This window comes from Felis catus, chromosome C1, assembly GCF_018350175.1.
Source record: "Felis catus isolate Fca126 chromosome C1, F.catus_Fca126_mat1.0, whole genome shotgun sequence".
NCBI classification, from domain to species: domain Eukaryota; kingdom Metazoa; phylum Chordata; class Mammalia; order Carnivora; family Felidae; genus Felis; species Felis catus.
Window position 1 is genome coordinate 173,390,662 of NC_058375.1, and position 288,358 is coordinate 173,679,019.

The following is a 288,358-nucleotide window of genomic DNA, read 5'->3' on the forward strand; positions in this document are numbered from 1 at the left end:
GCGGTCCGTGGGTTAGAGCCCCGCGTCGGGCTCTGGGCTGATGGCTCAGAGCCTGGAGCCTGTTTCCGATTCTGTGTCTCCCTCTCTCTCTGCCCCTCCCCCGTTCATGCTCTGTCTCTCTCTGTCCCAAAAATAAATAAAAAACATTGAATAAATAAATAAATAAATAAATAAATACTATTCTTAAGACCTAATTCAGGGGTGCCTGGGTGGCGCAGTCGGTTAAGCGTCCGACTTCAGCCAGGTCACGATCTCGCGGTCCGTGAGTTCGAGCCCCGCGTCAGGCTCTGGGCTGATGGCTCAGAGCCTGGAGCCTGCTTCCGATTCTGTGTCTCCCTCTCTCTCTGCCCCTCCCCCGTTCATGCTCTGTCTCTCTCTGTCCCAAAAATAAATAAACGTTGAAAAAAAAAATTAAAAAAAAAAAAAAAAGACCTAATTCAATGTCCCATTAATTCTCCCCTATGCAAAAGTTATCTCTCATTTGTGTCCTATAACAATTTTTTTTGTTGAGGTATAATTGACATACAAATTTATATCAGTTTCCAGTGAACAACATAAAGATTCTATATCTGTGTATACTGCAAAATAATCACCACAGTAATTCTAGTTAACATCTCTCACAATACAGAGTTACTCAAAGTTTTTTCTTGTGATGGGAACTTTTAAGATCTATTCTTTTAGCAACTTTCATATATGCAATACAGTATTATTAACTATACTCACCATGCTTTACATTATATCCTCACGACTTTTTTTTATAACAGAAAATCTGTACGTTTTGGCTCCCTTCAATCCATTTTCCCCATCCCCCACTCCCAAGTCTGACAACCACCAAGCTGTTTTCTATATCTGTGAGCTTTGCTTTATTGGTTTGTTTAAGATTTCACACATAAGTGAGATCATAGGGTTTTTGTCTTTCTCTGACTTAACTTAGCATAATGTCCCCAACATCCATCCATGTTCTCACAAATGGCAAAATTTCATTCTTTTTTATGGCTGAAAAATATTCCATTGTATATACATACCATATTTTATTTATCCATCTGTCAATGGACACTTAGGTTATTTCCATTTCTTGGCTACTGTAAATAATCCTGCAATGAACATGGGCATGCAGATATCTTTTCAAGTTGGTGTTTTTGTTTTCCAAAGCAACTATTTTTTATTTTGTACTAAGTTTTTATTTATGTATGCCTTATATAAATGAAAGGCACAAAGTAATATTACAGTATGACAAGATTTTGTTTTAAATGGACCTCTCTGGGGCGCCTGGGTGGCGCAGTCGGTTAAGCGTCCGACTTCAGCCAGGTCACGATCTCGCGGTCCGGGAGTTCGAGCCCCGCGTAGGGCTCTGGGCTGATGGCTCAGAGCCTGGAGCCTGTTTCCGATTCTGTGTCTCCCTCTCTCTCTGCCCCTCGCCCGTTCATGCTCTGTCTCTCTCTGTCCCAAAAATAAATAAAACGTTGAAAAAAAAAATTTAAATGGACCTCTCTGGGGGTGTCTGGATGGCTCAGGCGTTTAAGCGTCCAGTTTCAGCTCGGGTCATGATCTCACAGTTTGCGAGTTTGAACCCCATGTCAGGATCTGTGCTGACAGCTCAGAGCCTGAAGCCTGCTTTGGATTCTGTCTCCCTCTCTCTCTGCCCTTCCCTGCTCGCTCTCTCTCTCTCTCCTTTCTCTCAAAAATAAATAAAAACATTAAAAAATTTTTAAACAAAAAATAAATGGACTTCTCTTTCCACTCAAATCTGAACCAATTAAAGAGTGAAAGTAATCAGCATATGGAAATTAAAATGTCAAATTTATTATCAATCAGCCAAGGTTGGAGGAAATGAGCCATATATTTGGCCAAGTGAACTCTCTGATACTGATCTCCACAATTAGACAAATATCCATCTAGTTATATATGTATAGTAGGAAGGAGGCCATGGTCCTGTAAATCTCATTGCATTAAGGGACAAAACAGATTATATGCTGTCTGCTGAAAGCTAGCTAACAAGGAGGAAGAAACGAGGAAAGGGGCTCGGCTTAAGTTATTTAAGATAGGAGTGACTGGGTAGCACAGTCGGTTAAGCATCCAACTCTTGATATCAGCTCAGGTCATGATCTCATAGTGTGTGAATTCAAGCCCCACATCAGATTCTGCACTGATGACACAGAACCTGCTTACGATTCTCTCTCTCCTTATCTCTGCCCCTCCCCAGCTTATGTGCGCGCTGTCTCTCTCTCAAAATAAAATTTAAAAACAAAACTTTACAAAATTTTTAAATGATTTAAGATAATTTATCTTAAGTTGTTAATTAAATGAGTGTTCATCCTCCCCTGCAGAGGAATGAGTCAGGTGTGGGGGAGATGATAGAAGGTTTATCCAAGTGGAGCTCCCTTTACATGAAAGGAAGCGGCAGTGGTGGTGAAACTCATTCTCCATCTAACAAACAGGAACTCTTTTTATTTTTTTAATGTGTATGATAATTCAAAAGCATAAGTAAATATAAAAATTCTTATTCCAGGGGCGCCTGGGTGGCACAGTCGGTTAAGCGTCCAACTTCAGCCAGGTCACGATCTCGCGGTCTGTGAGTTCAAGCCCCGGGTCAGGCTCTGGGCTGATGGCTCAGAGCCTGGAGCCTGTTTCCGATTCTGTGTCTCCCTCTCTCTCTGCCCCTCGCCCGTTCATGCTCTGTCTCTCTCTGTCCCAAAAAATAAATAAACGTTGAAAAAAAAATTAAAAAAAAATTCTTATTCCATGTTAAAGGTCAGTCAGACACCAGTGAAACAATCCAAGGTAGAAAAAGGAGTTGACTTTTTAAAATTCATAATATCTATCATACTGAAATCATCTTTTCAATCAATAACCTTGTATTAAATATGTCCTTGTTAAAAGTGTCTAAGCTTTTAAATTCCATGATCTATTCCTTTAAAAAAGAAAAGGGAAACTATTTGCCTTTCACAGAAAAGTAAATTGGAAACTATCAGTGCTTGAGATGTTAAAAGAACAGAACATTTGAATGTGAATTTAAGGTGTTCCCACAAGTTATAAATCAATTATAAAACTTTATAAGCAATAATAAAACTGACTAGAATACTAGAATCAGGTTTGATTTGCCCTGAGTGGAGAAGTCATTGAGGGACTGGGATTTCATGACTCCCATTATCTTTCTTTTGCAAGTATTCATTCAAGATAATACCGGTAAAGAGAAAAGCTCAAGAGCCCTGCTATTCAAAATGGTCCTCTGAGAGCACCATTGGCCTCTAAGGAGCTCATCAGAAATGCAGTTTCAGGCCCCACTCCACCTAACTAAGTTAGAATCTACATTTCACTAAGTTCCTAGGTGATTTGTTTGTACATTAAAGTCTGAAAAGCACAAAAAGTCCTGCTTACCAGAGATGATGTCCTGTGAATGTTTTATTTTTTTTCAGAAAGTAGAAGCCTGGGGCTTCCTGATATATTTTCTCACAAAACTATCAATTCTCTAAGGGAACAAAATCTGTAGTTCAGGGTGAACAGAACTAAACACCAATGTCTAAGAGCATGAATCATAAAGCAAAAAAATCCCATGCTTTTTGGGATCCGGACTGTTATCTTCTGTATCTTGCTCCAAGTCCACCTAGGTTTTATGTTCTAAAAGTAAGGAGACCAGGCCTTATTTATATTTTATTCCTTCACCAGGTTGGTATTCAGTAAGTATTTATTGAACGTCTGTCAGAAGGAAGAACAATCTCCTATAGTGAATAAAAAGTTGCACTAGAGGATCTCTAATAGTCTTTCTAAATATAAGACTTTATGACTCAATGAATATTATCTGTATTTATAACTTTATGTACATTAAACAATGTTATATTCATATTTATATGATGGAAATAAGTGAGAAATGTCAACATCTCTTCTCTAGTCTGCAACTTGGCATTACCACTTTTATTGGTAGTAGCTACCTGAATTGTTGAGCATGTGATCAAATATAAATGAACCAGCCTCCTAAACTACATATCTAACCAATTAAAATCCTTTCCCTGATTAGAGCCCGGTGAAACCCCTAGTCTACCTTGCCTCCCAGTGTTCAGGGTTCACACATTGGACGAGGTGTTAAAATCCTCCATATTCTTCTTCCATAGTCTTCTCCAGGCAGTGGAGAACTTTTCTAGGAGTGTCAGTGAAGACAAACAACTAGTTTACTAACATTTAGGCTTTGTCATAACCATTTTCTACCTTACAGAAGTACTGAATTTTGTTATTTGAGATATACCGGAAACTAAAGATCCCAAGGCTCCAACATTCTTAAACTAAAACCTCAAAAGCAAATATCTACAGGAAGTTACCTAGTTATGTAGCGAGATTCTTCCCAGTTTCTATCTTTGCTGTGATTTTAGGTAGACTACCAAATTTGTTTTTTTATCAGCATCTCAAAATTCCTCTGATAACTTCTTACAGAATGACATAAGAAAAGTAGATATGCAATTATGAATAAAAAACTGGAGAGATAACCCAAGAAACAGATGCTTAACTGTAGAGAACAAAACTGATGGTTACCAGAGGGGGTGGGTGGGGGATGGGTAGATTGGGGAATGGGGATTAAGGAGTACACTTGCGATGAGCACCTGGTGTTGTATGTAAGAGTTGAATCACTAAATTATACATCTGAAATTAGTATTTCACTGTATGTTAACTAACTAGAATTTAAATTAAAACTTTAAAAAAAAATTGATGCTAAATATACTTGTACTGGAACTAACAAGTTAGCATTTTTCCTGCCATCAGGGAGTAATACAAGGCTAGGAAGATAAGGTAACTTTTAACATTAGCAGAGCAGAAAGAAACTTGAAAGTGAAGTGGTTGGGCTTTAAAATATTCTGGTTCAGCAGATAGAACACTCACTTTATATAAGGATCTCATTTTATGATCCATAAAGATATTTACACCTAAATTTTATTTGGTCTATGAACCATCTCTTAAAACGTTTCTGTATTGTAATGATGAAATATTTAGTACTCCAATTATCTTTTTATTATAAATGCCTAGGCATTAATTAGCCAGTAAATTGCTAAAGATTGATTTGCATTGTTTTTATTTCAGTAAGTAAAGCAGGAAGATATTTTTACCTATTTTTATATCTACATTGTAATCCTTAATCTCTCAATTATATAAACTATTTTTCATTTTAAAAATGTTAAATTTGACAATAAATTACTTTTCATGAGACTGGATTTTCATTTGAAAAATATTTAAGTATTTTGTTCTGTTTTTTATTTAAAAAATACACCACAAAAAGAACCAGGAGGCAGAAACAAAAGTACAAAAGGAAGAAAAAAAAACACAAGGAAGATTTTACTTTATCTCTTGAATTCTAGATAAGTCTCAGGAATTCAAGCATAAGGACATGGATGGATTACAGAGAAACAGAATCCCCATCACAGTAGTGCTCAGGGAATTGAGGGTGGGGAGAAAGTTGTTCTTTGCAAGCACTTTGCAATTTGTTAGTTCTTTTGAGATATATAGGCTTTCTGTCAGACTTTTATAAGCTTTTCCTTATGCATAAAAATTTGGCAAAAAGTTTCTGTGTGTGGGGGTGTACATGTAAGTTTCAAGAAGTGTTAGAAGCAAAAAAAAACTACAAATATGAAAATGACAAATTTCAGCATGAATCAGCATCATGAAAAATAAATCAACTAATTTTGTCAGTCTATTAGTTTCAATTATTTGGACCTGAGTTCAGAGATAAGGCAGACTAATAGAGCAGGTGTTCAGGCAAGATCCCAGGAACAATTGCTGAAGGAAGCTGACAGACACATGAACTCACTCAGTATTTGGTATGAAAACAACAAAGAAGACCGCTCATTTGACAAAGCAAATCACATGCAAAGAAGATATTAATAAAATCAAGATACTTGTTTTACTAAAATGCTGAATTTTGAAAATATAATATGGAAATATAGCACAGAAAATCATTAATGGAATAAATCATAATTTGAGCACCTTACTAAATATTAATTGATATGGGAAAATATCTATTTGAACAATAATGAAAAATTTATTTAATGTCACAGAACTTCCTCCTTTCTAACACTGCAGGGACAGAAAAATAGGTAATAGATTAATAATACATGGCCTTGTCCATCAAGAACTCATAGGCTAATGCAGGAGAGAGACACATTAGTACATAAAGGACAACAGAATGGAATCACTCATCTGGAAACATGAGTGCTGAGGAATGATCTAGTGCTGGCTTGTGGTGGGTGGAATAGTCTTGGGACATCAGGAAAGACATTGAAGGAAAAAGCTCTCCCAGCTTTTATAGCCTTCGCACCCTTAGTTATCAACCACTTAGACAAAGAACAGAGGACTCGTCTTTAAAGAAATGGAGAAAATCATCTGAGGAACTCTAATGATTCTGTTGTAAATACTAGCACCTCAAAGTAAAGCTCTTCTCATCCTAGCATTTGAGGCCCCACATCTGAAGGCCAAACCTGATTGTCCTAATGCCTCACTCAAGTCATAAACATAGAGTTCACAGTCGAATTCCCAACTCATGGAACAAAACCTATGTGAAACCTATATATATATGCATACTTATATGTGTAAATACAATCTACACTATTTAAACACACACACATTACAGAATAAATCCCTGGCTTCTTTCTTTTTTAAAATATGAATACACAAGGAGGAGTCATTGGTATGTGAGGAAAACCAAGAGCATACAAGACAAAGACCAAGATAAACAAAATTAAATACTAATTCTAGGGTAGGAAAGAGAAAGGAAGAGATAAGGAAATGTATAATTAATATTCTCAGAGAAGATTGAGAAAATACTATTTCCACAACTCAGGAATGGGATACTAAGAAGAGAAAACAATCATATAAAAGAAAGAATCTGAAGAGAGTTAAAGTATAGTACCTAAAATGTAAAATGTCAGAAGGAGGCTGGAAGAAAACCAAGGAAATCTCTCAGAACATACATCAAAAATACAAAGAGACAATATATGAGGAAAATTACATAGAATATTAATTTATGGAGTTCAATATTCATTTATAAGAATTCCAAAAAGCTAGAATGGATAGAAGAAAATACAGAAATAATTAGAGGATTATTTCTCAGCACTAAGGAAAAATAAGGTCTCAAATTAAAATGCACTATAAAAAAATAAGTCTTAATACTTGTCCAGGAAATTTTAGATCATATTAAACATGAAGAAAATATCTTAATAATTCCTACAAAAAGAATAAGAATCAGCCTACAACTAGTATCTCATTAAGAAAACTGGATGTTAAGAAAAAAATGGAGACATAAGCTTGAAAATACAGAGGAAACAAACTTCAGTGTTTAGTCAATACATCCATCAAGAGTGAAGGCATTTTCAGATGTACAAAGGCTCAATAAATTATTTTTCATACACCTTTTCTTAGAAGTTCCTTAGGAACTGTGGATATTATAGCAACATTGAAGGTTAGATTAAGGATCAACAGAGATAAACCAGGGACTCAGACCAGCTGCAAGTTTTCATTCTGTGCAAAGGAAACATAATTTACCAGAAGTGTCCACACAAAAAGGATGTGAATCTCTGTGTAGCTTTCTCCTACACTCTGTATCCCCATGGGCCACTGTTCTTTTACACTATGATTTCATTTCCATTTCAGACCTTAACCTAACCACCCATGTACTTCTATTCAAGAAAGTCTTTAGAAAAACTAAGCTTTCTTAGATTTTGAACCAAACTTAATATTAGAAAGTTTTTTTACCTCAGAGGAAAGCAGAGTCAGTACCCAGGTGTCCCTGGAAAGTATTGCTGCCTATTACTTTCCAGAGTCTCAGAAAACCTGTCTTCTCACCATGTCACAACCAAACAAAATGAAGCAAAAACAGTTAAAAGGCCAAAGACATAAACCATGGAAAGCAGTGGGTCCCTAAAGGAAAGCCATGAAGGGGAAGTCCTGGGGTAACACCTGTGCTGGGGCCTGGGAGGCATGGATCCAGTTTTGAACAAGAAAACACATGACTCTGAGAAGGAAAGTTCTGGGGAAAAAGGAATTCTGTGCACATTTATAGATTTTTTTGTTCCCCTTCACTTTTTTGGTCTTCACTTTTTTATTTGTCCGGTTCAAGGTAGGTTGGTAAAATTGGAGGAAATAATCTGGATCCCCCATTAAGAGAACAAGAGTTTGGCATTTGAATGTTCTTATTATTATTTTGCTTTGTTCTTCAGAATTAGGCATTATTACCATTTTTGGTGTTTCAGTCAGTGTCTCAACAGTGAAACGATTGCATACTCTAATGAGATAACTCAAGAATTCTTGAGTTGACTAAAAAGAGGCTATCAAACTATGACAGGACATTGGGAACCACAGGGACAGCAGGGACCTGGGGCTAGCAGCAGCTTCCCTCAGCCTCAGGATATGAGAGAAGAAGTTATTAAAACCTGAAAGAACAGAAATTCATGCAGAACAGCTGACCTGGAAAGGAACAACAATCTTTGTTTAGGGTATGTGCTCAACCCTGGGGAGGGAGTCAGGACAGTAAATGCCCAGACCTCACTCTTCATCTACCCTATTTCCTGCTGGAATTCTCATGCCCAAACCCAACTGGAAGCCAGAGAGCAGGGAAATCTCTGGGTGACAGAGACAGTCTCCCCAGGAAACAGCTGGTTAGGGATGGAAATAAAGGGAAATAAATATATTTGCCCCATATGTCATCCTGAATTTCTTTATCTTTCCAGAAGAAGCGATATCCTGTGCTCCTCTTGTCCTAAAATGTTGCATCCTTTCATAATTGTACATAGGATTTTAGCAGCTAAGTTTTAATGTGATCCACTGACTCTGGACAAGAAGAAAAGCTCAAGAGACATCTTTGGTGCCACCACAAACAGCTGAAACTCAAATCTCTCAACATTTATGGATGGTAGTTCAAGGTGCTGAAGAGTATAGGAAGACACTCCTTGGAGTGCAAACACTTCTGAATTCGGGACACAACTCAGAGATAAACTTTACCTTACAAATAGCCATGGCTCTCCTGCTAATGGAAGGGTAAGGAAACAGGGAGAGAAACATGAAATGTTGCAATTAGTGACAAGGCAGGAATTTGGAATTCAAGGGTCTCTGGTTATTATTTCTGTCCTTTTGTTTATATGATTTGGCCAAAATGAGCTAGGGAAAAGACATCCATAACCAAGTCCCCCCACTTTTTTGCAAACATAATCATAACACCACTGGCTCCAAAGTATATGAGAACAAAGCTAGGCTCCATATTTTGTGTTGTCACAGGTGCACAGGACTCACTGGATCCGAATCTGGGTGCTAGTCACAAGTTCATTCTGAAATTGCTCTGAAAATACCAATAGCTGTATTTGCTATTGTTTTTCTTACTTTCTTATCCTTAACTGATAAATTATGCAAAATGGATGCAAAGGTAATCATTTATGATTTTCGCATATTTAAATTTTAAGCAAGATGGTTATCAGTGCCTGATAGCATCATATTACACACACAAACCTGAACTTCATTAGGTGAAATAGGTTTGTGCCCAGGGATTCTTGTTGCTTTTGTTCTGTCTGACTGTTCACTACCTGCCCTTTGCAATGGAGTAAACTACTCATTAATTTTGTATATTTGGTTTGTGACATTTTCCATTCCCAGAATCTTTGTGATGAATTACACGACACAGTGGAAACAACTATAGAACAAAACAAAAACACACCACATGTGGTCTGCTAACCAGGATCCTGTCAAGCAAAATTGGATGCTGCGTTCCCATGGTTTCCTTTCAGTAGTAAAAGGGAAAATGCATGCTCAGAAGCACCATTTCTGTAAATTGCTAAAAAATCTTCATATTAGTGTAGCCTAGAAAATATTTTGATGACAAAAAAAGCTTCAAGGAAACCAAGTTACACATTTTTCCCCCTCTAACACAAAAGAAAAATGTTCTTTATAAGAACATGCGGTAGAAATGATAACAACAGGTCCATTTTTCTCATTTAGTAATAAATCCCGCTTAGGGAGAAAATATTTTAGCAAGTGCTTTATCCTACCTTGCTAAAGGAGATTTTAAAATATGACATATCATGTAGAGTGAGTAGAGAGAGATAGAGTGCATAAGTAAGAGAAAAGAACAGGACCTGTACTGAAATCAGTACATAATGGCTGACATTAGCCATATCCAGGAGCTCCCAACAAGAAGGGATGTTGCCTAGGACAAAATAGGAAGACTAAAGCGTACAAATCTAATTGTGTCTAATAAAATTTGAAAAACAGGGGAGCATGGGTGGCTCAGTTGGTTAAGCATTTGAATCTTGGTTTCGGCTCAGGTTATGTTCTCGAGGTTTTTGAGTTCAAGCCCCAAGTCGGGTTCCATGCTAATAGCGCAGGGCCTGATGGAATTCTCTCTCTCTCTCCCTCTATGTCTGCCCCTCCCCTCCTGTGATCTCTCTTTCTCTCTCTCTCAAAATAAATAAATAAACTTTAAAAAATTGAAAAACAGTATTAACTTAATCAACAGAAGGAAGATATCTAGAAGGAAGGGGAAACAAAGTCACTTGTGACTTATAGGTTTCTACATAAGGCCTTAGGGGATCCAGGAAGTATTTTGCTAGGGTTTATCCAGGGTTCTCCAGCAGTGACAACCTATATCTGGAGGTCTCTATTTAGAGAAACCTCAATCATATAGCTTTGCCACAGCCTGCAGAATGTATTCCAGAGCTATTTTCTGATAATCCCTTCTGCTCTCCCTGTTCCCATATTCAGGAAAGGAAGCGTTCTGATAGGTGACAAAGGACAAAAATATCTCCATTTATAAATAAAACAAATTGGAATTTCAAGATCCATGACAGTTACTCCCAACCAGTAGATGAACTTTGGGAGTACTCACAAAACTAATTTTCTGGGCCCCCAAACTGGAGAGCAGACCCTGAAGCATTGTTCCTTCAACTGGACCCTATGAGTAGCCAGCTTTATATCTTCTCTCACATTGTTGTCAATTCTTTTTAACTCTCTCACGACATTTACCTCAGACTTTTTGTTTCTTAAAAAATGCTATTATTCTTATTATATTTTTTAATGTTTATTTATTTTTGAGAGAGAGAGAGAGAGAGACAGAGACAGAGACAGAGACAGAGACAGAGGACAAGCAGGGGGAGGGCAGAGAGAGGAGGAGACAGAAGATCTGAAGCAGGCTCCTCTCTGACAGTGGAGAGCCCAATGCAGGGCTCAAACACATAAACCATGAGACCATGACCTGAGCCAAAGTTGGATGCTTAACCAATCAAGCCACCCAGGCACCCCAATTACTTTTATTATTTTAAAAAGAATACAATTCAGTGGTAAAAAATGGAAAAACACAAAAGAAGACTTTTAAATGATCCAGTACCTCACTGTTAACATTATAGTAATGTTATCTTTCTGGTCTTTAAAAATTTTATTTAAATTCTTATATTTATATTTTAAGATATTCTTACAGAAAAAAACCTGCATAAAACCTATCCTCCGAGTACCACTCCCAGATCTGGTACAACCGTCTTCCTCTACTGTAACTGAAATCACAATCCTGACTTTAGTTTCATCCTCACTGCCTTCCAAATTATTACCAATTTTCAGCAAAAGTTGGTATTGTGAATTTTTGCCAATCGAATGGGTGTTTAATAAATATTCATGTGCCTTTTATATTCCAGTTCCATAATGTTGAGGTTAGACAACCGTGAGATTAGTCCACACAAAGCTGTGTGTCAACTCACTCTGACACCAATTGAGAGTTCGGGGGTTTGGAAAACCACCTCAGGTTTGATAATTCTCCAGAAGGACTCACAGAACTCACTGAAAGCTGTTATATTTGTGATTATGCTTTATTTCAGAAAAAGGATACAGATTAAAATCAGGAAGGGGAATATACATGCATGCATACACACATACATACATACATAGGCAGGGAAAAAAGAACATAGGACAGAATCCAGGAAAAAGTACCAAATACAGAGCTCCTGTTGTCCTCTCCATGAAGTCAGGATCATGTCTCTGTCCTGGGACTGATATACAGCAAGAAGCATGGGATATTGCCAACCAAGGAAGCTCCCCCAAGCCTTGGTGTCCAGACTGTTTACAGGTGCTCTACCACATAGGAACAGTTGAATTCCCCCTGGCTGATCTCAGACTCCTCTCCTCCAGAGGTCAAGCTTCAGAATCCAAAGCCCTGTCTTAAATCATATTGTTATCATCTGGCTTGGCCTGTGGTCTTTCCTCTAGATCACACTGGTTTAGCCAGCTCTCATCCCAAATCACATTGTGACACCATCCAGCACGATGAGCCAGGCAAACAAAGACACTCCTATCAGGCCTGACCTTCCTGGAGTCAAGAGATTAACTCTCAGAAACTGAGGTCAAAAGCCAGTCTTCTCTGGGAAAAGGTTAAATTGTGTACTACACACCTTATTCTGACTAAAGCTGAGTGTCTTTTCATTTATTGACCATCTGATTTTCTGTCTCTGTGTAGTATTGAAGTCTCCCACACAGTTTTCAATTTAGGTCTTTTTTTTTATTGAATTTTAGGAGTCTTTATACATAGTGAATACTGTTCCATAATTAAATACATATGGCAAAAAGATCTCTGGCTGCCATGCCTTTTTCATTCTCCTTATGATACATTTTTAATAATGGAAGTTCTGAATATTAATTAATGACGTTGAATTTATCATTTTTTTTATTTAAGTTTTCATTATGTGTGTGAATTAAATCTTTCCCTACCACAAAGGTCATGACAATATTCCCTCTGTTATCTTCTAAAATTTTCAGTTTTGCTTTTCACATTTAGATTAATAATACCCCTGCAACTGATTTTTTCTGTATAATGTGAACTTTAGATCCAAATTTACTCCTATAGATAACTCAATGCACTAGAAGCACGTATATTAAAAGTCTATCTGTCTTCCTCTGTTACAGAAAGTTATTACCAGACAAGTTTCTGGTTATGTATGTGTCTCTTTCCAAGTTTTCTATTCTGCCCACTGGTTTATTTGTCTATTCTTGTGCCAATATCATAGCATTTTAACTAAAACTATAGCTTTATAAGTGAATCTGGATGTCTTCTAAGGCAAATCCTACCACATTGTTCTAATGTAAGAATGTCCCTTTGCACTTTTATTTAAACTTTAGAATCAGCTTACCAAATACCACACCCCCACCCAAAAAATAGTCAACATTTTGATTAGGCTTTTAATGATTTTCTGGCTCAAGTGAAGTAAAATGGATATCTTTACAACATTATGTCTTCCTATCTATGGATAATATTATCACAATCCAGTTACAATTTTATTTTCACTTTTTGTAGATAACCTGTATTAGATTTTAAGTTTTCTTCTATGTTCCCTCCTTTTAACCTCAAAGATATTGTTATATTACTTTATAGAGTTAATGTTCTTTAGATTTATCCACAGATTTATCACTTTGTTGTTCATACTTTTGAAAACTCATAATTTATATCAAATATCACTTAACTTCTGTCTGATATATATAAGCTTTAGAATTTTGATTTTTGACAGTTTGTTGGGAACAAACTGTTTTTGTATTTCTGTAAATGTCTATTTTGCTCTCATTCTTGAAAGCTATTTTTTCTTAGTCTATAATTACAGGTTGGCAGATATTTTCACTTAGCACATAAAGGATTTTTAAAAATACTTTATTTTTGTGAAAAATGAAAAGCACAAAGATGAAACTTTTTACATGCCCCAAATCAAACTGCCCAGAGATCATTAATGTTAACATTTTTCAGAATATCTATCTGATCTTTTTCAGGCATATACATGGAATTCATTTACAAAAGTTCAATACTAGATTTTGAAACCAGATTTTTTTTAATTTAATAATATACTTTTACTATTCTTAGCATAGTGTAATTCTTAAGAGTCTAGGTTTTAGAGTTAGCCATCCTAAGTTCAAATTCTGACTCAACTCTATACTAATTGTTTAACCTTGGCACATTACTTAGCCTCTGTGCCTAAGTTTCTTCATACGTAATCTAGCTGAGCTTTCTGTTGTCTAGTTCCACAAATCAAAGACTATCTAATCCTAGCCAAGCTAAAACTACTTCTGCATATTATATTACTGCTCCTCTACTGCAAATGCAACTCAAACACAAATATTAAAATAAATCTTAAAAGCTGACTACCTTATTTCCTTTCCCAAATCTCTCTAATTTGTCCCATTCTTTGGTTTAGTGCTAAGCTTTAGTTCATGGGCCTAACCATCTTCATAAACCTTACAAGTGCTCATCATTAATGTCAACCCTCTTCTCCCCTCTTGACACACAGATTAATAGGGATTCTGATAGGGCCTTGAAGAACATGTCTAATAATTTTGTTTCTATGTGACAGTTGACCAATATTTAAAGAGACCTCTTGGATTATGCCTCAATCTTTGCTAAGTGTTGTCTGGCTAAATTGCTCTAGTTTCTTCATTTATTTCTCAAGAGAAGTGATTCCTCATTATTTTGCACACCGTTGTTACCTTATGACCATTTTATTTCATCTACATCCCTTTCAAAGTTAGCACTAAGCACTGACTGATATACTCTATTTATAAACTGTGGCTCTGGGGGAGAAAGACATAAGAAAGTATTTATTAGAAGACTAGCCCAAAATATATAAAAGTAAAATAAACTATAGCAATAAATTTTTATTGTGAGCAAAAATTCAAGTGTTGTAGGAAAAAGGAAGAAAACAAAATTTAAGAAAACTCTATATATCTTTATAAACAAGGGACAAAAATCAAATATAAAGGGAGTAATCAGATATTAATTAGGTCAGCCATGGGGATAGCCATTATTGGGATGGAGAGAGTAATATATACGTTATGATGCTCCAGAGAGCCCAACACTGTCCAATGAGTAAAATTTAAAAGGAAGCCTATTGTAGCTTAGTATTTAGACCAAACAATATTAACTGATGCTTTCCATCAGTAGAAAGAGCTGTCTCCACGGAAATAAAATAACTATTAGTTTTATTTGGAAGTCTTCCATGATCTTTCAATAAGAATAAGGTACTCAAAAAAAAAAAGAATAAGGTATTCATCTTCTCTATATTCCCCCTGAGACTTTATTCACACCTTGATTATTTTATTGTCTTCCTGTGATATATTGCATAAAATCTGTTCATCCAGAGAGAGATAACTGAGATCTTTTAAATCTTGGTATCATCCCTGGTATCTAACACATTGTGTGACACAATCAGGCCCTCTTGACTCTTTGTTTAATGAATGAATGAATAAATTCTTTAGAAAATACTCATGTATTTGAAAGAAGGTGTCAAACAAATTATCTCTGTTTTTTTTTTTATAACTCCAAGAAGCCAGACATCCATATGGGAAAGGTTGCTGGCAGTTATTTTTTTTCAGACACTGCACAAGAATGTGGAAGTATCAGTAAAAAGCTATACCTGAAAAACAATTTAAGGGAGTGAAGAAAAAAGATGCCATGGCCAGTATGTTTGATAAAGAAGGATTTATCAGGATTACATATTTATATGTAAAAGAAATACATTTGGGATACAAAAATCATGAAATATGCCTTTCTCTCATGGGTAAAAAATTATATAAGGGAACATCATGATTTGAGTATATTTAAATATAGTTAATATCTTCTATTTTTGCAATTATAAATTGTATATATATAATTCTGTCAACATATATATTAAATTTTATAATATAATAGAAATAGATTTGCTTGAGAAAAATTTACATGCACAGTATGAATACATACTTAAGCAAATTGGAAGAACTATAATTTCAAACCCACTGCACACATATGTGTACATTTATTTTTTGGAAGCAAATCCTCTTCTTACAGAAAATTAGCTAAGCATTTCTAGCCAGAGACTCATGGATTGGTTTTTAATACAATAACATGACTAAAGAATCCTTCAAGGCCTGGCCCCTGTCTACCTTTTGGACCTCCTCTTCTACCACATTGCTCTCATCTCACTACACCCTATGCATGCTGGAGCCATCTTTTCATTCCTCAACCATGCCAGGCCTACGTCTCTCTCTGTTGCTTTTGATTGGGAAGGTTGCAGCCTACATCTTTGCCTAGCTATGCTCTGTTGACAGATAATTCTCCATGGGTTTCTTACAGTTCTACATGTTTGTGACTATCTTTTCAATAATAATTATAAAGTGTCTCCCTCCAGGGCAAAGAACAGATTTATTTACTATGCTAGTACTACACTAAAGATAATGTCTTTCCCCTGGGGCAAAATTTGAGCAGGCTTGCTTGCAGCCCATTATAAAACACTCAAGTGTTCTATCCATTTTGTATTGCTCCAGGAGGACTCAGGGGTCAAAAAAGACTGGCCCAAACATGCAACATACGCTGCTTCTGGTATGAGGATTAAAGTCTTTTGTCTCTGACCCAAGAATTTCATGTCTTCCACTAGCATCCAGAAAACTATGTCAAACTAAAGTATAAGCTGGAAAATAGGAGTAAATTTCAGACTATTCACAGTTCTTGACAACTCCTTCATATTCACATCTCAATTCAAAAGTTACCGCTTCCATGAGGGCTTTTCTTATCATCCGTGTTAAATTAGCCACACACGAAGTTTATTTGTATTCCTACAAATATTTGTTCCCTTTACACATCTTATTTTTCTGTGGTTAAAATCACTGTCAGAAATGATACTTCGTTTTTATATTAGTTGTTGTGTCTAACCCAACTAGATTGTAAGCTCAACTAGAGTGACAACATTTTCTGTCATCTTTACCATGGTAAATTCACCATATTTTCTTCACCAGAAAACTGGCACCTAACAGGCACCTAACCCATATAAATTAACTAAAAGAATCAATGACTTCCTAGCATCATGATTAATATTCCTTAGAGTTTTCAAATGTCTTTGTTTCTTTTTTCTTTTTACGTAATTTTGTACTTTTTTACTGTATTTGAACAGTCATTTTGTATTTGTTCTGTCTTTAGCTCCAATGCTCCAGCTACACGTCACTAAAAGCTTACTTTCTACTTCTCTCTCAATCTTGTAAACTTAGAAGTTGCTTTTTTCTGTGTCCTTTATCTTTCCAGTTGCTTACAGCCCAAAGACTTTAGACTACCAGTCTAGATACTTAGTACACACTCATCATGCTCACAGGCTAGCATTTCCCTTTTTATCATGTTGGGCTTAGTTCTCATCACTTGTTACTTGCTTTTCTGATACCCAATGAGAGTTCCCTTTCTGCATGACCTGCCATAAAATTATGACTTCAGGAAACCCCACAAAAACTACCCTAAAAATCAAGGTACCTGATGTTTATGAAAGGGATTTCCAACTCATTACAGTTAATCCATGTGTTTGACACTAGTTGAGCACTTTCATGAATAAGGTACATTACACCAGACCATTAGAAAACAGCAAATGAAGACAATCCTAGCTTCAGGATGAAGTAGTCAAGAAGAAAAATGACTAAGCAGTCTGGTATACATACTGATAGAGTGAAAACAAGGCAGAGAGGATCCCAGAGAGAGTAGTTTAGGTTAAATTTGAGTGTAACTGAATGAAGGACTACTTGGAGTGTGGGATCAGAGCTTGCTCATGATCGCACCTTTCGCACTTTGCAAATGATGAATTAAGCTATGCTTCTCCCCCAGAAAACTATTATTTGAGAGGAAAAAGATTGGTTTAGTTTCAGAATGTTGCTAAAAATTCCTGGAGACAAAAGTATTTTGGCACATTTTGGTGTTTATACATCAAACTCTCTTTTTCATCTCAGGAATTTGCAAGAGTTCACATTTTCTTTTGACTATGTATCACTCCTATAAATGCATTAAACTATAGTAACTGTTAACTTACTGAATTGTGTCCCCCCCAAATTCATATGTTGAAGACTTAATCCCAATGACTATATTTGAAGATAGGGACATTAAAGAGGCAATTAAGGCTAAATGAGGTCATAAGGGTGTGGCCCTAACCCAATTGGAACAGTGTCCTTATTAGAAGAGGAAGAGACACCAAGGATATGCATACAAAGAGAAAAGACAATGTGAGGGCACAGCAAGAAAGCAGCTGTCTGCAAGCCAAAGTGAGAGAGAGAGAGAAAGAGAAAAGAGAGAGACTTCAGGAGAAGCCAATCCTATCACCATCTTGGTCTTGGATTTCTAGCTCCAGAATAGTGAGAAAATAAATTTCTGATGCTTAGGTCATCAAGTCTGGGGTATTTTGTCATGGCAGCTGTAGTACACTAAAACAGTAACCCATAAGATGAATAAGCTGCTTTTTAAAAATGATACGCCTTTGGTGTATATTTATATCAGGGGTTGAAAATGGATTTTCATGGATACGCAATTTAGTTCAACAATTATTAAGCACTTGGTTCCAGGAATTCTGTTAGAAGTTAAAAAAGCTGTTAATTTGGGGCACCTGGATAGCTCAGTCGGTTAAACGGCTGACTTCAGTTCATGATTTCGCAGTCCGTGAGTTCTAACCCCACATCAGGCTCTGTGCTGACAACTCAGAGCCTGGAGCCTGCTTCGGATTCTGTGTCTCCCTCTCTCTATGTTCCTTCCCTGCTCGCACTCTGTCTCTCTCTCAAAAATAAAGATTAAAAAAAAATTTTTTTTAAGCTGTTAATTTAAAAATAATTTATAGTTTACAATACAGAATTTCTGTAACTGTTTTCTCATAAATAACTGTGAAGAATGATAATCTTCGTATTAAAAATATTTTAATTAAGTTAGAGAGTAGTTAAGAATGTAGCAAGATGGAAACACCAGACCCAAACCTTGGCCCTCTGGTAAAAAACAACCAAGCAAACATGAATTCTTACCACCATTGTACAGTTCCTCTACCTCATGCCAGTTCAGGACTCTGTTTCCCAAGCAGAGAACTAGCTGCTTCATCAAGTTCAAGATTCTAAACCAAATGTCCATAAAAATCAAGGACATAATATAAATGCATGAAAAAGTCTAGGTGTAACATAATGGGACGTGATGTGATCTCTGGTTGACCTGGAGGCTCCACTCTCAGTCAGAATGCCTTCTTTACAAACTGGGTTCTGAAAACTGTGCCTGCCAACAAACCATAACCTCAGGGTAAATTCAGGCCTCCAGATGACAATTAGTGCCTCTTTCAATATGAGTGAACTGAAAGACCATTTTGCATTTCCACTTTATAAGGACAGAGTTAAACTTTTTAAAATTTATTCTATTCTGTATACTAGGCAAATAAAACATGTATTTTATTTATTTGTTTCTGTGATTTTATTTATTGTTTTGCTCAGTACACTCTTGACTTCTCTGCCTGTGAGAAATCACAAGGTTTTCAGATAGCTAATCTAAAATCTGGAAAGAAACCTAGATTTATTGCCATGCACCTTAGTCTTCTCCTGTAATAAACTATTATTTCCTTCTACAAACACCATGACAGGTATTTTGGAGAAAAAGTTCAACTGTACGCAATTTCAAAAAATTGTCTTACCTAATTATTATTTGCTGTCTATTTCCCCTCAACTTATTTGAGGTCATCAGTGCTTTTATCATTGCTTTACATTTGTACTTATATTTACATTTTCTTTATGAAATATTGTTAAAAACGAAGAGCAATCAGAGAAATAAGTTTACTAATGAAAATTTAATGGATTTTTAACTCCAACCCCAATTCAACTATTTAAAATATATAATGACATGAGCACAGATACTGTTAATCAATATACTATAAGTAATGCATAAAAAATAAAATAATAAAATACATCATGAATTTGTTCAAAATGTAAGTCAAACTAGGTGAATTCTGAAATAATTTCAATCATTCATTTAGTCAAAAAAGATTTTAGTGCCTCGTGCCAATATTTTAGTGCACTAAGCCTGAGGAATAAAGGTAAAACAAATATGACTCTTGCCCTTATTTATCAACTATTACATACCAGGTGGTAAATACTAGAGATGTACTAGAAACAGAAGACCATCTGAAGTATAATAAGAGGTCAAAGAAAACTTACTAGAAGTGACATATGAGCTGAGCTCTGAAGAATGAACAGACATTAGATAGTCAATAAGGAAAAGATATTCCAGGTAGAGAAAATAGCAGCTTAGAAGGGAAAAAGAAATGTAAAATGGCATTGCACATTCAGGGATCCCTTAGAACTCAGTATGGCTAGAGGAAACCATAAACAACAATGAATAACCAAAGGTAATGTTACAGATGAGCAGAGGAATCATATCATGAGAGATCATGTTTGAACTTTATCTTAGGAGCAATGGCATTCTCTTGGAGGTTTTAAATCATGCTGTGATTCATCAGATTTTAGAAGCTTCTCTGTGAAGTAGGGTAGAAGGCAGGTTAGACTCAGTTCCAACAGAGCAAAGAGATGCCAGCTACCAAGCTGGGTAATAGGTTGGACTTTGATGCATGTACAGATCCAACATGAAATCCTGGGTTTATCACTTACCTAGCAAATTTACTTGTGTGACCTTGGACAAAGTACATTACCTCTTGGAGGCTCAGCTTTTTTCATTTGGAAAATGGGAACAATAACTGTACCTAGGCCATGAGGTCATTGTGAAACTTAAACAATACATGTAAAGATTTCCAAATATACTTATTATTCAATAACTATCATTGTTATTATGAGAGCTTATTAATAATACTCTAGGTGATAATTATGTAAACAGTAAGAGTAGTGGCAATGGGAATAGAGAGAGAATGTAGAATCAAAAAGGGTTGGTGACCTTGGGTTTAGGATGTGTTCTGACTTGGGCAGTTGATGAATCTCCACAGCATTCATCAAGACAGGGAATGCAAAGGGATGAGCAAGTTTAGGAGATAATAAGTTCAGTTTAGGATATGAGAAATTTGAGATATGTATGGGATGATCATATGTAGATATTCAGAAAGTAGCTGAGTAAAGGCCAGGTGTTCTGGACTGGAGACAAACATGGAAATCAGCACCATGTAACAAGTCACTGGAAACATGGGTGTTCCAAATGAGGCCACACAAAAAGACTACATAGATTCAAAGGAGCATATAGTACCAGGAGCAGAGACCATGAGACTACAGACACTTAGAAGGATGATTTTCTTTAAAGATACCAAGAATATGAAAAAGGAATAATGAGAAAAGTATTATTAAAAAAAAAAGTTATACAAAAGCTGAAGGTGAAGAGAGTTTCAATAAATTAGCAGTAAAACTTGTCAAGTGTCACAGAATGATCCAGTAAGATAAGGATGAATGCAAATCCACTGCCTTTGGCAGTGTGGAGGTCATTGATGATCTCCTTGGTAGAGAATGAACTGCTTTACAATCTCCATTCTCACATTTGTTCCCCTATAAATTGAAAATTAAAAGTCCTATTGTAAAGGTATTTTTAAGGATTAGAATTTAAAATTATATAAATCTGAAGTCTTGAGAGCTAGTTAATATACAAATAAAAGAAATAAGTGAATGTTTATATTATTTAACAGTATTGTTTTTTTACTTTTAATTCATAACCACCTTCCCCAAAGCGTTATAAATATGTCCCTGTATTTTTTTAGGTGCAATTAAGCTTTAGCTTAGAGGTAGCTCTTGTAAAATCTGGAATGAGAGAAGTTTATGTAGTTCATAAATCAAGACCACTGGTAATAATAATCATTTAAATTCACTAATTTGAGCACACAAAAAAACCTTAAAACAATACCATATTCTAAGCACAGTCTGTGAAGAATTGTGGAAAATTGACTATTGATGACTTTATTTGTGGAACTGGAAAATCTTGTCACCATATCACCAAGGAAACACATGTATATTGATTTCCACTATCCCACTATTCAGCATGTACAAAGAGGATACACAGAAAATAAGATAAAAATAAGATTTTTAAGCTTTTCTCTAAACTCTACACATTTGTGTACACCTCTTCTAAATACTTCTCATGACTAAATAGGAAGTATATATAAAGCACTTCAGCCACACACCAAAGTATAATGTTGATATTCAGAAAAAGTACTTGTTTGTTTGAGTTGGAGCTAAATTATTGTTCTTTTCATGGAACAAATAGTAACTATAGTTATTCTGACATCAGTATTTATCAGACCTCTTTTCAAAAAAGAACAAGTAAGCCTTCACTTTAAGAAAAATAACAGTATTTGTGATCAATAATAATTAAAAAAAAAGATTTCAAGCAAAAGTTGGATTCCCAATAATCTGATAAGATTATTAAGGATATTAGAAAAGTCAAGTTTTGGATATTTTATAATGAATAGATCAACATTTGGAAGACCCACATTATTTAGTGTACCCATGTTTTGCAAGTGATCAATAAATTATGCTACAAAATCATGCATGGGTAAAAGATTGATTCTAAGTGTAAGTTAAATCAATGTTTTTTAATAAAATAGAGTACAAAACATTTATTAGTATAGTTTCAGATTTCACATTGCAACTGACATTTAAGAAATTTTATTGTCAAAGTTTGGTATAATATCCAAAGTAATATTGATAATTATCTGATACTACTATGCAAATACTCCACTCTTTTTTTTTAAGTTTATTTATTTGTTTTGAGACTGTGTGTGTGTGTGTGTGTGTGTGAGAGAGAGAGAGAGAGAGAGAGAGAGAGAGCAGAGGAGGGGGAAAGAAAGAGAGAGAGAGAAAGAGATAATCCCAAGCAGGCTCCATGCTGTCAGCATAGAGCCTGACCTGGGGCTCGAATTCATAAACCATGAGATCATGATGTGAGCCAAAACTAAGAATCCGATGCTTAACCAACTGAACCACCCAGGCACACCAATACTGCAACTATATACCTGTGTGAAGCCAGACTTTGTTCCGATACTTCAACTAAATTGACATACAGCAGTGTATTGAATGTAGAATGAGATTAAAAAAATCTAGCTGTCTTTTGTTAAGGCACATATTAAAGAAATTTATAGAAATATAAAACAATGCTACTCTCAGTGCTTTTTGTTTGTTCTGGAAAACATAGTTTTCATAAAGAATGCTAAGATGCAATTTATCTTAAAATAAGTTAATAAATAAATGTTTTCAAAGCCCCCCCATTTAAATTTCTAATATAGTAAGTACATATTTAATAAACAGAACCCACATAAATAAAACATTTTTGGAGTCTTGAATGAATTTTTAGAATGTAAAGGAATTGTAAGACCAGAGTTGAGAACACTACTATAAATAAATTTAAGAGGCAGGTTACACCTTGAAAAACAGATACCTGCAATATCTAAAACTGACAAAAATTTACTGTGGGAACAAAGAATGCCTACAAATTGGCATTAGAATGGGAAAAAATAGGTCAAATATCTAAACCAGAAACTCACAGAAGGAGGAACTCAAAAAGTTCCTCAAAAAGCAGAATATGAAGATACTCACCAGGCATCAAAAACATAAATTAAAATGACAAGAGGTAACACATTATACCCATCAAATGTGCAAAAATCAGTGGGATCTTATGCTCATTTGAACACTTTTTTTTTTAAAGATGGGTAGTGGAACATATTAAAGTTTAGCATTTTTATTCACTACAGTTCCCAGGTATATAGAGAAACCTTCACACAGATCCATTAAAGTGAGAAGTCAAACAGTGATTCCCACTTTCATGCTAACACTGCAAGGGCATTGGTTAAAATTCCACTTTCACATGCCTGATATACCACATACAAAATGTCTCCTCCTGGGCAAGTCCCCTCTCTCTCTTCAGTTGTAAAACAGAAATAATCATGGTTTCTATTTCAGGGGCATGTGTTAAGATTAAGCAAGATAATTTGTATTAAGTACTTAGTTCAGGGCATGGCACACTCAAAGTATCACTAGGAAATCCCAATGAATATTCTAACTCCAGAAAAATAAACAAAATGTAAATATTTAAAAGTAAGAAACAAGATAGTCATTATTTGTATTTGAAACAGAAATGAAAATCCACTGAAGTGAATAAGAAATTAAGACTCCTAAATACATATTCAACACACAAAAATGAAAGCTGCCTTATGTTTTATGAATACACAATTAGAAAGACCATGGGAAAACCATCTCCTGGCCAACATAAACCAGAACTAAAGAATATATAGGAAACCTAATTAGAATTATGCAAGATCGACATAAAGAAGTCTATAAAGCTTTACAAAAGAGGGAAAAAAAAGAAAGCCCTAATAAACAAAGCAATATATTTATTGAATGGAAAAATTGTATATTGTGAAACTGTAAGTTTACTCTTACTTTAAAAATTCAATTTAATTGAATCAAAATTTTGCTCCCTTTTAGGTGAACACAAGATCACCTGACATAAAAATATATGTACTTCTATTCTTCTAAAAATTAGTCAACTAGATTCCAAAATTTATGAAAAGGAAATTCACAAATCTTGCTAAGGAAATGTTGAAAAAGAATATTATGTGAATTTTTTAAAATATGCTCTAAATATAAACAATCTTAAACAGTGTCAGATTTGTAAAGACCTTTATAAAATTATGAATGTACCAATATAGGAAGTTCAGAAACTACACCATATATATTGTGGAGTTTAGTATAATAAAAAAAAATTGTTTTGTTTTTAATCTTTATACAGAGGACAGAGTATCAGTTTAGGTTTGGCTATAAGTGATAAACCCAAAACAACAGTGGCTTTAATAAGATAAAAGCTAATTTTTCTTACACATAAAAGGATTTGGAAGCAGGCAGTCAGAAACTTACACAGGATCTTCATCAAATCAAGAGGGATTCTGGCTTTCCTATCTTGCTGCTCTGCTGTGCTCAGCATACACTTCTCACTCATGGCCCAGGATAGATGAAGAAGGATGTAACTCTACTTTAAGTAAATATCTAAAAAGGTAAATACAAAATTTCTTCTTAATATTCACCAGCATTTGACTCAAAAGACTGGGAAAATGCAGTCTTACACTAAGCAGCTAAATGTTCAACTAAAAATGAAGCTTCTACTACTAAAGAAGAAAAGTGAGGACATTAGAGAACAACTTGAAATGTCTGTCATAGATAGCTCTTCATTATAAGGTGTTAAGTCAACTGTCTCTCTATAGATAAAAATAAAATTAAAATTCCAGCATTAATTATTCTGAGGGCTTAAAGAACTAAATGTAACACAATATTATAAAAGTGATAGTTGGCTTCCATTTCTGGCAAGATGAAGTCAATATACATTTGATCCATATTGTTTGCCAATTCTGTATTTATGAATTGACCTAGTGTCTCAAATTTATTTGTAACCCCAAATCAATACTCATGGCACTTTTCCGGTCATTTGCAGACATGTGCTGAGTAGCCAAACATTTGAGTTGCCCTTTGTACACATTCCCAGCTGAAATCAAAGAAGATGATTCCCTGATCTAGCTCTCATATTATAAACAAATGTCCTTCTCGCAGTATATTTAATGACATGTATTTTGGTAATTTCACTATTTAAAATAGCCCTCAAGTGTAGTACTAAAGTGCTGTCTATTGTTCCTATGTTCAAGAAAGCTATGACATACTTCACAGAGCAAACACATGTGTTAGACAAGCTCAGTTCAGGCATGAGTTATGGTGATGTTGGCTCTGAGCTGAATGAACCAATATATATTAAATAAGGTGACTTTTTTTTTTAATTTTTTTTTCAACATTTATTTATTTTTTGGGACAGAGAGAGACAGAGCATGAACGGGGGAGGGGCAGAGAGAGAGGGAGACACAGAATCAGAAACAGGCTCCAGGCTCTGAACCATCAGCCCAGAGCCTGACGCGGGGCTCGAACTCACGGACCGCGAGATCGTGACCTGGCTGAAGTCGGACGCTTAACCGACTGCGCCACCCAGGCACCCCTAAATAAGGTGACTTTAAACATAAAACAAGGTCATGTGTTGTTCAGTTGATGAAAATATTGAGACCAAAGGCTCATAGAACCCTAACCCTATATTTCCTGTAGGAGCAATCATTCAGTATTTGCTAATTCTGTGTTCACAGTGACTTCATAGAACATAATAACTGTGAATAACAAGATTCAGCTGTAATTTTTCCTGTTCTTCCCAAAACAAACAGTTCTCGACCCTGGATATACTGTATAAACAAACATAACAGGTTGAAAAGGGGAAAGAAGAAGACACATTGGCTAAGGAACTCAGGACCCAAAGAAAGATGTTGCAATTACTTTGTCTTCTTTTTTGCTTTTATTTCAGGCTAGGAGCTGGTGAGGAACCTGAAAATGCCAACAGGCATAGACCAAAGGAGCCTCAAGAAAAGCCTACTCTCTCTAAATGAAGGACAAGGAAAGGGACAGCCTTGCAAGACAGAAAATTTTTATCCAATAACCACTGTATTCTAGCCAAACACCAGAGAAAAAGCCGTGACCCCCATGCCCACCCACACCAGGAAAGGCTGAGTGAAGAGTCAGACTTCTACGCTCATTAGGCCATAAGGAGGCAACTGGGGTAGTGTCACAGAAGGGCCATTAGGGAGCTGAGAGGAGCCCTCCCCTCATGGTGTCAGTGGGGACCACACGGAAAGCCTAGACATCTGCCCACACCCAGTTTAATAAGATGTCCCTCTCCCTCCATGCTAGGGGTGTATCACAGAAGATGTATTGGAGAGTCAGGACTTCCACCATCACTCAGTGATAATGAGGCCACTTTATTCTCCCCAGCCACCACCATTCTGGTGTCATTGGAGGCTAGGTGGGGAATAGTAAAGTAACAAGACACTGGTTTTTTTAGACATGGTAGTATCAGTGGAAGTCTATTAGGAAGTCTAAATTTCTACTGCCACCCAACTATAAGGAGGAGCATCACCCCTGCATCCCAGGCATCAACTGAGGTGATGTGAGAAATGTGGATTTCTACCCCTATCTGGCAGCAATAAGGTGCCATCCTCTTCCTCCATCACAATGGTATCAGAGAAGACCTGCTAAAAGAGAAGGTTTATATAATATCCAGATTCTTAAAACTCCATACCCTAAATGTCTAGGTTTTCATCAAAAATCATTTGCCACACCAGGGTGCCTGGGTGGCTCAGTCAGTTAAGCATCGGCCCCTTGATTTTAGCTCAGGTTACAATCTCACAGTTCATTGAGTTCAAGCCCCATGTTGGGCTTTACGCTAACAACAAGGAGCCTGCTTGGGATTCTCTCTCCCTCTCTCTCTGCCCCTCCCCTGCTAGCACTCTGTCTCTCTCTCTCCTCTCTCTCAAAAATAAATAAATAAATAAACATTTTTTAAAAATTAAATCATTTGTCATGCCAAAAACCAGAAAAGTTTCAACTTGAACAAGAAAACACAATCACTAGATGCCAACAACCAGATGACACAGATGTTAGAATTATATGACAATGATTTTAAAGAAGCCATCATTAAAAAAAAAAATGTTTGAATAATAAATTAAAAACACACTTGGAACAACTGAAAAAAAAAAGAAAGTTTCAGCAAAGAAAAATCATGTTGAAATTTTAGAATTTCAAAATAAAACACTCAACAATAACCAAAATAAAAACTCTCAACAGATGGACTCAACAGAAGAATGTGGGGGACAGAAGAAAGAATCATTGAAATTGAAGATGGAAAAATAGAAATTACCAAATCTGAACAACAGAGAGAAAATAAACTGGGAGGCAGAAAGAATGAACAGAGTCTCAAGGACTTATGAGGCTATAACAAAAGATCTAACATTCCCATGATAGGAGTCCCAAAAAGAAAGGAGGAAATGGGTGGGGCTAAAAAGTATCCAAAGAAATAATGGCTAAAAATTTCCTAAATTTGGCAAAAGGCATGAAACTATGGGTTCAAGAAGCTGGACAAAAAAAGATTATCAAGTCTGAATTTTGTATCCAATGAAAAGTAATAGTTGAAAATATGAGGTTTTGGTTTTTTTTTGTTTGTTTGTCTTAAATAATCTTGACTCTAGTGCAAACCTTTCCCTCTAAGTAAGGCACATGTCCAGATCATTTCTTTAAAAATTAACCAATGTGGCTACAATAAAAATTAAACTTACGTGCACAGTTCATAAAAGAACTTTCTTTTAGCAACACACTAAAAGAAAACATTTTAAAATATATAACAGATAAAGTGTTTATTTGGGAATTTTAAAATTTTATGACATATCAGCATATACATTAGCCAGCTACTATCATAAAAAAAAAAAAATAATGAGTGTTGATGAGGATGTGGAGACATGGGAACCTCTGTGCATTGTTGGTGGGAATATGAAATCGTTCAGCCACCATGGAAAATAGTATAGAAGTTCCTCATAAAGTTGAAACAATGATCCAGAAATTCTACTCTGTTTTCCACAGGTACCAGGGACAGTTCTCATATGAGGAAACTGTCTTCCTCATGCTACTGTGAATTATCCATACTTCTTTTGAAACAATATCCCTAAATTGAGTGTGCTAAAAGCATTTGACTACTTCCTGTTTCTGGTTTACACTATCAGGGTCACTATATGAGCTGTGACAGGCTTCATCTTATCCATCAGCAATGGGTGGTACAAGCTTAATCAGATTCTGTCTGATTCCCAAACCCATTCCTTAATAAAATTAGGGTGGTATGGAGTTTCAGTTCATAATGGTTTATATCTAGAGAAGGATTATACAGGACACAGACTATACAGACAAATGCAGGATATAAATTATACAAAATATGTACATAAACGTTATTTATCTTTATTGTTATTATGTTTATCATCACAACCAAGCTCAAAGCTGGTTTGGATTCCAAATACACTCAGACAATAGCAGGAGCTGCAGACAGCTGCTTTATACATGAGGCAATGCCATTTCATCTGCTACAGTTTCCTTTTTTATCCTGCTCTTCTTATTTAGCTCGCCCAATGGTCTATATATTTGAATTATTCAATGTTTGTACCCAAGGTATCAAAAACTTACTGAATTCATAATTTTATGATAAAGAAATTACGAATATCTATTACACCATGCATTGTAAAATGTGAAAGAGAAATAAATTATCCACATCTTATCAACTAATCTGAATGCTTCTTTTATTCTGTTGAGAAGTGGGTAGAAAATCATGGGGAAAAATAAATATATAATTTACATTTAGAGACAAAACAAATTTAGTATAAGATAAATTTAATATAAGAATAATAAGAATTACCATGATGAGTTTAATTACTAATAAAAACAGAGACACCAAGAGATCTATAACATTCATAAATATAGGATCTGCAAACTGATGACTAACTAAATATGGCACAGTGAAGAATATTAATACAAGTTATAATAAAAAATAATAACACAAATGTTAATAATCATTGTCATGTAAAGGAGGAAAAAAAGAAGAGGAAAAGGAGAGGGAGTGGAGGAAGTGGGAAGAGAATGGGAGGAGAGAAACAGAAGGAGGAGCATGAAAATTCAGCTAAGGCATTAGGACAAGTTTCAAGAATTGAAAACAGTTAGAACAACAAGAGAACAAGAATGCTTTTCTCTGCATTTGAAAATACTGCTACTTTTAGTAATTTTGCATATGACCACTCCTTCAAGCCAAGGTGGATGAGCGGCAATTGAATCAACAAATATTTCTTTTCATATAATCTTAAATTTTGCAAAGATTTTCAGTGCATTTCTAAAATAAAACTACCTGAGGTCAATCACAGTTACTAAAAAAAGGATTAAAATTTCTGCCAAGTATCTGTGGTGTAAGAAAATACAGAGGAAGATGGTCCAAAATTACTTCAAAAAGCCCAGAGTCTTTGAAATATGGAACTACTGGTGGTATATGACTTAGGTTAACTAAGGATTTTACTAAAATTTTAACAGCTATCAGCTATATATGTTTTGAGGAAACATAATCAAATAACCTGAAACTGGAACAGGTGAAATATACCACTTCCTTTCTAAGGGGCTGAGAAGATAAGACAGTGAACAGTTGAAATGTGAGGCAGGATATGACAATATTTTTGAAATTAGAGATCAGTTTGCTTTAACTTCAATATCTTTCCTGATATTGGAACAAATCCCCTAGCAAGCAATTTGCAAAGCTCTAGAAAGTACAGGAGGCAGGGTAATAACCAACATGACTTGGTGGACAACAAATCATGTCAGTCCAATCGAATTCCTTTTTACCCAGTGACAGCTTTATAAATGTGGGGGAACAAATGAAGTCATATATCTTGGCTTCACAAGGCTGTTGACTGTGACTCTCATAACATACTCATAAACAAGAGAGTAAAATATGGTTTAGATCATAATCTTGGAGGAGTAATTAATGATTGCTCATTGTTCAGAGATTACTCGATGAGGTGATGCATAACAAGGAAATTACCTAGGTATTTCTTTAGGAAATATTTTTATTAATGGCTCAAATATTATAATACATGGCATTTTCATAAAATTCGTGTTAAAAAGCAGCATATATAAAGACAAATTCAAACTACATTATTTCAGTTGGAATAGTAAGAAGTCACTTCCATTTGGTGGCCCTAGGAACCTATTTCTGAATCATTTGCATGGAATATAATAATATTCATAGAATGTGCAGGTTTTCCCAATTTCCATTCCATCTCCATTGGAATTATATTACTTATTGAAATTCAAGATAGGGGCACTGCTCTTGGATCAGTGGAAGACTGTAGAATTGCTTGCCAGAAAGATCATTTTCCCTTTGCAGCTACTTTTCCCTTTTGTGTTATGTCTTCAAGAGCCATGCTTTCATTGTGAATTCATTGACCATAGCTACTGCAGTGGGAGGCACCACTCAAAATCAAGATGGATTACATTTCAGAAATGTAAGCAAATCATCTTAAAACTGGAAATCTATTTTAATACAAAATAATAAGGAAATAAAATAAGACACTGACATAAACTAGATAGAGGAGACAAGGTTTACCATTTGGTACTGCCAGCTCATTTGAATATAAAGTTAAACATAATTTGAAAGTATTTCATTTATGATACTGTGGCTATTTGTGAAACAGTCTATGATGGCATGATGTCAGCTTTTGCAACAGGATTATGGTAACATTATAACATAAGTTAACTGACTTTGTAAATGTATTATCTGTTTTCTATAATTGCTCACTAGCAAAATCAGCTGATCTCATAGTCTTTTTTCAACGTATTACTTAATTTCAAATTCCTTCCACAATTATTAGTCTAAGTGCTCCCTTTTCTTTTGAATTGATTTTGGCAATATAAATAATCCAAGAACATTTCTCCATTCATCAACAATTTCAAAGCATTTTCATTAAATTACACATAATAAAGAATGGGTTCTATTACCATGACTTACATAAGTTACTAAACTTTTTGTCTCATAATTCTGACAATTAGAGTAAGTGTTAAAATAGTGATTACTTTATAGTGTTTTTAATAAAGGTTAAAAGAGTTAAAACATGCAAAACTCATAGAATCAAATAGTATGCACTCATAGTTTTTGCTATCATTATTGTTATGCTATTATTATTCTTTCCTAAGATATAAATGCCTCTGCATTTATCTTATCACTTTATTAAATATTTTTCTCTAATTTTTGTTGATTCATTGGTTTACATTTCCCTAGGTTTATTTATTTTTACCCCTTTAAGTAACCACTACTATGCTTATTCTTTTATTTCACCCTTTTTGTATCATTTTTCAGCTGTGTCTCTCAGAATGCTTCCTCTTGCAAGTATCAGAAAATCTAACCCACACACTAACTAAACAATTAAATGGATTTAGTGGCTCAGTTCCTGAATATTTAGAGGTAGAGGAGATTTAGGCACTGTTTGATCAGGGCTTCACCTTCATTTCTCTGCAGTTCCTTTATCTCTACATTTGCCTCTTGGCTGTTCCCTACTTAGGCTGGCCTCCCTCCTGATTATGAGAAGTTTATGATCAGAAAACAAAACAGGAAAGGTAGAGATGGTTGTTTCCTGCAGTCATCAAAGAAAATACTCAGTCACTTTTGTTAAAATCATCCCTCAACTAACCACTGTAATCCATAGGGAAGCCATGAATTAATTGGCTTATGTCTAAACCAATCATTGCCAAGGGAGATAAGCCCTCCTATGACCCCTCCTATGGATCCCAGGGATGGGATCAAACCATCAAAACCTTAGAATTACTATGCAATAGGGGAGAAAGTAGTTGGCATCAATAGACAATCATGTGAGTGAACCATCTTGGGTGTTCCAGCCCGGTCAAGTTCCTAGATGGCATTAGCCTCAGCCAACATACATGGCACAAAATCTAGTCAGCAATAGATAATAAGAAATAATAAAATTATTGTTTTCTACGTTACTGAGCTTTTGCAGCAGTTTGTTATACAGCAATATATAAACAAAGGAGTTGGCAGTACATTTTTATAAGCCCTTGAATGAGAAGATTTCTATTTATATTCAGGGTTTGCTAATGAAGGGTGTGCACATTGTCTTTGGCCCTGATCATTGATAATTTGGGGTCTGGATGAATCATACTTCACAGTCTCCAGTAGAATGGCAGATTGATATGCTCAGCTTTCAACCCAACTCCAACTCTCTCTTGGAGCAGCCACTAAGACTGGTGACACAGCTCTAGATTGGGATCATCTCCTATACCCACCTACTGGCTGTTTAACTCTCAGGGCAGAGTACATGAACAAATATAAATTCTAAACCTCTGTTCCCACCTACAACACATTACCTGGGGAGACCTCACCTCCAGTAAATCTATAAATCATTGCTGTTCTCACACATCCTTTCTCCTGAAAAGTTTTCCCTGAAACTTTTGTGTCTCTGACAAACTATGGAGAAAAATGGCATTAATATCAAATGTTTCTGATGCCACAGTTTTTAGTTTCTCTACCTTAGAGAAACAATAAACTTTGGATTTTTCTACCAGTGTCAGAAAGGAAACATATTCCCACCTTTCTTTAACTGGCAGGTTTGCTCTGTCCTTGCAGTAAAGCACAGTTAACATGGACAGATTCCACTAGTCATGCCATTACTGACAATTCCTCCCCAAATCTTGTCAGAGGTTGACAGTAAAATTTGTTTTTTCTTTATTTAATGATGAACAGTATCTGTGATTTCTTAAGTTCTTTCATTAAAGTTGGGAATACCATTGGACAGTTGACTAGAGAAAATTTCATCACACTTTTTTACGGGGATATGGCATTTTAGAATTTTCAGTTGTCTCTCTTCCCTTTTTGTATATGGCCGAATTAAAAATAATATGAGTATATTCAAAAGTTTACAAATACTAAAGGAGGAATGAAAAAAGAAGAAGAAAGAAGGAGAGAAGGGATGAGAGAGAAGGGGAAAAGGAAGAAGAGAAAAGATAATAAATAACAGGTCAAAAGGAAGGGAGTTTGGGGGGAAAAAAAATTCCCGTATCATCAGTCCGAACATTTCCTATTTCCTTTTCTTCACTATAGTCACCACTCTTCAAATGATTATTTTAACCTCTCATCAGGTTTGGTTCTGGAAACAAATCTGAAGCAGATTTGTTTTCAACAATTTATGATATTTTTATCTTCCACGCTTCTTTTTGGTTTTCCTGAATCTACGAAATTATCTCCCTCACTCAACTATCTTCACCCCCATAGCATATTGTATTGGTCCCGTCCTAAACTCCTGACATTCACTCCACCTCTGGTACTGGCTGCCACCTGGAAGTCCCCTGACCTCTGAGAGCTGAAATAGGAGCCAGTGAGTTTGTCAATCTGTTTTGCTCGTGCTAACACATTAGCTGATCCTGAACTTGCAGGTAATGAAATTATTATCATGAGAATGTACTTAAAAATGATAAGTATATGTAATTTAATATAGTAAAACCATTTGTTAGAGCACCTTTTGAAGAAATATAAGAAAGAAATATTTATTTTCTTTGTACTTGACCATGTACTCTTTTTTAATAACTTCCAAACTGTAAGATACTCAAAATATGTTTTTTAATAAGTTCCAAATTATAAGACACTCATGAGGTTGTTGAGCAACTTGGAAAGATTATGGAAGAAGATATTTGAGATTAAAACAGGCATTTTAATATTCTTCCAATAACTGGAAACTCCATTATACTTGGGACCAGCAGACTTCAGTGGCAGGAAACTGAAATTGTAATATGTCTCATATCTCTTTATTCTTTTCCTTACTTTTATTCATTTCTGTTTCATATATAGATATAGATATCGACAGAGAGAGGAGAAAGATGTGTATATATTTATGATTATGTAGACTTATATGTAAAATTCTGAAAGAATTTAAAGAAAATATATTTTGCCAGTAGTATACACTACACTTTATTTTTCATTGAGAACAAATGAGAAGGTCTCTATGCCCCTTCTAATGAGTCAAACACTCCAAAAAAGATAACAAATAAAGATACAACAGTTAGTATAAAAGGAAGTTTACTACTAGAACAAAATCTGAAAGGGACATATCAAGCAAGGTTTAGAAAAACAAACCTACACATGTTATGTAATCTTATAAAATAACAATGTCGGCTTTAATATTGTTTCAGAAATCATGATATTTGTCTCTTCCAGTCTGGTACTTGCCTGAGGCAGAAATACAGTGGGGGCAACAAAATGTTAATTGATGTTTTATCTTGGGTGACTCTTGGCCCATCAGGGACAGTCATTTTTCAATTTGCCAGAAGGTAGGAAGAAGCCCTGATTCAGATAATGAAAAAAATTTTTTTCAAAGAGAGCCAAGAAAATTTCTCATTTCTGAATCATTGTGGTAAAAAAAAAAAGTCGAAATAAGAAACACTTGGAAATAGAAATACCTAATAGAAATACCTAAGCTTTACAGCTCATTAAATAATATCTTAGTGTGAATTCCCAAAAGTAGATCCTTAGGATTTAAACCACTTAGTTTATTTGGGAAATGATCCCAATGAACAAGATATAAGAAGAATCAATAAAGAATGTTGGTTGCTAATGGGCAACTGGGGCCCAGTTCCTGTGGGGATCTCTCTGAGGGCCACGTAGAATGCAGAATTTACATTCTGAGGTGCTGCAGCATTTATTCACCAACACCCATAGCTCACTGATTATGAGTAACTTCTTGCCAAGTTAGCTCCCCAACGCCTGTGTAGAAGCATTAGTATTTAGCATGTTTGTTTCATGTTACCTCTCGGGTGGGTTGAAGGGATATGAGCAGGGCACTGACAATTTCTGCAAAAAATAGACATAATTCATTACAGTTTAAAATAGACCTATTCCAAATATACACAGTTTTTATAATATAATAGACTTTTTCCATTTCAACAATGGAATATATTTCTTTGTATTCTCAATGTCTCACAGAGGTCTTGGCACATAACATACTAAATATTTTTAGATAGCTCTTGGATGAATAATTCACCTTTTGTTTGAGAGCAGGACTTGAACAAAGAATACCACAAGAAATAGAAAAAAAAAGAATTCATATTTTTAAATAGAAGTCAAAAAATGTTGGCTGAAGAGGAGCCTTTGCAACATTCTCAAAAGTCTTAAAAAGATGCCACACATTAAGCTCAAAGGATGCTCACAAAATGCTGAATTCCATAAAAGAATACTACACAAACATGGAGCAACTAGATAATCCAACAGAAACAAATCTTGCAAAATACTAAAAGAGGAAAAAGGAGAAAAGAATTAGAATTTTTTTTTGAAAGGTAAGTTCTTAAAGTTCAACTTTGGGTGAGCCACGTAGAACTAAACTTAAATGTAATATAAAACACACTGTTGTACAAATAAATAGCATCGTCTTCAGATTCATACATTTTGAAACAACATATGTCCATAATGCCAAGGCACTTTTTTTTTAAATTTTTTTTTTCAACGTTTATTTATTTTTGGGACAGAGAGAGACAGAGCATGAACGGGGGAGGGGCAGAGAGAGAGAGGGAGACACAGAATCGGAAACAGGCTCCAGGCTCCGAGCCATCAGCCTAGAGCCCGACGCGGGGCTCGAACTCAAGGACCGCGAGATCGTGACCTGGCTGAAGTCGGACGCTTAACCGACTGCGCCACCCAGGCGCCCCATTTTTTTTTTAATTTTTTTTCAACGTTTATTTATTTTTGGGACAGAGAGAGACAGAGCACATAATGCCAAGGCACTTTAAGACTGTATGAGTCAAAATAAATCAAAGCCCTCTCTTTCTCAAAAAGTACTTACTTCTCTTGATTTTTAAAGAGGTTCCCTTATAACCACCTCAAACGACCAACACTGAGTTTCAATACATTGTACATGTTAAATGTACACATTAAATATAATGTGTATGTCATCCCTAATAGACTTTACTACTATTTTTTAGAAGGTTTTATAAAACATATGGGAATGTAAATTCTAATTTAAACCACTAAAAAACTGAACAGTATAAAACAGTATAAGAAATGAATGGAACTCTGTTTTCTAACCCCACATAAATCATGATAAACCCAACTGGGAGTAGTTCTCCCTTTCCAAATAAGTAGATTGTCCAGAAATCTCTTGTTTCCATGAAAATTTATGAAAAAGCAACATACAACTCTATTCTTATTTTGTATCATGACCTGTAATAATTGTGAGGAGAAAAAATCATTTTAATGAATTCCAAATTGTGTGTGTGTGTGCGCGCGCGCGTGTGTGTGTGTGCGCGTGTATGTGTTCCCATGTGCCCCATCAAGCTTTTATCTGACATAAGACTTAAGTCTAAAAGGTTTATTTGGGAAGAGATCTCAGTTACCAAGGTATAGGAACAGGGAAGTGAGAAAAGAAAAAGAAGGAAACTCAACAAAGCTTCAGTTAAACAAAAGAAACATTTTAGAAATAACAATCCTAGTTTCTCTTTCCATATTTTTTATCTCTTATCATTATCCTCCCACTTATTTGCATAACCCATGTCTAGTTCTTTTCTCTCTCTCTTTTTTTTTTTTTTTTTTGTTTTGCTTTTTTTAAACTGTGCTGAAATGTTGCTTTGTTCTGCTGGGAACAAAGCAAAAAGTGTTCATTCTTTTTTAAACTATGAAAATATTTCTTTAAGCTAATTGGAGCTTATTCATGTTGCTTGTTGTAGGTTATAGGTAGATGGATGGATGGATGGATGGATGGATACATACATACATACATACATATGTAAACAGATGATAAAGCTCCCTCAGTTTAAAAAATTGGCTGTCTTCAAGAATGCAAACTGATAGAATACAAAAACATATATGCACAAAGTTATTCACTATAGCATTAACAATGCTAAATATTTTTTTTAACGTTTATTTATTTTTGAGACAGAGAAAGACAGACCATGAACAGGGAAGGGTCAGAGAGAGGGAGACACAGAATCTGAAACAGGCTCCAAGCTCTGAGCTATCAGCACAGCACCCAACGCAGGGCTCGAACTCATGGACCGCGAGATCATGACCTGAGCCGAAGTCGGCCGCTCAACTGACTGAGCCACCCAGGTGCCCCAACAATGCTAAATATTAGAAACAACCTATATGTTCATACATAGGAGAGTGAATAAACAGGCCATTGTTTTTGAATTCTAAATACCCCTTGACTTCACTTTGCTTTTCATGCCAGCAACCACCATGTTTCTGTTCCTTTAAAAGCTAAATTCTTGGTAATATTTGTCTATACTTGCATTCTTGAATTCTTATCCTTCAAACTTTTTTAAAAACCCTTCCAATCAGACTTTCTTCCTAACCATCCATGGACATTCAACTCAAAGTCACTGATGACCCTCCTATGGCCTACTCAGTTCTCAGTTCCCTACCTACTTGACCTGTGGGCATGATTTGGCAGAATTAATCACTCCTTTCTGGAAACACTTTGTTCATCTGGATTCCAGGTCATCACACCACCCTGATGTTCCACTTCCATGCTCCTCTGTATCTATCATGCCTTCGTCTCCCTCTCCCCCACTTCTTTATGCTGGATGGCTCCTGGGCTCAGTCCTGGGAGCTCTTCCTTATCTACACTTACTGCCTGGTCATCTCATCTAGTTTCACAACTTCAAATACTGTCTACTTATACTCTGACAACTCCTATGCTAGATATTCCTACAAAGCACCACATATGAGATTTTGAAAAGAGATCATAAGTGGAGCCAAATCCTTTTACTTCTACCCTTCTAAGTTCTCAACTAGGGCCCTTGTGACAGAAGACAGATGAACAGAAAAACGACGAGATGTTTATGAATATGTACACCTTGAATGAATAAACTCAGAGAGGTGGCTTGGCACTTTAGCTTATAGAACATCTTCAACAAAGATCAATACATTTGTAGAGAAATGACAAGACAAAGGAGAGCGGTTTTAGGTTTTCAAGGGTGGCAAATTGTGGGAGGTAAATATATGAGTGTAAGCAATAGAGTAAGTTTTGTTTGAAAATGACTCTTGCCATCTCTGAGCTAGTAAAAATCCTAAGTCATCCTGCCTTTAGGCAAAAAAAAAAAAAAAAAAAAAGGAGTGGGGGGTGGGGGTAGAGAGAGCTTTTTCTGCATTTGCTTCTCCTTAATTGCCTTCAACTCAAAAAACATTTTATGTCAAAAAGTCAAATTTTAGGATGACAGATTCTGGTATCCTTAACGTTCTAAGTGGAGGAATTAGTCTGTTACAACCAGGGTAATCATTTACCTTACCGCCCAAACCAGAGTACTTTTGAGAGTGAAAGTGGATGCTACCAACACTTAGGCTTAGCAAAGCAGCTGTAAATCAGGACCGTCCCAGACAAAGTGGGAAACATGCTACCTTTGCAGCTCCAGACCTTTATCTTCAACCACCACCATCTGTTCTTTGATGTTTCAAAGGCACTTAAAATTAAATATGGATAAATTATTATCTTCTCCCCCAAACTTAGTCCCTTGCCAGTGTTGCCTTTGTCAGTGAATGACGCAATTGTCCCTATCCAGAAACAATGCAGAACTAGAAGAGTAATGCTAGATACCACTCCCTTTACTGTTATGCAATTCTTCATCTAGCCTAGCAAATTTATTTTGTAAATGTTTAAATCATGCAAAACTCCTCATATACACTGTTAGTCAGCTCAGGATGCTATAATAAAATACCAGAGACTGGGTAGCTCAAACAAGCCATTTATTTTTCACAGTTCTGAAGGCTGGGAAACCCAAGATCAAGGCACCGGCAGATTCAGTGTCTAGTGAGGACTCTCTACCTGGCCTGCAGATGGCTGCCCTCTCATTATGTGCTCAGAAGACCTTTCCTCAATGCCTGTGTGCTCTTGGAGAAGGGGGTGCATGCTGTATCTCTTCCTGTTCTACAAGAACACTAATTCCATCATGGGAGCTCCACCTTCATAAGTTTATCTAACTTTAATTCCCTCCCAAAGGCCCCACCTCCTAATACCATCAAAATCCTTACCCATGATATACAATGTCCACTTTGAGGTATGATCTGGTCAGGCCTACCTTCCTGTACCACTCCTGCCCCTTAGTGTCTACTAAGTTTTTGTATTAGTTTTTGTTCATTAGTTTTTCTTCATTTCCTCAAACACACTGTATTAGTTTCCTAGGGCTGCTGTAACAAAGTACCACAAACTTCACTGCTTAAAATAACAGAAATGTATTATCAAACAGTTCTAGGGGTTACAAGTCTGAAATCAAGCTGTTGACAGAGCCATTCTCCCTCTGAAATTTGTAAGGGAGAATCCACACTGGTGTTCCTTGTTTTGAGCCTTCAGGGCTTCCATCTCCACCTCTTTTGTCACATAATGTTTTCTCCTCCTGTGTCTGGGTCTCTGTGTCTCTTATTAGTGCACCAGTCATAGTAGATTAAGGGCCCATCCTATTCCAGTAAGACCTCATCTTAACAACTAATTGTATCTGCAATGAACCTATTTCCAATTAACATCCTATTCTGAGGTACTGGGGACTAGGACTTGAATGTATATTTTGGGGGGACACAACTCAACCTACAACACATGCTGTTCCTTCAGCAAAGACTCTTTGTGCATGCTGTTCCCTCCCTTGTTTGCTTAGTTGGTTCTTATTAAACCTTCAGTCTCAACTGCAATGTCACTTCCTCAGGGAATGTTTCCCTGACACAGACTGTAAGTCAAATCCCTCTATTAGCTACTTTCTATATACCACAAACCTTTTCTTCACAAGAATTACCACATTTATACTTTTACTTATTATTTTTCATTACTTCATGTATTACTTACCCCAATGCCTAGCAGAGTGCCTGGCACACAGTAGGAACTTAATATAATGATTTAATAATGAAGGAAGAAATGAAAATGAGAACTCACAATTTTCCTGACAACATAAATTAGCCTAGAAAAGTTACATTTTGCACCTTGTAGCTTATCATTCCTGAACATAGGAATTAGTAAACTCTGGAGATAGTTTAAACTCAAATTCTTAATCATATTTTTGGAGCTTTTATTCTGTTCCTCTTAATTCATTTCTAAGTACCATTGGAATGCTTAATACTGTAGAGTCTTCACCCTGTGAGCCTCTCTCTCTCTCTCTCTCTCTCTCTCTCTCTCTCTCTCTCTCTCTTTTATTTTAGAGAAAGAGAAAGAGCACGAGCTGTGGAAAGGGGCAGTGAGAGAGAGAGAGAGAGAGAGAGAGAGAGAGAGAGAGAGAGAATCATAAGCATACTCTAGGCTCAGCACAGGGCCTGACAGGGGGATCAATCCCACAATCCTGGTATCATAACCTGAGCCGAAATCAAGAGTCAGATACTCAACCTCCCGAGTCACCCAGGCACCCCAAAGTTCTCTTTTCTATCTTTTCTAACATTTTTTTTTTAGTTTTAAGCTCTTTAGGACAGGAAAGGAAAAAAACAAAGATAATGGATATTTAATGGATATTTGTGACTCTATTGTAAAAAATATTTTTATATTCATAATGTGTCAAAATCAAATAAAAATCTGAAATTATATGAAGAGTTACCAAAACAATTTGTTTCAATCTGTCCTTTGTATTTAGTACATTATCATTTTCCTTACTCGAGTTAAGACTTTCTTTTGTCAAGTTTCGTTTGTCAACAAAATCAAGTAACGCAGATCACATCAGATATTCTAACAAAAGTATCTACTATTCATCCTCATAGTCCTGGTATTACCCCATAGTTCTGTATTATCCCAGGGCAATTCTATTTCAGCTAGAACACCCAGACTTTCAGTTTTAAGTTCTCTTATGTATAATTCAAATATTTTACTAAGGATCTTATGTTGTAACTCTAAAAATTATCAGCTGAAATTCTTGCTAAATTATTTCTGTTTTTGTACTAGTGTCAACTTACATGAACAATCCAGCTAACTATAGCAAAATACTTAACATAGCAGAGGAGACTGGAAAGACATGGTAGGAGAAGTAATATATTCTGAAAACCTAACCTATAATGAAGCTTTTGTACTTAACCTATAGTAAATACTTCTTCCTAACTTGTTTTTAATCCTTTTATTCCTTTCAGTTAAATTATTTTCTAACAAAACACTCTGCTCATATTCCTTAACTCTTCTATAATTAGATAAATAACAAGTTCATAGATATAACTTGCATAATAAAGAACAAATATGTACCTATTTATATGTATAATATACATAAAGTACTGTATGTAAAGGAAAAAAAACCTAATTCCTCTATTTTTATGTCCTTTCATTGAAAATAACCTTAAATATCAAAGAAAACATGCTATTTCTTTCAAGGCTCTATTTTGGCTCCATATTAAATGATAAAGAGTACTTCTGTCATGTCAAGGTAACACACACTTATAAATCTGCTGACCTTGTCCTCAGATCTTGGTATGTCTAATGTTTCTTCACGGTGTCAATTCCAGCATGCTGAAGAGATATCACACCCACCATCATTATGTCTATAACATACTTCAATATTTTATTCTGAAAATTGAACATATCAACACATGTCTGTTTATCTTGCTTATTTCTATCACACTCTGAAAGTTAAACTTTCAACAATACCTGATCATTTTTCTTTTTGTTCCTATTTTAGGTTCCTTTCATTTTAAATTTATAATAAACTTAGTGTTTCTTTTTTAATTCTAATACATATCCAACCTTGAATAAATATATGCTTTTCCATTCTTTTTTTTTTTTATGGGCTTTTTCATTCTTAATGAATAACCCATTACCTTAAGTTTAAGCATATGGAATGAGCCAAAAAAAAGTGATTCAGCATTCAATATCTCCAGGTACATTTTAAATTTTAATTTATATATCACATATGTGTCATAACAGTAGTTAATTTCTGAATTTTTGCTTTTATCCACTGGCTACATTTTCTTACAGAAAATAAATTTCAGTAATTTCTGATATCTAACAAAGTTAAAAACAAACACTTCTGGCTATTTTTTCAAAAACCTATATACACAAAGCCCACTCAAAGCAGATATGGAGAATAAGCAAAGAATAACTTAAAACGTGTTGAGTATCTGTGAGCCAGGAGCCATTAGGTGTGTGTGTCTTCGCTATCTCATTAAATACTACTTTGCATCGCTATGATTCTATTTGACTTTTATCTCTTTTCCTTCTCCCCACTCGCAAATGCCTGAAGGGCCTGAGTCAGGTACACTCTTTGAAGAACCTACAAAGCACTTGGCAGTTAATAACAAATTTGTTGTATTAAATGAATATCATTTGTGACTTTCAGCTGGAGAGATATTGGGAAATAATAGTAGGGAAATGACAAAGAAGAACAACAAAATTGCAGTGGTGGTTGGCAACTGCAATGTTTCTTTCCTCTAGCAATCACTTCCCAATGCCCTGTACTCAGTAGGGATGGCAAACCCCCACTTCTACCCTGGGGCGGGGGGGGGGGGGAAGTGGGGAGGTGCACAGGGTTACAGGGTGGAGAGAAGTGGCAACATGTGTTGTAGTAGTTGAACTAGGCAAGTATGGCCCATAGATTCCTGGAGTTTTGCCATGAGCCCTTGCATTCTTTTCTGAAGCCGCTCTGGATTATTTTTTCCAATGGTATTGTGCCTGGCCTGAAAGTAAAAGGGACATTTCAAGTGGCAGCTCAGTCTATAGGAAACGGAATAGGTGATGAGATTCCATATAATAGAAAAGCTCTATACTTTCGCAAAAGGTTAGAAAAGCATCTGTTTGAAGCTCTTTGGTAGAGAAGGGTGTTGTCAGTTAAGGTGTTCTAAACCTCCCTTTGCTGTCTAGAGTAAAAATGGAGCAATTTATGTGAATATTTGATCCCATTACCTAAAGGGTTTATTTAGTTTATAACCATCTGGAAATGATTATTTTTAAGCCTATAGTATACCTGTTGGTTTCCTATATAACAGGAAGCCACAAAGCCCTTAGTAACACAAATACACATACTAAATACAGAAGCTAATAAAAATACTAAACCTAAGGTAGCTAGAATTTTTTGTCCCCACTACTAGCATACATGGTATCACATATTAGGTGCTCAATAAAAAATGAATGAATGAACTAGTCAATAAATGAATGGATGCTAGGACTTTGCTTTACATGTATGACTCATTTCTTCCCAACAGGGGAGCTTTTCAGGACATAGTTTTTAATATTTCATAAGGATTTAAGATAAAACAGCTATCCCAACATGTTCCTCATGAGCACTACTCATGGGGAAGGATAATTTTGTTCATTTCACTTATCTTAAGTCAGCATCTTGCTCTCTAAAATCAGAACAAAACTAGTGTTAAGATCACAAACCGACCCTAGGTAACAATCAAACCCTTAAATGAATAACATTTTGGAGAATATATATATTTCATGTATATTTCATATATATATTTCGTAAAGGCATTCTCGTGTTCTTAAAGATATCTCTATAGACATATCTCTACCTTTATCTATACATAGATATAGAGAGTTATAGATAGAGATCAGGATATCTTTAAAAACATGAAAATGCCTTTGTGATAAATGTCATGACCTAATAAAATTGCTTCTTCCTGTCAGTAATGACCCTGGTATCCCTGATGTGTAACTTCCATTTAACTGGCAACATTCTGGGTTACTCATACTAACTGCAACAGTCTGAACAGCTTGAACTTCAATAAAATGTCCATTAAGTGACTGAGTTAATTTAACCTCATTAATCCTCAACCCAATAGAACTATCTGAAGTCCTCCAAGCAGCCTGTGCTTCATCTACAACATAAACATCTCCCTGTAGGAAATCAACACCCAGAATGTGCTGAAGCTCTTAGCTCCCAAGTTGTCACTAAGGGGTAAATGGCCGCATAATTGTCAGGACCAGGCTCCAATTGCATTATATGATTCACTCATTTTATTATTCTTGTTAACGGTGAGATGGGTTCTCTAAAAATAAATTTCTGTGTGAACTTTTTCTTGGAACTGCTTCTCTTAACTAAATGTTCCAATTCATCAAAGGGCAGGATTCTTGTTCACGTTAGTTTTTTGCCTCATTATTTAAACATATTTATTGCAAATAAAGGACTATTTCAATTGAAAGGAAACTTTGACCCATCTGCTTCCTACATCTTCCCCTATTTAGGATTAATTACAGGAGTCATAGCAGTTAATTCTCAGAATTTTTTCTCACAAAGGACTGATGTTTCAAAGTACTAAAAGTTATCAACACAATTTCAATATTTAGTCAAATGTTTGCTGCTGTGCATAAGACATTTTAGTTTTATGTAATAGCATGGGACTTTATAAATCTTGATCTTCATCAACTTAAAAATGAGTCTAAAGGCATATGCTTTGTACTAAATTGCTCTTTTCTATATTTAATGACACTGAGATAATCTTTTATTTGGGACAATTCTTGGTTTGTTTGTTTTCTCCACATCACTCTCTAGCCAAGAAAATAAGTATTATACCTTAACACACCTTCTTCTATCCTTGTTAGAGACAACAACATCTAGGAAAACAGCATTGTATCTGAACCCAAGACACTGGATTTGGTACAGTTTTATGAACCCAGATTTGTGGGCAGACTATATAACTTCTCATTATTCACTAGTGGGAATATATTGCCTACCACCTCAATGAGTTTTTTAATGGCCAAATCATATAATTTATTGAAAGAACTTTATATACTATAATGTCTATACAAAATAGTTATTCTTATTTCTTCATAATCACCAGTTGCTGGTAATAAGATCTGCATCAAAAGGTGGGTAAAACCAAACCCAAAATAGATTCTATTCATCACCAGCACCCCACAGTACTTCTAAAAAGCTCCTGAGCTTTGAAAAGCATAACTTTATTACCAAGAAATATAACAAAATATAACAATATATAGCAGAAATTTTTTTAAAGATTTATTTTATTTTTAGAGAGAGAGACCATGCAAGTGAGGGAAGAGGAATGGAGGGAGAAAGAGAAAGGGACAGAGAGAGAGAGAGAGAGAGAGAGAGAGAGAGAGAGAGAGAGAGAGAATCTCAGGCTCTACACCCAGCATAGAGCCCTACATGGGACTCGGCCCCACGACCCTGGGATCATGACCTGAGCCATAATCAAAAGTCAGATGCTCAACCGAGCTAAAAGGAACCATCCTTGAATTATTAATCAATTAATTTAAAATGTTATAAGCAAAAGAGTTATTGGCCTGATGTACCCTTAAAAAAAATTTAATCAAAATAAAGCCTAAATTTTTAAACCAGGATATGGTCCAACACTTCTCAAAGTCAAATTGCAAATATTTCCACATGGTGAAAACATGTTTTCTTTAGTCAAATCACTTTGTTAAATTTCCTCAATACATCAGTTATAGAAATAGATTAAATCTTTATTTTCTGACTTTATTTTTTATATATAGGTTACAATAAAAGCAAAAATACAATATAGTTATTCTACCACTTTTATTAAAGTGGCAGTTTCCAGAGTATTCTATTTGGGTTTTTTCCTGACTTTTAAAACATCAATTAATGTGTAATTTTAACAAGTTGGTGCATTTGTCCTCCTCAATTTTTATCAGTTATAGGGGATTAAATGGACCAAAAGTTTCATAGAGTTATGGTTCCATAAAGCAAGCAAGTGATTCAAACTTTGGAGAAGGCAATATAGAAAAGAAATATTCCTAAGAGAGCAAAACCCATTTTTGTAGGTGTAATGAAATATAAATTAAAACACCTTCCTGCTTGGCTAGTTCCAATATTTTTCTTACCAGGTAAACTCTCTACTGGCAAGCAGTTTTAACAGTTATTTCATTTAGAACTGCCAGTTTCAGAAATATGATAGTCCTCAAGTAAAACACACTTTTAAAAATATGTCATGCCAGCACAGTTCTGTTATAGTCTTGGGAGACAGATTTTAAATTACTATTTAACTGAGTACAATTTTACTCCAAGAAACAATTTATGAAAATAACATAAATCAGATGTGATAAAATCAGTAATAAATATTGTGAATGAAAGATTTTAGAGAAGATAAGCTATCTTTAGAGAAGACAGAACAATTTACATTTCCAAACTAGTGTATAACATCCTTTAAATCACATCCAAGGTGTTGAAAAATATAAATATATGCAGATCTCTGATATTGTAGCCAGAATATATCTCTCGATAGTTGCTTACCTTTACACATATGTTTGCATGCTTTCATAGAAGCCTATTCCCTTTTTTAAATATATTTTTGCAATATATTTATAAAGTAAAGCAAAATTGCAACACATTCTTGGAACTATTCCGAATGTAACATACCTGCTATTTTCAATTTCTGACCTTTGCTATTTAGAAAATATAAATGACTCTTTCTGGACAACAAATTTTTAAAAGGTACAATATTAAACCATGGTAACTTCCCGATGAAATAGAAAAATAAAAATGGTCAGCCAGGGCATTTCAAGATACCCCATAAGCACCTTTAATTTCTTCCTTACATCCATTTTATTGCTCTAATGTCCTTTGATCCAGACTCAGTGCCATTCTTAAATGAACATATATTCCTCACCACGTTGTGGCATTCCTAATATCTGCCCCAGGCTCACTTCAAAAATTGGTGCCCAGTACTTTCAAGATTTGTTACAGAAAAAAATACTTCTCTGGAGTTTATTTATAATAAAACAAAAGTAATCTTTCTAATCTCTCAGGTGTGATTGCCACCATAAACTTATCAAAGGTTAATGTAACTTTAAAGAATTGAAAGTCATAGATCTTGGGGCGGCTAGGTGGCTCAGTCAGTTGGATGTCCAACTCCAACTCTGGTCATGATCGCACAGTTTATGAGTTCAAGCCCCGCATGGGACTCCCTGCTGTCAATGCAGAGCCTGCTTCAGGTCCTCTGTCCCCTCTCCTTTGCCCCTCTCCTGCTGGTCATCTCCCTCTCTCTCTCCCTCTCTCTTTCCTTCTCTCTCAGAATAAAATAAATAAACTTCAAAAAAAGGTCATAGATCCTAGTAACATGTTATTTAATGTCCACTTCATTACATATTTCTTACCAAGGAAATATTCAAAATAAGCATCAGAACAAAGTGTGATTATAAGACAAAGTTGAAATATGTCATATTTATTATCAGATGGATTGGTTAGACAAGGAAAAGAGAACCACTTAATTTATTTCAGTTAAAGGGAGTTTCTTGTAAGGACACAGGATCTAGACCAGAATCAGCTCTAAGCCTTGGTAACTTCTCTCTCCATCAAGAGCTAAATTGGCTTTCTTAGTGTCACTGTTCTTTCTCCTTACCTACATCATTCATCTTTGCTATGTGGTTTCCCCCAGCTATCCAGTTTTTGCAGCCTCATAGCTTCAGTTGGTACATGATTTCAATGCATCAACTACCTAAAGCATCCTTTGGCCGCTATGCTTATCACTAATGGACTCCGTGTTTCCAGTTAAAATTCCCAAGAGTGAGAACCTGAATGACCTAGTTCACCTGTTTACAACAGAACAAGCCACAGGCTGTTACCAACCTATTGGCTATACTTTTCTCACCATCAGCTTTCATTTCCAGTCCACCTAACTGTAGCCAGAAGATAGGATCTTGAGGTATAAAAACAGCAACCACGGTAGAAAGGACTGTGTGAAATGTGTTTTAGCCAGGATAATTGTGTATGTGAGCAGGTTTTAACTGACATCCATATTGTGCCATATAAAAATATATTATTTTTAATGACTATCTTAATAAGGCATTCCACAACAAACCATGCCTAGGAATGAACTCAAGTGAGTTTTGCAATACCAATTCAAGCCTTGCAAAACTGACTGGAATATCAGCTTTAAATGTGCATATGTGCAAATCAAGTTAATTTGCTGTAACTTTCCCAAACTTGTCATTTAAGGAAAAGGAGAGACCGCTTCTCCTATGACACTTGCATAATATTTATACCTGATGTCTAAATAGTGACAGAGCAATTAGGTCTAAAGAACTAAGAAGACTGCCTCTTTAAGCATTTATTGTTGTTTAAGCAGAAGTCCAGGATTTACTGAGCCTAGTGAGCAATTTTAGTATGTCTTTATGTAGTTTTATGTCACTTAAGATGATGAGACTATCATATTTTGTTGAAGTGCTTTAGATTTAATCTACCTGACCAACAAGAACAGGTACACTCAGGATCTTGATGAATATAATTTTGCAATTTTTACAAAATGTACATGGTTTCCACGATTTAGTTGAATATTAAAATGTAATCTTCATAAGTAATAAATATATGCAACATTTATGTCATATTAAGTTGAAACATGTTTTTACACAGATTACCTCATATATGGTGTATAATACTTATTTTAGAAAGAAAGAAACCAAGACTTTCTGAAAAGTTTAACATAGTTCATAAAGGGCAGAGCCAGGACTCCAACCTATTAAACCATTTGTGAACTACTATCACAGTACTCCTCCACAGAGAGGCATGCTTGGATGAGTGCTCTAAGCAAAAACAAGAGGGCAAAGCATATGAAAGTCTGTCATGAAGATAACATCAAGACCCAGGAAACAGAAGGCTCCTAAAAGCTCATACTGACATGATCAATCTCAAAGAAATTGATCTTAATTTCTTTCGAGTTTTATATCTTGGCTTAGCTATAAGACCAAATTCATTTTCATTTCATATACAAACTTCAAAAACTTGGAGCTAGATTCTTGAATACTCTATGGGAAAGAATTTTGAGGTGACATTTAAGCCCAGTGAGAAAGAGTGCCATGCTGGGTTAGGAATGTCTACCCTAGGTGCAGGAGTGGAGAATGGAAATATGAGTGTTACATAATTGCCAACCCTGACTTGGACTTTCCATTGTCTGGCTGGTTCATATGCTGGTTCATAACTCTTCTGCCATAAAGTCCTGCTTAGCGGGTAGGACTAGAACTATAAGGATCAAAAAAAAAAAAAAAAAAAAAACAATTCACAAACCATCATCAAATGTTTGAAGATGTCTGCAGGCAGTGCAGTAGCCCCACTTTTCATTCTATAGTCAGAGGGTCACCATGAAAAATGTATTGAAAGTAACAAGAAGTCACATCTTAGAGTCAATTCTGTAGCTTCTGTGTTTCTAGTATGGAACATTGCCATGAAGACATGCCATCAATTCTTTGGGGATTGGATTCCCAGTAAATATTTCCCTTTCTCAATCTTTACTGAGGGTAGAGTCTGGTGAAGGAAAATCTGGATGGGAAGGTAGGAGAAACTAGCAGATCCAAAATATTTATAGATGTTTCCAAGAGGTTTAAATTTTAACATACACCTTGCTTCTTCTCAAACACACTATTTCAACTCTTCAAAAAGGACATCCCTGGAGAAGCAAAAGCAAAAGTGATTATGCATTAGCCCCAGTCCATTGTTCAACCATGAACCACAAAGAGGATATTGGGATTTTCTGGATAATTTCAATTATCGCGGTGGATTCCCGGTATTCCCAACCAATGGGATGGCCAGAGACAAAGGAGGGCTGCTTGATTGCCCATAGGAGAGAGCATAGAGTTCCAATACTAGAGACTGGGTAGGTGGAAGGAGGTTCCTCAAAAAATTAAAAATAGAACTACACTGTGACCCAGCAATTGCACTACTAAGTATTTATCCAAGGGATACAGGTATGCTGGGGGTTTTTAATGTTTTTTAATGTTTATTTTGAGAAAGAGAGACAGAGCATGAGCAGGGGAGGGGCAGAGAGAGAGAGGGAGACACAGAATACAAAGCAGGCTCCAGGCTCTGAGCTGTCAGCACAGAGCCCAATGTGGGGCTTGAACTCACCAACCGTGAGATCCTGACCTAAGCCGAAGTCAGACGCTTAACTGACTGAGCCACCCAGGCACCCCCAGGTATGCTGTTTTGAAGGGACACATGCACCCCCAATGTTTATAGCAGTGATATTGACAATAGCTAAAGTATGGAAAGAGCCCAAATGTCCATCAGTGGATGAATGGATAAAGAAGATGTGGTATATATATAAAATGGACTATTACTCAGCAATCAAAAAGAATGAAATCTTGCCATTCACAACTACATGGATGGAACTAGAGGGTATTATGCTAAGCAAAATTAGTCAATCAGAGAAAGACAAATATCATATGACTTCACTCATATGATGAATTTAAGATACAAAATAGATGAATATAAGGGAAGGGAAGCAAAAATAATATAAAAACAGGGAGGAGGACAAAACATAAGAGACTCTTAAATATGGAGAACAGAGAGTTACTGGAGGGGTTGTGGGAGAGGGGGGCTAAATGAGCACGAGGCATTAGGGAATCTACTCCCGAAATCATTGTTACACTATATGGTAACCAACTTGGATGTAAATTAAAAAAAAAAAATTAAATTAAAAAAAAAACTTCTGGAAGGACAGAATACACATTGCAAATAATCATCCATATTTTTAGAATTTTTATAAGAATGCATTGATTTTATTACCAGGAAAAATAATAAATGTAATCTGAGAAAATAAAAAGACTTTTGGTCACTCATATACTTTGAAATATATATCAAAAATAATCTCACTTCTAAATAGCTTTATTACATGAAAAGAAAATATTTTAAACTAATAGTAATTCCTTATGAAATTTCTGCACGTGAAATGTAATTTTTAAGATATTTTCTGAAATAATATACACAATAATCACATATTCCTCAGGAAGAGTCCTTGTATGAATGCAATTTCATTTTTGTTCTTCCAAGAACAATGGTTAAATACATATATACATATTATATTTACATATATATTTTAATGTTTATTTATTTTGAGAGAGACACAGCACAATCAGGAGAGGGACAAAGAGAGAGGGAAACACAGAATCTGAAGCAGGCTCCAGACTCTGAGGTGTCAGCACAGAACCTGACACTGGGCTCAAACTCACAAACCACGAACTCATGGCCTGAGCCAAAGTCCAGCACTTAACTGACTGAGCCATTCAGGCACCGCATGATCAAATATATATTAATCCTTAACATAACTAATACAATATGATGGTTAGAAGCGTATGATATTAGAATAGCATATATTTTTAAAATGAATCTAACCCAATGCCCTAATTTAAAGAAATTTAGTAACATCCAATGTCTTATTGTTTGTGGTAATCTTTATGACTTCTGATCCAATACTCATTAAGACAAAGTAGATAATGTGTAATGATTCAAAGTATTCAGATAATTCTGGACCAGCAGAATAATAACATGCCTCCTCTCAAAATACCATAACTCCTCCAATACCATGTAGACATCCATTATTTTACATTAACAATGTCCTATTTAGGGTGCCTGAGCAACTCAGTAGGTTATGGGTTTGACTTCAGCCTAGGTCACGATCTCATGGTTTATGGGTTCAAGCACTCTGTCAGGCTCCGTGCTGACAGCTAGATTCTGTGTCTCCTCTCTCTGCCCCTCCCCTGCTCGCTCTCTCTCTCTCTCTCTCTCTCTCAAAAATAAATAAACATTTAAAAATTATTTAAAAAAACAATGTCCAACTAATAAATAATGACTCAGTGTGTACTATTTATAAGCAAGGACACAAAAGAGTGATAAGCAGAAAGAATCTAGATATGGAATTCTGAGTCATAAGGTAGAGGAGAAGCTTTTCAGGCAAAGATGGGACTTCAGGGATAAGTTAAGGCATGCTAGGAATCAGGATAATGAAAACAAATTTCACCTGCCTCCCAGTTGTGCTTCAGGCTGGCCATGAGTAATTCCATGACAAAATGGTGTATTTGTTCCTTTAATTCATCTTATTATGAATACAAATATTTCTAGGGATAAATTCAGATAATGGAAATGGGAGGAACAAAACTTTTGTTAAAGATCCTTTCAAAAAACTGACAAAAATCCAAAGTACAATAATTAATAACCATAATTGCCCCTTCCTCAGTAAGCATTTTAAAGTATTATTCCAGAAGTGGTATTTGCTACCTATATATGTACATTTATATTCCTCTACCATTTCAGGTTGGATATGTAAAATTTTTTACTTGTTATTATGTTGGACTACCACAACATATTTCAAGAAAATATTTCACGGTGGTTTACTTTCTAATTCAATTTCAACTTCAAATATGTTCTCCTTTTTATTCTCTCAAAAAAGTTTCAAATGCTTTAAAGTATAATGCTCCAAAGTATAAACTCCACCTTTGCTAAAATCAAGAAAAGAACCCCCAATACCAATAAGAAAATAAATGGAAAAAAAATGATGACTTAGATGAGGAATTTAAAATCTAGCTGCCTGCAGAGGACACAGATAACAAAGCTTATCAGTTTCCCCATAGAATACTGGAAAGACTTGGAGATCTGAGTCATTGAAGGCAGGAGTGAGAAATGGGGCTGAAAACATTGGGATTGTTTGAAACTCTCTAAAGAGAAGAGACATTTTCTCTCTTCTATCTACAGAAGATGTGATGTTTATGCTCTTACTATTCAAAGGTTTATAGAATCAACAGCATCAGCATCACTCAAAAGCTTACAAGAAATATAAACTCTCAGGCCCAACTTTAAACCTAGTAAATCTGAATTTGCCCTCAATAAGATCCCCAGGAATTTCATATGCACATTAATTTGAAAAACACTGTTATCAAGAAACTGAAATACAGGAGCATAGGATTTGGGGATACTAAGCAGAAGAGGGGTAAAGATGAGATATGAAACTATGCTAAGTGACAATCTCCATATTAAATGCTACAATGTCCAGCTTCCTTTCCTTACCCAGCTCTAGAACACCAGAAGACTGATTTTGTGCCTTACCATCTACTCTTGGTAAAAATTTGGAGAAATTAGACCCCTAAAAGAGTAATGTTCTCAGATAAGGGTCAGCAAACTAGATCCTTCAGGACAAATTCAGCTGACCACCTTTTTTTTTTTTTTTTTTACAAATAATGTTTTATTGGAACACAGCCACACCCATTCAATTACATAGTGTCTATAGCTCCTCTTGCTATAAGGACAGAGTTGAATAGTTGTGCCAATGACTACATAGCTCCCATAATATCTAAAATATTGATTATCTGATCCTTTCCAGAAAAAATCAGTCAATCATTAATTTTATATACTGACAAATGAAGATCTAGAATAAAAAAAGAAAGAAACATTGATGGTTCCCTGATGATCTTAGAAAAAAAAACCATGATTCAATAATGCCTATCAATGCATATAATTTCCCGTAGAGTTTTAGTGACTCACTCTTGATTTGAATTGTAAGACAAGAAATACCAAAAACACAAGCAAAATCTCCATATGGAAATACATACTGAAACCAACAAAAGAACTCAGATGATACAGAGATAATGAAGAGAACAGAATAAACTTTACAGTAAATTATAATAATATTCTCAGATAAAAGATAATAATACATTAATTACAGGAAAAAAAGACTATAAGGATCAAAATAAATACAGAGAAAGAAAATGTTCTTAGGAGTTAAAAATATGACATAAAGTTTATTTTATTTTTTAATGAGTACAGAAAGGTTAGATGATAAAGTCAAAGGCTCTGAGAGAAAGTAGTGAAAGAGAGAAGGTGGTGGAGGGGGAGAACACCACAAGGGGAAGAGAAGGGATGGGAGAGGCAAGAAAGGAAGAGAACAGGAGAGGGAAGAAAGGAATGAAGGAATTAGGGGATAAGACAAGGAAGCCCAAAGGTAAAATAAAGAATTTCCAGAAGTTCTATTGTGGTAATCATTTCTCGATATATACATATATCAAATTATCATGTGTACACCTTAAATTTACACAATGTTATATATCAACTATATTTCAACAGGTCTGGGGGGGGAAGCATTCCTAGAAAAAAAAAAAGAGAAAGTGGATGAAAGAAAATTATTTTAAACAAAAACTATAAGATTTTCTAGAACAGAAGGAAATGAGTCTCTTTTGAACAGTGCCTACAGGGGCACCTGGGTGGCTCAGTTGGTTAAGCCTCTGACTTCATCTCAGGTCATGATCTCATGGTTCATGGGTTTGAGCCCCACGTTGAGCTCTGTGCTGACAGATCAGAACCTGGAGTCTGTTTCGAATTCTGTGTCCTCTTCTCTCTATGCCCCTCCCTGGTTCTCTCTCTCTCTCTCTCTCTCTCTCTCTTTCTCAAAAAAAAAAAAAACATTAAATAATAATAATAATAAATAATAAAAAAATAAACAGTACCTGCAAAATATATGTAAAAAGATCTACACCAAAGCATATCCTTATATAATTTTGGAACAATGGGAAAGAAGAGATGATCCTAAAAAGGATCAGGTCACATAAAAGAAATCACACCAGCATGAGGGCTAGAAGGCAGTGGAACAGTGCCTTCATTTCTAAGGCCAAATTATTCCTAACCTAAATGTGTAAATCTACTCAAGTTATTACTCAAAAAATGGGGCAGAGAAAAATATATATTTTCTGATATTTAGAATGTCAAAACTTTATCTCTGAGGTATTTGGTACCATGAAGCTACCAGAGGGAATAAGCAAAGAGAAGAGGGACATGGAACTTGGAAAACTTACAAATCTAAGAGAGGAAGCCAAAGGAATTTCCAAATTATCATGTCTACAGTTCTTAGCAAGCGGCTACAACAGAGGAGAGAGGAATTGTGTCAGATATATGAGTGGTTTATTGAAGAAACCAAATAGGAGCAGATACATTAACTGATAAGACTGACTCTGTGGGAAATCATAATGAAAATTTTTCCAAGCTCTTGGAGAGGGTAAAAGAACCAAGATGGCATAGATTCAAAAATATTAAGCAAACTAAAGAAAAACAAAGAAACAAAAACCTAAACAAAAAAAATAAAATGAGGTATTCTCAAAGCAGAAAAAAATGTAAACGATTCTTGGCTGAAAAATAAAATGTCGTACAAGAACAGAAATGTAAACAAGGTGTACAACTTGGCTTGGCTGTTAACCTTTTCTACATAATCATACTAATGAAAAGAATAACTATGGATTTAACAAAAAATTTCATATCACTATACACAGTTAAGAAAGCAAGAAAGAGGGATATAAGAGAGCTATAAGGAAACAAGGATATGAGCATGAAAGAAGTAAAGCCTACAATTAGTACAGGAGAAAGCCAATAGAAATTAACCAAAAATGACAAAGCAAATTATTGCAGTATGTGTTTAGACACATGGAGGCAAATGTCAGAAGCAACAACCAAAACACCAGAAGACAGTGTTGACAAAGTGATAGACATGACCATTTTTAATAACACTTAGCATTATGTGACATTTTAAACTATAATTAGGTATTTATTTAAATATTTTTTATTATAAAAGGAAATGCAACACTCCACAGAAAAACTCTCACTGCCTGATGAATGTGATAATCCCATAGTACATGAACAACTATCCACAACCTTTATTAAAAAAAAAAAATGTTGTGTAACATCTCTTGAAAATTGTGATGACAGAGTTCTAAAGGGCTTGGAGAGTTTGTGAAAATACATACTAAAATAAAATTCAGAAAACTCTTTCATATATTCCCTTTAATGAGTTCCTGTACTATAACCAATTCTATCTTTGAGATTTCAGATTGTCTTGATGCCAACATTTAGAATTTTTTGTGTTCAAAAAAGTAGAAACTTATATGTTTAGATACCAGCAAGTCCCAGGTGTGTTAAAATCCACAGTTTCATTTTACATTGCTTCTTGGACCCTTTAATTCAATTTTGTGACTCAGAGTGCCTCAAGATTTGATCTGTGTGTTGTCCAAATGCTGTTGGTAGCCTAGTGAAAGATTTAATATTCTTTATTGCCAAATATGTCTCCAAAAGTATTAATCCCCTTATCTCTCCATTACCCATTTGTAAAGCAGGCTAATGCAATATTGGAGTCAGAGTGAGTCAATGCAGAGGCAATTCTAAATAAGAGGAAGGAAACCTGTCAATTGTTAAAATCTTAGTAGAATATCATCAACTTCTTTTCCAAACTTTTAAGGATATTAAGGCTTAAAGATTTTTGGCTATAGGGTTGTCTGGGGGGGGGGAGGGTAGTAGTTTGGGGGTTGAGTTTGTTGTTGTTGTTGTTGTTGTTGTAGCACTTGTAAGCCAGATTCTTATAAGAAAATTGATTTACTGTGTTTAATTTGTTGGAGCTTAAATTTTACTTTTCAAGTAAATAGAATAGAGAACTAGTAATTAAGGGAACTAAGATCCTAGTTCCAACTCTATCATTTATTCAACATATTCAACACTCACTCACCCAACAGCTCAAAGCCTGTCTTGATATATCACAGATCTGTCAAGTGGATGACATATGAGATGCATTCCCTAGGAAGTAAGATCAAATTATTTACCCTACAAGTCTATATATTTTCCACAAAATTTTAAATCTTTGATTAAATGGTGATGTCAGACTTTTAAAAACTCCCCTTCCAGAAAATGAGTCCTATTTAGAGGATGTTATTGCAGAGTATAGACTCTACTTTGTCTTAAGCCTGACTTTATTACACATTGACCTTGAGAAATGCAGGGAAAAAAAGCAATTAGTGTTCCTCAGTTAGATCTGACCTTAGCTACCTATTTTTTACAAACCAAACATTTGGAATGTTAACTCCTATTTTGTTATTGCTCAAGGTAGAGGTGATGATAGGTCAACAAAACCTGCTTGGAAACACTTTTGTGTAATAAAGTAAGGGTTTCATTTGTATACCCAGCCCTAATGTGTGTCTTCCTACACTAATCCTTTAACCAGTCCCTATTTCTTAGTCTCTGTATCATTACATACCTCTTAAGGCACTTCTTTAAATATTTGAAATGGTATTGAGTGCTAAAGTAGTAAAAGAAATAAATATGGTAAGAAAGCAGTAACTTTAAAGTCTATGAGGAAAGTCATTTAATATATAGCTCTCTTTGTATCTATTAACAAAGACAGAGAGAGCAAGGAAAAAAAGCCATCTATTCATTACTTCTTAGATATCCCCAAGACATTTTTATTCTATTTTGTTAAATTCTGCTTAGTTGAGGAGTACTGTGAAAGCTACTTAAGGTTTAAAAACTGACACTTATAATAAGTAGGGATGGGTGAATTCAGTTGCTTAATTATAGACATTTGAGTTAGGGAAATGGATAGCATCACAGTGGTTACTGTAGATAGAAATTACAGTGCACAAAAATTCAATTCAACTCTTCTGGTATAATCTCTCCCCTCCCAGCTAAAATAATTACTCTGCTTTGAATCTACCAGGACAATCATTAAGTTTTGAATGTTCCTTTTATGTGAATACAGTGTGTATTCTCTCAAATTTACATCACTCAATCTTTTCAATGTCTCTTACATCCACATTTAATAAAAAATAATCAATAATCATTCATTGATCCTACTAGGATTTTCATTCCTAATAGTCAAACATTCCTTTTCTGTCTTCTCTTTTTAACAATTAGTTTTTTTAAGCATTTTCTTCTGCCCACTAGTCCAAACACCAACATTCAATGGCATAACCATTCAAGATACAACATGAATTTTATTTCTTTCCATATTGAAGCTTGCTCTGTCTCATTGCTCCCCAAGTTGTTCTAGAGATTCAATCCAATCCCAAACAAAATCCCAGCAGGCTTTTATGTGGAAACTGGCAAGCTGATTCTAAAATTCATGTGGAGGGGCGCCTGGGTGGCTCAGTCGGTTAAGTGCCGACTTCAATTGAGGTCATGATCTCACGGTTCATGAGTTCAAGCCCCGCATCGGGCTCTGTGCTGACAGCTCAGAGCCTGCAGCCTGCTTCAGGTTCTGTGCCTCCCTCTCTCTCTCTGCCCCTCCCCTGCTCGCACTCTGTCTGTCTGTCTCTCTCTCTCTCTCAAAAATAAACTAAATAAATAAAAATAAAATAAAATTTGTGTGGAAATGGAAAGGACCTAGAATAACCAAAATAATTTTGGTAATAGAAACAAAGTTGGAAAACTAATGCAACCTGCTTTTGAGATCTAATATAAAGCTATGTGTGACATTGAACTCAAGATAATTTTTAAAAAAATGAGTGGTACAGAATAGAGAATTCAGAAATAGACCCATACATACACAGATAATTGATTTTTACAAATGTACAAAGGAAATTTAATGTAAAAATGATGGCCTTTCAAAAAAGTTCTTAAATAAAACACCAAAAGCATTTATCTGTAACAGACAAAAATTATAAATATGACATTTTCAAAATTGAAAACTTTTCCTTTGCAAAATGTATTATTAAGAAAAGGAAAAAACAAACTATGTAGGCTGGGAAAAAAATACTTGTAAATCACATATCCAAAAAAAGACTTACACCCAAAATATGTAAAGAACTCTCAAAACTCAGCCATAAGAAAATAAATAACCCAATTTTTTAAATGGGAAAAATATTTGAACAAATACTTCACCAAAGAAAATGTACAGAAAATACACAGGGAATAAGCACATGAAAAAGTCCCAATTTTGTTAGCCATTAAGGAAATGCAAATGAAAACCACAATGAGATACCACTATACACATCTAATAAAATTGGGGGAAAAAAATGTAAGGCTAAATACTGATACTACCCAGTGCTGTCAGTATTGTGGAGAAACTGGAACTCATATATTTTGCTGGCGGAAATGCAAAATGGACAGCTACTCTCAAAAACAGTTTAGCAGTTTCTTACCAACTAGAATATATACTTCCCAATGAGGCCACATTCCTCCTAAATCTTCAGTCACACATTCTGAGTCACCCACACCTGCATCTAATGTTTTCTTTAAACAATTCATCCCTAAGGGTTCAGTTATTTGCCCTCTTTTCATCTTACAATCTTTCCTATGCTCTACTTTCTCTCCAGGCAATCTAGTTTACATCTATGACTTCAATAAACATACAATCACAGATAATTCCCCATTTTATAACATCATTTTTACCTGTACCACAGCTTAAGATCTCCGTTTTTGAAGGTCTCCTTGATGTACCAAAGTTACTTCAAACACAGTATGTCCAGAGGTCTTTTTTTCAGAGCGAGTCTTCTTTGAAGTCTCCTTGTTCATGGAAAGGTACAAACATATATCCAGTTCCTCAAGACTGAAAAAGTGTCAACATTGACAACTCTCTAATTTACCACCCCTTCTTCTACACCCTATCAGTCACCAAGTCTAATGATATGTCCTTTAACTGTCTGTGAATTCCATCCTTTCTTTCCATCTCAACCATATTAGAATCTGCCATAATATTTCCCAAGATCACGGCTAGAGCCACCCAACTTATGACATTCTCCTTTTATCTACTCTGTTCTCCCTTCCCCAGTCCATTTTCAAAACAGTACATGACGTGACCTCCCAAAGATGTCAGTCTAAACACACACACACACACACTCACACACACACACACACACACACAGTACAAATCTGAAATTACCATTCTTCTGCTTTAACCCTTCTCCCGTAAATTCACATTGCTTTAAGATATTTCAAATTCCTCAAATGACTAAGTCCCTCTATAATCTCTATCGCTAGCCTCAATTCACACCATTCTCACTCCTTCTGTCATCAGTTCCTTGAAAGTTCTGGACCTTTGCACATCCTGTTTCCTGTTTCTGAAATACATATTTTCCTCCCTTGCTCCTATTCTTTTACAAAAGATCTTCCATTTATTATTCTAATCTCAAATCAAACATAATTTTCTTAGAGAAGCTTTCACTAACTATTCAATCTAAATTAGATTGTCATATTATGGTCGTTTATAGTTCACAATATTAGCCTTCACAGCAGTTTTGCAATTTGAAATAATGGACCTATTTGTGGCTATCTTAATGTGTACCTCAGTTCCCATGCTATACACTCCATAAATTTAATACCCATAGCTGTTTTGCTCACAATTGCACCCCTAACATTTATCTGGTGCCTGGTAAATAATAAAAACTCAATAAATATTTAAGGTAAATACATCCCTATATTATAGATATAGAAACTGTAATTTAAAGAGATAATAAAACTTGCTTCTAAGTCACATTGCTAGAAAGAGGAAGAAGAGGATTTGAATCCAAGTATGTAGAATCATACATGCTTATCATGTAGCTGAACCACTGATTCAGCTGACCCACTTCCTTTATCATACTTCTGTCAAATAGTCAGATACACAGAAATGTAAGACAAGATTGCCCATCCTTTTCCCTTAGCTTCAACAGCTTTGGTAGGGGCGCCTGGGTGGCTCAGTCTGTTAAGCATCCGACTTCGGCTCAGGTCATGATCTCATGGTCCCTGAGTTCGAGCCCCGCATTGGGCTCTGGGCTGACAGCTCAGAGCCTGGAGCCTGCTTCCAATTCTGTGTCTCCCTCTCTCTCTGACCCTCCCCCATTCATGCTCTGTCTCTGTCTCAAAAATAAATAAACATTAAAAAAAACAGCTTTGGTAAATAATTTTGAATAGCAATTATTATCTCAGTACAGACCAACTGGCTGAACCAACAATATCTGCTCACTTATGCAGTAGCAAAATTCTAGATGACCCATTAGAATGACAGCCAGAATATGTGATTGACACGTGAGCATAACTAGTGAGTCAAAGTGTTTCTGAAGAGTTAAGTTTATCCTCCATTTTTTCCAACAGCTGACAAATCTATAGTTGGCAACTGTGAGAGAATTGTTTGCCACATGCAGGTGGTAGAAGAGAATTAAATTACAAACACATAAAAATGTGGTTTACAGCTGTGGTTTTCAGTGTTACTTTGCTGGCCGAAAAGAAGTGGACTTTCTGTTGGCTTACATTTCCTGATATTTAAATTTGAGTCAAATGAGTTCTAATCAGGGGCAAGATTTCCCAAATAAACAAAACATATATGGCTTTTCCTTTTGTGTTTCTAATATTTCATATTACACTAAGTTGGATTTATTGAGTTATAATGCTGGCTGTCTTGACTGAGGCTAACTGCTGACATTAACATTTATTTTTCTCATTTAATGATTGTCTAATACAATTTAATAACTTTCTTTTGATGTTTTCCTCATAAATTTTGACAAAAGTTTTTTCAGAATTTTGAAAACAAATAAAATGCTGAAGTGATACCTTCTATCTCTCATCTGGCAGAAAAATCTAAGGTTCCTATAAATAAGGAAAATTATTATGTCTGCAAATATTGGAAAATTCATGTTTAATAACATAGAGTCCCATGATTGAAATGTTAGGGGCTGGGCACCTGGGTGGCTCATTCAGTTAAATGTCTGGCTCTTGATTTTGGCTCAGGTCATGATCTCAGTCTTAAGATTGAGCCCTGCATAGGGCTCTGCACTGACAGTGTGCAGCCTGCTTGGGATTCTCTCTCTGCCTCTCCTTCACTTGTGCTCTCTCTCTCAAAATAAATTAAAAAAATAAGACAAAAAAATTAGTGACTGTGAACTATCTGTTCAAATATTTTGAACAATTTTGAATTGTTCAAAATAAAAAACAAGCATTTTAAAGCTTTTGTTCAAATATGTAGGAGAATATGACAAATATTTGGGGGACATGGCAAATTAATGTAGTACATATATGTGTAGGTATATGTATATGTGTGTATAGGAGTGATCAATTCTGCCTAGCGACTCACAAACGGCTTCCCATCAGAGATGTTGTGTAAGTTTACACTTAACAAAGGAGCGTTCACAAGTTGAATGAGGAGTCTAAGGCCATTCCAGGTGGAAGGAGAGCATTGCAAAGACAAAACGACATTATCTTGCCTATCTCTTTTTTTTCCCTCTTTTTCCTTCTTCTTGAAGCTCTTCTCCCCATCCCACCCCATGACCCCCAGCCAGCATATACTTTGGTCTTCATTTTCTCTTTTCTCTAGTGTCTTCTGCTGGACTTCTGCATACCCAGAGGTAACTTTGCACAAGTTTGTTTTTGTTTGTTTGTTTGTTTGTTTGTTTGTTCTTATGTCCCTTTCTTGGAACATGCAAACCTGTATCAAGATGCAGTGGATTAATGAGTTAACCAGAGATTTATTTCCAGTCCCCCCTCCCTCCAGGGGCCCTAGGTGGGGAACACTGTGCATGCACCATCTGATGAAATGAGGTGACTCTAGACTCCATTTCATTTGATACTAGTGTCTTCCTCTCCTTTAATCTCTTGGTAAATAGTCCTTTTGTCCTCCCATTTCTTTCTTTTTTCTTTCCTATTCTTTTTCTCATATACTCTCTTCTTTCTTTTCACATTCACCTCTGCTCTACTGATTATAATATGAAACTTAAGTAGACATTTAGAGATTTTTGTATACTTAAAATGAGAGTTCCATGCTTTCATTACACACACACACACACACACACACACACACACACACAAGTAAATTGGGTTTTGTATGTGTCTCTGGAAAAAAAATTGCTTTTTAATAATTTCTTATAGAAAAATACTTTCCTTATCTGTATGTTTTGATATTACTAGTAGAATGGCTAATTGTTTTCTACATACTGAAAATGTGTCGTCATTGGTTGTGAGCTGTGGAAAATCTGCAAGCAATGGTGTTGAATCAGTGGAAACATGTTCCTTCAGATTGCTGTGAAACCTGTAACACTTATCAAATAGGCTCCAGGAGAATATTTTGTAAGTTAAGGCAGCAATGAAATGCTTTGTTGCAGAAGTCAGGAAGGATCTAGCTAGGACATTTTAAGTAGTTTGGACTCTAGTTGGAAACAACTGAGAAATCAGTTATCTGACAGTCAGCAAAAATGAAAAGTATCTCTGTAAATGTCCTGCAAAAGGGAGACTTAAATGAGCAAAAATATGTACTCTCACAAGAAAAAGAGTCTACACAGAACTATGGGCATGGTGTAGTAAATACAATGTTGGAAAGGAGACTGGCAGAGAGAGTACAGAAGTCCACAAGTAAATGTTACATTGGATTTGCAGTTTATGAATTAATCCTGACTGCATATTAGAATTACTTGGAATGCTTTAAAAGAAAGAAACAATGTCAATGAGGGGCCTGGACAAAATTTGTTTGTTTGTTTGTTTGTTTGTTTGCTCCCCAAATGGTTCTGATGATCTCATAAGGGCTGGGGAAACACAATATTACATGACTTGCCCATAAAACTCTTTCCCACAATTCCTTAGTGGGGAGCAAAAACTAGATTGACTCCCTTAAATCATCTGTTATCAAACTACAGGAAATGATGAGGAAACAAATAAAAAACAGTAAAATTTAACGACATTGCACGTCACTCCTCCTAAACTTCATTATTTTATAACTAGAGAGGGAAGAATCTTGTAGAATCTTCTGAGTCAGACTAATAACTACAGGAAAATTACTGTTTTTCTTCATTGTGTGGCACTCCAAAAGGTTTAAAATTTTAGTTACATGTACCTTTAAAAGTTATTCCTTTAAAACTTTTAAAAACTTTTAAAATCTAGTTATTGAAATCGTTTATCAAAACATCTTCAGGAATACAATGTAAGAGTAAACAGGAAGGGCAGCAACAGATTTTTAACAAAGGCTACTAAGTGAACATCACCCAAAATCTGATCATATAAATATAGAAAATAGTAGATAATTGAATATAGGAAAACATTTGTAAACACTGTGGTATAAGCAATAAGGCAGTGCTGGGTTTTTGGCAGGTTGATTGGATGACTTCTTCACCATCTCTAAGATGTGATCTTGAGTATATCAATTAATTAATCCTTAGTCTCCTCATCTCTAAAATGGGAATGACTAATTATATCATAGGGCTACCAAAAATTATATGAATATGGTTTGAGAAACTTCCTCACACAAAACAGCTCTATAAAAAAATACTATTCCCACTGCCAATAAAACAGTGCTGTGATTTATAGGGACAGAAAGTAGATTAGTGGTGCAGAGGTCTGGAAGTGGGAAAAAGAGCAAAGGAAAATGAGTACAAGGAATCCCTTCGGTATGGTAAAAAATGTTCCAAAACTGGATGTGGAGATGTTTGTACAGCTTTCCAAATTTACTAAAAGTGCATTGAATTTTACACCTAAAATGGTCAAATGTTATAGTTTGTAATTTATGCCTCAATAAAGCTCCTTTGCTTTTCGTGCTCCAGGAGTAAGGAGGAGAGAGTGGGTGGGAATTAAATAAAATGAGATTGGCTGTGATAATTGCTTAAGCTGGATAATGGGCACATGAGGTTTATAAAGTACTTATTTTAATTTTACGTATATTTGAGAATTTCCACAATAAAAAAGAATTTTAAAAATGTTGTAATTACTGACAATTAAGGTTTGTAATTTTATCATTGTTAAATTTATCTGGTTTCTGGGGCGCCTGGGTGGCTCAGTCGGTTGAGTGACCGACTTTGGCACAGGTCACGATCTCACGGTTTGTGAGTTCGAGTCCTGCGTCAGGCTCTGTGCCAAGAGCTCAGAGCCTGGAGCCCGCTTCAGATTCTGTGTCTCCCTCTCTCTGACCCTCCCCTGTTCATGCTCTGTCTCTCCCTGTCTCAAAAATAAATAAATGTTAAAAAGAAATTTTTTTAACTTATCTGGTTTCTTAAACTAGATATAAGGTCTTATGTCTTAACAAATATAATGCTGGTAAGAAATAAAAACGAAGAATGAATGGAAGGCATGGGCCAAAGCCTTCCCAGCTGTCACTGGGGAGCAGAGGTGAGGAGGCATCTTATATTGATGCCATTATTCTTTGTATTACCACAGACACCATTCTGCTTTTGCTAAATTGTAAGGATGAAATTTCCTCCTTTACTGAAAGCTCAACATAAATTTAAAGCAAGTAGTAAAGGATTCTGAAAACACAAGCCATCAAAAACCAAAACATTTATGCTCAATATATTCAAAAGGAACTTCTTCCCACCTCATTCACACCAATTTTTTACAAAACTTAATCCTCCATTTGAATTTCTCTGAATATCACTGTACAATCAGCCGCACACACACACACAAAAAAGGTTGCGACTGGGGCGCCTGGGTGGCTCAGTCGGTTAAGCGTCCGACTTCGGCTCAGGTCATGATCTCACAGTCCATAAGTTCGAGCCCTGCGTCAGGCACTGTGCTGACAGCTCAGAGCCTGGAGCCTGCTTCAGATTCTGTGTCTCCCTCTCTCTCTGCCCCTCCCCTGCTCATGCTCTGTCTCCCTCTGTCTCAAAAATAAATAAAAACATTAAAAAAAATTTTTTAAAGGTTGCGATTATATAACTCCTCTTCTCCCCTTAATTTTCCACATGCTATTGTTGAACATTTTCTATTCATTATACCACTTGACATTTTCATCTGCATCCCCTCTTCTCCGCCCACAAAACCCTTCCTCAGTTCAGCTCACATCACCTTTCACGATGATGACAGAGATCATCTCCAACTGGTATTCCTACTGGCCTCCCTCCACATCCTCTACATTAGTCATTCTCAATCTGCTTTTCTTCTGGGGAACATAATGAAAGATGTTCACAAATACACAACCAGATTTTAATGAAACTGCCAAAGGGGGAAAAAAGCATGTAGGTAAAGTAGTAAAGGAAGTTATTCATAGTTTTAACTATTAACGGCATTTCAGTAATGGTCATTTTCAAAGGTCCAGGCAGTAAAATGATAGGCCATTGGTTTGGTATAGGTCCAGGCCAATGGCACTGCTCTCTCATCCCCGAAAAGCAAACCAAAAGAATGACCAAGTCAAATTTCAACTTAAATTTTTCTATGGCTCCTCATTGTCTATAGAATACACATTTTTTAATCAATTTTATAAGCCCCCTCAACCTCATAACCTGGATTCTCTCATCTGTTCCTTGCCCTTATCTTCACTCTTGATTCCTGTCATATTCTTAATCAAATTCTACATTCCAGCCATTCTGAGCCACTTCTCTAAATTCTCGATTGTGTCGCACATTTTTAGAACTCCAAGATTAGTCATAAGTAGACTGTTTTTTTTTTTTTTTTTGAAATGAGGAACCTAGGGTGCCTGGGTGGCTCAGTCATTTGAGCATCCAACTTTGGCTCAGGTTGTGATCTTGTGGTTCGTGAGTTCGAGCCCCATGTCAGGCTCTGTGCAAGCAGCTCAGAGCCTGAAGCCTGCTTCAGATTCTGTCTCCCTCTCTCCCTGTCCCTCCCCTGCTCACGCTCTCTCTCTCTCTCAAAAATAAACAAACAATAAAAAAATTTTTAATGAGGAAACTAAAAATTCATATGTTGCAAGCCATTGGTGAAAAAAGAATATTTCCTATATGATATATAACAAAATAACAGAATTATGAGGAAATTCCGGGGCCTAATGACCATCCATCTTATCCCAATCTTAGTTATTTTTATAGTAGCCAAAGTTATTTTGTATTTCTGCTCCTAATTTCCAAATTTGCCTCTGGATCTGGGATTTCCATATTCTGATCTTAGCACACATTAAACCATCTTATGCACAGGAACACTGAAATAACTATAAAATAAATATTACAGCAGATATAATGTTCAGTATCATATGATACACTAAACTAGTCACAGTTATGGACCAAAAAGTTACATTTTTTTAACCCACACATTTTTTTCTGTATGTTACTTCAAAACTTTGAATTTCAGAATATTTTAAAAGTACTTAAAATAAATAAATATAAGTTTATAAATATCTTTATAAAGTCATTTCCATAAGAAAGGCTAAAATGAAGAAAATAAAACAAAGTAAAAGAGGTGGAAAAGGAAAAGGAAAAAGAAGAAAGGCTGCATTTACAGATTTTCTAATTGCTAGATCTAGATATTTGGTGTTGCCATTACTTTATAAAAAAGTGAGAATTGTTTTGTTTTGAAAACTAGTGTACAGAGAAAGACAGATACCATATGGTTTCTCTCTTATGTGGATCCTGAGAAACTTAACAGAAACCCATGGGGGAGGGGAAGGAAAAAAAAAAAGAGGTTAGAGTGGGAGAGAGCCAAAGCATAAGAGACTCTTAAAAACTGAGAACAAACTGAGGGTTGATGGGGGGTGGGAGGGAGGGGAGGGTGGGTGATGGGTATTGAGGAGGGCACCTGTTGGGATGAGCACTGGGTGTTGTATGGAAACCAATTTGACAATAAATTTCATATATTAAAAAAAACTAGTGTAATGTAAAAAATAATGATATTTATGATATTGCTGTCTTAGAATTAATAAATTAAAGTCACCATTCTGCAGAGCTCTTGAATGAGTCTGAATATGCAATGATTTGATATTAGAGGTTGTAAAGGACACAAATTTATTTCTCTGCAAAAAAAAAATGAGAATAAGTTGGGGTTACTTGGAATATGCAAAAAAATGCACAGAAAAAAATGGAACAAGTTTTGGCAAAGGAGAAAGGAGTTAGCAAACTAGTGAGGCAGAAATGTTATTTGATGTGAGATGGTCAGTAAAGCATCCCCATTTGTTGAGTAAAGAGCTTTTAAGATGGAAATATTCATTTTTAAAGTTGGCTACACTGTGAGAATATTATACCTCCCTAACTCATGCAGTCACACACCTCCCTTGTAAAATGAAGCAGGCACATGGCTTGAGTGAGAGTTTTGTTTATTTGTTTGTTCATTTACCTGGTGCATGTCACCAAACAGGGATGAATTCCAGGTCTGAACCAACCAGAGCACCCTGTTAAGGGAGGTGAGACAACCTATAACCTGAGCCAAATCAACAGAACCAGAAGCTCAGAGTAAGAGGCTACTGAAGAATGAACGTCCTGAGGGAATTCACACAAGTACCAAAGACGACTGTGGACTTCCAAACAGTCTGACACGCAGAGTCAACTTTTGAAGTGGCAGGGAAACACAGCTGATGATCAAGCTACCTTAGCTTTCCAAAACCATCACACAGCCCCCAAATGTTAGCAGGTATATATTTCCTAGGTGTCAAAAATGATACATCATTTGTTACATATCAAATGTGAGTATTTGATCACTCGATATTTACCCAAGAGGAGCTAAAAAACTCTATAAATTTGAGGATGATTATCAACCCACTCGAATCAGAATTATGTAAAGAGCTGTGTAATAAGATACTATAATTACCATTATTAGTATTATAATCCTAAAAATCTATGCCCACTTATAATAGATTAAAATAAATATGGCAATATTCATACCTCACTCATAAAGACACTGAAAAGAAATACCACATGTTAACAAAACTTCTTTCTCTGGATAGTAAGACTATGAGAAACGTTCTGTCACCTCCCATCTCCCCATTCATATGGAATTTTTTTCACAGTATTTTTATTTTGTACTAGAACACAAATGGTAAATTTTAACTGCTCACAAACATCTGAATTATGTGGATGTAGTCAGAGATACAATGTATACATATGACAGTTCTAGGATTATTCTCATTACAAAGGCTATGCAACTGAGATTTCTACATATGAATCTGTATATACCAGTTTTCTTATTAGTTTTTCATGTTCTTAAAACTAGAAAGAAGACAGGCTTGGAAGGATGACCTACTGACAATACAGATTAGCTTTACCCCATGCTAAAAGCTACCTTAGTCTGCCACTGAAAATGTTATCGCTCATTAGCTAAATCAACTGAAATTGGATATTCCTTACCTTAGATAAGTCGCAGTTTTAAATGCTTAAGCATACCAGGTCGCTACCAGATTTTTCCTCACATCGGTCTCAGCAACAGCTGGGGCAGTCACCATTTATTTGTAATTGTGTTGTTAAGGATGGAAATAAGTGAAAATAGTAGACAACTGTAGTTGCTCTACTGGACAGTGTGTACTCTAAACCTTTAGGGCTGTCCAATAAAGACCACATTATTTTGTTGAGCAGAAAAAAATAGAGTCAAGCTGTCAACAGTGGAAAATATAGAAGTGTCATTTCTCAGTAATTTAGAAGACTAGAAGATGTCTTTTCTCAGGCAACTTTTATTTGTGTGTGTGTGTGTGTGTGTGTGTGTGTGTGTGTGTGTGTGTGTAAACTTGAGAGAGAAGGAGACAGAGAGAAAGAGAGAGAGAAAGAGAGAGAGAGAGAATCATCAAAACTACAGAATGTATTTTTTCTAAGGGAACTACTCTGCTTCTAAACTTTAATATTGACTATTTTTCTTTCTCAGTACACAAAACTGTCATAAGCTTTTAGAACTTCACCCACTATTTCTTTCAACCTGAACACCAACCGTTGCTTTAGCAACTGAAAAATTCTTACTCATTCTAGAAGATTCAGCTCAAATTCTACATTTTCTGTGAGTCTCCAACTACTCTAGGGAGACTTTCATGCTATACATCTATCCAACCAGTTCATCTCTTTAAAACAATTACCTTTTATTGAAACACATTGTAAATTTCTTTAGAATAGAGACAATAGAGTTTCATCTTTGTATTGTAAAGACCAAGCAAAATAAACACTACTGAAAGATCTTGGGAGTATGGCTGTCTGATTCTAATACTCCAATACTTACTAACTTAGGAACATCATCAAAAAAGTAAACCTCTTTATGCCTCCATTTCTTTCATCTTAAAGTTGGGATGGTGATAAACTCTATCTCATGGAGATATTGTGAGTATTAACTCATCTACTATTTGTAAATACATAAAAAAGGGCCTGAAAAAAAAAGGGCCTGGCATATAATAAGCACTCAATAAACAGTAGTTCTTATTTCAATAATCAGCCAGATAGATAACTGAAAGATGGATAGATCCTACAAACAGAAACTAAGCAGAAATGAAATAATCTCATTTATTTACAAATGAAAGGGAAATTTTAATACACATTTTATGTTAATATTATCATTTATTGTCCTCATTCTGTCCTATTTGGATTAAAATGAAAAATCATTTTTATCAAAAAACTTATTTTATGAATAAACTCTATTTCATTTATTTCTTATAATTTTATGAAAAGTTTTTTAAAAGCTATTTGCAAATAAAATTATATCCCTTACCAGATTTCTGATGAGAAAACACAGAAATAATATATTCTTAAGGTTTTCCTCCTCATTATCAATCATTTTCCTAGGATTCCCATTTAATATAAGAAGGTTCTCCTTTTGCACTGCTGGTGGGAATGCTAACTGGTGCAGTCACTCTGAAAAACAGTATGGAGGTTACTAAAAAAATTAAAAATAGAACTACCCTAGAATTCAGCAATTGCACTACTAGATACCTATCCAAAGGATGCAGGTGTGCTGTTTCAAAGGGGCACATGCTCCCCAATGTTTATAGCAGCACAATCAAAAACAGCCAAAGTATGGAAAGAGCCCAAATGTCCATCTACGACTGATAAATGGATAAAGAAGATGTGAGATATATATATGATGTGTGTGTGTGTGTGTGTATATATATATATATATATATATATATATATATATATATGATGGAATATTACTCAGTGATCAAAAAGAATGAAATCATGCCATTTTCAAAAACATGGATGGAACTAGAGTGTATTATGCTAAGCAAAATAAGTCAGGGAAAGACAAATATATGACTTCACTCACAATTTAAGAAACAAAACAGATGAACATAGGGGAAGGGAAGCAAAAATAATATAAAAACAGGGAGGGAGACAAACCATAAGAGGCTCTTAAATACAGAGAACAAACTGAGGGTTGCTGGAGGGAGGTTGGGTGGAAGGATGGGCTAAATGAGCAAGGGGCATTACATTGGTCAGGATGAGTACTGGGTCTTATACGTAAGTGACGAATCACTAAATTCTATTCCCGAAATCATTATTACACTATATGTTAACTGACTTGGATTTAAATATTAAAAATCATAATAAATAAATAAATAAATAAATAAATAAATATAATTATAAATAATTATATAAATATAATTATATAAATATAATATAATTATATTATATTATATATATAATATATATTATAAATTATATAATATATAATATATAATATATATTATATATAAATTATAAATATAATTTTATAAATAACTATAAATTATAAATAATTATAAATAATAATAAATAAATGAATAAATGAAATAATATAAGAAGGTTCTTAGTGGAACTAGAAAAGTTTGTATTCCTAGTAAAATTCCTCCAAAGAGTGATTAAAGTCACTGCCACAGATAACTGGATTTGTAGGTCTTTAAGTTACCAGTAATTCATTAAAAGCCACACTTGCAATTCTTTTAGGTGCAGTCTATCCTCTGTAGGAAATCATAATGATGAATACATGTCTTTGTACATCTGTCCAAACCCACAGAATGCATAACACCAAAACCGAATCATAATGTAGACATAGACTTTGGATGATTATGTGTCAATGTACATTCATGAATTGCAACAAATTGTAACAAGAAAAGGAATGAGAAGCAGATATGAAATGAGTTCACAAACTTAGGTATATAAGCAATTTACAAATGATTCATTACTTTTTTTGTATAAATTTATTTAAATTTCAATCCTACATCTTGCCAAGCTGGAATGAAATTCAGACATCAATCATTCTTGAGATTCTGCCTTAGGGTTGAACTAAGATCTTGTGGTCCTAGTCAATACTAGGATATTGGGGTAAGGAGGGGGAGTACTTTAGTCATCAATTTGTTCATAATGATTATCACTTAGGCCTTTATTATTCCTCCCCACATGTATCTTTCAGATCTATTGTTTACTCTATCACTTTTGTAAGCATACATTAGACATCAGGTCTTTAATGAAGTTAGGATAACCCGGACTGAAATCAGTTTTCCTGATGCACCTAATGGCCATTCCCTCCGAGGACTTCCACATCAGAATGTCATAGCCAGAGCACATGGAATAGATTTTTGCAGTGCCGGAAATCCAAAGACCTTCCACTCATCCTCAGCAAACAGAGAAAATTTCTCTAGTCTATGGAAATACCTCTCTATATCTTTTAAAGGCTCTTTCTCTTTCACTGGACTCTATTTGGGCTTAATCTTTTGGAAGCAAAAGACAGGAAACAGGAGAAATGTCTCATATACAATTTCCATTCTACCCAGCCAGTACTTCTACCTAGCTGGGAAATTCCCAAGATGGAAAAATCACAAAGTTGATTACCTGCTTGAATAGGATAAGGAAAACCAAGAAAACATGAAAAGAAAACACATAAAAATGTATCAAAAATTTTCATGCCACAGTGACATATTGCTAAGGTTACAGAACAATGTGTATCAGAGAATCTTATTTAACAAAAGTTTATGTACACCTGTAGCTTTCTATGGAGGCTACGATAAGATATATTTTAAAAGAAACAACCTGAATTTTTAATCAGGAAACCTAGATATAAAGGCTTTATTATTCTCATGGGTCTGGGAAAAGATACTTCATCTCTCTGAGCCCCAATTTCGTCTTTAATGAAATAAAGATTCCTTATAAAAATTCTGCAGAATAAGAAAAGTGCAAATGTAATGTAATGATATTTTTATTATTTATAATTACCCTATATTCTGGCTTGAATAGAATGTATTCATTTATATCCTAACAGATTAATGCTATAACTGGATGCTCTTGCTCTTCAATATTTCTCTATTCTCTCTCTTACCATGAAAGAGAAGGAAAAATTGGTAAGTGTTAGAATTATCCCTGAGTGTCTTCTTCAAAATAGAGTGTGCTATGCTTTCGCTGACTACCTGCTTACAAAGTTCAGCAATCCCCAACACTACCGTTACTCTAACACCAACTCCAAGTCCCCAAGACTATTCTCAAGTTCCGTAATTTACCAGTAGGAGTCACAGATTTCACTGAAAGTCACCATATGCATGGTTATGGTTTCTCACAGGAGAAGGAAACAGACAGAAATCAGTCAAGGGAAGAGGCACAAGAGGCACAGTCCACATCTTTAACCTCTAGTTTTCATCTCCCAGCAAAGTTGTGGACAGTGCTAACTTCTCCAGGCAATGATGTGCGACAATATTCATGGAGTATTTCTAACCAGGGAAGTTAACTCAAGATATGGTATCCAGTGTCTTTATTGGGACTCAGGCATATAGACATGATTGACCACCTATATGACTGACCTTTAGCTGTCAGCCCCTACTGAGGTTGAGCTGTGTGGCCCAAAGCCCACACCATAATTCACATTGTTAGACTATTTAGTATGGCCCACGGTGAACAAATCAACAACACTCTTAATGGCAGGTCAATCCAAGGTCTTAGAAATTATCTCTCCTGAACAAAGATAAGATCTCTCTGTGGATAATGTTAATTCTTCACTATTTAGCACTTAACAATTATCAGTGAGGTTGACTGACAACTCCTCAAAAGACCATCAGAAAACAAAATTTTTAGACCTACTATATAATAAGGGAGAACACTACCATCAATAAACTCACAGTAGTGTCCCCTAAAAGAAGAAAACAATAGAGAATACTATTTATATAGAATTTTGGGATCTAAGATCAAGTGGTTTAAGGTTGTTTTTTCAAGACAGGAAACAAATTTTGGACTGGGTAGAGCACATGATGCAAGACTTTAGGATTGGTTGACACATGAAGAACACTTTGTGTTCTTTCTTCATATGAAAATGAAGCATACCTTCATAAGTGAACTGGTTTTTGTTTTTTTTTTTTGTTTTTTTTTTTTTAATTTTTTTTTCAACGTTTTTATTTATTTTTGGGACAGAGAGAGACAGAGCATGAACGGGGGAGGGGCAGAGAGAGAGGGAGACACAGAATCGGAAACAGGCTCCAGGCTCTGAGCCATCAGCCCAGAGCCTGACGCGGGGCTCGAACTCCCGGACCGCGAGATCGTGACCTGGCTGAAGTCGGACGCTTAACCGACTGCGCCACCCAGGCGCCCCGAACTGGTTTTTGTTTTGTTTTGTTTTGTTTTGTTTTGTTTTGTTTTGTTTGATACATTTGTTATTTGCCTAGGTTAGCAAACTCTTCCTGGGCAAAAATTTTTTGAACAAATATTTAGTCATGTTGACATAGGTAATCTCAGTTATCATTTCCAATTGTTTGGTAAAGTGGATGCAAATGGTTTCAATTTCTAAATGGTAACAATAAAATCCCAAAATTTATATGGAAGTCTCACAAAAACAGAAAACTAGTTCTACAAAAGATGATTTTCAATGAAGTATTTGAGTCTGAGCAGCCAGTTGAAGTTGTTTTCCTAATTTAGCCCTTCTATTAAAGAATAAAACAATTAGGGTGCCTGGGAGGCTCTGTTGGTTGAGCTTCCCACTTCAGCCTAAGTCAGGATCTCATTGTTCCCGAGTTTGAGCCCTGCATTGGGCTCTGTGCTGACAGCTCAGAGACTGGAGCCCGTTTTGGATTCTGTGTGTCTCCCTCTCTCTCTGCCCCTCCTCCACTCATGCTCTGTCTCTCTCTCTCTCTCTCAAAAATAAATAAAACATTAAAAAATTTTTAAAAAAAGAATAAACAATTAAAAACGTAAGTCCTCCTGAGACTTGGTCTCTTTATCTTTAACACAGAAATAATAATAACTCCACTAAGGTATTGAGCAAGATCACGTAACTCCTAAATGACAAGACTGGAATGCAAACCCAGTTGGTTAGACTCCCAAGCCTTGCATCACACCACTTGCCTTCCATATTCTCATTCTTATGCTGAAATAACTGAAATATTAAGCAAAAGAATATATGTGAATGCATTTTCTGTAACTTGGTGCATAGTACAAATATTAATGTACTTCCTTAATTTGTGAAGATTATTGCTCTCCATTTAAATTCAATGACAAGGAAAAGGACATCTAAATGATAGACCATAATTAAGTCACACACATCAAAAACTTTCTGAACTTGTGCAATACAGTTCTTTCCCTGTTCTTTATACATGAAATAAAATGCATTGATTTGTCTGGACTGAGGGAGAGGGAGCAGAGAGGTAGGAGTTACAGATAAGAAAATGATCTTTGAAATCTAGGCTTGGAAAGGGAAGCATTTAACAACTTTTATACTCATCTTTAAAGTTTAAATACTTTCATAAACTGTGAAATAGAGATTTGTATTTAAAATACTTGACTCTTGGGGTGCCTGGGTGATTCAGGAGGTTGAGTGTCCCACTCTTGATTTTGGCGCAGGTCATGATCCTGTGTGGTTGGATTGAGTGCCATGTCAGGCTCAGTGCTGAGCATGGAGCGTGCTTAGGATTCTCGCTCACTCTTCCTCTCTCTCTGCCCCTCTCCCCGGCTCATGCTCGCTCTCTCTCTCTCTCTCTCTCTCTCTCTCTCTCTCTCTCTTTTAAATAAATAAATAAATAAATAAATAAATAAATAAATAAATAATAAAATAAAATAAAAATAAATAAAATAGTTGGCTCTTGTTCTTTTACCACCCACAATCCCAGAAGGATTCTCTGTTGTCTGGCAAGTGAGTTAAGTGTTCTTTTTCAATTAATTTTGAAGTCAAACTCAAGGATACATTTTAAAATAAAACTGAGAACATTTATCCTTGGACTTTTCATATTGGGTGACAGCAAGAAAGCATGGAAAGAAGACATAAAATGAAACTGAAAACAATCAGGATTGCCCATATTGAATGGATGGATACTGGCATTTTCATTTATAGCCCAATGTCTGCAATTTCATGTCTTACATAGAAACGGTTTGGAAAGATTGTTATAAATAGGGTTAGTCAGATTGTCCATTAAATATGCATAAACAAACTTTTCTAAACTCAGCTACTAAACACAGGCTGATACATTGATGGAGGGCATAGCTAAAAATTTAAATAAAGTCAGTTAGGATTGCAGTCAAAAGCTTTCAGTAGAAACCTTACCACAGTGTGGTTCCTGTGTATCAAAAAGCCCATTTGTGATCAATCCAGGACCCATTGGACTGACAGAAGAGCTATCCAGGACCAAGTTTCCCTCTAACTTACTGTTGTGTTATCCTTAGGGTATGACTTTCATTCTTGGGATTGTAAGATGATTCCTAGCAGGAAGCAGCAGAAGGATGGAGGGCTTTAAAAGACAAAAGGCCAGCAAAGTTTGGTCTATTTCCAAATATTCCCTTAAGTCCCTTCCAAGAATTTTTCCTTATACACATAGTTCCCAAATTGTGTGCCAATGGGAACATGACAGGATATTTTAAGTTTTTGAGGAAATCACAGAAATATTCAACATCTTTCAGACTAAGTGAAACACTAACTTGAGCAAATTCAGTTTCAACATTTGATCTTGGTATATTGAAATGACATATGTTTTAAAAACTGGAAGTTTTACAATGCTATTGTTAAAAAAAAAAAGCAAATACCATATAAAAATCAACGTTGAACAGAAAATGAGGGCAACAGGTCCTGATATGATTCCAAGATTTGAAAAGTTGCACAGGATTCAAGGCACATACCTCCAATATTATAATTTTGGTTCTTCAAGAATGTAATAAAAACAGTTTTTCTTTTAATTTATTTATATTATTTTTTTCAAATGGCTACTACCTTATTAGAACATAGATATTTATAAGTTTTTTTGGATGGAACCACTTAACAGAACTGTTAGGTATTTCTTTAGGCTTAAGGGCACCATGGAAAAATTACTAAAGCACAAAAAGCTCCATGACTGAGAAAATTTTGGTAATCTCTGACAGATCCTTAGCCATCTCCACCTACAAAGGAATGTGGGAAGATGTGAACTTTTGTTAAACACACAACCAGAATTCCATTAATAAAGAAAAAAGAGAGGGACGCCTGAGTGGCTTAGATGGTTCAGGATCCAACTCTTGATTTTGGCTCAGGTCATGGTCTCACAGTCCTGGGATAGAGCCTGAGTTGGGATCTATGCTGGGCATGGAGCCTACTTAAGATGATCTCTCTCTCTCTCCCTCTGGCCCTCCCTTGCTCACACTCATGCACTCTCGCTCTCTCTAGGAAGGAAGGAAGGAAGGAAGGAAGGAAGGAAGGAAGGAAGGAAAGAAGGGAGGGAGGGAGGGAAGGAGGGAGGGAGGGAGGGAGGAAGGAAGGGAGAGAGAGAGAGAGAGAGAATGAATATTGAGCAGGCAGCAAGCAGTTTCTGCTCCACAGACAGATCAAGAATTTTACTACTACTCCTATTTCTTTTTCTTTTTGTAACATTTTATTTTCAAGTTCAAGCAAAGAACAACTTAATAACAGGAAAAATATGATAAATTACCAGTCAGTGTTCATGCATGCTTACTAATTACATACTTGGATTTTATCCTTGTAGACTTTTTAAACTCACATCACTTTTATTAGTTCAAATTATTATATATGAGTTCATATATTATAAATTTTAAATTATGTTAAGTATGTTAATTGTCACTGTCAGTTATAAAGAATCTAATAAATGGGGCTAAGTTAGGTATCTTATAGGGTTTCATCAAAATTTAACAAAATTGTATTCCAATAATTAATAGATTTAGTTCAACTTTTTAAACCCAAAAGAGGAAGTAATTTAGAAATTAGAAATTTAAGATTCAATATCTAGTAATGAAATCTTTAAGCATTTACGAAAAGAGCTTAAAATTGGCATTCTATATATTAAACCCATTCTAAGTCAATAACCTGGGGCTATATTGAATTAAGAGAAGCAATAATTATCAAAGAAGAGTATTTTTTAAGTCTCTATTTTGCCACACCATATATATTATGTGAGGACAATTGTAATGCAAGTACATAAAAGAGATAACCAGATAGTACTTAAAGAGCTAAAACTCCCCTCTTAAATTACTTTAGCAAGTTGGTATTCATTTAGATTATAGAACATTGGTATAATGTGTTTCTTTGTAATCACACCAAGAAACACTTAAACTATAAAATAAAGAATGGCTACTTCAGTCTGAAGTTTAGAAACACAAAATTTAAAGAGTAACATATATTTTTAAAAGACACAATATTGTTCATAAATTTGAAATTTTACTTTAAACCAAAATTTTCACCTGAGTCTCTAGAAACTGATTCAGTATAGTAAATCTTTTGATAAGAATTGAGGGCCCACCCCCCCAAAAAAAAACTAAAAAAGAAGCCAAAAAACAAACTAAAATTGGAAGATCTATATCTAGAAGGCTCTTACTCTCCATATCATTTAATGTTTGCTGTAATGTGGATTTATTGATACTAATAGCCTCTTAATATGCACCTCTGGCATTAAACCAATGTCATTGTGGTTTAAGGTCTGAAATAAATATTATGTGCTTCCTTGACATCTGATGCCAAGGCCTCAAGTGGCCTAACCATGTTCCCTTCTCCACTCTGTTCCCAGAGATAAAGTACACTAGCCAAACAAACCCATCGTGGAAACCAGGCACCGTGCCTGATTATCCTTGTATCCTGGGCTTCAGCTAACTGCCACTGTGCAGAATCATTGGAACAAGACAATCATATCCTCCCAAAGGACCCTGGAGTTATCTTACCCTCTTGTCACTACTAAACCTGCTCCCTTAGCCTCCTGCTTCTTCCTCTGTTCCTAAGATCTCCCCCCTGTGGCACATGTTGTGTGGTATCCTTCTCCATCAAGCTGTGAATATATGTGATAATAAACTACTGTTTATCTCATCTGTCCAGAGTCTGGTGTCATTTGTTTGGCCTTCCCCATAACCCTATGGCAGGAATCCTTCCCTCAGTACTGGGGTGAAGAAAATGTGATCAAAACAGTAATAAAAGCATGGAAGAAAAAAATCATAACTCAGGTATAAATTAAAATGATTATTACCAATAAAATGATAATTATCATTTATACCAAACTTTCTATATGCCAGATGCTGTTGTGGGTATTCTACACACATGTTGTCATTCAATCTTTTGAACAGCTCCATGAGCTATTCACATTTTATGGACAAAGAAAATAAAGTTTACAGGAGTTAATTTAATTGATTTAATTAAATTTATTATTTTAAACAAGGCTATAAAACTATTTGGGCAATGAGCCAAGATTTAAATTTAAGCAGTCTGACATCTTTACCCTAAAAGACAATATCTTATCATTTATATACGTCTAATCTACCTATTTCAGTTCTATTAAAAGGTCATCTCGTTGGCACAAAAACAGACACATAGACCAATGGAATAGAATAGAAACCCCAGAAATAGACCCACAAACGTATGGCCAACTCATCTTTGACAAAGCAGGAAAGAACATCCAATGGAAAAAAGACAGCCTCTTTAACAAATGGTGCTGGGAGAACTGGACAGCAACATGCAGAAGGTTGAAACTAGACCACTTTCTCACACCATTCACAAAAATAAACTCAAAATGGATAAAGGACCTGAATGTGAGACAGGAAACCATCAAAACCTTAGAGGAGAAAGCAGGAAAAGACCTCTCTGACCTCAGCCGTAGCAATCTCTTACTCGACACATCCCCAAAGGCAAGGGAATTAAAAGCAAAAATGAATTACTGGGACCTTATGAAGATAAAAAGCTTCTGCACAGCAAAGGAAACAACCAACAAAACTAAAAGGCAACCAACGGAATGGGAAAAGATATTTGCAAACGACATATCGGACAAAGGGCTAGTATCCAAAATCTATAAAGAGCTCACGAAACTCCACACCCGAAAAACAAATAACCCAGTGAAGAAATGGGCAGAAAACATGAATAGACACTTCTCTAAAGAAGACATCTGGATGGCCAACAGGCACATGAAAAGATGTTCAGCGTCGTTCCTTATCAGGGAAATACAAATCAAAACCACACTCAGGTATCACCTCACGCCAGTCAGAGTGGCCAAAATGAACAAATCAGGAGACTATAGATGCTGGAGAGGATGTGGAGAAACGGGAACCCTCTTGCACTGTTGGTGGGAATGCAAATTGGTGCAGCCGCTCTGGAAAGCAGTGTGGAGGTTCCTCAGAAAATTAAAAATAGACCTACCCTATGACCCAGCAATAGCACTGCTAGGAATTTATCCAAGGGATACAGGAGTACTGATGCATAGGGGCACTTGTACCCCAATGTTCATAGCAGCACTCTCAACAATAGCCAAATTATGGAAAGAGCTTAAATGTCCATCAACTGATGAATGGATAAAGAAATTGTGGTTTATATACACAATGGAATACTAGGTGGCAATGAGAAAAAATGAAATATGGCCTTTTGTAGCAACGTGGATGGAACTGGAGAGTGTGATGCTAAGTGAAATAAGCCATACAGAGAAAGACAGATACCATATGGTTTCACTCTTATGTGGATCCTGAGAAACTTAACAGGAACCCATGGGGAAGGGGAAGGAAAAAAAAAAAAAAGAGGTTAGAGTGGGAGAAAGCCAAAGCATAAGAGACTGTTAAAAACTGAGAACAAACGGAGGGTTGATGGGGGGTGGGAGGGAGGAGAGGGTGGGTGATGGGTATTGAGGAGGGCACCTTTTGGGATGAGCACTGGGTGTTGTATGGAAACCAATTTGACAATAAATTTCATATATTAAAATAAATAAATAAATAAATAATAAATTAAAAATACAGAGGGTTTAAATAGCTGAGTTTTAAACCTCTTTGTCTATAAATATTTTCAGATAATAAAAATAAATCAAATATTTTTTAAAAGCAAAAAAATAAAAAAAAAATAAAAGGTCATCTCGTGTCTTTCAGGGCAGAGTTTATCAAACATCCATAATATTAATGAACTCTTCAAAGGAAATAATATTTATTAAATCCTATTCTTGACAAATCATTTCATCATGGGTCTTAAATACATCTATATAAATTAAAATATAAACTGCTAATCAAAACAAAATTTTAAAATTAATATTAAAATCAAACTGAAAAAATTTGATTTTATACATTGAACTTTTACTGAAGCCAAGTTGTCACTGATAGATTTCACTATACATAGATGTTACTAAACTGCTGTCTTTATTTGGGGCATGCTGGGACTTCATTCAACATTATTGTTATCATGTTTTCTTTACCAGTGAAGCTGAACCACTAAAGTTGATTTTAATAGGCTACTCTACTTAATAATGATACCAAAAAAATTAACATTAAAAATAATCATTAAGAATAATTTACATGTATTTACTTAAACATTTACTAATAATTGATTAAAGTCATTATATATAAAGACAGAATCTTTGAGCAACATCTCAAGATGTAAATATGGTAAACACACACATACACACATATTACATTGTTAGTTCTTTTGAGTTTTGAATGCCATGATGAACTGATTCTCCCAAAACTTTTCTTTATTTGAAGTACTGTGAAATGTTTAAATGAGGTTGATATGAAAACTGACCTTCTCTTTATAAAACACTATTTATATATTAACTTCCACCACTATTCCTTCTCAGTATTATTCCATAATAAAGGCAGCACATTTGTCCAATACTCCATGTCATTTGTTTGCCAGTTTAAAGCCACAGTTTGCTAAACAACTTAGTCTTATATTAAAATGCAATATGACTTGATTTCTTACCACCAAAATATTTTTTTTCTTAATTATGGCTAAAAGAATTCAACATGAGCACAAGTGCAGAAATGGGATAACTTTTGTTGTTTTTGGTACTAGAACATTTCATCTTAAGCATCAGACATTTTTGGACACCTGGGTGGCTCAGGTGGTTGGAAATCCTACTCCTGATTTCAGCTCAGGTCATGATCCCAGGGTCATGGGATTGAGTCCTGCATCAGGCTCTTCACTGAGCTTGGAGCCTGTTTAAGATTCCCTCTTCCCCTCTGCATTTCTTCCCCACTTGCACTCTCTCTAAAAAAAAAACATTTTTTTTTAAGTCAGACATTTTTCCTAACACTCTGAAAGTCAAATGACTTTAGATCTCACTTGATATAATGCAATTTTGGACATAGGCAAAAATCAGGCGCTAAAATTGCATGGCAGGTCTCACTTGCAGATGAAGTCCACATAATGAAGAATCTGTATTTATTAGAAAGTTTGATTGTCATAAACAATTTTAAAATTGTGTTACAGTACAACATGCAAAATAATTAAACTGGACCACTTTCTTACATGACACACAAAAATAAATTCAAAATGGATTAAAGACCTGAATGAAAGACAGGAAAAAATCAAAATCCTAGAGGAAAACAAAGGCAGTAACATCTTTAACATTGGCAGTGGCAACTTCTTACTAGATATAACTCCTGAAGCAAGGGAAACAAAAAGCAAAACTAAACTATTGAGACTACATCAAAATGAAAAGCTTTTGCACAGTGAAGGAAATAATCAACAAATCTAAAAGTCAACCTACAGAATGGAAAAAGATATTTGCAAATGACCTATCTAATAAAGAGTTAGTATCCAAAATATATAAGGAACTCTAAAAACTCAACACCCAAAAAAAACAAATAATCCAGTTTTAAAAACTGGGAAGAAGACATGAACAGACATTTTTCCAAAGAAAACATACAGATAGCCAACAAACACATGAAAAATTGTTCAACATCACTAATCGACAGGGAAATACAAATCAAAACTACAATGAGGTATCACCTTACACCAGTCAGAATAGCTAAAATTAATATAAGAGGAGGATCTGCATGGCTCACTCATTTGAGCATCTGCTTCTTAATTTTGGCTCAGGTCACAATCCCAGGGCCATGGGATCAAGCCACACTTTGGGCTCCATGCTGAGCATGGATCCTGCTTGAGATTCTCTCTCTCTCTCTCTCTCTCTCTCTCTCTCTCTCTCTCTCTCTCTCTCCCCCCTCCCTCCCTCCCTCTTCCTCTCCCTCTCTCCCTCCCCCCAACTTCTCTCTCTCTGCCCCTTTTCCCTGCTCGTGCTATCTCTTCCTTTCTGAAACAAAAAAGATAAAAAAAAAATACAGGGAGATCCTGTGTACTCTTTGAAAAAATAATAAACCTAGAGCTTACTTTGACAGCACATATACTAAAATTGGAATGATACAATGAAGATTAGCATGACCCCTGCACAAGAATGACATGCAAAAAAATAAAATAAAATAAAGCTACCCTACAATCGTCCGATTGCACTACTAGGTATTTACCTATAGGAGCAAAAATACTGATTCAAAGAGATACATGCACCCCAATGTTTATACCAGCAGTATCAACAATAGGCAAATTATGGAAAGAGCCCAAACGTCCACTGACTGATGAATGGATAAAGATGTGGTATATACAATGAACTATTACCCAGCCATTAAAAAGGATGAAATCTTGCCATTTGTAACAATGTGGATGGAGCTAGAGTGCATTATGCTAAACTAAATAAGTCAGAGTAAAACAGATTCCATATGATTTCACTCATATGTGGAGTTGAAGAACAAAACAAATGAACATGGGGAGGGGGGGAAAGGAGAGGCAAACCAAGAAACAGACTCTTAACTATGGAGAATAAATTAAGCGTTGATGGAGGGAGGTAGGCAAGGGTTGGGCTAAATGGGTGATGGATATTAAGGAGGGCACTTGGGGGCACCTGGGTAGCTCAGTCATTTGGGCATCCAACTCTTGATTTTGGCTCAGGTCATGATTTCACAGTTTGTGAGATCTAGCCCTGCATATGGCTCTGCACTGACAGTGTGGAGCCTGTGTGGGATTCTCTCTTTTCCTCTCTGTCTCTGCCCCTGTTCCACTTGGTCTCTCTCTCAAAATAAATCAATAAACTATAAAAAAAAAAAAAGGAGGGCACTTGTATTGAGCACTGGGTGCTATATGTAAGTGATGAATCACTAAATCCCACGCCAGAAACCAGAAATTTACAGTGCTTGTTAACCAACTAGAATTTAAATAAAAATTTGTATAGAAAAAAATTAAAACATGAAATTGTACCAGAGGATACCCAGACAGCTGTGCTAATTGCTCCTCCCAATCCTAGGCAGTGAATATTACTACCATCTTCACTTAAATATGGATTAATAAAGCATAAACTCATAATAAAAACAAATTTAAAAATTAGTATTAAGACTAAACTGAAAATCAGCAACGAATTTCAGTTTAAGTTAACAGAAATTTTTCTGGAGATAAATTCTAAAGATAAATTAATGAAACAAATAGCATTAAAGCATCTAAAAGTATGATTCCACACACAAATTACCAGTTACTTGTTCTTACCAGTATCTTGTTCTTGGGCTGACCATGATTCATCATCCTAACTGCAGTATTTTCAGAGTGAAGAGAACTGTTACTAACACTTACCTTGAGACAAGAAGCGTAGAATAGGACTACACCCGGCAAGCTGAAGTATATGGCAGCCACTCCAGCTCTCTCCTATGTCTGTTAAGCACAAGGAGATTCCTCACATCTCTATCCATACAACACATAGAAACAGAAATTCAGCAAAAAAATGCAAAGTAGTTACAAAAGCATGGAAAATGTTTTCATTCATCCCAGTCCCTTTCCAATTTGTCTCAGGGCCTAAAACTTCTTGTAAAAGTACATGCGCAATCTTTTGCTACAATTTGTGAGTTGAACTAATATAAAATATAAAGTATTAATGAAATCCTAAAAAATTTAAATCACTTTTAAAAAATCATTCTTTGCTCACTTGGTAATGAGCAAACCTCACATGTGATCCTTTTGGAATTGCTTCATTTTCTGAAGTCATAGTACTTCATTTCTACTAAGTTGAATTTATTATTTAGAACCAGGGGAAAAAGTGCTGAGAGAGCAAAACATTTCTCCCAGTGAGGTGAAAGTAAGAGCTTGAGTGTTTATTATGTGAAATAAAACCACAAAAGGGGGGCATATTATGACAGTTGGGGGTTTAAGTGGTCAAACAAATAATATTTGCTTGTTCCCGTACTAAGTTTGAAAACAGTTGGGAGACAGACTCAAGTTTCAGGCCAAATATCACCTCTACCTCTAATGAAATAGATTGGAGAATATGGTTTTAGACCCACAGTGTTTCCAGGCATTTTGATAGTTTACCCTGGTAAGACAGATGAGTCTTCAGGCAAAGGCAGTGTAGGATTGTTCCAGGCTTCCGCCAAAGGCAGGCAGAAGGAGACCCAAATTCAAGGACTCTTCAGTGGTCAGATGGAAGAACACAAGAAATAGAGCAAGAAAGAGAATAAGGTCACTCAGTTTCTTCTCCCAAACTCACTGCATTGGGTTTTACTCTCTCAGAGGAGTGAATGAAATGTCGAGAAAGAAACTGGACATTTTACACTCCATGAATCAAAAGGCCAGGACCTGGAGGTTTTCATCTAACAGAGATGTGTGCCTCATAATTTTTACTTGAATATTGGGGAAATATCTAGGAAATACCAACTTCTACTAAAATGAAAGTGGTTTTATTTTTTTAATTTTAGTCAAAACTTGGTAAACCATTTCATAAGGGAAGGAAATGCTTACATGCTTGTGTATACGTTTTTATTCTCCCAAGGAACAATCCACAGAAAGTAAATTCAATACCTTTCATTGAAACTCATATATACTATGGATATAGGAAAACAAATGTCCATGTAACTAAGGAAAATAATTAAATATGACAACAGATAGAAACCACAGGCCGTATATCCAAACCATCTGAACATGATGAAAAAGAGAGTCAGTAGGATCTGATAAAAAAAATTAGAAAATAAAGAATATTTGACCAGGCATAAAATTTATAGAGATTTCAGTCCTTTACTGAATAAGCTACACTTGGGAGGAATAGCTACGGTGTTTACAGAGGATGTGCTTAAACCTGTAATACTATCACAATAGACAAGATTCCTAATAACTCTTTTTATAGTTCTCCAACAGAGTGAGAGCAAATGGTGAGCTGATTTCTATCTGGTCCTACAAAGTCTCTGTTCCTGTGACTGTTGAGCATCAAGAACTGTAACAATCCCTGAAATAGCAAAAGATTCTTTCTTTAAGTGCCATAGTCGCTAATGTTTAATGGCCATCAAAATGCCCACTCCCTAAGTGGAGTATAATTTAACAGAATTGGTTCCGTGATTTATCACAGCAACTACCTTAAAAATAAGTATGATTTTAAGAATAACTTCCTGGGGCACCTGGGTGGCTCAATCGGTTAAGCGTCCGACTTCAGCTCGGGTCATGATCTCATGGTTTGTGGGTTCGAGCCCCATATCGGGCTCTGTGCTGACAGCTCAGAGCCCGGAGTCTGTTTCAGATTCTGTGTCTCCCTCTCTCTATGCCCCTCCCCAACTCATGTTCTGTCTCCCTCTGTCTCAAAAATAAATATTAAATTTATTTTTATTTTATTATATAATAATTTAATATATATTATATATAGATTATATAATATAATATATTATAATATATAATATAATATATATAATATAATATTAAATAAACATTTAAAAAAATTTTTTTAAAAGAATAACTTCCTGACTGAATACTGATAAATTTTTCTGAAAATTTAAATTTCTACCAATATTTAGCTAAGAAAAATATGCTTAAAATCACACTCGGTTGGTGATGCCTGGGTGGCTCAGTCAGTTAAGCATTCCACTCTTGATTTTGGCTCAGGTCATAATCTGATGGTTCGTGAGATCAAGCCCTGTGATGGCCTCTGCGCTGAGCACTGGGTGTGGAGCCTGATTGGGATTCTTTCTCTGCCCCTATCCTACTCCTGTGCTCACCCACGTCCGTGCTCTCTCTCTCTCAAAATAAATAATTTTTTTAAATTTAAAATCACACTTGCTTATAATCATACTTAAATTGGGATAATATATCCAATTTCTCAAAATATGGTATTTTGTGTAACCTTCATTCCAGCCCTCATCAAAACATACAAATAAAATAAAATTTTTGAGTACTATCAGAGAAAAATGGTTTGTTAAATCTGCTTTTGAGATCCAGATGATTTTTTTTACTCCATCAAAAAAGATCTCTTTTCAAGTCTTGCAACTGACAAAAAATTTATTACGTACAATCACCTACTTTAAAATTATTTCAATTTATCAGCTGCTCTCAAAAGTTAGTTAATATTTAGTATGTACAACTGAACTGTAACAAGCACTATGTTGTCATGTATCAAAATTATTTCCACCATACATATTTCTAATTATGGAAGTATGAAATAAAATTGAAACTGTTCCCTATGACAAGAATTCCTATAACTCAAGTTAGAGTTGAAAAGTGGTTTTCTACTTCTTAGACTAACTCTGTTTTTATATCAAGAATGCTCCCTCCTTCAGAGAATGTTATTTTGCCATTATAGTATGTAAGAGTGGGTATTAGATTACTAGAATCCTATTTTTCAGTAAAACTCCATAAATGTCTTCCAACTTTGTACTCTCATTTCTCTTCCAGTTCCAAAAAGACACCGTTCAAACAGTATCCTTGATACAGAGGAAAGAGCATTAGCCTTATCAATTTCTGAGCCGTGATGGTTCCAGCGGATTCTACTTCAGAGCAAATTTTATCACAAATATTGGAAACATTGGAGTTATATATTATTGAGTCCCCATATAAAATTCAATTACCAGAGTAATTTAATTGATAGGATATATTCTTCTCCTACGGGAAAATGAAATAAAAAGAGAATTTTTTCCTAACAGTAGTATTGAATTGGAATTAATATGAAATTCTTTAACCCAAGGCAATCCTAGACTTTATTACCAGCATGACCTGTACTCAAAGGAGAATTTCTACCAGTAGAAATTGGTTTGCATTAAGTCAACCAAAAGTTATCTCCCAGAAACTTTTAACTTTGCCAGATTCATCTCATACCTTCCTTACTCAGCGCTGTCTCTCTTCACCTACATCTGTCTGGAAGACACCTTTCCTTACCAATTTTGCAAAGCCCAGCTCAAGCTTCATATCACCCATGAAGTCTTCCCTGATTTTCTTGGTTTATAGCAAGCTCTCCCTCACCCATGAATGCATAAAAATCTGACTGTCAATATAATTAATCTAACTTTATCTTCTTTTCCCTCAGATAATTAATTATACTCTCATAAATCTATAGATACATAGAGTTATGACTTGTTTCCCCAAGTAAACTAAAAATTTTATAAGGAGCTATACTCCTTACCCAAGATTATCTACTCTAAAAACAGGGAGAATGAATGAGAATGGTATATTCTGTGAACCTACAAAATAGAAATAACCACAATCCCTGCTCCTTCCATTATGGTTTATAAGAGCAGAAGTTTTACTGTCACATATCCCTCATTAAGTTATTTAACCATAAGAAGATAACTCGTATTTGTTATATCAATCTATTTATTCAAAGTGACATTACTCTCAATCTATAAGTTCCATAAGAAGTAAGGCATTCTGAACTGGTATTTCCCTGTTATACTCTAAAGCATTACACCTGATTGAAACAAATGCCTCACATGTCCAGTCTATAGTCCTCCACTCACCCAGCTGAGCTGTAGAAGGATGCACTCAACATCACTAATCATCAGAAAAATGCAAATCAAAGCCACAGTGAGATATCACCCCATACCTGCTAGAAAGGTTATCATCAAGAAGACAAGAGATAACAAGTGTCAGTGAGGATGTGGAGAAAAAGGAACTCTTGTGCAACCACCATGAAAAACTGTGGAGGTTCCTCAAAAAATCAAAAATAGTACTATACAACCCAGCAATCTCACTTCTGGGTATATATGATATGCACAGTAAATGAAAACAAGGTATCAAAAAGCTATCTGAATGCCCAAGTTTATTGCAGCATGATTCCCAATAGCCAAGATATGGAAACAATATACATGTGCATAACAGATGAATGGATAAAGAAGATATGGTATATATACACAATGGAATATTATTCGGCCATGAGAAAGAAGGACATCCTGCCATTTGCAACAACATGGATGGGCCTCAAGGGAATTATGCTAACTGAAATAATCCAGACAGTGAAAAATAAATATTATATGATTATAAGTTATATGTGGACTCTAAAAAAAAAAAAAGCCAAACTCATAGTAGAATGGTGGTTACCAAGGCTTGGGAGGCAGGGGAATTGGGAAGACTTTGTTAAAGGGTACAAACTTTGCAACTAGAAGGTAAATAAGTTCTGGAGATCTAATGCACAGCATCGTAATTATGGTGAACAATACTCTATACCTCAAAGTTGCTGAGACTAAATCTTAAATGTTCTCATCACAAAAAAAGAAATTACAATTGTGTGATATGATAGAGGTGTTAGCTAATGATTACAGTGTTACAGTGGTAATCATATTGTAATATATAGATGTATCATATCAACATGTTGTATACCTTAAACTATACAATGTTATATGTCAATTATACCTCACTAAAAAAGAAACATTAAAAAATAATGGCTCAAGTGGCTAAAGTGAACTGCCTAGTGATCTTATCATCTAGAAATCTCTATTATATCTGTCGGTACAAAATCCATTGCATCCTTTTGGCCTTTGGGTAATAAATTATTCATAACCTCTAATCTCAATTAGGAAATCTCAAAAGATTCTCAAGTTGTTAGAGTCAATAAGCCACACAAAAAAAATAGCACAGATATTTATTTTAAGGTGTCTCTCTTCTCTTTTATAATGAAAGTTATTTGTAGAAATACGTGTTAGTATGTACTGTTTTAAGTCCATCTTTGATAAAGTGTCTATCTGTTATGTTATGCCCCAGGTAACACATGGGTCAATAAATTTTGCCATCATCTAATTGGGCTAAAATATTTTTTTTTAACGTTTATTTATTTTTGGGACAGAGAGAGACAGAGCATGAACGGGGGAGGGGCAGAGAGAGAGGGAGACACAGAATCGGAAACAGGCTCCAGGCTCTGAGCCATCAGCCCAGAGCCCGACGCGGGGCTCGAACTCACGAACCGCGAGATCGTGACCTGGCTGAAGTCGGACGCTTAACCGACTGCGCCACCCAGGCGCCCCAAATTGGGCTAAAATATTAATATAAGTAGGGCTAAAATATTCACCCTGATCCCAACTGTTCAAATGGGCACTGTTGTTCATAAACCTAGAAATGAAAAGAACTCAAATTCCTTCCCTTCTGAAATAATGAGATCACAATTCAAAGGATCCTTCACTAAAAATTACCATCTTTTTAAGAATAGAAAATTATATACTGAAGGAAGATTAAATGTTCCCTAGCTCTTCTAAATATTCAAGATAGGTTAAGATGAATGCAAAAATAAAATCAGTGTCCATATTTTAACAAGATCAATTATTTCCACCTATGTTAGTAGGATAAGGAAGATTGTGAAAACTTTTTCCATTTGCCTTGAATTCTCAGCAGAAAATTGCAACAAGTTTTTTTGATACAGACATAACCACAACTAAATGGTGTATTTCATACATTTTAGAGAAACAATGTGGAATAGTGTGGTTAAAACTGCTCTCTAATGCCAGACTGCCTGCTTTGGAATGTTGACTCTGCCTCTCTTTAGCATAGTAACCTTGGATAACTGACTACCTTCTCTGTGTTTCAGTAATATTAGAACCTACGTCGCAGATTTGTGAATAGGTACTCCATGTAATGCACTTGAAATAATACCTGATACATAGCAAGCCCTTGATAAGCATTAGCTAAATATAAATTATCTATAAATTAAAATTCTGTATATTTTAGTGGCACCTGGGTGTCTCAGTAAGTTAAGCGTCAGACTCCAGCTCAGGTCATGATCTCACAGTTCCTGGGTTCGAGCCCCATGTTGGGTCTATGCTGACAGCTCAGAGCCCAGAGCCTGCTTCAGATTCTGTGTCTCCCTCTCTCTCTGCCCCTCCCCCACTCTCTCTCTTTCTCTCAAAAATAAATAAACACTAATTTTTTTTTATTTTATAGATTTTAGAAAAAGATTCAATGATTCCCTTAAACAGAAAAGGGAATACTTTTTAAATTGAAAATTTCAAGATGTTCTCTCTCAATGCAGAAATACATTTATTAAAGGTAGACTTCAATTAGGGACTAAATGAAGAGAAGGGTAAAATAACACAACATTTTATGATAAATAAATAAATAAATAAATAAATAAATAAATAAATAACTCACTCAGTGGGAAACATTTCTGAAGTTGCCTAATTGCATTGCCTTCGATATCCTGCCTGTCAGACCAACCAGTGACCCGAATTAAGTCCAGCTGTTCAGACCACATCACTTTGCTAAGCCTTTCAGGCATGTAGGATCCAGTTCATGTTTACCTGCCTTCCCTCACTTCTCCTACAGTAAACATGCCCAGGAAAGTTCTTCATCCACAAACAAGCTCCCGCCAATCTTGGTTCTTTGCCTGAACAGAAAAAAACTCTGCAAGAACTGAAGGAAACTTCTCTGGTAAACGTCTTTCACAGCACCAAGTACGGGGATGCCATCATTTTCATTATAAAAAGAACTTTTCAATTTAACAGACTAGAGTATTGCTTAAGAATGTACTCTATTAGAGACACTCATTAATCTTATGTTAAAATGTATATTTTGGCAGCTTATTCTCTGCTTTAAATGAACTATTACTTTAATCACAGGCATTTGCAAAACAGTTTGATTTTTCTTAATTAATGTCTGCTAAATTTACTTATGATAGACACACTCTTTTACAAAAGGTAAAACAAATATACTGTGTGGTTATTAATTCCCACTTAGCACCATACAAAATTCTTAATTGAGGTGGAACTTTTCTGCCAATTTACTTTAATCTCTTTTTTTTCAAATGAAAAGATGTAGTTGTATGACTGACTGACATGCCAGTCCAATGAATGTAGTAATTTTTCGCTGCCTGTCAGCTTGAAGACAATGTTTCACCCCAGTGTGTTCTTTCAAAGAGCTCCGGAGGAAATTTAGCAAGATTAGAAGAGACACAATGGAACTGTACAAAAATTATTGGCTTTTTCTCTTCTTTTATACATTCTATACACAATAGTGACATCTTCTGGCTGGCTGCATTATTGATGTTTGGAGCATTGCTTTGAAACCACATCAAACTTTTCTAATCACTCATCAAAACATACCTCTTTTGAGGCACCCGGCTGGCCAGTTGGTGGAGCGTATGACTCTTGATCTCCAGGTCGTGAGTTCAAGCCTCATATTGAGTGTAGCAATTACTTAAAAATAATTTTAAAAAATCTTTTGGGGCACCTGGGTGGCTCAGTTGGTTGGGCGTCTGACTTGGAGTCAGGTCATAATCTCACATTTCACAAGTTCAAACCCCGCATCCGGCTCTGTGCTGACAGCTCAGAGCCTGGAGCCTGCTTTGGATTCTGTGTCTCCCTCTCTCTCTCTGACCCTCCCCGACTCACACTCTGTCTCTCTCTCAAAAATAATAAACATTAAAAATTTTAAAATAATAAAAATAAAACTAAATAAAAAATCTTTTTAAAATATGCCTCCTTTACATAAAGATACTAAATGGAATATTCCTGAATCAGAACTACCTCAGCTTGAAATACATGTCATCAAAATATCAACTTAAGTTTTTGTAGAATAAAACATAATAGAAGAGCTGATACTTACTTCTTGAAAACAAATTTGAAACACAGGTTAAATGTAAAATTTATTGATCTTAAAAAATCACTTGATGCAGTTACCAAGCCTGGTTTTAAACATATGCTTATGGAAACATTTTCTAGAAAATCCACTGACAATTGGAGAAAATTATTAAAAGAGAGAAAAGTTCAACAAGATGATATTTTCAAGTTATTTTTAGTAAGCAATGAAAGACATTTAGAGAGTCTGAAGGAAGGAAGAACCTAATATTAATGACACTCCTTTCCTAACTTTGCCTTTTTCATAAGGGTCTATACCTGTGCAGAACACCGTGGTATCCTGAGGAGGCCCTAAAGCACTATGCTTAATGCTAACCTCTCATTTCACTGGTGTAACTCTCTCCTCACGTAGGCAGTCACCCTAGAGCAGCACTGGGTCTAGACTGATTCTGGTGATAGCAACCTCAGGGACCAGAATCCCAATCCTTTCCATGAGAATTGAGCCAGGCATTGAGCATCTAAATATAAAATATATTACAACCCCTTTCTCAAGACAATAGAGGAAGGATGACTTCAGTACTTCCAAGGTGATTTGTTTATACCTCTCTCCCTAGAAAAGATGAAAAGCAGCACATATAATCATAAGTCAACTAAATAAGCCACAGCAGAAAGTTCTAACCAAAAACAGGAGGAAACTTAATTTCATATCAGCAACTATTTGTAAAAGTGGACGAGTGAAAAATTAAAAGAAATGGAATTAACTTCATTCTGTATGTCATGAAAGCCATGCAAAAATGAGTATTATAAATTCCAGTCACACATTTTAAAAAGGAGGATTTAATCTTAAAAAGAAAAAAATATGTAGATCAGGGTTATTTAAAGTGGTTTAAATAACAATAAACCAGAGAAGCTTATTATTAAAATTATACTAACTACATTTATCCTATCATCTGAATCAAGCTAGTATCTCTCTTGGTAATAACATCTCTTTACAATCTTGTTACTGTAAGTTGAAAAGATATTTTTAAAGAACAGACCATGAATATTTTTAATGCTAGAAAATATATTAAAGAACACAGGTCACATTCTTCTTTGCATTTGGAAATTAAGGCATTTATGCTATCTGAAATTACAGATCAAATTTGACCAAAGAAATAAACTATAAAAAAATGTGTAATTATCCTTTAAATGATGCATAAACTATTATCATTAACAGGAATTCACTATTGCAATCAGGATTATATGATGAATATATTTCTGAATTCGTAAAAAATTATACTCTCAAAAGTGACTAAGATAAGCAATCGATTCATTTCCTACCTAATCTATAAAAGCTATACTAGTTGTTTCTGGTATTGTTATTACTTTATTACTTAGTTTTCTAATTTCATTTTCAAAAGTGTTCTTTGTGTAAAGAAATAAACAAGCCTCATAGAACAGATATGCCTACGATAGGCATTTTTCAAAATTTAAAATATCCTTCAAGTCAGTAATAAAATAATCAAAATATAAAGATAATGGGCTATTATCTGGTTGACAGTAAAATCAACCTCTTTTCATGCAAGAAATGCAGAAAATATAAAATAAGTTTTGCCTTTAGACTCAACATGTGCTATTTGCAATTTTACTCAAATATATTCAGTAAATAAAATGCTAATATTGACTTACCACTCATATGGGTTCAAATAGATCAATGAAAGCTACAATGTTGAATTCTTCTGCACCATGATCTATCTAAACAATTGCATTAACCAAAACAAATTTTAAATGATACAATAAATTAATAAATAAAATTAAATCCCACTGAAGTGGGATAATCAAGTTATATGATTGCAGGAACACCATTCTTTTTTTTTTTTTTTTAACGTTTATTTATTTTTGAGACAGAGAGAGAGACAGAGCATGAATGGGGGAGGGTCAGAGAGAGGGAGACACAGAATCTGAAACATGCTCCAGGCTCTGAGCTGTCAGCACAGAGCCCTACGCGGGGCTGGAACTCACAGGCTGCGAGATCATGACCTGAGCCGAAGTCAGGCGCTCAACCAACTGAGCCACCCAGGCGCCCCAGGAACACCATTCTAAGATAGTTTCTATAAGTGACGTGTTTTGGAATAGTAATTTTCTGTTGAAAGATTGGCTTTTTCAAAATGAAATTAAATGTCAATTTTTAAAGACATTCATCCTTCCTAAATTATTTGCAAGGCTTAATGTAACTGCAACCAAAACTTCAGTGGGATTTAATTTTATTTTTTTTTTAATCTGGGCAATTTCTAGTTTTTTAAATAAATGTTTACTGAAATATAACACATGCACAGAAAGTGCACAAACCCTGAGTATACAGCAGACTTACCTACGCCTCACTCTTCTAGGAATTTCATAACTCTTCTTCACAGCTCCTTTTTAAAGCAAGGTTTATTTAGTAGCATTGGGCTTGGTGAGACAGTCTAGTCTCCATGGAATTTACTTGGGGGATTTACTGAGCCTTTCTTAATGAATGAATTCATCGTCAATTTTTATAATTATCTCATGTATGCTTGGGAAGAATATTTCTCTCCTTCCTGGGCATAAATTTATATATAAGCAAAAACATACTACCTATATTATTAAAATATCTTTATTTCTTTCTTAGTATCAAATTCTCGAGAAATATGTTAAAATCTCTACTTTCATTTCTTGTTGGTTTATTTACCTGTTTTAGTAGTTCTGCCAGTTATATGCCTATAAATACGGTCACACTATATTATTATATCTTTTTATGTCCTATATGATGTTTTGGCCATTAATTCCATTTTTTCCAAAATTAAATTTACAGCCTCAATTTTCTTGATTCGTATTTGCCTGGTTATTTTATTTCCAAACTTTCCTTATAATTTTATAGTCACTATATTTGGACGGCTTTGAAAACCCAATTAGAGATTCTCTTTTTGTTGTCAGTGAGGCCCAGATCTGAGCAAATTTGGCTGTGCTAAGGAAGTGGAGCAGACCAGTGAGAACAGTCTTACTTTTCGAGGGCTTTCCCATAGATTAGTCACATTTAGCATACAGATTTAATTTTCCCCTCTTACACTGAAATATTCCTTAGTGACTCCAACTCTTCTGGGTTATTGTTGAGAATAAATACATAACAGACTAAAGGAATATAGAGCGGCACACTGCAGGGGTATCTGTGTTCATGACTTTTCAGCACCACCATCAAGTAAAATGGGGTTCCACAAGGAGATGGTGGGTCTAGAAAGAGTAGGTTACCCTAAAGAAAACTAAAAAGTGGACAACTCAAGAAGGACAAATAAAAAATTCAACAGTCCGGTGTATAACAGTAGGATATAACTCTTGAAAAGAGGAAAAACTAACCCTTAGTGTACATTTAGAAACTGATGACAGTCTATATTCTCTAAGTATAAAGTGAAAAATGAATCAGTTACTCTTGTCAGCACCATACAGAAGATAAACTTGTGCTGTGTTTTTATTACCTCACTCCCTTCTTTTTTTTCTATCAACTGATTTTGGGAAAATAGACTCAGATTATTGTTACTACTTTTAAAACATAATCCTCCTTTTCAATAATAATTTCTGAATGTGCATTTAGTTCTGTGACAGTTTCCACTTTAGGATTTCAACCCCCACAAATCCTTTTATATCTTAACTTCCAATGCTTACATTTTTAGTTTTGATCCTCTAGCTGTTACCTACATTCTTTCTTTATCCCAGGGCTAAAGCCATGGAGAAGTTCACAGAAATCTCTCACCTAAGCTCCAAAAAAAATCTTTATTTTGGTCCAGAGGATGGAGTTTTTCATCCTGTTCCTTAAGCCATCCTCATCAATTTTAAAGAACATAGGATTATCACTTCCTGTCTTTCTTCTAGTAAATGCTTATCCCTTTATTTCCAGGGCTCACATACATTTTACTTTTCTGTGTCTTTATTAGTATTTCATCAGAGGTTTAGAAGGCAAACAAGTTCTAAAGGAAACCACCATTCTAGCCTGCAAGTTTAATATTCCCAATCATTGTTATCACAGAATCCAATTCCCAGTCTTAGTTTTATAGGCTTCTATCTGACCAGCCAGCTCTAACTCCTAAGTAATGAAATATTTGAATATCACCCTTCCATTGTTAAATGATGTAACTATAACAGAATAGCCCAAACTTTTTAAACCAAAAAAAAAAAGATATTTTTTAGTTTAGTTACCTCCCAAGTCCATTTTTTCAGTTAACTTTTTAAAAATTATTAAACCTGAAAAAAATTAGAAGTTTCATAAATATTTTTTCTCTGAAGAAGAAAATACATGAACTCACTATGATACACCAGAAGTAGACCTAAAGGATGAATTAGGGGTTTTTGTTTTGTTTTGTTTTGTTTTTGAGAGCATCAATCCACTTTTTAATTCCAGTATGGTTAACATACAGTGTTAAATTGGTTTCAGGTGTACAATATAGTGATTCAGCAATTCTATATGTTACTCAGTGCTCATCAAGGTAAGTGTACTCTTAATCTCCATGACCTATTTCACCCATCCCCCACCATCTCCCCTCTGGTAACCCTCTGTTTTCTAGAAAAAGTGTGTTTTGGGTTTGTCTTTTTTTCTCCTTTGTGCAATTTTTTCTTAAATTCCACATATGAGTGAAATCATATGGTATTCATCTTTCTCTAATTTTACTTAGCATTAGCTCTAGCCATGTTATTCCTGCAAATGGCAAGGTTTTATTCTTTTTATGGCTGAATAATATTCCAGTGTGTGTGTGTGTGTGTGTATACACATATATACAGATCACTTCTTCTTTATACATTCATCTATTGATGACACTTAGGTTGCTTCCATAATTTGGTTATTGGCTGCAATAAACATAGGGGTGCATATTTCCTTTAGAATTAGTGTTTTTTATTCTTTGGGTAAATTACTGGAGAGTGATTACTGGATCACAATGTAGTTCTATTTTTAACTTTTGAGGAACCTCCATACCATTTTCCACAGTGACTGCACCAATTTGCATTCCTACCAGCAGTGCAGTAGGGTTCCTTTTCCTCCACATCCTTGCCAGCACTTGTTGTTTCTTGCGGTTTTTATTTTAGCCATTCTGACAGGTATGAGGTGAGCTCTCATTGTGTTTTTAATTTGCAGATCCCTAAAGATGAGTAATATTAAACATCTTTCATGTATCTGTTGGCCCTCTGTAAGTCTTCTTTGTTGAAATGTCTGTTCATGTCTTCTACCCATCTTTTAATTGAATTATTTGGTTTACTGGTGTTGAATTAGGTATTTTTATAAGTGCAACACATTTATATTGTAACTTATAAGCAAATTGGTGTTTTGTTTCCAAAAGTGAGTATTTTTTTAATATTTATTTATTTATTTTAAGAGAGAGAAAGAGCACAAGTGGGGGAGCAGCAGAAAGAGAGGGAGAGAGAGAATCCCAGGCAGGCTCCGTGCTGTCAACATAGAGCCCAATGCAGGGCTCAGACTCTCGAAGGGTGAGATCACAATCAGAGCTGAAATCAAGAGTCAGACGCTTAACCATCTGAGTCACCCAGGCACCCCCAAAAGTGAATATTTCTTAAAATTTCAACTTATTATAAAGAATTAAGAAATGAGTCATCACCATGAGAAATAACAAGCTTGTTTTCTTTCTCATATCATTTTTGAGAAACTCAGAGTTTGAAAGAATCTCACATACCTCTTAGTTCACCCTCCAATTCAGTGCTCTTATAGTCTCATCTCTGGTTTTGACTCTGTAAAATTACTTCTCACATTTTAACTTTTATATGATCCCCTAGGCTGTGATCCTCAAACCTTTGACAACTAAAATGAGGCAAAACACATTTTTTATAATAAAGTATACCTTGCACTTATTCCTGGATAAAAGTTTGTTAGAGAAAACAATGGCTAGCTGACAATAAACATCCATCTTAAAGGTCCTACATACAAGTCTTCATCCTTTGAATTTTTTTTTTTTTGAGAGAGAGAGAGAACACTGAGGAGAGGGGCAGAGGGAGAGAGAGAAAGAATCTTAAGCAGGCTCCATGTTCAGCAAGAAGCCCACCCAGGGATCATGACTTGAGCTGAAATCAAGAGTCAGACACTCAACCAATGGAGCCAACCAGACCCCCCTGAATACTTTGTATAAAAGTAAATGTACTGAGTCTTAAAGAAATATGTCTCTAGTACTGAATCAATTTTTTTTCTTGCCTTCAGCTTCAAGCTGAGACATCTACTCTTCCTGCATCCTGAGCTTGCCAGCATTCAGACTGAAACTACACCATTGGCTCTCATGTGGTACAAGGTGTGACCAGTGAGGAGGTGTGCTAACACTCCAAAAGCTTAAGCTTTCTATACAGACAGAAATCCAGGCAACACGTGTGAGAATAGATATTAAGGGTATGGGATAATGGTGGAAAAAACATAAAGTTGCATCAGGCTGAATTTACTGAATGGACTCACTAGCAGATTCTGCATTTAATGTTATAGCTTAGGGATATTAAAAAGGTCTGAAAAGAAAAGAAAAGAAAAGAAAAGAAAAGAAAAGAAAAGAAAAGAAAAGAAAAGAAGAGAAAAGAAAGAAAAGAAAGAAAAGAAAAGATCTCTAAGAGTTTGGTTGGCTGATTGGCTAAAACAGGGATCAAAAGATTGCCCACAGTGAGCAAAGGAGAAATGCCACGCTTGCTTTGGTTTAATGTAGAGAAAGGGATTCAAAGGCTTAGGGAGATTGGAATGTTAGAGTGGATTTACCATTTCAGATCTATTCTCCCACACTGGAAGAGTCAAGATATACTTTTCACCACTGCAGTGAGGGATAAGTTTGTGAGGGGAACTCTGGCATCCTTGAACAGCTTTGTGATTGCTCTTCTCTGAAAACCAGACCTTACAGTGGGAACTGCAGCCAGTATATTGGGAACTCTAAATGCAGTGGGAGTAATTGGATCCTGGGATGACAGGGGCTATATGGCAGTATTCAACCATCTATGGTAAGGTGTATGGTAACTGTAATGGACAGCAGAGTCAAATCAACAATCGGAATGATCTTATTTTCACAGAACTATGGCACTGGCTTATTGATCATGGTGTTCTTATAGTTGAAAGGAAAAGCCCGCTAAATTCATACTTGATATGTATAAGCAGGAAAGCACTAGATCAAGTGAACAAAAGTCTAACTTGCATCATAAAAACAGAGAGTCATGGCCCCTCAATCAATTTCCTAATTTAAGTCAGTTTACAGACCCAGAATTCCATGAATGAAATGGAGGTCTTCCCCTTGAGGAAGGATCCCAGTACACTGCCAAAAATGTGTACTGGTAATCATTCTCCCAGCCTTCCCCAAAGGGACCTATAAACTTCTACCAGAGTAACTGCACATTGGGGCAAAAGAAAGAATCAGACCTTTCAGAGACTACTGCACACTGGCTCTGTACTGATACTGATTCCAGAAGTCTCAAAATATCACTATGGCCCACAGTCAGAGTAGGGGCCTATGAAGGTCAGGTGATCATTGGAGTTCAACTCAAGTCCATCTCACAGTGAACTCAGTGAGTCCCTGAACATCCTGTGACTAGTTCCCCAGTTCCAGAATGCATAATCGGAATAGACATACTCAATAGCTGGCAGAATCTCCACATGCTAGCCTCTCAGTCGCTTGAAAAAACTATCATATTTTCTAGAAGTCTTCTCCAAGTCACACATTTTTATTCCTTTTATATTTCTTTAAGTGAAATTATTTCTAGGGTCTTCATCAGGCCTAACATTGTACTATATTTTTTCATACATGACTAATACTGAAATTGTATATACCAAAATCCCATGAGAATATTTTCACATGAATTGCCAACAAGCAGAGTCATTCACAAATGCACTAAAGCAAACCATTTGAGCCTAAATAATGAAATTTATATTTACTGCTGTTAAATTTCATCTTCTTGTTTCTGGACCTGCACTAAAAGCTATCAAAGATGTTTCTGAATCATAAGTAATTCAATAGGCAAACATTTATTGATGGCCTTCTCTGAGTCAAGCCTGGTAATGGAGCTATAAAGATGAGCAAGACACTATTTTTGACCTCCAATTGCTCTGTCTAGTAAGAGACATAGAAAAGTAAATAATATAAATAAGCAATGTGATAAGTACTGTGGGAGTGTTATGTTTTAAAAAATGAGTAAATGGAGTTGCTGGGAGAAAGACAGAAAGACGATCAACACTGAGCAAAGGCTCAAGATGCCGCCACAAGAAATGGCAGAGGGAGGGCTGACAGATGAAAGAAAGAAGCAGAAGGCATAGGAGATGAAGAAAGAGAAGTAGAAAGGGAGATCAGTGGAGGAGTGGGGAGGAGGGCATAAAAAGGTAAGATTCAGGGCTGGGAAAGAGCCTGAAGGCTCCAGAACCCTGGATTCCCAAACACTCAAAAACTTCCAATGGCCCCTTAAGTATTACTGTAAACTTTAAAAATAATTTAAGTAAATTTTAGATAAATTGGTAGCAGTGGTAAAATAAAATACAAGTTATTTGGGTAACTGATCTTTCAACAACCAAGTTTTTGATAAATTCAGCCAGATCCTCAGATTTATAAGTTGTGGAAAATTGTATTTTCTAAAACTGGCTGCAAAAATATCTCTCATATTCTGTGTTCTTCTACAAAGCGATATTGCCTCCATTGACAAGCAGAGTTTATTTTTTTCACCATCTTACGACTGCTTTGGCCAATATAATATGGCAGAAATAATACGTCGTCACGTGCAGGAATATTCCTTACATGCCTTGGGGCTTTTGTTTCCTGCCTCTTGTAAAAATTGCTTTTGGGACACTCTTCTGAGCTCAACTGCCAAGCTGTGAGATGTCCAAGTTACTTAGAGAGGACACATGGAGGCGATCTGCTTAACAGTCCCAGCTGAACATCAACTATCAACCATGTGAATGAGTCATTCTGAATGTCCAGCAGTCAATCCTCAAGAGGACTTAAATCCAATCTAAAATCTGACTGGAACTACATGAGAATATCCAAGTAAGAACTTCCAGCTGAGTCCATCGACCTGAGCAATATTAATAGAATATTGTTAGTATATTGCATCCATGAAATACAGCCAGATAAACACTAAACCATCCTACACACCTAGAAAACTGATTTGCAGATTAACACAGCAATCTGCACAACCTGAACCACAGAACTCAGCAGGTACACAGCATGGAGAGGTGAACTGGAGGAGAGAGAAGCCGCAGAGGGCAAGGAGCTGTTTTTGCTTGCAGAGAGGGTGGAGACAGAGACAGCAGAGAGAGTAAGGGAAAAGCACCCCCCACCAAAAGCAGCTGGAGAGAAAGTGGAAAAGTGGAAACAGCCACAGGGACTGAACTAAAAAGGGAGAAAAGGGAAAGGAGAGGGTTCAAATTCCATTAAGACTCTATAATCAGGGGGAACGCAGTCTGAAACTCCGCAGCTCGATACCAGGTGGTGCTCTGGTGGGAAAGGTGAATCTCCAGGAGCAGAGCGAAGTCCTGGATTTTCAGGCCACATGGGAGAAGCGGTTCCCCTGCTGGAAGAACATCTGGTAGAGGCTGTGTGACTCCCCCACAGAGAAAGGCGACAATGGACCCGGGAGAACAACCACATTCACTGGTGCTGGAACAAGGTTGTTAAGGGTGAAGCCTGGTGCCAGATGTGGGTTGTGATTTACCATAGTCACCGAAACATTGCTGCCACACGGTCGTGTGAACTTTCTCTGGGGCGGGCTGGGATCCAGATGCAGTCTCTGTACGTTGGCAGCAGTAAGGTCCCTCAAACGTTCCTGGGTGTGGCCTGCACCCGGCCATTGCTCGGTGAGACCCTCCCCCAGAGGGTCTGAGCAGGTCAAAGCTGCAGTCCCTCAGCTTTGTGAGGGGTCAGGAAACACGGCCATGTCTGAGATAAAACTTGGGAGGGAGATGCCGCCTGACAACCTGACAGCTTAGTCACAGACAGTGTAAAAGCAGGGAATGGACAGAAGCTGAAGACAAAGGACGGGTGCACAAAATTGCTGATCCAGGAGAACAGAGTTCTGATACTAGAGACTGGATAGCTGGGTGACGCCATTTTCACCATTCCCGCGCATGCGTGTATACACCTTGCAAGCGCCACAATCCACCACAGTAAGCTAGCAGCGCCATCTACTGGAGAGCCATTACACTAAGCCCCACCCAACTGGGCCAATCTCGCTCTTCAGAAACAGCACAAGTCTCCCTCTGCTTAGTTTAGACTATAAAGTACTTCATACTTTGACTTCTAGGGGAAAACAATGTAATTTCAATAGTATTTCAGCCTGTTCGCTGGTCCATCTATTCAATTTTCTTTTTTTTTTCTTTTTCATTTCTTTTTCTTAAATACAGAAAGAAAAAATTTATTTTATTTTCAATTTTTATTAAAAATATTTCTATTTTTTCTACTGTATTTTTTACTTTTTTGTAAATTTTTCAAATTCTATTTTACTTCCATCATTTTATTTTATTCTTTTCCATTGTATTCATTTTTTCAAATTTTCAAATGTTTTCCTTTTTTTCCCTTTTTTCACTAATCTATCAAACTCCTATAAACAACCACACCAAAACACACCTAGGATCTAACATCATTTATTTGATTTTGTGTGTGTGGTTTTAAATTTTTTAATTTTAATTTTTTTACCTTATTAATTCCTTTTCTTCCTTTAAAATGATGAAACAAAGGAGTTCACCCCAAAAGAAAAAACAGGAAAAATGTCAGCCAGGGACTTAATCAACACAGATATGAGCAAGAGGTCTGAACCAGAATTTAGAATCACAATAATAAAAATACTAGCTGGGATCAAAAATAGATTAGAATTCTTTTCTTCGGAGATAAAAGAAGAGCTAGTCAGGATGAAATAAAAAATGTTATAACTGAGCTGCAATCTCAGATGGATGCCACAGTGATGAGGGAGAACAGCGAATCAGAGATATAGAAGACAAACCTTTGGAGAATAATGAAGAAGAAAAAAAGAGGGAGATTAAGGCAAAAGAGAACAATTTAAGAATTAGAGAAATCAGTGACTCATTAAAAAGAAACAACATCAGAATCATAGGGGTCCCAGAAGAGGAAGAGAGAGAAAAGGGGGCAGAAGGGTTATATGAGCAAATAATAGCAGAAAACTTTCCTAACCTGGGGAAAGACACAGACATCAAAATCCAGGAAGCACAGAGGACTCCCATAATTTTCAACAAAAACTGATCATCAACAAGGCATATCATGGTCAAACTCATAAAATACTCAGGCAGGGAAAGAATCATGAAAGCAGCACAGGAGAAAAGTCCTTAACCTAGGAGGGAAGACAGATCAAGTTTGCAGCAGACCTATCCACAGAAACTTGGCAGGCCAGAAAGGAGTGGCAGCATATATTCAACTTTCTAAATGGGAAAAATATGCAGCCAAGAATTTTTTATCCAGCAAGGCTGTCATTGAAAATAGAAGGAGAGATTAAAAGTTTTCCAGACAAAGAAAAATTAAAGGAGTGCATAACCACCACACCAGTCCTGCAAGAAATTTTAAGGGGGACTCTCTGAGGGGAGAAAAGACAGGAAAAAAGATAAAAAAGAAAAAGACCAAAGCAACAAAGACTAGAAAGGAACAGAGAATACCAGCAGAAACTCAAACTCTACAAAAAACATAATGGCGATATTCATATATTTCAGTACTCACTCTAAACGTCACTGGACTAAATGCTACAATCAAAAGACATAGGGTAACAGAATGGATAAGAAAACATGATCCATCTATATGCTTTTTATAAGAGACCCACTTTAGACCTGAAGGCACCTTCAGATTGAAAGTAAGGGGATGGAGAACCATCTATCATGCTAATGGTTGACAAAAGAAAGCCAGAGTAGCCATACTTATATCAGACAATCTAGACTTGAAAATAAAGACTGTAACAAGAGATGAAGAAGGGCATTATTTAATAATTAAGGGGTCTATCCACCAAGAAGACCTAACAATTGTAAACATTTATGCTCCAAATGTGGGACACTCAAATATATAAATCAATTAATCACAAACATAAAGAAACTCATTGATAATACCAAAATAATAGGGGATTTCAACACACTCCACTTACAACAATGAACAGATTATCTAAACAGAAAATCAACAAGGAAACAATGGCTTTGAATGACACACTGGATCAGATGGACTTAACAGATATATTCAGAACATTTCTCACCAAGGAATATACATTCTTCTCCAGTGCACATGGAACATTCTGCAGAATAGATCACATACTGGGAAACAAATCAGCCCTCAACAAGTACAAAACGATCAAGATCATACCATGCATATTTTCAGACCACAATGCTATGAAACTCAAAATCAACCACAAGAAATAATTTGGAAAGATAACAAATACTTGGAGACTAAAGAACATCCTACTAAAGAATGAATGTGCCAACCAAGAAGTTAAAGAGGAAATTTAAAAGTACATGGAAGCCAATGAAAACGATAACACCACAGCCCAAAACCTCTGGGACACAGCAAAGGAGGTTATAAGAGGAAAGTATAGAGCAATCCAGGCCTTCCTAAAGAAGAAAGAATGTCCTCAGATACACAACCTAACTTTTCCTAAAGAGCTGGAAAAAGAACAGCAAATAAAACCCAAAACCAGCAGAAGACAGGAAATAATAAAGATCAGAACAGAAATTAATGCTATCAAAACCAAAAGCAAAACAACAAAAACAAATAAACAAACAAACAAAAAAAAACCAATAGAACAGATCATTGAAACCAGAAGCTGGTTCTTTGAAAGAATTAACAAAGTTGATAAACTCCTAGCCAGTTTTACCAAAAAGAAAAAGGAAAGGACCCTAATACATAAAATCAAGAATGAAAGAGGAGAGATCACAACCAACACAGCAGAAATAAAAACAATAATAAGAGAATAATATGAGCAATTATACACCAATAAAATGGGTAATCTGAAAGAAATGGACAAATTCCTAGAAATATATACACTACCAAAACTGAAACAGGAAGAAATAGAAAATTTGAACGGACCCATAACCAGTAAAGAAATCAAATCAGTAATCAAAAATCTCCCAAAAACAAGAGTCCAGGGTGAAATGGCTCTCCAGGGGAATTCTACCAAACATTTAAAGAGTTAGCACCTATTCTCTTGAAGCTGTATCAAAAAATTGAAATGGAAGGAAAACTTCCAAACTCTTTCTATGAAGCCAGCATTAACCTTGATTCCAAAACCAGACAAAGACCCCACAAAACAGGAGAAATATAGACCAATTTCCCTAATGAACATGGATGCAAAAATACTAGCCAACCAGATCCAAAAATACATTTAAAAAGTTATTCACCATGACAAACTGGGATTTATACCTGGGATGCAGGGCTGGTTCAAAATCCGCAAAACAATCAATGTGATGTATCACAACCATAAAAGAAAGGACAAGAACCATATTATCCTCTCAATGGATGCAGAGAAAGCATTTGACAAAATACAGCATCCTTTCTTGATAAAAACCCTCAAGAAAGTACGGATAGAAGGATCATACCTCAAGATCATAAAAGCCATACATGAACGACCCACCGCTAATATCATCCTCAATGGGGAAAACCTAAGAGCTCTCCCCCTAAGGTCAGGAACAAAACAGGGATGTCCACTCTTGCCACTGTTATTCAACATAGTATTGGAAGTCTTAGCCTCAGCAATCAGACAACACAAAGAAATAAAAGGCATCCAAATAGGCCAGGAGAAGGTCAAACTTTCACTCTTCGCAGATGACATGATACTCTATCTGGTAAACCCAAAAGATTCCACCAAAAAACTGCTAGAACTCATCCATGAATTCAGCATAGTTGCAGGATATAAAATCAATGCACAGAAATCAGTTGCATTCCTATACACAGATAATGAAGCAACAGAGAAATCAAGAAATTGATCCTATTTAAAATTGGACCAAAAAAACCATAAAATACCTAGGAATAAATCTAACCAAAGAGGTGAAAAATATATACACTGAAAACTATAGAAACCTTATGAAAGAAACTGAAGAAGACACACGAAAAAAGGAAAAATATTTCATGCTCCTGGATAGGAAGAACAAATATTGTTAAAATGTCAATACTACCCAAAGCTATCTACATATTCAATGCATTCCCTATCAAAATAACACCAGCATTCTTCGCAGAGCTAGAACAAATAATCCTAAAATTTGTATGGAACCACAAAAGGCCCCGAATAACCAAAGTAATTATGAAGAAGACCAAAGCAGGAGGCATCACAATCCCAGACTTTAGCCTCTACTACAAAGCTGTCATCATCAAGACAGCATGGTATTGGCACAAAAGCCGACACATAGACCAATCGAACAGAATAGAAACCCCAGAACTAGACCCACAAAAGTATGGCCAACTAATCTTTGACAAAGCAGGAAAGAATATCCAATGGAAAAAAGTCTCTTTAACAAATGGTGCTGGGAGAACTGGACAGCAACATGCAGAAGGATGAAACTAGACCACTTTCTCACACCATTCACAAAAACAAACTCAAAATGGATAAAGGACCTGAATGTGAGACAGAAAACCATCAAAACCCTAGAGGAGAAAGCAGGAGAAAACCTCTCTGACCTCAGCTGCAGCAATTTCTTACTTGACACATCCCCAAAGGCAAGGGAATTAAAAGCAAAAATGAACTATTGGGACCTCATGAAGATAAAAAGCTTCTGCACAGCAAAGGAAACAACCAACAAAACTAAAAGGCAACCAACGGAATGGGAAAAGATATTTGCAAATGACATATTGAACAAAGGGCTAGTATCCAAAATCTGTAAGAGCTCACCAAACTCCACACCCGAAAAACAAATAATCCAGTGAAGAAATGGGCAGAAAACATGAATAGACATTTCTCTAAAGAAGACATCCAGATGGCCAACAGGCACATAAAAAGATGCTCAATGTCGCTCCTCATCAGGGAAATACAAATCAAAACCACACTCAGATATCACCTCACGCCAGTCAGAGTGGCCAAAATGAACAAATCAGGAGACTATAGATGCTGGCGAGGATGTGGAGAAACAGGAACCCTCTTGCACTGTTGGTGAGAATGCAAACTGGTGCAGTCACTCTGGAAAACATTGAGGAGGTTCCTCAAAAAAATTAAAAATAGACCTACCCTATGACCCAGCAATAGCACTGCTAGGAATTTACCCAAGGGATACAGGAGTACTGATGCATAGGGGCACTTGTACCCCAATGTTTATAGCAGCACTCTCAACAATAGCCAAATGATGGAAAGAGCCTAAATGTCCATCAACTGATGAATGGATAAAGAAATTGTGGTTTATATACACAATGGAATACTATGTGGCAATGAGAAAGAATGAAATATGGCCTTTTGTATCAATGTGGATGGAACTGGAGAGTGTTATGCTAAGTGAAATAAGTCATACAGAGAAAGACAGATACCATATGTTTTCATTCTTATGTGGACCCTGAGAAACTTAACAGAAGACCATGGGGGAGGGGAAGGGGGAAAAAAAAAAAAGAGGTTATAGAGGGAGGGAGCCAAAACATAAGAGACTTAAAAACTGACAACAAACTGAGGGCTGATGGGAGGGAGGGGAGGGTGGGTGATGGGTATTGAGGAGGGCACCTTTTGGGATGAGCACTGGGTGTTGTATGCAAACCAATTTGACAATAAATTTCATATTTAAAAAAAGAGAGAGAGAGACTATGTGAACAATAATGCAATTAACCAAACAGAATTTAAAAGGGAACAGTGTGTTTGACCAAGAAACTAAATAAGCAATTTTTGACATGTTGAGTTTGCATTGTTTATAATATATTCATATAGGATGATCAATACTATTTTTAAGAATAGATTCTGAACTTGGGAAGGAGATATGATCGATATGTACCAGAGTCATCAACATACAGAAAGATATTTGTCAAAAGTAAGCCACAGAATGTGGTGATATTACCCAGAGAAATTATGAAGAGAAGTTCCAAAAGAAAGCCATGAGAAATACCAACAATTATAAGGAGAGCGTAGAGGGGTGCCTGGCTGGCTCAGCTGGCTGAGTGTCCAACTCTTGATTTTGGCTCAGGTCATGATCCCAGGGTCATGGAATTGCCCAGCGTCAGACTCTATCCATGCTTGGTGAGGAGCCTGCTTAAGAGTCTCTCTCTCCCCCTCTATCCCTCCCTTTCTCTCTCTCTCTCTTTCTAAAATAAAATAAAAATAAGGAAATAAAAGGTGGGCATAGATAATTTTTGGCACAATTTTATTAAAAACCATAATTTTCCACTTTCAAATAGAAGTCAATATTGTCATATCATTGGGAATGGAAAAAAGAAACACTTTTTTCTATACACTATGGTATTGATTTTAGGATTTGGACAAAGGGGGAATAGGTAGTGCTGCCCCATATGATTGAATTCACACTTAAATTGCATGATGAAATATTCTACCAACATGATACTGTTTAAAATTGCACTGTGTAAGTAATAAGTAATATATGTGATTGAGTCTGTAATTACCTGCAGCAAATTAGTATGCTTACAGACGAAAACAGAAGTTATGGGACCTATAAAATATTAGAAAATTAATTCATTTCACCCAATGTTCACAAAAGCATTAACAAATTTCATCTCATTTTCATGACAACTTTAATCTCTGCACAAAACTCACAGATCAAGCTGTAAATTCAGACTACTTGAGGTTAAAAATATATAGTACACATTGTAGTGAGAAAATCCTGGTGAATATTATTCCAGGAAAAGTGAAATATTTGTTCTAAGTATCGACTCAATGAAATGCAAATCAAATCAAATTATCCTTTGTGACTACACAATCTTATTTTTTCTGAATTAATTTTATTGGCCATAAAAGCATACCAATTGCATTTATTGTAAGTAATGTAGTAATTAATCAATAGTGGAAAGGCAGTGTGGTAGATTAGGTGATTTTCAGCAGTATTTACTCCTCATCTCACACGTCCATGGAAGTATGTTTTCCCACCTCACTGACGTTGGACTTGGTCATATGACTTGCTTTGGCCATTGAAGTGTCAGCAGAAGTGAAAGAGTGTCAGTTTCAAGTCCAAAGTTTAAGACATTTCTGTTCACCTTAGAAGTTTTCCATCAACCAAAAAATAAATAAAAATAAAATATGGCCCCAAGGAGCTACTTCCCTTCAATTTGGGGACCTAACGACATTTGGAGCCAGCTGATTTACATACCTGCAGTGAGAAGCAAAGCCAGAAGTGCAGCACTGCAGACATATAAGTGTGAGAGTATCTTTTCAAGCCACTGAGTTGTGGCAATGTTACTGAGGTAATAACTGACTGAAACAGGAATCTGTTGATACATTAATTCATATAAAAATATTTTCTGACATCAAAATATTTTACAAACCCATATTTAATTTGTAAGCAAAAATAAAGGCATGTTATATTTTTAATATGGTTAGACCTTGACTGTTATAATAATAGAGGATCATCATCTATAAATATGTTCTATAATTAAGGTAAAGTTAAAAAGGACCAATATGTAATTTATGTCTACATTTATAAGCAAAGTCAAGTCATGAAAATTTAATAAATGCTGATGAATAATAAACATACAAACATTATAAATTCATATATTAATCAAAGAGTAGATAGATGTCCATTTAAGAAGAGGAAGAGAAAAAACAGCATGGTAAACTTATATTAAAGTAGTATTCATAAAAGAAATAATGTATTGATTAGAGCTCTCTAACATTACAGGAAGTGCTATTATGACCATCAAAGCGTTTAACTTGACCTGAACTTTTAACTTTTGTATTTAATTGGTTATTATCTGATCAGCAAAGTCATAAAAAGCCATTCAACTCTCATAAATCAGAAATTGAAAAAAATCACTAAAGCAAAGATAAATGAAATATCTAACATGAATATATAACTCAACTTTCTCTAAATTTCTCAATGCACTTCTTAATATTTTCCAGGAAAAAAAAAACTTAGTGTCTTGTGAAATAAAAGTTTATATATATTACCAAACATAAACATAGGTAATTTTTTTAAAGGTCTCTTCTTTTATGAAAAAGAAGAAATTAAGATTTTCCTACCACAGCGTCTCAACGCAGAGAAATTTAAGAATCTTTCTACAATTAAAATTTTTTGATGTTTTGTATTTGAAAACCATTTTGGAAGAATTCATCAACAAAGTTATTTGGAAACAATAAAAATAATACAATTTTGTAGTATTTATTTTTATGTTTATTATTTATTTTGAGAGAGAAAGAGGGCATGTACGTGAGCAGAGGGAGAGGGGCAGAGAGCAAAGGGGAGAGAGACTCACAAGCAGGGTCAGCCCTGTCAGCGCAGAGCCCGACTCGGAGTTCAAACTCAAAGATGGTGAGATCATGACCTGAGCCAAAATCAAGAGTCAGAAGCTTAACCAACTGTCCACCCAGGCGCCCCAGTACTTTTTTATTTTTAAAGATATTTAAAAATTATATCAATTTGAATAAAAGCGTGCAGACTCAGGTTAGATTGTATCATAAGCAAAGCAATATCAAAATACTCAAACCAGACTGACAGAAAACAACTGAAGCAGGGAAAGTCCAGCTATGAAATCTAAAACAATAGGAGATAGAAATGCTAGGGTGGTAAACGTAGTTTTAAAAAGGGGAAACAATAATAAGAGGAAACACTATTAGGCTACCATGAGGCAGTTTAGTTCTGGCAGATGCAAATCAGAGGAGATATGAATGCAGTGGGAATTACTAGCACCAAAAGGCATGTTCAGTAAGGGCGGAGGCTGGACTTAAGTCAAACTCTCTGTTCTTTTTGACAAGGTTACTGTTTGAACATAGCATCAAAAAAAAAAAAAAAAGGCTTTGCCATGAAGTAAACTGGTTCATAATATTGTTCTGAACTGTGTATAATATATCAGTTCAGACAAGGAGATTGGTGCTGTTGTTCAAAGCATTTTCCCTTTTTCTAGGGTAAGTAGAAACTACAGCAGATGATTTAAGACTTAGGATGAATCATATTATGGGTCATAATAAAACTTATGATCCTTAAACTAGAGTGCTTCTGAATGAGGGAATGGATTACAGTTTAGGATTATAATACAAATGTACATCAATTTGACATTTTAAAAGTCCAAAATAGCTATGTGAAATAAAATAATATGTAAATCATTATCCCTGCTTAGTAACAACCTCTATACATAAAGGGAGTTGTAAGAGAAAGAGAAACAAGTCTGAGAAGGATACACTGCAAATAATCATTATTACCAAAAGATGAGGTGGCAGAATAGAGTTTCTTTCCTTTCGGTGTTTTAGTGTAGTTTGAATTTTCATAAGCTTGTTCTTTTTTTGAAAGTCTCTGAAGTATCTTTTTCTTTTTTCTTCTTTTATAAAGATTTTATTTTTAAGTAATCTCTAAACCCAATGTGGGCTTGAACTCACAACATTGAGAGCAAGAGTCACATGCTCCACTGACTGAGCCAGACAGAAGCCCCAGAAGTATCTTTTCTGAGAAAACTGAGTTCCCTCTACCACACTGACCATTCTGTGCACACTCCTTCATTCATCATTCAACATAATGTATGTAGAATTTAGCAAAGTGGCTAGACATATGATCAAAATGCAAAAAACAATTGCATCTCTAAATACAAGCAAGCATCATCTCAAAGACAAATAAAAATAAAACAGATCAAATAATGATGAATAATAAGTCTAATGAAAGATGTTTATAAGCTCTGTGGGAAAAAACATAAAACTTAAAAAAATTAAAGGAAGTGATACAGTCCTCATGGATGGAAATAATATATAAAGTTGCCAATTCTCTCCAGGGTGATCTATAGCCATAATGCAACTGCAGTCTGCAACTGAACCGGGTATTTTTTAATTGGAACTGATAAAATTTTAAATTATATAGACATGTGAAAAGCCAAAGATAGCAAAATATTTTTGAAGAAGAACATAGAAGCAATCATCCTCCTAGACTTTGGGTCTTCTGCTGTAGTAAATTAGAAGGCATAGTACTACTTTACGCACAAAATTAAACAATACCATAAAGGGCCCAGAAACAGAAATATACATGCATGGAACTCTGATATATAACTAAGATGATCTACCAGATTAGTGAAGAAGGAGGTGTCTATTAAATGTATGAGACTGAAAGTTATCTTAATAAGAAAAAAATAAGATAAATTTATATCCTTACCATATTATATACAAAAAAATTCACATGAACCAATTACTAATATGTCAAAAACAAAACTTTAAAACTATTAGCAGAAAAGATAAGTAAATATCTCTCTGGTTTTGTGGTAAAGAAGCATTTACTTAAACGTGATAGAAAGGAGTGCTAACTAGAAGAGAGATGGTATATGAATTTAACTTTTTTAAATTAAAAATTATTAATTTAAAGATACTTTTTTAAACTGAGAAAAGATAATAGTAAGAACATATTGAAACAGTAGAAAAAACAATATAAAAAAAGGCAACCTAATTAAAAATGAAGACATGAATAGGCGTTTTATAAAAAAAGGAATAAGTGTATTTTGATAAATGTATGCATAAATTTTCATTTCCACTAGTGGACAGTGGAATACAACAAAGACAACCCCATTTTTATAATTTGGCAAAAATTAAGATGCCCAACATTACAGGTATTGAAGATAGTACTTCTTACGCTTAGCTAGTGAAAGTATAAATTAAAGTGGTATTGCAGCAAGTTGGCTCTAGGTATATCCGTAAGAGGAACTCTTACCAATATAGATGAGGGGACATGTACAAGAATGTTCGTGACAGCAATGAGCATAACAAAAAAGCTAGAAATATTCCAAAGAACACTGATATAAGAATTAATCAATTGTGATCTAGTCATAAGAGGAATATTATATAACATATAATATATAAATACAATGTATAAATCTATAAAAAATATTGCTTTCACTTATAAAACATTGAGTAAAAATACCTGTAGAAGATATAGTCCGATACTCTTTTTTTTTTATTTTAAAAATAGACTTTATTGCATAGAGGAGCTTTAGATTTTGAGAAAAACTGGGCAAATTGGGCAGTGTTCACACATATCCCCTCACCTGTGCAGTTTCTCCTATCATTAATATATGCATTAGTGTGATACATTTCTTACAATTGATGAACTAACATTGACACATTGTTATTAACTAAGGTCCAAAACTACCTAAGGTTGACTTTTTACAGTGTACAATTCTGTGGGTTTTTGACACATGTATAATGTCATGTATCCACCATTACAGTACTATACAGAATAGTTTCTCTTTCCTGTGCTCCACCTATTCATCCCTCTCTCCCTCTCTCCTTCCCTCTCTTCCTCCCCTCAAACTCCTAGGAACTACTGATCTTTTTACTGTCTCTATAGTTTTGCTTTTACCAGAATGTCATATAGTTGGAATAATACAGTATGCAGCTTTTTCAGACTGGCTCCTTTCACGTAGGTCTGATGGCTTATTTCTTTTTATTATTAAATAATCTACATGGCATAGATTACCAGTTTGTTTACCCATTCATCTATTGAAGGACATCCTGGTTGCTTTCACCTTTTGACAATGATGAATAAAACTTCCATAAGCATTCATAAGCAAATTTGTGCATTGACATAAGTTTTCAACTCATGTGAGTATATACCTAGGAGTGCAATTGCTGGATCATATGGTAAGACTATGTTTAGCTTTCTAAGAAACTGCTAAACTATCTTCTAACGTAGCAGTACAATTTTGCATTTTTACCAGCAATGAAGGAGAGAATTCCTGTTGTTTCACATTCTTGCCAATTATGTTGTACTGTCAGCTTTATGGACTTTAGCTTCCCCAATAGATGTGTAATGTTATCTTATTGGGGTTTTTTTCATGTGCAATTCTCTAATGACAGATAATGTTGAATATCTTTTCATATGCTTCTTTGCTATCATTATATATCATTCTTCACTGAGGTTCAGATCTTTAGTGAACCATTTTTAAATCGAGTTATTTGTGTCCTTGTTGTTGAATTTTAAGAGTTCTTTGTATACTTGGATACAAGCCCTTTATCAGATAGATATTTTGCAAATATTTTCCCCAAGTCTGTGATTTGTCTTTTCATTCCCTTAACATTGTCTTTGCAGAGCAGAAGTGTTTAATTTTTTATGCAAATTGGTACAGCCACTCTAGAAAACAGTATGGAGGTTCCTCAAAAAATTAAAAATAGAACTACCCTACAACCCAGCAATTATACTATTAGGTATTTATCTAAAGGATACAAAAATGCTGATTCAAAGGGGCATATGCACCCAATGTTTATAGCAACACTATCAACAATAACCAAATTGTGCAGAGCCCAAATGTCCATCAACTGATGAATGGATAAAGAAGATGTATGTATACACATATATACAAATATATGTGTGTGTGTGTGTGTGTGTATATATATATATATATATATATGTATATATTTGTGTATTGACATAAGTTTTCAACTTATTTGGATATATATATATGCATATATATATATATGTGCACAATGGAATTATTCATCGGTCAAAAAGAATGAAATCTTGCCATTTGCAACAACATGGATAGAACTAGAGATTATTATGCTAAACGAATAACTCAGAGAAAGACAAATATCATATGATTTCACTCATTGGTGAAATTTAAGAAACAAAACAGATGAACATAGGGGAAGGGGAAGGAAAAATAATATAAATACAGACAAGGAGGCAAATTATAAGAGACTCTTAAATATAGAGAACAAAGTGAGGGCTGCTGGAGGGGAGGTGGGTGGGGGATGGGCTAAATGGATGATGGGCATTAAGGAGAGCACTTGTTGGGATGAACACTAGGTGTTATATGGAAGTGATGAATTACTGGGTTCTAATCCTGAAACCAATACTACACTGTAAGCTAACTAACTTCAATTTAAATAAATTTAAAAACAAAGAAATGTTTCATTTTAATGAAGTCCAACTTAATTTTGTCTTTCATGGATCTTGCTTTCTGTGTTAAACCTTAAAATTATCACGAAATGCAAAGTCACCTAGATTTTTCCATTATTTGCTGTAAGTTTTATAAATTTTATATGTTATTGAAATCTATGACCCATTTTGAGTTAATTTTTGTGAAAGGTGTGAGGACTGTGCCTAGATTATCTTTTCTTTCCTTTTCTTTCTTGTATTTTTTTACAAGTAGACATCATTTTTTCCAGCAATTTATTAATTACTGTTTATGTTTCCCTACCAGTTATTGGGTCTTGTGGTTTCTACTCCCATAAGCTGATTGTCTGATTCACCTGTCTCTCCATTGGGGCAGAAATTTTCCACTTAACTTCAATTTTCTGATGGACCTAAAAAGAGTTGTTGATTTCCAATGTGTTCAGTGTTTTTCATGTTGTGAGGATGGAAGTGATGAATTCCAAGTCAGAGCAGAAACTGGAAGTCTTACATACTTTTCTTAAAACTTAAAAACCAAATGTAACTAAAACCAATTTACCTTTAACACAATGTATGATAAATATACTTTTTTTTTAATTTTTTTAAGTTTATTTATTTTTGACAGAGACAGGGTGCGAGCATGAGCTGGGGAGGGGCAGAGAAAGAGGGAGACAGAATCCGAAGCAGGCCCCAGGATCTGAGCTGTCAGCAGAGCCCGATGTGGGGCTGGAACTCATGAACCGGGAGATCATGACATGGGCCAAAGTTGGATGTTTAACCGACTGAGCCACCCAGACGCCCCTATGATAAATATACTTTTAAAAACCAAAGTAAATATAAACGCAAAATCAGGATAGTAATTATCCTTTTAGCACCAAGAACTAAAAATATTTCTGCTGTCAGCTGCTGTCCCTTCCCAGCTTCTAGAGGCTGATGGTATTCCTTGGTTCATGGTTCCCTTCATCCTCAAAGCCAGTCCTGGTGGATCTATCCCTTCTCACATCTCATCCCCCCTCCCTTCTTTTCAGTTGATAAATTTCATGTGATTTGTCTTGGTCCACCCACATACACCAGTATAACCTCCCCATTTTAAGGTCCATAATGTTAATTCCATTTGCAGTATACCTTTCCCATGCAAAGGAACATATCCACAGGTCCCAGCGACTAGGACATACATCTTTAAAGGCCATTATTCTGCTTACCACATAAACTCGTAATAACAAATTACTAAACTCAGAAGGAAATAAGAAATCATGAATAAGAGTTTGAAAAGGCCATGTAGTACAAAATAAGGCTCACAATTACTGTACATAAATGGAATTATGAGAAAATAATACAAAATAAGTATAGTTAATATGTATAAAGAAATAAAAATAAGGAGTTGAAAAATAAAATAAATAAAAGATTATCAATATATTAGGCAGATTAGGAAAATAACTAGATATATATATCTAGAATATTTTTAAATAATAGATATTAGAAACTCAGTATTTGGATTAACCAGATTAGTCGTATTTGGAGAGAAAACTAATAAGCTGGAATACAAAATGTGAATAAATTCACCAAGAGAAGAAGATGAAAAATTTGAAAACAGGTTAGAAGATATGGTAGATCAAATGAGACTGTCCAACATACATGTCACTGGAGGTCCAGAAGGAAATAATAGACAGAATGAGAGAAAAGTAATATGTAAAGAGATAATGACCAAGATTTGTCCAGAACTGATGTAATAAACCATTTCTGAATTTCAGAAAATGCATACCAAGGCTAGCTGCAGAAGCAAACAGGAAACACACTTAATATATTGAAATAAAAATGCAGAAAAGTAAAGGTTAAAAAATAAAGAGAGAAAAAACAAAGATTATCTACAAGGAATGACAATTAGTACATGCTTGGACCCTTGATTTACAACAAATATAGCAAAACAGAGCAGTGATTAAGGGATGAGTTTTTTCAATTAGATATTATCACTGAACACATAATAATCAATTATGAGTAAGAGTTAATCAAAGCCACAAACAATTGTAGATCCATATGAAAAAAAAAGAAAGCTGATCTCATATCAAACACTAAAATGGATTCATAGTAATTGTAAATATGTGTAAAATGCAAAATAATAAAGAAAAATAACTTTAGAATATATTTTAATATTTTAGAAAATAATAAAGGAAAACAAATTTCATGGCTTGGGGTATTAAAAGCCTTTTAAGAAACAAGATTATAAAAGCATTAACTATAAAAGAAATGGGTCATAAATAGAATGCATTAAAATTAAGAATTTATGTTCACCAAAAGACATTATTAAGAGAATTAAAAGCCACCGAAGGAAAGATATCGGCAATACATGAAACTAAAAAGGCTCATACGTAAAATATATCTTAAAACCACACACATTTACAAATTAATAAGGAAAAGAAAATGAATCCCCAAAAGACTTAAAAAAAGAAAACATTAAAACATTTAAATATGCTTGACCTTATTCACATTCAGAGAAATCCAGTGGAAAACCATAAGGAGTTAATATTTTACTTCATTGGACTGGTTTCGTTGGCTTTAAAAAGTTAAAATTTGATAATACCAGGTACTGGAGAGAATATGGAGAAATGGGACTCTCATCCTCTACTGGTACATATGCAAACTGATACAATCACTTGGGAAAGCAATTTGGTATTTCCTCCTAACACTAGGGATGCACATATCCTACATCCAACAATTCTTTAGAGAAACTCTTACACGGGTGCATCAGGATACAAGTGCAAGTTTATTGACAGCATAGTTTATTCATAGTTTATTCATTTTTCTTCAGAGCAAAAAAAGGGGGGATACATCAAATAACAATAATAATATAATGGATAAATAAATTGTGGCATCATAATACAATGAAATATTATCTAGCAGGAAAAACAAATGGAATACAAATATATAATATTGAGCCAAAAAAGTCACAGAAAAATATATACAGTATGAATTCAATATTTATAGGTCAAAAGAAGGAAAACTAAACCGCAATTTGCAGCATATGAAACTAGAAAGAATGTCTTGAAAATACAAACCATAAAATTAGACTGGTGGAGAGCAGGGAGAGAAACCTTGTAGGGAAGGGAATAAGTAGGCTTCAGCATTATTTGGTAATGTAGGTAGCATTATCTTTCTTAAGCTGTTATAGATACACACTCTGTGGTGTATATAGTATATTTCACAATAATATATATATATATATATATATATATATATATATATATATATATAAACTTTTTAGTGACTGCCTTTCTCATTACCTGAAGAATAAAACTCAGAATCCAACTTTCATGCACAAAAGCCAACATGATCCGGCCCCTGCCTCCTCTTTCTCTATCTCATCCTGGACTCTCCCAATTTCATTACAATACCAGTAATGCAGACCTTCTTCTGTTCCTTTAACACTCTAAGATCACTCTTATCTTTGCATTTTCTCTTCCCTCTGATCTTGTAACTATTCCCTTCTGATCTTTATAGAACTGGCTGATTTTCACAAAGGTCCCAGATTAATTATCATCTCACCAAAGAAAATTCCCTGGCATCTCATAGCAGGTAAGTGGCGTATTCAGAAATATATCTACTCTTCATGGTAAGATTTCTAACAACAAAACTTATTGGAAAGTATCTTGTCAATTAATGTCCCAATATAATATAAATAAAGATAGGACAGTTGGGGATGAAGTTGTTTTGGTGGATAAAGCAGTGTCAAATTAACTGTCAGAGCTGGCAGCGAAAGATAGAATGAAGGCATTAGACAGAACTTGTACTGCTATTTTAAAAGTTGACTACATCTTAACTTGTGGATACTTTGCTTGAGTTCATATGTTTCAGAATGATTATAGCTTGCTAATATAAACATTCTATTTATAGTACTTAATTCAGGGCCTTGCTATTCTTCTTCTGAACTTATGCCCCAGTCAAAGTCAACTGCACTATCATTAATACTCCTCCACTCTCCCTATTTTAAATCCATTTTAAAAATTGACTCCAGTCATTTACACTTAACAAGTGAATATACTAAGAAGGAAAAAAAAAAGTTTGATTAATTTTGGATTCAGATTAATTCATCAGACATAAATAGCTTGCATATTTCCTTTTGGAAATGAAAAACATGAAAAAGAATACCACTCAGTACTTCAAAGGAACACAAGCAATTATCTGCATTTCTATATTCTATCTTTAAACCACTTATTAGCTCATTTGTTACTTAAACCAATTAGTTTTGGTTGCTGAAGATATTATTCAATATGCAGGAAGGTTGTTGCTTTGTTGTATTCTTATTATTCCCTTTTTTCTAATTTTTATTGAAACTCAGCTTTGCACATTTTAATATGCTCATTTTATTTCAAACATTAATTCCCTGTCTCCTTGTTAACATGGTATATCTCAAAAGAATTTGGTTTAATTTAAGGCATTATTTCTAATTTCTGGAAATATATGATACACTTAACCAAATATCATTGTTAAAAAATTAAACCTAATTGCTTATAGTTGGCTGAAGTCTATAAATACTACCTACTATATTTCTGGTAAATGGCTTAAATGTTATTCCAACATAGTGCAAGAGTGATATGATTTTTTTTATAATCTTTGACTTTATTTTCACCAAGATGTTTTAAGTATGTTTATAGTTGGTTTTATATTACCTGTGAACTAAAATATTTAACTGTAATTATGTACCCAAAAGAACTATAATAATATACCAAAGTAACATTCTGATTCAGGTCCTATGCAATGAACATTGAAAACATATATAGTCATCATATATAATCCAATATCTAAATCTTTGTGAAAAAAAAATTGACCACAGCCTAAATATATAGCATCATTGATAAAAAAGTGTTATAAGAAGGAATCTCAATATTTTCCATTTGTATTAGGATGTAAACATTTCTCAAACTCTCAAGAATTTTTTCAGGTAGAATTATCCATTATCCCTTCATATACTATCCCTTTCTTGGCATTTGGCATCATTGACAAAGGATGTTCTCTTGCTAACAAAATTTAAACTATAAAATTTGAGAGTGAGGTAAATCTAAAAAATGATTTCAGTTTAAGTATGAATGCTAGTTAAAAATAAGCATTCAGGGGCGCCTGGGTGGCGCAGTCGGTTAAGCGTCCGACTTCAGCCAGGTCACGATCTCGTGGTCCGTGAGTTCGAGCCCCGCGTCGGGCTCTGGGCTGATGGCTCAGAGCCTGGAGCCTGTTTCCGATTCTGTGTCTCCCTCTCTCTCTGCCCCTCCCCCGTTCATGCTCTGTCTCTCTCTGTCCCAAAAATAAAAATAAAACGTTGAAAAAAAAATTTTTTTTTTAAAAATAAGCATTCAGATCAAAATGACAATTTGCTTTAAAGCAAAGGCCATTAAATGCAAAAGGTATCTGCATTATGTAATTAATGATTAATATAATCAATTATAACTGCTTCAAATTGTAAAACTCCACATAATTATCCTATGCTTAAATCTTCTCTAACAGAAATATAATTTGGAAAATTCCATAAAACTAGCTCTGCAATCCTTACTTAAACTTCTTTATGCTATTTTAAATAGCACTTGGGAATTGTTATTCATAAATCTCACACTAGAAACCTGCCAGAACTAATGCCACAAAAGCAGATATTAAAGGACAGTACAACTATATCTAGAATTTCTTATCTGAACTCTTTTAATCCCTCCTGGGAATAAGAGGAGGAGAGCACAGGGGTTAGACATGTGAATAGTTCACATATGTAGCATTGTATGGGTCCAATAATGTGACATAAATTATAATCTTCCCAGACTGACAAGAGTCAGTACCTGGATTCCCAGGTTTAAGTCTAAACTTTTTTCCTTTCTTTAATCCATTTCTTCAGACAGTACTTCTATCCTATTATAGTATTATGTCTGAAGGACCCACATATGCTTCATACAGACCTCAATTTTTTAATAATCTTTTATTTGAAGTATCTCCCCACTAATTTACCAGGTCCTGAAACTGGCTAACAATACAAAATACAGAATTTTGATTTACCCATTTCTATTTTGTAATCTCAACCAACTTCATCATTGGTCAAAATAATTCTAATTTAGAAAATGAAATGCAATTCTGTGCTGTTCAAAAAAGGAAGAGAAAAATGGCACACAGGTAGGTATTATATTGCCACAACTAACCCATTTCACATTCATTATTTTGTAAAACAAGACAAAGATTATCATCTCTTAAGAAGAAGTCAAAAGGAACATATAATTTTTGTGGCATCTATTCTAAGAATAAGAATTTCCCCCAAGTTTCTCACTATAATATTCCATACAATTTTAGAGTTCATTTTAAAAATATCTCCAAGTGGGGCATCTGGGTGGCTCAGTCAATTGAGCCACCGACTTCGGCTCAGGTAATGAACTCACAGCTCGTGAGTTCCAGCCCTGCTTCGGGCTTTGTGCTGACAGCTCAAAGCCTGGAGCCTGCTTTGGAGTCCATGTCTCCCTCTCTCTCTGCCCCTAACCCACTCACATTCTGTCTCTGTCTCTCTCAAAAATAAATAAACATTAAACAATGTTTTTTAAATATCTCCAAGACAACACAGTCTATTTTATTCCACTAATTTTGCTCTTCAAATATAATCACTAACAATTTTATTTAAAACTTCAAATTTTACTTATTCAATAAATACTAGTCCTTAGCAAGCAATTTATTATTGACAGACAAGTTTCACAGCATTTTATGAATCTTTAAATGCAGAAGCTATTTTACCATCCCTAAACAACATGAGTCAATCTAACTATCTGTTTCTCCAAATTTAACTCAGACATCAGAAATGCACCCACCATTAGCCATGCAGGTTATCAGAAAATAGTCATTTTAATTGCTCAGGACCAATAACCCAAAGAGAGGAGAAATAAGATTCTTAGTGGTTTTGGTTTTGTTTTTGCATTTGTTAAAATAAGGATCAGAACATAAAACATAGTCAGAATCCTAAGATTTCCCCCAAGATTCCTACCTCTGATGTGTACACTTATATTATTCCTATCCCTTGAGTGTGGGTAGAACTTGTGAATATGATATGATGTCATTCATTTGATTAGGCTACATAAAACTTCATTTTCGAAGACAAGTCAGAATTCTCCGGTTGGCCTTGAGAAGACCAATTGCTATAAGTCCTACAACTGCAATGAATTGAATTGCTAATAACCTGAATGACCTTGGAAGATGACCCTGAGTTCCAGGTAGAACCCATTCCAGTGAGGCCTTGATTTCAGCCTTGTGGGACCTGGAGCAGAGGACCCAGTGGAACTGTGCTGGATTCATGACCCACAGAAATTGTACAATAGTAAATGTGTGCTGTTTTTAGCCTCTACACATATGGTCATTTGTTACACAGCAATAGAAAACAAATACAAACCATAATATATTTTGTAGGTGACAAGTCAGATAAAGTTGTTTACACAAAAGGTGAAAAATAAACTGACAAAAACATATAAAGTACACTGGGCATCTGGCCACTGGAAAGAAGTAAGTCTTCACAATTTTTTTGCTGTGATGTATGTACAAAGTACATACATTCTGAAATGTATATATTTGTGTATAAGGACTTTTCCCTAGCATCTTCAATTTGAAGACACAAAAGTGATACAATAACTATCACCATCTTTGGATTGTGTAATTATTACCCTAAATTTGATTTGTTTTCCTACCCTTACCAATATTTTTTTTACCCACACAATTTAATGCATAATAAACAGATATATGAATAGTATTTATGTGAGATACCTAATGTCTATGTTTTTTGGATCAGATTCTTTTGATCCAAAGAGATACATTTTATTTTTTTTTTTTAATTTTTTTTTTCAACGTTTATTTATTTTTGGGACAGAGAGAGACAGAGCATGAACGGGCAAGGGGCAGAGAGAGAGGGAGACACAGAATCGGAAACAGGCTCCAGGCTCTGAGCCATCAGCCCAGAGCCCGACACGGGGCTCGAACTCACGGACCGCGAGATCGTGACCTGGCTGAAGTCGTCGGATGCTTAACCGACTGCGCCACCCAGGCGCCCCCAAAGAGATACATTTTAAAGAGACAACTCATGAGGTAGATTTTATGACCCACTTCAGAAGAAATAGTTGGAAAGAAAATTAACTTCTATATCATGCACATATAGTTTATACTAAACGAAATATTATTTTACCTTAAATTTCTGAGGTAAAAGACAAAGGAAACATTAATGTATTCATGGAGTTATAATTCATAGACTAATATCAACCTACATAATTTATAAGCTATGAATTGTAAAGTACTTATATTTCAATTTTATCTACTACAATTTCCCTTAAAACATTTACCTTTTTCTTATATCAGTATTTCTTGTGTCTTTTCAATATATAATAAAAAGGTTATGTTTTAGACATATAAAACAGATAGATAACAAAGATAACAGGGCAATGCTACAATTTCCTTAAAGCTGCTAAATATACAGTACATACCTGTTATCTGTTCTAGTAAAAAAAAAAAAAATGTTGAGAGGCACCTCAATGGCTCAGTCAGTTGAGTGTCCAGCTCTTGGCATTGGCTTGAGTCATGGTCTCATTGTTTGTGGGACTGGGCCCCAAATAGGGCTCTGGCCCCACACTGGGCAGGGAGCCTGCCTAGGATTCTCTCTCTCCCTCTCTCTCTGCCCCTCCCCCTGCTCACATGTATGCACATGCGTGCACGCTCTCTCTCTCTCTCTCTCTCTCTCTCTCTCTCTCTCTCTCTCTCTCAAAACAATCAATAGATGGGGCATCTGGGTGGCTCAGTTGGTTAAGCATCTGACTTCAGCTCAGGTCATGATCTCATGGTTTACAAGTCCAAGCCCTGAATTGGGCTCTGTGCTGACAGCTCTGAGCCTAGAGCCTGCTTCAGATTCTGTGTCTCCCTCTCTCTCTGCCCTCCCCCACTCACATTGTGTCTCTTTGCATCTCTCAAAAATAAATATAAAATTAAAAAATATAAAATATTTATATTTATATTATATTTATATTTATATTATAAAATATAAAATATAAAATAAAAAAAAGACAAGTTGACTATTTTAAAGCTACAGTTTCCACACATTTGTTCACCTTTAGTCTTAACTCTATGTCATTGATTAAAAAATTATATAATTGTAGAACCAGTAAAATTATTGTCCTTACTCAGGAAGCAATCCCAGATTGATCCAGTTTTTGTTTTGTTGCTTTAAGTGTTTCAAACATACAGAGGGGCGCCTGGGTGGCTCAGTCAATTGAGCCACTGGCTTCGGCTCAGGTCATGATCTCACAGCTTGTGAGTTTGAGCCCCACGTCAGACTCTGTGCTGATAGCTCAGAGCCTGGAGCCTGATTCGGATTCTGTGTCTCCCTCTCTCTCTGCCCTAACCCACTTGCATTCTGTCTCTCTTTCAAAAATAAATAAACATTTAAAAACTTTTTTAAAAAACATACAGAAAAAAAGGAATATAACATAATGGAAAGGTTATTATAGCTTTATTTATAATTTGATGTCAGATATTATATCAGCTTAAAATGTTTTTAAAAATACAACAGTATGAATTGAAATGATCTGTATGCTTCTCCACATAAATTTTTATATCCATCTATCTCAGAGGCAACCATTCTCCAAAATTTAATGCCAGAAAGATATTTACTGATTTTTTTTTTAATTCTGAAGAAAAAACATGCACATTGAGAATTTTACCCACATGGAAAATTCCTTTGTTATAGCTTGAGATAATTGTGTCATTTAAAAAAAAAAATTCGTGATTATCCAGATACCAAATGATTAGATGGCCTTCTTTCCATTTATTTATAGTTCCATTTATGCCATTATATCCATCTGTCAACATTTATATTTATACAAATTTATGCATAATACTGACTTTTGTCTCTCATTATTGGATTTTTATGACCATTCTTGCAACAATCTTAATTTCTATAATTTTAAATATTGTGATAATTAGTAGAGAAAGAACCTGACTTCAGTCATCTCTAAAATTGTTCTTTTTTTTTAAGTTTATTTATTTATTTACTTTTGGGAGAGAGATAGAGAGGTAGGGAGGGAAGGAGGGAGAGGGAGAGGCAGAGGGAGAAAGAGAGAGAGAATCTCAAGCAGGTTCTGCACTGTAAGCACAGAGCTCAATGAAGGGCTTGAACTCATAAACTGTGAGATCACAACCTGAGCCAAAATCTCGGATAGATACGCGTCCCACTTGAATTGCCACTCAGGCGTCCCACTAGAATTGTCTATTCTTGACCTTTCTCTCTTCCATGTTAATTAGGAACAGCTGTCACCTATCAGGGAAAAACTAACAAAGTATAATATAATATAGTGTATAACATAATTAATAATATAATAATATAATAATATAAATTCTGGTTAGCAATTGTTGGTGGATAGGGATATTGATTTTTTATGCTGGCTTGAGGAAATTGCTAAACTTATAGTTCTAATAGATTCTTTAGAATTTTCTATGTAGGTAATTATAGGATCTGAATAGAAGAAGTGAACACATTTTTGTTCCAATAGCATACCTCATTAGCTTTCTTAATGCATTGGTTAGGATCTCTATTCCAATGATGAAGAAATGATAGCATTTTGTCTTACTCTTGACTTTACTGGGAATGCATACACAGTTTCACCATTGGTATGCTCAATATAAAAAAAATTTAGATAGGGGCGCCTGGGTGGCTCAGTTGGTTAAGCGTCCAACTTCGGCTCAGGTCATGATCTTGCAGTTTGTGAGTTTGAGCCCCACATCGGGCTCTGTGCTGATAGCTCAGAGCCTAGAGCCTGCTTCAGATTCTGTCTCCCTCTCTGTCTGCCCTTCCCCCGCTCACACTGTGTGTCTCTCTCCTTCTCAAAAATAAATAAACATAAAAAAATTTTTAAATATACTTTTTGAAGTTAATAAAGTTCCTTTTCACTGTTAATTTGTTAATGGCTCTTCTCTTGATAACTGGTAAACTTATCAATTCCTTTTCCACATCTACAAAAGTGATCCCTCACCCTCGTCAATCTATTGATACTGAAAATTTCTTGCATTTGGTATTCTTGGGTTGAGATATATTAATTTTTAAATAATTCTGAATTTGATTTGTGAGTATATAACTTAGAATCTATTTCAGTTCACAAAAGGGATTAGTCTACAATTTTATTTGCTTGCACTGTAGTTACTGTTTTTCTACCAAAGTAGCAGTAACCTCATAAAATGACTTAAATAGCTTTTTCACTGTTTCTATACCCTGAAAACATATATATATCTACATTTGTATACATATTCATAATAAAAATATTACAAATATCTTTTTCAAATTTGCAGTTATAAGACAAGTTCTGAGAATCTAACATCCCCAGAACTATCATTGACAATGTGACTATCATTGACAATACAGTCAATATTTCTATATAAGTTTTCTACTCTTATCTTTATTTTGCTTTACTTCTACTTCTTTGTTGTTTACTCTGTTCTTTTCTAGATTCTTGACAACACATATCTTTCTGCCTTTTTTTAGTAAATGCAGTTGAGGTTCTAAATTTTCCTCTAAGCATCTTTTTTTTTTTTGAAACAGCGAAAGAGAGAATGCAGGGGAGGGGCAGGGCGGGGGTGGGGGGGAGAGAATCTGAAGCAGCCTCCATGTCCAGCACAGAACCTGACGCCAGGCTCAATCTCAAGACTGTGAGATCATGACCTGAGCCAAAATCAAGGTTTGGATGCTTAACCAACTGAGCCACACAGGCGCCCCCTCTAAGCACCATTGACATGCAGTACTTCCATTTTCATTCAATTGTAAATATTTTTCATTTCCCTTACGTTGATAATAATTCTGAGAATATTACTTTGGCAATATTTAGCTATGTCTATATAGTATAGGGTGGTAGCTATCATGGAAGCTGAGATACTGAGTCTCAAAAGAGCTGTCACAAGAGCAAATGGAGACAATCTAAGTGATCCTGAAAGAGTAGATTTAATTGTCATTAGGGCTCAAGGAGCAACCAGGACAGTTGAAGATCTTCAGTGAATCTGTCAGGCTTGCATTTTAGAATGCCTTTTTTCCTTTCACTCTTTTCAGAAGACTGTAGGCTATCAAAACTGATGTAGTTTCTGGGTAATAGATAAGAAAGACCCTACAGTATTCTTTAATGAATGTGACTGTAAAATGAGTCCCATAATCACTAAAGAGGGAGACAGACATTTTTCAGATGGAAAGTACAAGGCCAAGGAACACTTTTTCCTCCGTTAAAGCTGGTGGCTTTCAAACCAGAGAAACCTTTGATCTGTGCTGATACCAAGTATACAATAACCAAAATACTGTTCTCTCATGGCTGAAGGAAGGTAACTGTATTTGAAGTGTATTTGGAGGTATTCAAAAGGCTTCCTCCAGGCTTTGGTTCCACTCCTTATAGCAACTGTATCGTTTTGCCAAGATTACGTTGTAGGCAAGTGGGACTAGAAAACATCCTTGGCTATACCTTTGAAGTTTTTTCATCAGTGAAGGTTTTAAAATGTAGTCAATTTATCCTTGCCATGACAATAAAACTAACAGCTCTGGCTAATGCGTTATGTTAATCAGCACTAGCAGAATGGAAGACTATAATCCTCTCTCAAGTTACAATACACACTTAATGTATAAGGATGTAGTCAAAGATTATCCTGGGAAAAAAGAACATATTATGAACAGTGCCAACCTTTGAAAAACTGTTATGGCTTTTTATTTATATTGTAAAGTACTATGATTATCCCAGATTGATAAAACCTAGAAAGAAAATCGTTTTATGGATACTGTACCAGTATTTATAAACATTAGTATGCTTCCTTTAACTTCAAAACCACACGATCACTGAAGTGCACTTATATTAATCTTCTTACTTATACATAATTAAATTTAAAAGACCACCTTTCTTTTGATTTATCAGTCTTTCTTTTATCACAAATTTGGTAATCACAACCGTTTTTGAAAAAATTTCATTGGGAGAAGACTAAAACAAACTTCTCTAAATCTATTATTCTTCTTTATAAGGTGAGAAAGCAAATCTTGGTGTTACTTGGGGGTCATTCTAGGAAATATGTAGATAATTTGGGCACAAAAGACAGATTTATTATCCAAAATTCAGCTCTGCCCTCATGACCCAAGCCTCTCAAAAGCTCACCTTCCAATACCATCATCTTTGAGGGTTAGGATTTCAACACAAGAATTTGGGGAAGGGAGGGACATATTCAAACCATAGCAGAATACTAAGGTGTGAATCTTAGATTGAGGATTTCAAAAGGATGCACGCTTTTGAAATAATAAGTGCAATGAAAGGTACCAAACAAGAAAGTACAAGGATAGATAAAGGGTATTGGGAGTTCAAATAATACAGAAACTGAACTTGTAGGGGGACCAATCCATCAACATGTAATTTTCTTTGCTGTACTGAGCACTCAGGCATAGGAGCAGAGAAGTCCGATTACATGAAATATGAAGTAATTTGTAAGAAGGACAAGGAGATGAGGAGTTTAGGCATAAAGGCAATAGAGTAACTGAAATAAACTTGGAAGGTCAAGAATCTGAAGATCTAAACAGGAAAAAAGGAGAAGGAAATGTTTATACAGAGTCAGCAATGAGCCTACTTCTAACAAGCACCTTGCCTACGTGTCATCTAATTCTCACATCAACCCTTTGTAACAGAGTTTATTTCACTGATGGACAAACTCAGGTTCAAGAAATTAAAGTGAGTTCTACCTATTATTAACCTAGTAGGAAAGGAGATGATTATGAAAGAATGGGATATTCAAGTTTAAGATTTCAGACATGGAACCAAAGAACCAGGGCATATCTGAACATAATTCAGTGTTGTAATCAAATAACCCCTCCAGGAATAATTTGACAGATATTAATGATATTCATCCTAGTTGTTACACTCTAGGTAATTATCCACAGATGATACCCAGTTTTCATTACTTTTATTGATAACTATCATTAGTATTAATTTTATACACCAAAGTCAAGGTTTTTTTTCTCTCTTATTAGTTCTTTGAGAGGTATAAAAACCCTCCCTGGTAACACATATCCCTGATTCTGAGAAGCGTGAAGTCATTATCATATAGTGTTGGGAAATTGCTTCTGAGCTAACTTATTTACTTTACAGAGCTCCCTTTTATCTCTCCCAAGTTTGCTCAGTACAGCCAGACAGTAAAAAGGAGAAAAGGCCTATTAATTGTGTGTAGTGAATAAAAAGCAAAAGCACAGAGAGGAATCAATTGCCCTTTCTCCCAATCTCTGCTGCTTTCGTTAGGGTAGATATTCTTCCACAGGATAGGTATGTTAGCAAAAGATGAGTTAAATGAACACTCTTGAGCCAAGACAAAGCCCCCAGATGGCTGCCATTTTTAATTGTTCTGTTGTTTATCCTCAAAAATAAGCAGCAGAGTACTAAGAGCATAGGAACTGGAATCAGACTCCCCAGCTTCTTAGTCCTGCTGCTGTTAGCTGAGTGAGTAGGATAAATTAGTGAATGGGAGCACAGAAAGTAAATCTGAAAACAGGAAGTGCAAATGCTCCATTAACTATATGTAGTATTTAAGCATCTTATTTTTTTTTAACTTTTTTTTTTAATGTTTATTTATTTGGGGGACAGAGAGAGACAGAGCATGAACGGGGGAGGGGCAGAGGGAGAGGGAGACACAGAATCGGAAACAGGCTCCAGGCTCTGAGCCATCAGCCCAGAGCCTGACGCGGGGCTCGAACTCACGGACCGCGAGATGGTGACCTGGCTGAAGTTGGACGCTTAACCGACTGCGCCACCCAGGCGCCCCTATTTAAGCATCTTATGATCAAACAAGTTAATATCCCACAGCAGTCCAACCCCTGGGTGAGGCTCTGACCTTTCTGTAATTACCTGACCAGCTAAAAAAAAAAAAAAAAGGCTATTTCTTCACCACTCCCTCTCCTTTGGGCTATTATATAAGCTGAGGATTCTTTCCATTGTTCAATCACTTAATGTGCAGATCAGTACAAAATTTGCTTTCATAAATTTTAAATTTAATGTAAAAATTATCTGACCACTTAACATTAATATAGGATTTTGTGTATTCAAGGATAGAAAATTATAACCACATCCTGCAAAGGAAAAATCCCAAAATACACTGATTCCTGCTGTCATTTCAGCCTCCAGGATAAGCTAATCACAAACACGATTTAATGAACTAACTGTACACTAACACACACACTAATTAGCAAGCACATGTTTTTGGTCCACTCCAGCAGCCAGGAGGTCCTGAGTCTCTCCCATATCCAGCTGCATGTCTCAGAGCTCTCCTCTCCCACCTGGGAGGTTTTAGGGCCACACACCCAAAATAGTCTTTGCTGCTCAACCTTTCCTTTCCAGAGCATCCTCTTTTGTGGCTGCAGCAGACCTCATGTGTCTCTGAGGCTGCTTATCAAAGTGAGTTTTCTTTGCTTATTTCTTTCTTCTAAATTATTAATGCTTTCCTAGGGTCATTTTTTTCTATGTGTTTATCTCAATTCTTGTGGATTAGGCTTTTCTCTATACCTACAGATCCTTGGTTGAACACTCACATTTAAGAATTAAGCCCTACTTAGCATTTCTCCAAAGAAGATATACAAGTATCCAATAAGCACATGAAAAGGTGCTCAACATCATTATCAAAATCATAAGAGCTGCCATTCCACACCTGTGAGGATGGCTACAGTAAACAGTAACAAGTGTTAGTGAGGATGTGGAAAAACTGTAATCCCCACACTTCACTGGTGGAAATGTAAAACGGTGCAATCTTTTTCATATAAAGTAGTCTGCGAGTTTTTTAAAATGTTCAACACATAGATAACATGTGACAAAGCAATTCTACTCTTTCATATATACTGAAAAGAAATGAGAACATGTCCTTGCAAAAATGTGAGCATGAATGTTCATAACAGCATTATTCGTAACAGCCAAAAGGTGGAACTGAAGTAGGGCAGTGACAGAGGAAATGGAGAGAAGTGAATAGGGCTGGAAAAAATTTTGGTAGAAGTAACAACCTTGACTGATAGGATGAGAGAGGTGAGAGAAGGGGTCTAAGATAACACAGATTTGATTTAAGTGAACAAATGAATGGTGTCTCTATTTAAAAAAGAAAAACAGCGGAGCAGATGGATTTTTGCAGAGACATCAAGAGTGCGGTACAGGAGATACCCTAATCATTATAAGACATACAAGAATAGACGTTCATATATTTATTCCCTCTGTTCAGTCACCTAAAGTATTTTTTACTAACAAACATTATTTAGGTAATGGGCTTTTTCTCCTCTACTGTCTAACCCCCTTGACAATTTTGTTATATATTCTACATAAACTGTGCTCTATTTTAATTAAATTAACAGAATTAGAATATAAGTTTTCTATATAATATTGCATTGGATAAAGATTAAATTTTAATATTCCAAAAAATTTAATATTGTATTTTCCTCCCTAGCAACATAAAAATACATTTTATATAATTGTCCGTGGAAGGAGAAAATGGATAGAAGTAAAGCTTAAATGGTTTCAATTTTTTCCATCCCATAACCAAGGTTCACTTGTGTAGTTATAGGGTAAAACTGAAATTACATGGCTATTCAATTACTGTGAAAAAAATTGAATCTTTTTAAGTTTCCTATGTAGAGCTTTTGAGCCAGTGGAAAAAGACTTTTCTTCTTGACTTGTGCAGAATTGAAATTCCCTTCACTTTGATCTAGATTTAAATGTCATTTCTCTTTCAATCATATAAGCATAGGCAATGAGTGTTCTCAATTCTTTTTTGCATCATGTAGCACATGTTTTACCTTTAAAATGGTAATAAAAATACTCAAATTCATGATTTATATATATTCTAAGAGACAAAAGTCATTTCAGAATTGAATATTGCATGCAACACTGTATTATATTTTAATTCTGGTTGAATTGTATCACATAATGCTTTTTCTGAATTTCATGTAAAACCTTGAAAGTATAACTAAAATTTTCCATGTAAAATTTTTTTAATACTTGTTATTATTGTAATGTGTTCATAAATTGTTTCAAATAATTTGTACAAAATTAAGTAAAAATATAAGATGGGATATAATGCAATTATTTTTTTAAATTTTTTTATTTATTTTTGAAGGAGAGGGAGAGAAAGACAGAGCACGAGTGGGAGAGGAGCAGAGAGAGAGGGAGACACAGAATTTGAAGCAGGCTCCAGGCTCTAAGCTGTCAGCACAGAACCCAATGCGGGGCTCAAACACACAAACCGTGAGATCATGACCTTAGCCAAAGCCGGACACTCAACCAACTGAGCCACCCAGGCACCCCTATAATGCAATGATTTTTTAAGAACCCTGGGTAATAATAACTTTGTCCCCTATCCTTTGAACAAAAATAGAGCTAGGGGTGCCTGGCTGGCTCAGTTGGAGGGGCATGCGACTCTTGATCTCAGGGTCGTGAGTTTGAGCCCCATGTTGGGTGTGTAGATTACTCAAAAAAAAAACTTAAAAAAACTTTTTAAATAGAGCTATCTTTTGTGTAACATGTGCTCAGTTCTTTCTTTGTGCTAGTAACTATCACACATATTATTTGCTGGAATAAATTTGATTGTCCTAAGCAATGAAGATGAGGAAGGCGAAAAACAGAGACACGGAGTAACTTAACCAAAGACCACAGTGATACCTGGCAAAGGCAAGACTCACACCCACTTACCTGCCTGCAAAGGCCAGGTTCTTCACGCGCGCGCGCACACGCACACACACACACACACACACAAACAAGCATGCTAATTATTTTTCAGTATTGGGGAAAGTGTGAGAGAAAAATTATAAATTAACTTTTAAAGCACTTTATTGATATTTTATTAAAGAAAGAAAACACTCAGTGAGTTAATATGAAAAGTTAACATAATATTCTTCCTGGCTCTTTGTCCTCTCAGCGTTCTGAAGGCAAAAAAATTGGAACCAGTAACTCATAATACCAATGGCATGACCATCATGTAGCTGTTTTCTCTAAAGTGTTCAAAGTTACTGTGAATTTTTTTAACTGAATTAATATACCAGTAAAATAAATAAAGTGAAAGGGGCCAGAAATTCAAGTCTAAACAAAAACTTCTCTGGAGATCAATACTCTGAAGATCAACAATTTATATAATTAAGCATTGAATTATTGTTTTTAAAAATCCAACTAAAAAAATTCCAACTAAATAGTGGTAAGTGAAATTGCATCCAACCAAAGAATATCTCTCATTAAAAGAAAATGCTGAGACCTAGACCTTAGTCAGGCTGGAGATGTAGCAATGGTTACCATGGAGGCAAATTGGAATGGCTAGAAAAGACCACAATGTATCAAACTTAACACCTCAACTTGCTTCTCAGTAATTACTTCATACCAACATCCCATTGCTTTAAAGGCATTCTGTGCTGGTTTGTTATAGGAGTAGGCTGACATATCATTAGGCTTCAGGTTTTCACAGCTCTTATACAGAAAACTTCTGTATAAGTTTTTAGTGTGATTTTTCTTGTTAATCTTCCTTATGTTTTTGCATTGACCTTGGCAGTCATAACTACGGACTGCTGATTTTTAAAACATAATATTTCTGACATTTTATCAAAACTAATGAAGAACATCCTAGTTTCTCACTCTGTGTGTTCCTAAGAAAAAGAAAAATCTTCTGGGTCCAATATTCAAAGTAAACATGACCACTTTTAGGAAAGAAATATTTACTCTTTCACATTAATAACATTTTTTAAATCCATTAAATGAAACATGCAATGATTAGAAACAAACAAAAAAATTGCTTTTATTCCTCACTGATTGGTTCCCAATATGAACAAAGGGTTCACTCTAGTATCTTCTATGTGTATTTTTTAAATGAGATCACAAACTGAAGAAATGTTTCATAGGCCAAACTGTGTTGGGGTATGCATTATAGCCATAGTACATCTATAATCATTTATACATTTTCCAGATTTTTTTAGCTTAAATATGCATAACTTTCACAGTGAAGTTGAGATTTTTTAATTTTTCCACTCCTTAGCAATCACTAGCAATGGCCAAAAGATGCCCAATACCGCACAAAAATGAAAATAGTAAAGTGCATATAGATTTCACAATTACAAGTAAAAATTGTTTTATTTCCCCCAATTCCAAATCATATTAACTAAAACCTACCCATTCTGACATGTTGGTTTATTTTAACATGTATTTTTCATATAACTAAATTGGCCTAATTTATTGAACACCTCATTGTATTACAACACTTCTTTTTATTTGGTCATTCTGAGCATAAGACGTTGTAGCCATGAAAATAAAATAATATGTAGAAGTAACAACATTGTTACTGTAAGTATTTACATACTTTTCCTCATATAAATGTTCAGCTCTCATCAGAAATGCAAAATTAATTTTCTTGTCTTCTCACCGTTCCAGTCATATGATGTCAATAATGAACTTTTCATAAGATCACACATCGAAAATATTGTAGAAATGGAGGCATTGGTAGTGACAGCAGGCAATATAATGTACCGCAATTTGCTCAACCTCTTTATTACATCTGCTAGTGAAAAGCACCACTATGCACCCAAGATGTTAGACCAAATGAATCTCGGTTTCCCTCTTCTCTCTCATCCTCTCACCCATCAGTCCCCAAACTCCCCTTCCTACACAAGTCTGAACCTATCCTTTCTTCAATTTCCACACTGCCATTGCTTTAATTCAGATTTACAGGACTTTTCACTTGGATTATTAAGTCTCTCAACTGGTCTCCTGCCTTCCTCGCTCTGTCATCCCCTCCTTCCTGTTCTCCATTCTCTTGCCAAAGTAACCTTTCTAAAACTCAACACTATTCATATCAATCCCCTCGTAAAAACCACCAAGGGGTCTCAGTGTATTTTCAGGATAAGGTCTAAACTTTCAGCAATTTTTCATGGCTTTCATGTTGTGGTCCTTGCTTGCCTATTCAATCTTGTCCTATTATCTCATAAAACCTAATAATACAGCACACTTGAAACTCCACAAGAACAATGCTCTCTGTTGCCCTCATGTGCTTAGAAGACTCAGTCCCAACTCACACCCCCTCCCAGGCCATCCCATCTCCTTGCCCTTCCAGACTGAGTGGTGAATAAGGTATGTCTCCTTCATGCTCTGTACCTACCATATTTATACTACAACAACACTGCTTGTGTGCTTGCATTCTCCTCTAGAATCTGTTTTCTGACCAGGAGTTCCTAAAGAATGAAATGATTTTTAATTTCTACATAACATGTTAAACATAGAGCCAACAATATATCATATTGTTTATCTCACTGTTGCCATAAATACAGAAATATTCTAGGGATGCTACCTCCTCATTTTAAGTATAGAAAATATGATGATAAACTTAGATTTAACTGGATATGGGTCTGAGAAAGAAAATAAAATCATATGCTGCAGTATTTTATAGTAAATAAAAATAACAAGTTTCTCAGGACTTAAAAGAAATAAAAATTTAGGTATTTCTTACTGTTAGAAGTCTTCTGGCTATAGGCCAGAACTTGGGAAGTCTCCTCTCTCAATTTATACTAAAAATATTCAATTTTCTTTTTACTATAATTGCCAATTAAGATTATCTAGAAAAAAAGACATTAACTTGCTTCCTTTTGCACTCCCAATTAGCTTAAAGGAACTCAATTCTCAATTGCATTTTCCTCTTTCTTTTCAGTGATAACAAAGAAACACTAGACCACAGTGGTAGTGACAGAGCCCTCAATCAGAGTGACTGCAATTGCTCTCATTTTGAAAGAAATGCTAAGGTCTTAATTTATATGTGTCTCATTCTCAACTGTCTCCTTCCAATAGGTCACATCAATATTAAATGTGTAACTTAACTGAGCTCTGTGAGCATTTTACAACATGGATTACATTATGTAATATTATGTAACACAAATACACACACACACACACACACACACACACACACACACACACTCATCCTCAACCCTCTTCCCTAACCTTTCTTATGAGTTTAGACATATAAGAGGATAATGAGAATAACATGGAAGCTTCCCAGATAGTATGCTTCCAATATGTGGGCCACAATATTGATCTCCTCATCTTTGAGCCAAGCAAAGCAGGAGCCAGAGTGACCAGAACCTCCAGACATTGGTTGCCTCTAACTGTAAGCAGCCTCTTCCTTTTATCTCATATGCCACATCATCATTTTCTCTACGTGTCATAACATGCAAAAGTTTGGGAAGTACTATAATGAGAATTAATATGTTTAACAACAAATCTCTAGTATACATATCACTTTCCTCATCTAAACTTGGTCTTAGTCTTATGTTCTCTATCTCACTGGCTTGTTGTCACCACCCACTCAGTCACCTAGGTTGGAAATGTCACTCATGACCTAAATCACCATCAAGTATAACTTCTAAATATTCCCCCAATACCATGGTCCAATTCATCATCATCTGTCAAATGGATATGGCCTCCTGAATGGTCTCCTGGACTTCTCAGCTTCAAAATTGTCCTCCACAGAGCCACCTTTCTGAAATCAAATCTGATGATATAGTGCTACAGTCTAAACTGACACACTGGTTTCCATTATCAATACAATAAAGTCCATGCATCTCAAAACTAGGTCAAAAAGCACCTTGTGACATGGACAGTACCTGTTTCTTAAGCTCCATATTTAGTTACATCCAGGTAAAATTCCAGAAACATCACACTGCTTATATTTTACTAGGTACAACCAACTCTTTACTCACTCCTTATGCAGCGATGTGACATAAATTGGCTTGGGGAAGGAGGGGATGTAGGTAGAACCTGATTTGTCACATATGTCAATTTTGACATTGCAAATACTTCCACTCCAGCCTATTTCAAATGGAGTCACTGAACATGGGGTTAGGAAGACATACACAGTAACACATAATTACATAGCAGTCCCACCACACAGACACAATAGACGTAAACATGCTTAACAAAGCATACATAATAGTAAATGTGGTGAAACAATTAGGAAGTGATGAGTTTTCTGTTGATTACTGTTGCTTTTAATAGAATTTATTTAATTGCAAGTTCATATAAATCTAATTTTAATAATGGTTGTGTTTAACAAGCACCACACAAAATTCCTATGCCTGGAGTGCCATTTTATTCAATTATCCAGACTCCTTCCTGCCTGGCTGAGGGCTGCTCATCTTTTAAGGCGATCATGAACCACCTATATCAAACACCTGCATTTGTTAAAATGCAGGTCCTGGGGTTCATCTCCCAGACCTGCTGAATCTGAAACTCCCTGGAAGCCTAGGAATCTGTGGTTCCACAAGCTAGCTTACTCAGAGAGTCTGAAGCACTAAAGTTTGAGAAACCTTTGTTTAAACTACTTTTCTGCTAAGGTGTCATATCACCCAGGAAATCTTTCCTGTGTGACTTACTTCCAGGAGGGCAGGATGGGAAAAGAATAAGCAAAATCACAGTGGCCTGCAACAGAATGGCATAGGAAACTGCAGGAAGTTCAGCAGGCCTGTGGGGTGACAGCTGAGAAGAGTAATTGGGAAGAACAGGTCTCCAGAAGTAGCTAAGGGCTACCATGGAAGGCGTTTCATTCTACATTGGAGACTTTGGACTTTATTGTAACAGCAGTGAAAATAATTGAAGAGTTTGAAACCAAAGAGTGACACTTCTTATTTAAAAAAAAAAAAAAAAGTACTCAACCTCCTAAATAGCCAAAGCAATCTTGACATCTGGCATCATAATCCCAGACTTCAAGCTATACTACAAAGCTGTAATCATCAAGACAGTATGGCACTGGCACAAGAACAGACACTCAGATCAATGGAACAGAATAGAGAACCCACAAATGGACCCACAAACGTATGGCCAACTAATCTTTGACAAAGCAGGAAAGAATATCCAATGGAATAAAGACAGTCACTTCAGCAAGTGATGCTGGGAAAACTAGACAGTGACATGCAAAAGAATAATCCTGGACCACTTTCTTACACCATACACAAAAATAAACCCAAAATGGATGAAAGACCTCAATGTAAGACAGGAAGCCATCAAAATCCTCAAGGAGAAAGCAGGCAAAAACCTCTTTGATCTTGACTGCAGCAACTTCTTATTCAACACATCTCCAGAGGCCAGGGAAACCAAAGCAAAAATGAACTACTGGGACCTCATCAAAATAAAAAGCTTCTGCACAGCAAAGGAAACAATCAGCAAAACTAAAAGGCAACCGACAGAATGGGAGAAGATATTTGCAAATGACATATCAGATAAAGGGTGCGTATCCAAAATCTATAAAGGACTTACCAAACTCAACATCCCCCCAAAAAAAATCTAGTGAAAAAATGGGTAAAAGACACGAATAGACACTTCTCCAAAGAAGACATCCAGATGGCCAACCGACACATGAAAAAATGCTCAACATCACTCATCATCAGGGAAATACAAATCAAAACCACAATGAGATACCACCTCACACCCGTCAGAATGGCTAACATTAACAACTCAGGCAACAACAGATGTTGGCGAGGATGCAGAGAAAGAGGATCTCTTTTGCACTGTTGGTGGGAATGCAAGCTGGTGCAGCCCCTCTGGAAAACAGTATGGAGGTTCCTCAAAAAACTAAAAATAAAACTACCCTACGACCTAGCAATTGAACTACTAGGTATTTATCCAAGGGATACAAGTATGCTGTGTCGAAGGGGCACATGCACCCCCCATGTTTATAGCAGCACTATCAACAATAGCCGAAGTATGAAAAGAGCCCAAATGTCCATCAATGGATGAATGGATAAAGACGATGTGGTATATATACACAATGGAGTATTACTCGGCAATCAAAAAGAATGAAATCTTGCCATTTGCAACTACCTGGATGGAACCAGAGGGTATTATGTTAAGCAAAACTAGTCAGAGAAAGACAAATATCATATGACTTCATTCATTATGAATACTTTAAGACACAAAACAGATAAACATAAGGGAAGGAAACAAAAATAATATAAAAACAGGGAGGGGGACAAAACGTAAGAGACTGTTAAATATAGAGAACAAACAGAGTTAGTGGCAGGGTTGTGGGAGAGGGGATGGGATAAATGGGAAAGGGCCATTAAGGAATCTACTCCTGAAATCACTGTTGCACTATATGCTAGCTAATTTGGATGTTAATTAAAAAAATAAAATTAAAAAAAAAACTATTCAACCTTCCTCTTCCATGTATAAACTTTAATAGCTCATTGAACAGAATAAAACAATTTGAAATAAAATTACATGGCCTTTTTTCTCAGAATAACTGATATCTTAAATGATTTATTGATTTGAAACATGAACTCCCGCATTAAAAACAAAAAGAAACAAAAGAAAAAAAACACAAGTTGTATTTCTTTCATTCCTAGGTAATAATCTCTCTTTGAATAAAATGGGTGATCTTCTCCATGAGATTCCTTTACCCTAATCAGTACCACCAATACCATTGTGACTCTCCACTCTGCTCACTCCTTAAAGTTTTTACAGCTTTGACCCATCAACAACCTCAAAAAAAAAAAAAAAAACCTTCAAAAGCCATTCTGATCCCTCCACTCCTAGCATTTAAACTTCCAGAAAGGCTCTATAAAAATGCTAAGTAAAAGCAAAAAGGGACCAATGAATCACAAAAAGCATTAAAAAAAATCTCGGCTTACAAAATGATGTATCCTAAACCTCTCTTAAATGTGGAAATGATGGATATAAATTTACTCCGAAATTCAAAAACTAAATAACTTCATGAGAATTATTACATTCATACTTAACAATAAGTAGAGAATTACAGAGTCAAATTGTGGTGTGCTCTGTGGCAGCCAGCTCCCTTCAGTTACCACATAATTTACCTGTTGCTGCTCTTCTGTTCTGCAGCGCCTTAAATTCAAATCTATGCCTTAGCAACATTGCAAATGATCACCTCAGGGGGATGAATGTGGAAAAGTTACAAACAGAGGAACCTTAAAATATGGAAATGCATGAATATCGACTAACATATTTTCTTAAAGAACACATATTTCTTTCCAACACATTATATAAATGCAAATATTATTTCCATCCTGACTCCCTGAACATTCTAAGATCATGATAAACATTAGCACCTGGAAACATCCAGACCCTCTATTCACTAAATCTTTCTCCATCCCTGACTAGTCATTTATAGACCTTCAGCAAATAAACTGTCAATAAGGTCTGTGAATGAACGAAAGAACAAATTTAAGGACTTGAAACATGATTCTGTTTGAAAGGAATATATCTGTTCAAATTTTCCCATTTCATAAATACATGTGAAGCTTTAAAAAATCTTGCTCTGTAATTTGGGTACAGCTAGAATAAAGAGTCCTATGGCAAATAAAAGTTCTCACAACTAATTACTTATTTCATTCATTTGAAATCACTGCAATATTTCAGATATGCATCTAATGCCTTTTATTATGTTTTAAAGAAACAGATTGGGATACCTGGGTGGCTCAGTCAGTTTAGCCTCCAACTTCAGCTCAGGTCATGATCTTACAGTTCATAGGTTCTAGCCCCTCATCGGGCTCTGTGCTGACAGCTTGGAGCCTGGAGCTTGCTTCAGATTCTGTATCTCCCTTTCTCTCTGCCCCTCCCCACTCGTATTCTGTTTATATCTCTCTCAAATATATATAAGCATTTTAAAAATTGTTTAAAAAGAAACAAATTTTATGAGGTTTTAAAAATAATTTCTGATAAAATGTACGGTGGTCTCAATAATTCATAAAGGATACTTGTAGTCAAGGAAGCACTTGTTTGGGAGGTTTATCTGCTGTATCTGTTAAAATATGGTTAAGAATAGTTCCTTTAGTTCTCTAAGTTTAAAGTTGGAGAAGATAATTTAAAAGAATGCTGCACAGATTATAAGGATGAACACAAATCTAAACAATGTTAAAAGTTTCCCTGGTGTGAAAGGGAAAAGAGAACTTCTGTCATCAGCTAGACCCCAAGACCTGACCTTTACTGCCCACCTGCTTGTACTCACTAACCTCTTCTGTCTAATATATTTCCTTAAGCACTTCTTTCCAGCTTACCTCTTAACTCAGGCAAAAGAAACTGGAAACCACCTCTCAGGTGATGGCGACTGCCCTGATGAGACCTCCCACCAGCCCAGATCACCCAGAATGTTGAGCTAAACCCAACTCCAGACTCCACAGAAGGACCCTAGAGTGATGTCTGTAATGACCTGCCATCACTTTTACCTCATTATAATATTAAAATTTTCAGCCAGAGAGGAGCCTGAGCCTCATTTACATAACATACAACACATGTATAGGCATCTTTCCTTAAGATGCATGGGCGACCTTATGCCTGCCTCTACATACAATGACAAGTCTTCCCTATCTAAATATTCAGCCTAACCATAAAGAAAAGGTACCCATTCACCCTCTCTCAGGGAGTCATGGCTCTGGAGGCTATTGCCTGTGATCTCCTTATTTGCTGCACATGAACTCTTCTTTGTGAAACAATTCACCTGGTACAATTTCTGTGACTCATCAAGGAACAAACTCATGTTGGTATAGTTACACTTCCCCGCCCCTCCCTTACCTTTAAGCATTCCCTTTATTTTTTTTTAATGTTTATTTATTTATTTTGAGAGAGAGAGAGAGAGAGAGAGAGAACTCATGAGCAGGGGAGGGGTAGGGACAGAGGAAGAGAGAGAATCCCAAGCAGGGTCTGCACTGTCAGCATAGAGCCCAACATGGAGCTCGAACCCATGAACTGTGAGATCATGACTTGAGCCAAAATCACGAGTAGGATGCTTAACAGACTGAGTCACTCAGGCATCCCTAATATTCCCTTTAAAAGACTGGAAATTATAAATGTTTTCTCTGTTTCTCTGAGATTTATGTAAATCTTTTTTAAAGTTAAATGAGCCTCAAAAAAACAAAAAAGTTAAGTGAGCTTCTTACCAGTTTTACACCCCAGGAAGGTCTTTCTTGGGGGCCTGAGTCATCCCTTTTAAAATATGAACATTAGGTAGGATGAAGCCGTGTCTCCCTGTGTCTGTAGGAGTTTAGCCTCGGTGCCTGGCTCCAAGTTGTAACTTCCTGCTTGTCAAAAAGGTAAATGAAGTTTTTTTCTTCCTTGGATAAAGACAATTAACATGTGTGTAATGGATTGTATCTGCCTGGCTATATAAAAAGTAAGATTTCTTTTTGTCTTTGCAATCTCTTTAGCATATTGCCTGTGATGCACACCACAGTCTGGTTTAATGACTATAGGATAATAAAACTGTTTGATTCTTTTCTATCTACATTTTGTGGAAAAGATTCACTGGGTTGGCAGGAGATTTTATTTTTAATTATATTTTCCCAATAAGATTCAGATACAGTAATATTTTTAAAATTTTGTTTTTGTTATAAACGTGTAGTTGAGGAGAAAGAAAAAGCTATGCTAAAACAAGAAAAATGAGCAAAACAAAACAAGCAGACTAAGTCATTGAAATGTTTTTCATCTATTAGAAATGGAATAAATGCCATGTACTTGTTCTGGAAAGGACAAAAATTATAGAACCAATGTGCTATAAACAATGTTGGCAAGCAGAGTTTGAAAAGTTCAGAGAATTCAGAGCTTTTGGTCTTAGCTAAACCCATCTGTGTAGGTTAATAGGAAATGCAATAGTGCTCACACCAAAGTATCCTATTTATTTCAATGACAACTACAAAGGAATTAAAATACACACTAATAAAAATATTTAATTGATAAAAATTCAATCAAAAATTCCCAAAAAAGTAGGAAGGCCAAGGAAATACCCTCATCAATTAATACCAAAACTTCACTGTAGAAGTAGTCTAAAAAACTTTCATTGCAAAAAACATCATATAACACTATCCACTATTATCAGTATTATCACTGATTACCACTCGATTACATTTTATATCATCTAGTCTAGCACAAGAAGAAAAGTTATTGAAGATCAAAACACATGCATATGCTTTTTCAATATCAAAGTATTATCTGTATAATTAGGAACTTCAGGTTTATAAGCAAAGGGTTCTGATCAAATGAACTGACCAAAAGAGTCTTAACAATCCCCTCAGCCTATGAACAGGTCTTCTTTCTGACTCTAGGCCCTAGCCTCTCTTTTCTTAGAGCATTTTCTTTAGAAAACTTGTACTTGTAAATTCTTTCTCTGCCCCTTTGAGATGTAAATCTTTTTAAAGTCCTCTCCTCAGTTTTAGAGCCCATGAATACTTCTCTCTAAGACCTAGGAGCCAACCCTTTGAAATGTAATCATCAAGAAAAGCCCCTCTCTCCCAGCCTCCAGGAGGTCAAGAGCCTAATTTCTTTGGTAAGTACCAATTAGCAAACACAGATGGCCTAATCACAGAGAAAAAAGCATTTGCAAACTCAGGAAATAAATCAAACCGCCCCTACTAACATCCTCAAGTACTTTTCCCCTAGTTTGTCTCAGTGCTTAAAAATCCTCCTGCCCCTTGCTTTTGCTGTCATTCCCCTATTGCAATAGACTTGAATAATGTCTTTGCCTGTTCAACCTGCTCCAATGCAATGTTTGCTTTGATAAACCTTAAGAATTCTTAAAATCTCTACCAAAAATAAAAAAAAATGTAGCTCGAAGAGATTAGAACTATTTAATCATTTATTTTCTTTATGTTTCAGAAAGAAATGTATTGATTGTAGATAGGTATCATAGATGAATATTATGGATCATAGTATTTGCGTGTATATGTATACTTATATATAAATAATATGTGCTTACACTTATGTAAATATGTTGAAAAGGACAGAATATGCCACCCCAAAATATGCCTCTTTGGTGTAAGGATTATTTTGAACTGAAGGCAATTGAGGAAGAGCAGACATAGGAAAAGCTCCAAAAACAGAGCATAAATTTCCCTTTCTGTATAGGAAATTTACATTATAAAGGAAATTTCCATTTGTAAAAGTGTCTCCCCAGCACCAGGAAGAAGGACAACTCATAATTTAATTTAATTTAAACTTTTAATTTAAATTTCAAGTTAAGAGCATCATTTTTATCTAGTTAAAATCATTTAGCTAATTATGTACTTAATAATTCTTAGTGAAACAGAGCACAGGAATATAGAGAAAGCATATTTAGCCAGAGGGAAATTTTGAGTTAGCTCTGCTCTCTTGTTACAGAGACCCAGTGTGAATTCTTTGAGCACACTGAGCACGCTATGCTGCCAATGCAGGACTTTTATGAATACCTTAATGTTCTTCTAGGAGAAGACACAAACCAGCAATGTGAGTGTCAAAGCCTCATATAACCTATATAATGCAAAGTTGGGATACAATGTTTCCTATTTGCTAAAGTTGTTGACCTGTAAACTTTTGTCTGCTTGCCTATTTGCTTGTTCTGTTAGGCACTGAGCAGTAAAGTTGTAGTATTTGATGAGGAAAAATTGACAAAGACTAGAGGAGAATATTTGATATTTATTTACTTATTTAGTCGTTTATTTATTTATTTATTTATTTATTTATTTGAGAGGGGACACGAGTGAGGGGCAGGAAAAAAGGGAGAGAGAGAATCCCATGAGGTGCAGAGATGGAAAGAGAGTGCAAAGCCCAGAGCCAGGCTCCAGCTCACCTGAAGCAGGGCACAAGCTCACCCTAAGTGGGGCTGGAGTTCGCCCAATGCAGGGCTCCTATCACCCGCGTGGGGCTCGAACTCAGGAACCATGAGATCACGACCTGAGCCGAAGTCGGATGCTTAACTGACTGAGCCACCCAGGCATCCCAATATTTTATTTAATATTTTAATACATCAACAAAGAAAAAATGAGGGAAAACCTCAGAAGAGAACTTTTATAATATCCTTAACTCTTCCTATGAAAAGGATCCAAGGGGAAGTGAAAGTTTGCCAAAATGTTTAAATTTATCTTTTTAGTTCTTTCTTTGATACTTGGGGCACTAAATCATTTTTCCTTAGTGAATGAAACATTACTCTAAATCCTTTGTTCCCGGGGAACCTGGGTGGCTCAGTGGGTTAAGCATAGGACTAGAGCTGAGGTCATGATCTCACAGTTCATGAATTGGATCCCTGCACTGGGCTCTATGCTGAGGGCTCAAAGCTTGGAGCCTGCTTGGATTCTGTGTCTCCCTCTCTCTCTGCCCCTCCCCCACTCGCACTCTGTGTGTGTGTGTGTGTCTCTCTCTCTCTCAAAAATAAACTTAAAAAAAAATCTAAATCCTTTGTTCCCATAAATTAATTCAGATAACTAAAACTCTTCTCCCTTCTTTCAGTTTAGTCAAAGCCAGAGGCGTTTCACTCCAGAATCTGATCACAGCTACGCTCATTCTAGAAGAAACTCTCTTAAGCAACTCTTACTTGCTATCCCCAAAAGCTCAATTTCTGAATATCTAGAGTAAATGGAAGACTGATATCAAGGCAAAAATGACAACACCAGATTCATAATCACTTAGTGTATCAATAAAGATAAAAACAGAATCAAATCCAAGAACCAAACGAACATTGCTGAACGGTATTTTACAAATCACTTATCAATTCTCTAATGCAACAACAGACTTTGTTTCTTGGATGGATCACACACTTAGTTGAATTGGCAAAAATGTAAGAAAAAGAGAAAGGCATCACGGTTTCAAGTTTTCCTGGGCCTTGAAACAATGTTTATCAATTGTTTAGGGCTCCCCAATTTAAAACATGATTAGAGGCTGCCATTAGAAAAAAACTGCGTTCTTTGAAATATTTCCAATTTTGTAATGAGGTTTCCCACAGGCCCCAACTCTCCTACCCTGAGCACTGACACTCATGACTTCAGGTTCCAATGTGTCTGAGATTCTCTCCATGTTTCTCTTTGCTCCTATATCCCTGCACTTCGATTCCCAAGTATGTGGCCTGAGTCAAGTGACAGATTTTGCTCTTTTGCTGAGAAAGATACTTCCTACTAATAATAAGCAAATACCTAAAACACATTCATAGGACCTTCCTCACACTTCCCATTGCTTCCTCTTCTTTTCGTGTGTCACGTTTTATTTTTAGTCAGATTTCTGTCACCCTGACTGCTGTCATAACTGCCTACTGGGGAATTTCCTCTGCCTCCAGCTCCTGATTCCCAACAAAAGGAGACACAGAATTCGAAGCAGTCTCCAGGCTCTGAGCTGTCAGCACAGAGCACAACACAGGGCTTGAACTCAAACTGTGAGATCATGACCTGAGCGAAGTTGGATGCTTAACCGACTGAGCCACCCAGGCGCCCCACATAGTTTCTTTCTTAAAGACACATTTCTAAAGATGGCTGAAAAATTTTTCAACTTGACCTTTAATTTTGGCTTTTCACGCTGTAAGAATTTTATTTACACATACTGTTTTCTGGAGACTTCCAATTAACCAATGTTTTCCTAATATTTCTGAGAAAAAAAATGGATTTCAGACCAGACCATTCCAAGCAAAGACTTTTAAATATTCCTTCCTGAATCAGTATGTTTTTCTGCATCTTGAGCTAAGTTGGTTTCTTTTTGAATTGCCCACATAACAAAGGCTCCCTTCATATTTTATTGAAGGATTTTACCTTCCAACACACTTGGTTGGAGAGAACTATGCTCTTGATGAAGATTTATTTAAGGTCCACTATAAGTCTAAAGATTCTCCAAACAAAAAATAAAAGAACAGCAGAACTCATAGATACCCAGCAATCAAGCCTTGCAAGTAACCATGAATTGATAGTTTTCATGTGTACAAATGTACCCATGCATTTTATTACACCCCAAATTCTATTTCCCTCAAACATTCAGTAGGAAAAGGCAGAACAAATAAATTCAAGTGGATTGCAGAGAGACTAAAGACAATGCAGGTGATCCTGCCGCTCCTCCTGGACCCTAACGCCAGTGAAGAAGGACATTAGAATTCTGGCCTAAGAAATGGGGTCTTGGTACCTACTTCAAACCTTGAGAAACAGAGACAAAGAGGAAAAACCCGAAGCCAATATTCTGGAATGGCATAAACTAGTAATAATAATAATAATAATAATAATAATGACACAGAAAGCAAGCAAGTGAACAGGCAACAAAATATCCCAGTGCTACAAAAATGTTTTTTGCTACTAGAGACGAATGGAGAAGTAACAAAGAGCAGGGCATCTCTAGACTTCTCCTGAGACCTACAAGTTCTAACAGCAAATGAAAAATTATTCATTCCAAGCATTTAACAAATCATAAACTTTACAGTCTCAACTTAAAATATGTGAATCTATGCTATATTTTTCAGCTAATAAATTTATTGTGGATCTGATTAAAGTTGTTCAATATTTTAGTACTTCATGAATTATTAAAACTAAATATACTTGTACATGATTGCCTAAAACTAAATCATTACAAAGTCTATGCCCTGAAAAGAATCCTAGGCCTGCAAGAGATAGATTAAAAGTGATTAATGACTCTCTTAGTTGAGTATTATCATTTACTATAATTGAATTATTTAAAATTTGGCTCAGTAATACACTATTATTAGATATATATAGAACAGTACAAGTAAAATGTGCCATGGAAACAGTATCTTTGACCTCCAAAAACTCACAGTTTAATTATTCAACCAATCCGATTTATGATCAACAACACAGAACAGCCTCTCAGTGTAGGATTCCAATATATGCCATATGTACTGCATTTGGAACACTTCCAGAGTATTTCCTCAATACATTGTATATCATGACATACCAAATGTCTCTCATTGCTATAATTTGAATTTTGGAGGCGATTTATACCTGTTGCATTTTTCTCAAAATGACCTACTTTCATGATTTGCAAATTACTACATCTTTATTATTTATTTGGGATGGGAAGAGAAGGATATTGGAACCCTAGTTTCAATTTTATATAACTTTTTTCAATAAACCAAAGAAAATTATTTATACTATAAAATTACAGAGTTCATAATAATAATATAATACAATTAGACTGGATTACCTTAAGATAAACCTGCTTATTAAGCAAGTTTGTGATTTACGAGGTTGATATGTTGAACTGCACTAACTAAACATGTTCTTCAGATACATTTTTTCCTCCCAAATCTGAGACACTTTTATCTGTCTTTGTGTTTTACTTTCAGCATTTATTTTTTTAACAACCTTATAATTTTACACATAGTAAAATTCACCCATTTCAAGTTCACAATTCAACGATTTTAGTAACTTTACCAAGTGGTAAAACCATCATCAAAAATTGGCTTTAATATAGTTTCATCCCACCAATAAGACCTCTTATATCCATGAAGTTCACCCCTGTTCCCACTCTCAGTCCCAGAAAACCACTAATTTACTTTCTGTCTTATGAACTTGTCTTTCCTATACATTCAAGATAATAATATAAACTGGATTTTAAGTATTAGACAATCTCTTGGGAGAAGGAAGTTAAAGCACATTCATTTCCCTCCTCATTTGGTAGGGGGCAATGGCTCCCCTTGGGAACGAAAGAAGGCATGTGTCCTGTTGCAATCATCTTATAAAATGTTGATAACTAGACTGCCTACCAATAGGATAATCATAGAAGATTAGTCCTTATCTATGGAATGATCTGAAAAGGATGTACATGATTTGGGATTATTTATGGTAATCAATCAAAGGATCTATAGATTGACAGGAGAAAGTGTCACATAGGCAAGGTAACCATTACAGTATAAAATGGATATATTTTATAACCTAAAGGCTACATTCTTCCCACAAAGTCCTCAGCCAAAGGCCACAGCAGAGGTACAAGGGTCTAGCCATTTCTTCCCAATTCAGGGTCCTCATGGACAAGCATTACCTCCAAAGTTCTCCACTGAGTCTACTAAGGTATGTATTACTGGCTAAGGCTCTCCGTACCTTCTTCTGGTTCCTTCTCTCATTATTTTCACAGGCATCAGACTGACATTACTGTATGAAAGCTTTCATTGCCTAATTAATGCATCTTTCCCTTTCATCTTCCACAGGTGTTACCTCTAAATAAATGAATTGGTATTGGACTGAATTATGAACTATGTCTCCCCAAAATTCAAAAGTTGAAGGCCTAATCCTAAATGTGACCATCTTTAGGAATAAGGCCCAATCCAATAGGACTGATGATACCCTTAAAAGAAGAAGAGACACTAGGGTTGTATGCACCGAGAAAAGGTCACGTGAAGATATACTGAAAAGATAGCCATCTGCAAGTGAAGGAGAGTCCTCAGGAGAAAATGAACATGCTGTCACCTTGATCTTGGACTTCTGACCTCCAGAACTGAAGAAACTACATTTCTGTTCTTTAAGCCACCTAGCCTGTGGTATTTTGTTATGGCAGCCCTAGGTAAAACAAACCTATTGCAATCCTCACTCTCTCAATATTGCTTCCCAGAGAACCCAAAAGTTCAGTTCTCTAAGAGTAGAGCATAACACATTGGTCTAATTAAGGACTGATTTCCTGGTTCATGAGATCAGACTGAAACAGATTCCTTTGCATTACAATGAGTAAACCTTTGCAGAAACACACACATTTTCAAAGCATGGCCATAATACAAGCTATCGTAATGTTGGCTCCCATCCTCATGGAATCCAATAGAAAATAAATCCTAGCCAAAAGATAATGTCCACACAAAGACTTGTATAAGAATGTTCATGATAACTTCATCGATGATAGCCAAAGACTGGTAACAGCGCAGTGTTCATATAAAGGAGAATTAATAAACAAACTGTGATACATCCATAGAATGGAAACTATTCAGAAATACAAAAGGAACAAATTACTGATATCCACAACAACACGATAAATTTCAAAAACATGCTAAGTGAAAAAGCCTTATCCAAAGGAGTACATAATATATGATTTCACTTACAAACATCTACAAAAGGCAAAGCTTTTTTAAAATTCATAATAAATTTTAAAAATAATAGTAACAAGGAGGAGCCAAGATGGCGGAACAGCATGGAAGTTTTTTGTGTCTCGCATCCATGAAATACAGCCAGGCCAACATTAAACCATCCTACACACCTAGAAAACTGCTCGGAGGATTAACACAAAAATCTGCACAATCTGAACCACAGAATTCAGCAGGTACACGGCCCAAAGAGGTGAATTTGGGGAGCAAGAAGCCGCTGAGGAACGGGAACCACTTTTTGGGGCAGAGAGAGGACAAAGACTGGGGAGAGGGGAGAATATGGGAAAAGCACCCCTCCCCAAAAGCAGCTGGAGAGAAAGTGGAAAATTGGAAACAGCAGCCACAGGGACTAAACTGAAAAGGGAGAAAGGAGAAAGGAGAGGGTTTAAATTCCATTAAGACAGTAAACAAGGGGAGCTCAAAGGCTGCAACTCCGCAGCTCATTACCTGGTGGTGCTCTGGTGGGAAGGGCGAATCCCCAGGAACAGAGTGGGGTCCGGAAGGTTCTTGGGCCACATGGGGAAAAGCGGTTCCACTGCTGGAAGGACATTTGGGAGAGACTGTTGAAACCACCTGGTCCCAGCAGACCCTGGAAGGCAGCCACATTCGCTGGTACTGGGGCAAGGTTGTTGAGGGTGAAGCCTGGTGCCAGATGTGGGTTGTGATTTTCCATAATCCCTGAAACGCTGCTGCTACACTGTCTCACGAACTTTTTCTGGGGCAGGCTGGCACCTGGCTGCAGTCTAGGGGCACCGGCAGCAGCAGGGTCCAGCAAGCGTTCCTGGGTGCAGCCGACATTCTGCCATTGCTCATTCGGCCACTGCCTGGTGAGACCCTCCCACAGATGGGCGGAACGGGACAAAGCCGCAGCCCTTCGCAAGTAAGGGGCCAGGGAAAACAGCCACATCTGAGACAAAACTCGGGACAGAGGTACTGTCTGGGGCCTGGTCACAGAGAGTGAAAAAGCAGGGAGTGGACAAGAGCTGAAGAGAGAGGATGGGTGCACGATTGCTGATCTTGGAGAACAGACTGGGTACCTGGCTGGTGCCATTTTCACCGATCCTGCGCATGCGTGTAAGCACCTACGAGCTCCGCAACAATCCACCCCAGTGGGCTAGCAGCGCCATCTAGTAGAGAGCAGAGCCATTACACTGAGCCTGCCCAACTGGGCCGACTTCGCTCTTCAAGAACATAAGTCTCACGTCTGGCTTAGTGTAAGGACTATAAAACGCCACATAGACTGACTTCTGGGGAAAATAAAGTAATTTCAGTCCTACTTCAATCTGTTAGGTCCATCTATTCAATTTTCTTTTTTTTCCCTCTTTTACACTTTTTTTCTTGAATATGGGAAGAGAAGAAATTCATTTTTATTTTCAATTTTTATTAAAAATATTTTTCTTTAATTTTTATTACTATATTTTTTACTTTGTGTAAATTTTTTCAAATTCTATTTCACTTCCATCACCTAATTTTAGTCTACTTCAGTGTATTCACCTTTTCAAATATTCAAACTATTTCCTTATTTTCTTTCTTTTTTTTGTCTCCTTTTCATTTCTTTTCTTTTTCTTGAATGCAGAAAGAGAAAAACTTCATTTTTACTTTCAACTCGTATTAAAAATATTTTTATTTAATTTTTCCTATATTTTTTGCTTTTGTGTAAATTTTTTCAAATTCTATTTTACTTCCATCATTTTATTTTAGTCTACTAGAGTGTATTCACTTTTTCAAATTTTCAAATGATTTCCTTTTTTCTCTTTTTTCTTTTTTTATCTTTTTTGCCTTTTTCTCTTTCTTTTTCTTGAATATAGAAAAACAAAAATTCATATTTATTTTAATTTTTATTAAAAATACTTTTCTTTAGTTTTTTCTACTATATTCTTCACTTTTGTGTAGATTTTTGCAAATTTTATTTTACTCCCATAATCCCATTTTAGTCTACTTAAGTGTATTCATTTTTTCAAATTCTCAAATGATTTCCTTTTTTTCTTCTTCCCCTCCTTTTTTTACTCTAATCTGTCAAACCACTTTCAACACCCAGACCAAAACACACCTAGGATCTAGCATCATTTATTTGATTTGTGTGTATGTGTGTGTGTGTGTGTTTAATTTTTTAGTTTTAATATTTTTTATTTTAATTTTTTTATTTCAATTTTTCTACCTCATTATTTCCTTTTCTCCCTTCAAAATGACAAAATGAAGGAATTCACCCCAAAAGAAAGAGCACGAAGAAATGAGCCCCAGATTTAACCAACACAGATACAAGCAAGATTTCTGAACCAGAATTTAGAATCACGATAATGAGAATACAAGCTGGAGTCGAAAATAGATTAGAATCCCTTTCTGCAGAGAAAAAAAGAAGTAAAAAATAGCCAGAATGAAATTAAAAATGCTATAACTGAGTTGCAATCACAGATGGATGCAGCGGCGGGAAGGATGGATGAGGCAGAACAGAGAATCAGTGATATAGAGGACAAACTTACAGAGAATAATGAAGCAGGAAAAAAAGAGGGAGATTAAGGCAAAAGACCACGATTTAAGAATTAGAGAAATCAGTGACTCATTAAAAAGGAACAACATCAGAATCATAGGGGTCCCAGAAGATGAAGAGACAGAATAAGGGGTAGAATGGTTATATGAGCAAATAATAGCAGAAAACTTTCTGGTATAGCAGAAAGAGACGGACATCAAAATCCAGGAAGCACAGAGGACTCCCATAAGATTCAACAAAAGCCAATCATCAACAAGGCATATCATAGTCAAATTCATAAAATACTCAGGCAAGGAAAGAATCATGATCAATGGAACAGAATAGAGAGCCCAGAAATGGACCAACAAATGCATGGCCAACTAATCTTTGACAAAGCAGGAAAGAATATCCAATGAAATAAAGACAGTCTCTTCAGCAAGTGATACTAAGAAAACTGGACAGCGACATGCAGAAGAATGAACCTGGACCACTTTCTTACACCATACACAAAAATAAACTCAAAATGGATGAAAGACTTCAATGTAAGACAGAAAGCCATCAAAATCCTCAAGGAGAAAGCAGGCAAAAACCTCTTTGATCTTGGCTGCAGCAACTTCTTATTCAACACATCTCCAGAGGCCAGGGAAACCAAAGCAAAAATGAACTACTGGGACCTCATCAAAATAAAAAGCTTCTGCACAGCAAAGGAAACAATCAGCAAAACTAAAAGGCAACCGACAGAATGGGAGAAGATAATTGCAAATGACGTATCAGATAAAGGGTGCATATCCAAAATCTATAAAGAACTTATCCAACTCAACACCCCCAAAAAAATAATCCAGTGAAAAAATGGGCAAAAGACATGAACAGACACTTCTCCAAAGAAGACATCCTAGATGGCCAATTGACACATGAAAAAATGCTCAACATCACTCATCATCAGGGAAATACAAATCAAAACCACAATGAGATACCACCTCACACCTGTCAGAATGGCTAACATTAACAACTCAGGCAACAACAGATGTTGGAAAGGATGCAGAGAAAGAGGATCTCTTTTTTTTTTTTTAACATTTATTTATATTTGGGACAGAGAGAGACAGAGCATGAACGGGGGAGGGGCAGAGAGAGAGGAAGACACAGAATCGGAAACAGGCTCCAGGCTCTGAGCCATCAGCCCAGAGCCTGATGCGGGGCTCGAACTCATGGACCGCGAGATCGTGACCTGGCTGAAGTCGGACACTTAACCGGCTGTGCCACCCAGGCGCCCTGAGGATCTCTTTTGCATTATTGGTGGGAATGCAAGCTGGTGCATCCACTCTGGAAAACAGTATGGAGGTTCCTCAGAAAACTAAAAATAGAACTACCCTACAACCCAGCAATTGCACTACTAGGCATTTATCCACGGGATACAGGTGTGCTGTTTTGAAGGGACACATGCACCCCCCATGTTTATAGCAGCATTATCAACAATACCCAAAGTATGGAAAGAGCCCAAATGGCCATCAATGGATGAATAAATAAACAAGATATGATATACATATATATATATATATATATACATATATATATATATATATATACACACACACACAATGGAGTATTACTCGGCAATCAAAAAGAATGAAATCTTGCCATTTGCAACTACATGGATGGAACTGGAGGGTATTATGCTAAGTGAAATTAGTCAGAGAAAGACAAAAATCATATGACTTCACTCATATGAGGTCTTTTAGAGACAAAATAGATGAACATAAGGGAAGGGAAACAAAAATAATATAAAAAACAGGGAGGGGGACAAAACAGAAGAGATTCATAAATATGGAGACCAAACTGAGGGTTACTGGAGGGGTTGTGGCGGGGGGGGGGGGACTAAATGGGTAAGGGGCACTAAGGAATCTATTCCAGAAATCATTGTTGCACTATATGCTAACTAATTTGGATGTAAATTTTTAAAAATGAAAAATAAAATAAAATAAAAATAAATAAATAAATTTTAAAAATCCTAAAAATAATAGTAAAGATTGCCTGTTGGACAGGGAAGAGGACAGATGGACTGGGAAGAAACTCAAGGAAAGTTTCTGGAATAATGATAATGGCCCACAACTTGACAGACAGTTTATATAGGTACATGCACCTTGTCAAATTCTAAAACCATACCTTAAGTACTATGCTTTTTATTGTAAGTGCATTTTTTTAATGTTTATTTATTTTTGAGAGAGTGCAAGCAGGAGAAGGGCAGAGAGAAGGATACAGAGGATCTGAAGCAGACTCTGTGCTGACAGGCTGACTGCAGGGAGCCCAATGTGGGGCTTGAACTCACCAACCCCGAGGTCATGACCTGAGCTAAGGTCAGTTGTTCAGCTGACTCAGCCACCCAGGCGCCCCTATTGTAAGTAAACTTACCTTTAGAAGGAAAAAAAAACTATAAAAAATGTTAAACTATAGCTATTGATTTGCATGCTAAAGTATTTAGAGAGAGATGTACTAATGTTTGCAATGTACTTTAAAATGGATAAAAAAGATGAATTGGTGATAGAGGAGTGATCGTAATACATGACAAAGCAATATAGTAAAAAAAAGAATGGTAGAATCTATTTGTTGTCTCAAATCTAAAATTCTTTCAACTTTGTTGTATATTTGAAATTTCATATACAAAAGTGTTGGAAAAATATAGGTATACATGCAAAGACCAACTACATATTTTTCAAGCACAGTATTGACACCTAATTTAAACTGCTGTATTATCCCTCCGGTGGGTCTGACTCCCTCCTGGTGCCACAGGACGCCTCCTGAAGCGGAACTCCAAAGGAAAAGCGAGCTGAGCCTGCCTCTCCCACCCCTGTGCACCTTGCCGATCCACCCCAGCTAATATGCCAGATCCCCAGCACCACAAGCCTGGCAGTGTGCAAGTAGCCCAGACAGGCCACACCATCCCACAGTGAATCCTGCCTCTAGGAGAGGGGAAGAGAAGGCACACACCAGTCTGACTGTGGCCCCAGCGGTGGGCTGGGGGCAGACATCAGGTCTGACTGCGGCCCCGCCCACCATCACAAGTTATTCAAGACAGCACAGAGGAAGTGCCCCGCAGTCCCGCACAACTCCAGGGACTATCCAAAATAACGAAACAGAAGCATTCCCCTCAGAAAAACGTCCAGGAAATAACAACAGCTAATGAACGGATCAAAAATGATTTAAACAACATAACAGAAAGTGAATTAGAATAATAGTCATAAAATTCATCGCTGGGCTTGAAAACAGTATAAAGGACAGCAGAGAATCTCTTGCTACAGAGATCAAGGGACTAAGGAACAGCCAGGAGGAGCTAAAAAATGCTATCAATGAACTGCAAAATAAAATGGAGACAACTACGGCTCAGATTGAAGAGGCAGAGGAGAGAATAGGTGAACTAGAAGATACAATTATGGGAAAAGAAGCTAAGAAAAAGGGAGATAAAAAAATCCAGGAGTATGAGGGGAAAATTAGAGAACTAAGTGATGTACTAAAGAGAAATAATCTATGCATAATTGGTATTCCAGAGGAGAAAGAGAGAGGGAAAGGTGCTGAAGGTGTACTTGAAGAAACAATAGCTGAGAACTTCCTGGATCTGGGGAAGGAAAAAGGCACTGAAATCCAAGAGGCACAGAGAACTCCCTTCAGACGTAACTTGAATTGATTTTCTGCACGACATATCATTGTGAAACTGGCAAAATACAAGGATAAAGAGAAAATTCTGAAAGCAGCTAGAGATAAACGTGCTCTAACATATAAAGGGAGACCTATAAGACTCATGACCAATCTCTCTACTGAAACTCGGCAGGCCAGAAATGAATGGCAGGAGATCTTCAATGTGATGAACAGAAAAAAATATGTAGCCGAGAATCCTTTATCCAGCAAGTCTGTCATTTAGAATAGAAGGAGAGATAAAGGTCTTCCCAAACAAACAAAAACTGAAGGAATTCCTCACCACTAAACCAGCCCTACAAGAGATCCTAAGGGGGATCCTGTGAGACAAAGTACCAGAGACATCGCTACAAGCATGAAACATATAGACATCACAATGACTCTAAACCCATATCTTTCTATAATAACACTGATTGTAAATGGACTAAATGCACCAACCAAAGGACACAGGGTATCAGAATGTATAAAAAAAACAAGACCCATCTATTTGCTGTCTACAAGAGACTCATTTTAGACCTGAGGACACCTTCAGATTGAGAGTGAGGGGATGGAGAACTATTTATCATGCCACTGGAAGTCAGAAGAAAGCTGGAGTAGCCATACTTATATGAGACAAACTAGACTTTAAATTAAAGGCTGTAACAAGAGATGAAGAAGGGCATTATGTAATAATCACAGGGTCTATCCATCAGGAAGAGCTAACAATTATAAATGTCTATGCGCTGAATACGGGAGCCCCCATATATATAAAACAATTACAAACATAAGCAACCTTATTGATAAGAATGTGGTAATTGCAGGGAACTTTAACACTCCACTTACAGAAATGGATAGATCATCTAGACACACGGTCAATAAAGAAACAAGGCCCCTGAATGATACATTGGATCAGATGGACTTGACAGACATATTAGAACTCTGCATCCCAAAGCAACAGAATATACTTTCTTCTCGAGTGCACATGGAACATTCTCCAAGATAGATCACATACTGGGTCACAAAACAGCCCTTCATAAGTATACAAGAATTGAAATCATACCATGCATACTTTCAGAACACAATGCTATGAAGCTTAAAATCAACACAGGAAAAAGTCTGGAAAACCTCCAAAAGCATGGAGGTTAAACAACACCTTACTAAAGAATGAATGGGTCAACCAGGCAATTAGAGAAGAAATTTAAAAATATATGGAAACAAACGAAAATGAAAATACAACAATCCAAATGCTTTGGGATGCAGTGAAGGCAGTCCTGAGAGGAAAATACATTGCAATCCAGGCCTATCTCAAGAAACAAGAAAAATCCCAAATACAAAATCTAACCGCACACCTAAAGGAAATAGAACCATAACAGAAAAGACAGCCTAAATCCACCAGAAGAAGAGAAATAATAAAGATCAGAGCAGAAATAAACAATATAGAATCTAAAAAAAACTGTAGAGCAGATCAACGAAACCAAGAGTTGGTTTTTTGAAAAAATAAACAAAATTGATAAACCTCTAGCCAGGCTTCTCAAAAGAAAAGGGAGATGACCCAAATAGATAAAATCATGAATGAAAATGGAATTATTACAACCAATCCCTCAGAGATACAAGCGATTATCAGGGAATACTATGAACACTTATATGCCAACAAACTGGACAACCTGGAAGAAATGGACAAATTCCTAAACACCCACACACTTACAAAACTCAATCAGGAGGAAATAGAAAGCTTGAACAGACTCATAACCAGCGAAGATATTGAATCAGTCATCAAAAATCTCCCAACAAATAAGAGTCTAGGACCAGATGGCTTCACAGGGGAGCTCTACCAGATGTTTAAAGTAGAGATAATACCTATCCTTCTCAAGCTATTCCAAAAAATAGAAAGGAAAGGAAAACTTCCAGACTCATTTTATGAAGCCAATATTACTTTGATTCCTAAACCAGAGACCCAGTAAAAAAAGAGAACTACAGGCCAATATCCCTGATGAATATGGATGCAAAAATTCTCAATAAGATACTAGCAAATCGAATTCAACAGCATATAAAAAGAATTATTCACCATGATCAAGTGGGATTCATTCCTGGGATGCAGGGCTATTTCAACATTCGCAAATCAATCAACGTGATACATCACATTAATAAAAGAAAAGATAGGGGCGCCTGGGTGGCGCAGTCGGTTAAGCGTCCGACTTCAGCCAGGTCACGATCTCGCGGTCCGTGAGTTCAAGCCCCGCGTCGGGCTCTGGGCTGATGGCTCAGAGCCTGGAGCCTGTTTCCGATTCTGTATCTCCCTCTCTCTCTGCCCCTCGCCCATTCATGCTCTGTCTCTCTCTGTCCCAAAAATAAATAAACGTTGAAAAAAAAAAAAAAGAAAAGAAAAGATAGAGCCATATGATCCTGTCAATTGATGCAGAAAAGGCCTTTGACAAAATTCAGCAACTTTTCTTAATAAAAACCCTCGAGAAAGTCGGGATAGAAGGAACATACTTAAAGATTATCAAAGCCATTTATGAAAAGCCCACAGCTAACATCATCCTCAATGGGGAAAACCTGAGAGCTTTTTCCCTGAGATCAGGAACACGACAGGGATGTCCACTCTCACCGCTGCTGTTTAACATAGTGTTGGAAGTTCTAGCATCAACAATCAGACAACAAAAGGAAATAAAAGGCATCAAAATTGGCAAAAATGAAGTTAAGCTTTCACTTTTTGCAGATGACATGATATTATACATGGAAAATCCGATAGACTCCACCAGAAGTCTGCTAGACTAATACATGAATTCAGCAAAGTTGCAGGATACAAAATCAATGTACAGAAATCAGTTGCATTCTTATACACTAATAATGAAGCAACAGAAAGACAAATAAAGAAACAGATACCATTCACAATTGCACTGAGAAGCATAAAATACCTAGGAATAAATCTAACCAAACATGTAAAAGATCTGTATGCTGAAAACTATAGAAAGCTTATGAAGGAAATTGAAGAAGATATAAAGAAATGGAAAATCATTCCATGCTCATGGATTGGAAGAATAAATATGATCAAAATGTCAATACTACCCAAAGCTATCTACACATTCAATGCAATCCCTATCAAAATTGCACCAGCATTCTTCTTGAAACTAGAACAAGCAATCCTAAAATTCATATGGAACCACAAAAGGCCCTGAGTAGCCAAAGTAATTTTGAAGAAGAAGACCAAAGCAGGAGGCATCACAATCCCAGACTTTAGCCTCTACTACAAAGCTGTAATCATCAAGACAGCATAGTATTGGCACAAAAACAGACACATAGACCAATTGAACAGAATAGAAACCCCAGAACTAGACCCACCAACGTATGGCCAACTAATCTTTGACAAAGCAGGAAAGAATATCCAATGGAAAAAAGACAGTCTCTTTAACAAATGGTGCTGGGAGAACTGGACAGCAACATGCAGAAGATTGAAACTAGACCACTTTCTCACACCATTCACAAAAACAAACTCAAAATGGATAAAGGACCTGAATGTGAGACAGAAAACCATCAAAACTCTAGAGGAGAAAGCAGGAGAAAACCTCTCTGACCTCAGCTGCAGCAATTTCTTACTTGACACATCCCCAAAGGCAAGGGAATTAAAAGCAAAAATGAACTACTGGGACCTTATGAAGATAAAAAGCTTCTGCACAGCAAAGGAAACAATCAACAAAACTAAAAGGCAACCCACGGAATGGGAAAAGATATTTGCAAATGACATATTGGACAAACAGCTAGTATCCAAAATCTATAAAGAGCTCACCAAACTCCACACCCAAAAAACAAATAACCCAGTGAAGAAATGGGCAGAAAACATGAATAGACACTTCTCTAAAGAAGACATCCGGATGGCCAACAGGCACATGAAAAGATGCTCAACGTCACTCCTCATCAGGGAAATACAAAGCAAAACCACACTCAGATATCACCTCACGCCAGTCAGAGTGGCTAAAATGAACAAATCAGGAGACTATAGATGCTGGAGAGGAGGTGGAGAAATGGGAACGCTCTTTCACTGGTGGTGGGAATGCAAACTGGTGCAGCCGCTCTGGAAATCAGATGGAGGTTCCTCAAAAAATTAAAAATAGAACTACCCTATGACCCAGCAAGAGCACTGCTAGGAATTTATCCAAGGGATACAGGAGTACTGATGCATAGGGGCACTTGTACCCCAATGTTTATAGCAGCACTCTCAACAATAGCCAAATGATGGAAAGAGCCTAAATGTCCATCAACTGATGAATGGATAAAGAAATTGTGGTTTATATACACAATAGAGTACTACGTGGCAATGAGAAAGAATGAAATATGGCCCTTTGTAGCAACATGGATGGAACTGGAGAGTGTGATGCTAAGTGAAATAAGCCATACCGAGAAAGACAGATACCATATGGTTTCACTCTTGTGTGGATCCTGAGAAACTTAACAGAAACCAAGGGGGGAGGGGAAGGAAAAAAAAAAAAGAGGTTAGAGTGGGAGAGAGCCAAAGCATAAGAGACTCTTAAAAACTGAGAACAAACTGAGGGTTGATGGGGGGTGGCAGGGAGGGGAGGGTGGGTGATGGGTATTGAGGAGGGCACATTTTGGGATGAGCACTGGGTGTTGTATGGAAACCAATTTGACAATAAATTTCATATATTGAAAAAAAATAAAATGCTTAAGCAAGAAAAAAAATAAAATAAAATAAACTGCTGTATTGTATCCAGGTGCATCTCCCAGCTTTATATCTACCAGCTTCTTACCCAAATTAATCAAAACTGATAGTTGGTCAGTTAAGCAAAATGTCAGTTAAAAGAGAAAATAGCATATACTGATGGATGCCTACCTTAAGCATTTTATTTTTAACTCTAAACATATATATAAATATGTAAAATGTTTTCAATATTTTGTTTTGAAGATCATTTTTAATTATTGTTCTAATCGCTCCCATAATGCATCATATATTATGTTTTTTTGTTTCTTCAAATTACAGAGAAAACTTGACTTTGCAAAGCAACTGAATGCATTGTCTTATATATTTTTATTTTTTCTTTTAGTTTTCTACATATGATTTTTTTGACAAAAAAAAAATTTTCTTTGAATCTCTAAAGATCTTTGCAAATCATTCATTTAAAAATCCTCCTTTCTTGGACCTGAGAGTTAAGATGGCAGAGTAGTGGGAGGACAGCATGCTTGCCTCCTCCCTCGCACATAGCTAAATATATGTCAAATCATTCTGATCACCCAGGAAATTGATCGGAGGACTGAGACAATAAACTGCACAACTAGAGGGAGAAAAGAGGCCACATTGTGGAAGGTAGGAGGTACTGAGACATGAGTTTGGGGGAAAAAGAATTGCTGGGGCTGCAGAGGGAAGGCAGCCCTGGTCATGAAGAGAGGAGAGAAAGAGAGAGAGAAAGGAGCAGGGCATTGCACCAAAAACCCATTTCCCTAAAACCCCTGACCGGGAAAACAATTGGGGCTGATTATTGCAAGTTTTTACAAGCAGCAGAGCTCAAAGTCTGAAGTTTTAGAAATCCACGACATCACCAAGGTGGAGCCTGGTGGGCACAGAGGTGCTCCTCTTGAGAAGGAGGACAGAGATTCAGGAGTGGACAGAGGGGTGTGTGGATCCCCTGGTTTGCACTAGAACAGATAGTTCCCCTTGTTGGAGTGCATTTGGAAGAAATGGCACTGCCTTTCCGGGAACAAAAGAGCCAGTGGTGCCATTGAGCCGCCCATTGATTAGTATAGGAACAGAGGCTCCTGCTGAGGGCAGCTAACCCAGACTGCGCCATTTTGCTGCCTTTTACCATAAACTCTGTGCATTCCTGCCTGGCAAGACCCTCCCCCAGAGGATCAGCACAGGTCCAAGCTGCGCTTGGATTTTTTAAACCATCCAGTGCACCTGAGATAAAGCACAGAAGCACTGTGCCACCAGGCAGGCAGACAGCTCAGACACAGACAGCATGAAGACAGGGATGTGAGGGATACTGGGGACAAACGAGGGGAGACTGTTCTTCTGTGAGAGCTTTCTGAACAGTGGCAGGTGCTAATTCCCCTCTCCAGGGACTAGAGAGCTGGTGGATGCCATTTTTGTCTCCACCTATCATCACAGACAGATTTCAGTTCAGTGAGCAACACAGCATCCACAGTAGAGGCTTGAGCTACTTACACCAAGCCCTGCCCTACTGCGTTCTGCAGGTGCTGTGAACTAGGGCCAGTGTGCCTGCGAGTCAGAGCAGCAGGCGCCTCCCCCAGAAGACCTGCACAACCCCTCTTTATGCACCAATTCTACTGACCAGAGATGGCTACAAAGCTTCAAATCTAGGGGAAATAGGATCTAGCCTCTTTTAACAAGCAGACAAAAATACACCTACTTAAAACTCACCACACAGTGGACAAGGTCCAAACACTTCCCACTGCATGCAAAAAGAAACTCTGTAGAGGACTGACCTGAGGAAAAGAGCAGTCAAAACACAGCAGCAGAGTGCACACAGCATATACCAGAAACACTTCCTGAAGCACCAGGCCCTGGACAGTATGTGATCTCGTCTTAATGTAGCTATTACTCTCAGAAGCAGGAAACATAACAGCCTTTCCTAACATACAGAAGACAGAGACCCAGAAAAAATGCCAAGACAGAGGAATTTATCCCAAAAGAAAAAACATGAAGAGGTCATGGCCAGGGATCTAATCAAAACAGTTATAAGCAATATTCCTGACCCAGAATTTAAAACAACAATCATAAGGAGACTACCTCGGCTTGAGAAAAGCATAGAAGACACCAGGGAGTCCCTTACCACAGAGACAAAATGTAAAAATTAGTCATGCCAAAATAAAAAATGCTATAATCAAGATTTAATGACCACAGGATGAAAGAACCAGAGGAATAAATTAGTGATATATAAGATAAAATTATGGAAAATACTGAAGATGAAAAGAAGATGGACAGAAAATTTTTGGATCACCAAAGCAGACATGAAATTCAGCACTCTATGAAGTGTAAAAACATTCATATCATAGAATCCTAGAAGAAGAAGAGAGGAAAGGGGGGTGGGGTGGGGTCAGAAATTTTATTTGAGCAAATTATAACTGAAAACTTCCCTAATCTGGGGAAGGAAACAGATATCCCAATCCAGGATGCACACAGAACTCCCATAAAAATGAACAAAAACAGGCCAGCAGCAAGATATGTTATACTAAAATTTGCAAAATACAGAGGTAAGAAAAGAATCCTGAAAGCAGCAAGGGAAAAGAAATCCCTAACCTACAAGGGAAGAGAAATCATGTTTCCAGCAGATCTCTCCACAGAAACTTGGATCAGAAGGGAGTGGATGATATACTTAACATGCTGAAGGGGAAAAATATGCAGCCAAGAATACTTTATCCAGAAAAGCTGTTATTCAGAATAGAGAGAGTCTCCCAGACAAAAAAAAAAAAAAAAAAAAAAAAAAACTAACGAAGTTCGTGAGCACTAAATCATCCCTGATAGAAATATTAAAGGGAACTCTTTGAATGGGGAAGAAAGACCAAAATCAACAAAGACTAAAAAGGAAGAAGGAAAATCTCCAGATATAGGTAATTCAATGGCACTAAATTCATATCAGTAAGCACTCTGAGTATAAATGGACTCAATGCACCAATCAAAATACATAGGGTATCAGAATAGATAAAAAAAACAAGATCCATCTGTATTCTGCCTACAAGAGACCCATTTTAAACCTAAAGACACCTGAATATTGAAAGTGAGGGGATGGAAGACCATTAATCATGCTAATAGACATCAAAATAAAGTTGGAGGAGTCATATTTATATCAGACAAACTATATTTTAAACCAAACTGTAACAAGATATGAAAGGCACTAAATCATAATAAAGGGGTCTCTCCAACAAGAAGATCTAACAATGGAAAAGACTTATGCTCCCAACTTGAGAGTACCCAAGCAGATAAATTAATCAATAACAAACATAACGGTACTCATTAATAACAATACAATAATAGTAGAGGACTTTAATACCCACAGCAATGGACAGCAATGGACAGATCATATAAGGAGAAAATCAATAATGAAACAATGAAGCAGCAGAATACACATTCTTTTTGAGTGCACATGGAACATTCTCCAGAATAAAACACACACTGGGTCACAAATCAGGCCTCAACAAGTACAAAAAGATCAAGATCACACATGAATATTTTCAGACGACAATACTATGAAACTTGAAGTCAACCACAAGAAAAAATTAGGAAATACAACTAATACATGGAGGTTAAAGAACATCCTACTACCGAATGAGTGAGTTTACCAGGAAATTAAAGCAGAAATAAAAAAAAAAAACACGGAAGCAAGTGAACATGAAAACACAAGTCCAAAACCTTTAAGTTGCATCAAAAGCAGTCGTAACAAGGAAGTAGATACCATTACAGGCCTAACACAAGAAACAAGAAAACTCTCAAATTCACACCTAACCAAAACAAACAAACAAACAAACAAACCAAAACAAAACAAAAAACACACAGTAGAACAGCAATGAAACTAGGAGCTGATTCATTGAAAAAATTAATAAAACTGATAACCCCCTAGCCAAACTCATTAAAAAAATTAGAGAGAGAAAGGATCCAAATCACGAATGAAATAGGAGAGATCACAACCAACACCACAGAAATACAAATTATGAGAGAATGCTATGAAAAATTATATGCCAACAAATTGAGCAATCTGGAAGACATGGATAAACACCTAGAAACATATAAGCTACCAAAACTGAAACAGGAAAAAATAGAAAACTTGAACAGACCCATAAACAGCAAAGAAATTGAAACAATAACCAAAAATTTCCCAACAAATAAAAGTCCAGGCCAGATGGCTTCCCTCAGGAATTCTATCAAACATTTAAAGAAGAATTAGTATCTATTCTTCTCAAACTGTTCCATAGAAATGGAAGGAAACTTCAAAACTCATTCTATGAAGCCAGCATTACCTTGATTCCAAAACCAGACAAATATCCCACTGAAAAGAATTACAGACCAATTTCCCTGATGAACATGATACAAAAATTCTCAACAAAATACTAGCAAATCAAACTATATTAAAATAATTATTCACCAGTACATTAAAATAATTATTCACCATGATCAAGTAGGATTTATTCCTGGGCTACAAGTGTGGTTCAACATTTGCTAATCAGTCAACATTATATATCACATTAATAAAATAAAAGATAAGAAATATATGATCCTCCCAATAGATGCAGAAATAGGATTTAACAAAGTACGGCATCCATTCTTGATTAAAAACTCTCAACAAAGTAGTGATAGAGTGAACATACCTCAACATCAAGAAGGCCATATACCAAAGACCCACAGCTAATATCATCCTCAATGGGAAAAACTGAGAGCTTTATGGTCTGGAACAAGTGGTCCAGAGTGGTGAGAGTGATCTGGTCCACTCTCACCTTTGTTATTTAACATAGTATTGGAAGTCCTAGCTTCCACAATCAGACAACAAAAATAAATAAGGCATCCAAATCATCAAGAAGAATTCAAACTTTCACTATATGAAGATAACATGATACTCTATGTAGAAAGCCTGAAAGACTACACCAAAAAATTGCTAGAACTGATACACAAATTCAGCAATGCCACAAAATACAAAATCAATATACAGAAATCTGTTGAATTTCTATACTCCAATAATGAAGCAGCAGAGAGAGAAATCAAGGAATCAATCCCATTTACAACTGCACCAAAAATCATAAGATGCCTAGGAATAAACCTAATCAAAGAGGTAAAAGATCTATACTCTGAAAACTATAGAACACTTATGAAAGAGATTGAAGATGACACACAGAAATGAAAAAATACTCCATGCTCATGGATTAGAAGAACAAATATTGTTAAAATGTCTATACTTCTCAAAACCAATCTGCATATTCAATGCAATCCCTATCAAAACACCACCAGCATTTTTCAGGTAGCTAGAAGAAGCAATCCTAAAATTCATATGGAATCACAAAAGACCCCAAATAGCCAAAGCAGTCTTGAAAAAGAAAAGCCAAGCCAGAGGCATCATATTCCAGACTTCAAGCTATGTTACAAAGCTGCAGTCAAGACAGCATGATACCGGCACAAAAACAGACACATAGTTCAATGGAACATAACATAAAACCCACAAATGGACCCACAAATTGTGTGGTCAACTAATTTTAACAAAGCAAGAAAGAATATCCAATGTAAAAAAAGACAGTCTCTTTAACAGATGGTGTTGGAAAAACTGGACAGCAACATGCAAAAGAATGAAACTGGACTACTTTCTTACACCGTACTCATTAATAAATTCAAAATGGATGAAAGACCTCAGTGTGAGACAGGAAACCATTAAAATCCTAGAGGAGAACACAGGCAATAATTTCTTTCACACTGACCAGAGCATCTTCTTACTAGACAGGTGCCAGAGGCAAGGGAAACAAAAGCAAAAATGAACTATTGGGACTTCATCAAGATAAAAAGCTCCTGTACAGTTAAGGAAACAATCAATAAAACTAAAAGGCAACCTGCAGAATGGGAGAAGATATCTGCAAATGACATATCTGGAGTTAGTATCCAAAATCTATAAAGAATTTATCAAACAAATAAATAACCCAGGGAAGAAATGGGAAGAAGACATAAATAAACATTTTCCCAAAGAAGACATCCAGATGCCTAACAGACACATGAAAAGATGCTCAACACCACTCATCATCAGGGAAATACAAATCAAAACTACAATGAGACATCACCTCAAACCTGTCAGGATGGCTAAAATTAACAACATAGGAAAAAGCAGATGTTGGTGAGGATGCAGGGCAGGAGGAACACTCTTACACTGCTGGTGGGAATGCAAACTGGTGCAGCCACTCTGGACAACAGTATGGAGGTTCCTCGAAAAGTCAAAAATAGAACTATTCTAAGATCCAGCAATTGTGCTAGTAGGTATTTACCCAAAGGATACCAAAATACTGATTCAGAGGACACATGCAACCCTGATGTTTATAGCAGCACTATCAACAATAGCCAAATTATGGATAGATACCAAAGTCCATCGACTGATGAATGGATAAAGAAGGTGTGGTATATATACATAATGGAATATTACTCAGCCATCAAAAAGGATGAAATCCTGCCATTTGCAACGACATTGATGGAACTATACCATATTATGCTAAGCAAAATAAATCAGAGAAAGACAAATACCATATGATTTCACTCATATGTGGAATTTAAGTAACAAAACAGATGAACATATGGGGTGGGGAGGAAAGAGGGAGGGAAACAAATCATGAGAGACTCTTAAAGACGGAGATCAAACTGAGGGTTGATGGAGGGAGGTTGGTGACGGATAGGATATGTAAGTGATGAATCACTAAATTCTACTCCTGAAAGCAATATTACCCTATCAGTTAACTAACTAGAATTTAAATCAAAACAAAACAAATAAAAGAAATTCTGTTCTGATTGGTCTATAGACATAAATATACCCTTGCATAAATCCCCAAATTTTTAAAAAGCCCGAAATTTCTAATACTTAATATGTATTGGACTGAGTGTTGTAAGTAAGGGATGAATCACTAAAGCTATTCCTGAAATCAATACCACACTATATGTTAACCAATTAGAATTTAATAAAAACTTGAAACAAAAAAATAAAATTAAAATTAAATTAAAACTCCTCCTTTCATTATCATATTTCAATTTAGGTATCCTTTAATTACATTGTTTTATAAATTATTACCTACCTACAATAGCAAGTATACTCAACATAGAGATGAGGTCAAAAACACAATTGTATTCTTATAATAAAAATTCTATAACAATAAAAAATTCAACCTGATTTTATACCTTTAAAATTTTAAAGTTAAAAAGAAAAAACTAATAACACTTTTTTAGTCTGTCATTCAAAGACTCTTGTAGCTCTATTTTCCCTTCAGCACAGTCCCATTTAATTCCTATTAAGAATTTTTCTCCTGATAAATTCTTCAAAATGCTGACTAGGTGTCTCACTTATTATACACAACCCCCCTTGCATTCCTTTGTCTGATTATTAGACCCCAAATCTCTCTAACTCTTTCTCTCCTTCTTCCTTTCCTCTCTTTCTCTCTGTCTCTCTCACCTACTCAGTCTCCCTCGTGCATTTGTTTTCCAGCATTATCAGTAATGGTGGCTCATGTGATTGGGTTCATGTGATACCCATTCAAAATAATGAGATTCTGGGGTGCCTGGATGGCTGAGTTGGTTGAGCATTTGACTATTAATTTCAGCTCAGATCATGATCCCAGGGTCAAGGGATCAAGCCCTACATGGACCGAGCATGGAGCCTGCTTAAGATTCTCTCTCTCTCCTTCTATCCCTCTCCCCCACTCATGCTCTCTTCTCTCTAAAATAAAATTTAAGAAAAATGAGATTCCCAGCCTGCCATGCACCTATGTGTGGCCACATAGCTCTGGATGTTGAAGAACAAGCAGAAGTCCGTAGAGAGTGCTTACTTGCCTTGTCAAACTTACTTACTTGTCAAACAGGGATCTTAAGGAACTTGAAGTTTTCAATCATCCCAAACATATTCAATTATTTAATGCATCCAATATTGTGTTAGTCAAAAAAAATATTTCCAAAACAAATTCACAAGGCTTAAAATTTTTAAATGGTTTTGTTTTACAAATGGTAACCAACATTATGTTATCTAAATGCCCTATTACCTAAATTGATTTCTGTATTTATATGTAATGAATAACTAAAAATAAAAAATAGTTATACACTTTTAGTGGGTAGCATAAGATCACGCTTCTTCAACTAGGAGTATATTCAGTACTATCCAAAGAAGTGTATGAAATAAAATAAATATGTTACATTCTATAATGCATTCATTTTCCTTGCATGTAAGTCATTTTAATCATTGTATTCTTATTAAAACACAGATATAATACAGAATAGAATGGAAAAAATATTGCATGAATATATATCTTAAAACAGGAGAAATATTATGTTTTGAATGATGTCATAAAGAATATTAAAAATTGAGCTTCTGGACACAGATAACCTTTTGCTTTTTCCACTGACTGTACTAGTCAGTATGAGTAATAAATCATATAGTTGATACCTATACTTTCTTATCAGCATCACTATAAGAAATCAAACTGCAGAGATCCGGAAGTCTCTGGTGCCTGATGTAAGTGTTTAAAACAGTCTCAAAAGTCTGCTCTTAGGATTTCCCTCCTGTTCATAATACCAGACAGGGAAAGGGAGCACAACAAATCATAAACACTCTCCCCCAAACTTGGACTCTTGAGCAAGTGAGACAGCGATGTTTGCACTGGTGTTCTTCTCAGTGGCCTGGGCAACAGCAGGACATGGCCCAAACTCTTCCTGCAGCGTAACCTCACAGGTGGGTCTTTTTGTCATATCCCCCAAGCCCACCCACAACTGCCTTGAGTCCTTCTTCTTTTCCCAAATTGGTCCTTCAGACTCCCAACAAACCTGTGAGTTTAAAAAAGATTTTGAATAGAGTTCTTTCTTCGCTTAAATTAACCACAATTGATTTCTGTTTCTAAGCAACAAAGACAGACCCCCCCACACCCCCCAACTCAAATAACAGGAATAGCAAGGTGCTTCAAACAGGAAACCATCAAAGTTACACAAGCAACCAGAACACCATGGATTTAATAGTAAGTAGGAGATAGTACCAAGCTTTAAATTGATATTATTTTATAGTAATTACTCATATTTTGTTAAGAAAAACTGTCCTGTGTTTCAGACATTCCAAAGTTCTGGCATGAGTCAGAGGAGAAAGAAATGTGCCAACCACCCACACTGAATCTCATGGATGCTACTTTAAAACACAGCTTCTGGAACCCACCACAGGAGTGAATCAGAATCTTAGGAGGGAGCCTGAGCATTTGAATATTTTTAAGTTTATTTATTTTGAGAGAGAGAGAGCATAAGTGGGGAAAGGACAGAGAGACAGAGAGAGAGAGAGAGAGAGAGAGAGAGAGAGAATTCCAAGCAGCATCCACACTGGCAGCACAGAGACCAATGTGGGGCTCAAACTCACGAACAATGAGATCATGACCTCGTTACAGAGCCGAAGTCAGATACTTAACTGACTGAGCCACCAGGGTACCTCCTGAGAATCTGAATTTTAAACTGCTTTGCTTTGATGTGTATGCAAATTAAAGTTTGAGAACAATCCCCTAGGTGAATTTTTTAAGATGTACTAAAACAGACATTACACATGCTTTATTAATAGCAGTTAAAAGTGTGATTCTTTTTTTAAGTTTATTTATTTATTTTTGAGAGAGTGGACAATGCAGAGAGAGAAGGAGAGGGAGAGAATCCCAAGCAGGCTCCACCAATGTGGAGCCCGACTTAGGGCTCGAACTCATAAACCAAGAGATCATGACCTGGGCCCAGATCAAGAGTAAGATGCTTAACTGACTCAGCCACCCAGCTGAGTGTTATTCTTGATGCTTGGTTAAAATAGCATCCTTAGCACAATCATAGCACTATATTAAAAAGAGCTAATGCCTGAATGTCTCCTTCTAGCTCTATAAATAACAAATTGCTATCCTCTGAAATCAATAAAATATAAAGCTTTCCTTTTTTATTTCTCTCTGCTTTATATCCTCCTCTTCATATTCTCTGCCCTAGTGACTTACCTGATAAAACTAAAAATAAATAAATAAAAAGAGGGCAATAGCACATCATTCACAAAGCCTTACTTGTTGTGGCATGTATCATTTAAGTGATGAATTGCATATGCTTGTTAGTGGCTCAACAACTTGGTTATTTAGTTATTTTAGAGCTTTCAGACAGCATTCTTGATTTATTGCCCTGGGAAATAACAATACATTCCAACACCAGAGAGATAACTCTGTATGTATCTAAAACAGAAGATAAATTTTATTCTAGAATCTAGGGCATGAAAGAAACCAGGAGAGATTAACATGAACAATGCAGGCTCTTCTCATTTTTATGATACCAAGAAGTAAGGGAATAAGTGAACAAATCCATAGTGTTCAAAAGAGATAAACAACAACTCCATTTTTCTCCTTTTCTTCATAAAATGATTTATCTTTAATAATAAAGTCTTTAAAACCTCACTTTTATACATCAAAGTCATAATGATAAATCTATGATATCAAATGTACCATTAGACTTTCAAAAGAGTATTTGGACGGGAAATCTGCAGAGTTAGGAAATAAAACAGAATGCATAAAAGGATGTCAGAGGCTTATAGATTGCATTAAGGATCTTAAGACCCTCCCTCTCTTTGCCCCTTCCTTTCCTTACACCGTTCTCCATGAAGGCTGAGTGTGAAAAGCAAGCACATTTTGATGGATTTCAGTACTACAAGATGTGATAGTCACAGTCATGAGTAAGGATGTTAAAGATCTGGACCTGTCTGGGTGTTCCCTTCCCAGCTCCCTTTTGGAGACCCAAGTACTCTCACATAGCTGCAAGAAAAGAATCAACTGTCATGCAGGAGGCACAACCCTCTAAAAAGGACTCTAGTGAAGTACTTAAGGTTGTTTATCTATATTACTGGTTACTATTCCACATATTCAATGGAAAAACATTTGATTTAAATAACTGAAATCACCCATCACTCAGGGAAAAGTTCCATAAACTGCATTCATTTTCTAGGAAAAAAAAAAAAGAAGTTTCCTATTTATTATGTGACAGCTGTTCTCAGATCTATACTAATAATGAAATCAGTACCATTTGTCCTTGCAATTACCAAAAATAAAAATTAAAATTAAACAAAATATAGAATTTATTAAATATCCCAGAAAAAAGATCTGCTACAGAATTTTAAGAATCTTCCTTCATCAGAATAAAGACTAACTGTATATTTTTCAGTTAATAAATATTGGCACCAGACAAAAACCTAGTGTGCAGTTGGAAATAAAAAGGACAATTTAATTTCAGGAAAATCACACAGAATCCAGTGAAGTGGAAATGCAGAAGAGGCCAAACATGAGTCATCTCCACCATAATTTAATGCCTCAATAGATGTCCTATCAGGAATATCTTCTCAAAACTTATTAGATAATAGTTTTAGATTAGATAAAAGACGCTAATTATAATTACTGCTTAAGAATACACCTACCGAGTCTCCTACATGTTTAGTAATAATAGTTTGAGTACTTTCTACAAAGGTCTGCACTGTATTCAGAAAGAGTTAATAATAATAGCCAACAGTTAATAAATATGTATTTGTAGCAGGCACTGTGCTAAATATTTTACACAGATTATCTGATTTAATGTTCAGAACAAGCCCATAAAGTTCTATTAACCCCATTTTTACCACTGAAACATCTGAGTCTCGGCTAACAAAATCACACCAAACAAAATCACACAGTTCTTAAAAGTTGGAGTCAAAATTCAAAATCAGGCTGTCTAATCTAAGAGTCCTTCCTCATAAGTACTATGTCATCTTTCAAAAGTATTACATATATTACAAAATTTTACAGAGGGAGAAAATGAGTACCAGAGGTAGACAGAGTTTTATAGTGGACTCAAAACTCTCTATGCTCTCTGACTATGCCACATACCACTGCTCTGTCAACAGAAAGAATAAAAAAAAAAAAAAATTAAGCTTCTGGAACAAAGACTGGATTTGAAAAAGTAATCCCTAAAATGAGATGCAGATTTCACCATTTTCATTAATCCTTCTTTTATTTACAATTACAGTGCTCTATGAAAGCAACGCAGCAGCAGGAAGCAACATGCCCACATTTCATCACTCACCAGGCAGGGAAGAACACTTTCCAGGCTAAACATTATTTTGAAATCGCTTTGTACTAAGATCGCCGGAAGAAGCTATCATGGCTTCCAGTGAAGAAACAAACACATGACTCCTAGTGGGCACAATATTCAGTACCAAGATAAGTAGTGAATTAAAGAACTGAAATTCCAAACTAGATACAATAACTGTGGCTGCTAAACTCAGATGATGAATGGAACTTTTAAAGACTATTTTCTAATAATGACTTAACTACATGTAATTTTCAATCATTTTAAATGGGTTATGTTTAATTGTATCAATCTACTAACATCTCTAAAGTAATCCTGAAGTGGTTAGGAGGGAGCACAGAGCGTGTATATCCAGTAGTTTGGATAAACTCAGAATGAGTGACATTATCACTAACTGAGAAAAATAAAGATGCCTCAATTGCTCCAAGCACAAATTAAAGAAATACAGCCATTTGGAGGTAACAGACCTTTAGAGATGATCTGGTCTGACATTTTCTACCTAGTGAGAGGAATGAAGATTCATGGATTCAATTTTCTGATTAAGACGGCATCTAACTAGAAAACCCTAACTTAGTTTTCTACATATGAAACATCTAAGTAGAAGAGCATAACACATATTCTCACTGAAATATTTATGAAGACAAAGAATATGTGAAACCTCAATGCTGTAGCCAGACCTCCAGGATCCTGTAAGTCTTCTTCAGAGACTTACAGAAATCCCTTTAGAGACTTCGATTATCTCTACCCTGTCCCCAACTTTAAAGTATATAATCAATGGCTCCTCACAATCACAATGAAGCTCTTTCTGCCCACAGGTCCTGTCTTTAACAAAAACACTTTTTTGCACCAAGAAAAAAAAGGAAAAAAAAATAAAAAGATAAAAGAAAACTCAACAGTGTATAACTTAAATTTACGTTTAACCTACTGACGGATTTATTTAAAAATTTCATTGATTACAAAATATATGGGACTTAATTAATAACCATAATCAAAAATTGACACATGCTTTATCACTGCAAACAAAGTTACAACAACGACATTATACTGAAAGTTGGTAGAAAGTACTTGGTTTTGTTCCCTGCTGAAAGTCTCAGGATTTGTACCAATTATAAAGTGAGCAGGCATATGACTTTTGTTTTATCAAATAACTAGATTCCCTTTTTCACTGTAAGTGTTGCATCTGCTCCAAATATTCAAAGATAGCCATCAGAGTGGAAACTGAAAAAAATTAACCATCAACCCGATAGACTGAAATATGACAATGCTTCAGAGATGCAATATGGTGTTGATTGCAGAAACATCATCAGTGAGACCCTCTGTGTTAAGACTGGGCATTCAAATACAGTTGTTTTATTTCACAAATCCACTTAAAGCTTAAGTTAAAGCAGGGGTGCCTGGCGTAGCTCAGTTGGTTAAGTACCTAACTCAGTTTCCACTCAGGTCATAATCTCAGGGTTTCATGAGTTCAAGCCCCGCATCCGGCTCTGTGCTGATGGGATGACGGCTCAGAGCCTGCTTGGGATTCTCCCTCTCTCTCTGCCCCACCCTGACTCACACTGTCTCCGTCTCTCTCAAAATAAATAAATAAACTTAAAAAAAAAAAAAATGGAGCACCTGGGTGGCTCAGTCGGTTAAGCATCAGACTCTAGCTCAGATCATGATCTCACAGTCTGTAAGTTCAGCCTCACATGCGGTTCAGTACTGACAGCTTGGAGCCTGGAACCTGCTTCAGATTCTGTGTCTTCCTCTCTCTCTGCCCCTCCCCTGTTCATGCTCTGTCTCTCTCTCTCTCTCTAAAAAATAAATAAAACATTAAAAAAAATTTTTAACTTAAAAAAAAGCTTAAGTTCAAGCAAGTCAATATATTTTGTTTCAAGAATGTTTTGAAATTATTGCATTGCAACTTGACACTCTTATATTTTCAACTTAGCTCATTTAAGAATGAGCTAAAATAAAATAAGCTTATTTTAAGAATAAAATTTTGACGAATAGAAGTCACTTAGAGACCCACAAATTCACCTCCATCATTTTTTCAGATGAAACTGAGGCTCATAGGGCTAAGAAACCTGTCCAAGTTCAAGTCTATTTAGGACAAAGCCACTGTGTGTCTAATTCCACAGTTATTACATCCAATACCGCTCAACCATACAAGATCAGAAACAGTTAAGCTTGTGATTTCTAACACTAGGAAAGAGAGGTCATATAAAGATGAGAAAACAGCTGCAGGGGAATTGCACACTAGGTAATTATCTCTACCTGGGAGGGGAAAAAATCATGTTTTCTTTTTTTCCTAAACAGTAAAAGGGTTGTATTTATATAGGCTCTGCTTACATTCATCATTAACTTTTCTACTAAAATTCTGTGAGTGATTAGAGTGAGCCAATTTTTCTTCTGTTAATGAGCCAATGTGCAAGTATTACCTCTAGTTAATTAATCTTAACAAGCAAGCCAGTGTTTCAACTTGGATTTTGAGATGTGAAAAATAACTCATTTTTAGGACCTGATCCTGGCAGAGCTTGCTGAACAACCTATAATTTAAAAAATGGTAAGTCAGAAGTCACTCACCTCATGGCCTCACTATACTAGAACACAATTTCAATACCAAAGCAAAGAAAAGCAAATTTTTTTCCTACTGTTCATAAATGGTAAATTGAGACACAACAATTTATGTAGGACTTATTAGCAAATAGGTGAATACTGATTTAGAGAGATTTCTGTGTTGTTCTAAACTGTGCCTTCAGTAATTAATATATAAGTCAGAAAAAACCTTTACACAGAGTAGTGCACACAGAAAAATTGCTGGTAAATCATGAGTCAGGACTGTCAACATTTTGAATCATAATCACTTCCGATATTTTATGTTTATCTGTGATTTATTTTCTGCCTTGTTCCTATTGTGAACAAGTGGTGGCTTACAAAAATACATGAAATATAGCAAGATAACAGAAATTTATTTATTTTTTAAGAAAAATGGAACAGAAATAAAATCAGCTCAGGAATGTCTGAAAGAACCAGGTATAAGGGAAGTGATGAGGAGGAAGAAAAATCTAAATATACTAATGTATTTATTTATAGCTAACAATCTGTAGTTGCCCTCTAATGTTGAAAAAATATACTTAATAAAAGGCAATGATCCAATCTCTTGAATTTTTTAGATTTTTTTTTAAATCTAGAGAGTTACTTCAAGGCTTAATATGGCTTTATGATTAAAAACAAATATTTATTCTGAAGTTAAGAGATTAGTTCAGTTTCAGGGCACCTGGGTGGCTCAGTCTGTTAAATCTCCAACTTTGGCTCAGGTCACCATCTCACAGTTCATGAGTTTGAGCCCTACATCGGGCTGTCTGCTGTCAGCACAAAGCCCACTTGAGATCCTTTGTCCCCTTCTCTCTCTGTGCCTTCCCTGCTCACCCTTTTAAAAATAAACATTAAAAAAAAATTAAAAGAAATAACTTCAGTTTCAAGATTTTTTATTAAATGTACATGAAATGTTATATTGTATTTTTATTTTCTTGAAATATTACATTTTACATTTTTTTAGTTTGTTTATTTATTTATTTATTTATTTATTTATTTAGAGAGAGAGAGCAAGCATGTGCATGAGTAGAGGTGGGGCAGAGAGAGAGAATCCCAAGCAGCTCTGGGATGTCAACACAGAGCTCAATTTGGGGCTCAATCTCATGTACCATGAGATCATGACATGAGCCAAGACCAAGAGTTGGATGTTTAACTTACTGAGACACACAGATGCTCCTGAAATGTTATACTTTAATTGAAAATTACATGTAGAGAATTATCACATATTCTCTAAAATTATTTTTACCCAGCTATCTATCTATCTGTACACACATGCTCTTCAGCAAATATTTAAAGTGATTGTTCTGTCAAATAATGGCTGGTTTTTCACTTTCTTCCTTGTAATTTTCCATATATAGTTCTTTATATGTAATGAAACTGTTCCATTCTTATGAAAATAATAAATACATTATTATTTTTTATAAGCCACAGGTTGTAAATTTTTTTAAAAATTTAATGCAGGTATTGGGCATTTGGACATGCTTAAATGTGTGCAATGCAATTTAATCTGCTACCAATCTTCTTCCCAAGTTACACCATGTTTTGGAACATTCAAGAACTAAGGTATAATTACAATCTTAATCATATAAGTTTCCAAATCCCATCCCAGGTTTATAAATAGACCACTACCACAACTACCCCCCCCCCAAAACATACACATACCCTACTTCTCATTTAGGGACTAGTTCCCACTGTTTATGTGTGGATTTCTGCAGCCAAAGAAGGAAAACCATTACTGTCTCATTTCTGGGAGGTCCAACATCTGGGAGGTCCTCACTCTTATGCTCCTGCTGATACCAATGGAAGAATTCCCCCCATCTTTTAATCTTCAGACTACTCAGGACTTCTAAGTTGACCTCCTTTTTCCAGGACCATCTGCTAAGGAATCATTAAAGTTCCAAAGGGCAGGTACTATAGGGCCATTTAAATCAGCCTAGTGAGAAGGATTAAATTTTCAAGGTAGTACAGTCTTAACCAATTGTGAACTAGCATTCTGAAAAATGTTTAATGAGCTTTTCCTCCTGTCTCAAAAGAAGATATTAAGTCTGGGTTTGAATCCTATCTGATGATTACTATATTTAGTAATTTAGTAATTACTATATTTAGCTTAGGCACAAACTTAACCCCATTGTGTCTCATTTCCATACCTGTAAAATGGGATGTGTCCTGAAGGTGTAAGATTAAATGAGATTATTGAAGGTTTCTAGCACAATATCTTAACCCAACAGGCAGAAATTCAATGAACCTTTCCAGGTCTAACTTTTTTGCCTTACATTCTTGCTTCTTTCCTTTCTTCCTTAAATACTGTCTTTGCTTTTTTTAAATTCTTCTGTTCAACTGCTCTTTCCCTTACCCATCTTTCCCCAACTTTGTCCACTCCCAGACCATCAGGCAGCCTTTATATCATATTATTTCCCATGCAAGTTCTAACCCAAGTCTCCTGGAAACCTGGCCATCTGTTACAAACTCACCTTAATAACTTTTTTTAGGAAGTATAGGAAGTCCACTAGAAATATAAAACCTGGAATCTAGACTTAACATTGCATAGGGCCTGAAGTAAGGAACTACATTAGGCACTATAAATCACATTTATCTGTGCAAAGTGAAAGGAAACCTGAGATTATCTTAATTTTTTTTAAGAACTAACAAAGGGAAAATCTGTGAATAAAATCTGTGAAATCTTGGCTTATGATATAAAATTAATATCAACTATGAACTACTTGACACAAATATTAACCATATAAGTAATAAATATATATAATTAATGACTGATTAATGTATCTACTTAAAATGAATATAATACCAACTTTGCTCCCCCATGATTCACAAAGTCTTCTGCCAGAACTTAAAACAATTGGAAGAAATTTTAATGAGCATGTCTAACTTCTATCCTACCTCTAACACTAGCTAGCTTTATCACCTCAAGTTAATACTTTAACGTCAATCTCTGGCCCTCGATTCCCTTATTTATGAAAGAAGGAGTTAGGGTTGTACCAACCAAATAGCCCTCCTTGTCCATGAATGCAATAGTTCATTCTTGCTTCTTATTCGTAAGAATAAGGTAGTGACCGTATGTGCTGCACAGCATTTCATTAAAGAATCATTGATCTGCATGGCCCTTGCTTGTAACTATTAGGCATGTAATGATAGTTTAGAGCTTCTTCTTTTTTTAGAATATCCACATGGTAGCACAAAACATCAACATCAATTACTCCCTGGAAACTTTGCCTGCCTTCTTAGTGTTCATTATCCACCCCTAAATGAAAAGCAATGGTATGTGTGAGTAAACATCTCTTTGGCTTATTGCTAATTTCTATCAAAATATATATGATAAATACAAAAGAGAGGCAAAGTAGATAGCTACTTGATATTCAACCTTCTGTCAGAAATTATTCACACCAATTAACTAGAATGCTGAGGTGTTCCATCTATTTTAAAACACTCATTTTCTAGCCCAGTAGGTTTAGAATTTCAGGAAACAATATTTGTGTTCTACTAAGCTCTTGAAAAATTATGTCGTTCCAAATATCCCTAAGAAATGTTATTAACATTTTGCTTAAAATAACCATTCGTTCATTTGTTCCACATTTAATGATTATCTATGACTGTGTCAAGAACTAATGACACCTAGAAGAATAAGACAGATTTCTTGCCCTCTGGAAGCACATGGTTCAGTAAAAGAGGCAGTTGAATATGTAGATCTTGACAATTCAATTTGGTAATAGAGATGTGCACAAGACATAATGAAAAGTGCTTGGGAGTAAAGGAATTATTCATAAAAGACTGACTAGCTCAGTGCCTGGCACATAGCTGATGCTTAATAAGAATTTCTAAATATTAAATGAATTGATTTTAAGCTGAGAGCTTAAAGGACATGTAAAGACTTGGAAACAAGATAGGAAAGGTCATGCTAGAGAGAGAAAGCAATCTCTGCAAGAACATTTTAATATTGCACCCTGAGATATGCAATAGTTTAGTGAGATAGATGAGGCCAAAGAAGTAGGCAAGGTCTCACCACTAGTGGCCTTGTATGTCAAGGTAAGAAGGTTGAGTTTTACCAAGATGGATATGGGGATCATATGTGCATTTGAGCAAAAGACTCTGAAATAATTTGCAGAGGAAAAAAAAAAGGAGGCAGGTGAACATGCCAGAAGGATACAGCCCTTTCCAAAAAAAAAAAGAGAAATAAATAACGGCATACTAAAAACAATTTAGGAGGTGACACTTGATCACAAGCAGAAGGTAAGGTATAAAGAAATATTTAGAGAAATTCCTAGGATACTGGCTTGGAAAAATCAATTAACAGTGACACCATTTACTCAGAATTTAAGAAATATACCATAAAGGGAGGAAGAAAACCTATTAAGTCTTGAACATGTTAAGTTTCAAATATTTGTGTCATAATATCTAAAATTGTACATTCAGCTTGCTGCAGGAAATATGGATATGAAACTAAAGAGGACAGATTCTACTAGACATAAAAGCTTGGATTGAAATTGGTTGAAATTGTGGGCTTAGAGAGATCACCCAGGAAAAGTATAGAGAAGAGGGCTAAGAATGAGACTCCAAGAAAGGTCAATATACAAGAAGGGGAAAGGCTAATGACAGAGCAGGGTATGCTGAGGCCAAAGAGGGATGTGAGAAGACCCAAGAAAAGGAGGTGTTAAAGAAGATGAAAGGGGAAGGAGAGCTCAAAAATGAAATCATCAGGGTGCCTGGGTGGTTCAGTCAGTTAGGCGTCCGACTCTTGATTTCAGCTCAGGTCATGATCTCATGGTTCATGAGTTTGAGCCCCTGCTGAGGGAGCCTGTTTGGAATTATCTCTCTCCCTCTTCCTCTCTCTGCCTCTCCTCCTTTTGTCCCCAAGCATGTGCGTGCACGCACACTCTCCCTCTCTCAAAATAAATAAATGAACTTAAACGAATCATCAGTAATGCTGATGTAAAACGTCAATTAAGATGAGGAGGAAAATCAGCACCATCAATTGATCATCTGTGTGAACAAACCAATATGCTATATTCTTCACACAATTTATCTCATTGGCAATTCTCAAAAACCCTAAGTTATGTATTATTTCACCCATCTCACAGTCAGGAAATAGAGGCTTAAGGAATTGTGACTTTTCTAATAAGAGCAAGAAATGGAAATCAAACACATGTCTGCCTGGTTCTAAAGCCCTTGTTCTTACTAGAAAAACCAAGATTCCCAGAAAATTAACATTTTCATGCACTAGTCTAAAATGCAAAATGAGGAAGGTAAAATTCCTGACTTCAACAGTAGAAAGCTAAAACCAATGAAGGCTGTGTGGGTTTGCCATTAACAAGAAGTTAAATATGCACAAAGAAAAGTAATTTGCATATAAAGGTGACACACAGTGGAGCTCATACAGGATTCTCATAGGAAATGGGAGTTTCAGGTCTGAGCAAAGTATAGCCATTTTCACCATGCGGAATGCAATAATGCCGTGATGCCCTATCCCCACACATAGGCTACATCTGCAAGGAAACCAATTACCCATATCCTTCCTCTCCGGCTACCAAAGCAGTTTACACACCGTTCTCAGATTATACTTTCTAAAGCTTGAGTGCCTTTATTTTCCCACTCAACTCAAAAGAATTTTATGGTTGTCCATTATCTCCAAAAATCCAAACTTCAGAGCCAGGTATTCAAATATATTCATAATGTTTTTCCCAAATTTGTCTTCATCTTTTTCACACCCAGAGACATTCAGTCAAACTAAATTCATCTCAGCTCCAGGCAGACAATTTCCACTTCAATGCTCATTCCATGTTCTCTCCCTGGAACTCTTTTTCCCATGTCCAGTTGTGTAACTCCTCCTTATGCTTCAAGGCCTTCCTGAATATCACTTCCTCCTTAAAACTTCCTGATTCTGCATTTCTGTGTCCTTTAACCCATCTTTACTCTCTTCTGACCCACCATTTACTAGCCTTGAATTCATTTTTGTATACCATGCCAGAAAAAAAGATCTCTGAAGTCCTGAATTCAATGGCTTATGTAATAGAAAAGTTAAATGGATCCTCTCATGTTAGAATAATAATATTTTTGGTATTTAAATAAATTTGTCCTAAACACTTTTTCCATTACATGGCTCATATTGAATCTGATATTATGAATAAAGAACAAAAATTAATTTCATATCCTATAAGTTTCTCCTCCATTAGAATGTCTTCAACTTATTATGAATAAAATGTCTTTTCTTTTGTTAATGCAAAACTGCTACCTATTAACAAAAATGCTTTGAATAACCATTATATCTGTGTAATATTAACTAATGCTTGAGATAAATATAATAGATATCTTATAATATAAGTTAATTCATTAAAATCATAATCATTAATGTACTTGCTATATACATATGTATATATTATGGTGTCTTACAGTAACACACAATGAAAATGCTATGCCCTAAATGTCCAATGTTTAATAGTTTTATCAGACATTCCAAACCATGTTTCGACTCTGAAGTATGTTGTCACTAATTAAAATTTATACTGATAATCCCTCTTTGCACCATTAATGTCTCACCAAACATTTGATTAATTGCTCTATAAAAGCATGCTTCCTAAATGGCTCTTAGCATTTGTCAGGAATAAAATATTCTTGCCAATAGCTATTTTACATTTAAATATTAAAGATCTAAAATAGATAAATTTCCAAAGGAGTCCTTAGTCCTATAAAATTTACTTTGATCCTGGAACAATTTCCACCTGCACATAAAAATAATATCTTCATGAGAGCGTGCTTTCTTCACCACATAGAAAGTCTGGAAGAGAAACAGGTTTGCAACACGATGTTTTGCAGGCTATCTAAGTGAAGATGTTTCATAAGAAAGCTAGAGATGTTGATGTGAAGCTTGGAAATGAAATTGGATTAAGATTTAAATGTATGAATCACTCATGCTGAAGGAATAATTGAATCATTGAAACCACAAGATACTGGGCAATTGATATGGAAGAATCTATAAAAACTGAAGGAAAAAAATTGTTAAATACAATCTGGGGAAGGGAAGAAGAGCAACAAGCCAAAAAAAGAAAGAAAGAAAGATGTTTTAAGGGATAAACAATGTAATTGAAGGTTGTGGATATCAAGAGACAAGTTTTAAGAGGAGAAGGAAATAGAATTATGCAGTCGTTGATGACCATGAAGAGAGCAGTTTACTCAAGTGAGAAAGGCAGAATCTAGAGTGACATGGGGATAGAACTGAATGGTTGGAATATAGGTTACTTTGAAAGGAAAATAAGTGGTAAAAGAAAAACTAGAATGTGGCTCAAAGATGCATTTAATGTGAAGAAAGGTTTGGGATTTTGTTGTTTGGGGCTTTTTGTTTGCTTTTGCGATTCTGTTTTATTCTTATAATTTTTGTTGTGGGACTGTTGTATATTCCATTTTTTGTTTTGATTAAGTTCTATGTATGCCTTTCAGCCATCTTATTTTCTCCTTAACTCATACTAGTGTCCACCACTTCCATCCCTAAACACCTCTAAGACTCCGCTTGTTAAAATCGCTATAATCTCTCTTCTATTAAGACCATTTCTCTGTCTTAACTGTATTTGAAATTTTGGTTGCATTTAAAATACTTGATCTAGGGGCGCCTGGGTGGCGTAGTCGGTTAAGCGTCCGACTTCAGCCAGGTCACGATCTCGCGGTCCGTGAGTTCGAGCCCCATGTCAGGCTCTGGGCTGATGGCTCAGAGCCTGGAGCCTGTTTCCGATTCTGTGTCTCCCTCTCTCTCTGCCCCTCCCCCATTCATGCTCTGTCTCTTTCTGTCCCAAAAATAAATAAACATTGGAAAAAAAAATTTTTAAAAAAAAAAATAATAAATAAAATAAAATACTTGATCTATTTGGTCTATAATGTTGTTCAAGTCTTCTGGTTCTTTATTTATTTTCCGTCTGGATGATCTATCCATTATTGGAATTGGAGTATTGAAGTCCCCTACTATTCTTATATTGCTATCTATTTCTCCCTTCAGATCCTACAATGGTTGCTTTATATATTTAAGTGCTCTGATGTTGTGTGTATAGATATTTATAACTGTTGTATCTTCCTGTTGAATTCACCTTTTTCTTTTTTTTTTAATTTTTTTTAACGTTTATTTATTTTTGAGACAGAGAGAGACAGAGCATGAACGGGGGAGGGGCAGAGAGAGAGGGAGACACAGATAGGAAGCAGGCTCCAGGCTCTGAGCCATCAGCCCAGAGCCCGACGCGGGGCTTGAACTCACGGACCCCGAGATTGTGACCTGAGCTGAAGTCGGACGCTTAACCAACTGAGCCACCCAGGCGCCCCGACCTTTTTCTTAATATATACTAACTTTCTTTGTCTCTTGTGACAGTTTTAACTTAGACTACTAACAAAATGAAAGACAACCTATAGAATGAGAGAAATTATTTATAAGCCATACATCTGATAAAGAGTTAATATCCAAAATATATAAAGAATTCCTACAACTCAATAGCAAAAAAACAAATAACCTGATTAATAAATGGGCAAAGGACATGAATAGATACTACATCGAAGAAGGCACACAGGGGTGCCTGGATGGCTCAGTTGGCTGAGCATCTGACTCTTGGTTTCAGCTCAGGTCATGATCTCACAGTGCATGAGTTCAAGTCCAGAGCCAGGCTCTGCACTGAACATGGAGCCTGCTCAGTGGTTTAGTGGTGAGTGGTTAGTGGTTTAGTGGTTTAGTGGTTAGTGGTTCAGTGTTGGTCTGGCTGTATTTCTCTCTCTCTCCCTCTCTCTCTGCTCCTTCCTTGCTCACATGAGCTCACTTGCTCTCTCTCTCTCTAAATGAAGAGATAAACTTAAAAAAAAAAAAAAAGGGATACAAATGACCAACAGGTACATGAAAAAATGTTCAACATCATTAATCATCAAGAACATACAAATCAAAACTACAGTGAAATACCACTACATACCTTTAAAACAATTTTTTAAAGATAATTGTTGTCAAGGATTTGAAGAAAAAGGAACCCTTGTCCACTATTGGCAGAAATGTAAATTGGTATAGCAACGATTGAAACAGTATGGAGGTATCTCAAAAAATCAAAAATAGAATTATCTTATAACTCAGCAATCTTACTTCAGCAAATATTTCCACAGCAATTGAAATCAGAATCTTGTAGAAGTACTACTGTACTTACATGTCCATGGCACCATTATTCACAATAGCCAAGACATGGAAACAACCTAAATGTCTAGTGAATAGATGAATGGATAAGGAAAATATCACACACACACACACACACACACACACACACACACAGTGGATTATTTAATTTTTAAAAAGAAAGAAACCCTGCCATTTGCAACCACATGGATGAATCTAGAGGGTATTATGCTAAGAAAATAAGCCAGATGCAGAAAAACAAATACCACATTATACCACTTAGATGAACAATCTAAAATAGTCAAACTAGGTGAGGAGTCAAGATGGTGGAACAGCATGGAAGCTTTTTGCGAGTCTCGCGTCCATGAAATACAGCCGGATCAGCACTAAACCATCCTACACACCTAGAAAACTGCTCGGAGGATTAACACAACAATCTGCACAACCTGAACCACAGAATTCAGCAGGTACATGGCCCAAAGAGGTGAATTTGGGGAGCAAGAAGCTGCAGAAGGTAGGGAACCACTTTTCGGGGCAGAGAGAGGACAAAGACTGGGGAGAGGGGAGAATATGGGAAAAGCACCCCTCCCCAAAAGCAGCTGGAGAGAAAGTGGAAAACTGGAAACAGCCACAGGGACTAAACTAAAAAGGGAGAAAGGAGAAGGTTTAAATTCCATTAAGACAGTAAACAAGGGGAACACAAAGGCTGCAACTCCGCAGCTCATTACCTGGTGGTGCTCTGGTGGGAAGGAAGAATCCCCAGGAACAGAGTGGGGTCCGGAAGGTTCTCAGACCACACGGGGAAAAGCGGTTCCACTGCTGGACAGACATTCGGTAGAGACTGCTGAAACAACCTGGTTGGTCCCAGCAGACCCCAGAAAACAGCCGCATTCGCTGGTGCTGGAACAAGGTCGTTGAGGGTGAAGCCTGGTGCCAGATGTGGGTTGTGATTTTCCATAATCCCTGAAACGCTGCTGCTACACTGTCTCACGAACTTTTTCTGGGGTGGGCTGGCACCTGGCTGCAGTCTCGGGGCACTGGCAACAGCAGGGTCCAGCAAGCGTTCCTGGGTGCAGCCGACATTCTGCCATTGCTCATTCGGCCACTGCCTGGTGAGACCCTCCCACAGATGGGCGGAACGGGTCAAAGCCGGGGCCGGGGAAAACAGCCACATCTGAGACAAAACTCGGGACAGAGGTACTGTCTGGGGCCTGGTCACAGAGAGTGAAAAAGCAGGGAGTGGACAAGAGCTGAAGAGAGAGGATGGGTGCACGATTGCTGATCTTGGAGAACAGACTGGGTACCTGGCTGGTGCCATTTTCACCGATCCTGCGCATGCATGTAAGCACCTACGAGCTCCGCAACAATCCACCCCAGTGGGGCTAGCAGCACCATCTAGTGGAGAGCAGAGTCATTACACTGAGCCTGCCCAACTGGGCCGACTTCGCTCTTCAAGAACCTAAGTCTCACATCTGGTTTAGTGTAAGGACTATAAAATGCCACATAGACTGACTTCTAGAGGAAAATGAAGTAATTTCAGTCCTACTTCAATCTGTTAGGTCCATCTATTCAATTTTCTTTTTTTTTTTCCCCTCTTTTACACTTCTTTTTCTTAAATATGGGAAGAGAAGAAATTCATTTTTATTTTCAATTTTTATTAAAAATATTTTTCTTTAATTTTTATTACTATATTTTTTACTTTGTGTAAATTTTTTCAAATTCTACTTTACTTCCATCATTTTATTTTAATCTACTTCAGTGTATTCACCTTTTCAAATTTTCAATTTCCTTTTTTTCCTTCTTTTTCTTTTTTCTCTTTTTCGTTTCTTTCTTTTTCTTGAATGCAGAAAAAGAAAAACTTCATTTTTACTTTAAATTCCTATTAAAAATATTTTTATTTAATTTTTTACTATATTTTTTGCTTTTATGTAAATTTTTTCAAATTCTACTTTTCTTCCATCATTTTATTTTAGTCTACTACAGTATATTCACTTTTTCAAATTTTCAATTTATTTTGCTTTTTTAATCTTTTTACTATTTTTGTTTCTTTTCTTTTTTCTTGAATACAGAAAAAGAAAAAACTCATATTTTTTTAAATTTTTATTAAAAATATTTTTTTTTAATTTTTTCTACTATATTCTTTTCCTTTGTGTATATTTTTTCAATTCTATTTTACCCCCATTTTCTCATTTTAGTCTACTTCAGTGTATTCATGTTTTCAAATTCTCAAATGATTTCCTTTTTTTTTCTCCCCCCCCTTTTTTTTCCTCTAATCTGTCAAACCACTTTCAACAACCAGACCAAAACACACCTAGGATCTAGCATCATCTATTCGATTTTTGTGTGTGGGTGTGTTTTTAATTTTTAATTTTAATATTTTTTAACTTTAATTTTTTTCATTTCAATTTTTCTACCTCATTAATTCCTTTTCTCCCTTCAAAATGACAAAACAAAGGAACTCACCCCAAAAGAAAAAGCACGAAGAAATGACAGCCCCGGATTTAACCAACAGAGATACAAGCAAGATGTCTGAACCAGAATTTAGAATCACAATAATGAGAATACTAGCTGGAGTTGAAAACAGATTAGAATCCCTTTCTGCAGAGATAAAAGAAGTAAAAAATAGCCAGAATGAAATTAAAAATGCTATAACTGAGCTGCAATCACTGATGCATGCAGCAGCAGCAAGGATAGATGAGGCAGAACAGAGATTCAGCGATATAGAGGACAAATTTATAGAGAATAATGAAGCAGAAAAAAAGAGGGACTAATGCAAAAGAGCACAATTTAAGAATTAGAGAAATCAGTGACTCATTAAAAAGGAACAACACCAGAATCATAGGGGTCTCAGAAGAGGAAGAGAGAGAAATAGGGGTAGAAATGTTAAGTGAGCAAATCATAGCAGAAAACTTTCCTAACCTAAGGAAAGACATAGACATCAAAATCCAGGAAGCACAGAGGACCCCTATCAGATTCAACAAAAACTGACCATCAGCAAGGCATATCATAGTCAAATTCACAAAATACTGAGGCAAGGAGAGAATCATGAGAGCAGCAAGGGAAAAAAAAGTCCCTAACCTACAGGGGAAGACAGATCAGGTTTGCAGCAGACCTATCCACAGAAACTTGGCAGGCCAGAAAGGAGTGGCAGGATGTATTTGGTGTCCTGAATCAGAAAAATATGCAGCCAAGAATTCTTTATCCAGCAAGGCTGTCATTCAAAATAGAAGACAGATAAAAAGTTTCCCAAACAAAAATTAAAGGAGTTTATGACCACTAAACCAGCCCTGAAAGATATTTTAAGGGGGACTCTCTGAGGGGAGAAAAGATGAAAAAATATATATCAATATATATATCAATATATATATATCTATATCTATCTATCTATCTATCTATATATATATATATATATCAAAAGAAACAAAGATTAGAAAGGACCAGAGAACACCACCGGAAACTCCAACTCTACAAGCATCATAATGGCAATAAATTCATATCTTTCAGTATTCATCTAAATGTCACTGGACTAAATGCTACAATCAAAAGACATAGGGTAACAGAATGGATAATAAAACAAGATCCAGATCTCTATGCTGTTTACAAGAGACCCACTTTAGACCTAAAGACACCTTCAGATTGAAAATAAGGGGATGGAAAACCATCTTTCATGCTAATGGCCAACAAAAGAAATCCAGAGTAGCCATACTTAGACAATCTAGACTTGAAAATAAAGACTGTATCAAGAGATGCAGAAGGGCATTATATCATAATCAAGGGGTCTATCCACCAAGAAGACATAACAATTGTAAACATTTATGCACCAAATGTGAAAGCACCCAAATATGTAAATCAATTAATCACAAACATAAAGAACCTCATCAATAGTAATACCATAATAGTAGGAGACTTCAACACCCACTCACAGCAATGGACAGATCATCTAATCAAAAAATCAACAAGGAAACAATGGATTTGAATGACACACTGGACCAGATGGACTTAACAGATATATTCATAACATTTCATCCTAAAGCAGCAGAATATACATTCTTCAGTGCACGTGGAATGTTCTCCAGAATAGACCATATACTAGGATACAAATCAGCCCTAAATACAAAAAGATTGAGATCATACCATGCATATTTTCAGACCACAATGCTATGAAACTTGAAATCAACCACAAGAAAAAATTTGGAAAGGTAACCAATACTTGGAGACTGAAGAACATCCTACTAAAGAATGAATGGGCTAACCAAGCAGTTAAAGAGGAAATGAAAAAGTATATGGAAGTCAATGAAAATGATAACTCCACAACCCCAAATCTCTGGGACGCAGCAAAGGCAGTCATTAAGAGGAATGTATATAACAATCCAGGCCTTCCTAAAGAAGAAAGAAAGATCTCAGATACAAAACCTAACCTTACTCCTTAAGGAGCTGGAAAAAGAACCGCAAATAAAATCCAAAACCAGCAGAAGGCAGGAAATAATAAAGATGAGAGCAGAAATTAATGCCATTGAAACCAAAAAAACAGTAGAACAGATCAATGAAACCAGAAGCTGGTTCTTTGAAAGAATTAACAAAATTGAGAAAACACTAGCCAGCATGATCAAAAAGAAAAAGTAAAGGACCCTAATACATAAAATCAGGAATGAAAGAGGAGAGATCACAACCAACACAACAGAAATAAAAACAATAATAAAAGAATATTATGAGCAATTATATACCAATAAAATGGGTAATCTGGAAGAAATGGACAAATTCCTAGAAACATATACACTACCAAAACTGAAACAGGAAGAAATAGAAAATTTGAATAGACCCATAACCAGTAAGGAAATTGAATTATTAATCAAAAATCTCCTAAAAAACGAGAGTCCAGGACCAGATGGCTTTCCAGGCGAATTCTACCAAACATTTAAGGAAAAGTTAACTTCCTATTCTCTTGAAACTGTTCCAAGAACAGTTCTCTGTTCAAGAAACTGTTCTCTTGAAACTGAACTTCCTATTCTCTTGAAACTGTTCCAAAAAATAGAAATGGAAGGAAAACTTCCAAATTCATTCCATGAAGCCAGCAATACCTTGATTCCAAAACCAGACAGAGACCCCACTAAAAAGGAGAACTATAGACCAATTTCCCTGATGAACATGGATGCAAAAATCCTCAACAAGATATTAGCCAACCAGATACAACAATACAGTAAAAAAAATTATTCACCACGACCAAATGGAATTTATACCTGAGTTGCAGGGCTGGTTCAAAATCCGCAAAACAATTAATGTAATTCATCACGTCAATAAAAGAAAGGACAAGAACCATATGATCCTCTCAATAGATGCAGAGAAAGCATTTGACAAAATACAGCATCCTTTCTTGATAAAAACCCTCAAGAAGGATAGAAGGAGCATACCTCAAGATCATAAAAGCCATATATGAACGACCCAATGTTAATATCCTCCTCAATGGGGAAAAACTGAGAGCTTTCCCCCTAAGGTCAGGAACAAGACAGGGATGTCCACTCTTGCCACTGTTATTCAACATAGTATTGGAAGTCTTAGCCTCTGCAATCAGACAACACAAAGAAATAAAAAGCATTCAAATCAGCCAGGTGGAGGTCAAACTTTCACTCTTCACAGATGACATGATACTCTATCTGGAAAACCCTAAAGATTCCACCAAGAAACTGCTAACATTGATTCATGAATTCAGCAAAGTTGCAGGATATAAAATCAATGCACAGAAATCAGCTGCATTCGTATACACCAACAATGAAGTGACAGAAAGAGAAATCAAGGAATCGATCCCATTTACAGTTGTACAAAAAACCATAAAATACTTAGGAATAAATCTAACCAAAGAGGTGAAAAATCTATAGACTTAAAACTATAGAAAGCTTATGAAAGAAATTGAAGAAGACACCAAAAAATGGAAAAAGATTCCATGCTCCTGGATTGGAAGAACAAATATTATTAAAATGTCAATACTACCCAAAGCAATCTACATATTAAATGCAATCCCTATCAAAGTAACACCAGCATTCTTCGCAGAGCTAGAACAAATAATCCTAAAATTTGTATGGAACCAGAAAAGACCCCGAATAGCCAAAAGGATCTTGAAAAAGAAAAACAAAGCAGGAGGCATCACAATCCCAGACTTCAAGCTATACTACAAAGCTGTAATCATCAAGACAGTATGGTACTGGCACAAGAACAGACACTCAGATCAATGGAACAAAATAGAGAACCCAGAAATGGACCCACAAACTTATGGCCAACTAATCTTTGTCAAAGAAGGAATGAATATCCAATGGAATAAAGACAGTCTCTTCAGCAAGTGGTTCTGGGAAAACTGGACAGCGACATGCAGAGAAATGAATTGGACAACTTTCTTACACCATACACAAAAATAAACTCAAAATGGATGAAAGACCTAAAGGTAAGACAGGAGGCCATCAAAATACTAGAGGAGAAAACAAGCAAAAACCTCTTTGATCTTGGCCACAGCAACTTCTTACTCAACACGTCTCTGGAGGCAAGGGAAACCAAAGCAAAAATGAACTACTGGGACTTCATCAAAATAAAAAGCTTCTGTACAGTGAAGGAAACAATCAGCAAAACTAGAAGGCAACCTGCAGAATGGGAGAAGATATTTGCAAATGACATATCAGATAAAGGGTTAGTATTCAAAATCTAGAAAGAACTTATAAAACTCAACACCCAAAAAACAAATCATCCAGTGAAGAAATGGGCAAAAGACACGACTAGACACTTCTCCAAAGAAGACATCCAGATGGCCAACCGACGCATGAAAAAATGCTCAACATCACTCATCATCAGGGAAATACAAGTCAAAACCACAATGAGATACCACATTACACCTGTCAGAATGCTAACATTAACAACTCAGGCAACAACAGATGTTGGTGAGGATGCAGAGAAAGAGGATCTCTTTTGCATTGTTGTAGGGAATGCAAGCTGGTGCAGCCACTCTGGAAAACAGTATGGAGGTCCCTCAAAAAACTAAAAATATTACTAACCTACGACCCAGCAATTGCACTATTAGGCATTTATCCAAGGGATATGGTGTGCTGTTTCAAAGGGACACATGCACCCCCATGTTTATAGCAGCACTATCAACAATAGCCAAAGTATGAAAAGAGCTCAAATGTCCATTGATGGATGATTGGATAAAGAAAATGTGGTATATATACACAGTGGAGTATTACTCGGCAATCAAAAAGAATGAAATCTTGCCATTTGCAACTATGTGGAAGGAACTGGAGGGTATGCTAAGTGAAATTAGTCAGAGAAAGAGAAAAATCAGATTACTTCACTCATATGAGGACTTTAAGAGACAAAACAGATGAACATAAGGAAAGGGAAACAAAAATAATTTAAAAACAGGGAGGGGGACAAAACAGAAGAGACTCATAAATATGGAGAACAAACTGAGGGTTGCTGGAGGGGTTGTGGGAGTTAGGATGGGATAAATGGGTAAGGGGCACTAAGGAATCTACTTGGGAAATCATTGTTGCGCTATATACTAATTTGGATGTAACATTTTAAAAATAAAAAATAAAGTTAAAGAAAATAAAATAGTCGAACTAATAGAATCAGAGAGTAGAATGATACTTGACATGGTCTGGAAGTAGGGGGAAATGGAGATATTAATGAAAGTTTCAGTTATACATCATAAATAAGTCTTAGAGATCTGTATAGCATTAACACCGATAGTTATCAATGCTGTATTATATGCTTAAAAATTTGCTAGTAGGGTAGATCTTATGTTTAGTGTTCTTATCAACCAACCAACAAATAAATAAATAAAAGGGCAGGAAGAAACTTTTGGAAGTGATGAATATGCTTATGTCACGGACTCTGGTAATGGTTTCATGGATGAACATAATGCCAAACTCATCAAGTTGTATACATTAAACATGTACAACTTTTTGTATGTCAATAATACCTCAATAAAGTGGTTTTAAAAAATAAAATGAAATAAAACAAATGAAATGAAATGAAATGAAATGAAACGAAATGAAATGAAATGAAATTAGTTGATCATTTCTTCCTTTTTGAAATGCTTTCTTTTCTTGGCTTTTAGACCCAACTTTTTCTTGTTTTTCTTCTACTTCATTTATCAGATTTCTGTGCTGTCTCTTCCTCTTCTGCTTAACCTCTAAATGTTGGAAGTGCTCCAATGTTGGCCATGCATAGACCTACATCACATCTCTATAGTCTCCTTATCTCTAATAAGCCTCACGTCTTTAAATACCACCTTTAATAACTTTAAAATCTAAAATCTAACCTGTTCAGGACCACTCCCTTGAACGTCAGGCTAATATATCCAACTGCCTCTTGTCCCACTGGCTATTTGTTAAGCATTTCAAATACTAGATGCTCAAAAGAATTCTCAGTCTTCCCACTTACCCACCATATCATCTCCCTACATTCTTCAAACTCTTATCTCACCCATAATGTCTTCTCTAGTTCAGTAAACTGCACTATTAACCACTCAGTTGTTCAAGCCAAAAACCTAGAGTCATCCTTGATTTCTCACCTTCACTCCATCATAAAATTCTACTAAGTCTGTTTTTGAAAATATTTCCCCAATCCATGCATCTCACTGCATCTCTACTACTACTGTATCAGTCCAAGTCAACATCATCTCTCACTTGCGCTCTCAAATAGTCTTCTAGTTCTGCCTGATACTCTTGCCCCACTTCAATCCATTATTCATATAATAGCTAAAAAATTCTTCTAAATTATAAATCAAATCATATCAATGCCCTGCTCATTACTCTTAAAATAAAATCTAAAATGTTGTACTTAAACTCTTTCCTAAAAAGTCCTACACCATCAAGCCCTACCCTACTTATTAGAACTCATCCTGTGCCATCCTTGCCTTCCCTAATAGCCACAGTACTAACTAGTCTGTTTGTGGAATGCACCCTCCTCTGAAATTTCACTTGTGCACTTTTTCTTCTTATTCAACTGCTTCTGATATGTGTTTATTAATAAATAATAAAGAAAACAAAAGAATCTGCCTGATCAGTAGCTGTATACCAGGAACTATAAACAAAGTCAATTTGTTCAAGTAGAGAAATCACATCTAGAACACTACCTGCTAATGAAGTCACTATCTGATTAAGTCCTTCTCCAAGTGCTGTCTGTCTTCTTTACACAACAGACAAGTTTAATAGACAAGTTTAATGTAATATGAATCATCATTTCTACTTTTTTAAAATGTGATGGCGCTTCAAATGTCTGAAGTCACTGCAGGAAATCTCTATTGCTTTTGTTTATTATTATGGCAAGAAGCAGCAGCTCCAAGGCCTTTCATTTGATCCTCCTTGTCACTCAATAGGCCAGGGAACAAAAATGAGCATACTCACTAATTGCTGAGTATGTACATTTTAACAATTGCTGTGCTCTGAGTTAAACAGCAGCTGCACCTGACAATCTAACTTGCTGTCAGGTTTGTTGTCCCTATCTATGTGCTATAAAAACAAAAAAATCCATTTGGACGGGACTGATTATTAACTATTCTCTTATTCCCAGTGCTATCAATATCAGCTTCAGTACATGGATCTCTCCTCATGTGTGTACAAACATAAGACTGACACAACTGTGCTTTGATATGACTGAGAGAAATTCATATTTGTCTGTCATATTCTGATATCCAAGCAACCTTGGGTTATGCCAAGAATAGCAATCAAGGCTGCAACTACTTGATTACACTGTCCACGTGGTTAAACCAAAACACGGCAATGGTCATCTAAATCAGGTTTACCAACAAATCCCAAACTGGAGTTACCTGTGCTCTTCAAGTTTTACGATTGTTGGTGGAGGGAATAGTCCACAGAATTTCTCTCCATTGGGAATGAGGATTGGTTTTGTACCGTCTGTTGCCCCTATAATCATTGACAATGAAACCAAAGATCAGCAGGTCAGTCTAAACTCCTTTGAAAAGGCCATAATGGATAATACACTTGACTTAGATTACATCCTCCCTGTCTGAAACAGACATACTGATCCTTTTGAGACTTAATCACACTTGACTGAGCCTAGGACTCTGAGAGACATAGAGGAGGTCAATACTACAGGCTGGTCTCACTCTAATGCCTGGAGTCATTGTTAATAGCATCTTTAATTAAATGATGCATGTTTAATTAAATGTTACCTTATCCAAATTGAACGGATTGTTTCTCAGCTTCAATCCTTCAGATTAATCAGAACAATCCATGAAATGTATATAAATGTGAAAATCTTAGTATTGCCAAGAACATTTAGGACCAGGAGTAGTTTTATGGGAAAGGCATTCCATATGTACTCTGAGTACTTCTGGATGTTCTTGCCAGTTCCATGAATACAAGGCCCTGCATTGCTCTTTACTTCAAGCTATTTCCCATGGTTGTGTTTTCAGTGATCATTTCAGGTATGAAGTAATGTCTCCATCAGTCAAAACATATCCTTGCCATAGAATAGGTAGATTCCCCAAGTTCACTGTTCCTCATATATAATACAAACCCACAGCATGAACATAATCAACTCATGCCCTCTGAATTATCCTTCTGAGACTGAGAAGACAGGGGAAATGATGCACAAGTTATGCCCACACTGCTTGTTGTGCAATAATAAAGGTCTTTATATCTGACCCCAAGAGTCTCATGTATTCTGTAACAGGCTACCTTGTTACCTTATAAAGAAAGTCAAATCAAATCCCAGACTCTGACAATAGCCACCCTTGGGTTCAGGTTTTAGTCAACCACCTGAGCAAACTCATAGGGTCTGTCCTTGGTGCTCAAGACAGCACAATGAATCCAGAGTGTTTGCTTACTGATGTGCATATACTGATCACTTTTGGCATGTTTGGTATCACACTTTGTATCCATCTTCCTGTGGTACACAAGGATTTCTAATTATAGGTTTAGAGGAAACGATAACAAGTGGGACTGAATTTTAAGGATAACTGGCATTTTTCAGAAAGATGATTACTTCAGGAGAGCTCATCATTTGTTCTTCATGTGATGGGAGGCTAATTGCCTTAGACAACAGTAAAAGAACTGCTCCTATTGGCAAAGAAAGCCCACTGAAATTTGGAAGACTCTAAACTAGTGCCATTCGAAGCCAAGCTTTCTTCAAAACGTAGTCCCGGACCTCAGAAGGAAGTGGTAACGGTGCTGTTGACAAAGACAAGCCAGTGCAAATCTAGATTAAGTAGTCATATATTGTGATTTTCAACCTCAATGGCAAGTTTAAATTTCCCCCAAATTTCTCTACTCCAATGTATGCCTAATTTGAATTTCATTTATAGGTGTCAGCAAAATTAGAAGGTTGTCCTATGTTAAAATTCAAATTCATGAAGTTTAATAAAATGTCTGTTAATTTGAATGAATCAATAAGTGCTTTCTTGAGATGGGAATTTTAAAGAGAAGACAAAAGAACAGAGGACATAAGAACTTTACGTTCCTGAGAGGGATCAATACTACGAAGTAAGAACAAGAGTAGAGAAGAGAAAAGATACTGAGAGACGCAAGTTACATTGTTGCCTAAGGGTAGCCTGAAAAAAAAATGATGGGAAAATTGTGTTTTGTTTCAATATTAAAACAAATAAAATAAGTTAAAATGTTCTTATTAAATTTTCACAATAAAATTCTTGGTTTATTTTTTTTAATATGAAATTTATTGTCAAATTGTTTTCCATACAACACCCAGTGCTCATCCCAACAGGTGCCCTCCTCAATTCCCATCACCCACTTTCCCCTCCCAAAATTCTTGGTTTAAAAATAATTCATCTTAGGGACACATAAGTGGCTCAGTCGTTAAGCATTCAACTTTTGATCTCAGTTGAGGTCATGATCCCACAGTTCATGAGTTTGAGCCCCATATCGATCTCTACATTGATGGTGCGGATCCTGCTTGGGATTCTGTCTCTTTCTGCCCCTCCCCCGCTTGTGCGTGCACGCTCCCTCTCTTTCTCTCCTCTCTCTCCTCTCTCTCTCTCTCTCAAAAATCAATAAAAGAAACTTAAAAATATTTTCAAATAAAAATGGGTCATTTTAGGGATGCCTGGCTGGCTCAGTAGAGTGAACAACTCTTAATCTCAGGATCGTGAGTTCAAGCCCCATGTTGGGCATGGAGCCTCCTTTAAAAACATTTTTTAATTGAAAAAATTTAAAAATAATAGGTGATTTTACTGAGAAAGAACTATTTCATTTTATTTTATAATTAAACTTTTAATCATTGAAGCATAAAAATAAATTTACCGTGACACTCATGCTATAAAACATAAATATGTCTTTATCAGTCAAATTTGAATTCTACTTCACTCCTCTTAATAGTTAGCAGAATTTTCCCCCCAATGTTTTCTGTAGAAAATTTTCCAATGGTAGGATTGTGTTTATGGCTCCCTTCTATCATAAGAAAGCAAAGGTGAGGTTTTTTCTTTTCTTAGTGAAGTCATTTACCAGTTGTTAATTGGTAGAAGTCAATCATCTGAAAGGCAGCCATACAATAGGGAAAGCTGAGTCTCTTAAAGTGTTTATTAGGAATATGAAAGGACTGCTGTGAGGTTGGATGAGCACACACACAAATCAGCAAAGCTGGAGTCCCTAATTCCCTTCTACTAGTTATTAAAAGAGACCCCAGGAGACATAAAAGAAATTGTAATCCCCAAAGAAAATGCCGGGCAAAATTGCCTGAGTGATATGAAAAAGATATCTTGGTAAAGGAAAAGAGAGAGGATTAAGATAAATACCAGAGTTTTCAGAGTACAATCAGAAGAGCTGAGACTAGTAATCCCCTGTTGATATATGATAGAAAGCACTGATGTAAAGTGCCTTTCAAGATACTGGCGCGATGAACGGAATTCACTGAAGAACGTTATTTACCTGTGCTCGGTCTGTGAATGTACTATGTAGAAAATAATGATAGGGATCAAAATTTTCAATCTTACTGACAGTACCTAGGGATGATGCTGTAAGACTGTGCCGGCAACTTCATCTTAAAGTTCTGCTTTCAATTGTTATAAATTTTCTCAAAAAATAACAATTCAGTGCTGATATTTTTCAACTGGTCTCTTGGTGACTATTGTAAAGAAGATTGAACAATATCTATTCAACTGTTTTGTGTATTTCATCTAGTAAATATTTATTATTTCCCACTATTAATCCATAAACCTGTCACCATATGGTTCCCCATACTGATGAAAACACATTCCCTGGGACCTAGAATTAGATATATTCTGTAAGCACAATAAATAGTAAATTAAGGTTTTAACACAACAGAAAATGAAAAACAGAAGATCAGGTAAGAAATACATAATATAAAATATAATGAAATGCATTAACTCTAGTCACATTCTTAGGCAAAACATATTTGTTACCTTATAAGCATATTTTCACCCAATTTAATAAAGTCACATCAAAAAGACCCCTAAGCCTGCCTAAGGAATAAGTTTACTTGCCTGATTTCATCTTCTCTAACTGACATCTTACTAGTGTCTAAAATTTCATAATTGAAGATTTCTCTTTTAAATTAAAATATAAAATTGGTTTTTTACTGGTGCATTAAACTTTTTTTATATCCTTCCCCTTTAATGTAAAGCATTTATCTGATATCTTTCTGAACATGGAATTCAATGTGGCAAGAGTGTGACCTCTGGAGCCATGGAAATGATCTTTTCCCTCTCTTCCCAAATCTCCCAGGACCTACTTCTGTCCAAAACCCCAGGGAGGAAAAAGTTCAGGAAAACTATAACTAATCTGTCCATCATCTCAGAAAGAAGACAAATTTCCAGTGCAGAGCTTTCTGAGGAGTAGAGTATAGCAACAAAAAAGGTTCAATAAGTTCATATAATGGTTTAAGATAGAATTTAATGAAGAGGCAAAGATTAGATAAATAATCTGAGCAAACTCATCTACTATCCTTTTCAGAGTCCCTTGAAATAATAGAATACATACATATTAGTACTAACCTACATTATATAAAGAGTGAAAATATGTCACAGTATATTATTAACATAGTATTAAACAATAATAAATAATGATAATATCAATTTATCAAATATGTGGGGGCATTTGAGGAAGATGAATTGAGAGAGAAAAACAAAGACAATCCACAGTCAAATGAATGCAAGACAAACCTATACAAAGGTAAGAACAATTTCACAGATATCCAAATATCAGAAACAGTATATACAAAGAGAAGTAAAGGAGGACAACTGTGAGGCTCAGTACTAGGTTTAAGGGTCTGACTCTTGGTTTTTGCTCAGGTCATGATCTCATGGTTTGTGAGATCTAGCCCCATGTCAGGCTCTATTCTGACAGTGTAGAGCCTGCTTGGGATTCTCCCTCTCCCTCTGTCTATGCCCCTTCCTGCTTATTTTCTCTCTCCCCCACCCTCTCTTTATCTCTATCTCTCTTTCTCAAAAATTAATAAATAAACATTTAAAAGAAAGAAGAAACAGAAAGGGCCCTGAAGTAAGTAAAGAACTTCATAACTCTATAGTTAAACCAAGAGACCCTTTATCCTCCTCTTTCTCCTTGCTGAGCCAGACCAATAACAGCTTTAGCAGAAAGAGAAGTTTGTCTAGGAAAATCACCCAGAGCTAGGTAATAGTACACGTTAGAATTGCTTGGGAAGCTTTCGAAAGTCACAATGCCAGGCTTTATCCCACAAATAACTAAATCATAGTTTGGAGATAGAGGAAGAGAGACCAGATGTCACTAGTTTTTGAACTTCTGCAGGTGAGTTCAATATATAGTCAAATTTGTGAAGCCCAATCCTAAAATAAATAGTGGAGCTAGTAAAAATGAACTACTGGGAACTCATGAAGATAAAAAGCTTCTGCACAGCAAAGGAAACAACCAACAAAACTAAAAGGCAACCAACGGAATGGGAAAAGATATTTGCAAATGACATATCGGACAAACGGCTAGTATCCAAAATCTATAAAGAGCTCACCAAACTCCACACCCAAAAAACAAATAACCCAGTGAAGAAATGGGCAGAAAACATGAATAGACACTTCTCTAAAGAAGACATCTGGATGGCCAACAGGCACATGAAAAGATGCTCAACGTCGTTCCTTATCAGGGAAATACAAATCAAAACCACACTCAGATATCACCTCACGCCAGAGTGGCCAAAATGAACAAATCAGGAGACTATAGATGCTGGAGAGGAGGTGGAGAAACGGGAACCCTCTTGCACTGTTGGTGGGAATGCAAATTGGTGCAGCCACTCTGGAAAACAGTGTGGAGGTTCCTCAAAAAAATTAAAAATAGACCTACCCTATGACCCAGCAATAGCACTTCTAGGAATTTACCCAAGGAATACAGGAGTACTGATGCATAGGGGCACTTGTACCCCAATGTTTATAGCAGCACTCTCAACAATAGCCAAATTATGTAAAGAGCCTAAATGTCCATCAACTGATGAATGGATAAAGAAATTGTGGTTTATATACACAATGGAGTACTACAGGGCAATGAGAAAGAATGAAATATGGCCCTTTGTAGCAACGTGGATGGAACTGGAGAGTGTGATGCTAAGTGAAATAAGTCATACAGAGAAAGACAGATACCATATGTTTTTACTCTTATGTGGATCCTGAGAAACTTAACAGAAACCCATGGGGGAGGGGAAGGAAAAAAAAAAGAGGTTAGAGTGGGAGAGAGCCAAAGCATAAGAGACTCTTAAAAACTGAGAACAAACTGAGGGTTGATGGGGGGTGGAAGGGAGGGGAGGGTGGGTGATGGGTATTGAGGAGGGCACCTTTTGGGATGAGCACTGGGTGTTGTATGGAAACCAATTTGACAATAAATTTCAAATAAATAAATAAATAAATAAATAAATAAATAAATAAATAGTGGAGCTAGTAAAGGAAGTAGAAAAAAAGCATAAAGAAATTCTAAAATCTACCAGAATTGCAGTGAAAAAAAATTTAAGAAAAAAGAAAAGAAACATTAATATCAAATATTGTCTATCTGGAGTAGAGGTACCAATAGGAAGATTCATAGTTGGTTGTGGGAGGCCGGACCCTGGTGCCAGGCTGAAACCGGGTCGAGCAACGGCTCCCTGTTGACTCAGCCAAGCCGGTGGTTCCCCCTCCCATTCTCCCACTTGCAAAGGCATACGAAAGCCTTGTCAAGGCTGAGAAAGCTAATTCCTGAAGCCTCTGGTCTGTGGGTGTTGGCAGTAATGTTACCCCCCTTTTTCTACCCCGGGTCAAATAGAAACAAACATGGGAACTGTGTTTTGCTAGCAATCTATCAACAAGGTCTTGTTGTGACCCGTTCAGAAAGTTCACAAGGTACACAGAACTAAATGTTTTGGCTGACAGCGATGTGAAACCTGTTTATTCTTAGAATGACCTGATCCATAAGAGTCTTGATATAAAAGATTGTGTACAGCAACAATAAAGCCGTCACTTGGGCCATCAGCCCAGGGGATCCTCCTGTTCCCAAACTGGCTTCTCTTCTCTTTTTTTTCATACATTGCCCTACCCTCAGGACCCTGATCTCGGTGTTTCTTGCGCCGGTTGCAACAAGTGGCGCCCGAACAGGGACCTGAGACAACAAGGAGGAAAGCGAAAGCAGACCGCGCAGTGTCTAATTCAGGTAGGGGAACTGTGCCAGCAGCACAGACGAGGGGAGTAAAACTATGGGACAGAAACAGTCTACGGAACAGGGATATTTTGTAACTACCTTGCAGGCTCTTATGAAGGAGAAGGGAATTAAGGTTTCTCAGTCAGCCCTTAGGGAATTTTTTGACATAGTGCACGATTATTGCCCATGGTTTCCAGACGGGGTACAGTTGATTTAAAGGATTGGCAGCGAGTTGGTCAGGAACTTAAAAATCAAATGAAGATTCGTGGGGCTGCAGTTCCAGGGACTTTGTGGTCTACTTGGACCTGTATTAAGGAGGTCCTTGATCCGCAGGATTCTATTGAAATAGTTTCTCTTAGCTCGGAAGTAGCCCAACCCTTAGTGACTTCACATGATCCTCTCCCTCCAGAAACTACTTTCAATGCCCTTTCGGGACAGTCATGGGTGCCTTCACCTTTACCTCCTCTCCCCCTCCTAGAACAGTTATCTGTGCAAGATCCAGAAAATAATGATGACTCTCCTTTTGGGAATCAGGGGGATGATGGGCCGTATTTGGAAGACCAGAGGAAGCCTGCCTTCTTGGCCCCTCTGGTCCAGAAGGTACCTTTAAAACGACCTTCTTTTCAGGCACAAGCTAGAGGCTTCAGGAATTAGCTTTCTCAGCCTTGACAAGGCTTTCGTATGCCTTTGCAAGTGGGAGAATGGGAGGGGGAACCACCGGGTTGGTTGAGTCAACAGGGAGCCGTTGCTCGACCGGGTCTCAGCCTGGCACCGGGGTCCGGCCTCCCACAGTTGGTTCTTGATCCAGACTGGCAAAGTGCTTACTTCTAGCCAGTTGCCCCCTTGAGTAAGTGGTAGTCACAGGCAAAACCTTGTACCTAAGAATGTACCAAGGTCCATACAGATTTAATAATTGGATCTGTTAGCCTGAGTACCCTCACAGGACAAGATCACAAAAGATGAAGAAAAATATGCAAACTTACAAACTAAAAGAAACTAGCTGAAGTAGTATTAATGTCAGTCTAAGTAGAACATAAGACAAAAAAAGAAGACATTAACAGAGATAGGTCTTAGATAATAATAAAAGAAACAGTTCTCAAAGATAAAACAATCATGGCCATGTATATACCAAAACATTCAGTATATATATATATATATATATATATATATATATATATATATATAAAGAAGATGTGGTATATATACACAATGGCGTATTACTCAGCAAACAAAAAGATGAAATCTTGCCATTTGCAACTACATGGATGGAACTAGAGGGAATTATGCTAAGGGAAATTAGTCATAGAAAGACAAATATATGACTTCACTCATATGTGGAATTTAAGATACAAAACAAATGAACATAAGGGAAGGGAAACAAAAATAATATAAAAGCAGGGAGGGGGACAAAACATAAGAGACAAACATAGAGAACAGTCGATGGTCATACCACCCTGAACATGCCTGATCTTGTCTGATCTCAGAAGCTAAACAGGGTCGGGCCTGGTGAGTATTTGGATGGGAGAACAAACTGAAGGTTGCCGGGGGGGGGGGGGGGGGGGGTGTATGTGGTGGATGGGCTAAATGGGTAAGGAGCACTAAGGAAGACATTTGTTGGGATGAGCACTGGGTGTTACACACAGGGAATGGAATCACTGGAATCTACTCTGAAATCATTATTGCACTATATGCTAACTAACTTGGATGTAAATTAAAAAATAAAATAAATAATAAATTAATAATAAATTTATAAACAATTATAAAGCACAGGAAAACTATTTTTAATTAATGACAGAAATATATCTCCAATAAGACTTACAGAAAAAAGAGGATGCTGAAACTACACAATATCGAAAGTGAAAAATTAAACGAAACTTAGGTATGTTAAAGATTGTCAAGGGGCGCCTGGGTGGCTCAGTCGGTTAAGCGTCCAACTTCAGCTCAAGTCACGATCTCGCAGTCCGTGAGTTTGAGCCCTGAGTCGGACTCTGGGCTGATGGCTCAGAGCCTGGAGCCTGCTTCTGATTCTGTGTCTCCCTCTCTCTCTGCCCCTCCCCCGTTCATGCTCAGTCTCTCTCTGTCTCAAAAATAAATAAACGTAAAAAAAAAAAAAAACATTGTCAAGATATTTATATGCAATTTCTAGAAAGACAGAGGTAACTAAATTGACTCAAGAATGATGGAATTAAGCAATAAACATTAAATCAATTCACCATTCTCTCAAGATACCATACCCAGACAGCAGTTCTTCAGACCAGTTTTCTTAATAAACAAACAAACAAACAACAGGTAGCTTTAAGCAAGGATAAAGAAAAACGAGGACTACCGTGGGAGGTAAGCTTAGGAATCCCCCAGACTGACACCAATGGGTTAACAAGGCATAAAGAAATACAAAGCCATAAAATGCTCACACCCAAGTTTGGGTAAGCCAGATTGGCACCCCAAAAATAAGGGGTGCAAAGACCCCGAGAATAGGGAGGCACAAAGGTGCCAGGAATATGGAGGTGCAATGCACCCCAAAATAAGGAGGGGGTGCAGAGCCCCCCAAAATAGAGAGGGAGAGGCAAAGGCCTGAAATAGAAATGGTGCAAAGGTGCCCAATACATGGGAATAAAAAGATTAAATATTCAGGGTGAAAGCACCCCAAATTTAGTACTATAGCAGAAAGCTGCTTTCACAGGAGAATAGGGCCAGATTATGTAAATTGGTGAACTGGACTATGGACTGCAGGCAAAGCAGCCCAGAGCAGAGATGGTTAACAAAAGAAAAGGTGCCTTGTTAACCCTGAGGTTATTCCCCCTATCTGTCTCCTCCCCTAGGCTCGCTAAGATAAACAGAGGTGCTGCCTCATGTCTGCCATAAACAACCTTCTTCCCAACTGCCTGGCGCCCAGATTTTGTTTTGTATTAACCCAAACCCCAAACATTGTATATCTTCAAAACCCCCTTTTTCCCCTCACGTCCCCAAGTTAATGTTCACAGTTTCTTTGTCCCTTTGCGCACGCCCATCAGTTTGTAAGCCTTCTGATCTGACTAAATATGGGGCAAGGACCCTTATTCGGGGCTCTTGTCTTTTTCCCAGACATTAGCCATCTCTCATTTTAATCCTGCGTCTGCTCTTTTGCTGGCCAAAAGAGAACTTTAGAGTTTACAACAGACTTATATGCTGTTACTGGGTTCATAAGTGTTAAAATCACCACAGAGAGCAATTTTGTATCATCTAATGAGATTGAAAATTCCCACAGATAAAATACAACAATTCCAACTCTAGGTATTTACAATAGGAAAATTCTCAAATATATTCTAAGAGTAATGTACCTGACCTTGTTGCAGCATCCTTTGCAATAGAGAAATTTGGAAACATTTTAAATGTTCTTCAACAGGAAAATGAATACATGTATATTGTGATATACTCATAATGGATACAAATCAGCAAATAAAATTAATGAACTATAACAACATGGATATTTCTCAGAAACATAATATTAAATGAAGAAAATATTAAATATTAAATCGTTCATAATGATGCTTACAGGCATGATACCATCTAAATAAAGTTCAAAAGCACCCCAAGAACAAAACAAAACAAAAAATATAAACAACCACAGCAACAAAAACATCTATGTTGTTTATGGATATATACAACTATAATACCATGTAAAAATGAAAATAAAAATTACTTTTAGAAAGTACTTTCCTCTAGAAAGAAAGGAAAAATATCTATAATGAAGAAAATCAAGTAACATAATTTAGGCAAGTAAAATATTTTTGAGATCGATTATTTTTTAAATATGCCCTGCTTTAACATCTCATTTTTACCTTGGTATTTTAAATAATCCTCAAAAATTAGAAGTCTTTCTTCGCTGTTATGTCAAGGTTTCTTAATATATGCCTAGCTCTTTTTATGGTAATGTTTGAAACTACTATCCAATTTTTCAACAAATATTCCTATTGTACTCTATAATACATCTTCTCTTCATTACTTACTACTGAAAAATCTTGAACACTGACAGTAAGAAAACGAAAGCCAAGTACTTATCTGAGTGTTGAGCACACAGAGATGCAATCAAATTCCTCATCATCAGTTGACACTTTCTTCTAATGTTTTGAGGAAATTAAGACTATAAGCATGGCTGATGAAAGGGAATTTTGATGATTTTTAGAAGGTAAGTGTGTAAACCATGAGATGTTTATTAATAATCCGATGATGACTTAATAGTCATATATATTAGTTTCCTTGTGTTTAGAAAAAAGCAAAGAAAACCTACTATGAACAAGAAAAAAATTTTTGTTCATTATAATCTTGAGTATCTCATAAATATCTTGCAGTCCATTAAAGTGAAATCTACAGATGGACATATACATGTATACACAAAAATCAGAGAAAACATTCAAAATATTTAATGACCAGAATGACATGGGCATCAATCAGACAAGCAGATTGACCAATCAGAACAGAAGCTAAGCAAAAGGCAAATCAGACCTTACTCTTAAGAGATTAAGGGAAAGCAAAAAAATAAATAAATAAATAAAATCATTTCCTTACTGTATATGGTCCAGCTTTCTCATTTGATAGCCATGCTTCTCAAATTTTAATATGCCTATGAACTAACTAGGGATCTTACTAAGTGCAGCTTCTGATAAAGTGTAGGTACACCTGGGTGGCTCAGTCAGTTTAACATTGAACTCTTGAGTTCAGCTCAGGTCATGATCCCAGGGTTGTGGGATCAAGTTCTGCATTGGGTTTCACACTAAGTATGGAGCCTGCTTAAGATTCTTTCTCTCTCTCTCTCTCTCTCTCTCTCTCTCTCTCTCTCTCTCTCTGTCTCTCTCTCTCTCCCTTTGCCCCTTCCCCTGCTTAAATGTGCACCCTCTCTCTCTTTCTCTCTGAAAACATAAAAAATATATAAATAAATATTTTTAAAAAATGGGTTGCTCAGTCAGTTAAGCATTCAACTCTTGATTTTGGCTCATGTCATGATCTCATGGTTCATGAGTTCAAGCCCCACACTGGGCTATGAGCTGACACTAGGAGTCTGCTTCAGATTCTCTCTCTCTCCCTCTCTCTCTGCTCCTGCCCTGCTCTTTCTCTCTCAAAGTAAATAAATACATGAATAAACATTTAAGAATTTTTAAAAAATCAGGGGCGCCTGGTTAGCTCAGTTGGTTAAGCATCTGACTTCAGCTCAGGTCATGATCTCATAGTTTGTGGGTTTAAGCCCCACATTGGGCTCTGTGCCAACAACTCAGAGCCTGGAGCCTGCCTTAGATTCTGTGTCTCCTCTCCTTCTGCCCCTTCCCCGCTCTTGCTCTGTCTCTTTCTCTCTCTCAAAAATAAATAAACATTTAAAACATTTTTAATAAAATAAATAATAATAAGACAATAATTTTAAAAAATAAAGTGTATAGTGGGCTATGAAACCTGGCTATTCTAAGTGTGGTCCTCGGTCCATCAAAATAGACATCATCTGGGAGTTGGCTAGAAATAAAAAATCCTTCAACATCACTCATCATCAAGGAAATAAAACTACAATGAGATATCATCTCATACCAGTCAGAATGACTAAAATTAACAACACAGGAAACAACAGGTGTTGGTGAGGTTGCAGAGAAAGGGAAGCCTTCTGATACTGTTGGTGGGAATACAAACTGGTGCAGCCACTCTGGAAAATAGTATGGAGAGTCCTTAGAAAGTTAAAAATAGAACCATCCTATGATCTAGCAATTTCTCTACTAGGTATTTACCCAAATGATACAAAAATACTGATTCAAAAGGATACATGCACCCCAATGTTTAGAGCAGCATTATCAACAATAGCCGAATTATGAAAAAAGCCCTAATGTCTATCAACTGATGAATGAATTAAAAGAAGTCCTTTATATATACAACAGAATATTACTCAGTCATAAAAAAATAATGAAACCTTGCCATTTTCAACAACATAGATGGAGCTAGAAAGTATTATGCTATTATGCTAGGCGAAATAGGTCAGAGAAAGACAAAATACCATATGATTTCACTCATATGTAGATTTAAGAAACAAAACAGATAAACATTATACAAAAAAAGAGAGAAGCAAACCATGAAACAGACTCTTAAATATAGAGAATAAACTGAGGGGAGGGGAAGGGGAAGTGGGCAGGGGATGGGTTAAACGGGTGATGGGTAAAGGAAGGCACTTGGAATGTTAAACTCTGGGTTTTGTATGTAAGCGATGAATTACTAATTCCACACCTGAAACTAATATTGCACCGTATGTTAACTAACTGGAATTTGAAGGAAGAAAAAAGGACTCTTATATGCACTCTTAAATGCAGAGAACTGGTAGTTGCCAGAGGGTGGGAGGAGAGGGTGATGGGTGAATTAGGTGACAGAGAATAGGTGACAGAGATTGAGAATACATTTATTGTGATGAGCACGGAGTAATGTATACAATTGGTGAATCACTATATTGTATACCTGAAACTAATACAGCACTGTATGTTAATTGTGCTTGAATTTAAAAAATAATTTTTTTAACTTAAAAAAAAAAAAAAAAGAGAGAAGCACAAAATCCTAGGGCTCTTCCCAAACCCACTGAAGAAGAATTTTGACAAAACCCCTAGACAATTTATATCTCAAATATTAAAACTGACTAGCACTATACTATCTGACAAATGACCTGAAACCTCTACTAAATCACACACCAAGGGAGCACCTGGGTGGCTCAGTCGGTTAAGCATCTGACTTCGACTCAGATCATGATCTCATGGTTCATGAGTTGAGCCCCGCGTCAGGCTGTCTGCTGTCAACACAGAGACCGCTTTGGATACTCCGTCCCTCTCTCTCCCTGCCCTCCCGCCACTTGCGCTATCTCTCTCTCTTTCAAAAATAACCAAACATTAAAAAAATATATAAAAAAATAAAACACACACCAAGAAAGAGGTAGGGAAGATTTTACAGAATAAAAAAAAAAAAAAAAAAAAAAACTCAAGAAACGTAACAATTAAATACAACATATGGAACTTGGTGTATGGATTGGACGATACTAGAGAATTATTGTTAATTCTGTTAGATGTGATAATGGCATGTCATTACCAAAAAAAAAAAAAGGCAAAATTTTGACTATTATAAAGACTGGTTATTGGGTATATGAAGGTATACAGGCTCATACACAAATCTCTCTACTTTGTGTATGTGTGAAAGTTTTCGTAATAAAAGTTTAAATAATGATTCCCCAAAGGTTATTAATTCATTTATTCAAAAAAAACAAATATACAGGTATTGTGTTCCATTTCTTCTCATGCCAATCTGAGAAACATTCAAAGTATTCCCATTATGTATTATTTTCCAAAGTGTTGAATCCAAAATTTTATTTATTCAAACTCCAATTTTCATAGCACATGAGTATTTATAGTCTTCTGTGTAAGTATCTAATACACACAAAAGATAACACAAGAAAATAAAAGGTTTTGAATTTTTCTTTAAATTTTTTAACGTTTTTATTTATTTTTAAGAGATAGAAAGAGACAGAGGATGAGCAGGGGAGGGGCAGAGAAAGAGGAAAACACAGAATTCAAAGGAGTCTCCAGGCTCTGAGCTGTCAGCACAGAGCCTAATGCGGGGCTCAAACCCACAACCATGAGATCATGACCTGAGCTGAAGTTGGACATTTAACCAACTGAGCCACCCAGTTGCTCCAAAAGGTTTTGAAAAATTATCACTGCCTCTATTAAAATATATTCGAGAAATGTGATAATAACTCTTATTTCCAAAAATGTGTTCTAGTTTTTCTAATAATTTTCCTCATTTCATGTCAGTTACCTTTTCCTGTCTAAATCCTGAATACTTCGGGGCGCCTGGGTGGCTCAGTCGGTTGAGCGTCCGACTTCGGCTCAGGTCACGATCTCGCGGTCCGTGAGTTCGAGCCCCGCGCCAGGCGCTGGGCTGATGGCTCAGAGCCTGGAGCCTGCTTCCGATTCTGTGTCTCCCTCTCTCTCTGCCCCTCCCCCGTTCATGCTCTGTCTCTCTCTGTCTCAAAAATAAATAAATGTTTAAAAAAAATTTTTTTTTAATAAATAAATAAATAAATAAATCCTGAATACTTCAAGAAATCTTGAATTTAGATAGCTCCCTGAATAATGTTTCCAAAATTTTATCTATGCATTACTTGTAACAGGATTACTGACTCTGTTTATAAAACTATTGTGCACCATTTCCCATACACTCTGAAGTGGGATCAGAGAATCTTAGTTTATCAAGATACACATATGATTTTTAGGCACACTAAAGTTGGAGATTTTTAAATTTAAAAATGTGAAAATGCTATGAATGGACCTCAACATCAAGGATTAATTTCCCTCCCAACATAAGCAAGTAGAAAATTGGACAAAATATGTAAAATATGTAAAATTACTATTTTGAGATCTAAGAAAACAGAACAAAACTGTGATACCTAAAAAAAATAGAAACGAATGAGATAAACACTGGGGTTGTACCAGCTTACTGCCTGAGGCAGTCTCACCAAATACAGGAAGAGAATACTGAGTTCTAGAGTCCTCGAGCTAGAATTTACAGAGCAGAAGCCACAAGCGGAGGGAGGAGCAATAAATGAAAGCTTGAAGATCTGCAAAGAGATCCTCCATCGTTCTACCACATATGCATGTGATAAAATCCCATGACACAGGAAAGAACTATGAGAAAATACTAGGATAAACAATTCAGAGAGCTCACACTGGATGGGAATAATTCCTGTTTGCACCAGCCAGAATGGAGAGATTTCTTGATACACAGGGAATTTAAGCGGCTCTTCACAAAGGTAACAACTTGGGAGTAGAACAGCAAGTAAAGGTTATTCTTCATTCACTCAAAGCTTAAAAGAAGGTGTGAAAGGATCAAACTGATCCAAAATAACTGTCTATCAGAACAAATTCCAACACTCTTTAAAGAAATACAAGAAAGTTCTCCCACCCAGGGATTCATATTTCACAATGTCAGTACCAAATCAAAAGTCATCTGGCATGCAAAACACAGGAAGATATGAACTTTAAATAGGAAAAAGAATAATCAATAGATATCGGATCAGACATGACAGAGATTATATAATTAGCAGTAAAAATCCTTAAAATAGCTATTAGAAATATAAAAAGTCTCGGGATTAAAAGGAAAAATATAAATACGATGTCCAAAATCAAAACATACTTTATGGGAATAACAAGTGATTAGATACTGAGGAACAAATATCAGTGAACTTGAAGACACAGTAATAGAAACCACTCAAAATGAAATACAGAAAGAAAACATAATTTAAAAAATAATAATAAACAGTGCCTTGGTGGCATGGGGAAAATAACAAAAAGCCTACAATACATACACCTGCTCCCAGAAAGGGCAAAAGGAGAAAAATTACGTGACAATGTGATGGCCAAAATTTTCCAAATTTGATAGGAATTATAACAGCACAGACCCAAAAAATTCAATAAAATCCAAGCATAATAAACAAAAACCACATCAGAGCATGTTACAACCAAACTGCTAGAAACCAGACATGAAGTGAAAAGCATAAAAGCAGCAACAGAAAAAAGACACTATGGACAGTGGAACAAAGATAACAATGACAGTAAAATTCTCATTACAAACTACCCACCCAGGAGACAATGGGAAGACATACTAAAATTATTACAAGAAAATTTGAATTGTTGGAAGAAAAGCTTAGAATTCTACACCCAGCAAAAATATCTTTCAAAAATTAAGATGAAATAGAGACTTTTTGAAACAAACAAAAGCTAAAAAGTTTCACTATAATGCCATCAACGTGGAATAGAATAAACGTAAAAAAAAAGTCCTTCAGACAGAGAGAAAATGATACCAGATGGAAGTGGTAAGTTTATGGGTGAATATGAAAGACAAATTTTTATATCTTAATCTTGTAAGGATAATTGTTAATTAATTGCTTAATTAATTAAGCAAAAACAATAACAATGTATTTTGTCAGTACTAACATATGTAAAATAAAATATGTAACAACAATAGCTCAAAAAGGTCAGGGGAAATAGAAATATTGTGTGGTAAACTTCTTTTTTTATTTTTTATTTTTATTTTTATTTTACTTTATTTTTTTAAATTTACATCCAAATTAGTTAGCATATAGTGCAACAATGATTTCTGGAGTAGATTCCTTAGTGCCCCTTACCCATTTAGCCCATCTCCCCTCCCACAACCCCTCCAGCAACCCTCAGTTTGTTCTCCATATTTATGTCTCTTCTGTTTTGTCCCCCTCCCTGTTTTTATATTATTTTTGTTTCCCTTCCCTTATGTTCATCTGTTTTGTCTCTTAAAGTCCTCAGATGAGTGAAGTCATCTGATTTTTCTCTTTCTCTGACTAATTTCACTTGGCATAATACCTTCCAGTTCCTTCCACATAGTTGCAAATGGCAAGATTTCATTCTTTTTGATTGTTGAGTAATACTCCATTGTATATATATATACCACATTTTCTTTATCCAGTCATCCATCAATAGACATTTGAGCTCTTTCCATACCTTAGCTATTGTTGATAGTGCTGCTATAAACATGGGGGTGTATGTGTCCCTTCGAAACAGCACACCTGTATCCTGTGGATAAATGCCTAGTAGTGCAGTTGCTGGGTCGTAGAGTAGTTCTATTTTTAGTTTTTTGAGGAACCTCCATACTGTTTTCCAGAGTGGCTGCACCAGCTTGCATTCCCATGTATCGTAAATGTCTTTCACAATATTCATAACAGTGTAACATTATCTGAAGGCTGCCTTTCAAAAGTAAAGATATATTTTGGAAACAGAGCAAAGTTAAAACTTTAAGAAAAAGGGATATAACTAAAAAGTCAAATGTGGATATAAAAATGGAATTATTTTTTAAAACTCAACTAATCTCAATTAATCAATTAGAATGCAGTAAAAGAGGAAATGGGAAAAAACATATAGGACAAGTGGAGAACAAAGATAAAGAGGGTAAATTTAAACCAATGATATTGATACTTGCACTAAATGTGAGAATGTAAATGATCTGAAGATTCCAATGAAAAAACAAAGTTGTCAGTCTGCACAAAGAAACAAGACCCAAGTATATGCTACTTATAAAAAACCTGCATTAAATAAAAAGACAGACTTTTAAAAATATATACAGAAAAAGATATAACATGTTAGCACTAAACAAAAAAAAATTGGGATGACTATAGACAAAATAGTCTTTAATACAAGGAATACTACTGGGAATAAAGAAGAGCATTATGTAATAATAAAGGGGTCACTTTATCACAAAGACCTAAAAATCCTAAATATATATGCACCCAAAAAAACAGAGCTTGAAAATACATGAAGCAAAAACTGATAGAATTAAAATGAAAAATAAGCAAACCCACAAATATAGTCAGAGATTTCAATGCTGCCCTCTTGGCAATAGTTAGCACAGACAAAAGAACCAAGCAAAAAAAATTTGGAGGGTCAAATAACACTCTGGAATATTAACCAAAAGAAACCATACACTGAGCCATGAAACAAGTCTCAATGAATTGAAAAATATTGAAATCAGGGGCACCTGGGTGGCTCAGTCAGTTGAGCTTCCGACTTCAGCCCATGTTATGATCTCCTAGTTTGTGAGTTCAAGCCCCAGGTGGGGCTTGCTGCTATCAGCACACAGCCTGCTTCAGATCTTCTGTCCCTCCCCTGCTTGCACTTTCTCTCTCAAAAATAAAGAAAACATCTAAAAATTTTTAAAAATACATTGAAATCATATAGAATATAATTCTTGATCTAAGCTTTTTATGTATATAAACTATAAATCAATAAGAGAAAGCAATATTAATATAATAATACTTATGCATTAAGAAATTAAACAACATACTTCTAAATGACCACTGGTTCAAAGACAAAATCACAATGGAAATTTTCTAATACTTTAAACTTAACGAAAATGGAAAATGTATCAAATTATAAGATAGAAATAAAAATATTTAAAGTACAGACACTCAGGAACAGTTCTCTCACAAAATTAACCTTATACTTACCAATGATCTAAAAGTCCACTCCTAGGTATTTATCCAAAGAACTGAAGATATAAATATATAAATATATGAATATAAATACCCACTTTAACAAATTATGTAAGGGGAAACTGGGTGACTCGGTTGGTTAAGCGTCTGTCTTCAGCTTCATGGTTCATGGGTTCAAGCCCCACATCAGGCTCTGTGCTAACAGCTCAGAGCCTGAAGCCTGCTAAAGATTCTGTGTCTCCCTCTCTCTCTCTCTCTCTCTCTCTCTCTCTCTCCCCCTCCCCCACTCATGCTCTGTCTCTCTCAAAAATAAATAAACATTAATTTTTTTTTCAATTATGTGAAATGTCAGGAGCCCTGGCTGGATCAGTCAGTAGAGCCTGGGACTCTCAGGGTTGTAAGTCCAAGCCCCACATTGGGTGTAGAGATTACTTAAAAATAAAAAATCTTTTAAATTATGTGAATGTTTAAAATGATTTCAGGGGTGCCTAGGTGACACAGTCTTGATTTCAGCTCAAGTCATGATCTCATGGGTTCTGGAGATCAAGCACCACATCAGGCTCCGCAGTTCAGCGGGGACCCTGCTTGGGATTCTCTCTCTCTCCCTCTTTCTCTGCCCTCCCCCACTCGCTTGCCCTCTCTCTCAAAATAAATAAACTTTAAAATAAAATAAAATGATTTCATATATACTAGTATAAATTTAAAAAGGAAATACTTAGCAGAGATAATCATAACATATATAAGATCTGTAGAATGAAACTTACAGACATCGCTTAGAGACATTAGAGTAGACCAAAATATATGGAGAGATACACCATCTTCAACTCCCCAGAAGATTCAAACTATATAACAATTGCTCCAAAAATGAGCTATAGATTCAATAATAATGCCAATCAAAATCCCAGAAGGATATTTTTTAATTGATAAGTTGATTTTGAAAATTACAGAAGCGCAAAGAACATAGAATAGCCAAAACAATTTTGAAAACCAACAAAATTTGTTAGGGTGCTTTGAAGACTTAGTATAAATCTCTAGTAATCAAGACAGTGTAGTATTGGTATTAGATTAGGTGTTTGCGTAAATAGAACCACACGGAGAATTCAGAAAAGATCCACCCATGTGAAAGGACTGTAAAAGCTGAAATTGTACAAACTGATCTTCATAACCAATTGGAAGATTTAGAATTATATTGTGACTCATAATTTTTTGTCAAAACATTTAAAACTCTCTTAGGTTGGTTATAAATATACAGGGAAATGAAAAAAATAGTAAAGATATTTATTCAACATACTATAATTTAAAACAGAACCATTAAGAATTAAAATGCTTTAATTCTTCGCTTTAAAATTTTTATAAAGAGTACTGTGAATGTGTTTCCTTGCCATATACTACAACATAGAGCAAGTACCTCTTTTATGCCTTGAAAATTGTGATATTCCTGTTTGGATCGGCTTCTCCCATTTTATCTTTGTATTTTCAATGTCATGACATATCCCCAAATACTCCTTTAATGTTAAGTTTTATGCCAATGCCACTTTCTCTGGGACATCTCTCTCTTTTTCATCACAACTCCTTTCCTGGTGTATGTTAATAAGTTCACCATTACTAAATTCCCTTGGCTGCATATCTAATCTCTCTGATGGCAGTGTTAATATGCCCACAGTGATCTATTCCTTCTAGAACTACATTTACATTCAATTGGAATTTCACTTCCAACACTATCATCTTTTGTTTCCTTACTTTCACATTGGTTAGCCAATTTCCTCTTCCAAGTATCCATCTGTGTAAAATGTCACAGGGGTTTAGCAATGGACGACAAAGAAGCTAGACAACTTTGCATTTGACATTAATTTCATAATATGCACACTGGGAAAATCACCAACATCTTTTGAAAGAAATGACATGATTGGTCACTAACCATAATGCATATCTTTTATTTATGTAGTAATTTGTGGACCAAAGATCTAGTGAAGAGAAGTGAAGTCTGTATTTTATGCTCAGTTAATACACGGTAACAACTGAAATGTGAAATGTGCTATTGGAAAACCGGTGTCGTTTAAACTATGGTGACTAAAGATTATGCATATTGAAATTGTGCAAAACACTTGAATAAGCACTGCCTTATTCAAAAAAATATTAGGGCGCCTGGGTGAATCAGTCGGTTGAGCTTCAGCTCATGTCATGATCTCACAGTTCCTGAGTTCAAGCCCCAAATTGGGCTCTGTGCTGACAGCATGGAGCCTGCTTCGGATCCTCTGTTCACCTCTCTCTTTGCCCCTCTCCTCAGGTTGTCTCTCAAAAATGAATAAACATTTATTTTTTTAAATATATTCAATGTATGGGGCGCCTGGGTGGCTCAGTGGTTAAGCGACGGACTTCAACTCAGGTCACCATCTCACTGTCTGTGAGTTCCAGCCCCAAGTCGGGCTCTGGGCTGATGGCTCAGAGCCTGGAGCCTGCTTCTGATTCTGTGTCTCCCTCTCTCTCTGCCCTCCCCCCCCCCCCCCGTTCATGCTCTGTCTCTCTCTGTCTCAAAAATAAATAAACGTTAAAAAAAATAAATAAAATAAAATAAAATAAAATAAAATAAAATAAAATAAAATAAAATAAATTCAATGTAAATGATTTTGAATATTTCTGGGGGCCTACCTTGACTACTAGAAAAATTTTACTTAGGTTTATAAAGGTTTTGCTTTTGAAAATGTCTTCACATTCAAAGCTCACTCTTCATGATTTTTGGCAAATCATGAATTTAAAACCAGAAGGAAACCTGTCTACTGTATTAGTGAGAAGGCTAATTGCTCTAATAACCTCAAATTTTCAGTAACTTAATGCAAAAATGCTTATTTTTAACTCAGACAATAGCTCAATTTGAAACCGCAAAAGGAGTTCTGCTTCATGAAGTCATTCAGGGTCCCGGGATTATTTTGTCTTGCGAACCTGCCCGTCACCAGGGCTTTGAGTCTTCTCCATTCAGCAAATGAGTAAAGAAAGAAACATTTGCCTGTGGGAATTTTTGTGCACCAGGACTAGAAATGGTGTACATCACTTGTATGAGAGTTCATTGGCCATAATTCTGTCAAATGGGCACTTCTAAAATGCAAAAGAGTGTGTATGTCCAACAGGAAAAGGGAATCTTATTTGTTAAACAACTATCCAGTTTATGTCACAGGGGTTCTGGAAGATAAAGGTGCCATCATGAGTGAAAGTTGACCTGGGACCAGAATTGACATGGTGTGACTCCCACTGCAGTTCTCTTGCCTTTCTACCAAATGGGAACAATTTGTTGTCACTCCCATCCTATTTTCATCATCATTTATTTGCCCTTTAACTGAATTCATTTTAAATTCATATACCCAAATGGAGTCAAAGATGAAAAAAATTAAGCTGCTAATAAATTATACAACCAAAAATTACTTCAAAGCCAAGTTTTTAGGTGTTCAGATGAATACAATGTAAATTACAGATTCATAAACATATAACGCATTTTATTTTTTTTAATGTTTTTATTTATTTTTGAGACAAAGAGAGACAGAGCATGAGCAGGGGAGGGGCAGAGACAGAGGGAGACACACAATCCAAAGCAGGCTCCAGGCTCCGAGTCATCAGCACAGAGTTGGATGCGGGGCTCAAACTCACAGACGGTGAGATCATGACCTGAGCTGAAGTCGGACGCTTAACCGACTGAGCCACCCAGGCGCCCCTAAAGCATTTTAAACTATCTCCCTTAAATATGATGTGATAGATGAATTGTATTTAATTGTAGACACAAAGATAATTCAGTCGTGAAAATCTTAGCCCTTGGTGTTGACTCTTATATGCCACTGCTGCACATTTTCTTATTTCCTCATGAACATGAGACTTTCTTAATTAAACAAATATATCATCTATACCTTGTGATTACAATTCAACAATTAAAATCTTGGAATTAGAAGAAACATCATTTATTAGAGCATGCAGAGTTGTTTATCTTTCCAAATAACTAGAGAAAAGAGGCTCCCTACAGTTCAGATGCTGTTTATGAAGGTAATATTGTATAATTTATCATGAAATAAAACATGACAGGCAAGTTCAAAGGAAGCAATGGCATTTTAACTTTTGAGCCTGATGAAGCATGTAGAACAGCAAAACATTCTGCTTGTTACTATTGCATGGTACTGGAGCATGAACTTTCTCTCACCTTAGGCCCCAGTTAACTTTACTATTAATAACTTCAGTATAACTTGCACTGTTTCTATCTTCCCATATCATGTATATCAATAAATCTACTTTACATTTTCTTCTACTACTTTTGCTTAAATATTCACAAATATTTACCATTATTTTCTTTCAGCTTACCTCTTGCAATTTATTTTCCCCTTCTTAAACCTCAAAACACATAGTAGATGAGGTCTATGCCCTGGTTAAGGAGGTCTAGACCCTTCTGTCATACCTGAAAATCGGTCTTGTCATCATTAATTACATATGTTTCTACCTCAAATGAATTTAAGTGTTCATAATAAAAAGCCAAATTACCTACACTGGGCTCCATACTGACCACATACACAAAGTGTGCCTATTCACAACTCAGATCATCCAGGTAGGGGTAAGTAAAGATGAAATAACCCTAATCTCCAAGAAGTTAAAATTTAACAACAACAACAACAACAACAACAACAACAACAACATCTCACCCTCCTGGAGAATCTGATAAGGATTTTTAATGTAATATCTGACATTCCTCATTATTTCCTATGACTTGGAGTCCAATCCAGTAAAATTGCACCAAATATTTCACCAACATTTTACATATCAAAAAAGGCACAAATAGCTGAAATGACCTTGTTTTCTAGAAAAGCCCAGAAACCTAAGTTATCAGGAAAAGACCATTTAGAAAACTTGGGATTAATATCATGAGGATAAAAATACAATATATAGACAGATTCAAATTTAAATAACATTTTAAAAATACATGGGTTTAATCAACTAAGGAAGAATAGACTTGTATCAAAGAATAGACTTGTATCAAACAGAACCAAAGAACAAAGACACTGAGGAAAATAGCTCAATTTAATGCTACCCGGTGTCTGTAAGATAAATTTAAAATAACTAGCATGGAGTTTTTTGTTTGCTTGTTTTGCACAATTAAGATTATAGAATTATAATACTGTTTCTATGCATTTGGAAAGAAACCAACCAGGATTAGAATTACCATTGAGAAAAGACTGCCCAAGTTCCAAACAAGGTAGCCTAGGACCCCAAACCTCTTCCCATATTATACTGACATGATAGCACTAATACAATAAACTAGGTGACCAAGCCTAATAGTGGCACAAATAAGCAGCATTTTCAGGACTATCTAGGGATTGGCGCATACTGTTTCCACAGAAGAAATGGGGGGAAATTTTGCGAACACAAAAGAGGGAATAACGAAAGAGGTAGTATAATTTGTATTTGTAGAAGTACATAAATTCAGATATGCATATTTAGAAAATCTCAGAGGGGCGCCTGGTTGCTTCAGTCAGTTGGGTGGTTGGGCATCTACCTTCTGCTAAGGTCATGATCTCCCGGTTCCTGCTCTCTGCTGTCTGCACAGAGCCCGCTTCAGATCCTCTGTTCCCCTCTCTCTGCCCCTACCCTGTTCATGCTCTCTCTCTCTCTCTCTCTCTCTCTCTCTCTCTCTCTCGCAAAAATAAATAAGTAAAAACTTAAAAACAAAGAACGAAAGAAAATCTCAGAAATGAAAGAAAATTTCTCAGAAAGAAAGAAAACCTACAGACCTATCAGTGCTGCCACTAACCTGGTAGTTAATCAGTGTAAATAAACCAGTGCTATCTGATCTCCATTGCTTCTCCTTCTCTACTCCTTTGCCTACGGGAACCTGTACAAATTCTAGCAATCGGAGGAGGTTAACTCTCTAAATTGTACTTGGGAGTTGAATTCGTTTTGTAACAATCCTGACAGCCAACTAACTTTTCTGATATTCCTTACAGCTGTCAAAAAGATTACCTAGACTAAAGAAAGGTGGAGGAAGAGGAGAAAGTCAAGTACAGTGGAGTCGCCCCTTATCCACAGATTATTAAATCAATCTAGGTTTCAGTTACCCAAGGACAATGGCAGTCAGAAGCAAATAATCCTGCTTCTGACATGTTGTCTGAAGGCCAAAAGTAATGTAACACTAGGTCACAATGCCTAGTCATTCACCTCATCTCATCATGTAGGCATTTTATCATCTCACATCATCACAAGAAGAAAGGTGAGTACAATACAAATAAGATATTTTGAGAAAGAAAAACCACATTCACATAACATTTATTTCAGTATATTACTATAACTTCTATTTTACCATGGTGTTGTTCGTCTCATACTGTCCCTAATTTATTAAACTTTATCATAGGTATGTATAGGAAAAACAGTATATGCAGGGTTCAATAGTATCTGTGGTTTCCAGCATCCACGGGGGTCTTGGCATGTATACACCAGGGATGGGGGTGACTACTGCATAAGGATACAGTACAGACATCATAATGAAATTGAGCATTGCCTAAGAATTGGAGTAGATACTGGAAGGAAGCGAGGGCCACTAGAAACCTCCTCTGGAAAACTATAAATTAGATAATCTTTAAATTAGTTCATCTCAAATATTACACATGGTTAATATGCCTATTAATTAAATCATCAGGGGGGAAAAAATCCAACTTTCAGTGCCTGAATTCATTGTAAGTGCCATGCCCTGGGAGTCTAGAGACCTGCTATTTAACAAGGAATTTGTCACTAAATAGCTAAGTTATCTTCAGAAAAATTGTTATTCTGTATCTCAATTTTGTTATCTTGAAAATTGTCGTTTTTATTAGATTATGTCTTCCAACATGAAAATTCTAAAACTTGACTACAATTAAGTATATTGAACTTTCAGCAGCGAAGAAATTCAAGGTTAAGTTCAAGAGCCCTGAATACTTAGCCCTTGGCTTCAGCTGTGATATTAGGCACTCTAACATCACAAACCATTACAACATTATATATATATACTATAGTCTTTTCAGTCTTCTTTCCCATGTTTCTTCCTCCTTAATTGTCTTCTTGCCAACATGTCCAACATCTCACAGTGACTAACACCTGGCAGTAACTAAAAATTGACTTACTGGTCAGCATATGGATTTCTGGATAGCCCATGAATCTTTTCTGAATCTGGTCCGCATCCCAGATTTTTGGAAATGGCAGAGGGCCACAAGTCCAACATATTATAAGCTAGAAATACAGAAAAAGTAATCTTTTCTCAAAGATTAAAAGGAGAAAACCAATATATCTTGGATAGCAATTCAGGATGTTATATACATTCCTATATAAAATAATTTTAAATGTTTGCCCTTTTCCATGCACACAAACACATACACATGCACTCACATTCACACTTAGTCACAGACTTCTGCCTACTCTATATTCTTTAGCAAATCTAAGCACAATCTTCCTTCCAGAAACTTTTCACTCTGAGGAATGACAAAAATATTACATGAAGAGAAAAGTCTGCAAAGGCTGTTAACCAAAAGTAATTTGTAATCCCCATGCAACTTCTTGTAGGTTTCTCAGAAATAAATCCATATGAATACATTCAGTAACTCTGGAAAACAATATCCATTTCCACCATAAATTTTCTTTTAATATCTAATATGTATCTTATTCATTGATTTCCTGCTATGTTCCAGGCTCCTCCTCTTTCCCAGAATAATTTTACTTAATTTTTTTAAGTTTCTTTATTTACTTTGAGGGGGCGGGGGAGACAGAATCCTAAGCAGGCTCTGCACCATCAGCACAGAGCCCAGCATGGGGCTCAGACTCATGAATCATGAGATTGTGACCTGAGCCAAAATCCAGAATCAGGCGCTTAACCGACTGAGCCACCCAGGCACCCTAATTTTACTTAATTTTAATAATATGCTGCCAATACTTTATGATCGCAGACAGAAAATAATTCAACTGATATTGTAGCCACTGGATGATGTTGTTTGAAGCCCTGACTTGACAATGTCTCAATAGCAATTGAAGAGACCTATTAGTTATCCTTCACGGATCAGTGCTAACAGTTTATGCTTTTTGTGGTTATTATGTTTCTGTTTCTTGTTGTGTTTGTTTTGTTTTGTTTTGTTTTGTTTTGTTTTTTCCACTGGATAGGTTTTTTGTAGTTAGAATAACATGAGGTATGAGAAACTTTAGTGAAGGCACAAAGACTTATATCCAAGAGTAGTCAGTGCACTGAGATGAGCCAGGTCAGCCAGGGTAATATCTTATTTTCTCTGGTTACTATGCCAGCAAATTGTGTAAAGGAGTAAATTGGAAAAAGAATTTCACAGTCCCTACCACTAACACCTGGAGTCAGAAGGATAAATACAAAACTGTTGGGGTGATAAGCAGATAATGCAAATCAAAAAGCATACATGTGCTTATAAAGGTAATGAACAAATAAGGTGGCAGCAACCTGGGAACTAGGCAGGTGCAGCACGATACAGTAGGGCACTGGGGAGCAAAGATTTCCCCAAGAAAGAAATAGACTTTAAGACCTTAGAGGACAGAGATGTAAGGGATTTAATTAATTCAATAAACATATATTGCAACTGTGGTAGATAAAGAGAATGCATCTATGGAGAAAAGGAAATGATTATTTTTTGTTTATTGCTTTGCCATGTAGCAAAACATCACTAATGAATATTTATGGCTGAATCCTTTTTAATAAGTAGAGTGGTGAACACAGAGAACTGAAAAGCTATGCCTACCTGAACTACCACTGATGTTGCTGTCAAATCACACTGAATATACGTTATGAATAAAAATATCCTTTTCTCTGCATGTGGACAAAATCACCAAGTCATTTAGGACAATGAAGTTAACCAGGTTCTGGATAGTATCTGAGGCTGTTAGAAATTGTGAGAATTCACAAATTTTAACCCAAATGATATATAAAAAGATGCCCAAATCACTAATCATCAGGGAAATGCAAATCAAAATCACAATGAGATATCACCTTACACCTGTTAGAACGGTCATTATAAAAAATACAGAAGATAAGACATATGGGTATGAATGTAGAGAAAAGGGAACCCATATATATATATAATATTTATATATAATATTTATATATAATATTTATATATAATATTTATATATAATATTTATATATATACACACACACACACACTAGAATATTATTCAGCATCTAAAAATAAGGAAATCCTGCCATTTTGTAGCAACATGGATGAGCCTACAGGACGTTATGCTATGTGAAATAAGCCAGATGCAGAAAGACAAATACTGCATGATCTCATTTATGTGTAGAATCTGAAAAAGTTAAACTCATAAAAGCAAAGATGATAATGGTGGTTATCAGGGACTGGGACAGTGGAAAAAATGGGGAGATGTTGGTTAAAGGATACAAACTTACAATTATGCAGGATGATAAGTTCTGGAGATCTCAAGTATAGCATAGTGACTATAGTTTCAATACTGTATCATATACTTGAAATTTGCTAAACGTTCTCAACACAAAAATAAAAGTAACTATGTCAGGTGATGGCTATGTTAATTAACTTGATTGTGGCAATCAATTAACAATGTATACGTGTACCAAAACATGTTGTACACCTTAAATATACACAATTTTTATTCGTCAATTATACCCCAATAAAACTTAAAATCTTTTTAAGCAAAATATTCCTTTGAAATTATAAGATTTTAATATCAGAGTTATGATACAGAAAATAGGATAAAAGTTAAGCAACAAATCCATAATAGAGTTTCCCTTCTCCTTTATTTTTTTTTTATTTTTATTTATTTATTTTGAGAGAGAGAGAGAGAGAAAGCATGTAAGTGAGGTAGGGAAGGGCAGAGAAACAGAGGCAGAAAGAATCCCAAGCAGGCTCTGCACCGTCAACATGGAGCCCAACACGGGGCTTGAACCCCCAAACCATGAGATCATGACCTGAGCCGAAATCAAGAGTCGGACACTTAACCAAATGAGCCACTCAGGTGCCCCTCTTTCACTTTTATTTAAAAAACATCTCCATCTTTGGATATATTATCACTACTACTAAAAGCCTTACATATGAATTTTTTAAAGCATTAACACATCTTCTCATGCTTTTAAAATCTAGAATAGAAACTTAAATGTTTAAAAAAAAGAACCTTCCTTATATATTTCTAGTAGTAATGCTATATAGTAATTATTAACATACTTAGAAGCTTATAATCAGATTTTATTTAGAAACACCACTGTTACAAATGTTAACTCTTAGATTTCCCCAGATTCCAATTGTGCTTCCATAGTGCTATGGTAAGAGAGCAGAGTATTTGTCTTGAGTAAGCTCTTTAAAGGTAAAGAATCATTAACATTTTCAAGTGTCAAGCTGTTAACTTGCCAAATTTTATTTACAACTAATATCTTCATGGCAGTAAGATATAGTAGATGTATTCAGGAGATCTAGCTTCTAACTGTAAACGTCCACTCATAATGTGAACTTGAAAAAAACATTGTGCTTTTCTGGTCCTCAGTTTTCTTACTGGTAAAATGAGATAATTTGATTTTAATTCTAATATCAGGTAGGGAATGCTTTGGAATAAAAAAACTAGAGCCTATAAAATTCTTCTCCAACTTAAAGGTGAAATAATGACACTTAGCGAGACAAATTGAAAGTAAGACAATGACACTAATTTCAGGATAAATAGGACCACAAGTAAAGAGTTCCATCTAGTATATATTGGGGGGCAATTTAGTATATAATCTTTATTGCCAAAGACAGATGCTGAATGGTAATTTGTTCAAGTTGCATAGCAGATAATTTCTTGGAACAATGAGTTATCCTCAGCGGTATCTTTGAATTTTCGGCATGGCAAAATCTGAAATGACCTTTCCTTTTTCCTCAACTATAGCTCAGAAATAGGAAGACTAGATGAAAACTTAAATTCTCTACTGTTGGGGCATCTGAATGGCTCAGTTGGTTGGGTGTCCAATTTCAGCTCAGGTCATGATCTCATGGCTCATGAGTTCAAGCCCTGCGTCAGGCTCTGTGCTGACAGCTCAGAGCCTGGAGCCTGCTTGGGATTCTCTCTCTCCCTCTCTCTGTGCCCCTTCCCCTCTCTCTCTCTCATTCTCTCTGTCTCTCTCTCTCTCTCTCTCTGTCTCTCTCTCTCTCTTTCTCTCAAAAATAAATAAGCATTAAAAAAATAGCTAAATGTCTCTACTGTTGGGGTGCCTAGGTGGCTCAGTCAGTTAAGCATCCGACTTTGGCTCAGGTCATGATCTCACGGCTCGTGAGTTCGAGCCCCATGTGGGGCTCTGTGCTGACACCTCGGAGCCTGGAGCCTGCTTCAGATTCTGTATCTCTCTGTCTCTGCTTCTCTCTCTCTCTCTCTCTCTCTCTCTCTCTCTCTGTCCCTCTCTCTTTCTCAAAAATAAAATAAAAACAGTAAAAAATAAATAAATAAAATAACAAATGTCTCTACTGCTATCACAATGGCTAAGTCAAACTCAGACAACCAGACATCCATCCTCTACTCAGGGGGTTCAATAATAAGTATTTTTGAAAATTTAAACATCATAAGTGCATAGTTAATATATATACATCATTGTCCAGATAATAGTATCTAATTCTAAAAATAAATGTTTACATTTTCATGATTGTAAGTTACTTTTTCTACCAAAAAATTCAGGTAAACTTGAACTATTATCATTTAGAATGATAAAATAATGGTTAGCAGAACTTGCTTCTCAAATAAATATTAGACTTTTGACACTGCTTTGCACAAGATTCCATAACCTTTTATGGTCTGAGAAGTGATGGCCAAGCACAAAGATGTGGGAGCAAAAGGGGATAAGTATGCCAGGAATTTCTACTGAGTATCTACATCTATAATATTTCTACTAAATATTTAGACTAAATGCAGCAACTCTGAAAGACCTGTCATTTTCCAATAAAATACAGCTTTTGAGCAGTGATTTTTAATCTATTCTCCCAGTGAAAATTGTGCTATTAAGTGAAGATAATTGTACTTCTAATTCCTAAGTACTCTGAATTTCAATTAAAATACAGCATCATTTTCATAACATAATTGAGATATAGTTCACTGTCATTTTCTCCAACTCTACTGCTGTCATAATTCTTGGTGATTTTAATAGCCAGGCAGTTCACTGACCTCTACTCTTTAAATAATTTTGATCTCCTCCCCTCTTAAGCCACACACTGCCCTAAATGACATCTCCCTCACAGTCTCAGTATTAAACATTACTCTATTTTGCAACCTGCCCCTCCTTCATGTTTCCTCATTCTTCTGGTACCAGATTTTCTTCTACACACTGGAACCTACAATCTTGTGATTTTTTTTTTTCACAGTTCACTATCCCCATTATATTCTAATCTCCTTCCTTACGCAGCACCTGCAAGTAGCAGGATAAAAACACAGAACCATGCTGACTGGTCTCACTTTAAAGTCAAGAGCACTAACCTCAAGTAGGCCCTTCATGCTGCCCAAGCCATCATATTATATTCTCCTACCATATACTTTGATTTTTCCTTGTGAGAATTTTACAGCATTTTCATCTTCCTCAAACCTTTAATGCCTCCATCCCCAGATTACGACCTCTTTCTTTCCTTCTATTTTAGGATTACCTCTCCACTTGTGCCCTAGGTCCCAATATCCTGTACCTACTCAAAAGCATTGTTCTAGGAATTCTCTCTTTAAGGCATCATCACATTTCCCCATCTCTATTGGGTCATCCCCCCAGTAGCACACAAACATGCAGTAATATACTTCATCTTATAAGTGAATTCTTGTTACCATGTCATCTTCACTCTGCCCACCTTTATAGCAAAACTCATCAAAAAATGTATCGTACTCCCTGATGAAGTTTTTTCTATGAATGCAATCTAATCAAGGCCTCTACTTCATTCAGTCTTGTAATCACCAGTGTTCTCCTCCTCCTCCTGCTCAGACCTCACCTTATTTAACATATCTGTAACATTTGAACCAGTTAATCACTTACTCCTTGTCAAAACCCTTTCTTCAATTGGTTTCCATGCACTTTCTCTTGATTCCACTTCTGTATCACTAACCATTCTTTCCAGTCTCTTTCATTTGCTTCTCCTTCTTTCTCTGCTTTCTCAAGTTGGAATGTTCAGTACTTAAACTCCCCTCAATCCGCACTCATACCCTGGGTGATAGCTTCAGTTATGATCTATATGCTCATTGCTCTCAATTTAATAATCAACCCAGAGCTCATGCCTGATCTCAAGACTCATATATCCAATTACTTACTCAATATCCACCAGAATGTCTACTAAGCATATGCCCAAATCATAGCTCTGGATTATCTTACTCCCAAATCTGTTCCTTTGGCAGGATTTTCCATCTCACCATCTCCATCATTCCAGTTGCCCAGCTTCAAGAGTTGGAATCATCCTTGTTTTCTCTCTTTCTCATATATCACATATCCAGTCCACCAATACATTGTTGGCTTTATCTTCCAAATATATCCAGAAGCTACTAATTTCTCACTATTTTGCCACTACTACCTTAGTCCAAGCCATCACACATCTCACCCAGGTTGCTCTATTGCCCTCCGAACTGATATCTCCTCTGTATTTGACCTCTTTAAAGCTATTCTCGACACAATAGCCAGGGCAATCCACTTTATAACATACATTACATAACATTACTTCTGTGCTCAAAACCCTCCCATGACTGGGACTTGGAGTAAATCTAAAGACTTTCCAATGGCCTAGAAGTCCTACATGATTTGCATCATCTCTCCATTCTCCCTCTCCCAAGAAAGACCTCTGTAATATCATCTTATACATCTCTTCCCTTTGCCCAGTCCAACCAAGCCACATGGGTCCCTTTGCTTGTTTATGGACATGCCAAGTATGCCCTTACTTCAGAGTCTCTGCTTTCTGTGTTCTCTCTTCAGTGAAGACTTTCCTGACCATCCTACATGAAGTAACAATATAGACTCCCCATCCCGGAAGCTCCAGCCCTCTCACATGCTTATCTTTCTTTACAGCACTTATCATTTGGCATACAAAATATTTATTTTTCTATTATGTCATTCCTCACAGATTTAGGCTCCATGAGTGAAAAAAAAAAATTCTTTGTTTCCATGTTTGTTCATTCACTTATTCTAGCACCTAAATAATGCTTAGTAGCTCAATAAATATTTGTTGAATAAAGAAATCATTTCACATAATTCAAAATGGAATTCTGATCCAAAGGGAGTTTGTCATTATTTAAAAGCACAAAATCTCAAAGCATTAGAACTGGAAAGAACATAAGGGCTATTTACCAAAAATAAAATATTTCTATTGTCTTCTCTGGAAATGCTCATGGGGAATAGGAGTATGAGTTAGGACCAGGAAAATGCAAGTGCTCAGTTACCACCCTGTCCCAACCCCAACCAAAGCAGACCTATTTTGTTGTTATTGTTTTCTAGCTTAGGCTTAGACATGATGCTTTTATAAATATTTTAAAGAAAGTTCTGAAACCTAAAAACCAGAACTATAGATCTAGTATAAATCTTCAGTCATAGAGAAGGAGATTGAATCATGTAAAATGAACTGAGTTAATCCAGGTCAAATCACGAGAATCTCTTAAAACAAGAACTGGGACTCAGGGCTCCTCAATCCTGTCCTTATGTTTGTCCACCTCAGGCCAAGATTTCTCCATGTAGAGCTGTTCATCAATGGCATGAAGCTTGAATAAGATTTCTGTTGCCTTGTCAAAAGATCTAGTTATTATTTCAGATTTAATTATCATACTCTCAATTTCTTATAAAAATTTTTGAATTTCAGCTTCAGTAATTATTCTTTCAGATTGCTGAAAATAATGTACATATATTTGAACTTTTCATAACTTATCCTGCAAACTAATCTATATTCACATTTTTAAAGCAGTACAGAAGACTTGATTACAACTTGCTATATTAAGTATTTCCCTAAATGGATTATATAATCTAAATTTTCTGCACGCCATTTCTCAATTTCTCTTCATACATCCATGGATAGACTCTTCAGCACACAACCCACAAAGTCAAATTGGTTTGTGATAGGAACAAATGAAAAAGAAAATGTATGACCCATGTGTATTCTACTAAGCTGACACAATGCCTGTGTTTCTCTGCCAGGTTTAGATTAACCACTGATTTGATGTACCAACTGGCCCATTTCTCATAAATGGGTTTTCTTCTATTTGGTGTTTAGTAAGCTCCTTGTCAACAAGATAACTCCCTAGGCTGAATAAAAATCCCCTTAGACCTTGACAGCCTTGGAGGATTATTTGCTCAGCAGTGATTTTATGGACCTCCGACAACTTCATTTTGATATAGTTTCCAAGAAAGTATGTAACTAAAAACCTTAAATACTTAAGCATTTGCAATTTTAAAGACTTAATGCTCAGAGAATAATGGGAATCCTATCAGGATTTTTGACGGCTATTTAGAAGATGGGATAACTAATCCATTCCTTCATTTATTGAAAATAAAGTAAACTCAAGGCAACAGTAATTCACTTGATCAAAAGAAGTTTTCAGCCCCAAAGGGCTGTTTGTGGTTCTCATGATTGGTCCTATGGAAAAAAAAATAGACTGAAGGCAAAGAGTTATTCCAGCATGGGCTTCACATATCATCAATATTTCCAAGATCCTCTTTGTCGGTAGTTGAATACTGAAAACCACAAAATAGCTCATGTTTATAGCTTGCAATTATAGTCCATAAAATATTATTTACAACACAATATAATGTATTGCTTCCTTACTTTACATAGTCAGTAACCATTGTGTACTTAAAATTATTTGATATATAAATTCAGATTAAGTATGATAATGTATTCAAGATATCTAGTACAGGGGATGGTCACATATAGTTTGTCAATCAATGTTATTTCCTTCCTTCCTCCTTTCTCTCTTTTCAAGCACATACACCCTTACTACAAATAATGCCATGATTTTGTTCATTTATGTATCTTAAAAAGTATTTACTAAGTACACACTACATACCAGTTTCTCTGAATTGCATTGGGCAGTACAGCTGTATACAAACCCAACAAAGTCCCTGACTCGCAGAATTTACACTTTGGTAGGAGATACAGAAAAGTAATAGCATTTTACCTTAAATGGGTCAGTTATAAAGACTCCTCTAAAGAAATAAAGCACAAGTGATGTGAAATTCTCAAAAGAGCTTTCCAAACAAAGAGAATGGCTAATGCATAAGCCTGAGGAGCACATGTGTGCATCAGAGCATAATACTAAGTGGGGTAGCAGAGCCAAAATTCCATAGAAGACAGAGATTTAGATGAGATTCTCTTATTCCTAAGGTGAAGATGAAAAAATCTGCTTTCAACCACTGACTGAACCTACGGCTTATGTGACACTTGGAAATGAAGGAAGAGGGTGAGGATAATCTGTGGACTACGGGTGAGACATGCCATCCACAGGCTGGATGACTAATCTGCAATATCTTCAATAGGACAAAAAAAGGAGTTCCAATCTGCTAATATAAATCTGGTTCTGGGGCACAGTCAGTTAAGCATTTGACTTTTGATATCAGCTCAGGTGATGATCTTGCAATCGTGAGATCAACCCTCACATCAGACTCCACACTGGGCATGGAGTCTGCTTGAGAGTCTCTATCTCTCTCCCTGCCCCTCCCCTGTTCTCAAAATAAATAAATAAACTTAAAAAATATCTGGTCCTTTCTTAAAGATCAAGGGCCTAGCGAGAAGCACTTGCAAACCACTCTGCATAAAGGCAGTAAACATATAGAAAAAAAGAGAAAATGTCTTTTAAAACCTTCCACCACTTCCCTCTCAGTTGATCATTTGCTTACTCTGTGGGAGGTCTACTACTGTATTGTAAGAAACACTGCAGAAAGGCCCATGTGGTGAGGAATTAAGGCCTTCGGACAACAGCCATATGAGGGAGTCTTCTTGGAAGCAGATCCACCAACCCCCGACAAGCCTTCTGAGGCTGCAATCCCTACTGACATCTTGAATGCAGCTTCATGAAAGACCCAAACAAGAAACACCCAACCAAGCTGTTCTAGGATTGCTGACCCTAAGAAAATGAACAAAACTCCACCTGTCTTTCTAGCTATATAAATGTCATCTGATAGTATTTCCTCAGGCTTGTAAAAGCTCATAAATGAAACGTGTTTATCATTTGCTGCAAAGGCCAGAAAAGGAATCTTCCAGAACACAGGTGGGAGCATGAGCTCTGGGAGATACCAGTCTGAACTCTAAGCTAGGAGAAGATACCAGCACAATTTCCCCACTTCCAGAGTCACATCTTTATCATGAACACATAGTGTTGGCCAAATTCTAAACACCTTCATTCAAGCTCAAACTTCTTCAGTGCCCCAAAGATGAGATTGAACTACAGCACCCTAGATGACCTGTTTCAGTAGCACAACTTGGGGGCACAGCTTGCATCACTGCCAGATCACAGAGCACAGCCTCAGTCGCTGGTCCCACGGGACACGCGGCCCTCTGAACCCGAAAACCAGCAGGTGGCCCCATCCAATCAGAAAGTACAGCCTGAGGCCACATCCAATCAGGAGTCATGGCAGGGCACAGCCTCACACAATCACCGAGTGCATTAGTGGCACTGACCTGCCTGGGAACACAGCCTGCAACTCACCAGACCAGAGGTGACTGGGGAGCCCAGCTGGTGGCCCCAACCTCACTACAGAGCACAGCAGTGCCCCACCTGAACAAGGAGCCAGTTTAGCAGTCTCACTTATATGCCACCAGACTCGCCCAACTTCAGGGCTGTCCTCCTCTCTCTCTACCCCTCCCTTGCCTGTATGTACTCTCTCAAAAATGAACATTAAACACGCAGACACACACACACACACACACACACACACACACATGCACGTGTGTACACCTTATTCTGGGCCTGTTTGTGAAGGCGTTTGTGGACGAGATTAACATTTCAATCCATAGACTGATTAAAGTAGATTGCTCTCCCACTGTGGGTGGGTCACAGCCACTGAAGGCCTGAATAGAACAAAACAGTGAGGTTACAGAGCATTTGTTCTCTCTGCCTGTCTTTGAGCTGGGACATCAGTTTTCTCCTACTTTTGACCCTGGACTAAAATTTGCACCATTAGTTCTCAGGTCTTTGGACTCAGACTAGAACTCTACCATGAGCTCTCCTGGGTCTCCAGCTTGCCACCTGCTGATCCTGGGACTTCTCAGTCTCCATAATCACATAAACCAATTTCTTAGAATAAATCTTCTTATATGTATATCGTATATTGGTTCTGCTTCTCTGTAGAACCAGACTAATACAGAAGGCTAGAAATTTGTCATTGGATTAAGGAATAAAATCATTACAGGCAGAGCAAATATGTACAGGGAAACAGAGAAGAACCCAACTAGACTCAGAGAACTAAAGTAAATTTGTTTTCATGGGGCTCAAAATGGATGTGGGTGTACAGAATGAGAGTTTGCATATGCAGACAGGAATCTGACAGTAAGACCCCTGACTTCACACAAAGAGGGAAATGAGGGGCTAGAGAATTTTAAACAAAAGTATAAAGTAGGGGCACCTGGGTGTCTCAGTCAGTTAAGCATCCGACTCTTGATTTCATCTCAGGTCATGATCTCATGGTCGTAGGATTGAGCTCCACATTGGGCTCTGCACTGGGCATGAAGCTGACTCACTCTCTCTCTCTCTGCCCCTCTCTATCTGTCTCAAAAAAAAAAAAAGGATAATTAATACAAGGGGTTTTATGATACTACTTTTGGCAACTGAAAGAAAGATGCTTTGCAAGAGCAAAAGGATTTTCTGCTTAGTGCTGTTGACCCTTGAACATCTCAGGGGTTAGGGGTCCCAACCCCCTACGTACGTGGGTCAAAAATCCACACATACCCTTTTTTTGGTAGGCTCCATGCCCAGCATGGGACTTGAACTCATGACCCTGATAACAAGAGTCACTTGCTCTTTGGACTGAGCCAACCAGGCACCCCCAAAATCCACATATAACTTTTGAATCACCTTACCCATAACATAAGCAGTTAATTAACACAAATTTGCATGATTTATGTATTATTTAATATATTTTTACAATATAGTAAGCTAGAAAAGAAGCTTATTAAGAAAATCATATGGAAGAGAAAATACATTCACAGTACTGTATTCTATCAAAAAAAAAAAAAATCTGCCTATAAGTGGGCCTGTGCAGTTTAAACCTGTGTTGTTCAAGGGTCTACTGGATTGTTAAATATCAGCTATCTTGAGTTCTGTGACACTTAACAAGGAAAGATGATGTATAGTTAAAAAGTTCATGGGCTAAAAGTCAGGCAGACCTGAGTTTAATGCTACTTACTGAGTTATAAGAATTAGATGGTTTATATGTAAACTTCTGGCACAATGGATATTGTTTTCTGAACAACAAAACAAATAGCATGAGTTTGTCTAAGAATAAAAGCAAAAAAATAAATTGGTTGAGGCTCTGATGCTTGATAACTGGCTGACATTGCTAATATTCTTTGTGAACAATTGTGCCCTATGAAAGTAACAGGCAACAAATTTTCATTTTGTAGCCAACGAACTCAACCTCTGAGTAATGCTCATCCGGGTGATTGCTGGTATGTGCTAATTGGGTTTGAGAAATGTGCAGCAGAATCTTTAAAGAAAAAAACTGAGCCCCAATATTAATATTGAAAACCATTATCAATTTATAATCAATTCATAATAAAAAATGAGCAAGAAAATACTACTGCATTGAAATAATTGACTATTCGCTTTTTAATGAAGTGTTTCTTAACAAGACATTTGATTTCACAATTAGATACCTATTACTCATGCCTTGTGATTCCCCACAGGAAACTATTTTTTTTTATCGGGCAATATATTTAAGAAAATTTATTTAAGGCATGACAGCTTGAGGGGCTGAAAGCCTGAAAAGAACTCCATACAATGAAATCTGAAGGAGAACACAAACTTTATTTGGTAATTTAAGACCCAAATGAACAAAATCTATTTGCTTAAAAATAAATAAAAGCTAAATCAAAGCTTTCACATAGTTATTTTTTTGTATAATTAAGAAGGTAATACGCTTTTGTTATTATCATGTCTCATCTTCATTTACTTTTATTCTGCTTTACAAATATTAGGTGTATAGCTTATTTTAAAGCCAATCCATAAAGCAGTAGTTCTCAACCTTGACTGCACATTTAGAATCATCAGGGGAGCTTTTAAACAATAATAATACCTAGGCTTCACCTCAGATCCATTGCAAAAGAACACTTGAGAGTGAACCCTACACAAGAGAATTTTTTTTAAGATTTTTTAGATTTTATTTATTTATTTTTTTATTTATATTTTTAAAATATAATTTATTGTCAAATTGGCTTCCATACAACACCCATTGCTCATCCCAACAAGTGCCCTCCTCAATGCCCATCACCCACTTTCCCCTCTCCCCTACCCCCCATCAACCCTCAGTTTGTCCTCTGTATTTCAGTGTCTCTTAGGGTTTGCCTCCCTCCCTCTCTGTAACTTTTTTTGTTTTTCTCCTTCCCTTCCCCAATAGTCTTCTGTTAAGTTTCTCAAGATTCACATATGAATGAAAACCTATGGTATCTTTCTTTGTCTGACTAGCTTATTTCACTCAGCATAATACCCTCCAGTTCCATCCACGTGGCTGCAAATGGCAGGATTTCATTCTTTCTCATTACCAAGTAGTATTCCACTGTATATATACACCACATCTTCTTAATCCATTTGTCAGTTGATGGACATTTAGGCTTTTCCCATAATTTGGCTATTGTTGAGAGTGCTGCTATGAACATTGGGGTACAAGTGCCCCTATGCATCAGCACTCCTGTATCCCTTGGGTAAATTCCTAGCAGTGCTATTGCTGGGTCATAGGGTAGATCTATTTTTAATTTTTTGAGGAACCTCCACACTGTTTTCCAGAACTGCTGCACCAGTTTACATTCCCACCAACAGTGCAAGAGGGTTCCCATTTCCCCATATCCTCGCCAGCATCTATAGTCCAGAATTATTTTTAAAATTTTCTCCAGAATGTGGAGACATTTGTAACTTTCCTCAGTTTCCTCTGACACTTGCCACTATGTTACTTATGGCCTCAGGATCATTCACCTGGACTTCTTCAACTACCTGCCGGAAGGGCCCCCTCACCACCTTCCTCACCATTACCAAATTAAGTGCCCTGAAAGGGTACTTACCAAACTTGAACATGCATACAAATCACATGAGGGTCTTGTTAACAAGGTGTTAAGATGAAGGCTGTATTCAGTAACACTTAGATGACGCTTGGGATTTTATATTTCTTTCAGGTTTCCAGGTGAGGGCCACTGCTGACCCACAAAACACACTTTGAGGATGAGATCCTAATTGTTACTACACTAACAAATATATTGGTAATACTTGAATAATTGAAGTAAAATGTGCTTCTGTTAACTTACCACCTGGTGTGAACATAATAACATTTTAAAATGAAGCAGAGGGGTGCCTGAGGAGCACCTGGGTGAGCCTGGGTTCGTGAGTTCAAGCCCTACATCTGGCTCCATGCTGATGGCATGGAGCCTGCTTGGCATTCTCTGCCTCTCTCTCTCTCTCTCTCTCTCTCTGCCCCTCCAATTCTCACTCTCTCTTTCTATCTCTCTCGTAATAGATACATAAACATTTAAAAAATACAAAATAAAAAATAAAAAGTAGACTTTTTTTCCTACTGTTTAGTGAATATCCATGCTGGTTAATATATTTAAGTAAAGACATAGATTCTTTGAGGGCTCAAATCTCTAGGACATCTCACAGGACAAGTCTGATGTACAGTAGAGTACTCAGTTCTCTTACAGATGGGCACAGTAAAATATTTCTGTCCTGAGAATTTCAGGTCATATAAATTAAATATGCCATGGGTTGGCAAATATCTCTAAACACTATAATTTATGGTGGGTAGAAGAGAAAAGGAAGAAGTAGAATTGGAAGATTAGAGAAATACATTCTAACAAACTGGATTCTATAATCTCCCTAACCATCTATTGTTGCATTTTTAAAAATAACTTCTCATTATGATCATCTAGAAATTAGCCATGCTATGTGGAACTAATACTTAACTGGTATTGTATATTTACTTTAAATATCAATAAGAGAAAACATACACACTGAAAAATGTCATCCAGGAATTGTTCACAAATATTACTTAATCTTAGTGTAATCATATATTCCCTCCTTTGTGATTACTCAAAATCCGTAAGAAGAAAATATTAATAATTTGGGTGTTCAAGCCTTTGGACTCAGACTGGAACCATATCTGCTCCCCTCGGTCTCCAGTTTGCTGACTGCAGATCTTAAGAATCCTCAGCCTCCATTTCACCTGAGGCAATTGCTTATAATAAATCTCTTTATGATATATATAATTAATAAATATGTATACGTCTGATCTCTTTCTCTGAAGAAACCTAACCAATACACTGTTCAGTGGGTAAATAATTCGTCATGAAAGATGAAAACATTCTAGAGATCTGCTATACAACACTATGCTTGTATTAACAATGGTGTACATACACTTAAAAAGATGGTAAGAAGGTAGATTTCATATTATGTGTTTCAAAAAAGGGGTGATTTCCTTCACTGAGGCCAATATATTTTGAACAACAGCAGAGTCACTGAAATAAATACAAACTACTAAGATAACACCCTTGAAGAATATAATGCTCACGTGGACATAAAAGTTCTGATGCTTCTGAAGTCTCTCGGGGTGCCTGGGTGCCTGGTTGAGTGTTTGACTCTTGGTTTTAGCTCAGGTCATTATCTCGAGATTCCTGGGTTAGAGCCCTGCATGGGACTCTGCACTGGCAGCACAGAGTCTGCTTAGGATTCTCTCTTCCTCTTTCTCTGCCCCTCCCCCATTCACACATGCTCTCTGTCTCTCAAAATAAATTAAATCAAAAAAATGAAATAAAAATAAAATAAAGTCCCTCATTACTTTGTCAGTATTTAAACTAAATTATATTTAACTGTTTATTGGTTTCATCACTAGAAAATAAGGAGCTTTGCATAAGCATTAAGATGCTTTAAGGTTGAGGAGCACCCGGGTAGCTTAGTCCGGTAAGAATCCAACTCTTGGGGCGCCTGGGTGGCGCAGTCGGTTAAGCGTCCGACTTCAGCCAGGTCACGATCTCGCGGTCCGTGAGTTCGAGCCCCGCGTCGGGCTCTGGGCTGATGGCTCGGAGTCTGGAGCCTGTTACCGATTCTGTGTCTCCCTCTCTCTCTGCCCCTCCCCCGTTCATGCTCTGTCTCTCTCTGTCCCAAAAATAAATAAACGTTGAAAAAAAAAAATTTTTTTTAAAAGAATCCAACTCTTTTTTTTTTCTTTTTCTCTTTTTTTTTTTTTTTTCTTTTTCTCTTTTTTTTTTTAAGCATCCAACTCTTGATCTCAACTCAGGTCTTGATCTCAGGGTCATGAGTTCAAGCCTTGCATTGGGCTCCATAGTGGGTGTGGAGCCTTCTTAAAAAAAAAAAAAAAAAAAGTAAAAGACGTTTTAAGATTGAACTTGAATTGTTTTTTTTTTTTTTCAGAGAGAGAGCACAAGTACGAGTTGGGGAGAGGGGAAGAGAGAGAGAGAGAGAAAGAGAGAAAGAGAGAGAGAAAGAGAGAGAGAGAGAGAGAGAGAGAGAGAGAGAGAGAGAGAGAATCCCAAGCAGGTTCCATGCTCAGCACAAAGACCAGTGAAGGGCTCCATCCCACAACCCTGGGATAATGACCTGAGTTAAAATCAAGAACAAGAAGCTCAACCAACTGAGCTATACAGGCAGCCCTAAGGTTGGACTTTTTCAACGGATATCAATTTCTAAATTATAGAAATTTTTTGTAAGCAGGAATCTACTATTCCTTACTTGTCAGCAGCAGATCCAGTGTAAATATCATGAGAGTTGCCGTTTTAATATTTAAAGTCATCACCAGAATCACAAACACATCACAAGCTATTATACCTGTGAAACCTTGAAAGTGTAACCTGAGAGTCTTTCCAGCCTGAAATGAATTATAAGAAATGAAGTAAATTACAAATAAGTCCCCAGCCTGAGGTTAGAAATCTCATGAATTACTATACCAAAAGAGCCCCCAAGCCCTAAATATCATTGTAAACCTCGTATACTTTGTTGTTATGCATAGAACTATTTATAATATCAAAATAATATGGTATTGGGGATTCTCCCTGTAATTCCAGTATTCATAATAGTTATAGTTTGCTTCTCAAACTACCCTTGAGAAAAAACACACATTAACATGATCATAATGAAGTCACTGGAGGACTACTGTTGCTTAGGAACACCACAGAATTCTAGCATAGACTGAGGATCTATTGGCATATGAGCCATTGAAATCAGCAATTGGGTGCTTTTCCTTTGATGAGGTGCTATACATCAATGTGGCATCTCTAATACTTCCCAGTTAAGCTGATGAATGAAATCATTTCTATATTACATTACTCATTGTCTGTTGTTTAACTTGGAAATAAAAGTATACCCTTATAAATCTGAAAATACAAACTAGAAACGTAAACACAAGATAACAAGTGGTTTTATTGCTGTAAATTTTTCTACTATTTTCTAAGTTTTACTCACTTTCATGCTTTTAGTTCTCTTTGTCACCTTTTCTCTTTTTCAGAGAAAACACAGAATTGGTACGTTTCTCAAAGGCTAGTGATGCACAAGCACTTACTCAAAGGGCCCTTTCTGATTACTAACATACTATGAGCCATGGGGATTTATGTTCACAACTATAGAAATAAATGGCTCAGGTTTCAGATTTTCATGAAAAAGACAAGCCTCCAAACTCAGAATTTTATTATATTTGGCATTAGTTTTTAAAATGACAACTTAACATGGAAGATAGAAAAACCATTTCAACCATCTGCCTTGTCAGCTAACCTCTAATTTGTGTGCCAAGTCGTTTTCCTCAGGGAGCTCTATGAATTAGACAGTCTGGGAAAAATACAGCTCATCTTCTGTTCCATTTAAAATCTACCATTGATGTAAACACAGAATGTGTCACTAGACTCACAAATTGCTCCCACCTTCCCTTTTGTATTTCGGGTATCATTATGATAAAGGAGTAGTAGAAAAATGAAGGGGGTGGAGAACTGTTGGGTATACCACAAAGTCAAACTCTGAGAAAACAAAGGGAAATTAATGTTTCCTATCTGAGTTCAAATACCAGATTAATGATTAGAATAAGATAAAGAACAATTTGCCACACTGCTTGGAGATTAATTTAGGAGGGCATATCAAATACAATTCTAGGTGCAAGCCTAAAAATAATGGCTTTCTCACATCATAGTTAAAACATTTCTAATAATCAAGAAACTATATCAGATCATTCTGACACAAAATGATTCCTTCCTATCTCAGGAGAATCTAATTTCATAAACGTCTCTTTCATTCATTTGATCAAGAGTCAACAAATATTTACTGAGCTCCTTACTGTATGCTAGATGCTATTTTTTTCATTTTATTTATTTTTTTATATAATTTATTGTCAAGTTAGCTAACATACAGTGTATACAGTATACTCTTGGCTTCAGGAGTAGATTCCCATGATTCAACACTTACTCACAACACCCAGTGCTCATCCCAACAAGTGCCCTCCTATATGTCCATCACCCATTTTCCCCACCCCCAAACCCCCCCAACATCAACCCTCAGTTTGTTCTCTGTATTTAAGAGATTTTTAAATTTTTTTTTAAGGTTTATTAATTTTTGAGAGAGAGACAGGGGTGGGGCAGAGAGAGGGAGACGCAGAATCTGAAGCAGGCTCCAGGCTCTGAGCTGTCAGCACAGAGCCCAATGCGGGGCTTGAACTCACAAACTGTGAGGTCATGACCTGAGTCAAAGTGGGACGCTTAACCGACTGAGCCACCCAGGCGCCCCTCTGTATTTAAGAGATTTTTAAATTCTATATTCCCTTATGGTTTGCCTCCCTCTATGTAACTATTTTTTTCCTTCCCTTCCCCCATGGTCTTCTGTTAAGTTTCTCAAATTCCACATATGAGTGAAAACATAAGATATCTTAGACACTATTCTAGATGCTGATAATGAAGCTGGGGACAATACAGACACAATCCCCACCTTCCTAGAGTTTTCTTTCAGTAAGAAAAAGCCCTGAAACTTATGTTAACTAACTGGAATTTACATAAAACTTGAAAGAAAGAAAGAAAGAAAGAAAGAAAGAAAGAAAGAAAGAAAGAAAGAAAGAAAGAAAGAAAGAAAGAAAGAAAGGCAAAAAAGTAAATAACACAATCTCAGGCAGTGATAAATTTTTCAAAGAAAAATAAAACAGGAATAGAATAGAGAATTATGTTTAAAAGCTTTTCTCTTTTGGGTTAACAATAAAAGCTTTCTAAAGAGATGACATTTGAGCAGAGACCTGAATGAAGTAAGCCTCATGAATATCTGGGGGAAACACATTCCAAGGAGTGGAAGCAGAAAGTGCAAAGGCCCTGAGGTGGGAGTGTGCCTGGCATGTTCAAAAATAGCAAGGAGATCAATACAGCTAGAATGGAGATTTGCCCATTGGTTTCAGCAATTTGAAAGCTATTCATGACCTTTATACAAGTGACTCTGGGGAATAGGGAAAATTAAATTCCTATTGGCATGTGTTCAGGAGAAAGTTGAGGTAAAGAAGTAGAAAGGGTGAATAGAGACAGCCCTTCTTGAAAGGTTAAGAAAAATGGAGATAATAAGTGGGTTAAGATAAAGAAGATAAGAAAAATAAGAGTGGTATCTGGAGGGGAATGTGAGGTCATTGAGGGTTATTTTCAAGATGGTAAATATGTTAGTAATTGTTGGTAGTGGTCCAGCAGGGGAAAGGAAATTGTTAACAAAAAAGTGAAGAGGATAATTGTAGAACCAACATCTTTTAACAGGGTGGGATCCAGTATACCTGTGGAAGTGTTGTCACAGATAAAAGCAGAGAGTGGGCCCAATGTAAGAGGTGGGCAGGGTATGTGGTTACAGATACAGGAAGATCTTAAATTTGCTGCTACAACGTCATACTTACTTTCTGAGTAGCCAGTGTATTTGTTAATCCTGTTTTGTGGCAGGGTCACCTGGGTGGCTCAGTCGGCTGTGTTTCTGACTTCCGCTTGGGTCACGATCCCACGATTCATGGGTTCCGGCTCCACGTGGAGTTCTGCACTGACAGCTCAGAGCCTGGAACCTGCTTCTGAAAGGGCGGGCCTACGCCGGCCGACTCCATCTTGTTCTGTGTTCTCCACCTTGAGTGACTATGTCCCCGACATGACCCCTTTTCTGGGAAAATCACAGAAACCTCAGATCGCGCCTCCTCCCCTTGAGTAACCTCCCGCTCACCCGTTCAAACTTCCTGATCAAAACATGCCCAGCGACCTGCGTAACAGGACTCTGACCCTTCCCCAGCCAATCGGCCGAGGCCACGACCCTTCCCCAGCCAATCGGCTGCCCCTAGACCCCTATAAAACCTTTGTGCTTTTGAAACTCGCTCTCTCTCTCCCCGGTATCTCACCGCTGCGTCGGTGCAGGTAGGGGACTGAGCTCGAGCTAGCTCGAATAAAGGCTCTTTTGCTTTTGCATCGGACTCGGCTCCCTGGTGGTCTTTGGGGATCACGAATTCTGGGCATAACACTTCCTATTCTGTGTCTCCCTCCCTCCCTCTCTCTCTCTCTCTCTCTCTGCCCCTCCCCCAGCTTGTGTGAGCTCTCTCTCAAAAATAAATAAATAAACTTAAAAAAAAAATACTGGTCTGTGGCTAATCAGTTAAGTCTACACATTTAGTTCCATGCTAATCAACCTGAGGGTATGGGCTCTATTCAACCCTCTATAGCCAATAGATTATTTCCTGTTCTGCAGCTGCAGACTATACCCCATGTAAGAGAGATGCCCTTCTGCAAATGCAAACCGAAGTTCTCATGATAGAATCCTGTAAAAAAGCAAATGAGTTGGTGAGAATCTTATCACTATCAATCTCCATATACCTCTATCTTTGGATAACGATAGCCTGTTTTTTGTAGGCTCAACCATATCCACTCCCCAAATCAGAGAAAGTCTTGTTTAACCAACACTATGTTAGACGTTTCTTCCCCAGTGGTAAATGAGGTTAGAAGATAAATGAGGTTTAGAAGGTTTAGTCAATGGTGCCTCCCCATATTCAGACTGATGTGCAGAAGACAGGAGGAGAAAGCAGGGTAGGGAGAATCAGAGAGATTTGGAAAGGGGAGATTTCAATCCCTGGGTATCAAAGTAAGCATTAAACAACAACCTCCCTATCTGCTCCTCAGACCAGATCTCTGTTTCTCCATGCCTGAAAATAGCTGAGTCCGGATCCCTCTAGCCAGATAATAGATGACATGGATTTCCTACCTAGTTCCTTCTACCCCCTTTGCCAGTCACTGTCCCACCGATCCACCATGAAATTTCACAAGAGGAAACACTTGCCTAGAAACATTAATTCTAAGTCTGATTTAAACATTGACTATCAGTCCTGACCTACATTAATCAAAATGTGTTCTTCCCTCACAGGGCCTTAGCAGCCCCTGTGCCTTTGATCATTTGAACTACTGGTTCCTTCAAGAGGGTGCTAGCCTATCCATCCCAGTTTATTCCTTTCTTCCTCATAGCCATCCACTCCTAGTCTCCTACCTTTATTCTTCTACTCCCTTCTAAGCTCACCCCCCCTTTCCTATACCCAGATTGTCAAGGACTATGACAATCATTTCTGTTGAAAATAAATAGATCAAGGTCCTTTACGATTAGTTATCTGCATACCTGAGAACAGTCCATTCACTATCTTTCCTTCTGCTCTTCTGGATAACTCGTGAGTTGCCTAAACCTGTCATATTATTTCATAATCCTTTGCCTCGTCAAAAGATGCCCTTTCTTCCTAGTATGGCATCCCCTAACCTCTTCATACATCTAAATAAAACTCAAGTCTCAACTCTACTGGGACCCCATCTACGAATATCCACACCTGTGGTTCTCACACAGTGGTTCTGCACATCAGAATCACTTGGAAGCTCTAGAAATAAAACTGAGGCCTGGGACCCACCCTCAGAGATTCTGATTTCATTGGTCAGGGGTGCCACCTGGGCACACGGATTTTTAACACCTCCCCAGGTGATTCTAATGTGCAGCTAAAGTTGAGAACTACCACTAGAGATGATATGAATGCCCTCCAGCTGCAACTCTGTAATACTCTACACATCATTATCAAAATTTCCAACCCCGTACATTTAGTTGTCTGTGGACCATTCTTTATGCGACTTTACATCCCCAGTACCCACTTCAAAACATAGACGAATGTTCACCACACAGGTTTTGAATAAATGAAGGAATGAAGTTATTTCATGTTTATATACGAAATTGTTACCACGTAGTGAGATAAGAAAATCTGAACTACCCTTGGGGGGAAAAAAATCACATAAATGGAGAATAAAGGAAATAGTACAGCTGGAAGTTGTTGCCTGATGTGAGAGTCGTGTTTGGAGCCAGGAAAAACATAGAATGATTCCGGAGCAACACAAAAAAAGAAAAACATTAGCAGGTCTTTTACAAAAGTAACAAAATGAAATAACTGACAGTCACACTTTTTCCCCAGTGTCCTAAAAATATCAACAAAAATGAATCTAGAACTGCTCTGGTACCTGCTGTTTCATAACTCTGATGATTAGATAACATGCAAGCATTTTTTTTTTATTTTTTTTTCAAGTAAGCTCTGGGCCTAACATGAGACTTTATCTCATGACCCAAAACCAAGAGATGCATGCTCTACTGACTGAGGCAGCCAGGCGCCCCAACATGTTAGTACTTTTATTTATTTTATTTTGTTTTGTTTTGTTTTGTTTTAATTAATTTATTATTTAACTTACATCCAAGTTAGTTAGCATATGGTACAACAATGATTTCAGGAGTAGATTCCTTAATGCCCCTTACCCATTTAGCCCTCACAACCCCTCCAGCAACCCTGTTTGTTCTCCATATTTATGAGTCTCTTTTGTTTTGTCCCCCTCCCTGTTTTTACATTATTTTTGTTTCCCTTCCCTTATGTTCATCTGTTTTGTATCTTAAAGACCTCATATGAGTGAAGTCATATGATTTTTGTCTTTCTCTAATTTCACTTAGCATAATACCCTCCAGTTCCATCCACGCAGTTGCAAATGGCAAGATTTCATTCTTTTTGATGGCTGAGTAATACTCCATGGTATATATATACCACATCTTCTTTATCCATTCATCCATCGATGGCCATTTGGGCTCTTTCCATACTTTGCCTATTGTTGATAGTGCTGCTATAAACATGGGGTGCTTGTGTCCCTTTGAAACAGCACACCTGTATCCCTTGGATAAATGCCTAGTAGTGCAATTGCTGGGTCGTAGGATAGTTCTATTTTTAGTTTTTTGAGGAACCTCCGTACTATTTTCCAGAGTGGCTGCACCAGCTTGCATTCCCACCAACAATGCAAAAGAGATCCTCTTTCTCCACATCCTCACCAACATCTGTTGTTGCCTGAGTTGTTAATGTTAGCCATTCTGACAGGTGTAAGGTGGGTTGTGTATTTTTCTGATTCAGCACATTGAGTATATCCTGCCTCTCGTTTCTGGCCTGCCAAGTTTCTGTGGATACGTCTGCTGATCTGTCTTCCCTTGTAGGTTAAGGACTTTTTTTCCCTTGATTGTTCCATGATTCTTTCCTTGCCTGAGTATTTTGTGAATTTGACTATGATATGCCTTGTTGAGGACTGGTTTTTGTTGAATCTAATGGGAGTCCTCTGTGCTTCCTGGATTTTGATGTCTGTGTCTTTCCCCAGGTTAGGAAAGTTTTCTATGATTTACTCACATAAACTTTCTACCTCTTTTTCTCTCTCTTCATATATAGGACATGTATAATTCTGATGTTGTTCCTTTCTAATGAGTCACTGATTTCTAATTCTTAAATTGTGCTTGTTTGTCGTAGTCTCCCTCTTTTTTTCTGCTTCATTGTTCTCCATAAGTGTGTCCTCTATCTCACTGATTTGCTTCTGCTTCATCCATCCTTGCCACCGTGGCAACCATTGGAGATTACAGATCAGTTATAGCATTTATTTCATCCTGACTAGCTTTAACCTCTTTTATATCCACAGAAAGGGATTCTAATCTATTTTCAACACCAGCTAGTATTCTTATTATCATGATTCTAAATTCTGGTTCTGACATCTTGCTTGTCTGTGTTGATTAAGCCCCTGGCTGTCATTTTTTCCTATTCTTTCTTTTGGGGTGAATTCCTTCATTTCCTCATTTTGAAGGAAGAAAAGGAATTAATAAGGTAACAAAAAATAAAATTAAAAAATTGAAAACAACAGAAAGAAATCAAAAAAAGGATGCTGGATCCTAGGTGTGTTTTGGTCTGGTGGTTGAAAGGAGCTTGATATACTAGAGAAAACAGGGACTGATAAGAAAAGGGGGAAAAAAAGGAAAATGTTTAAAAATTTGAAAAAATGAATACAATAAATTAGAATAAAATGAAATGATGGAAGGAAAATAGAATTTTAAAAATTTACAAAACAGTAAAAAATAGAGTAGAAACAAATTAAAGAATACTATCTTTAATAAAGGTGGAAAATAAAAATAAAATTTTTCCCTTTCTATATTCAAGAATAAGAAAAGAGAAAGAAAAAAATTGAATAGATGGACCAGTGACCAGACTGAAATACAATTGAAATTGCATCGGTTTTCCCTAGAAGTCAAACTACGAAGCACTTTATAGTCCATAAACTAAGCAGGCAGAAAGACTTGTGGTGTTGCTGAAGAGCGAGGTTGGCCCAATTGGATGGGGCTTAGTGTAATGGCTCCCTTCTCCACTAGATGGCGCTGCTTACCTTACTGTGGTGGATTGTTGTGGTGCATGTATGCGCATGTGCAGAAGAGGTAAAAATGGCCTTACCCAGCTACCCAGTCTCTCAGATGGGAACTCTGTTCTCCCCCATGGGCAATCGAGTACCTCTCCTTTGTCTCTGGCCTCCATCCACTGCCCGCTTTTACACTATGACCAAGCTGTTAGGCTGCCAGGCGGCACCTCCTTCTGGGTTTTTTCTCAGAGGCGGCTGTGTTTCCTACCCCTCACTTCTGAGAGACTGCAGCTTTGACCCACTCAGATCCTATGGGGAAGGGTCTCGCTAAGCAATGTCTGGTCGCCAGCGCACCCCCCAGGAACGTTCAGGAGACCATGCGGCTGATGCCCAGAGACTGTGGCTAGGTGCCAGCCTGCCCCAGAAAAAGTCCATGCTATTGTGTAGCAGCAGCATTTCAGGGATTATGGTAAATCACAATACACATCCGGCACCAGGTTTCCCCCCTTAATGTCCTTGTTCCATCACCAGCGAATGGGGTTATTCTCCGATCTGCTAGCCCCCAACCTGTGCCAAACTACCTCCCAGCAGGGGACCTGCCACTCTCCATGTGACCTGCGGACCCCTCGGACTTCACTCTCTGCTCCTGAGGATTCACCCTTCCCACCAGAGATCCACCAGGTATGAGCTTCGGACTTTTAGACTCTGTGCTCCCCCTGTTGATACAGTCTTAATGGAATTTAAACCCTCTCCTTTCTCCTTTCTCCCTTTTTTGTTCAGTCCCTCATGTACTCTTTCTTTTCTCTCTAGCTGCTTTCACGGAGGAGATGCTTTCCCATACTCTCCCCGTCTCCGTCCTATCTCCACAAGCAAAAACAGCTCCTTGCCCTCTGCAGCTTCTCTCTCCCCCAGTTCACCTCTCCGTGCCACATACCTGCTGAGTTCTGTGGCTCAGGTTATGCAGAATGTTGTGTGAATCCTTAAATCAGTGTTCTAGGTGTTCAGGATGGTTTAGTGTTGATATGGCTGCATTTCAGGGACGAGAGACATAAAAAAAAAAAAAAAAAAAAAAACCACTTCCATGCTGTTCCACCATCCTGGCCCCTCCCTCCCTCATAGTTTTCTATACTTTTAAACTAACTTACAGATTTGATCCCAAGTCATAAAGTTGTTTTTAAGTTGGTGGAACCTAATGCCCTTTATATTACTGAAGCACCTGGATTCCCCTCACTTTATTGTTAATACTCCATCTTCTTATTTGAAGGCAAACACCAGAAGATAAAAAGATTTAAAAAAAGGACAGTAAAATAAACATGAAAATAAATCCTGGGGATCACTAGAAGACTATATGTAATGCCAAACAATACTTTTTTGGGGCATCCTCCAATTATGGTGTGTTTAATCTTGGGTAAATATTAACTATAAATTTAATTATAAGATTGTTAGGTAATATAAGCCAATTTTGCAAAACAAATGAACAAAACTTGAATTTTAGGTTTATGGTTATGTATATGTTATGACAACATTTACTCTTTCTTAAGTGTGTAATAATTGCAATAAAAAAGCATTTAGAACATATTATTTTCAAATTAAAGGGATAGAGAACATTTTTAAGAAAAGTCGGCCCTGTCATTGGAGGTACAATCTCCAAAGTTGACAATAAGAATTCAACAGAATTCTATCCATTTTCAAAGGTCTTAAATTGAAACTGATGAATTCTAATATTTCTATGATTCCTGACTTATAACAGTATTAATATGTTACAAAATAGGCCATGTTGAAAATAATGCCATTTACAGAAGGGTTTTCAGGAGTCTGCTACCTTCCTGAAGTTGAAAAACAGGGTAATCATTTTTATCTATATAGGTGGATGTTGATTTGTTTCACTCTTTTCTGTTTTCATATAATCAGGTACTTTTGTTAGTACTATTTCTTTGGTCTTTGAAAGTAGTAGATGAGCACAAGTATCAGAGTTTGCATTACTGTTGCTGACTGTCTAGTAGGCAATTTCCATGTTCCACTCAAAATTTAGGAAAGGGAAATTGTCTTGCCTAATAATAAATCCTTAGGATGAAGGAAAGATTGTTTCAATGCTTGAAATTGTGGACAAGAAACAAATATTTACAAAAACTATTCAGGTACTATAAAGGAGGGAAGCTGGCCACTAAGACAACATGTTGGGAGCTAAAGAGAATGACAAATCTCAAAGAAAGGCATTCAGATTATCATCACCATCATCACCAACATCATGCTGTCCACCATTTGGTCCCTACTTTAAATAATGGTTTCCCCTGAAATAAGGAATTTTAACAATAAAATTGGTCAAGAAATCACACACAATAAACGTTTATTTAGAGATACTCCTGAGTCCTAAGCAAACTATATCTATCAGCAAAATTGCATAGCTGAAATAACTTGGCACAAAATTACACAAAAATTTTTTTCTTCTTGCAACATATTTTATTAGATTTACCGATTACCTAATAGACTTTGCAACTAGAAGGCAAGAATAAAGAAAATTTAAATCTAGAAATAAATATTTACTTAGTATCTAATATTTCTAGAATCTATACCAGAATTATTTCATATGTTAGTTTATTTAATCCTCCCAATAGATTATAAAGAAGGTTTTATTAATCCAGGCACAAATGATGGAACTGCAAACAAAGATAGTAAGTGAATTCATCAATATCACACTAATAAACAACAGATTTAGGACTGGAACCCATGTTTTTCTGTCTTAATCCAGTCTCTTTCCACAACATCATAAAAAAAAAAACTATCCTTAATAAACCATTTCAATTATCATGGTGACATTAATGTTTATTGAAAAAGATCTATAGGTATATTTTGAACTTCGTTGTCCAAAGTAGTCTTCACTAACATTGCTTTATTTGGTAATTTCTCTGTGGAAACACTAAACAGTAAAATTTTTTTACAAAATATCAGCAAAGTCTATTTTTCAATTGTGTTGACATAAAGCAAACCAACTTTTATAAAAAATATAAAATAATTTTAATGATGGTAGTGTTGTAATTATGCTCTCTTGTAGAAAATAGCTAAGAGTAACATTTGGCATCACAGAACATTCTGTCATGTGAAATTTGCATTAAAATGTTATTCTGGATGAGAGGTATTTGTCAGTCTCGTTCAAATATCATAGAAATAATTCTCAAATCAATTAAATGCTGCTAACTTAAAAAAATAATGCACTACATTGCCAATTCAGAAAAAGATCTCAGCATCATCACGATTATGCCTGAAAGCATCTGGACAACACAAATTTCAATGTGGCTAAAAGCCTAGTGACACTTTTACTGCAGGATTGCATGACCTCAATCATTCAGTTAGATTTGTGTGTAACTGTTGCTTCTAGAATATGATATCTATTTCACACCTGAAAATGAATGCTTTTTAAATATGTTTCATCATTTCTTTCACATTGATTCAGTCTAAGGTATTCCCAAGTGAGAATTTATGAGCACGCAGAGAGAAGATACATATATGTATATATAATTGTTAAATGCCAGTGTGTAAAATGATCTCCAAATATCCTTAAATAGAAAAGAATCAATACTACAGCATTTGCTTCCCAGGTTTTCACCACGATTGTAATCATGTAAAATGCATGCATAAAAGCAAACATAAACATTTTAAAAACCTAGAATGATACCTTTACCCAGCCCTTTGCTGTAGGAAGTTGGCCTTTGTACCAATACAAATTTTTAGCACAGGGATATAATGAAGAGAGCAGCATCAAAAAATCAGAGCACCATTTATTTTCCCCCATAGACACTCCTATTATTAGTATGATACTTAAAATGAACCTCTTTCCTACTTCCTCTGTTCTCTAGGGTTAACTAGCTTTGCTGCAATAACAGGAGCCAATTCTCCCTCCTGCCTGAAGTCTAGACAATAGCTAACCCTGCAACTTTTTCACTTGCTAGAGGTTACAAAGGCATTTATTAGGCATGTGTGAATAGGCCAGTGCAATGAAGAGTCATCGCTAATGTGAACAGCAATCCCTGACTATATGCAAGATATAAAACCTACCCACACAAAGTAACACATTAGCATCTCTATGATAAATATGTGGGATCCAGGCTCAAGGATGGCCCACAATAAACCTCATCCCTAGAATTAACACCCCTGCCACAATGGATAGGACTAGACCATGATATCAAGAGGATATTATAGAAACCACAGAGTGTCACTTCTGAGCCCTGCTCACAAAAGCTTTCTTTCTCTTGGATCATCTACTCTGGGGAAGATAGTCACCATGCATTGGAGAAACTCAAATGGTCCTATGGTGATGCCTTTAGGGTAAGGAACTAAATAAAGCCTTCTGCCAATTTCTAGCACCAATTTATCCACCATGTGAGTGAACCATCTTGGGAGAGGCTCCTCCAGCCCTAGTCAAGCCTTCAGATGACTGCAGTCTTGGCTGGCATGTAACTACAACCTCAACTACTATGGTAGTTGATACTATGATACAAGATACTATGGTATCTATCTACCTATCTATCTGCTGTACAAAATGTTTCGCCTAGTGTTTTAAGCAGTAAATCCCAAGATGGGCCTCTTTGGTTTGAAGGTTATTCTGAGCTGAAGAAAATGGAGGCCATGCTACCTCAAGAGAAACTTTTGCCCCTTCCTTAACTACATAGAAGAATCTAAATTGGGGATCTTTCCCAGAATAAGAGTTATCAGCAGACATAAATTTTATCTGAATGACCCATCTGTATGGCCAGGCAAGCATCTAATTACCAAACACCTGCTTTTCTTCTTCTCGCCCTGTGAAATGCATTCTTTTGATGTCCCAGACCTCCACCCCACTCTCCTTAGGTCAGGATGACATATATACTCATTTTGCCTGACACTCTTTGGAATTTCCACATGTGTGTTGATTCCCCATATATGTGCTATTAAATCTGATTTTCTCCTGTTAATCTGTCTCATGCCAATTTGATTCTTAGTCCAGCTGCAAGAACCCTTGAAGGGGACAGAAATTCTTGCTCCCTGACAACTTTTTGTACACCTACAACTCAAATCTATTCCACATGGATTGGGGATGCAGTAGTGTTCAGGAGAACAAAAATTTCAGTTTAAAGATTTTACTTACCAAATGTTCTGTACTTAGTAAATAATAATTATTGTTGCAATAGATTAACAGTATGTATGCTAGGTTGAAGGCTTTAAATTTTTTTTTTGACATTTTAGTTACCAAATTTATCTCAGATACATACATGAGTAGGCATAGCCCTGTTGTTGAAAGGTAACTTACATATTTTCAATTGAAACTGAAACTACTGAAGCTGACAGGTTAACAAACGTTTGGCCATGCTACTGTAAAGAAACTCTGGCTGACTTATTTATGAGGCTGTTTTGCATAAGTGGCCCTGACCACAGATGAAACCATCTGAAACTGAAGTACACCAGGATGAATTCTTGCAGTTGCACAGAAAGGTGGGGTGGGGGTGGGGGGGCAGGGAAGTAACCTGTGAGGACACACCCTGAGATCCTCCTGTCAATCTGTCAGGTTGGCCAGCCATTTTTTACACATAAGAGCTATGTACCAGCACAATCACTAGGTAGGTGGTGCCTGTGAGAAACACTACATTTCCCCCTTTTCCAACAGCCAATTACCTACATCCACCCTCAAGACATGCCCCACCCCATAAAATCCTGTAAATACTCAGCTCTCCCTTTCCTCGGGGAGGAGGATTTGAGAAATTTTTTCCCATCTCCTTGCGTGGTGCCTTGCATTAAAACCGTTTTTCTGGGGCGCCTGGGTGGCGCAGTCGGTTAAGCATCCAACTTCAGCCAGGTCACGATCTCGCGGTTCAGGAGTTCGAGCTCCGCGTCAGGCTCTGGGCTGATGGCTCAGAGCCTGGAGCCTGTTTCCGATTCTGTGTCTCCCTCTCTCTTTGCCCCTCCCCCGTTCATGCTCTGTCTCTCTCTGTCCCCAAAAAAATAAATAAACGTTGAAAAAAAAATTAAAAAAAAAAAACGTTTTTCTCTGCCACAAAAACTGGGGATAGTCTTCAGGCTCAGCTGCACATCACGCAACAGACCCTTGGTGGGTAACACTACCATGGGTGACTTTTGCGCATCCAGAAGCCCCAGCTTGCAGAGATCTGTATAAACCCTTATTTCACTAGTTAATTTTTTCAAAAACTTAATTAACAATGAAATTTAAAATTTAAAATTTCTACAGTATAGTTTTATAAAAGTCTGGAATAGTTTTCTTTTTCCTACCTATCCCCTGTATGTCCCTTAAGTTATGTCTGATTTCTCTCTCTTGCCATCCTCCCTTTTCTCACTTCCCATTCACTCCTCAACCTACTGTAGTACAGTGGGTACCAATCATGTTATATTGTTCTTAAAAGGTCACCAACGGTCTCTTTTTATATCCCCTTTTGTAAGCAGAAAGAGTTAAATGCCCTCAGAAAAAGATGAGACGTAGCTTTCTTAAGTCATTTTAGGCTCCCAGCCACCTTGTGATCTATGCTACTTGCCCAAATCACATTTCTTGCAGAACTTCCTGGGATATTTGCAGTTGCAGAAGAATTGACCTTGGTAATGATTTTAAGGAAACAAACAAACCAAAAGAGAAAAAAGAAAAAGAAAAAAAGGTGAGAACAAACAGCCACTGTCAGGCCAGGAGATAGCCTAATCATATCGGGGACAATAAATCAGTAATAAAAGTCTTCACTGCTGGTTCAGAAGTAAAGATTGACTAACATTCTTGAGCTATCTTTGCTGGATCTAAAGCCCCTTGGGTACTCACAAACAGGACCAACTAAAGCAAAAGAATTAACGTTGCTGACTCTTGCCAGCCTTCATGACCCGGACCTGGACTCTGGCACTTTAAGATGACTTATGCCCCTTTTCCTACCATGTCCACACATGGTTGGTTCTTGGAGAGTGGGAGGCATTCAGCTGCTCTGTGCCAAAGCCCTGGCACCCCTGTTGTTTGCCTGGCCTACATTTTCTGCCTTCATTCCGGGAGACAGTAGCAGTGAAGGTGAAGTGGATGATGAGAAGGACGGATGCGACTCAAGTTGCATGCCACTTGCGGAAGGAGTTCTCGGCTGGGGCGTCATTGGAGCCTAGAAAGGTCTCATTGCTCCAGGAGGATGGAGACAGGTCTCCGGTTCTGCCAGATAAGCACAATGACATTTTCTGGGTGGTTGCGGGTGGCTGAGCCCAGGCTTAGCAGAGGCTGGTACAGGTCCTCTCAATTCTCTGTTTGCTGCTGTTTGCCTTCTTTCTCGCCATCACCTACCTGATAGTAAAAGAGTTATATGTTGAGAATTTGAAGAATGAAGAGGATGTAGACACTGGGCTACTAGGATTCTGGACTCTACTTATCATATCTCTGTCTGCAAGATTCTCCTGCTGTAGCTTTTCTTGCACAGTGACTAATCTTGACTTTTTTGAACCAGGAAGATTTCCTCCTACTCCTCTTTCGCCTGCCAGGTGCAAGAAACTGACCACACATTCTTTCCACATGGGCTGCATAGCATGGCAGAGTGTTGTAGCTGTTCTTATTGTAACATGGTATCTCATGTTAACCCACATTGATACAATATTTTTGGCAAAACTTAGTCCTGATTGTATGAGAGGAAGAGATAGGATAAAATAGGCAGAGGGAAAGTATAGGACCTTAAGTCCCTGGGTGGGGAAAAACACTATTTTGGAACAATGCTGGGAGTGTCTGACCACAGCAAACCACCTTAGGCTTAAGGTCCTTCTTAAGAATGTAACAGACCCCACCTACTCCCCCTCAGGTTTCCCTCTGGAATTTGACAAAAGCTCTAACTATGGCCGTAGGCCACCCCTCATACAATGGAAACAAGCCAATCAGGAATGGACAACCTAGCACCCAGTGCTATGAAGCCAATAAGGGTAGGACCTGGGAAGGAACAAGGGGAAGGGAAGGGGGAGGGCTGACCAGAACCTTATAGAACAAGGACCCTTGCCTATTGTTGGTGTGCATTCATTTTTGAATATCTCCTCTCTGTAAAGAGAGCTTTCCTACTATTCTTCCTTTATCTTATACTCTAATAAACTTTTGCTTGCTGCTCATTTTGTGTCCCCCTCTTCTTTCTTCCAAGCGGCGAGACAATGAATCCCAGGTATTGTGGTAAAAAATCCTGCAACAATTGCTCTGTAATAACAGGGAAGAGCATCATTTGTCTACTCAGAAGACCAAGAAACTTGCTGTTCATTATGTGGTTTGCATCGTGGGCATTATGGATGACTTTTTTTTTTTTTTAAATGCAGGACCTTCTTCAGCATCATTATAGAGCTTAGGCATTGAGAATATCTTAGTATTATGTTTCAAGTAATTTCTTAAAAGTGTAAGATGTTTACCTCATCTTTTTACTTTTGTGTGCATTGTCCTTATAGATTATAGAAAACATTTTAATGGAAAACAAACACGAATACTTGAATACAAGACATTGGCTACTTTTCTATGTATAATACTACATTTTGTCTAAAAAATACTAGTAGTACCATTTAACTGTGATAGAAATACTTATTTATTCACTATATTAGGAAAGCAAACAAAGCCTACTATTTTGACATTTTATAGAAGCTACTTCTAAGTCAGAATATTAGTTTTCAATAGTAGCATAGTCACTAGAAGGCGCATTTATATTTTTTAATGGGGTATAGTTCCTTATGTTTTGTTTTTCTTTTACATATTTTCCTACTACATATTGAATTTGTATGTTTTTAGCATTGTTACACCTAGACAAACATAAGTATTAGTTTTCAGCTGGTACAAACCTAATATCATTTTAAATAAGTATTTTGTCTTTTTAAAAAAGCAAAAAACAAAACAAACAAAAAAAGCCATGCTGACCTAAGTTTAAATGAAGTAAACCTATTTTAGTTAAAAAAAAAAAAGACTGAAAAAAGTAAATTATTTCAGCCACTAAAATACTGATAAATTTGAAGTTGTTCATTATCTGTGTTTTCACAGTTGCAGATATTTGTTATTGGTATATATGTTGCAGGATTCTTTTTTACCTCAATACCCGGGATTCATTGTCTTGCCACTTCACAAATGAAGAATGGACACAAAATGAACAGCAGGCAAAACTTTCTTAGAGTATAAGAAAGTAAGAATAGTACAAAAGCTCTCTTTGAAGAGAAGGGGCATTAGAAAGAGAATGCCTGTGACAATGGGCAAGGGACTTTGTTTTATAAGGTTTTGGTCGCTGCCTCCCCCTTCGGATCCAGTTCCCCTTTGTTTCTTCTCAGGTTCACCCTTATTGGCTTGATGGTTCTAGGTACTGGGTTGTTCATTCCTGACTGGCTAGATTCCATTGTGTAAATCAGACTGGTCATACTGTCCCTCCTGTAACAGAAGTTTTATAATTTACCTATTTTGGTTTGGTATTTTCTTTTTTTTTAATTTTTTTTTTATGTTTATTTATTTCTGAGACAGAGAGAGACAGAGCATGAGTGGGGAGGGGCAGAGTGAGAGCGGGAGACACAGAATCCAAAGCAGGCTCCAGGCTCTGAGCCGTCAGCACAGAGCCCGACGCGGGGCTCGAACTCACGGACTGTGAGATCATGACCTGAGCCAAAGTTGGTCGCTCAACCAACTGAGCTACCCAGGTGCCCCTGGTTTGGTATTTTCATTGTCAAATTCCTGAGGAGAACCTGAGGGAATAGGTGGTGTCTGTTACGTTCTAAAGAGGAACCTAAAGCCTGAGGAAGTTTGCTCCTGGTCAGATGCTCCCAGCATTGTTTTAAAATATGTGTTTTTCGCCAGTCAGAGTGGTCAAAATGAACAAATCAGGAGACTATAGATGCTGGAGAGGAGGTGGAGAAACGGGAACCCTCTTTCACTGGTGGTGGGAATGCAAACTGGTGCAGCCGCTCTGGAAATCAGTGTGGAGGTTCCTCAAAAAATTAAAAATAGAACTACCCTATAACCCAGCAAGAGAACTGCTAGGAATTTACCCAAGGGATACAGGAGTGCTGATGCATAGGGGCACTTGTACCCCAATGTTTATAGCAGCACTCTCAACAGTAGCCAAATTATGGAAAGAGCCTAAATGTCCATCAACCGCTGAATGGATAAAGAAGTTGTGGTTTATATACACAATGGAATACTATGTGGCAATGAGAAAGAATGAAATATGGCCCTTTGTAGCAACGTGGATGGAACTGGAGAGTGTTATGCTAAGTGAAATAAGCCATACAGAGAAAGACAGATACCATATGTTTTCACTCATATGTGGATCCTGAGAAACTTAACAGAAACCCATGGGGGAGGGGAAGGAAAAAAAAAAAGAGGTTAGAGTGGGAGAGAGCCAAAGCATAAGAGACTCTTAAAAACTGAGAACAAACTGAGGGTTGATGGGGGGTGGGAGGGAGGAGAGGGTGGGTGATGGGTATTGAGGAGGGCACCTTTTGGGGTGAGCACTGGGTGTTGTATGGAAACCAATTTGACAATAAATTTCATATATTGAAAAATAAATAAAAATAAATAAATAAATAAATAAAATATGTGTTTTTCCCCACCCTGGGACCTCAGGTCCTAACCTTTCCTCTCTGCTTATTTTGTCCTATCTTTCCTTATCATATATATATATATATATATATATATATATATATATATATATGATTACTTCAACAGATTGATATTTTCTTTTTAATAAATATAAATCTGAAATTTTCATATTTAGAGATGCTTGAAATACCTTGATTTTATATCAAAAATTTAGTTACCAAAATAGAAAAGGTATTTTTGATGCAGTTAAATGTCCTTCTAACAGGCAGCCTATTGACAAATACTTGAGGCAGGTAGAGTATAACAGTTCTCCAGGAACTCCCTACTGTCTCAGTGTTAATACTTTCTAGAAGGGAAAAAGTACCTTAGCTTGACAATAGCTAGGTCTCCAATATCCTGTGAGTCCTCTTTAGCATATGAAAGTCCCTTTGGAAACTTCCCCTAGACTTTACCTTCCCCAACTCCCAAGTATATAATCAGTCTTTCCTCACAATCCCAGGGCAGCTCATCCTCCCCAGGGGTCCTGTCCCCATGCTTTAATAAAATCACCTTTTTCCACTTAAGAAGTCTCAAGAATTCTTTCTTGGCTGTCAACTCCAGACCCCACCACCATTCCAAAACCCTATCATTTTGATATGGTGTATATATGTATAATTATATATATATAGTTTCATAATTTTCCTATTTAAATGTTCTATAATCGTGGTGTTAGTTTTGTTTTCATAGTAATTAAGTCTAATTGTTCCCACTTATTTTCTAAATACCTGTTTAGAAAGTCGCTTCAATTTTAGAAACATGGACTATTTAAAATGCTGTTTGGGGGCACCCAGCTGCTCAGTTGTTAAGCTTCCAACTTCAGCTCAGGTCATGATCTCATGATTCGTGAGTTCAAGCCCCATGTCAGGCTCTGTGCTGCTTCAGCAGCTAAAGCCTACTTCAGATTCTGTGTCTCCCTCTTTCTCTGCCCCTCCCCCACTCATGCTTTCTCTCTCTCTCTCTCTCTCTCTCTCTCTCTCTCTGAAAAATAAATAAAAACATATAAAAATATTTTTAAAAATAAAATGTTGTTTTCCCTGGCCATAGAAAAACTTATCTTAGGAAAACATTGTGTAGCTAAATTACTTATTCAGGCTAAATGGGAAATGAGTATGTTCAGTATGTTCCTATTATCTGCTAAGTGTTGTTACAAAGTAAATGATTTAATGATATTTCTTAAAAAAATAAATAAGTAAAAGGTGACTTTTGCTCCAATGCCAGGCTGAATTTCCCACTGTGCAAATTCCTTCATGAATGTGTACATACCCTTGGCTTAAAACTTCAAGGAGACACTGCTTTGGGAAATATCCCTGGTGTTCTCCATTACTTGTTGCAAGTAAAACCCTTCCTTTCCTCCATTATTTGTGGCAGGTAAAACCCTTCTTTTTCCTATTCTTTGGCTTGCCTGTGCCTTTTGGCTTGGTATCCACCAAGAGGTGAACCCAGTTTCAGGTAACAATTATGTTTAACGCTCTGAAGCATGTTGTGATATTGCTGAGTTCTCCTCTACTAAATTTCATGACATCAGTCTTTATTCATTACCTCTCTTGGATGATTTTCCATCTCTTTTGCTAACCTCTTGTGCCGACCTATTAAATCTTTGTTTTCTTAAGATGTCACTTCTCAGCTGTGAGAAATAAGCCCACTGACCCAATCAAAGAAGGGACACTGAGACTAAGAACACAGTGAAGCAAGGCTTTAATTAACGTTTTTGCAAGAGTGGGTGTCTGATGTACAGGCACACTTGGGGCAGTTACAGCAGGCAATTTATCTCCTATCTCCTGATTCCTCATTGACTGAGTACTACAGAGGTTACACCCTTACCCAGAACTCACCTATGCCCATGTAAAGCAAAAATTAGTCTGATTGGAACAAATGTACGTTCCTTGACGTGAGGCAGAGACTTCAGTTCTTTGGTGCATGGTCATTGCAAAGCCCATGAAAAATAAGCCCGCAAAATAGAGAGGGGAAGAAGAACCAGGAAGTGAAGTGTGTAAGGTTTTGGGACTTCACTGTGGGGGAGAGAGGTTTCCTACATATTTCCAACAGGTTGTAAACCTATTGTTAACTAGACAGCATCGCTTTTATTTGGTATTTTTGAATATGAATCATCTTACTTCTCACATCAGCTTTCTTCTCTTTTTTTATATTATAACTTCTCCCTGGGCAACAAGATTTTCTTCCTGACTTTCATTAAGACCAATATCAATAGAAGGATGCCTTGCTACCTCAGTCAGTTAAGTGTGTGACTCTCTGTTTCAATTCAGGTCATGATCTCTCAGGTTTGTGAGTTTGAGTCCCATATCAGACCGTGTACTGACAATGCAGAGCCTGCTTGGGATTCTCTGTCTTCCTCTCTCTCTGCCCCTTCCCTGCTCGGTCTCTCAAAATAAATAAACTTTTTCTTTTTTTTAAAGACCAATATCGAGGGGTGCCTGGGTAGCTCAGTCAGTTAAGCATCCGACTTCAGCTCAGGTTATGATCTTACAGTCCGTGAGTCTGAGCCCTGCATCAGGCTCTGTGTTGACAGCTCAGAGCCTGGAGCCTGCTTTGGATTCTCCCTATCTCTCTGCCCCTCCCCTGCTCATGCTCTGTCTCTCTCTGTCTCAAAAATAAGTAAAAACATTAAAAAACTTCTTTTAATAAAAATTTTTAAAAAGACCAATATCGATATGATTTTCAAACCTTTATCTTTAGCCTAAATCAAACTTTTAAGTCTCAGAACTCTTTCATTTAAGCCACTAAAAATCCCCACCCAAATGCCTTGCAAACAAAATCAAGTTCAATATGGTCACAACATTCCCCCCAAACCTGCCCCTATTCCACATGTCCTCTGCACTCTCCATTCAGTCTCATTCCCTCATCTCCCCTCCCCCACCTCTGTCAAGAGCAGTTAGTCACCAGGTCCAATGTACTTTATTTTCAAACTGTCTCCTAAGCTTCCCCCATTTCCCCATCATTTCTTGTCCCACCATCTTCTCTATATTGTTGAAATCCGTTCCCATCCATCCTACCTCCAGATCTGTCTAGTGAAAAATCAATTGTTCCTGTTACTCTCCTTTTAAAGATCTCTAATGATTTGGGGCACCTGGGTAGCTCAGTTGGTTAAACATCTGACTTATCTGACTTAGTTTCAGCTTAGGTCATGGTGTCAAGATTTGTCGGTTCGAGCCCAATACCGGCTTTATGTCCAGCCCCAAAACAAGCCCCACGTTGGAATTCTGCCTGCTTGCTTGAAATTCTCTCTCCCTCTCTCTTTGCCCCTCCCCTGTTCATGCTCTCTCTCTCTCTCTCTGTCTCTCAAAATAAATAAATAAACTTTTAAAACAATCTCTAATGATTGTCAATAGCCTTTAAGATATAATTCAAAAATCTTCGCTTACAAAATTCATCGCCACTTAGTCACAGTTTAGCTTTTCAGGCCCATCCCCCTACTTCCCTAACATTCCTTAAATTCACTCACACTAAACGATTTCCTCTTTTCCAAAAATGCCTTGCATTCCACACCCTTTACCTTTGTTTACTTTTTTCCTCTGCCCCAAACCTTCTGTACCACATATTTCTCCCTGTAAAGATCTTTTTTTTTCTTTCTTTTTTTTTTTAATTAAAGATAAACATTGTCTCTTCTCTGGAGTCTTCTTCACATAAGCTTTCCCTAGTATACTTAGTTGTTCACGCATCTGTCTTCCCTCAGTACACGAGATATACCAGTAGTAGAGTATTAAAACATAATGTATTACATTGTGTGGCAATCACTGGATGTATTTTTACTTCCTAGGGAAAGGAATCTTGTCTTAGTCATCTTTTATTCAGCATTTTATTTTATTCAGCATTTACACATGCTAAATTAGGAATTTAATCTAGGTTGTTAAATAAATGAATGAATAAATTAATGAAAGCTTGAACTATTTCTCCTCTCTCTTTCTCACTTTTTCCCTCAACATTGAATTGGTCACAAGGTCCTATTTATTTTACTTTCAAATTGTCTCCTCAACCCATTCTTCCTTCTTTCCTCCATTTCATTGCTCTAGTGAACACTTAGATGCATAGGGACATAAAATTGTTTAAGCAAATGATATAAAAAGGGGCTTGCAGGGTTTTTTTTTTTTTTAGTACTGATGGGGTTTGGGGGTGATAGTGGGGTTTGGAGCTGACAGCTAAGAAAGAATTCTTGAAGACATCTTTGGTTTAAAAAGGTGATTTTATTAAAGCACTGGGGTTGTGAAGAGTGACTGGTTATATAGTATGGAGTTGGGGGAAGTAAAGTCAAGAAGAAGTTTCTTAAAGGGATTTTCCATATGCTAAAGACTCACAGATTACTGGAGGCCTAGCTATTGTCAAACCAAGGTTGTTTTTCCCTCTACCAAAGCATTAACATTAAGATAGTAGGGAGTTCCTGGACTTTAGGCTATTGATAAGATTGCCCTTTTTTTTTTTTTTTTTTTTTTGTAATTGTACTAAGATATTTGTAAACTGTTATAGACTCTATCACTTTAATAATTTGTTTTCTGTCCTTTCTTTTGTTCTTGGGCAGCCAAGAATGCCTGAGGAATAGCACACATATCCTACCTGGGGGTGGGGAGTGTGCTCGCCTGTACTTTGCCCTCAGCTTACCTTATGCTCCCTCATCAGTACTATATGGGAGTTAAGAAAGAGAAGAAAAGGGTTAAAGCCTTAACACTGACACTTGGGTTGGATTCCTATATGACAGTCAAAACTAAATGAATAATAAAATGATCATTAGAATCTCAAGATAATATTTTCATGGCACATAGAAAGTTCTGGATTATCTAATAACTGGGTGTGCAATTATAATTCAAGTTGAGTTATTCTAATAACATTTAAATTTCATCATTTTCCCAAGTTGACTTCACTACCATCTCTTTAGGAAACATCAAATGGCATCTTTTGATCATACTTCAAGCCAAATCAGTGCTACTTTAACCAACCTCTTAATGTTTGATAGCTCATCATAACTCTTTTGTGTTTGTGTGTTTGTAAGTTTGTGTTTTTAACACCATTAAGTACATTCAATGTAATGATACAAATAATATAATTAAAACTTAAGTAGTGACAAATCCCAGAGAACTCCACACAATGTCCAAATTACAGAATTATAAATGATGTACAGAAGCATCTAATTTCCTGGCTTCAAACAATGGAATGAAATTTTTGTCCCAAGTAGGAGACATACCCTCATGTTTACACAAGTAAAACACAAACTATAATCCAGCTGGCCTATCTGCTACATACTCAAATTAGTGGATTCATTAAATAAATGCCTGCTGTCATTGGTATTAAATACAACACCAGAAAGAAAAAAAAAACAGCATGTATTTGAAGCAAACTGAAAATAGACTTTTAACCAAAATACCACACTTATTTCCAAGTTTCTGAAAGGAAAAAATTGTTTACTTTCATTAATTATCAAATTAAAGAGAAATTATTTAACTTATTCAAATGGTCAGCAAACAAAAAATAAAATCTTAATCATGCAAAACAATATCAGTTTGTTCAACCAAAAAGTTCACTTAATATTTTTAAACTTATATATATAGTATTTATCTGTTTACATAGTAGTATATCTTATGTTCTAATCTGCAGTTTTGCACTGTTGTAATTAGAAAATAAGAATGGTCTTTCCCATATAATATTCTCCTATTTTTGTGTGGAATTCCAGGTTAACATTCTACCTAAAATTTCTGCTTCCAGCCATGACTAAGTAACTGGTACTAGACTAAATAACCCTATTTAAACAATTGTAAAACTGAACAAAATAGATGAAGCATCAGATGATACATTTTTGGTGACATGTAGCATAGAACAGTACTCTATGAGACAAAGGAAACTTCTGAGATGCGTCCCACAATGCCTGGACTTTGGTCTGGAGGCACTCTCCAAACCACTGTAAAATGATGTGGAGCCCAGGCAGAGCACAGCAGTCTCCTTTTTGTAAAAATTGACAAAACTCTTTGTAAAATTTATATAGAAGTGAAATGGATGCAGAATAGCCAAATGATCTTGAAAAATAAGAACAAAGTTGAAAGATTCACGTTATCTGATTTCAAAGCTTACTACAAAAGTTACAGTAATCAAGACACTGTGGTGTTGGCTTAGGGTAGACAAATAGACCAATGGAATAAAATAGAGAGTCTAGAAATAGACATGTGGTTATATGGTCAATTGATTTTTACAGACATCAAAGTAATTCAATGGAGAAAGAAAAGTTCTTTCAACAAAAGGTATTAGGACAACCGGATATTCATATGGAAAAAACTAACTTCAAATGCGTCTCTCACAGTACTCAAATATTACTTCAAGAAGGATGATAGATCTAAACACAAAAGCTATTATTGGGTTTTGGGAATTCTTTATATATCCTGATAAAAGTCCTTTTTTAAATGTAAATATTGCACATATTTTCTCAAATTTATGAATGCCTATTCACTTCACTTTCACATCACTTTCCTAATGGTATCTTTGATAAGCAGACATTTTCCATTTTTATGAAGTCTAACTTATTATCCTATCCTTTTATGACTTGTGCTTTCTATGTCTTGTCCAAGAAATGTTTGCTCCAACACTGCAAATATATTCTCTAGGTTTTCTTCACTATATAGGGGTTCAAATATAAAAGGTTGTATATAATGACTACTGAAGAGTCTTCTTCAGTGGATATTTTTAAAAATAAAGGATTTATCAAAAGTTGCTGAAAACATTAACTCTCACTTCTAGACCAGACCATTTTTTGGAGGAGCACCGAGGATAGTTACAAATGTCAATTTTTTCTTTCTTTAAATACGATGTCTTAAAGTTTTACCCAAAAGGCAAAATAAACTACATACCTTTATCAATTTTCTTGTATATCATAAGAACTCCATCTGGGTGGCTCAGTCAATTGAGGGTCTTGATTTCAGCTCAGGTCATGATCCCAGGGTCATGGGGGATCGAGCCTTGTGTTAGGTTGTGCACCGAGCATGGAGCCTTCTTGAGACTCTCTCTCTCTTTCTCTCTCATTCTCTCTTTCTCTCAATCTACTCCTCTGCCCCATTCATGATCTTTATCTCACTATATAAAAACAACAACAACAACAACAATATAGAACATTAAAATAAAACTAAAAATCAGGGGCCCCTGGATGACTCAGTAGGTGGAACATGGATTCCTGATCTTGGAGTATGAGTTCAAGCCTCACATTGGGCACAGAGTTTACTTTAAGGGAAACAAACAAACAAGCACACCTAGGGGCACCTGGCTGGCTCAGTCAGAAAAACATGTGACCCTTGATCAGAGTCGTAAGTTCGAACCCCACATTGGATGTACAGATTCCTTAAATAAAAAATATTAATAATAAAATAAAATGCTGTTCATCTAAAAGAATCAAATATATATTTTTTTATCCACATGACACTCTATTGGCACCAAAGAAAATTTATGTAAAGACTCAATAGAGCTGCTCCACCTTGGGTTAAGATAGAATTGTTCCACTAATGTATATTATATTTTCAGTCCAACATCATGCTGAAATTATGATAGATCCTTGTCATCTCTTTCTGAAGTGCCCTTTTCTAATTATTGAAATTGCACAAAAAATTTCCCAAATCTTTTCAGTCATACAAACTATACCTTGTATGAATTTCAAGGAAAGCATGGTATGCTATAGGTTGGCCTGACACAAGAAGAAACAGAACCTGAGTATGTAGCAAGGTATTACCTCACAAAGCAATAGGTAGAACATTGACTGTTGGCCTGGCCACTTCCCTACCTGATGTAGCCTCTCCCTCACAGTTTCTTATCTACATTCTTACACTTTGGGCATTACATTGATCATTAAACTAAGGACACATCTCCATGAAAACTGGAAATTTGAAGGAACCATACCCTTTTGGTGGTATGAAACCTTTGCATTCTTAATTGCTAGTTCAGCAGAAAATCAAAGAGTAGACCAAATTAGATTCATCATGTGTATCAATCCATGAACTTGGACTAGCCTTTGAAATCTGACATAGTAAATGCCCAGACTTGTGCTAGGTTTGGGGATACAAAGATGAATGATATACAACTTTAGCTTAAGCTATTGAAATAGCTCTCAAATATAATGAATGAAACCAGTTTTACTGGGACATGACCCACAGCCAATATTCCTGACTCGATTTACAAACAAATTTTGGGAGCATTATATTTTAATTTTCTTTTATAAGAGAGCTATAAATGAATTCTTTTAAACTAGAAACCATCTGTACCTTAAAGTTTCTAAGTCTATTGCTGCATACTGTTGAACTATATGAGCAGCCCAAAGTTGCTGCTAAATGTTACTAAAATGTAATTACTAATTACTAGTAATTAGCAGTTACTAATAAAATGACATCATAGTTTGTATTTGTTAACCTTAAATTGATAAAAGCAACAATTTAGAAATCATAACTAAGAGGGGTGTCTGGCTGCCTCAGCTGGTAGAGCATATGACTCTTAATCTCAAGGTTGTGAATTTGAGCCCATATTGGATATAGAGATTACTTAAAATCTTAATAAGAGAGAGAGAGAGAGATGGGTGCCTGGGTGGCTCAGTCAGTTAAGCATCTAACTATTGATTTTGGCTCAGGTCACAATCTCACCCTTTGTAGGATCGAGCCCTGCATCAGGCTCTGTGCTAACAACACAGCCCCTGTTTGGGGTTCTCTCTCTCTTCTCTCTATCTGCACCTCCCTCTGCTAGCTCTCTCACTCTCTCTCAAAATAAATAAACTTTAAAACATATAAATAAAATTTTCCCCCTACCCAAAATAAAAATTTTTTAAAGAAGTCATAACTGAGAGATAATGAACTTGTAAAACTATCCTTCCTGAAGTTACTGAGTGTAATAACTAACATTGCTTGGGAAGCAAAGAATTCTAAAAAGAACATAATATGTAATAATAACGTGATAGAGTTTATGATACAAATATCACTAATCTTTAATTCTCACTTCAGAAGCAATCCTTTGCCTTCATTCATAAAAAAGAAATATTTTGATGGGGCGCCTGGGTGGCGCAGTCGGTTAAGTGTCCGACTTCAGCCAGGTCACGATCTCAGGGTCCGTGAGTTCGAGGCCCGCGTCGGGCTCTGGGCTGATGGCTCAGAGCCTGGAGCCTGTTTCCGATTCTGTGTCTCCCTCTCTCTCTGCCCCTCCCCCGTTCATGCTCTGTCTCTCTCTGTCCCAAAAATAAATAAACGTTGAAAAAAAAATTAATAAAAAAAATATTTTGAGAGTCTTACATGTGCCAGACACTATTCTAGGTGTTAGGGGTATAATGGTGAGAAAAAGTAGCAAAATAAATTATTGTGCCATCATGGCACAAACACCGTCATTGGGAAAACATATCAATAAAATATTATATATGCTTTATGTATATATATGTGGGGCGGGGGTACATACATATGTGCACACACACATACACACACACTAAAGGACTTTGGCTTAATTACAAAGTCAGAGGAAATCTCCTGAGAAAATAATCATTTGGGTTAAGATCTGAAAAATGAGTATGAGCTAATTAGGTGAAGATGGTTGCATTCATTTGGAACATCAGGAAGAACATATACAATACCTGTGTTGGAAGCAACCTTGGGAAATACAGCAGCCTCAACAAAGACTTAAGTGGCTGAAGCAGGAAATGAGAGAGAAAGCACAGTAGGTGATGAGAATGGAAAATTGGTTTAGGAAAAGAATACGTAAGACCTTGTAGACCTTTTTAAGGATTAACATCTAACAAAATGGAATGTTTCAATTTAGTATTTAGTTTACAGGATATCTTAATGAGATTTTGAGTAAGGTAGAAGAGAAATTAACATCCATAAGAAATATTTGCTGTCTTCTCTTTTTGAGGAGATAGTGAGTACTTCTTTATATACAAGATATAGTTGCATTATGCTGCAAAATATAGTTCCTATTGCCTAAATATGTATAGTTCAAATTTGGATGATGTAGACCATGCTAGATAGTGTGTGTTGATACTCAACAGAATAATATATAAGCTCAAGGGCCGTATGAATATAATATGTATTATATTTTTTTATTCTTTTTTTTTTTTTGGCAAGAAAGAGAGAGTGCAAGTGGGGGAGAGTGCAGAGGGAGAGGGAAGGAGGGAATTCTAAACAGGCTCCATGACCATGATGGAGCTTGACACGAGGCTCAATCTCATGTCCATGAGATCATGAGCTGAGCCAAAATCAAATCAAATGCTTAACCAAATGAGCCACCTAGGCATCTCTAATACGTATTATATTTATAAACATACAGTAATAGCACCATGAATAGTGATCAAAGACATTCAACATCATCCTTTTCCTTCTAAACAAATATTCCCCAGTACTATAAGGAGTAAAAGCCTAGAAACTACATTTCCCAGACTTCTTTGCAAGCAATTTTCTGGTTTAAGTTCTCTCAAAGAGAAGCATTCATAAAATGTGGAAGGCTGAAGAGAAAGAGAAGCATTGTTCTCCTCCAGATGCAACACATGAAATATGTGTCTCAAACCATGAGCAAGACTTTGAGTACAAATAGCTTATTTTGGAGTTGATCCAGAAGCAGGAATATGAAAGTAAAACAAAGAAGGGAATAACGCCAATAAAAGGGCATTGACCTGTGGATTACACTGTAGTCAACTGGGGCTCAGTCTTTCAGACCCTCTAAGAGACTATATAGAACATATTTCAGAATTTCGTATTGCCACTTAAGGAAAGGAAGCCACTTCTCACTCAAGGCGTTCACTCCCTGGCAACTATGGCCTTCCCCACAGCAGTATATGCCGCTACCCCCAGATAAAGTCCTCAGAGAGATACCACTTCTAAATGTACACAAACTAACCCTGCAAAGTCAAAGGATGTTCAGGATGAGTCAAGGTCTACAATGAGGGCAGAGCTCTTATGACTTGCTTTAGCGCTGTAGGAAGTTGAGATCATCAGCACCAACTTCCCCGTGATTCCTGCATTTCTGAATTTCTTAAATGTCAGGAACACTGTCTTCTCATCTTCCTTCTCTCAAACTTCCAACAGTGTTGTATCTAATTTCCTGCATCATATACCTTCTATCTAAAATGGTTTCTGTTTTCCTGACCACACTAGCTAATATGGACAATATAGAAATAAAGATGTGGGGGAGGGGGGAACAAAAGAAAAGAAACAAATGTGTGGAAGTATTCAAGAAATGTTTAATATCTTAAAAATCTAGCCTTTGTCAATAATCGGATAGCAGTGATGCAAGAGGGAAAATCTATGACAGTTAAAGTAGGATATATATAAGCAGCAGACTTGTTCAAGTTGGAGTGAGGGACAAGGAGAGGGAGATCATTCTTTTCCAGATAGGTAGAATTTAATGAGACTTCAAGATGCCTGGATAGGAATTATATTTAGGAGGCAATTTGATAGATGTATGCGTCTGCATTTCAGAAGAGATAGATACTTGCCCTGATGATATAGATTTAGAAGTTATATGAGTTCCAGCTGTGTTTGAAGCTGGATGAGGTTTACCATGGAGACTATTTAAAATAAGATACAAACATTGAAGGTGCAAGTGGGAAGAACCTGGAGAGAAAACTGAGGAGCAACCAATAAAAAGCAAAGGAAAACTGGAAAAGAATGGTGTCAAAGAACCCAAGGAAGAAGAAAATTTCAAGACTGACCAAGTATCAAATTGAACAGATTTGGGAAGAATAATAAGGTCTTAAGTGTCTTTGAAATGGGTGTTGATAGGGTCACTGATAATTGAAGCAAAGACATTTTCAATGGTACAACTGGGACAAAGTTTGACTGAAGCAGATTGAAATTAAGAATTTTAACTGTGAAAGTGAGCAGAGAGTAAGGGAGGCCAATAGAAAGAATATGTTTAAATGTAAATGTCTGTATTATGAATTCCATAATAAATTCTTATATTATTCATTTACCTATGTATAATCAAGTTCACAAAAATACCATGAATATAAATACAAATATTGTTTTATATTTATCCAACATTTCATCAGATTTTTAAGACTGTGTTATTCATTCTGAAAAAGGATAATATTCTCTTAATTTATTAGCTTATCTCTGCATAGTCATTTTAAATGTATAACTTTTCCTCACATTTAATAATATTAAATTAAAAAATTGAGCTCCCTCATATGCTCTAATCATTTAACTTTTATGTTTTTTCCATGTTGAAAGTGACAAAGCTTTTAATACACTAGAGCTGCCTACTGAAAGCTCAGAAATGCTTGTTCTAGTTGAGACTCCGTCAGTATGTTACCTTTGGATGTGCGTGGATAAGTCACACTGGTAACAGGAGAATCACAAAAATGCAATGCAATAAGACTTTACGGCCTTTTATTTTTTAACACAATTCATGGTTTGTGGCATATACTACCTCTTAAAATGTGAATCTAGAAAATCCTATTCTGAGCATGGTGGAAGCAGCATCTTTCCCCCTATGTTAGAATTTATATCTGCAGTACTGCCTAAAATAATTCCATAGGTCTATATTCAACCAACAGTGCCAGAGCCTGTGCTAAACATCGGTGATATGAGCCTCGGGAAGACATGACTTGGAGTAATTCTTTTTCAAATCACAGCTTGAGATCAATTAGAGATTTGTTAAATCAATGTATTGGGTTGTACCAATGTTTCTGAAGAAATAGAACAGAATGCAAAATATCAGAGTACATTTCTTTTAGTAAATATAAATATTGTTTCATGAAATTTAATTTCAGTTTTATAGGTAATTCACATAAAAGCTATTTCTTACTATATGGTTGAAGGCAAAAAGATTTGAAAGCTATTGTTATAGACTATTTCATAGTCCAGGGTGGCGGCTGAGGGAGGAGGGGGGTGTTTGATGTAAAAAGAGGATTTCAATGTAATAATATAAGTGCTACAATAAAATGATACTTAGGGCTACATGGAAGCTGGAGAAAGGCATTTATTAAACCTGGCCTACAAGGTAACAGGTATTTTTAAGAAGAAAATAAATGCAAGTATCTACCAACTATACTATTTAACAACATGAGGTTATTTGTTAAATAAACTTACATAAAAATAATTTGAAATAGTACTCTTGGAAACAGTTTTATGCTTTATATGTACACTACTGTTAGGGTATTAAGACCTTACAGGTTACAATAAGATGTCTTTTAATCAAATTAAGACAAAAAGTTATATAACTTTTATCCACAAATATCTAGAGTTCACTTTTCAAGTTATAGTTATAAAATAGGTCTTAAAACAAAGATGATGTTATTCACACTTGGATACAATTCAAATTGATTTTTAGCTCCATATTAAGGAAAAAGAAGCACAGATCAAGAATGCAACATGCATATGTAAAGCATTTATATCAAACATTAGGATATCATTGCCAAGCAAATGAACACACTCCTCTTGATTCTAACTTTGATTTGTATTTCATTCTACAAAGCCTCTAGAGAGTAAAGTGTTTCAGTTTTGAAAAACCACTACAGAGTGACAATTTCCAAGTCTATACTAGGTTCCAGACCTGTATCTTCCAGTATTGAGCATTCCTTCTGAATTCTGAATCCTGAATTCAGAATTCCTTCTGAATGCCCACAAATATCTCAAATTCAACATTTTCAAAACAAATATTTTATTTCAAAACTAAAATTCTCTTTGGGGAACCCGGCTGGCTCAGTGGAGCATGCCACTTTTGATCTCAAGGTCATGAGTTCGAGCCCCCATCACATGTAGAGCTTACTTAAAAATAATAAGATTCTCTTTTATGTACCCTACCTGGTTAATGACATTGCCATCTAACTAGTCACTTGACTCAGGATCCTCATAGGTATCTTAGATTCCTTCCTCTACATTGTATAATTTCCAAGTAGTTAATAAAAACAGTGGATTTTCCAAACTAAATTCAGCCCTTCCTTCTTTATATGCACCTTCAACTGATTTAATTCAATTCAATTCTTATGCAAAGTTTAGTAGCCTCCCTACCTCCCACTTTGGCCTCCTCAAATTCAACCTCTTTCCTGCTGTCAGAGTGATATTTTTGTAAAAGAAATCAAATGATATTTTTCCTCTGCTTAAAATTCTTCAATAGCTCCTTATTTCTTAGAAAATAAGATCTTTAGTGTCCAAGACCTTTCTACTAGATTACCCTCAAAGATGATAATCTTATCTGACCATAATTATTTCTCTAGCTCACCAACCTATTAAAATGTTTAATGTTAGATGTCCATTAATACTGATTGTTACCTGTTCTCCCCTTGCAACTTCCATTATCCTTCTCCCTTATATGCACATTATTTTCTAGGAATACTAAGCCACTTGTAGATGACTAAAGACAGTCTGTCTCAAGATATGACTGTTTATAGCCAAGTCTTTTTTCCTGAAATTTAGTTTTTCTTTTACCATTAGTGTTTCAATATTCAACATAAATGTTCCCACATGGTTTCATGCCTATCTTTTTTCCCAAACTTTCTGATATTTTCTTTTCTAAAATCCTGGAATTATTAGTAGAGACAAAGTTAATTTTTGCCTCTTCTATATTCCCATTGACTCTTGTAAGTTTTATTATATTTATCATATAAATATTTTATTAATATGTTATATGAATTATAATATATGAATTATATTATATATTAATATCTTATATGAATTATATGAATGTTACCATAATTGTTTATGTTTTATCCCCATCAGTAGATAGTGAACCTTCAAGGTGTGGGCTCTATTCACCTTTTTTTTTTTAATTTTTTTAATGTTAATTTATTTTTGAGAGAGAAAGAGACAGACAAACAGACAGAGTGCTAGCAGGGGAGGGGCAGAGAGAGAGGAAGACACAGAATCCAAAGCAGGCTCCAGGCTCTGAGCTGTCAGCACAGAGCCCCATACTGGGGCTTGAACCCATGAACCGTAAGATCACCACCTGAGCCAAAGTTGGCCACCCAACTGACTGAGCCACCCAGGCGTCCCTCTATCTACCTTTTAATCCTGAGTTTATAGCACAGTCTGAAACCTAGGAAGTGGATTTAATAATAAAGGTCTGTTGAATAAATGAATCAACATAAGACAAAAGCACAAATATCATTAAGTGATTGTTATTTCGAAAAACTGCCTCTCCTCAGAAAAGAGTCCATGATAATAATGTGTGATCATTAGGCTGCATCCAAATTAAACTTAAAGATGATTATCATTGTTATATATAATCAAAACCTTACACTTTTTATGTTATTTCTGTTTTTTCAGTAATGGAAGGAACAGTTTTGACTTTGTCAAGATCCTTTTATATCACTGTGCATTTTGCATCGAGGAATATCATTTTTCAGTATGGAAAAGCAAGTGAGGGGAACAGAAGAAAGACTAATTTGGCCTGAATTATCTTGGCACGAATACGCTTTCTCTTCATGAGTTGGTTAACACTTCCTTCAACATTTTGCTAAGAATCCATTTATCAGACTAATTTCTGGGATTCACTTTTTCCCTACCTGAAAATCAAAATTGTTTATCTCTAGTTGCTTATCTTAAAAATCAAAGTTGCTTATCTAAGTTTTGTTACTTCACATGTTCTTCACCATTTCTCAAAAGTTTCTGACAGTCCTTTGATCACATATATGAGAAGTACTGTTCATGTATTTTTTTAATACAAATCAATCAGCTCCAAAAGATGAATTCATTGAAGTGACTATACTTTTAATTTCTTATGACCAGTTTTCAATTTCTTCTTAATTCTGTTTGCTTCAAGACCTTTCCCTTTTAATAGATAAAATAGGAGCAAGATGTCCTAACATCTGTTAACACTACACCAACTACTCCAAACAGCAAGACTCCCTTTACTTTATTCTCCCTTTCCTTCTTCTTGCCTCAAAATATGCCTTAATTCTATTTTTAATTATTTGTAGCATATTTCAAAAAGTGAATTTATAATGAATTTAGTCTTCCTAATTACCACTTTATAAACCCATACCTCTCTTGATGTTCATTTTCTTTCCATCTTCTATGCATAGCCTTTAAAGTCTCCCTTCAACATTTTATGCACATTGGTTTATTCCATTGCAGCTCCCTATCATTATCAGCAGAGAATTTTTTGTAAGTTTATCTATTTATTTTGGGAGAGAGAGCAAGAGAGCACAAGCATGCGGAGAGGGGCGGGGGGGCGGGGGGGGGGGGGGGGTAGAGAATCCCAAGCTGGCTCCTCACTGTTAGCATGGAGCCTAGGGCCAGATGCAGGGCTCAAACCCATGAACTGTGAGATCATGACCTGAGCTGAAGTTGTACGCTTAACAAACGGAGCCACCCAGGTTCCCCATCAGTAGAACATATTGTATGTACATTCTGCATTTACTTCAAACTTCCCAGCCATCTCAAGCCAAGTCTCCAACCATGGTTCTATGAGTACCTTTTTTTCTGAAATGTTTGAAATTTTCTTTTCAAAAATCTACAATCTACACTTGACTATGCTCAGCATCCCATAGACTTTTCTCTCAAGTTACACATCAGTTCCACATCATCAATCCTTTCTTATTTAGAATTAACCACAGATAGCAATTCCCATTAGACTCTTTTGACCTTTTCATTGATGAGATTATGGGGGAAATGTGGCAGAAGATAAGCTATTACAGAATCTGATTTCTTGTAGATGTAGAGATGAGGTGATAAAGAACAATATATTCACAATAACTCTGAATTAGGTTCAGGAGCTTTAGATAATGCTCTACTACTTACTATTTGTGTGACTTTAAGAAAGTTACTTATCTCTGATCCTGTTTTATCATCTGTAAAATTAAGTTAAAAATACTTTCTAGAGTTGTTATGAAGATCAAATGAAATGATATGAATTTAATTAACATATGATAGACAACATAATATAGATGATGCACACTTAAAATATTTAAATTAGATTATTATCAATAGTATCTTTCTAAAACCATTGATGAAGCCTTGTGTGATATTTAAAATTAGAAGATAATTAAAAAGACAAAAAATAGGGGTACAAAGGAGGGGTACCTGCGTGGCTCAGTCAGTTAAAATGTCCAACCTTAGCTCAGGTCATGATCTCACGGTTTGTGAGTTTGAGCCCCGCATCAAGCTCTGTGCTGACAGTGCAGAGCCCACTTTGGATCCTCTGTCCCCCCTCTCTCTGCCCCTTCTCTTCTCACACACACACTCTCTCTCTCAAAAATAAATAAACATTTTAAAAAATGAGCAAAGGTGACAGGAGGAGGGCTATGAGTTAAAATTTTTTCTAGTTTTATCAAGGTTTTAGTCACAAATATACATTGTGAAAGGATTCCCATCATTGAGTTAATTAACACATCCATCATCTCACATATTTACCTTTTTCTTTCTTTGTGTGTGTGTGTGTGTGTGTGTGTGTGACCATTTAAATTACTCTCTTAGCAACCTTTTCAGTTGTAAAGTTCATACCTTTTTAACAGCCTCTTCCTATTTCCCTACTCCCTAGGTCCTGGCAACCATCATTCTAATCTATTTCTATGAGTTTGACTTTTTTTTGTTTTTAAGATTTCACATAAAGTAATACTATGTAATATTTCTCTTTGTCTGGCTTATTTCACTTAGCATAACATGGTCCTGTTGCATGCATGTTGTCACATACAATAACAAACAAAAAGAAAGAAAGAAAGAAAGAAAGAATTTGTTTCTTTTTAAAGCTGAGTAGTATTTCATTATTCTTTATCCATTCATCTGTCAATGACCACTTAGGTGGTTTCCATGTCTAAGCTATCATAAATAATGCTGTAATGAACATGGAGGTGGAGACATCTCTTCAACATAGTGATTTAATTTACTTTGGTTATATACCCAGAATTGGGATTGCTGGATCAGTTTTCTTTATTTTAAGAGACAGAGAGCAGGGCAGGGGCAGAGAGTAAGGGAGAGGGAAAATCCTAAGTAGTCTCCATGCTGTCAGCACAGAGTACCATATGGGCTTGAACTCATGAACTGTGAGATCATGACCTGAGCTGAAACCAAAAGTCAGATGGCTTAATAGACTAAGTCACCCAGGTGCCCCCATGATAGTTCTATTTTTAACTTTTTGTGGAACCTCCATACCATTCTTCATAGTGGCTGCATCAGTTCACATTCTCACCAACAGTCTATAAGGATTCCCTTTTCTCCACATCCACAACAACACTTGTTATTGCTTGTCTCTTTGATAATAGTCATTCTAACAAGTGTGAAGCGATATCTTGTTGTGGTTTTGATTTGTATTTCTTGGATGATGAGTGATGTTGAGCACCTTTCCATATATTTGTTGACCATTTGTATGTCTATTTTGGAAAAATGTCTATTTGGGTCCTTTGGGTCCTTTATTTGAGTTTTTTGCTGTCGAGTCGTATGAGTTCTTCATATATTTTTAATATCGATCCCTTATCAAATATGTGGTACATTTTTAAAATATTTTAATTACTTTGAGAGAGACAGAGAGCATGAGTGGGGAAGGAGCAGAGAGAGAGGGAGAGAGAGAGAATTCCAAGCAGGCTCTGCCCTGTCAGCACAGAGCCTGACTCAGGGTTTAAACCCACAAACCATGAGATCATGACTTGAGCCAAAACCAAGAGTCCCGCATTTAACTGACTGAGCCACCCACATACCCCAAATATATGGAACATTTTAGCAGCCTATTTTAAGGCTATTTTAATGTGACAACAACTGCAAATGCATACAAACGCTCTACATTTTACACTTTATCCCCATTTTATGTTTTCATTTTTGGTTTTTGATATTATAATTTATATGTGCTTTATATTGTGTATCCATTAACAAATTATTATTGTTAGAGATATCTTTAATACTTCTTTCTTTTAACCTTCATACCTGAGCTATAAGTGAATTACTCACCACCATTACAATATTAGAGTATTCTAAATTTGACTATATATTTACTTTAACAATGAGTTTCATACTTTTATGTTTTCATGTTACTAATTAGTGTCCTTTCATTTCAGCTTGAAAACTTCCCTTTAACATTTCCTGCAAAGCCAGTCTAATGGTGATGAACTTCTTTAACTTCTGTTTGTCTGGAAATTCTCTATCTTTCCTTCAACTCTGATGGACAGCTTTTCCAGGCAGAGTATTCTTGGTTAGTAGTTTTTTCCCTTCAATACATTAAATGTATCATTCCACTCCCTCTGGCCTACAAGGTTTCTGCTGAAAACCTGTTGATAGTCTTATGGGGGTTCCCTTGTTTGTAACAAGTTTCTCTTGCTGCTCATAAGATTCTCTCCTTATCTTAAACTTTTGATAATTTTATTTCAATGCATCTTGGTGTGGGTCTCTTTGGATTCACATTTTTTGGAACTCCTGAGGCTTCCTATATATGGATGTCTGTTTCTTCCCCAAGTTAAGGAAGTTTTCAGCCATTATTTCTGTGAATAAGTGTTCTGCTCCTTTTCCTCTCTACTCCTTGTACCCTTATATTGTTTATATTTATGTACATAAATATACTTAGGTTCCTTGAGCCAACTTCACTCTTTTTCATTCTTTTTTTTCTTCTTTGCTTCTCTGATTAAATGATATGCATTGCCCTGTCTTTATTTTTTCTAATTTTTTTTAATGTTTATTTATTTTTGAGGGGGGGGGGAAGGCAGAGAGAGACCGAGGCAGAATCCAAAGCAGGCTCCAGGCTCTGAGCTGTCAGCACAGAGCCCAACACGGGGCTCAAACTCATGAACCATGAGATCATGACCTAGGCCAAAGTCGGACACTTAACCAATTGAGCCACTCAGGCTCCCCACCTGAGCCACCCAGTTAACCCACTGAGCCACCCAGGTGCCCCTACTGCCCTGTCTTTAAATTTGCTGATCTTGTCTTCTGATTCATCTAGCATTTTGTTAAATTCCTCTATTCAACTTTTTGCTTTATTAAAATACAATTATTCTTCAGCCCTATGATTTCGATGTGGTAGTTTTTTGTATTTTCTTTTTGTCTAAATTCTCCCTTTGCTTATTGATTGCTAAAGTTAGTAACTTTATGTTCATTATTTTGAGCTATAGGGTAAATCAATTATCTCCATCTCATTAAGAGTGGTTTCTGGATGTTTATTTTGTTCTTTTATTTGGAACATATTCTCATTTCTTTATTTTTCTTAACTCTCCCTGTTGGTTTCTGCATATTAGATAAAATGCACATCTCTCCCATGTTGACAAACCTATAGGACATGAATCCCAGCTGACAGTGGGAAAGGGTGAAGAGGCAAAGTACTGATTTTTTTGTTGAAGATTTTCTTATTCTTATTCTTATTATGTGCATATATCACTCAAATTCTCAAAAAGTAAATCTCATGTTTTGGAGTCTTCCAGTACTGTAATCAACACCTCTAATGTTTCTCAAAGGAATTACAAATAGTTCCCCTCAGAAGAAAACTTAGGTTCATGATAGCTGAATTCTAACAGTATGAAAAGATGTATGAATTTGTGGCCACATTGCAAAATTCAGTCTTTAAGGAACCCCTAAAACCAGTCAATATAGGCTATGACATTTCTGGTAGATTGATTGCAAAAAGTGGCCCCTTTTCTCCACTTCTCCCTATATCCATACCCTTTGGAACATGATTTTATCGCAGTTCTCTGCAAGGAGTCTATTTTCCCATCGCTTAAAACCTTGCCAATTAAGGGCACCTAGATGGCATCTAGGTTAAGTGTCCAAATCTTGGTTTCAGCTAAAGTCACAATCTCATGGTTCATGAGATCAAGCCCCATGTTCGGCTCTGTGCTGACAGTGCAGAGCCTTCTTGGAGTTCTCTCTTCCTCTCCCTCTCTCTTTGCCCCTCCCCACCTCTCTCTCTCTCTCTCTCTCTCTCTCTCAAAATAAACAAATAAACTTAAAAAAAAACTCTGGTCAATTCACATGTAGAAATGATAACATCCCAGTTTCAACCCTAAGATCCAAGAGTTCTTGTATATTTCCACTATCTCTTGGAACTTTGCCATCACTATTAGAATAAGCCCAATTAGGATGAATCACCACAAGAAACAGAGCTGAGTCATCTCAAACAAGGCAATGATAGGACAACCGGTCTCCAGTAGACCAATCAACTGACCACAGACCCAAGAGGTAGCTCAGACATCAGTCAGACCAGCCCAGATCAGCAGACCAGACCAGCCTACCCACAAAAAAATAGGTATATTTTTTTATGTCACTGAGGTTTTGTGTTTGCTTATTTCACAACATTATTGTGGTATTAGATAGGTGATACAGAATCCTCATTCGGAAACTGTCCAGTTAAAATACACCCAAAACAGGCAATCTTGACAGTTCATCACACTTTCAGTATCTTTTTATAGCAATTTTTCAAGGGTTAGAGTTTGTGTCTCCTTTATCTGGCCCCACCAATAAGAGACCAGGCATGGAAGGCAGTATGAGAAGAATTAGACATGAACATCCGGGAAACAAAGTTTTAGGTGTGGCTGTGCCACTACATAACAGGGGCTTTGAACAAGGTAAATAGTTCCTCTGAGACAGTTGTTCCCAAATCTTACTGTAAAAGAGAAGTACTGGAGAAGTTGTGGGGGTTTTTTTAGAGGGGGTGGGGAGGATAAAAATAGATTTCCAAAATGTCAGAAGTGGTTCCAGAAAAAAAAAATAATAATAATCTGGTTATCTGAAAGTTTTGGGATCTCAAAGCCTCAGCTTCCTTATTTCTTAAGATACTTCTATGGGTTGTTCCAGATAACTTTGCTGTCAGTCTTTTCTTTGATGAGTCATTTGTATAAATAAATATACCTAAGAAATAAGTGGCCCATTAGTACCTAATAAGTAAAAAAGCCTCTTTAGTGGTGAATTAACTACTCCAATGCAAAAAAGTTCTATGTATTTTCTATACAAGGTGGTCTTTTGAGCCCATTAAATGCAATCTGTTCTGGAAGGCAGAATTCTAAAATGTCCATCAAACTGTATGTTAACTAACATACATACATAACATGCATACATAATGGAATTTAAATTTAAAAAAATTTTTAAATAAATGTTTGGTAGAATTCACCTGTGGGAAAAATAAATAAATAAATTATAAAATGGCCATCAAGTTTCACAGCCCCTTCTGTACACACATACCTTCTCTCAACTATTCAATCCTAAACTAATCTAGGTGCTGATGCAATGGCCTTTTATAGATATAATTAAGATCCTAAGTCAGCTGACCTAAAGATAAGGAAATTATCCTCAGTGGGTCTGGCATAATCAGGTGAGCCTTTAAAGGGCACTGGGTTCTTTCCTGGCAAAAGAGATTCAAAGCATGAAAGGGATTTATGTGAGAGAGATTCTGTTTGCTGTATTTGAGTATACAGGGGCCACAGAGCAAAGATTTTGGGTGACCTGTAAGAGCTGAGAGCAGCCCCTGGCTGACTATCAACAAAGAAATGAGGATCTCAGTCTTACAAGCACAAGAAACTGAATCTTGCCACACCCAGGTGAGCTCCAGATAAGGGCACAGCTGAGCCAACACCCTGAAGTGAAAACTGCATTGAGCTGTGCCCAGACTTCTGACCTACAGAACTAGGAGCTAATAAATGGGTGTTTTTTTCATCCATTAAGTCTGTGGGAAATTGTTGCACAGGAATTAGAAACTAATACACTGAGGTAAAGAATTCCTTATTTGAATTTTGGAATTCAGAGAAGCTAGGTTTCTTAGGTCCATAGCTATCATTGATTACCCAAAAGAAAGCAATGCCTTTCTTTATGCTGTAAAATCTCATTACAAAACAGTTTAATATTACACAAAGTAATATATTTATAGGTTAAAATAGCCTCTTAAAACAAATACATAAGATCTTCACTGTATTTATCCTTTTCTTGCTTTATGAAGAATCCTTCCTACCTGCCATAGAAATCAGTTAATTTTAACTACACATTTAACAAAAAAAGTATATGTTATTTAGAGGAAACTTAATTATCAGTTCTGATATACTTTCTTTTTTTATATAAAGTATTTTTAATTTTTTTTAACATTTTAAAATTTAATTTTGTAAGAGAGAGCATGAGTGGGGGAGGAGCAGAGAGAGAGGGAGAGAGAAAGAATCTGAAGCAACTTTAGGCTATGAGCTGTTTATTTAGCACAGAATCCTACAGGGAGCGTGAATTCACAAACTGTGAGATCATGACCTGAGCCGAATTTGGAAGCTTAACCCACTGAGCCACCCGGGGAACCCCAGTTCTGATATACCTTCTAAATGACAATATTAGTATTTCATGTGTTTAATTTTTAATACTGCTGGAATAGTCATTAATACTACAATTTATTCTTTAATCCTACTTCTTTATAGGTAATTCTAGGTTAATATTCTGACAGAAACCACTGCTCTGTAGGCAAGAGAAAAAAAAGGAAAGAGAAATCTATTTTTCAGTTTGCCTTGTAAAATACCCTGAGGAATCTTTTTAAAGCCCACTTGGACAATGAGATATCCATATTTAGAATTTCAGCAATGTGTATTCTTTTAATGATTGCTTCAGTGTTGATGTTATCAAAATAGAGAAAAAAAACATTAAAATTACCATGATAAAATAGCAACATAATTTTTTTATTTTACAAAAGATGTTGTCTGCCATCTCTTGGACTGTCTGAGCATTGTGCTTAAAAAAAAAAAATTTAGGCCTTCAGCCTTCACATTGCTAAAATTTCTTCAAGAAAGAAATGACAAGTTGTAATATTATTTTTATGTACTTATTTCACTAAAAAATTGGCTTATAAAACATTTATGTATGTGGTTAAATTTTCCTGGATGTGTTCAAAGATGTTTATCCAAACAGAAAGAAAAAAAAAATACATTATTCTAAACTTAAATTTTATGTTTTCCTTTAAAATATTACTTGAACAACTCCACTTGGTGACTCTTTTACCTTCTCGTACAGTTATGGCTAAAACTCTGGTCACTTTTCTCCTTAATGTATTAGTAAGATGCTAAGTCTGACTCAGTTCTTCTGAAGCTAATTGATAATGTGAATCAAGAGATAAATAATTATTGTTTCTACATAATATGTCATATTTATATACATATATAATTAGAATTGGATATGGACATCATACCGCTGAGACTAAGAGGACAAAGAGAAGGCTTAATTATTGGTATATAGCTTCTGATTATTGGGGCGCCTGGGTGGCTCAGTCAGTTGAGCGTCCAACTTCGGCTCAGATCATGATATCACCCGGTCTGTGGGTTCGAGCCCCGCGCCCAGCTCTGTGCTGACAGCTCAGAGCCTGGAGCCTGCTTCAGACATGTGTCTCCCTCTCTCTCTGCCCCTCCCCTGTTCATGCTCTGTCTCTCTCTCTCTGCCAAAAATAAACATAAAAAAAAAAATTTTTTTAAGCTTCTGATCATCTGTTCATTGCATTCATGATTGTGCATTCATGATTTCATGTTTCTGTTTTTAAATATTTTTTAAATTTATTTTAATGTATATTTATTTTTGAAGGACAGAGAGACGGAGCATGAGCAGGGGAGGAGCAGAAACAGAGGAAGACATAAAATCTGAAGCAGGCTCCAAGCTCTGAGCTGTCAGCACAGAGCCGGATGCAGGGCTTGAACTCAGGAGCCGTGAGATCATGACCTGAGCTCAAGTCAGACACTTAACCGACTGAGCCACCCAGGTGCCCCTAAATATTTTTAATAGTAATAATATTAATACTGATTACGCTTTTCTAAAAGTTAAGGAGAAAGTATTTGAGATGCCTCAATCTCTGAATGTATGTACTTAGTTTCACCTAGAAAATATTTGAAGAAAAGACTCTAAAATTTAAAACAACTGAATATTAGAACAAAAGCCATTTATCTCTCGTTTAAAAAGGAATCTTATAACTTGCAAAGCTAAATTAAAATTCTTAAGTGATTCTGCTTTTCAAAGTCATAATTGTTAATAAGCTGAAACATCATAATCCTTCTGGGTTCACATAATCCTTCGGTGTGTGAGAAGTAGAAATCTTTATTGGCAATTAGTAAATTGCAGTAATGGTATGAAAATAAAAGAACATTTTGTCACTCTCTAAAACTTTAGTTTTCTATTTTAATGTGTTCTATTAACCAGTTTGAAAAAGGAAAAAAGAACACCACTTCGTTGTTTTTGAGGTTGTGAACATTTCTTGGGCATTTGAAATGATCTAACTTTAAAGTAATTGTTATTATGTTATTAACTATTGCACGGGGATGTAGTTCGTAATTATTTACTCTCTCACCAGTAAGATCATCTAGGATGAGATTACAGAAAAAGTAAAGAATGGTGGGTCTGATATACAAATAATTTGAATTTGGGCTCGTTTGCTTAAGTAATAAATTCCATATTGTTTGACTTCTTATTTAGCCAAAAACTTTAAGTGAAATTTCAAATATGCAGAAAATAAAAAATATGTTAATACAAATAGAATTCCAACAATTGTCATCAGGAAAGAAATGTGTTCGTGCCTCTGGTTTGGATCGTAAACTCATTGTGACACCTGGTGGATATTGCTGAAAAGGCAAGTAACAGCTTTATGCTTCCAAGAGAGCCACCACTAGCCACCTGTGGCCGTTGAGTACTTCAAATGTGGCTAGCCCAAACTGAGAAGTAATATTCAAAGACTTAATATGAAAAAAAAGTATAATATCTCTCTAATAATGTTCTAGGTTGATTACATGTTGATAATATTCTGGATATATTGGTTACGTAAAATATATTATTAAAATTAATTTCACTTGTTTCTATTTACTTTTTCTTAGGTGGCTATTAAAAGTTTTAAAGTTACATTTGTGGTTCACATTTATGGCTTGGATTATAATTCTATTAGTACTGTGATAGCATCTAAGCCTTAGATATTACTATAAAGGTATTACAAAATTTCTCAACTCATTAGTGAAGATAGGAAAAAGATTTGCAATTTACAATTGATAGATGTGGTAGGCAAAATTTTAAGAAGACTGCCAATGATCCACATCCTTTTGTAATCCCCTCCCCTTGAGTGGAGGACCTGCAAAAATGGTGAGATATCATTCTCTTGATTAGGGCACACTATATGGCAAAAAATGAAAGGATTTTGCAGATGTAATTAAGGTCCTTCATTAGTTAACCTGGAGTTAATCAAAAGGGAGATTATTCTGGGTGAACCTGCCCTAATCAGAAGAGCCCTTAAAAGAGACTCAAAGTAGCAGTAGACACTCTCCAGTTGGCCTAGAAGCAAACTCATGTTGTGGGGAGAGACACGTGGCAGGGAATGATAGGAATTTCTAGGGGCTGGGGGACTCATATCTTTATAAGAAACAGAGTTCTGCCAACAACCACTGAGCTTGGAAGAGGACCCAAAACTCAGATGAGTTACAGCTCTGACAGCTTCATTACAGCTTTCTGAGATTCTCAGACCAAGAACCCCAACTAAGCTGTGCCTGTGACTGTGACCCACAGAAACTGCAAGATAATAAATATTGTTGTTTCAAGCTACAAAGTTTGTGATAATTTATTTTGCAGCAATAGAAAACTAATATACTATACCTTGAGCCATTTTTACTTTGCTTTTTGTGTTACGATCATATTGCTAACAGTAATATTAGTAACAATAGTTTTTTTTTTCTTTTTCACCTAAGACATACTCATCATAAGAAGTCAAAACCAGCAATGAAAACCATAACTTTACTATAGCACACACTCAACTATAACTTTATTGTCACATGCATTTTATCATAGCACATAAATGGAAATAGAAATAAATGCAAGAAAATTATATAAACTCTAATGTAAACCTTTCAACAGAGCTGTGCTACTATGTAAATTATAGTAGCCCCAGCCCAGAGCTATTTGAAATTTAAAGCAGTGATACATTCTTTTCTCTTTATCACTTAGTGGTGTTTTGACACTTACGGTCACTCGACTTCTGATGTTGAAGAGAAAAATGTGTGCTGGTAAAGGGAATTCCAGAGTATGTGGAGAAGTGAAACCACTCTTCAGGAGCTCATACCTAAGCTGGGACCTCTAAAGGTTTTAACAATTTAGAAGTTCATCTAATATCAGAGATCTTTCACTCTGCCGCCTTGAATTCCCAAAATTTATAGCGTAGTCTTGACCCACAGTTACTCAAGTTGAAGATCAGCTCAAAGGATAGTGGCACACAGAGAGCTGTGCCTGTAGCCTCGGCAATGAGACTCTCTGCTCCTCCAATCAGGTTACTATTCGTCAAATGCAACGTAATTTTTCTGTGCTCTCTCAAGCCTTTGCACACACATTTTGCTTCTCCTGGAATGAGTTTTCCGTTGCTTCCATGCCTGGAAAAGTCACCTCTTCTGCGAACCTTTTCCATTACCTTCTGTTGATTTCTTCAATAGTTTTTGCTTTTCTCTAGTTAGTTTCTTTTATTCAGTGAGGCCAACTAGGAGAACAAGTATGGCAACACGGACTGGGTGGCAATTTTGTGATTAATTATCTACACTGATTTCATCAGGGCTGGTGGGTGAAAATACAGATTTGTAAAAAAAAAAATTCTCAAGTACATAGGCTTGGATACACATACTTATACAAAAAATTAAAAATCCCTCTCCCTTTGTTTCTTTCTTTGACCACTTCCCCTGGGATTGCATTAGACCCACTCCTTGGTTTCTCCCATTTGCATACTATGATAATACAGGGAGTTATCTGTCCCCTGCTTGTTATATCTCCCTAATGTCTGCTAGTATCAGTCCAATGGGTCTGTTTTCTCACTATCCTTGTATTTTGGTTTCTAATTTTTGTATGAGGCTTTTCTTTCTTAAATTACATTTTTCTATGTCAACACATTTCCAAATACAACAAGACCTACTTTTATATCATATTACATTTCTTGTCACCCTAAGATAGAGTTAATTGTTCTTGGCACTATAGTTTCAGAACACTTTGCAGACTTCTGTTACAGAATTTACCATATGGTATAGTAACTACTTCACGTCTGTCTCGTAGGGGCCAATGACAGGCTGCCCCAAGATGAACCCCTTTGGCATGAAGACTATTTTGAGTTAAAAAACAATCAAAACCCAGCAGATGCAGGAAAAGTTCTTTACCTGTGCCCCAACTACCTTGATCTCTGAAAAGCAACAAAACGAAATAAAATACACTAACTTAATTAAAACATTTCAGACAAACATATTATCACTAATAGTAAATTTCCTATCCCTTTTCAATAAGCTAATGTTTTTTATTTTTTTAATATTATTTTATTTTTTTTATTTTTTAAGTTTATTTATTTGAGAGAGAGAAAAAGCACGAGTGGGGGAGGGGCAGAGAGAGAGGAAGAGAGAGAAGGAGAATCCCAAGCAGACTCCATGCTAGGAGTACGGAGCCTGAAGCAGGGCTCCAACTCACAAACCGCGAGATCATGACCTGAGCCAACGTCAGATGCTCAACCAGCTGAGCCACCCAGGTGCCCCATTAAAAAAAATTTTTTTTTGATGTTTATTTATTTTTGAGAGAGAGAGCAAGAGCAGGGGAGGGGCAGAGCCCAAGAGAGGGATAGAGGATCCAAAGTGGGCTCTGCGCTGACAGCATCAAGTCCAATGTGGGGCTCAAAGTCACAAACCATGAGACCATGACCTGAACCAAAGTCAGACAATCAACTGAGCCACCCAAGGGCTCCTAAACTGTTGTTTTAGATGTCTGACTCCATGGGAACAGGAAAGAGAGAACCGGCACAGAAATGTCAAATTTGCAACAGTTTGTGTCTCCTCCTCCTCCTCCGGCACCCATAGGGAATGAACCATTGTCATTATCTAAGATTTCAGAGCCAGAACTTCAACAAGAATTTAAGAAATTGTAAAAAATGTGACTTTCCTGTAGGTGAAGCTGACGATGTAGATTTGTAGAAAAAAGAAGCAAGTGAGGGCTGAAAAGAAGAATATGGGTTCTTAAGGAAAGAAAAAGACTAAAAATGCACTCCAGTGTTCCTCACTGAAGGTCATGAGTACCCTTGAGGTGTTTTGGTTAGTTTCACTTCTCATTACTGGTGATATTTACTTTGATAATTATAGTGTAGAAAGGTTTTTAAAAGGGAACATTTTTCGATTCCTGTATTTATCTGAGTTATTATCTCTGTATGAGCTTAGCTATTGTTTGAGCCTGTCTCAGCCAAGTTTATTGGCAATTGAAATCTATTTGCCAACAACTTAAGGAGCACTCATTTTAAACTAAAGTACACCCCAATCCTTAGACGCAATCCTGCCTCACGGTTCATAAAGCCGAATCAATAGAATCATTCAAATCCAAGGTTAACTCTTATCTTGGAGCCAAGCTCATTCCTATTGATTAAACTTTTTCGCCTTATTATGAAGAACAAAAGGACCTTGGGAGGGCTGTAGGAAGAAAAGCACCGTAAACAATCAATTTACGACCCTTTGAAATACCAATTAATTCATATAACTTTTACTTCCATCTTCATTCCAAATATAATAGTGTATCTTATTATTTATAAGAATTATTTTTCATGATTGATGAAAGGCTTTTCAAATGCCAACTGTTATTAGTATTTACTAAAATTATTTCAGGAACAAGAGGAATGGAACTAAATCAGATTTATTGCACAGGAAACAGTCACAGAGGTTTTGTTTTTTTTTAATTTTTTTTTAAGTTTATTTATTTATTTTGAGAGAAATAGAGAGCGTGCACAAGTGCACATGATCAGGGGAAGCACAGAGAGAGGAAGAGAGAATCCTAAGCAGGCCTTTCTCTGTCAGTACAGAGCCTGATGCAGGGCTTGATCCCACAAACCGTGAGATCATGATCTGAGCCGAAATCAAGAGTCAGACACTTAACTGCCTGAACTATACAGGCACCCCTACAGATGTTTCTTTAAAACTGAAGAAGAGGGGGATCTTGGCGACTCAGTCGGTTAAGCGTCCAACTTTGGCTCAAGTCATGATCCCGTGGTCTGTGAGTTCTAGGCCCGCATCGGGCTCTGTGCTGACAGCGCAGAGCCTGGAGCCTGCTTCGGATTCTGTGTCTCCCTCTCTCCCCACCCTGCCAACTTGCTCTCTGTCTCTCAAAAATAAATAAACATTTAAAAAAAAAACTTGGGGAAGAAAAAAGTGTATTTGTGGGTGCTTATTTCTAAGAATTAATCTGTTTTTAAGGAATTCTAATTTAAGTTAGAATTGTAATTGGCACTAGAAAAGTACTTCATATTTTTATTGTCTCTGCCTTTTCTCTAAGGGCATTCCAATATCCTTTTTATTTTGTCTTCATTGACAAAAGCAAATATACAGATAATTGTAAGGATTAAAGATTTTTGGAGCAAAACTAAAGTTTACCAGAGAAGAAGGAACTCTGGCTCAAGATGGTAACAAGGCTGCAACACCAAGTCTTGCTTGAGTTTACACCCTGCTCTAGAAATTTCAGGCTGGCTAGCTCCCAAAATCATATGAGCCAATTCCTTATAATAAATAAATATGCACACACATTCTCTGAAGAACTCTCACTGAAATAGTAGGAATACACTGTATTTCCAACTACAAACACATTTGCAAGAAATGTCAAATTCCATTATTTCTTATAAATCAAATTAATTCCAAGTTCCCATCCCATGAGCCAGCAGGAAATTCTTCTGGGTCCCTAAGATTTCACAAGCATCCATCCTCTCATCTTTCTTTATTGTATTGCCCTGTGATATCTTCCAAGGCCACAGGTTCCTGAAGACAGAGAACTCTACTCATTCCATGTCAGACTTGAGCACTAGAATCTTTGTCAAAGCTGGGAGTCCCATTGTCATGGACCAGCTCTCTGGGAGCACCACACAGATGCCTTGCCAGTTCCTGAGGGTACTGGCAGGGACTAGACTGTGGATCATCACTATTCCTGAGGTTCATGAACCTCCAGCCCCACTCTTGGGGAATTTCTCTTCTGTCATTCACTTCCCTCAAAGGGATTCAACTCTGAGCTATTCTTTAGAAGCTCAGTTCTCTCCATAAAACAAAAGAAGAAAACAAGCTGTTTGCAATTAATATCTACTTTCTATGAGGTAATACAGGTTCTTCTTGAGATGAGGAAGAACAAAGGCCAAACTATCTGCTTCTAATGGAGGGGAGATACAAATATAAGAGGAGAAAACTCAAATTAATGTAATAAAAAATCATCATATTCATTGACATTTTGGTAAATACTTACAAACCAGCTCTCTGTGGGGGAAATGAGGGGAAGAGAGGGGAAAAAAAACCCCTCTGCCTTGTAGGAATTGCCTATTTCCATGTTGTAAATATTCCCATTGTGGTTGATTTCAAGCTAATCATGTGGCATGACTGAATACAGTGAGAAAGAGATGCACACTAGCACATAATCATGCAGTGTTGCCACCATACAGATATAACACATATAATCTCACAAGTGTGGAGAAAGCTGAATATTTAGTACTTATATATCTACTACTTTAACAATATATACCATTTATTTGTTTGCAATACAATTTATTTAATTGTTAAATTTGTATAATTTAATTTTTTAAAAATGGCTGTGTTTAGCACCTGTACACGTAATTCCTAAAAATTGATCAATCCACTTTTAGGAACTAATACAAGCTGTAAGAAATATCAAGAGTGGAGTGCCTGGGAGACTCAGTTGGTTAAGCATCCGACTTCAACTGAGGTCATGATCTCACAGCTCTTGAGTTCAAGCCCTGTATTGGGCTCTGCGCTGACAGCTCAGAGCCTGGAGCCTGTTTCAAATTCTGTCTCTCTCTCTCTCTCTCTCTCTCTCTCTCTCTCTCTCTCTGCCCCTCCCTTGTTCACACTCTGCCTCTCTCTCTCTCTCTCAAAAATAAATAAACATTTAAAATGCCTTTTAAAAATAAATGCCAAAAGCAAACAGCTGGCTGCAGCCCACCACTGATCCTACTGCACAGTGAAAAGCCCCAGGCCTGACATTGATGGGAACCCAACATAATGAAAATCGACTGAGCTTCTGCAAACAAGGGCAACAGACCCAAAGTTCATTTTCTCTCTTCAGGATAGACAGAAACCTTATCTGTTCAACTTAGGACATCTGTTTTCCAATCAGATCTGTCTTACTGGTTACCATGTACAACAGCAGTTCCCCAATTTGTTGGTCTCATGACCACTTTGTGCTCTTAAAAATTATTGAGAAACCAAAGACCTTTTGTTTAGGAAGGCTAAACTCTCAATATTGAACATACTAGAAATTAATTCTAAGAAGTTTCTTTAATACATATTCATTCATTTTAAAATAACACTAAACCTCTTACATGTTAACATAAATAACATATTTTTATGAAAAATGAAAATAATTACCAAGAAAACAAAAATGACAATATTTATCAGAACAAAAAAATAAATGGAAATAGAAATATTTTTGTAAATTCCTTTAAATATCTGTCAATGGAAGATGCTTGGATGCTCATATCTGCTTCTTGATTAAAATATGTGATGAAAATTCAGTCTCACACAGATACACTGTTAGAAACGAGAAGACACTTTTCTTAAAAAATTATTGTAAAAAACATTATTTGATAATACACCATGACTCGACAAATGCTAGTTTTTTAAAAAGGTTAGTTGTAATGTGGAACCTGAAAATATATCAACAAATTTTCCTAATCTGTTACATTAAAATGATTCATCTTGCACTTTTTAAAGTTATTTTACCCACTTGTAATTTTGTTAATTCAGGCAGTCGCTGGTCTTTATGGTTTGTTTGTTTATATTTACTTATTTTTAAGAGAGAGAGTGTGAGCAGGGGAGGGACAGAGATGGGGCTCTGAGCTGACAGCAGCAAGCCTGAGGCAGGCAGAGCTGAAAGTCAGATGCTCAATCAAATGTGCCAGTGAGGCGCCCCAGGCACTGGTCTTTTTAAATAGATCAGTTCAGGGGTGCTTAGGTGATTCAGTCAGTCAGTTAAGCATCAGA

At 36.3% G+C, this 288,358-nt stretch overlaps 1 long non-coding RNA gene, 1 other non-coding gene and 1 pseudogene across 2 annotated transcripts; 2 read left to right on the forward strand and 1 right to left on the reverse strand.

The window, feature by feature from the left end:
* Window positions 1–24,564: 24,564 nt before the first annotated feature.
* On the reverse strand, window positions 24,565–173,001 carry LOC123379204. The gene is made up of 3 exons (XR_006583408.1): window positions 172,791–173,001; window positions 83,941–84,018; window positions 24,565–24,756 (listed from the first exon to the last, which is right to left on the reverse strand). It is a non-coding gene; the product is annotated as an uncharacterized LOC123379204 (long non-coding RNA).
* On the forward strand, window positions 82,649–82,755 carry LOC111562067. Its single transcript, XR_002745126.1, has one exon. It is a non-coding gene; the product is annotated as a U6 spliceosomal RNA (small nuclear RNA).
* Window positions 173,002–251,866: 78,865 nt separating the features above from the next.
* Window positions 251,867–253,873, forward strand: LOC101098074 (annotated as a pseudogene).
* The last annotated feature ends 34,485 nt before the right edge of the window (window positions 253,874–288,358 follow it).